The 265,763-nt window shown below is 55.8% G+C and overlaps 24 protein-coding genes and 1 long non-coding RNA gene across 49 annotated transcripts in view; 8 read left to right on the top strand and 17 right to left on the bottom strand.

Annotated features, from left to right (window-relative positions):
• The window catches only part of PABPC4 (poly(A) binding protein cytoplasmic 4), a 13,475-nt gene extending 9,015 nt beyond the window's left edge, over positions 1–4,460 (bottom strand). For 2 of the 4 annotated variants that reach the window (XM_039733700.1, XM_039733701.1), the window contains exon 1: positions 3,832–4,460. In XM_039733700.1, coding sequence (XP_039589634.1) covers positions 3,832–4,024 — 193 coding nt within the window. In that variant the 5' untranslated portion in view covers positions 4,025–4,460. The remainder of the gene's footprint in view (positions 1–3,831) is intronic. The other 2 variants (XM_039733699.1, XM_039733697.1) reach the window with 2 other exon arrangements.
• A 3,579-nt stretch (positions 4,461–8,039) lies between these two features.
• Positions 8,040–16,777, bottom strand: HEYL (hes related family bHLH transcription factor with YRPW motif like). 2 transcript variants are annotated; one of them, XR_005630369.1, is made up of 6 exons: positions 16,400–16,777; positions 12,893–12,959; positions 12,474–12,557; positions 11,941–12,022; positions 8,480–10,571; positions 8,040–8,367 (listed from the first exon to the last, which is right to left on the bottom strand). XR_005630369.1 is itself a non-coding variant. In XM_039733710.1 (5 exons), the coding sequence occupies exons 1-5, from the start codon at positions 16,477–16,479 to the stop codon at positions 9,904–9,906; spliced, it is 981 nt and encodes a 326-aa protein (XP_039589644.1). In that variant the 5' UTR covers positions 16,480–16,777; the 3' UTR covers positions 8,040–9,903. The 2 variants fall into 2 exon arrangements, 1 of the variants encoding a protein (XP_039589644.1); XM_039733710.1 differs by having other exon boundaries at positions 8,040–10,571.
• An 11,926-nt stretch (positions 16,778–28,703) lies between these two features.
• Positions 28,704–40,298, bottom strand: NT5C1A (5'-nucleotidase, cytosolic IA). Its single transcript, XM_039733706.1, has 6 exons — positions 40,105–40,298; positions 33,562–33,729; positions 32,580–32,709; positions 32,198–32,320; positions 31,591–31,775; positions 28,704–31,418 (listed from the first exon to the last, which is right to left on the bottom strand). The coding sequence occupies exons 1-6, from the start codon at positions 40,198–40,200 to the stop codon at positions 31,050–31,052; spliced, it is 1,071 nt and encodes a 356-aa protein (XP_039589640.1). The 5' UTR covers positions 40,201–40,298; the 3' UTR covers positions 28,704–31,049.
• Positions 40,299–42,413: 2,115 nt separating this feature from the next.
• On the bottom strand, positions 42,414–48,230 carry HPCAL4 (hippocalcin like 4). Its single transcript, XM_039733712.1, has 4 exons — positions 48,207–48,230; positions 43,793–43,964; positions 43,493–43,708; positions 42,414–43,249 (listed from the first exon to the last, which is right to left on the bottom strand). The coding sequence occupies exons 2-4, from the start codon at positions 43,952–43,954 to the stop codon at positions 43,052–43,054; spliced, it is 576 nt and encodes a 191-aa protein (XP_039589646.1). The 5' UTR covers positions 43,955–43,964; positions 48,207–48,230; the 3' UTR covers positions 42,414–43,051.
• Positions 48,231–50,362: 2,132 nt separating this feature from the next.
• Positions 50,363–55,029, top strand: LOC120513876 (CYFIP-related Rac1 interactor A-like). Of its 3 annotated transcripts, XM_039733708.1 has the most exons (12): positions 50,377–50,425; positions 50,968–51,048; positions 52,188–52,267; positions 52,740–52,861; positions 52,939–53,044; positions 53,204–53,340; positions 53,442–53,519; positions 53,634–53,750; positions 53,845–53,924; positions 54,021–54,147; positions 54,285–54,355; positions 54,435–55,029. In XM_039733708.1, exons 3-12 carry the CDS (start codon positions 52,195–52,197, stop codon positions 54,496–54,498), a joined length of 975 nt encoding a protein of 324 aa, XP_039589642.1. In that variant the 5' UTR covers positions 50,377–50,425; positions 50,968–51,048; positions 52,188–52,194; the 3' UTR covers positions 54,499–55,029. The 3 variants fall into 3 exon arrangements, with proteins under 3 accessions (XP_039589643.1, XP_039589642.1, XP_039589641.1); XM_039733709.1 differs by lacking the exon at positions 52,188–52,267 and having other exon boundaries at positions 50,363–50,425; XM_039733707.1 differs by lacking the exons at positions 50,377–50,425; positions 50,968–51,048 and having other exon boundaries at positions 51,066–52,267.
• Positions 55,030–59,405: 4,376 nt separating this feature from the next.
• Positions 59,406–74,189, bottom strand: TRIT1 (tRNA isopentenyltransferase 1). Of its 3 annotated transcripts, none has more exons than XM_039733705.1 (11): positions 73,912–74,189; positions 68,165–68,260; positions 67,665–67,763; positions 67,323–67,471; positions 66,376–66,518; positions 66,027–66,138; positions 65,838–65,950; positions 64,781–64,858; positions 63,187–63,296; positions 62,781–62,898; positions 59,406–60,019 (listed from the first exon to the last, which is right to left on the bottom strand). In XM_039733705.1, the coding sequence occupies exons 2-11, from the start codon at positions 68,234–68,236 to the stop codon at positions 59,880–59,882; spliced, it is 1,134 nt and encodes a 377-aa protein (XP_039589639.1). In that variant the 5' UTR covers positions 68,237–68,260; positions 73,912–74,189; the 3' UTR covers positions 59,406–59,879. The 3 variants fall into 3 exon arrangements, with proteins under 3 accessions (XP_039589639.1, XP_039589638.1, XP_039589636.1); XM_039733704.1 differs by lacking the exon at positions 73,912–74,189 and adding an exon at positions 73,430–73,556; XM_039733702.1 differs by lacking the exon at positions 73,912–74,189 and adding an exon at positions 73,430–73,556 and having other exon boundaries at positions 68,165–68,305.
• Positions 74,190–75,832: 1,643 nt separating this feature from the next.
• Positions 75,833–80,360, bottom strand: MYCL (MYCL proto-oncogene, bHLH transcription factor). The gene is made up of 2 exons (XM_039733725.1): positions 79,761–80,360; positions 75,833–77,567 (listed from the first exon to the last, which is right to left on the bottom strand). Exons 1-2 carry the CDS (start codon positions 80,263–80,265, stop codon positions 76,993–76,995), a joined length of 1,080 nt encoding a protein of 359 aa, XP_039589659.1. The 5' UTR covers positions 80,266–80,360; the 3' UTR covers positions 75,833–76,992.
• Positions 80,361–85,447: 5,087 nt separating this feature from the next.
• MFSD2A (major facilitator superfamily domain containing 2A) lies at positions 85,448–94,900 on the top strand. The gene is made up of 14 exons (XM_039733842.1): positions 85,448–85,556; positions 85,645–85,767; positions 86,240–86,364; positions 89,362–89,485; positions 89,631–89,709; positions 90,062–90,234; positions 90,549–90,639; positions 91,064–91,185; positions 92,076–92,159; positions 92,870–92,953; positions 93,231–93,343; positions 93,506–93,649; positions 93,822–93,998; positions 94,324–94,900. The coding sequence occupies exons 1-14, from the start codon at positions 85,479–85,481 to the stop codon at positions 94,379–94,381; spliced, it is 1,575 nt and encodes a 524-aa protein (XP_039589776.1). The 5' UTR covers positions 85,448–85,478; the 3' UTR covers positions 94,382–94,900.
• Positions 94,901–96,693: 1,793 nt separating this feature from the next.
• On the bottom strand, positions 96,694–98,199 carry LOC120513909. The gene is made up of 3 exons (XR_005630372.1): positions 97,961–98,199; positions 97,285–97,454; positions 96,694–96,868 (listed from the first exon to the last, which is right to left on the bottom strand). It is a non-coding gene; the product is annotated as an uncharacterized LOC120513909 (long non-coding RNA).
• A 7,423-nt stretch (positions 98,200–105,622) lies between these two features.
• Positions 105,623–113,398, top strand: CAP1 (cyclase associated actin cytoskeleton regulatory protein 1). Its single transcript, XM_039733620.1, has 12 exons — positions 105,623–105,774; positions 106,094–106,194; positions 106,598–106,675; positions 108,463–108,606; positions 109,061–109,146; positions 109,555–109,660; positions 109,751–109,922; positions 110,493–110,668; positions 110,856–110,979; positions 111,080–111,162; positions 111,601–111,744; positions 112,056–113,398. The coding sequence occupies exons 1-12, from the start codon at positions 105,633–105,635 to the stop codon at positions 112,137–112,139; spliced, it is 1,440 nt and encodes a 479-aa protein (XP_039589554.1). The 5' UTR covers positions 105,623–105,632; the 3' UTR covers positions 112,140–113,398.
• Positions 113,399–113,537: 139 nt separating this feature from the next.
• On the bottom strand, positions 113,538–117,966 carry PPT1 (palmitoyl-protein thioesterase 1). Its single transcript, XM_039733622.1, has 9 exons — positions 117,812–117,966; positions 117,491–117,600; positions 116,653–116,780; positions 115,800–115,870; positions 115,023–115,125; positions 114,863–114,953; positions 114,659–114,757; positions 114,426–114,497; positions 113,538–114,129 (listed from the first exon to the last, which is right to left on the bottom strand). The coding sequence occupies exons 1-9, from the start codon at positions 117,909–117,911 to the stop codon at positions 114,007–114,009; spliced, it is 897 nt and encodes a 298-aa protein (XP_039589556.1). The 5' UTR covers positions 117,912–117,966; the 3' UTR covers positions 113,538–114,006.
• A 599-nt stretch (positions 117,967–118,565) lies between these two features.
• On the top strand, positions 118,566–121,504 carry RPL11 (ribosomal protein L11). Its single transcript, XM_039733623.1, has 6 exons — positions 118,566–118,636; positions 118,722–118,872; positions 119,559–119,665; positions 119,982–120,113; positions 120,491–120,601; positions 121,426–121,504. Exons 1-6 carry the CDS (start codon positions 118,631–118,633, stop codon positions 121,453–121,455), a joined length of 537 nt encoding a protein of 178 aa, XP_039589557.1. The 5' UTR covers positions 118,566–118,630; the 3' UTR covers positions 121,456–121,504.
• A 1,778-nt stretch (positions 121,505–123,282) lies between these two features.
• ELOA (elongin A) lies at positions 123,283–135,133 on the top strand. Of its 2 annotated transcripts, none has more exons than XM_039733796.1 (11): positions 123,283–123,438; positions 128,076–128,132; positions 128,741–128,859; positions 129,666–130,836; positions 131,625–131,739; positions 132,070–132,225; positions 132,585–132,682; positions 133,089–133,269; positions 133,653–133,764; positions 134,038–134,189; positions 134,700–135,133. In XM_039733796.1, the coding sequence occupies exons 1-11, from the start codon at positions 123,367–123,369 to the stop codon at positions 134,759–134,761; spliced, it is 2,295 nt and encodes a 764-aa protein (XP_039589730.1). In that variant the 5' UTR covers positions 123,283–123,366; the 3' UTR covers positions 134,762–135,133. The 2 variants fall into 2 exon arrangements, with proteins under 2 accessions (XP_039589730.1, XP_039589732.1); XM_039733798.1 differs by having other exon boundaries at positions 132,073–132,225.
• Positions 135,134–138,264: 3,131 nt separating this feature from the next.
• PITHD1 (PITH domain containing 1) lies at positions 138,265–140,341 on the top strand. The gene is made up of 6 exons (XM_039733809.1): positions 138,265–138,476; positions 139,437–139,480; positions 139,566–139,643; positions 139,739–139,843; positions 139,966–140,074; positions 140,145–140,341. Exons 1-6 carry the CDS (start codon positions 138,300–138,302, stop codon positions 140,244–140,246), a joined length of 615 nt encoding a protein of 204 aa, XP_039589743.1. The 5' UTR covers positions 138,265–138,299; the 3' UTR covers positions 140,247–140,341.
• A 92-nt stretch (positions 140,342–140,433) lies between these two features.
• LYPLA2 (lysophospholipase 2) lies at positions 140,434–148,100 on the top strand. 2 transcript variants are annotated; one of them, XM_039733808.1, is made up of 10 exons: positions 140,434–140,603; positions 142,518–142,621; positions 143,359–143,390; positions 143,997–144,062; positions 144,372–144,419; positions 144,578–144,648; positions 144,878–144,951; positions 145,065–145,166; positions 145,287–145,463; positions 146,163–148,100. In XM_039733808.1, the coding sequence occupies exons 2-10, from the start codon at positions 142,544–142,546 to the stop codon at positions 146,211–146,213; spliced, it is 699 nt and encodes a 232-aa protein (XP_039589742.1). In that variant the 5' UTR covers positions 140,434–140,603; positions 142,518–142,543; the 3' UTR covers positions 146,214–148,100. The 2 variants fall into 2 exon arrangements, with proteins under 2 accessions (XP_039589742.1, XP_039589741.1); XM_039733807.1 differs by lacking the exon at positions 140,434–140,603 and adding an exon at positions 141,362–141,590.
• Positions 148,101–148,229: 129 nt separating this feature from the next.
• Positions 148,230–151,818, bottom strand: GALE (UDP-galactose-4-epimerase). 3 transcript variants are annotated; one of them, XR_005630374.1, is made up of 11 exons: positions 151,193–151,209; positions 150,926–151,050; positions 150,723–150,770; positions 150,471–150,584; positions 150,102–150,278; positions 149,915–150,028; positions 149,769–149,835; positions 149,557–149,642; positions 149,374–149,451; positions 149,121–149,235; positions 148,230–149,044 (listed from the first exon to the last, which is right to left on the bottom strand). XR_005630374.1 is itself a non-coding variant. In XM_039733801.1 (11 exons), the coding sequence occupies exons 2-11, from the start codon at positions 151,044–151,046 to the stop codon at positions 148,989–148,991; spliced, it is 1,044 nt and encodes a 347-aa protein (XP_039589735.1). In that variant the 5' UTR covers positions 151,047–151,050; positions 151,784–151,818; the 3' UTR covers positions 148,230–148,988. The 3 variants fall into 3 exon arrangements, 2 of the variants coding, with proteins under 2 accessions (XP_039589735.1, XP_039589736.1); XM_039733801.1 differs by lacking the exon at positions 151,193–151,209 and adding an exon at positions 151,784–151,818 and having other exon boundaries at positions 150,723–150,838; XM_039733802.1 differs by having other exon boundaries at positions 150,723–150,838; positions 151,193–151,211.
• Positions 151,819–152,140: 322 nt separating this feature from the next.
• On the bottom strand, positions 152,141–156,831 carry HMGCL (3-hydroxy-3-methylglutaryl-CoA lyase). 4 transcript variants are annotated; one of them, XM_039733806.1, is made up of 9 exons: positions 156,759–156,831; positions 155,687–155,773; positions 155,390–155,497; positions 154,967–155,062; positions 154,332–154,480; positions 153,955–154,018; positions 153,428–153,616; positions 153,154–153,279; positions 152,141–152,938 (listed from the first exon to the last, which is right to left on the bottom strand). In XM_039733806.1, the coding sequence occupies exons 1-9, from the start codon at positions 156,807–156,809 to the stop codon at positions 152,837–152,839; spliced, it is 972 nt and encodes a 323-aa protein (XP_039589740.1). In that variant the 5' UTR covers positions 156,810–156,831; the 3' UTR covers positions 152,141–152,836. The 4 variants fall into 4 exon arrangements, with proteins under 4 accessions (XP_039589740.1, XP_039589738.1, XP_039589737.1 ...); XM_039733804.1 differs by lacking the exon at positions 156,759–156,831 and adding an exon at positions 156,483–156,548; XM_039733803.1 differs by lacking the exon at positions 156,759–156,831 and adding an exon at positions 156,332–156,452.
• Positions 156,832–157,490: 659 nt separating this feature from the next.
• On the bottom strand, positions 157,491–161,685 carry FUCA1 (alpha-L-fucosidase 1). Of its 2 annotated transcripts, none has more exons than XM_039733800.1 (8): positions 161,323–161,685; positions 160,479–160,613; positions 160,142–160,279; positions 159,388–159,493; positions 158,813–159,013; positions 158,494–158,684; positions 158,216–158,315; positions 157,491–157,734 (listed from the first exon to the last, which is right to left on the bottom strand). In XM_039733800.1, the coding sequence occupies exons 1-8, from the start codon at positions 161,664–161,666 to the stop codon at positions 157,594–157,596; spliced, it is 1,356 nt and encodes a 451-aa protein (XP_039589734.1). In that variant the 5' UTR covers positions 161,667–161,685; the 3' UTR covers positions 157,491–157,593. The 2 variants fall into 2 exon arrangements, with proteins under 2 accessions (XP_039589734.1, XP_039589733.1); XM_039733799.1 differs by having other exon boundaries at positions 158,216–158,364.
• Positions 161,686–162,976: 1,291 nt separating this feature from the next.
• CNR2 (cannabinoid receptor 2) lies at positions 162,977–168,903 on the bottom strand. The gene is made up of 2 exons (XM_039733717.1): positions 168,438–168,903; positions 162,977–164,713 (listed from the first exon to the last, which is right to left on the bottom strand). Exon 2 carries the CDS (start codon positions 164,645–164,647, stop codon positions 163,598–163,600), a length of 1,050 nt encoding a protein of 349 aa, XP_039589651.1. The 5' UTR covers positions 164,648–164,713; positions 168,438–168,903; the 3' UTR covers positions 162,977–163,597.
• Positions 168,904–174,544: 5,641 nt separating this feature from the next.
• PNRC2 (proline rich nuclear receptor coactivator 2) lies at positions 174,545–178,430 on the top strand. Of its 3 annotated transcripts, none has more exons than XM_039733561.1 (3): positions 174,545–174,702; positions 175,543–175,747; positions 176,231–178,430. In XM_039733561.1, exon 3 carries the CDS (start codon positions 176,249–176,251, stop codon positions 176,669–176,671), a length of 423 nt encoding a protein of 140 aa, XP_039589495.1. In that variant the 5' UTR covers positions 174,545–174,702; positions 175,543–175,747; positions 176,231–176,248; the 3' UTR covers positions 176,672–178,430. The 3 variants fall into 3 exon arrangements, with proteins under 3 accessions (XP_039589495.1, XP_039589496.1, XP_039589497.1); XM_039733562.1 differs by having other exon boundaries at positions 174,553–174,702; positions 175,546–175,747; XM_039733563.1 differs by lacking the exon at positions 174,545–174,702 and adding an exon at positions 174,916–175,084.
• Positions 178,431–178,667: 237 nt separating this feature from the next.
• Positions 178,668–188,782, bottom strand: SRSF10 (serine and arginine rich splicing factor 10). 6 transcript variants are annotated; one of them, XM_039733557.1, is made up of 7 exons: positions 188,543–188,773; positions 186,760–186,864; positions 185,014–185,117; positions 183,494–183,656; positions 183,152–183,205; positions 182,877–182,978; positions 178,668–179,862 (listed from the first exon to the last, which is right to left on the bottom strand). In XM_039733557.1, the coding sequence occupies exons 1-7, from the start codon at positions 188,605–188,607 to the stop codon at positions 179,844–179,846; spliced, it is 612 nt and encodes a 203-aa protein (XP_039589491.1). In that variant the 5' UTR covers positions 188,608–188,773; the 3' UTR covers positions 178,668–179,843. The 6 variants fall into 6 exon arrangements, with proteins under 6 accessions (XP_039589491.1, XP_039589494.1, XP_039589493.1 ...); XM_039733560.1 differs by lacking the exon at positions 188,543–188,773 and adding an exon at positions 185,892–186,291 and having other exon boundaries at positions 185,014–185,135; positions 186,693–186,830; XM_039733559.1 differs by lacking the exon at positions 182,877–182,978 and having other exon boundaries at positions 183,152–183,202; positions 188,543–188,769.
• A 3,658-nt stretch (positions 188,783–192,440) lies between these two features.
• On the bottom strand, positions 192,441–194,570 carry LOC120513899 (fatty acid-binding protein, liver). Its single transcript, XM_039733747.1, has 4 exons — positions 194,448–194,570; positions 193,197–193,369; positions 192,825–192,914; positions 192,441–192,553 (listed from the first exon to the last, which is right to left on the bottom strand). Exons 1-4 carry the CDS (start codon positions 194,512–194,514, stop codon positions 192,503–192,505), a joined length of 381 nt encoding a protein of 126 aa, XP_039589681.1. The 5' UTR covers positions 194,515–194,570; the 3' UTR covers positions 192,441–192,502.
• Positions 194,571–195,594: 1,024 nt separating this feature from the next.
• MYOM3 (myomesin 3) lies at positions 195,595–218,495 on the bottom strand. Its single transcript, XM_039733714.1, has 36 exons — positions 218,380–218,495; positions 218,165–218,239; positions 217,409–217,574; positions 216,851–217,008; positions 215,563–215,658; positions 214,851–214,939; positions 212,528–212,572; positions 212,190–212,330; positions 211,533–211,694; positions 211,138–211,279; positions 210,852–211,051; positions 210,525–210,578; positions 210,255–210,382; positions 209,495–209,678; positions 207,439–207,613; positions 206,578–206,699; positions 205,889–206,076; positions 205,652–205,778; positions 205,088–205,266; positions 204,899–205,013; positions 204,483–204,639; positions 204,060–204,169; positions 203,568–203,612; positions 203,306–203,442; positions 202,113–202,257; positions 201,553–201,612; positions 200,805–200,872; positions 200,459–200,569; positions 199,739–199,826; positions 199,086–199,124; positions 198,724–198,829; positions 197,837–198,000; positions 197,143–197,179; positions 197,008–197,030; positions 196,865–196,920; positions 195,595–196,205 (listed from the first exon to the last, which is right to left on the bottom strand). The coding sequence occupies exons 1-36, from the start codon at positions 218,484–218,486 to the stop codon at positions 195,909–195,911; spliced, it is 4,296 nt and encodes a 1,431-aa protein (XP_039589648.1). The 5' UTR covers positions 218,487–218,495; the 3' UTR covers positions 195,595–195,908.
• Positions 218,496–223,701: 5,206 nt separating this feature from the next.
• On the bottom strand, positions 223,702–231,727 carry IL22RA1 (interleukin 22 receptor subunit alpha 1). Of its 2 annotated transcripts, none has more exons than XM_039733759.1 (7): positions 231,214–231,727; positions 228,983–229,115; positions 228,503–228,675; positions 227,076–227,260; positions 226,479–226,614; positions 226,165–226,286; positions 223,702–225,304 (listed from the first exon to the last, which is right to left on the bottom strand). In XM_039733759.1, the coding sequence occupies exons 1-7, from the start codon at positions 231,254–231,256 to the stop codon at positions 224,336–224,338; spliced, it is 1,761 nt and encodes a 586-aa protein (XP_039589693.1). In that variant the 5' UTR covers positions 231,257–231,727; the 3' UTR covers positions 223,702–224,335. The 2 variants fall into 2 exon arrangements, with proteins under 2 accessions (XP_039589693.1, XP_039589695.1); XM_039733761.1 differs by having other exon boundaries at positions 228,499–228,675.
• A 2,137-nt stretch (positions 231,728–233,864) lies between these two features.
• On the bottom strand, positions 233,865–238,561 carry IFNLR1 (interferon lambda receptor 1). The gene is made up of 7 exons (XM_039733765.1): positions 238,196–238,561; positions 237,435–237,558; positions 237,022–237,203; positions 236,533–236,675; positions 235,943–236,099; positions 235,541–235,665; positions 233,865–235,344 (listed from the first exon to the last, which is right to left on the bottom strand). Exons 1-7 carry the CDS (start codon positions 238,305–238,307, stop codon positions 234,436–234,438), a joined length of 1,752 nt encoding a protein of 583 aa, XP_039589699.1. The 5' UTR covers positions 238,308–238,561; the 3' UTR covers positions 233,865–234,435.
• Between the last annotated feature and the right edge of the window lie 27,202 nt (positions 238,562–265,763).

Genomic DNA, 265,763 nt, shown 5'->3' on the forward strand with positions numbered 1-265,763 from the left:
GGATAATGCCATTTGCAGCAGGAGCAGGCTCCTGCTGGAAGGTGACAGCAGATCAAGCATGGCTGGAAGCAGGGGGAGCATGAAGGCTCCACAGCTCCAGAGAAGTTAGGAAGTTCCTCGTGGCTCTCCCAGGCTCCCTGAGCAGATACTATTGCACTGCTCTTTCAACAGGTTGCTACTGTTCCACTCTATTATTACACCCAGACGCTTCTGGTGAGCAGTGAAAGCCCTACAAGGATTCCCCAAGGGATCTGGGACACACCCACAGGTGGAGATGCAACCCCTCTACACCAGGACCTCAGAAAACCTGCAAAGGATCTGCAAGAGCTCTGTGAATGACTCACACCAAGCACATCTGATTCACTTCCTTCATCTGAGCAAACACCTTCTCATTTTCTTCTATTTAAGCCACAAAGCTTCAGCCATTTCAGTTCCTGTATCTGTTTCTCTCCCACTGGTTCCTGTCATCCTTCCAGCAGACTCAACTGCAGCTCATACAGAACATAAAACACACTCACAGTCCCTTTCAGGCTGGCTTTTCATTCCCTTTCTGGACAGGGAGAGCACCTGAACATTCAGTGTAGTTTGCCTCAGGCCTCAAGAGCAATTAACCTCCCTTGCAGAGTTACACAATGCTGGAATTAGTGGCTGTGGTTGATCAGCATGAAGATCAATAACCAACCTGACACCCCAAGATTCACCCAGGAGAAATTCCACACAAGGAGTTTTATGCTCCCCAAACCTCTTGGCTCTCAGGTCACTGAGCAAAAGAGTCCTGACAAAGAAAGCACACAGAACAAATTCAGCCACTTATTTTTTTTTAAAAAAGACATGGGGCATATTCAAAAGATTTAAGTTCTTCAGTCACTGAGGTTACAACAAAATGATGAAACTTGTGGCAGTACCAACTCTTCCCTTTTAACTCCACAATTTGCCTTACGCAGCTCCTCCTTTACACTGTCTTCAAGGAGGAGAACAAACAAGTTTATCTGTACTTTCCTACAGAAACACGTATCTATTTCCAGCCCCGGATCCTCCTTAGCTTGGGAAATATTCTGTTTTTCCTGCACTTTCAGAACACCTTATCTCTGCAGCCAAACTGAAGTTTCTCTGCTTCATTACCTTGAGCTGTATTTTTGGAACTGTCAATGTCTGGAATTCAATTGCATGGAACACATGAAAAGAGAAATTCAGATTGTTTGTTGAGCTTGTTTTCTTTCCCTTCTGCACAGTCAAAAAGAATAAATATTACCAACCACTGCTGAGCCTGAAGTGGCCAGAACTTTGAAGTGTTTCCTTACCCTGCCTATCACAGGATGGCAGGCCCAGAATTCAGCACTCCCTGGTTACTACAGCAAGGAACTGCAACCAAAACCAGCAGAGCTCATTTTCCCTAAAAATAACCTCTCTGCAGCAGACTACTGCCAGCTAGACAATGCCTGCCCAGCATCACTCCAGCACTTAAACTGTAAAGAAAAGCACAAGTTCTGGCCCAGCTTGGACACAGGAACCTGGAAGTGCAGAGCACGCTTAAGATGTGACAGCGAGCTCCTTGTAGCCCTGAAATGGGGAAGAGTTGTGACTGCTGGATTTGCTCTGTGGACACAGGGCCACAGTCCTGCTTTAGAACACACCAAAAGGAAGTTAAAACATTGCTTTCTTCAGATTTACAAAGCCCCCACCCTTCCACAAAAGGTGCCAGGGAAATGCAAACTACCATTTATCAACCTTTTTAACACCTATTACCAGTTCAAACACACCAGGTATCCACAAGTCTGCAGAGCACAAAACCTCCTGATTACTGTAAGCACCTACTCTCAACCATAAATCCAACCAGATTCCTCCAGTGCTCCTCTCAGCTTTTCTCAGATTTAGTGGGATGAAGCCAAGTGCATTTCTGATTATGCATTCCTGGAAGAAAACACAGAATCCCTCCTCCTCTCAGGAAGCCTCATGGAGGCAAGTGCCACCTTGAAAAAAGTCCAAATTTCTGCATTTTACAACAAGAATTAGATTCTTTATAGCCAAGTTTGTTTTGGAGAGACCACAACCCTCTTCCAAACTATCTGCCCTGCTGCATTACACGGAAGGCAGCAGCTGGGTTTTTTATTTATGCAGGGTAACACACGCTGCAGTTTGACAGCAGAAATTCAAAAATTCACATCTCTCCATGAGGGCAGGAGGAGTTTGACCATTTCCCTGTCCCAATATTCACTCAATCATTAGGTTTAAACCACTTGACCTTCTAAGACCTACCAGTAACAAGACACCACCGACTTGCTCCAAGTATCACTTGAAGCCCAGGAGCTTCCTAAAATGTCTGCTGCCTCCCCAGCAGCCCAGAATGGTGCAACCTCCCCCTAAATTCCTGCCTATTTATTGCCATAAAAGATTACCTTGGAATACATCGGGAAGGCCCCCATTTGTACGAGGTGCAGAATGCTTCTGCTAAAGCACATGGGACCAGCCGTTGATCCCTTCTGAGATCACTCTTCTCTGCTTTGAGAGAGCTTCATCTACACTTCTGCTGCCCATCTCCCCAAAATTTATCTAATCCATGCCGGAGCTCCTTCCTGGCTTTGTTTCTGCTGCTTGTTTTTATTTCTCTGATCCTGCAAAAGGAGATCAGAGCCTAGGGAAGGAAGGCGAGCTGGGATAAATTTGTTCAGGACATAAATGTACCAAGGTGCTTCCAAAAGAGGCACTCAGGGCAGGAGCACACACAGAGGCTCTCAGGTTCCTTCCTTCTCACTGAGAATCTTTAAAACACAAATACACTGCCCAAAAACAAAGGCATTTTTGTGCCATGAATGGGAAATTATGCAGCGGGGTGCAAGTCAGCTTTTAATCAGCATGACAAGGGAAAGGATCAAAAGTACTCAGCCAGACCAGTCCAAGGAAACGGCATCACAAGGAACCGCCCTGGGACAGGATGGAAGCGCTGCAAAAATGTAAAGTAAAGTTTACTTCTTGCTGAAATCTGTGCTGTGGTAAACTGGCTCTGAACTCGAGGGAAAAGATCACTCTTCTCTCTCTGCTTGGATGCCTCTGTCACACAGAGATGCTGTTAAACCCCAGCACGGAGCAAGAAACTTGCAGCAGTCAGCAGGCAGAGCTCTGAAAAGTGGGGCAGAAAACGCTGACCCATTTTCCTTCCAGAAAAGACGTGTTCCAAAATGACCTCTCCTGTCCCATCTTTCATGTGCTGCTTCAGCTCCGCAACACCTGGCTTTGAGCAGGAAGCAAAGTGTGAAAAAAAGGGAGTCTGGCAAGAGCAAAGCAAATGTGGCTGCTGCACATGAGACAAGCTGGTTCTCCACGCACTGAGCAAAGCGTTTTATTTCACTTTAAAGCAAGAACGCCACTTCCCAACTGGGAGGCACATCCAGCTGCTCGAACAACAGGAGATATGAAATTTATTAAACTGGGAGTGTGTGGAGCAGCCACAGATCAGTCACCTAACTGAGCACTCAGCCTACTCTGAACTTTCCCTGCTAGGACTGGCTGCACAAATCCCCACAGAAACAGCCCCAAACTACCCCAAAATGAAGGGAAACACCACGGGGTGAGAGGAAAAAACACCAATCTCTGAAATTTACTATCAGTGCAAGAAACAGGCCCGTCTAATATTAGAGATGTTAGTGAGAAGTGCATTTTGCAGAGCATTCTGTAGACACCAAGCAGTAAAAAATACTCCAGCTGCAATCACCCGGAAGAGACGACTCGCCCTGTAACGTTGTGATCGGCAGCACGTGAATTAGTGGGAGAAAACGGGGAAAAATGAGGTGTGGGGGGGGTGAAAGCATGGATGTGGCCGCAATTGTCACTTACCATCTGCGGGCTGCTGGAAGTTGACGTAGGCGTAGCCCAGGGAGCGGCGGGTGATCATGTCCCTGCAGACCCGAATGGACAGCACGGGGCCAGCCGGGCTGAACTTCTCGTAGAGCATGGCCTCGGTGATATCGGGGTGCAGGTCCCCCACGTACAGCGAGGCCATGGGGTAACTGCTGGCGGCCGTGTTCATCTTCCCCTCGGCGCTCTCAACCTCGGCGGTTTTGCACTCGGGGGGGGTCTCAAGTCAAGCTTCTTATAAATATTAATTCTGGGGGAACACTCAAACTCTTAATTAAAGCCTAAGCTGCGGCCGGGAGAAGCTTGGGACAAGGGAGGGGGAGCTGGCACCAGGACAGAGCAGCTGAGAGGGTTGTGCAAGCTTGAAAAAAACCAGCAAAAACACCCCAAAGTTAAACCTCCTGGAGAGCAGGGATCGGAGAAGACGCCGAAATTCACACGCCGGCTCCCGAGCGCTTTACGGCAAAAACCTCCTAAAACCCCGACGTCTCTTATCTTTCGCTTCGATTCTGCACGGCGGCGGCCCGTTGGTTTTCTGAGGAAACAAAAAAAACGAAATAAATAAATACAGCTCTAATAAAACTCCCTCTTTTAAAACTGGCTCGGCCAGACTGCCTAAAGGTATTATAAATAAACCCGCGCCGCACGCAGCGCCGCGCAGCGGGCGGGAGGACGCGACCGGCTCCCGCCATTTCGGGGAGAACGGGCGGCGCTGGGAGTGATTAAAAGTTAAAATCGTTGTTTGCAACAACGATTAAAGTCAATCTTTGTTGGGATTTGTGTCACTTGCCTAGTTAGATGTAGGATAATAAAGGAAAGGAGATGCTGGAAGGGGGTCCGGCAGAGGTCGCGAAGATTGGCCCTCCCCTCATGACGGGAGGCTGTGGGAGCTGGGCCTGGAGGAGGGAAGGCTGAGAGGAGATCCCATAAATCTATAAAATATCCCCAAGGGGTGTCAGAGGAATGTGCCAGACTGTTCAGTGTTGCCAACATGGAGCAACAGCCATAGGCTAAAACACAACTTCGACCTCAACAGATTTAGGGACAAACAATCCCCTGTGGCAGAGAGATGGATCCACAGCAACAAACCCCAGAAGAGTTTGTGGGGTTGTTTCCCCTCCCAGCCCATCCTACGTGTGCAGATGTCTCACAGGGCAGCTCAGTAAAACCCAAAAAATCCAGGAAAGCCTCCTGGGGAGAGCAGGGCCATGGGGCTGGGACGGGGCAAGGAGCAGAGGAATGCACCAGGAGAGTGAACAATTCCTCTGGGATTTTTCTTCTCACTGCTCCGAGCTCTGGTTTGGGAGGTGTCGCTGGCAGCGGGATGAGGAGCGGTCAGAGCTGGAGCTGTTCCCACAACCTCCTCCTCCTCTTCAGAGCATCATTTTTCCCCAAATAAGCGCGAATTCCCGCGGCAGCCCCGGCGCTGTGCCAGCTCCCGTCACGGGCTGCCCTGGAGCGGGACCAAGGGTCCCGATGGCTCCCCATGGAAGCGAGCTGTCAGTCCTTCTTCCCAGCAGAAAGCTGCTGGAATGGGAGAGGGATTCACCCCCCTCTGCTGCTTCAGGCTCACGAGATCAGCTCCGGGGAGATCCGTAATTATCTATTTCCAGCATCTTCAGCGGAGCGTGAGGACACGGCAGTGCAGGATTCAGTGATTCATCAGTGACCTTCAGGCTCCATGGCTGTTCTGTTAAGGGGGACTAAGATAGTCTGTTAGCTGGGCATTGTGGCTTTTCAATTGTTAAATTGCCTTTAATTTGCTTTAAAAGTGGGATACAACATTATCATAAAAATGGGATATGATATCTTCCCCTTCAGTGGAATAATCTCCCACTACAGTGGAATAATCAAGAGTAGGAGAAAAAAAGGTAAAAATAGCAAAGCAAATTGTAGTGATTTGCAATATTTTCTCTCTTGAAAAACACGAATGACACAAATCCTCCTCCTCCTGGTCTCATCCTTCTCCCAACAGCTGACGGTGCTATGAGGCCGCACTGGTGGGTCACACCTGCCACTGTTTTGTGCTTGGTCCCTCACAGCTGGCACCTCCTCCGCTGGGAAACCAGGGACACGACACAAGCATGTCGCTGTGGAAGCGTTCAGCTCCTGCTTTGACAGCTAAAGTCAAAACACAGCCCAGCTCAAAGAGCGTGTTTCCGCATAAAACGCCCTTTGGCTGCAGCAGCCGCTGTGGCTCTGATTTGGAACATATTTTGTGACATTTGTGCTCCCTCCCAGGGGACTCGGTGCAGACAGCCACAGTCCTGTGTCCTGCTCGATGCTTTTCACGCAGAATAACAGGCTGAGGGCACCAAACTGCCCCAGGGGCCCCGCTGCTCCTGGTGCCCTCAACACACGAGTGCAGCTGCTCCTGGTGCCCAGCGATACCTGAGACCCTCCCAGCTGGCCCTCTCAGGACCTCCAGCAGCGCCTGGAGCAGAGGGGACATCTGCTAATGGCTTTATCTGGCCAATCCGTGCCCATGGATGGTGCTGCTGGGTGACCCATCCGTCATGCAGAGGCTTCCCAAGCTGCTGTGCCTCCGTGTGTCCGAGCTGTGCCTCGGTCGTTGATGTCACCCTGGAAGATCACCCAGTTCCCAGCACAGATGGCAGGTTTTCCACCAAATGCTGCCCCCGGTTTAGGGTTTCTCCTGCTCGGCTTTAGGATTCCACCAGCAGATGGCAGGGCGGCATTGCTCCACGAGCAGAAGGGAAGGCGAGCATTTCACCCAGGGCAGGCAGCGGCAGAGCTGAGATAAGCGATGTTTTTCATGCAGGGGAATTTGGGTGAGCAGGGCTGGCTCCTGGAGCACCTGCTGCACAGCAGATCTCCCGCAGCCTGGGAGTGTCCCTGTCCCCTCCAAGCTCGCTCATCAGGACCCTGTTTTGTTCCAGCCACGTCGGGTGGGAGCCTTGTTTAACACCGCTGTGCCACCGAGCTGCCCACGCCTTCCCACAGGCTTCTCCATCAGGATTTTTTTGCCTGAAGAACAAGGATGAAGGGAGTGCACCAAGAGTTCGGGGATTTCCCCTGCAGGGTAGATCAAAAGCTGCCAGGATGTATTAGGGTTTAGGCTAAAGAAAACCCTGGGAAAAAAAAAAATAATAATAAAATGAAGCTGCAGTCCTGAGCTACTGCTCTGTAATCACCGTGGGGAGAAAACCCCACGGGCCTGAACCGATGCCCTTCCACCCACCCTGGCTCCCGTTTGATCCGCGGAGATCAGGAAGTGGGTTTGTTTTTTTCTTTTTTATTTTTTCTTTTTTATTTTTTTTTTCCCACTGTCTCTGTTTTGTTTTAGCACTGTAGCCCGCGGGGCCGGTTTGTGTGCCTGCCTCCCACGGAGGGGAATTTGGTTCCTCTCTCTGGCCGAGGCCACAGCAGAGCGCTGGGCTCCCACCGCCACCTCCAGCCGGGTCAGGGCAGCCCAGGCACCAGCGGGGCGAGCCGGCATCAATAGCCCCATTATTGCTCTTCAAGTTTCTCCCCGCTTGCAGACGGATGCTGCATTACTCCATCACAGCTGCAGTTGCTCCCTTCCAGCAATTCCCCACACAGCACTTAAGGAAGGGATTTATGGGCGGTTTTGAAAGGCATTTTGCAGCGAGAAGGAGTTATGGGAAAGGAAGCTGAATTCCCACCATTCCCCAGTAAAATTCTCCCAAGCATCTTTCACGAAGAGGGATCATTTACTGGTCCTTTCCTCAAAACAGAGACGGGCTCTCAGCTGTGGCTCTTTGTTTAGTCCAAAGCATTTCCCCACAGCGAGATGCCACAGGGGTTATTCTGGCCCTGGCTGCAAAGGGTCAGGAGACCAGGGCGAGCCCTCAGTCTGGCTGTGGGGCTCTGCCAGACTCCATCTGTTCCCTGACACTTTTGTAGACATTAAATGAAATTATTTCTTCTATTGCCAATCTCAGGGCAGGTCTTGGTGAATACCCTCTGATTTTGACTCGTTTTCCAGAGTAAAAAGTCTTGGGGCCAGAATGATCAAGAGCTATAAAACAATCAGAGGAGATGGCACCTTAAATTTTTCATCTGACCTTTTTTTCTGAAGCTTTTCAGGTATCAAAACCTGCCACAAATTCACTCACCAATGACCTTCCCAGGTCCCTTCGGTGATCCAGGCAGGCTGGATGAGCAGATCTGATGCACTTCAACACTACATTGCACAACCAGGACAGGGGTTTGAAAGACTTTATTTGACACCTTTGCTGATGTCACAGCTTGTGAATCTAAGAGCACTGCACAGTGTAAAGTGAGGCCGTGAGCTCTAGTGCACAAACCAGCTGCAGGAACAGCCAGGGTCCACGAGGATTTCCCTCCTGTGACTTTATTAAAAGGGAATATGTTGTTCCTGGCTGATTCCGGCACTTGAGGACAAGGGTGAGAAGCAGCAGAGGCATTTCTGCGTGTTAAGTGCCGTGACTTCCATCAAAACAACTGGGAGGGACTCACTTCCCAAACCATGGCAGATACATACATTGACATGCACATGGCAGATACCATCTGCAGGAAGGAAAACAACAGCTCATCCACACAGCCCAACCGGCTGCACCTCTGACCCGAGGCATGGGAAGAGTTTCTCCCACTCAGAAGAGATCTTCTCCCTGTTTTTTACCTTTCTTTGCACTCACTTCTTCTCTCTTTCCATGTTGTAGTGCTGTAGAGATGGGCAAGGGGTGGGCATGCAGCTGGGTCCAGAATATTCTGCAGGTGTACCCAGCAAGTCAAGGCACAAGTGCAGGGAGCTGTTCAGGTGAGGGGGAGCACTGGGACACCCTGCCCTGCCACCACAGGACATGGCACAGGGGCAGGGTGGCTTGAAAGCTTCAAGCTTCTGTTCTTTGTGCCCAAAGAAGAGAGGAGGGGAGGCCAGCTGCAGGAGCTGAGGTGTGATCTGCTGTGACAGTCATCTAGGAGCAGGGAGAGCTCTCAGGACTCAGGACAAGTGCAGTGACACCTCAGTGGGTTTTGGTCCCGGCCCAGGGAGGGGAATGAGAGGTGTGAGACCCAAACCTAGTGCTGGAGAAAGAAAACAGAGACATTGTGGGAGGGGAGGGTGAGGGATGCTGAGCTCAGGGAGAACAAGGGAGGCACTTCAAATTCAGGCTGCTCCAACCCATTTTCCCCCTTTGCAGTCAGGGCTGTTCAGCAGGGGGTGGAGGAGAGACAGCTCCAGCAGGGAGGCTGACAGAGGAAAAGGCATTTTCTTCTCACTTTGGCAGTCAGAGCCTTCCCCTCGGTGACAGGCGTCCCTTTGAAATCCTCTGTCTCACCTCTTCACACCTCGGCGGGGCAGGGGCTGTGCCCGGGTGGCCTGGCCGGCTGCTCCAGCAGGGTTTGTGCCAGGAACCCAGCACAGGCCCTGCAGCCACGGCAGGATCTCAGCTGGGCTGTGGGAACGAGCCCTGCTAAGCCGCTGCCTCACTCCACCTTAAGGGCACATAAGTGGGAAAAGCTGGTAATGCGGAGAGGAAAGCACAGGGATTAGCAGGCAGCCAGTTCTCTTAGGAGCTGGGGGGGCTGGAGCCTGCCTTGAGGGTGCCAGCAGTGCTGGGCATGGGGTGTGAGCTCTGTCCATCCCTCCACACCAAAATTAGGTGCTGCAGCTGGGGGATGCGTCGCAGGCAATCGGCACGAGCAAGTCTGGCTGGCAGCTCCGAGTCCCCGGGGAAATAAAGACAGGATTTCAAGGCTGGCTGTTTTCCAAAGGAGAGCAAGGCTGGGTTCTGCAGAGGGGCTTGCTGGAGGAGGAACAGGGCTGGGATCTGCGTGTGCCCCCTCCCTCATATCCAGAAGGGTCTGGAGCGTGGCCTCGTGCATGGAACTGGATGTGATTTACGTTTGCAGGCAGCACGAGGGAGAGGACGTGATGGGGAGGCGAGGAGGGCGGTGCAAGGAGGGAGGCAAGAGCAGAGAGAATTTTCTCTATGGATCCTTGGCTTCTGCAAAGCAGGAGAGATGCCTTTTCAACCGAGTTTGTTCTCAGCCCTGTGGGCGACGAGCGCTGGAGAACTCCTGTCTCCGGAGGGGGAGGGAGGGTCAGAAAGCCCCGATCTCCGTCGCCCAGGAGCGGCAGATCCTGGATGTCCCAACCCTGATCCCTGGTCCCTGCGCGGCGGCGCCCAAGACGGGAGGTGCCGCGTAAGCTGGCGGCACAGGGATGCCGGCAGAGGCAGGGGAGAAGAGGAACGTGGCGATTTGGCTGCTCTTGGATGTGCCCTCTCTCAGTGCTCCCGCTGGCGATGGCATCCTGGGCACGGCTGGCACGGCTGCGGCCGAGCTGGCGCCGCGGGCCCTCCGGCTGGAGGAGCCCATCCTGCTGGCCAGGAAGCTCCGGCGGGAGGGAAGCATCTCACCGGGGACACGGCGGAGAGGGGCTGGCCTCACTGCAGGGCTGGGGTAAGCCAGGGAAGATGCAGTCAGAACAAGCGGAGCGGGAGCAGCCTCCCTCCTGGGGATCTGCACGGGCCCGGCGGCGCCGTGCAGGAAGGACCAGGGCCAGGTCTGGATGGGCAGCAGGGATGTGGCCACGGGCGAAGGCTCCATTTCTGCCACGTAATTATTCAGGTGGGAGAGGAGTCGCAGCCGGATGGGGTCGGCAGCGTTCTGGCCCTCGAGGATGCCCAGGTACCTGACAACTTCGGTGAGACACTCGCGGAATCCGATGCTTCTGTAATCCACAGCCAGAGCCCGGGCATCCAGGAAGCCTGGGGGGAGAGGACATGGGTGACAGTAAGGCCGTGCAGAGCTCAGGAATGCGCTTGGATTTCACTACCCTCTCTAATGCACTGTGTATTTCACTTGAGGCACTTTGCTGCCGTGTGATATTCCTGAAGCAGGCAGCCAAGTGGGTGTCCCAAGGGACTGGACGTTGGTGTGCATGAGAGAGGCATCTGCAGTTATCTCAGTGGGATAAACCCGCCAGGTCAGCGAGCCTCTCGCTGCTGGGAGACCACAAGGAGGTTTCATTAGCTGTGCTCAGGAAGGAAGGGGTTTTTTCCTATTGGATTCCACCAGTGATGCTGGAGATGTGGCTGTGGGCTAGCTGGGCACTGGGGTTGGGCTGCCTTTGCCAGTGGGGTATTCCACTCGGGACAGTGTCTCCTCAATGCACCACTTCCCTCTGCCTGGCTCCCAAAATTCACACTCCCTTTAAAGCAATGTCACGGGGCAGTGGCAGAACCAAAGCAGCTGGCCTGAGGAAGCTCAAAACCACAGAAATCGGCAACCAACCGCTGATTTTCAGGCTTCTGCTCCCAACTTGCAGCTTCATGAGACCATAAGCAATAAAGCAGAGAATGTCACAGCACAGTGAAGTGCTGGACCACTGTGCTTGATGGGGTCTCTCGTGACAATGCAGCCCTTTGTTGCAGTGCAGTCAAACTGAATATCTAAACAAATGTTCCAGACCAAGTTACAGCCCTGAACCAAAGCCTGGATGCCAACAATGTCCCCAGCAAGCCAAAACTGGGTGGTAGGCAAGCCAGAGGCTTCTTTACTGGAGCTGTGATCTCCATCCTGTTAACTGGAACAGGACAGAGGGTCTGTACTGAGGTCTCAGTACAAATAAGACCTTTGTTGGGTTATTCACAGGGCTCCCTCTCTCTTCTTATAACAACCAAGAGACACACACACAAAAAAAAAAAAATAAAAAGAAGAAAGGGGAAAAAAAGCCTTGTTTATTTGCAGAGTCCTCATGCAGAATTCAGCCTCCGCAGGAAATGTATCCCAGGGAGGAGGTAAAGAGTTTAATATGGGTTTTCTGGAAGCAGGCTCCATTTCTGAGCAGGAATAAATGAGTCTCTGACAAAACAGCTTTTAGCAAGGGGTGTGACACCAGCAGTGCTGTCCCTGTGGGGCTGGGGGTTCAGCACCCCACACTCCCCAGTCTCCCAAATGGATGCATGGGATGCTGACCCATCTGTAGGAAAATGGCCACCTGCCCTCCCTGAAAAGGTATTTCCCTTGGGAAGCAGGCAGAGCTAGCTGGAGGCAGCTCCCCGAACTCCAGTGAGGAATTTTCCTGCCAGGTTTACACCTTCACCTCACCCATGTGCTCGTAAGAGCATCTCTTACCTGTTCCTCCTGTGGCATGAAGCATTTTTAAGTGATCCACTGTCATTTGTAGAATTTCTGCCTTCTCCAGCTTGGAAGACCCCTGTGTTTGGAGCAGAAAGGAACAGCCATTTGTCATTTTATGGTCCAGGGCTTTGTGCCTCTCAGGAGCTAGGGTCTGACCAATGGTTTCCTCCCTGAAACCTCCCTGAAGCCCAGGAGTGCTCAGAATGGCTCAGGGCAACCACCAGGGCTCTGTTTCTTACATCAAGTGAACAGAAAAAAAGAGCTCCTTCCCGATGCAGCTTTAAAAAAATCCCCATTTCTGTGCTTCCTCATATCTACAAAACACTTCCTTAGACTGATCCGATCCTCCCCAGGGCTCCTGAATATTTGCTAATATCATTTCACCACCCCATTTCCATCACCTACTTACTCCCGGCGTGAGGAGGATAAGAAAGGCAAAGCCTTGCTCCGAATATCCTCATTCTGGGGGCTGCACCCCAAGGGCTGCGGCCTCCCAGGGGGCACCAGGGGCTCACCCAGACCCTCACCTGCTTCTCGAAGGCCGTGGGCACCAGGCGCCGCAGCTCCGAGAGGCTGCTGTTGATGCGGTCACGGCGCCGCTTCTCGATGATCTGGGGGAGATGCCCAAGCAGACAGAAGAAACCACAGTCACTCACAGCCACAGCTCACAGATCTACAGCCCTCCAGGTGCTTTGGAAGGGCTGTGTGTGTCAATGTTTTGGGGCGCAGGAGGTGAGTGAAGAAACGTGGACTGGTGTGATAAGCCCAGGTGAAACTGCTCTCCCCTTTTCTGCCAAATGTCTGGAGAGAAAATTGGCTTTTGGGGAGGGTTCTGCGGGAGGTGGAGCAGGAGCAGTGTAAAGGTGGTTTCAACAGTAAGGATTGGCCCCAGTGCACACAGGGCCAGCCTGAGCAGGGGACACTGATCACCATAAAGGACACTCACCCCTCTCCTCTTCTTCCTGGCTTGTATCTGAGATGTCGTGGTGGGAGACACAGACCTGGAAACATGGCTGGAAAGGAAGGAGAAGGGATCATTTCTGGCTGGAGAGCAACCTCTGTTGCACATATGTTCTACACACGTTTGCCATCTGCATTTTCCTCCCCCCACCCCAAAAAATGTCTTCTGTGGTTCACATCTCATTTTTACCCACAACACAGAGCTCAGGAATTGGGGATGGGGAGCAAAGCAGAGACTTGAATCCCACTCTCTCCCCTCCAAGAATCTCCCACCAGCCTGGGACAGATTTCTGCACCAAACTGTCCATCCTCTCCCAGGCACAATTCTTCTGTCCCAGCCTGTGATGGCATCTCCACAGGGCTGGAAAAGCAGTGATCTGAGCTCTGGAGTCATGGCCTTTTTTCCTCCGTGTGTGAACCTCCCGTCTCTCGTGCCTGAGCCTGCCCTGTCTGCAGGGCTTTGCATCTCAGAGCCGTGATAGCAGGAGGGATCTGAGCTCTGGGATCTGAGCTGCCACCCAGGGAGGGCTGGCTGCTCCTCAGGGTGAGGCCAGCGGTGGCACTGATGTGGTTTCTGAGGGCTTCCCACAGAGTCGCTTCCCAAACCACAATTTTCGGGGTGGGCTGGGACGTTCTGAACTCACGGACACCCCTGAACCATTCAGAGAGGAGCTGGGCAGGGAGGACACCTGGCAGGAGGTGACAGAGCAGGGACCCTCCTGCTGGCTCACAGCTCTGCTCAGGGGACCAGGGACATCGTGGGGACAGTCTCAGGAACAGGGCCCCACAAACCCCCCATGCCTGCCCAAAGGTCAGCACCAGACATGCCGAGGGAGGCAAAGTTCAACCCTTAGGTCCCCACGGAGGTGAAGTCTCCACAACCACGGATAACCAGGCGTGGGAAACTCCCTGCAGCAAGACCCCGTGGCTGAGGAGGGGGACGAGGCTGGCTGGGCCCCCTCCCACCTCCCCCGAGCAGGGTTTGTCCCTCTGGCGAGGGCAGCTGGCTCAGGGCTGTGTCTGTGCCTTACGAAACTCGGAGCAGGGATGTGAGCACGCCTGCAATCCCGGCCAGCCCGGCGCGCCGCAGGGAGCAGGGCTGCTGTCAGACACCCAAATCTGCAAAAGGGGCACTTGGGTTCACCCCAATCCAAATATTTTTCAGTTTGACGAAGTGTTTTAATAAGAGTCCATTAAGGATTTTCCTGCACAGACAGTGCTGTCTGCAGCGAGCCGACCCAGCGCAGCCTATTAAAAATAGGCCCAAGCGAGGTGCTTTCAGAAGTGGTTTCACACAATAACACGTTCTTCTACTGCCTGCTCTGCTCATCTCCATACAGGTCCCCTATTTGAATGTCTGCTGGGTGGGCTCTCTCTGGGCAGAGCTGCTGGCTGGCTCCACAAGTACTAACACGCGTCGCCAGCTACACAGACACAGAGAATGAGCAGTTTTGGTGTGAAAACAGGCTCTGTGTGGACACCAGGGTGCTTTAGGAGCAGGGGGTAGGTGCTGCATTCACCTGAAAATGCAAAGTAGGCACCCAAAGAGGAATAGTGATTTTTGAAACTCTCTTTGTAGAGCTGTCTGGATGCGTTACTCTCGGTGAGCTTCAAGTCCAGATGTGGATATCAACACCCATCTCACTGCAAAATGTATTTTCGAAATACATCTGGTGGATTTGCACCGCATTAAACATGGCGTGAGTATATTCTCCGGCGATTAAAATTTCTGCATTGCTCTTTGCTTGGTTTCACCATCCACAGCACAACTTTGGCTGTGAGCTGAGCAGGTCCTGCACTTCTGCAGTGACCCCGGAGCCTAAACTTGCTCCACGCTCTGATCCAAGCCTCACACCCGGCGTGACTCATCCCCTCGCTGCAGGGAAACTGGTTTGCCCAAACCGCTCAACCCATGGGTAATGGGCTGGGAACCCCAGCCAGGCAGCTTCTCTCTGCTCTAATCACTCCTCCTCCTCCTCACTCCCCACCTGGAAATGTTTGATTTTTCTGGGTGCACCAGCATCCCATGCAGGATGGCATTACTCGGGGTGTGACCTCAGCGGGGCAGGAACAGCTCTTCTGGCCGTAGATTTGCGTGGCATGAGGAACAACATCCACCTATACAAATACCACCAGATCACAGCCAGCCTGGTTCCACCACTGGCTCCAGAAGGCAAACACATTAGCAGCACCAGAGAGAGATTAAAGTTCATCATTACCGGTCACCGAAATAAAATATTGTGACAAAAATTCCAGTACTTTATCCCTCAGGGTCCTATGGACTCTGCGCTGCACTGATGTGAAGAGGTGGGATCCATTCCAGCTGCAGCAGGGAAGCAGCTGAAATACTGAAATACTGATGCACTTGGAAATGCATAAGGGCTCAGGGAATTTCTGCAGGATGTTTTGTGTAAGACGTGCCCGACTCTGCTGCGACTGTGTCAGAAGCAGATTCATGAATTTAGTCCCATGAGAAGCTGAGCTTGGCACCAGCCAGGCAGTTTCTCCACTCAGGATACCAAAGAGCAAGAGGGAATGAATTAATCCAAGGCCTCACTGGACGCCGAGGGAGGGAAAACACTTGGCTACTGAAACAAGAGTTCAAAAGCAGCTGATTTTTGGATGGGAACAAATAACAGAGCCTTTCCTTCATCCCCTGTGCCGTCTGCACCCTCGGAGCCTGGGAGGGCTGACCCAGCCTGGCAACCCTGGGGATGCCCGGTGCCAGGGGAGCCCGAGGGCATCGCCCGGGGAACCGCACACCGTCCTGTCCTCACCATTCCCTCACAAACAGCCGAGCCCAGAGCCGCGAGTGCAGCTCAGCAGCGGTGGGACAGAGCCTGCCGAGCTGCCGGGGGGCACCGGGGCAGCCCTTCCCCGCTCGGGCTCCCTCCCTAGCGCATCGCAGCCCCAGCTGCTGCCTCGCGAGCGCATCAGCACCGCAGAAGCGTTTTTCTCATGCAAAACCTCTCGATTCTTCCACATTCCCTGGCAGCCCCCGGGTTGCCGGGAGCGCAGGGGGTGCGGGTGCCTCTGCTCTGGGGGGGCTGCCCCATCTCGGGGTGCGGAGAACAGAACGGGCTCCCGCTGCCCTTCTCCCGCCTGGCAGGAGAAGACCACGGCGCTGGCTTTGATGGGATTCTCCCGAAGCTCCTAACGCAGCTTTAACACTTGTATGGCCACTTCGGCTTCCTCGCGGGGTCAGCCCCACGGCCAGCACCAGCCCTGGCCGGCACTGGGGTCATCCTGCCGGTCCCCGCAGGACCAGCGCGACCCGGAGGGGTTAGGCGAGGTGCGAGGGACTCCCGGTGCGGCGGTGGCAGCGCCGGTGCCCTCCCGTGCCGTGCCCCGTGGCACACCCGGTGCCCTCCCGTGGCACACCCGGTGCCCTCCCGTGCCGTGCCGGGCAGACACCGAGCGCTGCCCCCCGAGCAGCTCGCGGGGAGCGGCGCCGGGACCCCAAAAACCCGCGTGGCACGGAGCCTGCCCTCACCTGTACTCCTCCTCCCGGCCCACGTCGATGGTGCCGTCAGACTCCGTGTCGGACGAGCTCTCCTCGCACAGCCGCTTCATCCTGCCGCGGGGAGAGGCCGCTGCGCTCGCCGAGGTTGCCCCACGCGTGGCCCCGGTGGCCGCCGCCGTCCCTGCCCGCCGCGCTCGGGGCAGCGCTCCGTCCCTGCCCGGGCTGCGCCGCTCCGGCCCCGCACGGCTCCTCCCCTGCCCGCTGTGCCTTTCCCACCCCCGGCTCTCCTCGCCCGGCTCCCTCCCGGCACGTCCCCACCTCCCGGGTAATGGGTTAATGAGCCACCATCTCCCGGGAGTGACGGATTACGCGGCCGCGCCGGCGCTCCCCGGTTCCCAGGGCCCCCCCTCCTCGCCCCCCCGCCTCCTCCCGCTCGCTGGTCGAAATCCCAAGTCTTCCTGTAAAAGGAACAGTCTGTGTGAACCGTCTCATGTCCCCCCCTCCTGCCCACGGCCCCCCTTCCACCCGCTGCACATTGGCCTCAGCCCCAGTTTAAAGGGACCAGTGACCTCACTGGCAACAGAAAACCGTGGGAAAGAGATGGGACTGATAAAGCCTTGAGTTGTTTCAGGGAAAAATCAACATCCAGCCCCACACGCACACACATGTCTGCCCGGGCACTCGGCAGCCTCGGCGTTTGGATGGAGGGCGGCTGGCTGGGAGCGCGGAGCTCCTCGGGGACGCCACTCAAAGGGCTGGCATCCACCAGCGGCCATGGCAAGGGCCGGGGTGGCAGCGGTGGCACCGCGCTGGGGCCAGGCCTGGCACGGCAGCGCCGTGGTCCCGCCGGGAGCTCGGCCCCCTGCCACGCTCCCACAGCCTCGGAGCCCTGCAAGCGCCAGCTCACGGCGCTGCCAGGGCGTTTGACACCTACCCTGCGAGGCAAAACGGCCCAAGCCCAGCTTTAGGCTTTGTAACACTCAATCGCTGATTTCTGGTCTCTTTTCACAAAGCTGGAAACTTTAACCCACAGCCCAGCATCGAGCAAGCATCTCCCTTTCCCTGCTCCTGCAGGAATCTGTTTTTCAGAGCCCTGCGCTGCTAAAATCCCCCAAGGCAGCAAAAACGTGTGCGTGTGGGAGAGAGACAGAGAGAGGGGAGGAGGGAGAGCGCTCGAGTGGAGGTTCCCAGTACGAAAATAATGCCTTTTATTTTGAGGAAAATAATCAGCGCTGAGATCTGGCAGCACGTGGGTTTCCCAAAGCCCTTCTGCAGAGACCGCGGCAGCGATAAGAGCCCGGGCCGGCCAAGCCGCCCGTGGCCTCCTGGGCTGCTCCCTATCTCCCTCAGCCATCTCTGCCAGCTCACCCACCGAGGTGTCTGCAATTCCCCGAAAAGCCAAATCCCAGCTCCTGCCTGCCCTTCGCCCACGCCTGCCCCAGCTGAGCAAAACACGGACCCCCCCACCCACCCCGAGCAGTTTTTTGGGATGGAAGCACGCCATCCTCCCTTCTGAAGTGAAGCAGCAGGGACCTGAACCGGCCATCCCGGGCTGGAGTGGAGCACTGACATCTTGGCAGTGTTTGTAAACTGAAAAAAGGGAGTAAAACCTTTGCTTTAGGTCACAGCACGTCGTTACTCTAATTCTGGTGGTTTGTTTTCACTATGAGAAGTGGTCAAGAAGCCGAGCTGTTATTAGCTTACATTTCCAAATGAAAAGTTACTTTGAACCAGAAGAATTAGGAAAGTTATTTTAGCAGTTTTGAGACCCGCTCCTCCTCCCTTTCCACAGGGATTTCAGTTAGAAACACATACATCTCCAAACCAAACTTCCCATAAACATGTGTTTTTGAGAGATTAATACTCTTTCCACTGATAAAACCATTTCAATGGGATCCTGAGATTGGTTGTTTCAGGCTCTTGCTCATATCACAGCGAGCCTGAACCAAGCCGAGCCCAGACCTGCCACAGAGGAACACTTTTCTTCTCCATTAGAAAGGAATTCACTGTCCAGACTCCATCTTTTCTGGGCCCTGTCTAAGCATCATTATCTGGGTTCAATTGAAGTGTAATTGGCAACATGTTTTTCTAGGATTACACTTCATTATGAACAGAGCGGGGGCCCCAAAACCCACTTCTCCTGTAACCGGATCCCTTCTGCAGCCTGTGCTCCTGGAGAGTCGCTTCTAATCGACCCCAGGGATCCCAGGGGGGATTGTGGGGGACATCTGAGCCCCCCCAGATGGAGCAGAGACCCCTCACGGGCTGCTTCAGTGGAGACAACAAGGGAGGATGAAATGGGCGTGTGGGGAGCTGGATTTTGGGAGTGTCACCCCTGTCCCACGGGAGGGAGCAGCCAGACCTCCCCCACGGCAGGCAGGGAGAGCTGGGGTGCAGAAATGGGGGCTCTGCCCCTCCTGGCCTCTCTCTGCGTGTCTTTGCAGCCAATTCCCACGGTACAGTGACCCCGAGAGCAGAGCCACAAGCAGTGGGTGACCAACCTCTGCCCACAGCTGATTTGCTCTTCCCTGGAGAGCTCCAGGCTTTGCCACAGCCAAGCCAGGGAATTATCAGAGGAAATCTCTCCCCAAGCCCTGAATTAACAGCGCTGGTCCCGTGCTCAGGGCTGTGTCCCCTCTGCAATCACAGCAAGCATTGCTGCAATGTCTGTCCCTGTCCCTGGGACCCTGTGAGACCCTCAGGGACTCAGGAGCTGGTGAGAGCTGTCCCTGAACCCCTGTGAGACCCTCAGGGACTCAGGAGCTGCTGAGAGCTGTCCCTGAGACCCTTGTGAGACCCTCAGGGACTTGGGAGCTGCTGAGAGCTGTCCCTGAGACCCCTGTGAGACCCTCAGGGACTCAGGAGCAGTGAGAGCTGTCCCTGGGACCCCTGTGAGACCCTCAGGGACCCAGGAGCAGTGAGAGCTGTCCCTGGGACCCCTGTGAGACCCTCAGGGACCCAGGAGCAGTGAGAGCTGTCCCTGGGACCCCTGTGATACCCTCAGGGACTCAGGAGCTGCTGAGAGCTGTCCCTGGAACCCTGTGAGACCCTCAGGGACTCGGGAGCTGCTGAGAGCTGTCCCTGGGACCCCTGTGAGACCCTCAGGGACCCAGGAGCAGTGAGAGCTGTCCCCTGCTCGGGCTGGCTGTGCCTCTCCGTGGTGGGAGCTGTTTCCAGAGGATGGGTGTCACGAGGACGGGGCTAAGCCATCCATCACACCCAGCACTAATTGGCTACCCTGCTTCAGAGGCCAAGGAATAAGCGAGCTGCAAAGATTGATGTCCCTTCCCTGCAGCAGGAAAAACTCTCCGGGCCAGCACTGAGGGTGGATCCCTGCCAGGGACCTGGGATTGCCTGGCTTGGCCCGTGCCAGCCTTGTCCTGGGGGGTGAAGGGCTCCAGACTCAGTGTCCCTGGAGGGGCAATGGTCAGCCCAGCCACCAGCGCCCCCCCCCACGCTGGGACCACGCTGCTCCCTCCCCTCTGCCTTCCCAGCTCTGGGAAATGTCCCAGGAGAGCGGCCAGCTGTGAAAAGCTGCAGCAGCTGGAATGTGGGAGGGAGGGCAAGGCTTCTGGAGAGCCAGAGGCAGCCGAGGAGCAGGGCTTATCTGTTACCTCCCCGTGAACTGACACCTCTGATTTAACCCCGTGCATGCCTGGAATGCCCTGTCCTCACATCTTCAGTCAACATCACCTCCCAAGCTCAGGTCCCACCGCGCCTGCCAGAGCCACAGCTGTCATTTCCAAAAGCAGAGGCCTCCCCGGGCTGCTGGAAGGACTCGTGGCTGTGGACAGGCTGCCTCGCTGTGTGCCTCAGCAGATCCATCCCGGCGGAGGAGCGGGCAGGGCTTTCGGGAGGTGCTTTGGGATGAAAGCGCGCAGGGATGACTGCGGCATCACCTCCGTGCTCTGTCAGAGCTGGAGCAGGGCCAGCAGAGGATTGTTTGCCGTGGCTCTGCTCCAAGCCAGAGGCACCACAATTGCAAACTCCCCTCCACTTCCCCGGCCCACGCGATCCAGAGCCCGCCCAGCCGACGGCCACGGGCAGTCCAGGGGAGGGAAAAACAACATTTTCCCACAAACCCGTGGCCTCACCCTTCCCCAGGCAGGGACAGGGCAGATCCTGGAGCTGGAACTCGGCGCTGCCCTCACCACCCTGGCAGGGCTGTGTCCTCACACCTATTGCCCCACGGCGGGTCTGGGAATGTGGCTCAGCCCTGCAATCCCGTGGGATGGGGCTCCATGAGGCTGCACCTGCTGGGACACCCTGCAGCTGCAGCTGTCCCCTCGAGCCTGCCACTCTGTGTCACCAGGGCACTGGGGCTGAGGGACAGGACCGCCATCCTGCTCTGGAATCAGCAGAACCTCCTGGTGGTTTAGCATCAGACACCGCCAGTGGGTTGGGCCCTTGACGTGCCTCAGTTTCCCCACCCATAGTGGCGCTGCTGCACTGGGCACTCGCTTTGCAGAGAAGCCACAACGAGTGAAAATTGATATTGCACCAAACCCTGATGGGGTCACTGCGTGTCCAGGAGCCCCTGAGGTCAGGGCTCCCCTGTGGCCACCCAGAGAGGAGTGAAGAGTTGTTACCAAGTCACCGGGCTGCTCCTTCTGGTGTTTTGTACCCAGAGAGAGTGGTGGGCACAAGGTGAGGGTGATGGGGACAAGGTGAGGGTGGTGGGGACAGGGTGAGGGTGGTGGGGACAAGGTGAAGGTGATAGGGACAAGATAAGGGTGGTGGGCACAAGGTGAGGGTGGTGGGGACAAGGTGAGGGTGGTGGGCACAAGGTGAGGGTGATGGGGACAAGATAAGGGTGGTGGGCACAAGGTGAGGGTGGTGGGCACAAGGTGAGGGTGGTGGGGACAAGGTGAGGGTGGTGGGCACAAGGTGAGGGTGATGGGGACAAGATAAGGGTGGTGGGGACAGGGTGAGGGTGATAGGGACAAGGTGAGGGTGGTGGGGACAGGGTGAGGGTGGTGGGGACAAGGTGAAGGTGATAGGGACAAGATAAGGGTGGTGGGCACAAGGTGAGGGTGGTGGGGACAAGGTGAGGGTGATAGGGACAAGGTGAGGGTGGTGGGGACAAGGTGAAGGTGATAGGGACAAGATGAGGGTGGTGGGGACAAGATAAGGGTGGTGGGCACAAGGTGAGGGTGGTGGGCACAAGGTGAGGGTGATGGGGACAAGATAAGGGTGGTGGGCACAAGGTGAGGGTGGTGGGGACAAGGTGAGGGTGGTGGGGCACAGGTGAGCTGCTGTGGCACAGGATGGTCCCCGTGACCATCCTGCAGCCCTGGGCTCGTGGCTGTCACTCTCAGGGATGGGATGAGCCAGCCCTGAGGTGCCAGCCCCGCTCCCACCTCTGGCCTCTGGAAAGCCTTGCATGGCCCTAGGGCTGCACTCCTGCTAGGAAACGAGAGGAGCTGGGATGGGAAAACCCGTGGCTGGCGAGGCAAGGTCCTGGCCTTCCCCCGGGGCCAGTCCCCAGGGCTCCGGGGAACACAATGCCTTTGTTTGGGACTTGGCCTGCCAAGGAGCCCTTCCCTGCTCAGCCCCAAAACACCAACCCTTCAAAAGGCCTGTCCTCCCCTCCCCTTCCCCCAGCAATGCTAATGTGCCAGGCCTCTTCTCATGAACCCTGGGAGAGATCAGGCTGGTAGACAGTTTCACCACTTGTTAAATGTGTGTTTAGCGATCTTGTGAGTAGACAAGAACAAATACAAACAAGCCGGGCTGGAGAGCCCCTGCCCCTCCGCCCTGCCTGGAACGCAGCAGCCCCAAAGCCTTTCTTCTCTAACCACTTCAAACTTTCATTTCTTCTGAAGCCACAACAAGGCACACTTTGTAAAGCAAATGAGTAAACAGCAACTTTCAGCTTAAAAGGAAAACAAGGGGGAGGGACTGTTTTTAATTACTGGATTTTAAAAAGGGCTTTATTCTGTTAATTGCTTTCTGTTGTAAAATGTTCTCCTGCACACAGCCCTGGTTCTAGCTGCGTCGCTGCTGGCCAGATGGCACTGCAGAGGCAGTGACAGCATGTGCCTGTGCTGCTTGGCTACACAAGTGCCTTTAACATTCACAGACATCAGCCCCGAGCCCTCGCAGCCTCCTGGAGGTGACACGAGGCACCGAGCCTCGCTCAGACGTGGCCGCTCCTTTGGCACGTCCAACCCCCGCCGCTTCCAAAGCATCGGCACGCACGGAAAAACCTCTGCAGCTTTCAGGGCGAGCTCCCAAAAGGGGCTGATTGCTGCCGAGTGCCTCGGCTGCAGCGTCACCTCCCCTCTCGGTCCGTGCGGGGTGCTGGGCTCAGCCCTGTCCCACCCCGGGGGTGATGGAGCTGCGGGTCTGGGGTGCCTGGAGGCGTCTGGGGCTCTCTGTGTGTGCAGCCTGCACACCTCGGTGCTGTTTCCTCTGGGAGCAGAGCCTGACCCCCCAGCTGTCCCTCTGTCAGGGAGATGTGCTCAGGATGTCCCCCCGAGGCCCTGTCCCACCCCGGGGGTGATGGAGCTGCGGGTCTGGCGTGCCTGGAGGCGTCTGGGGCTCTCCGCGTGTGCAGCCGTGCCAAAGGGATTCCAACTGCTCCTGATGATCACAGCCAGCCCGGGAGACACCCTGAGCCCTGGGAAATTAAAAACAGAGAGCTCAGGGGTGCACGGGAGGATCTCGAGCAGCAAAGCCAGCAGTGAGGGTGTCACTGTGCTGGGGACAGATGGCACAGATGGGGAAGGGGCAGGGGAGGTGGCAGCGGGAGACTCTTCTCCAGCTGGAGAGGAGGGAGGGAAATGGAGCAGGGATGGCCTTGGGCTCCTGGCACGTGGAGACCCTGAAGCCCTCACTGCACCCCGGGTGCTGCAGGGGATTCCACAAGGCCCTGAATGCCTCAGGGGGGCCCAGGCAGCGAGGGGAGGAGGGAGAGAGAGGTTTGTTCCCGATGTGGGGCTCACAGGAGCACACACTGCTCCCTCCCTTGCCGGCCTCCGGGAGGGAGTGCAGACATCCCTGGGGAAACAGGGACAAGGAGGCTCCCAGGCAGCAGGGGAAGGCATCATTCCCTGGCCCTTCCAGCACACAGGAGGTGTGTGCACATCCAGAGGGCTTCCAAAGCCACCAGCCCTCGGCCACAGAGGCCCCAGGGGCAGGGATCACGCAGAGCTCAGGGCAGGGGTGAAGCTGCTCCCTCTGGCACTTGGAGCTCCTGGCTTTGCCTCCTGGCACGGCCTCTCCCCGCTTGGAGTGTCCCCCACCTGAGAGAGACCCTTAAATGGAGTCTAACCATTAACCCAGCGCTGCCATGCTCCCCATTAAACCACATCTGTGTGGTTTTGAACATTTCCAGGGGTGGTGATTCCACCACTGCCCTGGGCAGCTCATTCCAGTGCCTGACCACCTTTCAGTGAAGATTTTTTTTCCCTATTATCCAAGCTAAACTTCCCCTGGCACAACCTGATGCTGTTTCCTCACATCCTGTTCCCTGGGAGCAGATCCTGACCCCTGGCTGTCCCCTCCTGTTGGGGAGTTGTGCAGAGCCACGAGGTCCCCCCTGAGCCCCCTTTTCTCCAAACTCACCCCCCCAGCTCCTCCTCATCCGACTTCTCCTTGGAGCTGCTTTGATCAGGAGATCTCCTCCTAAAAAACAAACTCGGGAGAGAGCAGTGACAGCCAGAGGTGCTTTGGAACGCGCCGTGCCCATGGCACCCGGCAGCTTTTCCTGCCTTTTCCTGCGCCCAGCAGCTGCTGCTGAATGCTCGCTTTCTCCGGCTGAATAGCAGGAAGTTCAGCCTCGTTCCTGCGCCTCTCGGGCTGGCAGCTGGAACAATCGCCCACCTGTGGCACCACCCCGGGGGTATAAATAAGGAACAAAACACAATCGCTGCCGAGGAATGGCTGGCGTCCCCGGCAGATCCGCCGATAGCGAGTGCCACGGTGCGTGCCCGCGCTCGGGACAGGCGTCTGTGCCGCGGCCGGACACACGGACAGCCCCGGGAGAGCTGAAAGCAGCGCACCGGGATGCGCGGCGAGGACTCGGGTGACAAACCCCAGCTCGCTGCCGGCGTGCCCAGCGCTCCCACCCGGCCCCGGCACTGTCCAGCAGCTGCCCCGCATCTCCAGGACGGAGTCCGGCGTGTGCTGGCCGCTCCCCCGCTGTTTTTCCCCCGTTTTCCCCAGAGCTGCTGCGGAGCCAAGAGGCAGCGAGAGCTCCCCGCGGGGGCTGCGCTCCCTCGCCGCCACCCAAGGCGCTCCCCCGGCCCCTCCGGCGCTCGCAGCATCAGCTCGCAGCGGGCCCTGCTCCGAGGCCGGCACAGCTGGGCTGGATCTGCCCGCTCGGCACAGCTGGAAGGAGCGCAGGAGGACGGGGATGGAGGGAGGGAGGTGCGGAGCCGACCCTCCGGGAGGCGGCTGCGAGGGCAGTGGGAGCCACCAGCACGCCAAGGCTGCTGCCACAAGAGGAAATTATTAATTTGCTGGGAATAAAGTCGGCAGCGAGTCAAAAAAGCATCCTTTTCCCGAGGTGGTGGAGAAAAGGCTCCCGGAGTGTCCCTGCCAGCAGTCCCCTTTGTGGGAGGGACAGGCTGGCACACGGGCACCGCGTCCCCACGGAGGTGGAATGTGCAGGGCTGGGCACCGTGTCCCCATCCCGGGATGGAGCACAGCCAGGATTCACCCAGATCCACCAGGATTCACCCAAATTCACCCAGACACAGCAGCGTGGGACCCTGGCACCCTACCCCGGGGTGCTCCCAAAGCCCCGGCAGCACGGCAGGGGACGTGTCCCCCTCCCTGGTGCCCTTTGTCACCCCATCACAGCACTTCCCTGTTTGTTTTCCCACTGCTGCCACGGCCTCCCTCCCTCCCTGCAGCTCCCCGAGTGGAGCCGGGGTATTCAGGGCTCAGAGCCTGAATGAAGCCAGATCCCTGGACACATTCCTGCGGTTGTTGCTTTTTTTTCTTTTTCTTTTTTTTTTTTTTCCTTTTTTTTTCTTTCCCTTTTTCTCTTTCTTCCCCCCTCCTCTTCTCCCTCGCTTGGCACAAGCTAAAGGATTCAAGAGGAAGCCAGGCTTGGCAGACGCGGGGGGAGGAGGGAGTGGGGAGATGAAAGAAGGCTTCTCTCCAGCTTTCTCCTCCAGTTCCCACACTCGGCCGGCGCAGGGAGCTCCTAATGATTCCCAGCCGCACCTGGAGGAAGCGGGGCCTGTTTGTGCAGCCGGCAGGACAAGCCCCCAGCACCGCAGCCCTGCCACGCGGGGTGGCCCCAGCGCCCCCCGGCCGGCTCACACTGGGTGACAAAGTGCCCCAGGTGGCACTTAAGGATTTGTAGGTTTGGCACTGAGGAAACTCTCTGCGTGCACTTGGTGGGCTTCAAGCAGCTGGTCCTCCCGTGGAGGTCAAACCCCGCAGGGAGGTGGGCTGGGGACATTCCGGGGGCTCAGGTGGCAGAGGTGCCCATCACACCCCCCAAACCTGGAGGGAAGGAGCACCAGGTGGCCCCGGGGAAGGCGGTGATGCCATTAGGGCGCCCAGGAGGGGACATCGGCCACCGGGTCACCTCTGGTGGCACTCACAGCCCTCCACGCCCTCTCGTGGCACCTGCTCAGCACCACAACTGTCCCTGTCCCCATCCCGTCCCCACCAGAAGTGTTCCCCTGGGACAAACGCATCCCCGTCAGGATGGACCCGAACTCCAGCAATGTCCACTCGTGCTCCAATTCCCAGCGAAAGCCAGCGCAGGTTGGGGAAGCCAAGCTTCCATTAGGAGCACATTTCCCCTCATTTATCCTCCCTGGCATCCACAGCTTCTCTGGGCAACCGGTGCCAGGGCCTCACCACCCTCTGAGGGAAGGATTTCTTCCCAACATCCAATGGAAATCCACATTTCTTCAGTTTAAACCCATTCTCCCTCATCCTGTCTCCCCATGTCCTCATCCAAAGTGTCTCCCCAGCTCTCTGGCAGCCCCAGAAGGTCCTGGGACGCGCCCTGCCCTGCTCTGCTGTCCTGCAGGGGGGATCATGGCCCAGCCCCAGCGCCCACAGCGCTGCCAGCCCGGCTCTGGGCACAGCCCCGGGAACGGAGCCCGGGCTGCAGGAACGGGGGAGAGCCAGGCCAGGGAGATCCCCCCCCGCGGGCAGGGCTGGGAAAACCAGGCAGCTTTTTCCAAAAAGCCATCTCCAGGCAGGGAGCAGGGTGGGTTTGCTCCGTGGATCCAAAACCTTTGCCCCCTGGCGCGTTGCTCCAGCCCAGCAGCCAAAGGCTCATCCCCAGCGGGAGCTCCCACGCCTCCATCCCCACCCAGACATCCCCTGAGCACCAGCACCCGGGGACAGCAGCGATTCCCAAAAAAAGGTCCTGGTGGGTGCAGGCAGCCCTGTGAGCCCTGGTGGCGAGGGGCCGGGCCAGGCACACGGAGCTGGAGCATCTCCCGGGAGCTGCTCCTGGCAGCGGGAGGCTGCGGCTCCACGCCCGCCCCCTTGGGTCACGGCCTCCTTGGTGGCCCCGGCGGCTTTGGCTGGCCCTGGCTGTGCTCAGGGGGGACCATTTTAGGCACTGGTGACAGAGGTGTCAGCGACCACGGCTAAAAATAGCGGTGTTGAAGGGACGAGCTGGTCGGGCTGCTCCAATCCTGGCACGGCCCCGCCGGGGCTGATAGCGAGTGCCCTTTGCTTGTTCTCCTGCCGCCAGGTCCCCTTATCTGTCCTTCCAGCCCGGGGTGTTTCTGTCACCCTGTCACCAGCTCCCTGCCCTGACATTTTATCCCCCTGGGATGGCTGGCTGCAGGTTCCTGCTGGGGCTGTTGGTGCCTATTCCGCCCTCCAGGGAGGGTGTGAAGCTGCAGAGTTCCCACCTGGGCCACAGGACAGGCCTGGATTCGTGTGGCCCCCGCACAGCCGGATCTGCAGGGGCTGCACTGCACTTCAGAGCACTCCTGGGTTTCTGCTTTCCCTCCCTAAGGAGCTGGAATCATCCTCTGCTCCTGCTGGATCGTTCATCAGTTTTGGATTCACTGTGCTAGGGAGAGTTCAAGGCAAGGCTGGATGGGGCTTGGAGCACCCTGGGACAGTGGGAGCTGTCCCTGCCCATGGCAGGGGTGGCACTGGATGATCTGGAAGTTCCCTTCCCAAAGCAATCTGGGATTCCATGATCCTGCCACGGTGATGGGGAAACTGAGGCAGAGATGAGCCACAACTCCCTGGGGCACACAAAGGAGCAGGAGAGCGGAGCCCGCGCTCTGCCCGACCTCCCTGCCGTGCTCCTCAGGGGTGTCCCACTCTCTCCAGACACCCCACAAGCTCCTGGGGTTAAATCCTGGCTTCCTCCCAGAAGCAGCTCCTGCTATTCAGGGTGCTGATTTCCTCGGGAACATCTGTGCTGACAATTGCTGAGTGGCAGCATAATTCCCACAGCTCTGCCCCCTCCTCCTCCTCCTCCTCGGGCTTCATTTCAAAGCACGCTCCCTGCAAAGCCCTGCCATGCCTGATCCAGGGAAAAGCTTGGGAGACAGGCAGCACAATCCAAACCTCAGCCTTGCAGCAGAGCCGAGCCAGGCATCCCAAATCCACCTGCACGGAGCTCCCCCTGCCCCTCAGCATCTCACAGCCGAGGCTTTGGGGTTGTGCTTGCAGCTTTTGGCTTTGCTGTGGACATCCCTGACACTGCCTGGGCTGTCCCTGGTGCACCTCAGGCTGGAATCTCTGCTGGAATTTAATTTATTAATTTTTTTTTTCCCTCCAAGCGTCTGGTGGAAGAGCAGCAGGGTTGGGGATGGGCTGGGGGACGGCAGCCCAGCGAAGCAGGAAAGCTCTGCTGAGGGCCATCCATCCCTCAAATGAACACCCACAGCAGGGATGCTGCCCTGGGGCCTACGGACATTCCTTGGCTATATTTGGTGATGGATGGAGAATTTGCTGCTTCCCCTCCGTCCATCTGTTCCCCTCGCCGGCAGGGAGGAGCTGCAGTGGCGCTGCTCGGACGGAGCCGGTACTTCAGCAGCCACAAATCCCCTCTGCCGAGCCTGTGCTGCCTCCCACCTGTTGGCTGGGAGAAGATCAAGCTGACAAAAGGCTCCTGCCAAGCTGTATTTTTATCCAGGGCTCCATCACGAGCTCAGGTGCCCCACAAAAGCCTCTCACGAAGCAGAGGGAGGCGGTTGCACAGCACATCCCACCCCTGGCATCCCAGCCCCAAAGTAGGAGGTTAATCACATTTTCTGAATTCCCTTAAACCCCAAAACTCCTTTTTTCCTTCTTGTCACGCCTGCCCCATCACCATAAAACCTGGGAGGTCCCAGGCAGGGAGCTCAGAGCCAAACACTCACTGTGAGAACAGAGGGAGCCGGGCTGGGACCAACACGGTTTATTACGGAAAAACACCCCGAGGGATCCCATCAACATGGCAAAAAACCACCGGGGGACAATGAAGTGAAACCCACAGCAACAACACACAGCAGGAAAAGTCCAGTTGTCAGCCAGGACAGCAGGAGAGGCAGGACCCCGTGGGAGCAGTGCCCATCCCAGGGATGAGCCCAGGGACACCCCCAGCCCCGGGGGAGTGAGGGAAGCACGCAAGCAGCAAGTCCTCCAGTTGTAGTGGAGGAGGAAAAAATAAAAAACACAAACAGAGGAAGCCACACGTGGATAAAAGCAAAAGGGGCAGCCATGGTGGGAATGGAAAATCCTCCCTGCTCGGGGAGGATTTGGGGAGGTCTGGCTCACCTGGGGCCCATTTCCCGAGCCCCACACCTCCCAGGGAGCCCCTCAACTGCCCTGGCAGCAGGAGGACCCACAGCAGGGTCACTAAAACCCTGTCCCCAGCTTGCACCCAGCTCCCTGTGCACCTCAGGGCCTGGAGAAGCAGCAGGAATCTGTTAAAATCCGGGGTTCTATCCCAAAACCACAACCCAGAACTCCTCCTGGCAGCAGCAGCATCTCCTCTGGACCACCCCACGGACACATCCCCCTGTCCCCAGCCCCACTGGCAGCCTGCCCTGCTCCCCAGGGCTGCCTGACCACTCCATTCCTCCTGCAACATCCTCTCCCCTGCACAAGCTGGGCTTGGCTGGCCTTCCAGCATCTTCAGGAAACACCTTGGAAATGTTTACTGGCTGTGCTCCCCCTCCCAGCTGCCAGAAAGGTCTCCAAGATCCAGTTCAGATCCCAAAATCTTGGGTTCACATTAAAAAAAACAAACCAGACCTTTCTACAAACCTGAGTGCTGGCGGATGTGACACTCAGAAACTCATTCCTCCCAAGATTTGTCGTTTGTTTGTTTGGATTTCAGACCTTCCTCCGAGGTGTTTGTCACCCAGATGTGACAGTTAACAGCCTGCCAAAGAATTCTTCTGGGGGGAAAAAAGTGCAATTTGCTTTTCACTGCTAGAGCAGGATTTAGGATTTAGTGCAATGAGAAAAGTCTCCCTGGCCACTGAAGGCATCAGCAGCTCGGTTATTTACATATTCCTCAAAAGGGTGACAACTCCAGCTCCAGCCCCACTGCTTGAGCTGAAACTTCCCTGGAAAGAGCCAGACACACAACTTGAAAAATTTCAGCCCGTGGAATTTGTAGAAAACTGTCTGATAACATTGAGCACCCTTCCTGCTCAGCCGTGGGATGTCGTGCAAAAAAAAAATAAAATAGAGGAAAAGAAAAACCCACAAGGAAGAAACGATCTTTACATTTTCCTCCCGAGTGTCTCCTTTGGGACAGGGCTTTGAGCAGAAACGTCAGTGTGATTTTCACACCAGTTTCTCTCCCATTGATTTCCCATCCTGGTTTTTCATCAGAGATTTGGTTCTCTCACAGCATCGCTAACAGAGAGTGTCTATTTTAGGAAACACCAGAGGTTTTAAGAAGCTGAGGAGAAAAAGATTATCAACTCATATGGGCTCAGCCTGGAAAGGGAGGAAAAAATCCTTTAATTGAAATCCCCAGGCTGAAATTCTCTGCAGATTTACCTAAATGGACTTCAAATGATGTCCCTAATATATCAAGGCCTGCTTTTAACTTAATTCAAGCCCTGGGCAGGCGTCTGCAGCCCTTGGACAAGCTGGGCTTTGGATGCTCACTGAGATTATTAGTTTTAAGTGCTAAATCATGCAAGTGTGAAACCCACATATAAAAACCTGGGCCAACAATACACCAGCCCAAAGCTCCAAGCAGGAAACGGGATTTTTTTTTTTTTTAGTATGTTAAGTATTTGTTTCTATTTTTCCAAATTTAAGCTGGCAAAATCTTGGTGAAAGGACAGACACTGAGTATTTTCCGGTTGGAGAGCAGCAGCTGGGGCTGTGAAGGAACAATATCACAGTCTAATTCCAGTTAAAAGGGACAAAATTTTGCCTCAAAGCTGCTTGGATGGTTTTTGAGTGCTCCCAATTTTCCAGTTCAGCCTAAACATTTGCTTGGGAAATCCAGAAGTCTTTGGGAGTCACCGAGGGGTTTTAAATAAATAGCTCCAAGGTTCCACACAAGGCAGACCCATCCTCGAGGGGTTTTTTTGCCTGAAGCAAGTGCAGAGTGCGTGGAAAAACTGGGAAATCATCTCCTGGCACAGAGGAGCCCCCAGCCCCACGAGGAACAGAGGCACCAAGGGCATTTTCCTCCTCCCTCCTGCCCCTGCTTGGGGGGGCAGCACGAGCAGGGAGCCTGGCCCATGGGGTGAGGCTTGGGGGATCCCCCCCAGCCCCACTATTTGCTGTTTGGGGTCTGCTGCTTCTCCTGGGCCGGCCTCTTGTGCTTCTGGGCCACGCCGTAGGGCACGTGGGCGGCCACGGCGCCCATCTCCTGCGCGCCCTCCACGTGGAACATCTGGTCGTCGAAGAAGATGTGGGGCCGGATCTTCCTGAGCACGGGGCCCTTGGGAGCCCCCGCCAGGAACAGAGCCTCGTCCGTCTCCAGCCCCCAGCTGCGCAGAGTCTTGAGGGCGCGCGCCCCCGAGCTGGCCGCGCTGCGCGCCGTCACCAGGTACGTGCGGATGGGGCACTCCAGCCTCAGCCCCTTGGAGTAGAACTTCTTCTGCAGCTTGCCCAGCGCCTCCAGGAAGCCCTTCAGGGGGCCCTGACGGAGCAAGGAGGAGCGTTCCTATCAGCCCTTCAATCACCACAAAAACCACCCCAAACCGTCCCCCGTGCCGCGACCCCACCTCGCGCCCCACTGTGGTTGATCCCAGAGCATCCCACGAGGGCTGCCTCCCTCCCAGAGCCCTTTCCTGCCCTCAGCCCAGCTCTACCTGTGCCAGGGGCTTGTTCTCGTGAGCCTTTTCGTGCTCAAAGAACATGTCCAGGCCGTGAGCCTTCACGATCTGCTCGGACTCGTCGGAGAAGAGCACGGCGTCCCCGTCAAACGCCACCCGCAGCTGCTTCTCCGACACCTCCAGGTCCCTGCTGGGGCTGAAGATGGTGGCTGCAGCGATCCCTGAGCATGAGGCAAGAGGTGGCAGTTACCCAAGGATCCGTCCTCGTGGCTCAGCAGAGGAGCAGAGCAAAACACGACGGGCTGGGAGCAAAGCGCCGCGAGGAAACGCGCCCGGGAGCGCCCGCAGCTTGGCCCCGGGAGCTCCCACGGCAAAAACAAACCCCCAGATGACAAATCACCCTTTGCACACGAGAATTAAGGAGGAAAACACCGCCTTTGCCTCGGCAGAGCCGTGGAGCTGGAGGAAAGGCTCATTTCTATGGAAACTGGAGGCTCTTGGGAGCGGCAGGGATGTGGGGCGAGGCAAGCCTTAAGTGCACCTTGGATTAGGGACATGGATATTGGAGCTATCCTCCCTGGGATCAACCCCCTGAGGGCTCCAGGCTCCCCCCCTGCCCCCCCGAGCTGGACCCCAGACTCACCCTCTTCAATGGCCCCACTCACTTTCTCGGCGTCGGAGGAGAGGTAGAGGTTGGTGTGATAGGCCTTGAGGTAACAGATGGGGCTGTTCCCTCCCGTCATGCAGAACCTCTCGATGAACAGATCTGGGGGCAGGAGGGACCCCGGGCTGAGCCTGGCTGCCCCCCAAACCCAGCCTTGCTGCTGCAAGGGCTGGGGCTCATTTTAGCTCTGCTGCCCAACAGCAGGGCCGGCAGCCAGAGCTCCTCCCCACCAGCCAGCTCCTGCTCAACGCCCAGAAAATCTGGGAAAAGCGGAAAAAATGGGAGAAAACATCTCCTTTTCTTGGTGCCCAGCAATGCCACCACCCAACAGCCACCAAGGACAGCCCTGTCCCCATCTCACCGTAGTGGTTGATGCTGTTGATCAAGCGAACCCCAACCTGGGCGTGGTTGTTGGTCATGAGGACGATGTCGAAGAGCTCCTCGCTGTCGGGGTAGAGCTCCCGGAGCTGGGCATTCACTGCCTCCAGAGCCTGCAGCACCCCGGGGACAGGGGCTGGGTGTCAGCCAGGCCCCCCCAGGCATGGCCCCGACCCCCTTCCCACCCAGCAAAGCACTCCTGGTCACCAGTTCCACCAATCTGGCCAGCCCCACGTGTGGTTCTCACCCCTTCCCACCCAGCAAAGCACTCCTGGTCACCAGTTCCACCAATCTGGCCAGCCCCACGTGTGGTTCCCACCCCTTCCCATCAACAAAACACTCCTGGTCACCAAAATCCCCACCTCAACTACACCCCGGGCCAAGCTGACATCAGCTGGGAAAAAATAGACTCATTTTGGTGGTGGAAAAAATTCCACCTAGCCACTCTTCTGTTTTCAAACACAAAAGGTTTGGAGTTATTAAATGAGGATAAATTAGCTCCAAGTTACAGATAAGTGTTTTTCAAGCAATCAGAAACAAGTCTTGCCCCACAGAGCTGATTAATCTCTTTATTGGGAAGGGGCTCCAGCACCCAAAACTGCACTAACTGCTACAGGAGTTAGAAAATAATTTTCAAGTTTGAAGTGCCTCATTTCAACATGACAGAATTAGAAATTGGCCGGCTTGGGAGCAAGGCTAAACTCAGCCAATTTACAAGAATAAATAAATTGTAATAATAATCATAATTAAAAAAAAAAAAGAGAGACTATTTCCTAAAGGGAAACTTTAAATGTGATCCAAGGAGATGATTTCTTCAATTCTTGGGCTCGAGATGGAAAACCCAGCCCTGGAGGCAGTGCTGGGAGGTTTGTCTGCCCTGTGCTTGCTCCGTGCCCGAGCTGGCCCCACGAGAGCTCTGCCCCCTCCCCAAAACCTCAGGGCAGCAGGGCGCCGTGGCTGCTCACCTTGACGAAGGGGAAGGCGGCCCCGGGGAGGAAGGGCTCGTTCTCGTGGTCCAGCTGGTATTTCACGTAGGCCTCCACGCCCTGCTCCGTGTAGATCCTCTGCTCCTCCTCCATGCGGAACAGCGCCCGCGAGGACACGGCGATGGTGATGGCGTTCTCGGGCTTGGGCTGTGGGCACAGGCGCCAGTCAGAGAGGCAGCCCTGGGCGTCGCAGCCCAGGACATCCCTGGATGGCTCAGAGACCCTGGCAGGAAGCCGAAGACACCTGGAAATTCGATCTTAATTCATGGAGCAAATTGCCGATCTTATATAAAGAATTACAGGCCACAAAAGTTTAAGTGGCACAGTAGTAGGAATCACAGGGTGAAGGGAAAAACTTTGGAGCACTGTACAGGGGGGTTTTGTGTGTTGTACAGGGGGTTTGGAATCCTGTACATGGGGGTAGGGAGTCCCAAGATGGAGGGATTTGGGCGTGCCCTGTCCTTCTTCTTTCTTCTCCTTGGTATCCATGTTCAGGATGATGTTGGCACGTGTGGATTGGTTCATAGTGAAAATGCACTTGCCAACAAGGGTGAAAAGTATTGGAAATAGAAAGTAAATATCTAAAATGTAGTTTTCACTATAAAAGAGACCCCATGGGTGGGAGAGAGTGCCCTTGGCTGCCTTGCTGATCAGACCTCGGCTGGACAGACAGAAAAACTTTGTAGATAAGGAACAATAAACTCAACTGAAGACCAAAAGCAAGAGCCCAGACTCCTTCTTCAAAGCACGGCCTGCCCAGAACCGCCTTTTCCCGTGCTGGGGCAGAGTGAGTACCAGCCAACCCCGGCACCTGGGTGGCTGTGCCAGCGTGAAGGGCCACGAGGTGGGTGACACCCCTGAAACGGTTTGGGCAGCGACAGAGCAGCTGCACCACAGACAGAGCCCTGCTGCTCCATCCCCACGCGTGTGGGACGCCTCAGATCCCACTGCCAAGCCCTCCCTCCCTCTGCCAACAGGCTCCCAGGAGCCGTGCAGACCCCAGGAGGAGCTGCTGAAGGCCGTGCAGAAGGAGTTTGTGTGGCTTTTCCCACCCCCCAGGCAGGAGCCAGATCCGCATCCAGATGTGACAAACAGCCCGTGCCAGCTCAGCTCCTCCAAACACTTGATGCAGCTTTTGTGGGTGGAAACATGACAAACAGGTGGTGCAAGCAACGATTTATGAGTCATTATTATTGATGTTCGAGGCTCCATCCAAAACCCAAATCCAAAACCTCCTCCAGCTGAAGCCAACGAGGCGCCTGCAGAGGGACTTGGCAGGGACAGAGGGGACAGCAGGAAAGTCAAGCTCATCTTGACCCCCACCCGTCCTCCCTCTCTCCCCTTGAAGGGCAGGGAGGGTGTTAATCCCCATCACTCACTTGCAAGCACAAAAATAAGTTAATTACTGATGGCCAGCGGGAAATCCTGGCTGCCAGGACAGCAAATCCTACAGAGGGACAGTGGCACAGGGAGTCCTGTCCCCTACAGGGGAGTTCAGAAAGCAGGACAGGGCTTGGGGGTCTCTGAGAGGAGCCCTGGCTGTGAGCACTGCAGGAACACCTCACCCCTGCTCCTCTGTGGCTTCCAGGATCCTCTGTGCCACGCTCTCCATGAGTAATCCCCTGGCAATGCCATTTGCTCAGGGTGGAGGGTGCCTCCTCCAGGTGCTCCAAAGTTCAAGCTCCCACCCTGCCCGGGGCTGAACTTTCCAGGAGCAGCAGCCTGGCAGGGCCCAGGTGCCCCATCCACACCGGGCTGGGCTCGTCCTGCCCCCAGCCCCACCCAGGAATGAGTCAGTGGGAGCCTCCACCCCATTCCCAGCACCAGGTCTGTGCCAGGCACCTCTCCAGAGGTCCCCAAAATCCCCCCAAATCCCCCAAATCCCCAGGAAAGTGATTAAACAGTGGGCGATTAGGACGAGACCCAGATTAGCTCGGGCTGAGAGGATCACTGCAGGCACAGGGATCCCTCTGCCACAGCATTTTCAGGGAATCAGGTCCCATTTGGAAGAGGCTCTTTTAGGAAAGCAGGGGAACAACCCCCAGGACAGGCAGGACCTGACCCACGACACCAGCACTGCTCAGGTGCCCCAGAGAGGAGTGTCAGCTATTAACTGGTCACGGGCCAAGCCCTGGCACTTCAGCTCATTAATTAATAACTCTGGTGTCATGGGCCATTTATTAGCTGAAAATATTAATAACTCTGGAAGGGCTTGGGACATCCGGCCATTAGCTGGAGGCCTGCAGTGCTGGGTGTGCAGGAAATCTTCCCGGTGCTTGCTGCCTGATCCTGGGCCGGGCTCAGCCCTGCAGGGAGATCCCCAGGACAGAAACCAGCCCAGAGGCGTGTTCAAGGGGCTGACAAGGATGTTTGGGGCCACAAGCCAAGCTGGGTGCCCAGAGGGAATTTCCATCTCGCTCTCCCCCCAGCGCACACCTTGCACACCTTGCACAACAGCCCCGGCTGCTCAAGGTCCCTTCCCCGCCTCTGCAGGGCACCAGCCCTGCGGGAGGGTTCATTTAAGAGGCAATAAACACAGCAATAAAAACAACCCTGAGCTCCAGGCCCTGCCTGTGCCCCGGCGTGGGCAGCTGGAGCCCCAGGTGCCCGCGGGCTCTGGGAATGGGAGCTGCCCCATCCTGCCAAGGAAGATTTGCACCTCGCCGAGCTCTCGGGGCAGGAAAGTCTCACCCGGGCGCTGAGGCAGCTCCAGCTCCGGCTGGGCTGGAAGGGCCCTGCTGTTCCCTGGGAAATGCTGACATTTGGAAAACGAGGCGATTCTGCGCTGCGAGGAGGGATCTGCATTTTGACATTTCTTTGAAGTGGAGGTTTCATTTGGAAGCGTTCCCTCCCCGAGGTTGCTTGGATGCCTCTCCGTCCCCATTAGTGCTGCAGATGGTCATTACAACGCTCAAAAATGAGCTTTAAAAAGCCTCAGGAACCACAGCACCTCGAATCCTCCACCTGAGTGCTGCTAACAACCCACCCAACGCCACTTTTCCCCAGAAATTGAGATGTTTCAGGGCAAACACTCTCCTTTTGCAACAGGAAATGTGTGCATGGGAGGGGTCCCACTCCCAGCCCTGCCTGGGATGGGTTTGCTCCCTCAGCCCCCATCCCACCACAGCCTCCTGCTCTGGCTGCCTCAGCCCTGCAGGCTTTGGGCTGAATCACAAACTCTGTTTTCCCCTCAAAGCAGCATCCAAGGTCAGCCAAGGTCAGTGAAAGCTCATCCAGCACAAGCCCAGGCTCTGCTCAGCCGAATCCAACTGAATTTGCTGCCTGGGGATCCATGGTGAGCTCCTCTTCCTTCCCACGGGGAGGTCAGACCCAGCCCCCTCCTGCACCTCGAGCAAGACATCAATGATGGGTTTCAGAGGGGTGAGAGCAGCGTGGGGGAAGGTCCCATCCCAGCCTGGGTCCATCCCAGGAGGGACAGCCAGGGACGTGTCCCAGCAGCCCAGCCCTCTGAGGAGGAACATCAGCTCCAGGAGGCCCACAAGGCCCAAACCCCCCCTGAGAAGTGTAAAAAAGACATTTCCAGCAGGCTGCAGCTCCACTGAGTGCACACCCACCCCAGAGCCCCAGCCCCCAGCTTTGGGGTGAAGGTGTATTTCAGGAATGGTTGGAAACAGCCCAATTTTCTGCCTGCAGATCCAACAGCTGGCAGCCTTTAAATCGCTGCTCTAATCAGTAAATCCCCAGCAGCCCCCCAAGGATTAGGGGCAGACATTTGGAAATCCCACAGGCTCCCTGGATGAGCAGTGGGACTGTGTCCTCCCACCACGGGTGCCCACAGTGCCACCCAGGCCCAGCAGCTTCACTGTCACCCCTGGAGGCCACCATGGGCAGGAGCCACAGTGGGGACCCCATTCTGCACCCCTTGATCCTCTTGAGCTGCCAACCCCATCCTAAAATCCTGCAGGAATTCTGGGCACTTCCCTGGATGCTGCAGAAGACCAAACTCTCGTGATTAATTCAATATTCAGAGGATTTTGGTCATGGAAAGGGAAGAGGAAGGGTTTGCTGCAGGGCTGAGCATTGCCCCCACTCCAGCATCCCCAAAACGGCACGTGGGGGAGAGGGGTGGGTCCCAAAAGGGAGAGCAGGGTGCCCAGAGGAGGGGAGCCAGCAGAAAACCAGCTCCCACCGGCCCAGCTCGGTGGCACCAGAGCGGCTGGGGACATTTCCAGCATTGCTGAAGGGTGACAGGTCTCATTGCTGACCTCGCTGGCAGGAGCAGCCCTGGGAAGAGCTGCGACCACTGCAGAGCAGGAATGCCCCGTTAACCCCTTCCCAGCCAGGAATGGCTGCCCAAAATCTCCTGCCACCTCACAGCTCTCTCCTGCTGCTGCAGGGCCGCGAGGACAGACAGACAGACAGACCTGGCACCCCAAGGGCACAGACAGATGACACCAAACCCCATTTCCTGAAGGAGCCCCGGGCAGCACCAGCCCCCTGCTCGGGATCAGATTAAAGTTCAGGGCGTCTGCCGGGGTGGTTTGGAGTTTTCCAAGAACATTATTTATACTGCAGAAAAGCGCCCTGCAGCCATCCATCACGGGCTGGCAGCTGCCAGGCTGTGCGAGGGCAGCTGAGCTGGCTGCCCGCAGCCACAGGGCCCCCAGCCTGCCCCAGGAGAGGGGCACAGAGCCTGGCGTGCCCCCAGCCCCACAGGGCGTGCTGGCACAGCCCAGCTCCAGGATGTGAGCTCCCCAATCTCGCTTTGCAAAGCTGCCCCCGTGCCTCAGTTTCCCCAGTTGTACAGCTACTGGTCAGCGAGGAGAGGAAGAGGAGGAGCCCGGGCTGGCATCCATGGGCAAAGCAGGGCATGAAAACTAAGAGGCTGCATCCTGCCACCCAGGCAGGCTGTCCCTGTGCTCTGGGAAGGGCACAGGCAGCAGCGTGAGCTGGCAGCGGGTCCAGGAGCGGGGCTGGCAGGGAAAGCACAGGGGCTGCCCCAGGTGGGGGCTTGGAGGTGTCCCCCCGAGGAGAGCCCACACACAGAGCTTTGCCACGCACGGTGCCAGCACGGGGGGTGTCACAGGAGGGGACAGCCCAGCTTTTGGGGTCCCACGGCCCCGAGGGTGGCTGGGGGGCTGCAGGGGCAGGGGGGCACAGCCCCCAGCCCCACTCTCCTGCTGTGTTTAAAGCCCCCGTTAGGTAACACAGCCTGTCCCTCTGACCCCCCGCAGCAGCCATGGGGCAGCCGCGCCCCGGCTCTCCTGCTGTGTTTAAAGCCCCCGTTTAAAGCCCCAGAGGGACACAGCCTGTCCCTCTGACCCCCCGCAGCAGCCGTGGGGCAGCCGCGCCCCGGGGACACCCCCTGGCTCCGGGCTGTCCCCCACAGTGCCACCCCTCGTGTCCCTGCCAGGGGACAGGCAGCTCGTGGCGCTGTCACCGGGCCACTCCGCAAGGACAGCTCAGCCCAGGAGCACCTGGGACCTGCAGGACCCCAGGGACACCGCGGGGATCCGGAGAGACCCCCAGGGATGCCACGGAGGAGTGGGAGCACCTGCAGAGAGCCAGGGCATCCCCAAGGGATGGGGGTTAAAGAAACACCAGAGACACCACGGGGGACCCCACAGAGCCGGGAGGGGACACTCAGGGGGACCCCAAAACACGTGGAGGAAATGGGGCACGGGGAGGGAACCGCAGAGATCCTGGAGGAGATGGGGCACCCACAGACACCCGGAGGGGTCCCATGGGGGAGTCCAGGGAAAACGAGAACCTGCAGGAGATGGGAGAGCTGGGGAACCTGCAGGAGATGGGAGAGCCCCACAGGAGATGGGGCACCTGGGGAGCCCCGCAGGAGATGGGGCCGGCGGGGCGGGGGTCGCGCCCGGAGGGGCCGCATCCAGCCGTGGGGCAGCCGCGCCCCGGGGACACCCCCTGGCTCCGGGCTGTCCCCCACAGTGCCACCCCTCGTGTCCCTGCCAGGGGACAGGCAGCTCGTGGCGCTGTCACCGGGCCACTCCGCAAGGACAGCTCAGCCCAGGAGCACCTGGGAGCTGCAGGACCCCGGGGACACCGCGGGGATCCGGAGAGACCCCCAGGGATGCCACGGAGGAGTGGGAGCACCTGCAGAGAGCCAGGGCATCCCCAAGGGATGGGGGTTAAAGAAACACCAGAGACACCACGGGGGACCCCACAGAGCGGGAGGGGACACTCAGGGGGACCCCAAAACACGTGGAGGAAATGGGGCACGGGGAGGGAACCGCAGAGATCCTGGAGGAGATGGGGCACCCACAGACACCCGGAGGGGTCCCATGGGGGAATCCAGGGAAGAGGAGAACCTGCAGGAGATGGGAGAGCTGGAGAACCTGCAGGAGATGGGGCACCTGGGGAACCCCGCAGGAGATGGGGCACCTGGGGAGCCCCGCAGGAGATGGGGCACCTGGGGAACCCCGCAGGAGATGGGGCACCTGGGGAGCCCCGCAGGAGATGGGGCCGGCGGGGCGGGGGTCGCGCCCGGAGGGGCCGCATCCCCCCCGGCAGGGAGCGCTGCGCGGGGGCTCTCACCGATTTGGGCTTCTTTTTGGGGGCGAGGTTGTCGTAGAAAGCCTTGGCTTCATCCCAGGGCCGCCCCGGAGCCCCGGCGGGGCCCGGCGGCTCCATGGCCCGGCGGCACCGGGGCACCGGCGGTACCGGGGCACCGGCGGCTCCGCTCCGCGCGTCCCGGCAGCTCCCGGAGCCGCGGCCGGCCCGGCGGAACGCGCTTTATATGGCATCCCATGAAGCTCCGGGGTTTCAGTCCACCGGGACACGGATTAACCTCTTCGGGACCGAGCGCTCCTCGCCGGTGATACCGGGGAGCTGCGGGGGGACTGAGGGGGGAGCCCCCGCTCCGGGGCGGAGAACGAGGGGAGGGGGCTGGGGACAGAGGTGGCCTCGGCAGAGCCCCGGGGGGACGCGGAGCAGGAGGGCTGGGTCCCCGGTGTGTCGCCGCCCGGTTCCCGGTGTGTCACTGCCCGGTCCCCGGTGTGTCGCCGCCCGGTCCCCGGTGTGTCGCCGCTCCTGCCCGTCCCCAGCCGCGGGTTTGGCCATCCCTGGGAGCACAGGGAAGGGCACCGGGGCGGTCAGAGCTGTCACAGGATGGAGCAGCCGGGGAGGACGGAGGGCGGTGGGACCCTGCTCCGTGCCGCGGTGACCTGTGACATTCACTGGTTAATGAATGAGTGTTAATTAAGGCTCTCCTCTGCCAGGAGTGCTGGTGGGAGCAGCTCAGGCTAAAAATTCCATCATGAGCAGCAGAGCCCCAGGAGCCCTGGGGGAGCAGGGGGTGCACCCAGAGACCAAAAAGGGACAAGGGGTGGAAGATCTCACCTGGAACAGGGCAGCTCCTCGGGGAGGTCACAGAGCAAGGTTTTATTCAAATCCCTGTGCTCCAGCTAAAGAAAAACCCTCCCTACAGACAAGAGCCCTGGGGACCCTCGTGGTGTCTCTCCACGAGCCCAACCCACCAGCGAGGTCCAAGCAGGAGAGCAGAGCCAGGGGAAGCTGTGTGAGCAGGGCTGGCAGCAGGAATCCCAAACCCTTTGGGGATTCGGCCTCATTTCAGCCTCACACGTTTCCTTTCCCCCAGGGCTCCCTGCTGGGAAACCTGAGCTTCTTTTGGGGTGGCCCCCGGGGAAGCAGGAGCTGGGAGGGCCCCGGGATCACCGGGCTATTCTTGGAGTTCTCTCTCGAGCTTCCAGGCAGCAGCCCTGGCACGTCCCCAGCTCCCTCAGGGTGAGAGATCCTGCCCCGTTCCCTCTTCCCAGGCACCGCCGAGCTGCACACCCACACGTGCTCCTGGAAAGCACAGCGAGGTGCAGAGCTCTCCCAGCAGCAGCTCTCCTAAAAATACACCCCTGCCTGGTCCTGGCACCCTCCCATGCCCGTGCTGGCTGCTGCAGGACACACCGAGGGCTGGGGGATTGCAGGATGCAGAGCTGGGAGCCAGCCCCGCCAGACGGATTCAGAGGAGGATGAAAATTTGGTGAGAGCTCCTTAGCAACAGTCACTGTCTGTGCAGGCTGCCGAGGGAGAAGAAAGGCCAGAGGAAAATCTGTGCGGGGAAGATGGGGGTGGAGAAAAAAGGGACAAAGATGCACAGAGAGCAGGTCCCAGCTGCTGACAGATGGAGCCCAGGACGAAGCCACCAGCCCTGAGGGAAGGGCACAGCCAGGGGCCAGCTCCTGGCTGTCAAATGAAACCCATCTCCAGCGAGGTTTGGGGTCTGGGCCTCCCCACCCCAAAAGTGACATTCTCTTCCCCACAGCTGCCTGCACGACTGAAGGGTTTCACTTCCACCCACCTCCAGGCTCCCCAGCCTGAGCCCCCCTGTGCTGTCCCCAAGGGTTTCTCCACCCCTTGGGGTGTCCCAGGCTCAGGTGAGACCCCTAAAATATCCTCAGAAGTGCAGTGTTGTCACCTCACTGTCCCAGCCAGCTGTCCCCCCCCAATAAACCATCCAGAGGGGGACACCACACACAGGGGACAGTTTATTTTCCCATTAAAAAAATAAGTAACGACTTCACCATCTCCTAACAGACACCACAGCCACCAACACCACAATGTGCAGGCTAAACAGCAGCCTGGTGCAGACTAAACACCAGCCTGGGACAGGAGGGGTGGATGCTGCAGGCTGGGAGGGGGGAGGAAGGAGACAGATTTGTTTCTGGTGGCCTCAGAGCTTTTCCAGGAGGCTCAGCAGGGACAGGACCCATCCACACGTCCCCACAGCAGTGCCACACAGCCAGGAGCAGCACCAGGACCTGCCTTCCACACCCACACCCCTGAGCCTGCCTCCAGTTTGGGACTGCAGGCGTCACCTCCATCTCCAGGAGCGCCACAGGGCACCCAGGGAACCTGAGGGGATGGAAGGTGGCCGCTGGGATGGGACACTGGCCACATCCAGGGCTGGCTTTGTGCATTTCTGTTCCCTGCTGAAGTGTCCTGACCAAGCCTGGCTGTTCCCAGCAGGGAAAACAGAGGTGGAAGAGCTAAAGCTGGTGCAAGAGCCTGCCCTGGCCTCTCCAGGCAGCCTTGCAGGGAATTGCCATGGAGGAAGGAGCAGGACTTGGGGCTTTTCAGCCTCCCTGGAGACATCACAAGCCAAAAAGTGGGGGGAAAGCAGCAGGAAGGGGACAGAGCTGGTCTCAGTCAGGATCAGGGAAAGGGGCAGGTGGAGCAGTAGGGAAAGCAGGGAGAAAGCAGCAGGGATGTGGGAACAGCTGGCCCTGCTCAGCCAGGACACAGCAGTGGCTGCAGGGCATCCATCTCCAGGGTGGGAGAGGGCTGCCAGCGCTCAGAGCAAGCTCTGACCTCGAGGATGTGGAGTGTGGGCTGCCAGGATGCACCCGAGCAGGGACAGCAGGGACGGAACGTGGCTCATGCCTGGGGCCAAACGGGGGCAAAACAGGGATTGAAACCATCACAGGGGCAGAGTTTGGCTGCAGCCAGTCCAGCCCTGAGGCCCAGGGCCCTATTTCTGCATGTCACACTGCAGGAGCAGGACGATGGAGGGGTCGCTCTTGGCGGCCTCCTTGAACTCCTCCAGGGAGATCTGGTCGTCCTTGTCCTTGTCCATCTTTGTGAAGATCTTGTCCACTCGCTGCTGGGGTGTCAGCCCGTCCTGGTTCATCCTCATCATGATCACAGTCCCCACCATCTTGTAAATGGCCTGGAGGAGGAGGAGAGTGGGAATGAGAGGGAATGTTGGACGGACACAAGGTCCCGGGACAAGGCAGGGGACAGGGACAGGATCGCTGCTCTGCTGGGACCCTGCTCTGTCAGAGCCACATCAAGCGCCCTTCAGACAAAGCTCAGGGTAGGAAAACTCATTCTTTGGTGCTAAAAGGGACCCGACATCTGTGGAAAATCCTGGGAAAAGCCAGCAATCCCTGCTGGCTTGAAGCACCAGTACCTCAATGATCTCCAGCATCTCCAGGCGCGTGATCTTCCCGTCCCCGTCCAGGTCGTACATCTCGAAGGCCCAGTTGAGTTTCTGCTCAAAGGTGCCCCTGGAGGTGACAGACAGGGCACAGATGAACTCCCTGAAGTCGATGGTGCCGTCCCCGTTCTTGTCGAAGGTGCGGAACGCGTGCTGGGCAAACTTGGAGGCGTCTCCATAGGGGAAAAACTGCGGGAGGGAGAGAAGAGGGACTGAAATGAGGAGGGGGGAGCTCGGCAGGGAGGCTGCGCCTGAGGTGCTGCAGACCCCCACCTTGATGTAGAGCTGCTGGAACTCCTCCAGGTTGAGGATGCCGGTGGGGCAGTCCTTGAGGAAGCCCTTGTACCACTGCTTCAGCTCCTGCTCGCTGAACTCCGTGCTCCTCACCAGGTCATCCAGCATCTCCGGGGCCAGCTTGCTGCTGTGCTTGCCCATGGCTGCCCCTGGGAAGGAAAACCCACAGCAGGCTGGGGAGGGATGGTCCTCCCAGCCCTCATCCACCCCGGCTGGTCCTGTGTCTCTGATCCACCCGGCTGATGGGTGTCCGTGGAGGAAATGGAAATCCACCTGGCACTGGAAATGTGGCTTTGCTGCTGGAGGTGTCCAGGAGCTGGCCCTGGCACAGCCCACCAGGGCAACCAAAATGGGCACCACCCACCCCCCGTGCTCATTTTGGGCAGCAGGAAACCACTCAGAAAGCAACTGAAAATTCAGAACTCTTCCCACGGCCTTTGCCAGAGCACGATCGTAGAATCCTGGAATGGTTTGGGTTGGAAAGGAGCTGATTTAGTTCCAGCCACGCTGCCATGGGCAGGAGCACCTTTCACCAGCCCCCTTCTCTGAGGGTGGCACAAGGAAGAATCTGCCATTGGGGCACATAAAAACCTCCCTGGCACTGCGGCCCTCACAGCAGCCAGCTGGCCACAGGGGTGCCCATCCTGCAGCTTGGTGGGAACGGGGTGGGTGAGGCTGCTGTCACTGCCTGGGGCTAGGGCTAGGGTCACACCTGGGGCTAGGGCTAGGGTCACACCTAGGGTTGGGGTTAGGGTCACACCTGGGGTTAGGGTTAGGGTCACACCTAGGGTTGGGGTCACACCTAGGGTTAGGGTTTTGAAAACCACAAACCCCAGAACTCTAGGCACACTGCAGCTGCCAAAGGAGTTCCAAGGAGAACACAAAAGTGCCAAAACATGGCTTCCTCCACGGCTTTTTCCCTGGAGCCACTCAGCCAGCGGGGTAGAGCAGCAGGCAGCCCTGGCAGGCCCTGGCTGTGTGGGCAGGGAGCTGCTCCGAGACGTGCCGTGCCCGCTCCCACGCAGCCTGGGCTGCCAGCGCCGCTCAGCCTGAGCAGCAGATGGTTCTCCGGGAGCTCCTGGAGCTTCTCTCTCCGTGAAGTTGAGGAGAAGTTCTCCTGGAGCCCAACCAAGCACCGTGTCCTCTCAGGGATGTGATGTGCTGCTGGCCCAGTGTGGGCTTGGGGCACACGGGGGGCACCCTGGCATGGGTGGTGTGGGGTTCCTCGTGCTCCCAGCCAAGCCCACAGGCAGCAGCTCCTTCCTGCCCCATCGTCCCACCAGCATCTGCCACGGCAGCCTGGGGAGTGCCCGGGCACCCACAGAGCACAAGGCTTCCCCAGCCACCCCAGATCAGCTCCACAAATGCCCCTGGGGCCGTGGCCTGGCTCTGAATTGCTGGATTGACCATAAACCATGCCAGGCACTCAGCCTGGGCACACCTGCCTGGGCACACTCTGCCTAGGCATACTCTGCCTGGGCACACTCAGCCTGGGCACACTCAGCCTGGGCACACTCAGCCTGGGCACACCTGCCTGGGCACACCTGCCCTGATCCAAGCCCTCCCACGGCTGGGGGATGCAGCCCCTCAGCTGCCAGGACTCCAGAGCAGCCTCCTGAGCCCCACAACCCCCAAACCCCTTTCCAAGCAGCACCCAGCCATGCCAGGGCAGGGACAGCGCCCAGGAGGGAGCCACGCTCACCCCAAAGCAGTCCCAAACCCGGACACAGGGGTGGCACCACGGGTGAGCCCCCGGGGCAGCACGGAGCCCCCCACCCTGCAGCAGCACCCCAGGGTGGCACCAGCGGGCAGGGACGGGGCTGGGCGCTCGGGGATGCTCTGCCCACCCGCACCACGGGACCGCTCCGGGCCGCCGGCCCCGGCCCCGGCTGGAAGCGGCTCCGGGAGCGGCTCCAGCCCCGACGGCGGCCCCGCACCGGGGGGAGCGGGTTCCCGGCCCCGCGGGGGGCCGGGATGCTGGGACGGGGGTGCGGGGGGAGGGCCCCGAACCCCTGCACCGGGGACACTGGGACACGCCGGTGGCCCTTTGCTTGGCACAGGCACGGCTGAAGCGCACAGGAGAGAGGGACAAGAAAACCACTTTGATCTCCAGAGCCAAACGCGGAGTGTTTCCATGGAGATCGCCGAGCGCTTTTCGCGGTGACCTTGGCATCCCCGCTGTGATCCCAGCGCCGCTGGGCCCGTCCCGAGCTGCCCCTCTGCCTCTGGTGCCCACTGGGCCTGGAGGAAGTCTTTGGCCAGCCAGGGCTGCTCCCCACCCCATCCCACCCCATCCCATTCCCATCCCATCCCACATCCCATCCCCATTCCCCTCCCCTCCCATCCCACCCCAGTGGGGCTGTGGGGTGCTATGGGGTCTCAGCCCCCCTCCAAGGCACCTGCCCTCAGGTGCCCCCCCCTTTTCTCTGCAGGAAGCAGCAGAGACTGCCCCAGCTGGGGCTGAGGCAGGGCTGGGTTACAAAACCCACAAATATTGGCAGCAGTGGGGCTGGGGCCCCCCCAGGGCTGGGTGTGACCTCCTTGTGCCAGGGCTGGACCCCACCCGGAGCGAGGTGATTCTGCCCCGCGGATTTGGGGTCACCTCCACAGCCTGTGCTGGGCACGGGACGCGGCTTTGTGGCCCCAAAGCCTCTCCGTGAGCGTCCCCGAGAGCTGGGGGGGTGGGATGAGCCCCCCCGGCCCCGCTGGCTGTTCTTGGATGTGGAGTAAAGACACCAATTAGCAGCTCTGCAAACCGCCCGTGCCCGGCGTGCTCCGGGGGACTGAAAAATTAATGAGGGCTTAATTGAAGCAGCGCAGGCTGCCTGGGATGGGAGCAGCCCGGCTCAGCCCACGGGGAGGGGGAGCCGAAGGGGCTGGAGGAGGCAGGGGAGCCCCAGGTGACAGGGATGCCCTTGGGGTGAGGAGCGGGGTGACTGTGCGGTCCTGGCATGTCCTTTTTGGGGCCCTGACACCCAAAGGTGGGGCTGGGATGGTGCCTGGGGGTCGTGGAGGGCTGAGCACACCGGCACAGCACTGGAGCACCCAGCTGAGCCCAGCGCCCAAACTGGGGCACCCCAAAACCTTCGTGAGCCCAGGCGTGAAAGGGACATTGACCCTGAGTTTGCGGAGGGGACAGCCGGGTGTCTGGGGGGGACAGCGCTGCTCAGGCAGCCACAGCTTTTCCCAGCAGCATCCCCAACACCCAGCCCCGCGGGCAGAGCTGCCAGGGCGCTGCCGAGCCCTGGAAAACCTCCCTGCCCAAGGGATGCGAAGGGCTGCAGCTTCCCCCAGCGGCTGCGGGCTGCAGCAGCACGGCCCGGGGGGGGGACACCCCGCAGCCCCCTCTGCCCCGGGCTGCTGCAGCCGCCTCAGCCCCCCACAGCCCGCGGGGGGCTCGGGGGGCAGGAGAGCAGGGTGCTTGTGGCAGAACCCCGACAGCTGCTGTCCCTCCGCGCTGCCAGGTCACCCGGCGGCGACACTGCCACTGCTCGGGGCTGTGGTGGCTCTGCCAGCCCCTCTGAGACCCCCCAGCACAAAGCCCCTGTTGTCACCCCCTCCCCGTGTCCCTGAGGGACAGCTCTGGGTGCCACTGGCCAAGCTGGACCTGGGGTCACCCTAACGCTGGGGGTGCCTCTTGCTGTCCCCACTGTCATGCCCAGCGCAGGCCTGGGAAAAGGGGGGAGCCGGGGTAGAAAAGCAGAAATAGCCCCAATTTTGGGGCTCCTTTCCTCCTACCTCCCCCCGGCGGGAACAGCTCTGAGCTGGTTCCTGCCACCCACACCCCTCCTGCCCCGTCCTGGGGGAGCTGATGAGGCACAGAGGGCGCAGCCTGCCCCAAACAGGGTCCGGGCACGGGGGTCTGCCTTGTCCTCGCTGCGGTGGCACCAGGCGGGGTCGGTGCTTGTCCCCCTCCCCGGAAAAGGGACCGAGGGAAACGGTGCCGCCCATAGGCTGGGGGATAGGAATATCTGGGTTTTCCCTCCCTCTGCTGAGAGCTGGGACTGCCTCCGATGAGGGGCGACCCTCTCGATGTCCATCCCACGGTGAGGGTCCCCGTGTCCCCCCAAACCCGGGCAGCGGCAGCCCGACCCCTCTCCCCGCCAGGCCGCAGAGCTTTGCCGGCCGGCACGCAGGGGGTTAAAGCCTCCCCGTCTCCCTCACACTTGAGACGTCACCGTCACCGGTGGCGTGGGGGGGCCGGGGGGCTATGGTGGTCTTTGTGGAGCGCTCGGCAGCCGGCGCAGCTCACGCACACGGCGGGCGCCTCGTCCCCGCAGCGCCCGCGCCCCGCCGGCCGCCATGGGGGGTGGGCGATGGGGGGTGGGCTCAGCCCCTCCTGGCGCTGCTGCAGCCCCGCGCCGGCCCCGGGTGGGTGCGGGCTCTCGGGTGGGTGCTGCGGCTCGGCTCGCGGCAGCCCTGCGGTAAATCCGCTGCTCAGCCGCAGCCGGGAGCGGGGAGCCCCCTGCAGCCCCCCCGCCCCCGGGCACACTGGAGGGGGGCTCAGCCCCACGGGGGGCTCGCAAGCCCCTCCGGGCAGAGAAATGCCCGGAGCGGGGGGGTCACGGCGCCGAGGAGCCGCAGCTCCGCCCTGCTCAGGGCTGGGGTGCCCCGGCTGATCGCGGGGTGGGCTCTGGCCCCGGCACCCCGATTCCCGGGATGAGCTGTGCCCCCCGCGGAAAATCCTCCAGGCACGGCTCGCCCGCCCCTGCGGCGGCTGCGGCGGGGCCGTGGGCGGGGGGCAGCGGCCGGGGGGGCTGCAAGGGGAAGGGGCAGGCAGCCCCCGGCCGGGGCTGCGGCGCTGCACCAGGCTGCGGTGCCCAGGGCGATGCCGCGCCGGCAGCAAAGGGGCGCAGCCCCAAAACGGTGACACGGGGCGGCCTGAGCCCGGGGGCATCGCTGCCGGCTCGGGATGCTCCTGGATGCAGGATTTGGCCCTGCCCGCAGCAGGAGAGGGGGCTCACCCCATGGGCTGGGCTGTCCCCACGGAGGTGACAGCCGCCGTGGGTGCCCGTGGGGCAGGAGGCTCGTGGGGAGCAGGGGAGGCGGCGCTGCGGGAAGGGGGAGCAGGGCTGGGGTGCAACGAGGCCGCCGCAGGGAGGGACAGAAGCCGGGGCCGCCTCGGGTGTGGCTGGGGACAGGGAGGCGGCTGTTCCCAGCCCTCCTGTGGCAGCGCCTTCCCCCGTGAGCGCTGCCGGTTTGGGGGTGACTCTCCCAGCGGATTTGGGGCTCGGTTCAGCAGCGGGCAGCCTGCACTGGGGGGAGCCCCTCGCCCTCCCCCGCAGCCCCCCTGGGAGGGATGTGCCGTGGCCCCCCGGGCCGAGTGCCACTGGGGGGTTGAAGCGCCTGAGACCGAGGAAAAGGGGTAAAACAGGGGCTGAAGCCCAAGCAGAGCCCCCCTCACCCCTGCCCAAGGGGCTGCAGCAATCCCCAAACCAGCCCCTGGCACCAAACCCCTGCACCACGGCTCTGGAGTCACCCCGGGGTGTCCTCACACTGGGGACCCCTCCGTGCCCCTTCCCTGGGCACCGGCAGAGCTCAGCAGTGACAAATGCCAGCCCCAAGCTGCCCGTCAAGGACAAAGGTGGCACGGGCAGGAGGACGCCCGCACGCCAGTCACAGCCTGTGTGCCAGAGCCAGAGCAGGGCAGGTGCCAGTCTGCCACCCCACCGACTGCCCTGGCACCCCAGGGACCCCCCGGCACACCAGGGACCCCTTCCCAGGATGCCAGGGACCCCCCAGCACCCTTTAGAAACACCCCAGAGCTCAGCAGGATGAGCCTCGGGGTCACTGCACCCGAGCAGCTCTGGGTGTGTTTGGTGTACCCCAGTTACCCCAAAAACCAGCTGCATTCAGGCTTGTGCAGCCCTGGTGCAAAGCCACCCCTCCGTGGCCCTGGGAGGAGGAGGAGGAGGAGGAGGAAGGCAGAGCCATCGCTGTTGATGCCAAGGGTCTGGGCTGGGGGGGCACAGCCCCATTCCAGGCACGAGACCACCCCATCCCTCCCCTGCTGCTCCAGCTCTCCCTCTCCCCTTCCCCAGCCTCATTAATTAAACCCAAGCGCTTAATTACAACCTGCTGAGCCCCGCGGCTGCTTCCCGGTGCCTGCTGACAGCGGGGGGCCAATCCCGACCCCCCCACATCCCTGTAGGATGCAGGGAACTGGGGGAGCACCCGGCTGCCTGCAGGATTTGGGTTGTGCCTCACGGGCGGCGTGAAGGGATCTTCACAGAGCGCTCAGGGAAGGGCAACCCCAGCCACTGGAGCTGGCAAAGCCATCCCTGGGGATCTCGGCCCCTCCGAGGAGGGATGGGGACATTTGGCTCCGCTCTGGGGTTGTCCCCGAGCTGCTGGCAGGTGCCACAAGGGGTGAAGAGGGACGGGGATGCTCTGCCCGGTGGCAGTGAAAAATAACCAAGGTAAATGAGATGGAGGGGAGAGCCAGTGTCCCACCGTGCTTCCCCTCCTGGTCACCCACCCAGGGGTCCCCAGAGGGTGCCCTGACCCTCCTGCCCTCCTGCCCACAGGTCCCTGCCAGCCCATGCAGTGACGCAGGCGGGTGGCACAGCCCCTGCTCCTGCCATAGCCACTGCTGCCACCCCAGGCACTGAGGTAAGGACCAAGGGCACGGCTGTGGGGTGGGTGGGATGCCCTGGCACAGGCACCAGGCCCCCAGACCGGGTCTGGGGGGTGTAATTCCCATGGGGGTCTTCCCCTGTCCACGGGAATGCCGGCCTCATAACCCAGGGGAGTGGCATGGCACCAGGGGGGTCACCTGGGGCTGCCCCCATCCCTTGGGCATGCCAGGGCTGGGGAACTGGGGTGTCTCAGGGGTGGCAGCATGGCCAGGGGTGCCCCAGGAGCACAAGGGGACACCTCTTGAAGTGCTGGGGGAGCTGTCACATTCCAGGGGATGCTCACGGCTGCGTGCCCAGCCAGGAGGGATCGGGGTGGGCACAGGGAGGTGCCAGGGTGGTGGTTTTGAGGGCTCGGGGGTGCCAGGGTGGTGGCCCTTAGGGGCTCAGGGGTGCCAGGGTGGTGGCCCTTGGGGGCTCGGGGGTCCTGTTGTGGTGGCCCCTGGGGGCTCGGGGGTGCCAGGGTGTCTGGCTGGTGGCACCGGTGCTGTTCCACTCTGTTCTGTTTCTCTCGCTCAGGTCTGCTGGCCATGGGCAACCTGATAAAGGTATTGGGCAAAGATTTAGAAAACTGTCCTCATTTTTTCCTGGATTTTGAAAGTAAGTCCCATGAGCAGGGTGGGCATGGGGAGGGCGCCAGGGCTGCCACCGCAGCTGCTGTCCAGAGGATGGGGACAGGCACAGTGTCCCCGAGCAGCCCCGTGTCCCCAGGTGCTTTGGGGCCCTGCAGAAGTCACCAAAATGGGGCAGGGGAACAGAAGCCCAGGAGATGCCCCGTCCCTCAGAGGGGGGCAGGTGTCCTGGCGGAGCGGTGGGATGCAGGACGCAGCAGGACCTGGCCCGGGACCACCCCAGGCACACCCCGCTGCTGTCAGCTGGTGGCCCTGGTGGCCGTGTGGCGTGTCCCGTGACGCCGCCAGGACAGGGACAGCCTGCGGGCTGGGAAAGGAGGCGGGAGCCATCCGTGCCACCTGCGCTGCTGGGAAGGTCAGTGCGGCCGCTGCAGCCTGCGCCGAGGGATGGGGAGCAGGGACCTGCCTCAGTTTCCCCTGGATCGGGGCTAACGGCCAGGAAAGGACAGCTCTCGGCCCCCCAGGCTGCACACGGGGGGCACAGGACACGGTGGCCGCTGTGGCAGGATGCCAGGCCGGGCACAGCCCCGGGGCTCCCCTGGCTCCCTCTCCTGCAATTCCTCCCAGGGCACAGCTCAGAGCAGGAGTGGGGAGGGTGAAAAGAGTGCAGTGGCCTCTGCTCGCCCCAGCCCCGGCTCCATGCCCAGCGGGCACAGCTCCCCACGCCACCTCTGACTCCGGCACTCCCCAAAACACCCAGGGCTGGGGTCGCACAGCCCCCCACTCCCACGGCGAGGAACCTCCCTGCTCCTCCTGGCTCCGCTGAGGCAGCACAAATTCTCCTGCCTCCAGCCCCCTCCACAGCTCTGGGGGCTCCCCAGCACCCCTCGTTTCGGGGCTGGCTCCAGAGCAGGGGTTTGGCTGCAGCCAGCACTCCGGGCACTTCAGGGATTTCCCGGCGGCTTCTCCTCCCTTCGCTCCTCCCTCTCCATCACCGCATCGCCAGCGCTCATCACCATCGGGGGGGAAGAGGCTGCAGCCGGGGTCACCCCCGGAGCCCCCCGAGCCCCCGGGGAGCAGCGGGAGGAGCACCCCCGCAGCCCAGCACCTCTTCCCCGGGCTCCACCTCACCATCATGCTTTTTTCCTCTTGTTTCTTCTCTTGCAGGTTTCACATGGGGAACCTTCTAAAAGTGTTGACTTATAACGAACTTGACCAAGGCCCTAATTTTTTCCTTGACTTTGAAAGTGAGATGGGATTTTTATTTTCCGTTTTCGTTCCGTACTTATCCTGAGTTCCACATCCACACCATTTTGAGTTCTCTGTCCCCGTCGCCCATCGCATCGCGCCCATCCCAGACGCCCTCCCCCAAACCTGTGCCATCCGGGGGCGTCCCCGGGGAGGGGGGCCAGGCCCGTGGCCGGGGGCTGTCGCTCCTCACCTCTCCCCCCGGGGCACTTTGCAGCCTCTCGGGGCCGGGGGCTGCTCGGGGGCCCCTGGCGGTGAGCAGGACCGCGGGCACAGGGCAGCCAGGACTCACCCCCGCCCGCCCCCCGCTCCACGGCGTGACCCGGGCAAGGAGAACGGAGCAGGGGCACAATCCTGCCAGGAAGGGCTGCGAGCCGTGCCTTGGGGTGCTGGCACCCCGCTGGGGCTCCGGCCGGCGCGGGCCCCGCTCAGAGCCCTCCGGGTTTCTCTCCCCGGGGCGCTGCCCTGCAGATGCGCAGCCCACGGAGGCCGAGACGGCGGTGTGGAACCAGGTGAACGCCGTGCTGGAGGAGGCGCACGCCGTCCTGGCCGAGCTGCAGTCCTACACGGGAGCCGGGCAGGAGATCCGAGAGGTGGGAGCAGCCCCGGAGCCCCCTGCCCGCGCTCCCTCCGCGGCTCGGGGCGAGCGCTGCCGCTGTGCCCTCCCCAGGCCATCCAGAACCCCGGGGACCTGCGGCTGCAGGAGCGCGCCTGGAGCGCCGTGTGCCCCCTGGTCGCCAAGCTGAAACGCTTCTACGAGTTCTCCCTGCGGCTGGGTGAGTGCCCGAGCTCCCCCCGTGCACCCCGCATCCTCCCGGAGGCGGCGGGGCTCCTGCCCGTGCAGCGTGCGCTCAGCTGGGGATGCTGCGCCGTGCCTCAGTTTCCCCTCGGGGGTGTGGAGGTGCAGAGGGGGACCGGGCGTGCTCTGTCCGCAGAGAACGCCCTGCGGAGCCTGCTGGAGGCCCTCACCAGCCCCCCCTACGCCCCGACCCAGCACCTGGAGCGGGAGCAAGCCCTGGCCAAGCAGTTCGCCGAGATCCTGCACTTCACCCTCAGCTTCGACGAGCTCAAGGTGCCTCCCTGAGCGGGGTGACAGCCGGGGGGTCCCCACACCGGCACCCTGAGAGCCGGCAGAGTCCCTGGGGACCCCTAACCCTGGTGTCCCCCCCTCAGATGACCAACCCTGCCATCCAGAACGACTTCAGCTACTACAGACGGACCATCAGCCGGAATCGCATCAACAACCTGCAGGTGGGGGGGCTCTGCTGCTCCCCCGGCCAGGGGGGGCCTCCCCGGGGGTCCTCAGGGCTGGGGAGGGCTTGGAGGGGCTCAGCCGCCCCGGCGACCCCCGTGTCACCCCCCCAGCTGGACGCAGAGAGCGAGGTGAACAACGAGATGGCCAACAGGATGTCCCTGTTCTACGCCGAGGCCACCCCCATGCTGAAAACCCTCAGCAACGCCACCACCAAGTTCGTGTCAGAGGTGAGGGGGGCCGGGGGCACCCTCAGGGTGGGCACAACCCCCCTCCAGCCACCACACAGGGGGGAAACAGCAGCTGGGACCTGTTGGGTTTCAGAACAAGACCCTCCCGATCGAGGACACCACCGACTGCCTGAGCACCATGGCCTGCGTGTGCAGGGTGATGCTGGAGACCCCGTGAGTGCCCCACTTCGGGCTCTGGGGGGGACATCTCGGCCCTGGGGTCCCCCTGCCACCCCTGCCCGGGCTCAGGCAGCCTCTGTCCTGGCTCAGGGAGTACCGGAGCCGCTTCACCAACACCGAGACCCTGCTCTTCTGCATGAGGGTGATGGTGGGCGTCATCATCCTCTACGACCACGTGCACCCCGTGGGGGCCTTCGCCAAGACCTCCAAGATCGACGTGAGTGCTCTTGGGGTGCCAGCTGCGGGGTGCCAGCCACGCCACAGCTGCTGTGACCCCTGGGCTCCCTGTCCCTGGCTTGAGGATGGGGAGGGGGATGCCAGGGGTCTCACAGCCCCTCCCTGTGCCCCCATCAGATGAAAGGCTGCATTAAGGTGCTGAAAGACCAACCCTCAACCAGCACCGAGGGGCTCCTGAACGCTCTGAGGTGAGGGGGGGCTCGGGGGCGCAGCCGTGGGGGTGGCAGCAGAGCGGGGGGCTGTGAGCCGTGTCCCCTCCCTGGCCAGGTACACCACTCGGCACCTGAACGACGACAGCACGTCCAAACAGATCCGGGCCCTGCTGCAGTGAGCGCGGGGCGGCCGCCGAGCCACCACCACCATCCAGCTCATCTTGTACAGAGGGAAAAGGGACGGCGAGGAAGGCGCAGAAAAACCCAGAACAAACCCCAACGGCCCGGGCTGCCCTCCCCCACCACGTGCTCCTGCCCCCTCCCCCCTTCCCACCCCCAAATCAGCTCCTGGACACGAGGGGGGGGTGGCACCCTGGGGACACCAGGGGTGTCTGGGGGGCCAGGGCCAGGCAGGACAGACCCGGGCAAGGAAGTGCTGGTGGGGCTGGCAGCACGGGGGCACCTTGGGGAGGGGGCAGGTGGTGCCCCTGTCCCCATCCTGGTCCCCAGGAGGAGGAGGGAGAGGATGAGGAGGAGGAGGAGGAGGAAGAAGTATCCCTGTGGATCTGCACTGACTCTGGAGGAAACGGCTCAGTCTCACCTGGTAGATTTTTAATATGAGCAATTAAATCCACACTCACCTCTTCTTTTCTACATTTTTTTTTTTGGGTGTGAAATAAAATGACATTTAATCTGTTCGTGTGGCCGGAGCGGGGCTGTCTCTGCTGTGTCCCACCCCACGGACCGTGCCACCCTGCGGGACAAACGCCACCTCCCACGGGGACCAGGAGGGACAGCAGCCCCGGCGCCCCCCGAGGCAGCCCAGCCTACCCTCCTCCTTCCCCGGTGCTGCTGCAGACCGGGAGCACCGGGGCGGCTGCTGGGGCCGCTCCCGGCTGCCCGGCCGGTGGCTCTGCCGGCAGATGGCCCTGTGACACCGCGGCCACCCCGCGACAGCGCGGCCACGCCGGCCGCACCCGTGCCCAGCCAGCCCTGGGGGCACCCACTCCGCCTCGCACCCCCGGGCTGGGCGAGACCCCCGCGGGGCAGGACCCCGTGCCAGCCCCTGGGCTGTGTCACCCCCAGGGGACCCTCAGGGTGGCTCAGGGCCGCGTCCCCGGGGTTTGGTGTCCTGCCAGCCCGCTCCTTCCCGCCGGGCACGCGGCAGCTGCGGGCACCGGGACCCCCCCCGTGCCCTGCCCGTCCGGGGGGGTGACAACGGGCACCCCACGGGTGGCACCACACACCCAGAGCCTCGTGCCAGGCGGCTCTGGCAGGCTGTGCCTCAGTTTCCCCGCTGCCCCCTGGGTGTGCTGGGGGCACAAGGGCACGGTCCCCACAGCTCCCCGAGATGGGATTCCTCAGGGTGCCACCCCGGGGACACCCATCTCACCCCAGGGGCACCCATCTCACCCCCCTGCAGCCCCCAAACCTCCACGGACCCCCTCCCCAGACCCAGGACTGCCCAGAGGGGACAGAGAGAGGGGGACATTTCCCAGGTCTGGTGCCAGGACAGCCCCCAGCCCTCTGGATCCTGGCATTTCCTGGGCCCTGTGCCAGGACAGCCCCCAGCCCTTGGGACCCTGGCATTTCCCGGGCCCTGTGCCAGGACAGCCCCCAGGCCTCTGGACCCTGGCATTTCCCGGGCCCTGTGCCAGGGTCCTGCCAGGTTTTTGCCGCCGAACGCGCCGAAGTCCCGCGCGGGGCGGGTCGGGGACACGCTCTTGCACAACCCCGGCCAACAGCTCCTTTTATTTTTAGGCTCTTGCAACATTTGGCTTCGCCACAGCCAGCTGAAATGCTGCCAAGGCATCGGATGGGCCACGGGCTCCCGAGCCGCTCCGCGCCCCAGCCGTGCCTCAGTTTCCCCGTGAGCTCCTTGGAGCCGCTGGCCCTGTGGTGGCAGCGGTGCCAGCCAGCCCTGCCGAGCCCAAAGGGACCCCGAGGGCCCGTGGGATCCCCCCGGGGCTGCACAGCACGAGGAGCCCACCTGGGAGCTGAGGACGGGGCTAGGACACGGCTCGGGGCGGCTGCAGGAGCTGCTGTCCCCAAGTGACACCGGCCCCCAGACGGTGCCTGGCCCGTCCCAGGAGGGTCCCTGCAGTGTGGGAACGGGGCTGGGAGGAGGCAGGACAGCGTCACCAGCCCTCCCCACCAGGAGTCAAGGGACAGGCGGGTCCTTTAAAGCCACCAGCGAGCGCGGGCACAGACACCAGCTGGTCACCGTGCTGGGAGAGGTGGCAGCTGTGTCCCAGTGCCCGTCAGGTCCTGGCACAGAGCCCACAGCATCCCCCCTGCGGTGCCCCTCGCTTGCGAGGGGAGGGATGAGGCCAAATTGGTGCCACATCCCAGCTCTGACTGTCCCCAGAGTGGCACTTTTCAGGGCAGAGCAGGTGGCACGTGCCACCCTGGCAAAGGGCAGCACTGCACGGACGAGACCTTTCCTGTGGGAGCATTTCAGACCCAAAACCGGGTGGGAAAAGGGAACCAAAAGGGATGTACAACTCTCTGATCATCAGACACATCCGAGCCCAGAGCCCTGGGGACGGTGCCACCCATGTGGGCAGCAGTCAGGGCTGGAGCCCTGGCAGGGGCTGCTGCAGGCAGCACACAGCAGATGCAGAGCACGAGGTGCTGCCCGTGCACCCCTCGCTGCTGGACACGAGGATTTGGGCTGCCACAGAGCCAGGGGCACCCCTGGATGTGCCCCTGGTCCCCTGGATGTGCCCCTGGTCCCCCTGGATCTGCCCCTGGTTGCCTGGATGTGCCCCTGGTCCCCTTGGTGTGCCCCTGGTCCCCCTGGATCTGCCCCTGGTCCCCCTGGATGTGCCCCTGCTCCCCCTGGATGTGCCCCTGGTCCCCCTGGATCTGCCCCTGGTTGCCTGGATGTGCCCCTGGTCCCCTTGGTGTGCCCCTGGTCCCCCTGGATCTGCCCCTGGTTGCCCGGATGTGCCCCTGGTCCCCCTGGCACCCAAGCCAGGGCACTGCCCGGGGACAGGCAGTGCCACCAGGATGGTGCCCGGTCAGCAAGGACACGCAGCTGCTGGTGTGCCCCTGGTCCCCCTGGCACCCAGCCCTGCAGCAGCCTGGGGCAGCAGCACACCAGCACCGTGTCCCAAAGGCAGTGCCCAAGCCAGGGCACTGCCCGGGGACAGGCAGTGCCACCAGGATGGTGCCCGGTCAGCAAGGACACGCAGCTGCCCCAGCTCAGGCTCTGGGCTCCGTGCTCAGCCAGGCCAGGGTGCCCAGGACTTTAACTGATGGCGAGCCAAGCCACGCCGGGCCTGTTTTCTAATCCCAGAGTAATTAATGACCTTATCTTTGGCCAAAGCCATTTAGATTAAGTGGCTGGTGTGATGGGCTCGGCGGCTCCGGCTGCACAGATGGAAGAGCCGCGTTTGTCTGGGGATTAGAGGAGGGCAGATGGAGAGAAGTGCCATTCCCCATCCCCAAAGCTCCGGGCACTGACAGCAGCCTGAAACCTGAGACCACAACAACTTTCTCAGCGAGCCCTGGCTGGGCCTGGCGAGCGATTCCTTCGTTCTTTGTCCCTCCTGCAGGGCCCAGAGCAGCGGGAGCTGCTGCCAGCACCAGGAACTGGTGTGACCCTGCCAGGAGCTCGATGCCAGTCCCTGCCTGGAGACCTTCAAACAGCAGAGGAACACTGCACCCAGAGTGACCTGCCTTGGAGAGCAGCCCTTGTCAGGAATGCTGCCCTGCCTCTGCTCAAATAAACTGATCTCAACCCAGCTCTCCGAGGAGAAAACCCACCTGAATCCTGTGCTGGCAGGATCAGGGCACGTGTCCTCCCTCCACTCATGGACAAGGAAGTGTGGCACACCCTGTTCACCTGGAACTCCTGGGAACCAAAGGCCTGGGAGCCCCTGGCCCCCCTGCTCAGCACAGCCCATCCCAAAGACGCTCCTGAAGAGAACAGGCTGCTGTGGAAGAGGAATAACATGAATCCGTGGGGATAACAAAGTTCATATTAAACCGATTAAGGATATTTAATCCACCTCTGACAGTATGGACAGCTGACTGCACTCAGGAGCAGATAATCCCAGCCCTCCTTGCCAGTGCTGCCCCAGTGATCCCAGCCTGGCCTGGGGAGATGACTCAACATCCCAGAGCTGTCTGTCACAGCACACGGGGCTTCACTCCCAGCCCACACTGCAGGCTGGAGAACACAATTCCATGCCACGACCCCGTGGCCATGTGTTCCAGCACCGGGCTGAGCCCACATCCATGGGCTGAGTCAGCATGGACGGCAAACAAGTCTGGGCTGGAGCAGAGGCTCAGCTGGCACCGCACAGACCCAGCAACAGCGCAGTGCCCAGCATTCCAAGGCTGGTGCCCAGCTCTGCCCAGTGCCAAATTCCCAGCTCTTCCCTGCCCACGAGCACCCAGAGCCCATCACAGAGCCCGAGGCAGCCGTCCCACGGGGCACTACAGCAATAATTCCATGCTGAGGAACACAAACTGGAGGTTTAATCTAATCCCCACCAAAGCAGGAATCTCCAGAGCCCGCGCCGGCAAATCCACCCACGCAGCTCTTCCCTGGCAGGATGAGCCCTGGCTCTTGCCACACGGCACAGCACAAGGAAAAGCTTGTGCTCCACCAACCCTCAAACCCTCCTAGCTCTGAATTTGCCAGGAGAATCCCAAAGGCTGTCCTGGCTTCACCAGAGCAGGATTCCAGGCACAAATGGCACCCACATCCTCCAGGAACAACAATGGGACACCAACTGCCTGGGGGACACAGCTCCAGGAATTTGCTGCTCAGTAGCTTGGATTCAAATTCGGGGCTGGTTCCCAGTGCCAAACCACAGAGTAAACCCCCGGGAATTCTGCCTTAACTAGGACAGGCTCATCTGTTGCAAACTCGATGAGATCATTTCCAAGTTCCTGTTTAACAGGTGCCAGCTCCCCCTGCACCTGCTGTGTGCACAGGGCTCCCTGCCCCCACCAGGCTGGGAACATCTGCTCAGCTCCCTCAGGAGCTGTGGAAAAGGGGACTGGGAGCAGGAACCAGATCTCCTGCCCTGTGCCCAGAGCCAGGCAGAATCAGAGAGCAAGGAAACCGCGCTTGTTAACAGGGAGGGGAACCCACAATAATCCTGCGACTTTATTTGCATGTAAAAGAAGACCAAAAAAAAAATCCTCTCCACAATAAAGGCAGGCAGAGCTCGCTCAGCTCTGGAGCTGCACCCCCGGCCAAGCTGGAGGAGCCGGGGTATTTCTGTATTTGTCTCTGAGATCCACACAAGCACATACCAGCAGCTCAGCCATTCCAAGGATGCAGCTCTGGCAGGAATTCACGCTTTGCATGGGAGGAGGCTCCCAGCAGCCTTGCCCCGGGGCCCAGCCCGTTCCAGGCAGGGCTGGGGGAGCATGGGAACACAGCGGGATGAGGCCACATGAAGAGGATCCGACGGCCTCTGCAGTCACACACCTGCCTCACCCCAAAAAAAAATGACTCAGCTCCTTGCTTCAAGGCTGCCCAGGACCAAGGAGCTTCCTCTCCACGCAGGTGGATGCACAGCTGCTGCCCCTTCCAGGCCTAAGGCAAAGGCAGGCTGCCATCCTCATCCGAGGTCTCTGTGTCCCCACTGCCCCCCATGGTCCTTCTGGCGTGCTTGGACTCCTCCAGCTTCCTCCTCTTCTTCAGGTGGTGCAGGTGGGATTTGGACCGTGTGTGAGCTGGAGGAAGAGGCAGACAGAGCCTTTCATCTGTGGAATTTGGAGGAGGAAACAGCCAACCCCCCCACGCAGGGCAGAGCACCCTCCCTTCCCAGCACAATTCACTCCCAGAGAAAAGAGAACTCCCAAACCCTGCCCTGGCTGCTCCTCTGGACACTTCCAGGCCAAACCATCAGGGCTCAGAAGAGGACAAAGCTCCCAAACTTCCTCAGGAAGAACTGACAGAGGGAAAAATCCTGGTTCTGTGTAAGGAGAAGACTCCAGGCTGTCACTGCCAGCCTCTCCAGGGAAGAGGGAGTGTGTTTCCCAAGAGGTGGCACTTTGCAGGCTCAGGTGAGCTTGTGCAACTCCCTGCTCCCCGTGGAGAGCTGCCAGGACCATTTGTAGGGCTGGATCCCTGCACCACAGCACTGGGAAGATCCTGTGCATCCTACAGAGCAGCCAGGGAAAAGCCTGGAGCAGAATTAAACTTCTGAATAACTCCAGGGCCCAGCCATGAAAGCTCTGCAGCAGGAGTCAGCTGGGAACAGAGGGGTAATCCCAGGGATTCAGCTTGGAGCAGCAGGAGCTGCATTTCTGGGAGAAATCACATCCTTAAGGACAGCCAAACCTCCTTAGCAGCGGTTTTATCTCAGGGGAGGCTTTGTCTGACCATCTTGGTCGGGTGGTTTTGCCTTTTCCAAGAGATCAGAGCAGCAATTAAAGCACAAACTTTTCAAGCAGGGCCTTAATTAAACGAGGGTATGTGCTCTGCTGAATCAAGGCCCTCAGGTGTTTTCCAGCCATTCCTTTTTCTGCCAAAGGATGAAATCACATGCAAAGCTGCTGCTTTATCACAATGCTGGAGGGTCACCCTCGCCCTGAGATAAAGCCTCACCTCCTGCAATTTGTCACAAGCAACACCAAAGCTACAGTGGCTGAGGAAGTGCCAATTGCTGCTGCTGTCTGGGCAGTTGTGCTCTTGAAGTCCATAGAAATTGTAAAATCAGACACAAATTCAAAATCTCCCAGAGCCAGCAGGGTGCTGGGAAGCAGTTCCCAAAACTCTGTCACCTGACCTAAGCAAACAGACCAGAGTGCAGATCCAGCCAGTTCCCACCACTGTTTGCACCTTCCTTTTTTCCATTTTGCAGGCACAAGGAACAGCCAGGCTTTGGAGCATTTTTCTCCCACCATCTGTGGATCTGAGCCCAGTTCAGCTGGACACAGAGAGTAACAGCTGGTCTTGGCTGAGGGAGGCACTGCCACCATCAACTGGTATCTGGGGTGACATCCCTAAGGACATGGAGGGATTTGGGGGGGCCTCAAGGAGCTCCCACTCAGGCACAGAACTTTCTGGACCTAAAGGATGACAGGGACCCGAGAGTTTTTAGTTCTGGACAAACAGAGCTCCTTCAAAGCACCTCTGAGACAGCTGAGACTAGACAAAAATAACAACTGCACTTCACTGATCTCACTGCAAGGAGCCTCCCCCAAAGAGCAGCTCCAGCCTTTGCTTTCAGCACTTCCCTGCCTCAGCCAGGAATAAGCAACTCCTTCCAACCCAACAACCTGGGAAATTTATCTTTGGTTGTGTCTCATCTGCTTGTTTGGGCTGGGGCAGAGCTGATTTCCCTCTCAGCAGCTGCTCTGGGGCTGTGTTTGGATTCGTGCTGAGCACGGGGCTGATAACTCGGGGATGTTTTGTTATTGCTGGGAGCTCTGGAACTGACTCAAGGCCTTTTCTGCTCCTCAAGCCACACAGACAGGGCTGGGGGTGCAGGGGGGGTTGGAGGGGGCACAGCTGGGAGAGCTGACCCCAGCTCACCCCAGGCCATGAGCTCGTGCTGCCAGGGGGGAAGGAAAGGGGGGACATGGGGACGATGGCATTTGTCTTCCCAAAGCCATGTCAGATGTGATGGAGCCCAGTTTTCCTGGGGATGGCTGAGCATCTGCCCAACCATGGCAAGCAGTGAATTAATTCTTAGTTTTGCTTTGCTTCCTCTATTAAACTTTAACTCAACCCACAATTTTTCTCACTTTTACCCTTGCAATTCTCTCTCCCAGAGACACAGAGTGGGGGAGTGGCTGTGTGGGGCTCAGATGCTGGGGTTAAACCATGACCCTGCACATCCTGTATTTGGGCAACACATGGAGATTTACCAGTTTCATTTCTGCAGCCAGTTTCTCCATGACTTTTTGTTTCTGGTTCTCAGCATGAGCCTCCCAGCACAGATAAATTCACTGACTTAATCTGATTCCAGCTGAGCTCTTTTAAAGTAAGTCTATGGAAAACAGAAAATCCCTTTCTATTACTATTACAGCTAGGAATAGTTTAAAAAGGACAAAAGAAAAAAAAAAACAAACCACACACACAAGTAGGAAATACTAGAGCAAAACTGAGCTATTAGAAACATTAAGAAACTTTCATTTACACAACAGAACTTTAGAGGAGAGAGATTTGCTCTGTGCTTTTTGAGGAAGCATCCACAGTGTTGTGAAGGACCAGGAGCCCTGACTAAACACAGCAGCTCTGAGCTTGGTGCCACATCCAGACCCCTGGCGTGATGCTCTCTGTGTTTTCAGGGTGCTGGGAAGGGGGAAAGCCCAGGCAAGGGGGGAAATGCTGACAGATGGTTCCTGTGGCACACAGCTCCAGCAAACAACCCTTGAAAGGCCAGGACCATGAGCTGGGGGTCATCCGGCCACAGGGGAGCTGCTCCACCACCCCAGAGAAGCCCAGGCCCCCCAGGTGCCCTGCTGTGCCCCGTGTGGGCCCTACCTGCCCACTCCCTGTCCCCGAGGATGAGCCTGTCACAGAGCTGGCACACGCGACGGCTCCGCTTGTTCTCCTGCCCGTCCTGCTCCATCCTCAGGGGCTCAGCCGGGGGCTCACGGCCCTGCACACCAAACAATGCCTCAGCCTGGGCTCTGCCTGTGCTCACCTCCGTGGGGTGGGATGGCAGCTTGCCAGACTCAGACACGAGCTGGCAAGGTAGACAGTGCAGTTTTATCAATGCAGCGTTGGGTACTGGGGAGAATGTGCAGCTGAGACAACAAATCTGCTGCTGCAAGGAAATGCCAAGGTTGGGCATGTGAACAGCCAGCCCTGCTCCAGGGGCAGACTGTGTGAAGGCGAGGGGCCTGCAGAGCACAGAGAAGGCAGACAAAGCCCAGCTGGCCAGTACCTGGATGAAGCTCTCCACGATCTCCAGGGCAGGTTTCAGCACATCCTCCTCCCACCTCTGCAGATCAGACACCTCCAAGCCATAAACTGGGGGCACGTTGGGCCCAGGACCTACAGAAACACATCGAGGCAGGTCAGCACCAGAAACCCTGAGAATCCCCTCCCAGAGCCCAGGGGGAGCAGAGGGATCTGCTTTTTCCTATCAGCATTCAGAAGCCAACAATACCAGGCTCTCCAGAGCCAAAATTCCCTCCTGCAAGCAGCAGGAAAACCTCAGGACATCTTCACAGCTGGCTGCCCTTGGGAGAGTGCTCTGGAATCTGAGTGTGCCAACAGCCCACCACAACAAGAAGCACCTCAGCCCAGCCCTGGTGCACAGGGGGCTGGGAGGTGAAGGAGCTGGATCCAGGCACAAAGCCACCACAGCAGGCTTACAGGGAGATGCAGGCAAGGAGCCTGGATGAAGGATCTGAGCGTGCAGATTCCACTCAGAGCTGGAACTGATTGTGCAGGGGCTGATGCTCCTGGCTCCTGGCAGGAGGTGCTTTACAAATGACAAGGGACAGGTTCACAGCCACCCCTCTGGTCTCCCCGGGCCCAATGCCAGGGCACAGGGCACTTGCTGCAGCCTGGACAGGGTGAAGCAGCTGCCAGCACAGAGCACCTGCTCCCTGGGTGACCTGGCTGCTCTCCACGGGCACCTGGCTGTCCCTGCCTGGACAAAGCCATCAAAGGCTGCACGTGCCAGTCCCCAGCAGGTGCTGGTTTTATTGCTGTGCTCACAAACAAGCCCCTGACAGGCCCATCTGAAGCACACCTGCCACCAGAAAGGTGAGCTCAGCTACCCAGCACACAGCTCTGCCAAAACTCCTGCTCCTCCTTCAAAGTCCATCTTTTTCTTTGACTCGAGTTTCTCCCTGCCTTCTCTTTATTTCTTTTTTTCATTATTATTATTTATTTTATTGTTGTTTTGCCCCTACTGAGCACCTTTCAACAAGTGCCCGGCTCCCAGCTGCTGCTGCTGGCCCTGCTCCAAGGCTGGGGCTGGGATGGGGAAGTCCTGCTGGCTCCCTGCCACTGCACAGAGCACGGCCTGGCCTGCAGCAGCCACGGGGCTGCTGCTCCTCATCTGGAGGGCAGCTGTCAAGTGGGCTTTGCTCCCTGCCAGGAGCATGTGTGGGTGCGTGGGGACCCCCTCCCTGAGCCCCCCAGGAGCATTTGGCAGGATGGGCTGCAGGGATGTTGTGACCATCATCATCATCTAATGGTGCCTGACACAGGGCCGAGCCTCTGGTTGGGATTTATCCCTCCTGATGGCTGGGAGGGGATGGGGTACACGGGTACAGGAGGAGGAGCTGGCTCTTGAGTGTCTGGGATGAGAAACTGTGGGCAGGACACTTCTCAGGAGGGGCAGGAGATCTGCTCTACAACCCAAACCAGCAGGAAGGAACTGGGGGAGGCAGAGCTTTGTGGGTGGATGGGGACACTGGGAGGCCCCAGACTCCCAAACACAGGCTGCCCCTGGTGCCCCCAAAGCACCAGAGTCCCCTGTGGGGCTGGAGGGGGGCACGAGGAGAGCTGGGCAGAGGACTCACGTTTCAGGAAGCGGTTCCGCACCCATTTGTTCTGCCTCCGGGCGTATCTCTTGGTCACCTGCTTGAGGGCCTGGATCCCTTTGGAACAGAGGGATTAAACAGGAGAAAAAAACCCAGAGGTTAGTGAGAAGTGTGGTTTCCCTCCCCTGTCAGCTCCGGGGGAGGGAAATCACACAATAATGGAGTTTGTGCTGGGTGGCACCATGGGAATTATTTGTACTGTCAGTCTGGGGGTCTGTGCCTGCACTGAGAAGAGGCTGGACAAGGTACCCCAAATGTCCCTGAATAAACAGAGGGTGCAAAGAGCCCAAACCCTCCATCCTGAAGCTTTTAGCAGGTAGGACAACCTGTTCAAGTGCTGCACTGCCCTCATAATGCCCACTTCTCTGCACAAATGGAGTCCAGGACTGCTCATCCCACCAAGAGAGGATGATTTACCACTCTACAACTGCTCAATATTTAGTACCAGGCTTATCAAATCCCTCCTAATCGTCTCCTGAACAGACACAACAAGCTCCTTGTGCATCAGACTTGTTTTCAAGCCTTTTATCATTTCTGTGGTTTCTTCAGTCTCTTCTTCCACGCTGAACCCTCCTTGGCACAGATGGATTTTGCCTGGGTCCTCCCTGTGTGGAGAGCAGCTCCCCTCCAACATCAGTCCAGACATTCCAGAATAACACACCAGCAAAGGCTGCATCCCTGCTGACTGATCCCCACATTCCTCATCACCACAGAGCTGCTGACATGCTGAGTTCTGCTTCATTCCTCTTTCCTAGCCCTGCTCTCCACAGCATTCACACCCCAGCTGGGATCCCAACAACCAAGATCCCAAATCACCTGTACCCCGTGCATCCTGCAAGGAGGCCTGAGGGGAGGAGGGGCTGCTCTGGCTGTGCTCAGAGATGCTCTCCAGCACTGGAAAACAAATCCCTGCCCCTCTGGGCTGGCAGAAGTGGGAAACGCAGAGAGAAAAGTGCAGCTGGGGCTGTGACCTTGGTTTGGAGCATCTTGTGGTGTCACCTGGAGCTTTGTGGGGCACACAGGGTGCTCCTCCCACCTTTCTCCAGCAGCAGGGCACTGGTCTCGGGTGAGCAGCTCCCCTCACTGACGAGGTACTCGTGGAATTCCTTGAAGCCAATGGACTGGAAGATGCCGTGCTGGTAATCCTGCCTGGAGAGCCAAAGGCAGGGCTCAGAGCGGGAGAGCTCCAGAGGGAGGAGCAGGGAGGGGCTGGCTGCTCACCCACCGGTTCTGTGCCACCTTCTCCTGGTTGTAGCGGCGGTGGAAGTCGCGCAGCTCCTCCAGCAGCCCCGCAGCCACCATGTCATCCACGCGCTTCTCCAGCCGTGCATCCAGAGCTGCAGCAGGAGAGCAGGCCACGCTGAGCCACGGGGAGCCCTGTCCTGGGGGGCTGCACAGCCTGCCAGGACAGCAGGCAGCACTGCCAGGCTGCTGCTCCACCTGAGGAAGGCAGAGCCCAGCAGTTCTCTGTCACACCCACTGATGCCAGAGGAATTGCTGCCTTCTCCAGGGAGGAGGCTGGGGCAGGAGCAGGGAGCCAGCCCCTCCTCAGCCAGCCAGGAGCCCGCTCTCACCTGCCTGGTCTGCATGGAGCCACAAGATGCAGGAATGTGGGTATTTCAGGGGCCCACCTAAGGGCCCCCCACCTTCCTCCTCCTGCTGCTGGTGCAAGATTTCACTGTGGGGGATCCCTGTCTCTTCAAACACCTGGAGGCTCCTGGAAGCAGAGACACACAGAGCTCAGAGGCTGGGTGAGAACAGCGCTCCCATTCCCCCCACAGCCCCGGGGCTCCAGCAAAGGGAACCGCAGACACTCTGAGCTCCAGCCCTCTCATGTGGGGGGAGGGCAGGCTCCAGCCCCGTCCCGTGCCCGGCATCCACGCACACCCAGCTCCTGGGGGTGCAGTGCTGGCACCCAGGGAGCCCAGAGCACAGCCACCCACTCCTGCCTGGCGCAGGGACAAGTCCTGCAGGGGACAGGGATCTGGCTCCAGCCCTGCCCTTTCCAGCCAGGCAGGGCTGCAGGGAAGGGACCAGCGCTGAGATGCTGCTGTGGAGCTTTAGCCAGCCCCAGCAGGGAGGGAGGGCGCTGCAGGAGCTGTGCTGGTGCCCCACCCTCCATCCCCCTGCACCGTGCGAATGGGGTGGGCGGTGTTCTGCTCCCCGGGGCCAGGGCTCGGCTGGGACACAGCAGCAAGCCTGGTCTTGCTGCCGTGCTGTTCCCACAGAGCTCAGCTATGTTACTCAGCCAGCAGGGCAGCTTGCTCTTTAAATAGCTCCAGACAAACCCTGCTGCTGCTGGGGCACGGAGGGGGGCAGCCCCAGAGCACCCCAAAGGCAGCTTAGGCTGGGGCTGTGCGACCAAAGGGCTCCGATCCCACAGAGTCCCCAGCTCTAAGAACCCGGGGGTGGGAATGCTCAGCCTGCCATGCTCCCAGGCACACAACTCCCTCGGGAAGGGCTGCTGGGCCCTGGCACCTCCTGGCCCTGGCACCTCCTGGCCCTGGCACGCCGAGCTCACCTGGCCACCTTGCGCTTGTCGTGGGGGTGCAGCTTGGCCGCCATCTCCGGGTCCACCTGGCTCAGGCGCCGGTGCAGCTCAGCGCTGTCCAGCTGCTCCAGCTCCACTTTCCTGTCACTGCCAGGCCTGGGGGCACTGCTGGGCTTCTCCTGTGGGGCACAGCACAGCCCTGAGCCAAGCCCTGTGTGAGCAACACCATCCCCCGGAGCCATGGGGTGAAGGAGGGGCTTTAGGTTCTCCTGCCCCTCTCCAGCAGGGACAGCACCGTGACAAATTGCAGGAAGTGTGCCTTAACCATGGGATTCCTCCTTTCCCGAAGGAATTCACAGCCCCCCACAGTACCTTGGTGTTGACAAGGACCTTCCAGAGCAGGGACTCGATGTAGTAGTTGGTTCCTCCCACAACAATGGGGATCTTGTCCCGGGCAAAGATATCTTCAATGTGCCAGAGTCAAGGATTGTAAGCAGAGATGCAGAGCCGGGGGGAAGGCTGTGGGAGCAGCAGTCTGGGGCTCAGATCCCACTCTCCCAGCCCCAGGGAACCAGTAAGGCTGCAGGACAGGGTTAGAGGTGTCCCTGGTCTCTCATTACTCTCTGTCACCTCTGCCAGCCACTACCAAAACTCAGGGACACCCCAGGACTGCCAGGGAGGGCAACACTCAGCACAGATCTTCCCTGGGCTGTCCTGAGGGTTAGCTGGGTAAAAGAAGCCACTCTCACCAGCAGAATCCTCTGGAGAAAGACTCACTTGGGATGTGGAGAACCTAACCATGGATCCCTCTGGCCACAGAGGGGGAAAGCCCATTCCTGCTCAGCCAGGCAGGCTGCAGCATGACAGGATATCAGAGGCACGGCTTTGTCCCTGAAATCCACCACGGTGTAGTTGGAGACAAGAGGATCCACAAAGCTGATCATGTGGTGTCTGCAGAGACGCTGCTCCTGCGGGGAAACCTTGTTGGTGATGATGTCCAAGCCCTTGTACACCTGGGGAGAGGAGAGCCTGTTCTTCACCTCTGTGAGACCTGCACTGACCACTGCCCCCTGTCCCTGTCACCCCTCCCTGGGACAGGCAGCACAGGCAGGGCACAGGCAGGGGCACAGCAGGGGCACGTGCCACATTCAGGCAGGGCAGCAGGAATCCTGCCAACACCTGCTCCTGCCAGGGCCAAGCTGCCTCTCTCTGCTGTTTGTTCCTGCCCACGGGAGATGAACCGTGGAGTCCAACGGCTCGTGACTGCTTTCCTGCTTTGATACCACCCTGTAATTAGGGGTGGGAGGGCTGATTGAGCTCTTGGACAGTGCAGCCAGAGCCTTGGCAGTGTCACCAGCCCAGCACAGAGCTCCAAAATTAGGGCCTCCAAGCTGCCACCCCCTCATCTGCTGCTGCAGTTCAAAGCTCACGTGTGCTGCTCCCCAAACATTTCCAGCACAGCACGGATCCTTGTGGGGACAAGGATCACTGCTTCCTGCAACACAGAGCAGATTCCAGGCAGGAGAAGTGAGGACAGCTCCTCACCTGCTTCCCATGCAAACACAACCCTCCTCAGCACAGGGAGCTGGCAGCTCACAGTGGGGCACATGAAGCCTTTCTGTCCAGCCCAGCCCTGTGCTGTGCCCAGGACTGAGCAGGATGGTGGCAAAGGAGGTGCTTTGGAAGGATGTGTTTAGTTCTCAGAGCCTTTCCTGCTTAAGAGAAGTCTCCCAGCATGGGATAAACCGGGATGATGGGGAAAAAGACTGGAAATGGCTGTACTCATTTCCTCCTCCATCCCCCCCAGAAAGCACCCCAGCCAGACTACAAGAAATAAATTTCCCCTTAATCCCCTCTGAGAAGCTGCCAAGCCTCCTGCTGCAGCACCACCTCCACCCACTGCTCCCCTGGTCCCAGACAGGAGGACAAGGTGACACAGAGGTGACCCACGGGCACCAGGCACAGAGGGATGATGTGAGGTTAGTGGAGCAGGGAAGCCCCAGCCCTGCCTGCAGCAGTCATGGCAGCTGCTGGAGCTGCCGGGGTGGCTGAACCAGCTCTGCTCCCACCTTGCTTAACTCCAGCCCTGGGAGAGCCAAGGCTGGCTCCTGCTCCCATCCCAAAAGGCTCGCCCAGGGGGCAGGAAGAGAGGAAGAGAGGGAGGGCAACCAAAGCTGCAGAAAGGCAGCTGCCCCAGGGGATGGTGAGCAGGCAGGACGGGCCCACAGGCAGCTCTGCCAACGTGCCCCGTGGCTGCGGGCAGCTTATTGATCCCTGGCCTGGCAGCTCCATTCAACACGGGCTCCAGCCGGCACAGAAAAGCTTTGAATTCAGTGAGCTTTGGCTCCGTGCCTGCTCTCCCCATTTCCAGCCCTCCAGCTCCTCCAATTCCCACTGCCTGCCCGGAATCACAGCGAGCACAGAGGGCTGGGAGTTCAACCAGCAGCTCCCAGTGCCCTGCACGGGCACATCCAGGACACAAAACTCAGGCTGCTATCCCCGGCTCCTCCTGCAGATTAAACACCCAGAGCCTCCTGGAATAGCTGGCAACAAGGGCAGGAATGCGGTGTCAGTGTGTGGGCTGGCAGGAAACAAAGGCAGCCTTTTACACACAGGCAGTAAGCCCAGAGAAGGTTTCCACCAGCTGGCTGTCGGCAGGGCCTCGCACCGAGACGTCCTCCTGACACTCATTTCTATTTTCAGCCAGCGCCTCAGATAAGCCTTTGTTGCTTTCTAAGGCCCCAAAACAGATTAGCAGCAGCCTGGAGCAGCCGGGCTCCGAGGCACAAGGAGCACAAGGCAGCACTAAAGATGCTTAGCCTTGGTGGTGTCCTCCCACCACTGCACTGAGCCTCTTGCACTGGGCTGGGAGGTCACCCTTGGAAAACGTGGGGAAACTGAGGCACAGCACACAAACCCCATGATTTTCAGGATCTGCAGCCTGGGAAGGATCTCCCAAATCTTTGTTCTCCCAAATCTTTGTTCTGCCGCTAGTTCTGTGCATCATTTCAAACTCTGTCACCACTGGGGGGAAAGCACCGTGCTCAGCCTGAGGGCAAGGAGTGTGGGAGGTGACAAGACAGACCCCAAACACAGCCAGGAAAACATCAGGATTTCACAGGGGCCATGCTGGAGAGGGGCATGGAGGACCCAAACCAAGAGAGGGTGCAAGGAGAGCATGACTGACTCCCTACCCTGATCCCTGCAAAGGCTCTGGAGATGTCCTGACTCCACACACTGACTGGCAAATGTGTGCTACAGCAACTGCATCACCACTCCCAAGGGAGAAATCCAGAATGGACAGTGGGATCCAGAAGGGACAGTGGGATCAAGAGTGGATGGGGCCCTCATCAAGCTGGCACAGGGATCCCTGCATGTTCACTGCCAGGAATGAAGAAACAGGACTGCCTTCACCCTGCCTGGCTCTCCAAGGAATTATTTACTCCTCAACCAAACTCACTGGGATGACAAACAGCAACAGAAAGGACAAAAAGAAAGATTAAGAGGCCAGCAGATTAACCAGAGCTGCTGAGCTGCAAGCAGGCAGCAGTTAAGTCTGTAATTTGAGCACGGCGACCCAGAGCCATGACGAAAACACCCTGAGATGGATAGAGGAGTGCCTGTGTGTGGGAACAGGTGGGCTCGGGGCTCCCCAGCCCCTTCCCCAGCCCGGCTCCCGCTCCAGCAGCTGCCCAGAACACTGCCAGCATTTGTCAGCGCCGCTCAGAGCCCAGCAATGAATGCACACAGGGGCTGAGGGCGACGCGGTGCCTGGCAGCTGTCAGTCCCCAGCCAGCAATGGGATTTCCACACCCCGCGAGGACAGCAGAGCCAGCCCCGCGTGGCAGAGGGACACGGCACCGGGAACAAAGGCAGAGAGAAAGGAGAACCGGCCGGGGGGCAGCGGGGGTCGGCGGAGCAGGCGGGAGCCGTGCCGGGGGCCGCCCCCCTCGGCAGCACGCTGCGTTACGGGATAAAGCAGCCGAGCCGCCGGGCCCGGGCTGCACGGTCACGCTAGAATGAGATTAAAGGCAAGCAGGACAAGAGCCACCGGAGCCTGGATGCCTCCAGGTGCCTGCAGCAGGGTCCTCCCTGCTCTGCATTCCCATGGTGGGGACGGAAAGGAGCAGGACACAGAACGCAGGATCGGAAACATCCACCTGCAGGGATCCAGCTCCCAACATCCACCTGCAGGGATCCAGCTCCTGAACATCCACCTGCAGGGATCCAGCTCCTGAACATCCACCTGCAGGGATCCAGCTCCCAACATCCACCTGCAGGGATCCAGCTCCCAACATCCACCTGCAGGGATTCACAGCGTGCCTTGAAGCTCCAAAAGCACCTGCAGAGGCCAGGATGCAGCAGCAGCCTGGTGGCCACAGCATGGTCCAAGCCAGCAGCCACTTCCCCAATATTCTTCACATTTTGTCCTGTCAGGATTTCAGTTCAGCTCAGGCCTCATTTTTTCCCCCAAGAGCTTAAGGGAAATATTGCATGAAATTACTTTCTGATTGCTTGCCCCAAATTCAGGAGAGTGAGGTGTTAAATTTAGCTCAGTGGGACACAAACGGTGACCAGGGAACAGGGAGGTGGGCACAGGACAGTGGGAGTTGATCTCTGAGCAGCACAAAGGGTGCTGCTGGCAGAAAACACCTTTTTACACAGAATAATAAACACATTTACCATTAAACTTGATGGAAAGTTCAGGCACTACAGGAAGTGAACAGTGAAAGTGTGGCTCAGTAAGGAAAACATTTTGCTGAACAATAGCAAAATTGTTATTCTTGTGGTGGCTGAAATGTCCACCCTGTGACAAACTTCTTGTAGCTGAACAAAATTAAGACAAAAAAAAGAGTTTTGGCTCCTTGCTGTTGGCTTATCCCAGCCATACAACTGATATATTCCACACTGCTGCTTGCAGGGAGAAACGAGACCATGGACACTCACTGGCAAGGAGAAAATATAATTTTTAACACTCTTCCCCAAATCTCTTGGTGTCCCTTTGCTGATGCCAGAGGATACCACCCTGTGTGTTGCTCACTACCAAGTTACTCCCCTTTACTCAACGCTTTACACCTCTGTGTAGCTTCTTGTGGGTTAAAATTAAAACACCTTTGCTCTGGTTTAATCCTGAAAGGTGAATTTATTAGGGATGGGGGGCTTAAACAAAAACCCTGAACAAATCCCGCAGTTTTGGTTGTGTTCAGAGCCCACAGGGCAGGGAGGGGACACAGAGGCACTGTCACACCAACCAAAAAACTGCCCAGTGGGATGGGCACTGGGGACAGGACAGGGACACTGGGACAGGACAGGGGCACCGGGGACAGGACAGGGGCACCGGGACAGGGACACTGCAGCTGGCACAGGGACAGCAGGATGGGTTCTAGGGACAGGACAGGGGCACCGGGGACAGGACAGGGGCACTGGGGACAGGACAGGGGCACCAGGACAGGGACACTGCAGCTGGCACAGGGACAGCAGGATGGGTTCTAGGGACAGGACAGGAGCACCGGGAACAGGGCAGGGACACTGGGGACAGGACAGGGGCACCGGGAACAGGGCAGGGATATGGGGACAGGAGCACTGGGGACAGGACAGGGACACTGGGACAGGGACACTGCAGCTAGCACAGGGACAGCAGGATGGGTTCTAGGGACAGGACAGGGGCACTGGGAACAGGGCAGGGATATGGGGACAGGGCAGGGACACAGGGAGCGCATTCAACGGGCAGGATCCATCCCGTGGGCTGTCCCCTACACGCACCCGGACACGGGGCCGGGGGGAACCGGGGGGAACCGCAGGGAACCTGCCTGGACCCTCCGGGGCTGAGCTTCTCCAGGCCCCGACCGGGCCCTGCTGCCCCTCCAGGCCCAGCTCGGACTTTCCGCGGGGCAGCCCAGGAGGCCCCGGTACAGGCCGGACCTCTCCCGGTGCGGCTCGAAGCTCCCCCGGTGCGGCTCGAACCCCTCCCGGTATAGCTCAAACCCCTCCCGGTGCAGCTCAAACCCCTCCCGGTGCAGCTCAACCCCCTCCCGGTGCAGCCCAGGCCGCCCCCGGTGGAGGCCGAGCCGCCTCTCCGCAGCCCGGCCCAGGCCCAGGCCCCGCCGCGGCCTCCGCGGTGCCGGCGCCGGCCGTACCTGCATGGAGTCGGCGCTGACGATCTCGCCGCCGAGGCGCAGCCCGAGCTGCAGCGCCAGCGCCGACTTCCCGGTGCCGGTGGCTCCCAGGATCACCACGAGCGGCCGCGGCGGCCGCGGGGCCCCAGCCAGGGGGCGGGCCGGGGCCGCCCGCGGGGAGGACGGGGCCGGGCCCCGGGCTCCGTGTGCCGGGGCTCGCCTCCGCAGCCCTCTGCGTGCCCCTGTGTCCCCACACTCGGTGCCCCGTGTCCCCACAGCCAGCCCGGTGCCCTCCCCGTGCCCCGGGTCCCCACAGCCAGCCCGGTGCCCTCCCCGTGTCCCCACAGGCAGCCCGGTGCCCTCCCCGTGTCCCCGGGTCCCCACAGCCAGCCCGGTGCCCTCCCCGTGCCCCCGGTCCCCACAGCCAGCCCCGTGCCCTCCCCGTGCCCCGGGTGCCCAAACCCCTCCCCAGTCCTTTTTGGGGTCCCCCGTTATCCCCTCACGGCCTTGCCCACGCCCGGGGCTGTGCCCGGTGGTCCCTTTCCCAGCACCGGGCGGGAGGGATGCTGTTGCGGTAGCAACGGGGCAAAGCGATGGGGAGCGGGGCTGTTGCCATAGCAACGGGGCAGAGCAGGAGGATGCGCGGGGAGGTTGCCATAGCAACGGAGAGGAGCGTGTTGCCGTGGCGACCGCAGCTTCCACCGAGGCTCGTCCTTCCCATCGCCGCGGCAACAGGAGGAGATGGGAGCGGGTCTCCGTGGCAACAGAGGGGAGGGAAGAGGGGAGCCCGTTGCCATGGCACCTCCGCGGTGCTGCTCTCCCTGGCAACACGCATCCCCGGCCCTGGCAACAGCGAGAGGGAGGCTGCGGGCCGGGGGGGTGCGGGCAGCCGGCCCCCCCTCGGCAGCGAGGGGATTATCTCCGCCTCGGGAAACTGTCCTAAAAATTTGCCAGCCCAGGCGTGAAGGCGGCGGCGTGCCCACAACACCCCCCGGGCCAGCACGGGCACGGCGGGGAAGATGTGGTGGGCAAGCAGAAGTGGTTTGGGGGGGTGCAGCAGGGTGCTAGCAGGGCAGCGTGCATTAAAAAATAACTAATTCAGGCCCTGGCAGTGCCGGCTTGTGATGATTGCAGCTGACACTCAGAAACTGCGGTGCTGAACAAGCAAGAAGAGAAGGAAAGCCCTGTGTGCTTATTTTCTTCACTTCAGAGCACTGTCAGGCTCCTTCCCTCATCGTGACCGTGACAATATGAGAGGAGACACGTGCTCCAGTAACCAGGGAGGTTTCAGGTAGATGCATGTGAATGCAGGCTCCAGGCAGGAGAACTCAAAGGTGTTTACAAGCTGCAACTCAGTTCTTAGTTTGATTTGGGCTTTGGGGACATCTCCCACTGGTGACAGTCTCAGCTCAGGCTGCTTATCACTTCCAAGAAAGATAATTAATGTTTTAAACTTCCTATGCACCTTCAGCACGAACAGAAATTTCGGGAGGGTCACCTTGAGCTGAGAAAAGACGAGAGACTGCGAGTGTGAGAGCCACAAAACCACAACAAAAATAACCATCGAGGAGCTGCTGCATCTGGGCTGCGTCTGCTGCGCATGGGCGAGGTGTCAGATTTAGGTCACCCCGCTCCCTGGCTAAGCTCTGGGTCATGGGAGCACCTTCTAATGCAGCTCTGGAAGGCTGTGACACCGAGTGGTGCAACACGGGCTGTGAAAGGCTGCTGGGAGCGAAGGGGATGGGTGTTTGAGGGTTTCTGTGGGGAATATTGCTGTTTAAGGCTGGTTTTCCCCGGGTGATCGAGGCTCCAGCAGCAGCTCCTGGCTCCTCGGCAGTAACATAATCCACATCCCTCCTGCATTTAGAGCAAGGCTTTTGCTGCCAGGACAAAGGAAACCCAAACGTGTCAGGTTTGGGGGCAGCAGGGAGAACACACGTATATATAATTTCATCCACTCGGCAGATCTGGGATGTGGAGGGCTCTGGAAGGAGTGGATTGCATTCCCCCTCCCTCTAGGGTTACTGCCAGCCCCTGACCCGTGGGGCAGTGATCACCCCACAGCCCCTGCCCCAAACCCCATTAGGGGGGTTTACAGTTACATCAAAGCCTTCTCCCAGCCCAGCCTGGGCTCTCTGCCCTTCCTTGCCACTAAAACCACTTGAAAGGAGGAAAAATAATCCAGGTGATTCATTTCCCTGGCCCCAGCACCAACAACCACTTCTTCAAGCACTGGGAGAAAACCAGGACAAAGAGCTCAGTCTTGGTGCAGGCTGAGCCCTGGGGCAAAATAGATCAATTAATTAATTTTTATTCATGCCCAGGATACCCCAAAACCCAGGGGCCAGAGCAGCCCCCCCAGGAGCCCCAAAGTGATGCATAGAAACCCACAGCATGGAAAAAGCCAACCCAGGCTGTTGCAAACTTATTTATTCATGAAGTATGAGGTAATGAAGAAAGTGCTAAATCCAACCAGTGTTAACTCTAACAGTTCTCAGCAGGTCAGCAGGGACCCCAGGGTGCCATCCTGTGGGACCACCCCTGCCAGCACCCCTGGGAGGGGACAGGGGACTGTGCCACCCCCAGACTGGGCAGCAGGAGGGCACAGACAGGGAAGGCAGAGCAGCGCCCTGCAAAGCCCAAAGCTTTGCTGGGGATTTTAAGGGGCTGCTGGTGAAGGAGAACTCACAAGGGTGGAAAAGAGGGGTCACAAGGATGCTCACAAGGGTGGGAAAGGGATAAAATTCCCTGTTATTGCAAACGGGTGGTTTGGAGAGCTGCAAAGGGGTTAATGGCCTCTGCAAGGACTCAGCTCAAGGGTCCAGCAGGAACCAGCCCCTTCCTGATCTCCCTAAAGTGCAGCAGGACTGAGCCCTCCCCCACAGCAGGAAATCCCCCTTAAAAAAAAAGTTTTTATATATTTATATATATATAAAAAAGCAAACTCTTTACCAATACTTCTCAAAAAGTGGTACAAAAATACAGTATAAAAACACAGCCTCCAGTATCAGACTCGCAGTTACAGCAGCAAGTTTCTAGAACATAAAATCCAGGAACCAGCTGCTGCGTGAAGTGACACGAGGAAGTGAGGTACGGTCCAGCCGAGCACGGGCAGTGCCCACGGGGTGCTGTCCATCCTGGTGACGGGCATGTCCTGCCGTCCCCACCTCCGTGGGACCTCTGCAGAGGTGTGCCCGTGCTGGGCTCTGAGCCTGCCTGCTTCCAGGGGCCAAGGCAGACGTGGTTGCTTGGGGTTTTCAGGGCGAGGTGGATGCCCCGCGATGCTGTCGGTGGCAGGTGGCAGAGAGGGGTGCAGGGGCTGCTGGGGAGGGGGAATAAATCTGAGCTCTTGAACTGGAGCAGTCGCTGAGGAAGCTTCACAGCAGGGACAAGGGAAATTTCGGAGCACCCAGTGCCAGGAACCAGGGCAGGCGACGCTGTTGGGGTCTTTGCTGTGGACCCATTCCCACGTGCCGCAGCCCCCGGGGCCAACAGCTCGACAAGCAACCAAAAAATTTAAAAAATGTGCAAATTGAGAAGGAGCTGGGGGTTTGTGAGGACCAGGGCGGGGGGCACACCGGCTGCTAGTGCCCCTTGAGGTGAGCAATCCTTTTGAGCAGCTGGCTCTGGCGCTGCTGCAGCTGCCGCTTCTCGGCCGCCATCCTCCTCTCGGCGCTGACCAGGGACTGCAGGTACTCCGAGGATTTGCTCAGGATCACCACTTTGGGGGCCTTGGGGCAGCTGGCCAGCCCGGGCACCTGGTCCCTGAGGGCCAGGAAGCGCGAGCGCAGGTCGTTGCGCCGCTTGCGCTCCAGGTAATTGTGGTTTTTCCTCTTGGCCACGTCCTCGCTGTCCGAGCCGGGGTTGCTGCTGGGTTTTGGCAAGCCGGGCTCAGGCGGGGGCACGGCAGGGGTTGGCTCCACAGCGCTGGGTGGCTCGTCCTCCTCCTCCTCCTCTTCCTCCTGCTGGGGTGACTGGGGCGGGGGGCAGGAGTCCGGCGGCGAGCGGGCGGCGTAGTTGTGCTGCTGCTGGTGCACAGAGATGTGGAAACGCTTCATGCAGGGGTCCAGGGGGTCGGCACGGAGTGTGATGGTCACCGGCTTCCTCAGGCTGAGAGGTTGTCTCTTGTCCACTGTCACCACGTCGATCTCTTCACCTTCTGCCCCCGCGGAAAAGAAAACAAATCTCCGTCAGATGGGAATGCCCAGTCACCCGTTGTCACCTCTCTGGGGGTCCCCACAGCTCCCTGGAAAATGTCCCCACTAAAGTTTGGCTGCAAACTCTGCCACCTCCAGAAGAGATTGAGTGATTTAAGGGCCCCTTCAATACCATCACGTGGGAAGGAGTGGAATTCCCTCCCTGATTCTTGTGCCTGGTCGCCCAAGGATGGACTGGGAGGTTTTACTTCCGCCTCACTTCAGCACCAGGAGCAACATGTGTTCATCATAAAGGATCATCAGGAAAGAAACACCCGAGCCCTCCTGCGAGGCGGGGGGAACCGGGGGAGCAGGATGCTGGGACAGCCTCGGTCCAAAGTTCATCCCGCTCGGGTGCTTTCATAGCCCATTGGAATTGTAAATGAGGGATAGAAGGGCAGAAGTAGCCTTTGTTCCCCTCGGCTGCGGCTTCCCACCTCGGTGACTTGTTACTTTTCACAAGTGATAAAGCCCATTCAGCCCCGGCTTCCCGGGGACAGAGGGGACAATCCCCCACTGTGCAGGGAGGCACGGAGAGGTGAAGAGGTCCCTACAGCAGACTCTGAACCTCAAAGGCATCTCAAGCCCAGAAAGACCTAAATAAAGCGTAATTGGTCCCGTTCTGCCTGCGGGCACCGCTGTTGTCCCACCCCAGCAAAGCCCAGTGGCAGGGAGCTGGCTTTGGGACAAGGTGAGCAGGCTCCCACTTTAGGGGATGAGTGATTGCTCCCACTTTAGGGGATGTGCTTCCAACTTTTTTCCTAAGCTTTGGGGGAAAACAGCCGCTTGTTAAAGGTCCCCCGAGACGCTCAAACTCCTTCCAGCATCGTGGGCAGAGGCTTGGCCCTACTCTCCAGTGAGGGGGGCTTCTGAGAGCGACCCCAGCCCATTCCCCAAACCCTCCAGGCTTTGGGGTTCAGCCCAGGAAGCCCAAGCCCCCCGACACGGGGGCTCCCGGGCAGGGGGACACTCACCATTGTCACAACCCGCGCGGTCTCAGCCCCGTTCACACACACGCTCATTAATAAAAACTCACCCCGCCTAGCCCCGCCCCCCGCAGGCTCCCATTGGCTGCCCCACGGGGCCGGCCGGCTGTTCTGCCACCCCATTGGTCCGCGCTCCCGTCCGTCAGCGCTGCCCCTCTCATTGTTTGCAATCTGTTGCTTTTTGTTCGGCGCCCACGTGGCGCGGCCGGACCCCTCCGGGACCCCCGCGGCACCGGGACCCCCGCGGCACCCCCGGGGCCCCCGCCAGCCCCCCGCATCTTCGGGTTAAGCCTCTTAGCGCCCGCGACCTGGCTTACAGCCCCCGGGCTCCTAATGGCATTAAGCCCCGCGCCGTGACTCACCGGCGCAGGTGGCGGCCACCGGCAGATTTATTAACGGGGTCACGGCACCGCTCCCACGGCAGCCCGGCCTCGGCGGGAGCGGCGGAAACACCGCGCGGGGCTCCGGCCGTGCCGCAGAGCCGCGGGGTGTTTGCAAAGAACGCCGAAAACCGGCGTGAGATGGGAGAGATGCGGGGGGTTCGGGGGTGTCCCCGTCCCAGCACGACCCCCGTGCGAACACCCGCACGCCCCACGCGGGACGGGCAGGCGCGCCCCGGGGCTGGGCTGGGGCGCGCCGCAGCCGGGGCGGCTGATCCTGCCCGTCCTCCCGAGCCACCGCCTCCGGCGCCGCGCCGCTGCTCCCAAACCTGCTGCCCCCAGGGCATCGTTTGCCTTTTGTCCCGAGGGGAGCCCGTCCCGGGTGGGCCGTGGGAGGAAGAAAGGGGAGCAGGCCGATTCGCGAGCCGGCGGCGCAGCGCTCAGAAGCCCAAACTTCGCACGGTGAGATGCAAACTTGCCCTTCAACCTTCCCACGAGGATTCCGTGGGGCCGGGACGAGGGAAAGGAACCGCCGGAGTCCCACGGAACAGCGGCAGGGAGCCCCACGAGAGGGACAGGGGTGTGCGGAGCAGAAACCCCGCGGGGAAGGGGAACAGCCGAGCCCCGCTTTGTTCGTGGGGCCGGGACCGGGGCTCGCCCGGGGTCTCAACAAAGGCGCAGCCCGGCTGGGAGGCTCCCTCCCCGCACACACAGGTGCGGACACGCGTGTTGCCCACGCCGGGCTCCCGCCAGGCTCGGGGCAGCGGGCAGGAGCGGCTCCGGCCCTTACCGGAATCGCTCTGGCCCTCGGATCCCGAGGATGCGGGGATCTTGCTCTCGGCCAGCGGGCAGAGGAAGACGGCGGCGGGATCCACGCAGTCGCTGACGGAGCTGCTGAAGCCAAAATCCTGCGCGAAGGACGGCTTGTGCGGCGTGGCCCGCTGCGTGCCCGCGGAAAGTTTCTCCGTCATCGCCTTCTCCAGCCTCTCCCGCGCTGAAAAGCCGCTCCACATGCAATCCTTGAGGATGAAAGCGCTCAGGTTCCCGAAGATCTGCCCCGTCCCTATCAGATATTCCGGCTCTTCCCCGGCCAGGCAGTGCCGGGAGAAGCATCCCGGGCGCTCCTCCGGCCCCGAGCAGCATCCCTTCTCCCCGGCGGTGCCCAGCGGGGACAGCGGGGGCGTGGGCACCAGCTCGAACTTCTTCCAGATGTCCTCGCTGGGCGCCGTGGAGCGGTGGAAATCCTCCTGGGCGTCGTGGTCGTAGAAGTAGTGCTGGTACGAGTCAAACTCCATCTCGGCACGGGGAAGGGGGCGGCCGAGGGAAGAACGGGCGCTCAGCACAGGGGCAGCCCCAGGGATGAGGGGGGACCCCCACCCCGGCGCCAGCCCCCGAGCCGGGACCGCGGGTGCATTGTTCCCTCGTTCTTATAACGCGGCCGCGGAGCCCGCCCCCGCCAATCGCCGCGCGAATATTTGCATAAAGGGCGTGTCCATGCCATGTGCCACGCCCCTCTAAGGGATGCAGCGAGGGGGGTGCGCGGCCCCCCCGGGGGTCCCCGGTGTGGCTACCGGGGATGCTCACGGGGGTCTGGACCAGCAGCCCCCACCCCCCCGTGTGCTGGGCTGGGGGCTCCTCGCTGCCCCCAGGCGCGCCCCGGGGGTCCCAGCGCCGTCCTTGGCCCCCCGGGAGGGGCAGGGTTTGGGGGATCCCCCTCTGCAAGCGCTGGGGAGGGACACGCAGCTGTGCCACCAGCCCGGGGACGAGCAAAGGCAGCTGGAGAAGAGGGAACGAGTCACAGGGAGGCATCGTTGTGCTGCCAGGGATGATTTTTGGGGGCTCTTTCTCATCTCCTTGGCTGTCACCCCAGCTCACACCACAGGCAGGAGAGTGGCACTGGGCAGCACTGGGGTCACTCAGTGTTTGTGTCCAGCTCAGGGTGACACCCTGGATGCCACCTGGAGGCATCCCCACTCCTTCCCAAAGCCCTCACAGGCCCAGCTGGGGCTATTTCCACCCTGGAAGACACCAACTCCAGCAAAAAGGTGGCTGGGACAAGGAGGAGCCGTGGGGACACCAGAAAAACAGAGCTGGGGGACACAGGGCTCACGAGGAACGAGGTCTGTGCAGAGGAAGGGCCATGGAGGGGTTGGGAGCCCCCGGGGGTGTCAGGAGCCACGGGCTGGAGGGGACTCGGGGTGTCTGGGACACACACAGCTCCCAGCAGCAGCATTCTGCCCATGCAGCACAGGATGCTGCATCTTTCCAATGCCAAGTTCCTCCTGGAAAGGGCAATAAATGTTGTGAAAACACAGTGGGGCTTTCCCTCTTGCACTGAACTGTTACACACAGAGGTACAAAGTCCACCCTGAACCAACAGATTCCCCTCACAGTGTGTGTGAACCCACCTGAGCCCCAGCAGCCTCCTTTCTTCACCCGGCGTGGATGAAGCACGGCACCCCCGGGGGGACTGGGAGCTGGTGCCCGGGGTGCAGCACCGGCCCTGGAGGGAGGAAACTGTCCCAGTGCAGCCCAGCACAGCCCAGTACCGCCCAGTGCAGCCCAGTGCAGCCCAGCACTGCGATGCTCATCACGGACCAGCACAGCCCAGCAAAGTCCAGTCCAGTCAGCCCAGCCCAGCCCAGCCCAGCCGGGTCCATCACAGCTCTACCCGGTCCGTCCCGGTCCCCCCCGGTTCCCCCGGTCCCCGTCCCCGCCCGCCGCCACCGGCGGGCGCGGGGCGCCACCTGCTGGACCCGGGAGCAGCGTCCGTGGGGCGGCGGGGACGGGGACGCGCGGGTGACAGCGCACCGGGCACCCCCCACACGGGGGACAGCGCCGCCCATCACTCCGTGCCTCAGTTTCCCCGCTGCCAGCGGGCACTGGACAGGCAGCGGAGCGGGGCTGGCAGCGGGCGCTGGGCTGGTGGCTGTCCCGGGGTGTCCCGGGGTGTCCCGGGGTGTCCCGGGGTGTCCCGGGGCAGCTCCGGCCCTTCCGTGGGGGCTCGGCGGACCCTGCAAACCTTTGCCAGCTCCAGCAGCTGGGAGAGTGCTGGCCCGGGCTGAGGTTTCCCGGCTGTGGGGTCCCCGCCATGGCCACAGCGCCCTAAATTCTCTGCTGGCCCTTCCAGAGCAGCCCCGAGCACCCCAAGCCCGCCCGCGGGGCTGGGGCAGGAGCTGCGGGGTCCGGGAACCCCGGGGGAGTCGGGGCTGATGCTCCCTCTGCACTCCAATCCCAGCTTCAGCCACGCTGGATGTCCCCAAGGTGCCACCAGCCGAGCCCTGCCACCCCCGGGCTGCTCCCGCCCTTCTCCCTCCCTGGGAAGCGCGGGTGAAGCCTCCTCTTCCTCCTCAGGAAACAAACCCTGCACCGAGGGCAGAGCCCGAGCTGCCCCACAGCTCTGTGCTGTCCCGGCAGCCGCAGTGACAAGTGGCCGTGGCTGGGGACACGGCTGGCACTGCGGACACGGCTGGCACTGCGGACACGGCGGGCACTGCGGACACGGCGGGCACTGCCCCTGTCCCAAGGGGAGCGCACCCTCCTCCAGCCTATAGCGCCCGGCCACGTCGCCTTCCTCCCTCCTTTCCTTCCTCCCTCTGGGACGGCTCCAGCCTTTCCCGGGGCGAGGCGGGAGCTTTTCCCGGCTCCAGGGGGGCTCCGGATGCTTTGAAGGTGCGGAAGCAGCGCCGGGAAGAGCGGAGCCCTTTGATCGCGGCCCCTCCGGGCGCTGGGCAAGCAGCCCCGAGAGGCAGCGGCTGTGCAAACACCGGGGGTGAGCGCCCCGGGGCTGCGGTGACAGCGACAGCGGGACAGGACAACCCTGGCCGTGCCCCGCAGCCGCAGGGCGCTGGCACAGGTCCCCAGCCAGCGCCGAGTGCGTGCCCCCAGTGCTGGCACAGCCCACGGGAGCTGCCGTGGCCCTGCTGGCAGCTGGCACGGCTCCACTCGTGATGCAAGGGCAGCTCCTGGTGGCCCTGTGCCCTTTGGATCCTCGCTTCCAGCAGGGCTGGGCTTTGGAGCTTCAGATTCTGGAGGGTTTCCCCACAGTGGGCAGCCCCCAGAGCGGGGCAGGTGTCTCAGGGGTGTGCTGGGCTCTGCCTCTGGCTGTGCCCATCCCACTGCAGCCTTCAAGCCACTGTGCCATGCCCATGGGAGCTCAGGGAGGGAGAAGAGGCTGTGCCAACACATCCTGGCCCACGCTGTCCCCCTCTGCCTTGCGACACGCCACGTGTAGCCCTGCAACGAGTCCCCTTTGTCCCCAAGAAGCTGATGGGCAGCAGGCACAGTCTGGCTGGAGGTTTGCAGAATGCCACCCCAAACCCCTGTGGGCTGCAGGAACACCACTGAGGGCTGCCCAGCCTGGCAGGGAGGGGGACAGCGCCCACAGCCCCGGGGTGACACCAGCCCCAGCTCCCTGGGAGTGCAGCCACCCACCCTGAGAGCGCAGAGAAACGGAGAGGGAAATGCCCCGCTGGTTCCTGCCCTGCTGCCTCCTCACTCCCTGCACTCATTTTGTCACTGTCGCTCCCTGCCCGACGGCAGGAGGTGCCCTGAGCCCTGGAGCAGCTCTGTGGTGTCAGGCCTGCTGTCCCCGGGCTCAGGCAGGTCTGTGCCCCCCAGGAGCTCCGGGATCACCTCTCTCTGCCTGCCCCCAGGCCCGTCCTCCCTGTCGGGGCTGGCCCAGCCTGACAGGGCTGTCTGGTTTCGGGTGCTCTCACACTTGCTCAGATCCTGCTCCAGGCTGTGCCGGATGCGTGACAGTGGCAGTGTGGGTGGCAGGAGGGATGGCATCCTGCACTGCAGCCCCCGTCCTTCCATGTCACCAGGGCCAGGATTTGGGTCCCACCCCCCCAGTGGTGTCCCCAGTGGGGGATGTGGAGCCAGGCTGGTGTAGTGTCACTGAAGTGGTTCTGGTGACAGTGGCCCAAGCCCAAGCACCTGTGGGTCCCCAGAGTCCCCAGCTTGGCAGGAGCTGCTGCAGGGACATCCCTGCTGAGATCAGCCCTTGGTGGGTCATTTATCACCATGAGGATCCCCCAGAGCATCTGCTCGGGGAGGAAGGGCTCAAATCCCCCACAGGAAATTGTGCAATACCAGACCTGGGGGAGAAAATCCTCCTAATCCAGGGAAATCCTGGTCTGTCTACTTCTCCTGTTCATATGCAAGGAGGGGTTCCCCTATCTGTGGTCCTTCTGCACAATCTCTGTCTCAAAGGCCATCTCTTTGTTCCCCTAAAGCCCTGTTTGCCCAGGAGGCAGCTCTGCTCAAGGACAGGAATGCTAGAAGCATTCCCAGGAGCTGAGGAGCCCCCCGGACACAGGGCTGGGGTCACACCCGGTGGGGAGTCTGGTCCCCAGAGCATGGTCAAGTGCCACCACAGGAGTCCCCTCTGCTGCTGGGCAAGAGATTTTCCCTGAAGAAAAGAGAAACTTTGTCCCTTCCTCTCTTATTTCGAGGTGTTTTGTGTCACTGATTGGACACCCTCACACAAGCACCCATCCCCAGGGGGTGGCATCCCTGTGGCACAAGGCAGTGCCAGGAGAACCCACTGCACCTGTATGAGGGGCCAGAAACTGTGAGTCAGTGGTGACACCAGCTCAGTGCTCCCAAAAACCTGGGAGTGCCTGGAGCTGCTGGGCCACCCACCCTGCTCATCTCTCAGGTCCTGCTGCATCCCAGGTGCTGTCCTCTGCCTGTCCCATCCCCATGCCAGCTCCAGGTGGCACTCCGGGCATGGCACTGGTGCCACGCTGGCCCCCTGGCTCAGCCCTGCTCCACGGCCTCGGCTCAGGGCGATCTTTGAGCCCTGCTGGCCGAGCCAAGGGCAGCTGGTGGCTGTCACTGCGGTGGCACGACGCTGACACGGGTCTGGGTGTGCTCACGTGGGCAAACAGCGCCTGCAGCAGCTGGAGGGGCTGGCACCGAGGTCCGTGTGGCCATCCAGCCAGGGGGACACCGCGAGTGTCCCCTGCATCCTCTTTAGCAGGGCCTGTTGTAGCAGGACACGGGGTGATGGTTTGAACTGGAAGAGGGGAGATTTGGGTGAGACACAAGGGAAGTTTTAACGCTGAGGGCGGTGGGGCACTGGCACAGGCTGCCCACAGAGGTGGCGGGTGCTCCGTTCCTGGAAGTGCTCAAGGCCTGGCAGGACGGGGCTCAACCTGGCTGGGAGGCGACAGGGGGGTGACACGAGATGGGCTGTAAGACAGACCCCTTCCAACCCAAACCGTTCTGCCATTCTGAGGGGTGGAGGGCAGGGATGGAGGGCAGGGATGGAGCGGGGGGCTGAGGGATGAAGAATGGGGGGATGGAGGGATGCGGGACAGAGGCGAGCCAACGAAACCACCGGGACCCAGGCAGGGGAGCTCGGGGGGGAAGGGCCGGGGCAGGAGGAGGAGGAAGAGGAGGAGGAGGAGGCGGGGGGGGCGGGCCGGTGCTGCCCAGCTCGGGGCGGGTCTCCCGGTACAAGGGCGGGCGGCGGCGGCTCGGCCCATTCATCGCGCACGGCATGGCCGGGGGCGGCGGCGCGGAGCGGCCCGGGGCCGGGGGGCTCCTGCCGCCCGCGCTCCGCCAGCACCGCCGCAGGGTGAGCCCCGGGGCACGCCGAGGGGGGTCCGGGCCGCTTCGGGGCGGGGGGCTCTCCCGGGGGTCGCTAACGCCGGTGCCGCCTGCAGGAGAACCGCGAGCGGCTGTCGGTGTGCAGCAAGCTGTGCTACGCCGTCGGGGGGGCTCCGTACCAGATCACGGGCTGCGCCCTCGGCTTCTTCCTCCAGATCTACCTCCTGGACGTGGCGCAGGTACGGCAGGGCCGGGGCGTGGGATCGGCGCCGGGGCTGCGGCTCCCGGGGCTCCCGGAGCGCTGTGCCCCGGGGATGGAGCGGCGCGGGGCTCGGCGGTGCCCCGGGGGCTGCGGCTGCTGCCGGCCGGTCCCGGGACAAAGCGGGGTGCTGGTGGCTGCTTTTGGGGGGGCACAGGACCCGTCCTACAGGTGTGAAACACGCAGGGAAGGAAGCTGGGGAAGGAGGGCACCTCGGCTTCCCTGTGCTGGTTTGGGGACTGGGCTCTGGGATGTGGGAATTCTGCGGTGGGGCAGCGCTCGGAGCTATGGGAGCCTCAAATCCCCCTGAACGAGGGGGAGACACCGAGGGACTGCTCCCCAGTGGTTGTGGGGTCACAGTGGGTAGGGTCGGGACGGTCCTGAGGGGTCAGGAAGGGCGGCTGGGAGCACCGGGGGTTTGCATTTCCTGACACGAGTTCCTCCCCCTGCAGGTGGACGCTTTCTATGCCTCCATCATCCTGTTTGCGGGACGAGTGTGGGATGCCATCACGGACCCCATGGTGGGATTCTTCATCAGCAAAACTTCCTGGACCCGCTTCGGCCGCCTGATGCCCTGGTAAGAGCTGCTGGTAGCACCCTGCATTCCCTGCCTGCTGTGTCACAGCTCTTCCAGTCAGCTTCGGGTATCCCCTGGCATGAGGAGTGCCAGGGGATGAAGGGCAGGATGTGCTGACGCCCTGGCTCACGCAGGTGTGGTGCCAAGAGCTCCCAAAAGCCCCAGGTGCCACCGACAGCTGGGTGGCCTCGAGTTTGTGCCTGTTGCTCTTGCAGTTCCCAAGCTGGCTGACCTCAATGTCACTGCACCTGCAAACTCCAACGTCCCTGCCACCGTGGTGGACTTTGTTCCTGCGGTGGCTGCAGGGTGGCAGCCAGAGCAGGTGGCACCACAGGGAAGGAGGTTGGGGGTGTGTGTGACAGATCTGTGGTGGTGGAAGCGCCGGCTGACAGTCACGAGGGTCCTCCCCGGGCAGGGAAACAGCTGTCCTGGATCTGTGTGTCTGCAGTGCTCCCTCCGCCCTTGGGAGAGGATGGGATGGGCTTTGTGAGCCCCCACATGGCACCCGGGGCAGGCTTAGGACACCCCTGAGCACCTGTTCCTGCAGGGGATGTGGAGCTTTAATGCCCGACTGGGGACAGGGTGGCTAAAATAACCTCATGTGCCTGTGGGATGGCCGAAACACAGAGAGGGTGGGCACGGGGGGAGTGGAGCTGGAGGGACGCAGCGCAGAATTATACCCTCTGCTTTCCTGGAATAGCTCTGGGCAGCAGCAGCAGGCAGTTGTTGAAGGCAGGCTGCACACACGTGGCCTGAAATAGCTTCTCCCCGCCTGCAGCAGGGTCTGGGGTCTGGAGATTAGCGCGGGGCAGCCGCGGGGATGGCTCCGCTCGCCCTAATCTCCAGGCAGGGGGTGGGACTGAAGTGGCCGCATTCCTCCGAGGAGCAGCTCCTGCTTCGTTAAAATTAGCCAGAGCTCTCTGCTTGTGCTGGGCCCCTCTGGGGCGGCCGCAGCTCGCTGCTATTGTGCATGGCTCAAGGGCTGCCCGCTGAGCCCAATTTGGATGGAGTCGAGCTGATTTTAAACCTCTTAAACCCAGGTTTTTCTGGCTCTGCCAGCCCCGGGCTGGTGTTGCTGCTGTGGCTGCCTCAGTTTCCCTGTGCAAAGCCAGGAGCTGCAGGCGCTGGGGTGGTCTCGAGGCTGCTGCCTGACCCCAGCCCTCAACACCTGCGAGTGACCCCGCCGTGTGTGAGGGTTTGTTGCCGGGCTCATCTGTGGGACCAAGCCCAGCTGGCTCCAGCACAAAGCTTGTGGCCCTTCCAGTTCCTTGGAAGGGAGAGGACACCTTCCTTGAGGGCCACCACCTCTCTCCCTTTCAGCCCTCTTTGAAACGCATTTTTGGCACGTTTCCATCCACCAGCTCATCCACTGTCTGCTTCTTCCTTTTCCCCCAGCCTCGTGGACGTCACCCCGTCCCCAGCTCTGAGCTGGGATCCGCATTTCCTTGACCACAGCGGACTTCCCGCTGAGTGAACTTTTCCTTGAGGTGTCTGTGAGCGAGGAACCCCTGGCTCTGCCCTCGTGCAGCCGTTTGCCAGCAGCTCAGGCCGGCTGGGGAGGGCTGTGCAGCGGCACAAAGGAACACACCATGCAGCGGGGCCAATGAGCGCCGGGGCACGTCACAGCCTCAGCCTCCTCCGAGCTCCTTAATCACCTCGCCCTGGGTCAGGGGTTACTCTCAGTCACTCTCTGCCTGCCAGGAGCTGTGGTCAGCCCTGGCCGGGGCTCAGCTGCCCGGTGCTGGGGGGAGCTGGCGCGTCTGACGCTCACGGGATGGCGAGCGTGACGCGGTTCTGTTCTGCTGGTTTCATTCAGCTTTTGGCTCCGCGTTTCCCTCGGCTCAGCTCGGCGTATGGGAGGGCAGATAAGCTGCAGCAGGAGGGGCTGGAGCTGCTCGGCGCTTTCCTCCCCCCTCCTTCCCCGGCAGGGTGACGTGGGTGTGGAAAAATGTGCATGTGTTGGGTCCTGTGCAGCCTCTGTCGCTGCTCTCCATCCATGGAGTTTCTGTTTCTCGCTCTCCCCGCTCCCTCCCCGACTTCCAGTGTAAGCTTTGCGTCCTGTACGTCAGCCCAGACGGAAAGATCTTGCTGTTCCCTGGCAGGGAAGGGCCAGCTCGGGCCGTGAGTGGCTCTGTCTCATGTCCAGTTCTGCTGGACTCGCTCCAGGACCTCACAGCCTCTGTCCTGGGCTCACAAATCCCCAGCAAAATCCATCTCCTGAGTGATGTGGGTCTAACCTCAGCACCTGGCTCTCTTCCCTTCTTCCTTCTCCCCTCCTGCCCTGAGTGGTGGGGGGCCCTGGGTGTCCCCGGGGTGCTGGAGCAGGGCAGAGCTGTGCCCTGGTCCTGCAGCAGGACAGGGGTTATGAGACCCACGGGATGAAGAGGGCAGATGCCCTTGCTGGCAGACCCTGCGGGAGTTGCTGCCAAGGCCCAGCACTCGAGCAGTCCCCTCTGATCCTCTGTTGCATTTTGCATCCCGTGTCCCTGCTCCTGCAGCTCTGGGAGGCTGGGCAGAGGTGGAGGAAGGAGCCAGCCTGCTGCTGGTTTGCTCCACTGCTGCCAGCAGAGCAGGGCTTGGGGGGCCTTGGCAGCAAAGCCAAGCTGGTGAGAGGTTTTTGGCTGCTGGGGAGCAGGGCTGAGCTGCCTGGCTGTTCCCCAGCTGCTCCCCAGCCCTTGCCAGGATGAGGGGGGTGATGACATCCTGCTGAACACAGCAGTGCTGCCTGGGGGAGAGGTCAGGGCTGGGGGTGGAAGCCCAAGGCAAGAGCAGATCAATCACTTCTGTGGAAGGAGACACCTGGAAGCTCTTCCCTGGAAGTCTGAGTCAGCTCTTCTGACCCTGTCACACCTGACCTGCTGCCTCCAGCCCTGGTTTGGGTCTGGGCAGCTCAGGAGCCCCCAGATGAGATGCCTGAGCCCCACGGGATGTGTGGAAGCAGGCAGAGCTGGGCTGCTCAGGCTGTGCCCACAAGGCTGACACTTTGTTCTCTCTAAGGATCATGTTCTCCACTCCTTTTGCCATCATCTCCTACTTCCTCATCTGGTTTGTGCCAGACATCTCCACAGGACAAGTGATGTGGTATCTTGTCTTCTACTGTGCCTTCCAGACGCTCGTGACGGTGAGTCAGGCTCTGCTCACACCTGGCACGGAGGCTGCCACCCCCTGCCAACCCCTGAGGGGCACCGAGGGGCAGAAACCAGCCTGCCCCAGGTCCCTCGGGCTGTGACATCCTCCCTGAGCCAATTCTCCTTGTGCCGTTGCAGTGCTTCCACGTGCCTTACTCAGCACTCACCATGTTCATCAGCAGGGAGCAGAGCGAGCGCGACTCGGCCACTGCCTACCGTGAGAGCTCCCCCTTTTTTCCTTTTCCCTCCCCCCCTTTTTTCCTTTTCCCTCCCCCCCTTTTTTCCTTTTCCCTGCCCCTCTTTTTTCCTTTTCCCTCCCCCCTTCTTCCCTTTTCCCTCCCCCCTTTTTCCCTTTTCCCTCCCCCCCCTTTTTCCCTTTTTCCTTTTCCCTCCCCCCCTTTTTCCCTTTTCCCTCCCCCCCTTTTTTCCTTTTCCCTCTCCCCTTTTTCCTTTTTCCTCCATCCCTTGGGGATTTGGACATTTCTCCCCGGGAAGGGCAGTGAGCCCCAGCTGGGGATGCCCTGCTGTGCACAGGGGCTGTGCTCAGCCCTGCTGGCCTCTCCCTGCAGGAATGACCGTGGAGGTGCTGGGCACCGTGCTGGGCACTGCCATCCAGGGCCAGATCGTTGGCAAAGTGGACACTCCCTGCGTGGGGAGCCCCTTCTTCTTCGGCCTGACCAACTCCTCGGTGGCCATGGAGGAGCTGAACACCACCCACGACACCGGCTCCCTCACAGACACTGTGAGCTGGGGGTCCCTGCTGTGTGCTCCCCTGGGGGCACGGCTGAGCCCCTCTTCCCCTTGGGGCAGGGGCTGAGCCCCTTCCCCAGCTGCAGGGCTGGCTGAGCCCCCTCCCCTGGCTGAGCCCCTTCCCCAGGCTGAGCCCCTTCCTGAGCTGCAGGGCTGAGCCCCCTCCCCAGGCTGAGCCCCTTCCCCAGGCTACTGCAGGGGGCTGAGCCCCTTCCCCAGCTGCAGGGCTGGCTGAGCCCCCTCCCCAGGCTGAGCCCCCTCCCCAGGCTGAGCCCTGCCCTGACTGCTGCTCCCTCTCTCGCACAGAGGAATGCCTACATGATCGCTGCGGGGGTCATCGGGGGGCTCTACCTGCTCTGTGCCCTCATCCTGCTGCTGGGCGTGAGGGAGAGGAGAGGTGAGGCTGGGAAGGGGCTGCAATGCTCAGGGCTGGTGGAAATGCTGCTGTTCCTTCCTCTCCAGGAGCCTGGCTGAGCTGTTGGCCCCTCATTCGTGGCTCTCCACGAGGAGAGGGGCTGAGCTCTGGGTCTGGGGAGGTGCTGCAGGAGGCCAGAGCACCTCTGGGGTCTGTTAGATAACCTTTATCTCACCCATTTTTGGCTGGCCAGGGTTGCCAGTGCCAACCAGGGCATCTCAGGGGGATGTGATATCCAAATTTCTGTCCTTCCTTCTCCCTGCCTATCCTGGGGGAATCGGCTGCTCCATGGTGCTGGGATGCTGTGGGTGGGCAGGGCTCGTGGAGGGTGCTGAGCAGGGGCATGGGGCACCCAGGGGTGCTGTTTTGGGGGGGCTCTAACGCTGGGCTGATCTCTGCTCCCCAGAGTCCTGTGAGCTGCAGTCGGACGAGCCTGTCTCCTTCTTCCAGGGGCTGAAGCTGGTGATGAACCACGGGCCCTACATCAAGCTCATCGCCGGCTTCCTCTTCACCTCGCTGGCCTTCATGGTGAGCTGGAAGGGTGGGCACAGGGAGCAGCAGTGGGGCTGGCTGTGGGGACGATCCCAGGGGCTGGGAGCACGTGGTGGCTGAGCTGGAGCTGCCCCAGACAGAGGGAGAGGATGTGGCCTCGTGCCCTCGCTCAATGGCTGCTTTCTTCCTCTGTCTGCGCTGGGAGCGTGGCTGTGTGGGGACAGACGTGTCCCTCAGGGTGGCTGGGTGTCCCCCCTGACCCCTGTCTGTGCTGGGGGTGTGGCTGTGTGGGGACAGACGTGTCCCTCGGGGTGGCTGGGTGTCCCCCCTGACCCCTGCCTGCAATGGGGGCACAGTTGTGTTAGGACAGACATGTCCCCCTTAGGGTTCTCGGTGTCCCCCCTGACCCCTGCCTGTGCTGGGGGTGTGACTGTGTGGGGACAGACGTGTCCCCCTCAGGGTTCTGGGTGTCCTCCCAGAGTGCTGAGAGTCCCCTCAGGGTTCTGGGTGTCCCCCCTGACCCCTGTCTGTGCTGGGGGTGTGGCTGTGTGGGGACAGACGTGTCCCTCAGGGTGGCTGGGTGTCCCCCCTGACCCCTGCCTGTGCTGGGGGTGTGACTGTGTGGGGACAGACGTGTCCCCCTCAGGGTTCTGGGTGTCCTCCCAGAGTGCTGAGAGTCCCCCCAAGGTTCTGGGTGTCCCCCCTGACCCCTGTCTGTGCTGGGATTGTGGCTGTGTGAGGACAGACATGTCCCTCAGGGTTCTGGGTGTCCCCCCTGACCCCTGCCTGCAATGGGGTTGTGGCTGTGTGAGGACAGACATGTCCCTCAGGGTTCTGGGTGTCCCCCCTGACCCCTGCCTGCACTGGGGTTGTGGCTGTGTGAGGACAAACGTGTCCCCCCTGACCCCTGCCTGCCTTTTCCACAGCTGCTGGAGGGAAACTTTGCCCTCTTCTGCACCTACACCCTGGGCTTCCGCAATGAGTTCCAGAACATTCTCCTGGCCATCATGGTGGGTGCGGCCCTGTCCCGCAGCCCGTGGGGGCTGGGCTGTGGGGGGCTCCAGTGGGTGCTCCCGGGGGGCTGGCATGGGCCGGGGGCAGGGACAGGGACACGGGGACAGTGGTCAGAGGTCCCCTGGGACGAGGGGAGGGAGAAGAAGCTGCCAAGTGTCCTGCAGAGGCTGCGGGGTTGGCAGGAACAGCGGGGCCTTTGTTCCTGCGTGAAGCAGGCCACAGATGGGGGACACCAGGAGCCGTGGGGGCCTTTTGTCCAAGCCCTGCCTCTTGTCTCCCTCTCCTCCCCTCTTTGAGAGAAGGATCTCAGTGTTTCCTGCCAGGAACACGGAGCAAACAGCTCCCTGAGAGCTCTTTGCAGCTCTCCTTGTTCCTGGAAGCGCTTCCCACCCTCTCCTCAGCCGGAGGAAAGGCCCGAGGTGCCATGGTGCCCGCAGAGCCTGGCTGCTGCCAGGGCTGGGGACAAGATCAGGTCCCCTCCCAGCACTGAGGACTGAGTCAGATCCTCCCTCTGTCGGGGCAGGTGTGGGGCCAGGGCTCTGCTCCGGGGGAGGAGGTGGCCCCACACGCCACGTGTGGCTTTGTGCCAGCCCCGGAGCGTGTGGCAATCCCAGGTGCTGGAGCAGGGCTGGGAGGAGGCCGTGCCAGGAGCTGGGGAGGGCCTTGCCAGCAAAGAGCCACCAGCATGACCCTTCTGTCCCCACAGCTGTCGGCCACCTTGACCATTCCCTTCTGGCAGTGGTTCCTGACCCGTTTTGGGAAGAAGACGGCTGTCTACGTGGGCATCTCAGTGAGTGTCCCCTCAGCTGTGGGGTGCACGTGTGCAGGGGATGGTCCTTACATGTGGCATGAGCAGAGCTCCCCCAAAAGAGCACAGAGCTGGGCAGGGGCTGCTGCTAATGACAATTTGGTGCCTGTCCTCATGTTGTTTTTGCTGTCCTGGGTGTATCGTGGGGCTCAGGGAGGGACACTGCACCTCTGGCTCCCTGGATATGGGGAGGGGGGAAAAGCCAGGGGGTCTGGGCCAGGCCCTGCGGATGCCAACCTGATCTCTGCCCCCGCTGCAGTCTGCCATCCCCTTCCTCATCGTCGTGGTTGTCCTGGACAGTAACCTCTTTGTCACCTACGTGGTGGCCGTCGCCGCCGGCATCAGCGTGGCAGCCGCCTTCCTCCTGCCCTGGTGAGTGTGAGGAGCTTCCAGAGCCTTAAAAACCCTCAGAAGGGGTTTTTTTTTTGCCATGTTTGCAGCCCCAGGTGGGGCTCCTGAGGGAAATGCCCTCAGCAGAGGGGAGGTGGCTTTGTTGTGCCAGCCCTGGTGGTCACCATCCCTCTCTCTGCACAGGTCCATGCTGCCAGATGTCATCGATGACTTCAAGCTGCAGCACCCCAGCTCCCGTGGCCACGAGGCCATCTTCTTCTCCTTCTATGTCTTCTTCACCAAGTTCACTGCTGGGGTCTCCCTGGGCATCTCCACACTCAGCCTGGAGTGAGTTCCTGCCTGGGAGCTGAGGGGGGACAGGGAGGGAGGCACTTGCCAGCCTCTGGGAGGGGATTGATGAGCTCTAAATGCAGCTGTTGCCCCAAAGCTCTCCCCACAGGGAGCAGGGAGCCCCTGCACGCCCCATTCCCTCTGTCTGAAGGTGCCTTTCTGCCCTCAGCTTCGCAGGGTACCAGACCCGGGGCTGCTCCCAGCCTGGCCAGGTGAACTTCACCCTGAAGATGTTGGTGTCTGCTGTGCCCGTGGGGCTGATCCTGCTGAGCCTGCTGCTGTTCAAGCTCTACCCCATCGACGAGGAGAAGAGGAGCAAAAACAAGAAAGCCCTGCAGGATTTAAGGTGAGCGTCAGGCAGCAAGCACGGCCTGTGGGGGGGTGTGTGTGTGGGGGCAGGATCAGACGGGTTGGGACACACTGGGGCTTGTCCAGGAATCCTCCAGGACCCGTGGGCGGTGGCACGAGGGAAGGGCTGACTTGTTTTTCCCAATCCCAGCTTCCAAAGGGATGGTGTGAAGTGTTGGGAGATCAGCAGGAACCCGCCCCAGCTGCCTGGGAGGTGCTGACATCCCTCTGGAAGCTCCTGCTCCCCGAGGCAGATCTTACTGGGCTGCAGACCTTGCTCCTGTGGGTTAATCCGTGCTTCATTCCCAACTCTTTTCCCTCAGGGAGGAGAGCAACAGCAGCTCGGAGTCGGACAACACAGAGCTGGCCAGCATCGTGTGACCCAGGCTGGGTGTGCTGCTCACACTGGGGGTCCCCAGGGGCTCGTCCCCTCCGGGCTGGCCCAGCCTGGTGGCCCTGGAGGTGCTGGAGGAGCCGTGAGGAGCATCCACTGCCTCCAACTCGGGATCTGTGCGCGTCCTGTGCCTTGCACGGGGCCCACACAGCGCTGGTAGTGTACATTACACACGTGGTGCTGCCTCTCCAGGGACCAGCACTCTCCCTGCCGGGCTCTGGAGGGCAGGGGAGCCTGGACTGGCATGGTTTAGCCTGGATCAGCCGTGCCCAGTGCCCTGCCTGGGGTTGATTGTTAGTGTACATTACACTGTCAGTGTGCCCGCGCCCAGGACGTGAGCTCACCTCTGCTGTCTCTACAGAGGGCACTAATGTGGGACCTGTGCTTTTTTTACACAGCCTAATTAACTTAATGATGTAAATATGGAGCTGTTTCCTGTTTGTATATATCTGTACAGAACCCAAACCCAGGAGCTGTTAATATTAATTTACATAAAAGTGGGGGAAGTCGGCAGCGCGTGTGAAGAATTTCTTTTTTCACTCATCTGGGGTTTTTCACGGCTGTCAGCAAGCCCTGGCTCCCTTTAGACACCACGGGGTGCAGGATTGACTTTTCCTGAGCCGTGGTGCAGGAATGCCATAATCCAGGCAGGAGCTGTGCTCAGCCCCTTGCCCCCGTGCAGCTCCTTCACCCAACAAAGGCTCCATTATTTCCTCCTTTTCAAGAGGGGGGTGGAGGGAGGAATGAAATCAAAGTGCTGCCAGCAGGGATGGTGAACTCCAGGCTGGAAACAGGAGAGGCAGCTGGGGAGCGGAGAGGAAGGGAATGTGGGCTGTGGGTGACACTCAACACGGGCTGAGTGCTGGGGAGCACTAATCCCTGGATATTTATATCCATTCCCTGCTCCCACAGCAGCACGGGGCAGAGCCCTGCCCTCCCCAGCACCTCCAGCAGCAAGTGCAACTGGAGAAAAAGGGGCTGGGAGCAGCCACATCCATGGCTGGGGTGAATTCCCAGCCTGTGCTGGCTCTGCTCTGTCCCCAAGGGGACAGGGGACAGGCCTGCTGCCTTTTGTTGAGCACATTGGTCACACCGAGAAGCTGCTGGGGCCAGGGCTGAGCTGAGGGTTTGGGGGGAAGGATGTGGCTCATCCTTTGGGTACAAAGGACAGGAATGAGGATGGGGTTTAAAAATAGCCAGAGGGATCAGCTGGGAATGCTCCTGTGGCAGAGGGATGGGGATGAGGGACGGGGATGAAGGATGGGGGCTGGTTTTGTGCTCAGCAGGGCCCCAGGGCTGGGTCTGGGGAGCTCCCTAGGGCAGGACAGCAGGGGGACAAAGCCAGCTCTCTGCAGCCCCCGTGGTGGGGCAGGAGGGGGTCAGGAGCATCCTCTGCAAGAGGAGGAGGAGGAAAGCTCCAGCCAAGAGAGCTCAGGGTTGGGGATGTTCTGAGCCCTGCACTGCTCCTGGCCAGGAGTTGCCCCAGCCATGGCCATGACCTGGCTGCTCTCAGGGGTGTGGGCAGTGCTGCTGCTCCACGGCTTTCAAAGATTGCTGCGAGCCTTTGTTTTTTTCTCAAAGAGTTCCAGCAGAAATAAGGGACACTTTATTCTTTGCCTCCTTGTTTTTTTGGCTCCGTGGAGTTCACGAGGAGGAGTCTCTGGGTTTTTTGCAGCCAGCCCAAGAGAATAAAACCATCCAGAGGAGCTTGAACTGGGCTCTGGATATTCCTCACTAAGCATGCCTCCTCTGTTGGAGGCTCTGAAGAAAATGAGATGTGTGGGGGGAAAGTGACCATGAGAGCTGATAACACCCGAGCCCTGGGCAGAGCTCCAGCCTGGGAGCAGGGCTTGTGCTCCACTTTGGTTACAGAGGGTTCCACTCCAAACGTGCAGAAGAAATGGGTGGGAAAAAAAACCCACAGGGAGGTGTTGCCTGCACCTACAGCTGTGCTCTGGTTTGATCCACACACGCCTTGGCCCTGGAGAAAATGCAGCAGAAGGCTGGGAAGCACCTCCCTGCAGAGCTGGGGTGGCAGGGCTGCCACGTCCTCGGGGTGAGGGGCAGGGAAGCAGAGGCAGGAGGTGGAAAAGGCATTTCCAGCTGTGTGCCCAGCCCTGCCCAGCTGTGTGAACAGCCCTAGCTCCCAGCTGAGGGGTCCCCCAGGCTCCTGGGCCAGCCCTGGCCTGGGCAGGAGGGGAGCAGAGGGGTTCTGGTCTGCTCTGGGGACCAGAGGACTCCCCTGCCCAGCTGTGTGAACAGCCCTGGCTCCCAGCTGAGGGGTCCCCCAGGCGCCTGGGCAGGAGGGGAGCAGAGGGGTTCTGGTCTGCTCTGGGGACCAGAGGACTGCAAAGGGGACAAAGTTAAACAGAAAGCAGCACATGAACCTGCAGAGCTCCATCCTCTGGCTCCAAGGGGCAGGACCTCAGTGGCTCAGGCAGGAGTGACAGTTCCAGAGGTGACAGTCTATTACCCTGCAGGGGAAAAGTGGAAATGTGGAGTCAGAATAAACCCCCTCTTTACCTGCGGGGAAAGGGCAAAAAGCCTCAGGTTTATCTGGCAGCAGGGTTTGTGAAACATGCCAGGGGTGAGGATGGATTTCCCTGGGCTGGAAGGCTCCAGGAGCAGCAGGAACGGCCCAGGGCTGGCTCCAAACACCTCGAGCTGAGCCAAGCACGGGTTCCCACAGGCAGGGTGTCACCCAGAGTCCCCAGGGGGGCTCAGGGGACAGATCCAGCTGGAAACCAGCTCAGCCTGGGAAGGAGCAGCAGGAATGCTGGAGCAGGGCTGTGCTGGGGACCAGCGCTGGGCTCTGTCACCACCTGGGGACAGCAGAGCTCACCCAGGCCAGCTGTGCACCACGGGTGTCGCTGCTGTCCCCAGGGCTCACCCTGTCTGTGCCACCAGGCTGAGGTCACTCCAGTCGTCTGCAAACACAGGCTGACGTGTTTTGGTGGGCTTGGGTTAATGTTTTGCAAGAGCTGCTGTTCCCAAGTTTGTTAGCAGCCCCAGGGCTGCTGCACATGGACAGAAACGATGGGGCAGTGACGTGATTTCCTGCTGAAAAAACCCAAAAAACAAAAACAAAACCACCATAAATGCATTTTCCCAGGGCTGGGAAAGTGAAGCTGGGCTGCAGTGCCCCCCTCACCCCACCACGAGGGACAAGTGCTCTCCTGTGGCTGCAAAACCCCAAAGGCTGCTGTCAGAGACAAAACAGGGCTGAAACATGGAGCAAATATTGGTGTGGTGCTGGGAGAAAAGAATGCAGAATGGGAAATAGGGATGCAGAATGGGAAAATAAGAGTGCAGAATGGGAAAAAAGAATGCAGAATGGGAAGTCAGCCCCCGCCAGCACCTCCTTTGCATGAGGCCAGTGCTCCGTGTTTTCCCAGCCCCCACCAGTGCCTCCTTTGCATGAGGCCAGTGCTCCGTGTTTTCCAGCACCCTAAAGGTGGCTGTGGGGAAGGAGCAGCCGGGTCCTGCCTCGGGGAATCCGGGTGGGCAGCAGCCGTGGGGAGAGGAAGGAGAAACCCCAGGGAAGGGGGAGAAGAACAAAAATTAACCTGAGAATGGGAATGAGGAGAGGGGGCTGGCCCTGCCCTGCCCAGAGGGGTTTGCCCCTGGGCTGGGTCAGCTGGGCTGTACGAGGCTCCTGGAGGGATAAAAATCCCGTTCCTGGAGGGATAAAAATCCCGTTCCTGGCACACACAGGAGCGGTGGGAGCAGTGACCTGGCCTGCTCCATCCCTGCATTCCCATTCCCCATTCCGCATTCCCATTTCCCATTCCACATTCCCATTTCCCATTCCTCATTCCCATTTCCCATCCCCATTTCCCATTCCACATTCCCATTTCCCATTCCACATTCCCATTTCCCATTCCCATTTCCCATTCCTCATTCCCATTTCCATTCTGCATTCCCATTTCTCATTCCCATTTCCCATTCCACATTCCCATTCCCATTTCCCATTCCTCATTCCCATTTCCCATTCCTCATTCCCATTTCCATTCTGCATTCCCATTTCTCATTCCCATTCCCCATTCCCATTTCCCATCCCCATTTCCCATTCCACATTCCCATTCCCCATTCCCATTCCCATTCCTCATTCCCATTTCCCATTTCCCATTCCCATTCCCATTTCCATCCTGCATCGCGGCCGATGCTGCCGGGACGGGGCGCGGGGCACAGCGGGTGCGGGCAGGGCACAGAAGGAGCCGAGAAAAGCGGCGAGGAGCCCGGGTGAGCCCGGGAGCTGCGGGCAGCGGGGCTGCCGGGAGGCAGCACAGCCTCACCGGGTGGCACCGGAGCCTCACCGGGAGCGGCACAGCATCACCGGGTGGCACCGGAGCCTCGCCGGGAGGCAGCACAGCATCACCGGGTGGCACCAGAGCCTCACCGGGAGCGGCACAGCATCACCGGAGCCTCACCGGGATTCGGCACAGCCTCCCCGGGTGGCACCGGAGCCTCGCCGGTGGCGGCTCAGCCTCGCTAGGTGTCAGCAGAGCCCCGCCGCCGCTCCCGGCGAGCCGTGACCATCTTTGGTAGCGCAGCCGGGCAGGAAGCGGCGGCCGGGGCTGCTCCTCCTCCTCCTCCTCCTCCTCCTCGCCAGCCTGACAACGTGTCCCTGCCCTGCCCGGACACTGTCCCGTTCCTGCCCGGGACAGAACCTTTCTCCCACCCGCCTCAGAGGGGTCCCGACCCCAGCCCCGCGCTTGCCCCCAGCTTTTGGGGGTCCCGTTGATCCCTCCCAGCCCCCGCCCCCAACCAAACCCCGCCGCTGCAGGACGGGGACGGACCCCTCCCCAAGGGGGTCTCCTCCCCCCTAAACCCCCCCCGGCGGCATCTCCAGACCCCAGCCTCCAGCCTTGCCCCTCTCCCAGAGCACCCTCACTCCTTTTGGGGGGTCCCAAGCCCCCTGAGGACCCCCGTACCCCAACAGCCCACCCCGGGGGTCCCAGACCCGCCCCCCTCAGCCCCTCTGGGTGACCCCACGGGGGTCCCGAGCCCCCCCAGCCCCTCGGGGGGTCCCAGATGAGGGTCCCAGACCCCCCCCCAGCCCCTGGTGAGCGGTACCGGCACCGGGCACGGCGGGGCTGAGGGTGGGCGTGAGCGGCACCGGCGGCGGCACCGGGCACGGCCCGGGCTGGCGGTCTGAGGGTGGGCGTGAGCGGCGCCGGTACCGGGCACGGCGGGGCTGAGGGTGTGAGGGTGAACGGCGCCGGTACCGGCACCGGGCACGGCCGGGGCTGGGGATTGAGGGTGAGCGGCACCGGTACCGGGACACGGGCAGATCTGCGGGCGGTACTGGCCAGAGTGAGCGGGCACCGGCATCGGCACCGGGAGCATCACCGGGAGCAGCACCGGGAGCGGCACCGGGCACCGGGAGCAGCACCGGGAACGGCACCGGGAGCAGCACCGGGAGCAGCACCGGCGAGGCCAGACCGGGGCCGCAGCACCGCGCGGGCCCTGGGGGGTCCCGGGGTGCGGGAGAAGCCCCGGCCCGGTCGAGGCCGGACCCCCCCGGGCGGCGCTTTGGGGTGAATTCGGCACGGATCGGTGCAGACGCCCCCGCGGGCAGGGCCCGGTGCCCGGGGCTGCTCCGGTGCCCGGGGCTGCTCCGCTCAGCGGCCGGGCAGGCGGGGCTGGCCCGGCTCTCCCCGCGGCCCGGCTTCCCCTGCTCCCAGCCTGTTGCTGGTTCCTCCCCGCGGGTGCCTGGGCCGGGGGAAATGCGCGATTCCCTCGGGTTCCGAGGGGGAAGCCACAATTACCGGGCTGTCCGCACACCCCGGCCCCTGCAGAGCCCCGGGGAGCCCGGGCACGGCTGCGTGTGCCCGCTCCCTGCCAGCCTGGCACGCTGCTGAGCTCTCTGGAAGCCAAAAACGCCCCCGGCTGTTCCTGCGGGGAGTTCCGGCAGGCGGCCGTGCTGGAGAGGCACGGGAGGGATGCAGAGCAGCCCCCAGCTCGGAATTCCTGCTCTGGCCCTGCTGGATCCAGCACGGGAGGGATGCAGAGCAGCCCCCAGCTCGGAATTCCTGCCCTGCTGCATCCAGGCCGGCTCGGAGCCGCCACGGGAGGGATGCAGAGCAACCCCCTGCTCGGAATTCCTGCCCTGCTGCATCCAGCCCAGCTCGGAGCTGGCACGGGAGGGATGCAGGGCAACCCCCAGCTCGGAATTCCTGCTGTGGCCCTGCTGGATCCCGCCAGGGAGGGATGCAGAGCAACCCCCAGCTCGGAATTCCTGCTCTGGCCCTGCTGCATCCAGGCCGGCATGGGAGGGATGCAGAGCAATCCCCCCTGCTCAGAATTCCTGCTCTGGCTGTGCTGTATCCAGCACGGGAGGGATGCTGAGAAACCCCCCTGTTCAGAATTCCTGCTCTGCTGCATCCAGCCCTGCTGTATCTGGCATGGGAGGGATGCAGAGCAACCCCCTGCTCGGAATTCCTGCTCTGCGGCATCCAGCCCTGCTGTATCTGGCATGGGAGGGATGCAGAGCAACCCCCTGCTCGGAATTCCTGCTCTGCGGCATCCAGCCCTGCTGTATCTGGCATGGGAGGGATGCAGAGCAACCCCCTGCTCGGAATTCCTGCTCTGCGGCATCCAGCCCTGCTGTATCTGGCATGGGAGGGATGCAGAGCAACCCCCTGCTCGGAATTCCTGCTCTGGCCCTGCTGGATCCAGCACAGGAGGGATGCTGAGAAACCCCCTGCTCGGAATTCCTGCTCTGCTGCATCCAGCCCTGCTGTATCTGGCATGGGAGGGATGCAGAGCAATCCCCCCTGCTCAGAATTCCTGCCCTGGCTGTGCTGGATCCAGCACGGGAGGGATGCTGAGCAGCCTCCCCTCTCAGAATTCCTGCTCTGGCTGGGCTGGATCCAGCACGGGAGGGATGCTGAGCAGCCTCCCCTCTCAGAATTCCTGCTCTGGCTGTGCTGGATCCAGCACGGGAGGGATGCTGAGCAGCCTCCCCACTCAGAATTCCTGCTCTGCAGCTCCCTGCTGCATCCAGCCCAGCTCGAGCCCACGTCCTTGGTTACCTCCCTGCTGGATTCATCGCCCTGCCAGGGAAGGGAAGGGAAGTGAGAGGAGTGTGGCAGCTGAGGCTGGCAGGCACAAACCTCCCAATTCACATCATTGTGCTGAAAAAGGAGCCTTTGCTCCAGTGCCAGGCCTTAACCCCCTCTTAACCTGTGAGTAAAACACCAAGGAACATTTTTGATGGCTTCAGGAGGATGTGTTGTATGGGAGAGCTGGAATAGGGGCCAGATTTTTTATTTTTTTTTTTAAAGCACTCTTGGTTTTCTAAATAAAGTGGATCTGAAATAGCAGGAGCAGCCAGCACGGGTTCTGGCGCAGTGTCAGCAAGTATTGTTGGACTGCAAACAGCTGAGATCTCTGTCCTGGCAGCTGCTGGGACCAGCAATAGCTGTCTTGTGTTCATGGCTGCTCCTGACCACCGGCTACATTCAGGCTTTTGACTCCTGCCTTGCTTCAAATCATTCCTGCCTTGAGGAGCTGAACTGTTTAAAAAAGGAAAAAAAATAAAATTCTTTGGGCTTTTGGCAGATATAAACGTTGGAAATCATCCGGTAGCTGCTCCCCTGAGATACTCCAGTGGCAGCTCAGGAATAAACTGTGGTGTGTTCCTAATTTAGTTGTCCCATCTTTATTTCTTGTGCCCGTGGAAACAGGAAGTCTCTGATGCAAACCCGGGCTGTGACAGCAGTGTGGCAGCAGCGTGGGCTGCACTTGCTTTGGCTGTAAAACCAGCATTTGTGTCTTCCAGAACGTCTGAGAAAGGGCCCAGGTTCATGTGCTGTCTCAGGCAGGCGAATAACTTTCATTTTTGGTGTTTTTCTGAGGATTTGCTCGCTCTGAGGCTGCTCCTTGGTGCTCCCCGAGCAGGAAGCTGCTCTTGCTGGGGCGTGCAGGGTTTGGGGTAGCTGATGGTTTGTACCAATAAAATCCCTTCCTTTCATTGCTCTGTCTGTGGCACAGCGTGTCCAGGCTGTGAGGGGAATAAAGGGCAGTTGATAGATGAACAAATGTGCTGTGAAAAGGAATGGCCCCTCTGGCCCGGGGCGAAGCTGCGTGTGCTGCTAATCAAATTGAATTTGAACACGATTTAAACGTGCTGTGTTGTGGTCCTGCGAGGGAGAGCTGCATCTCCAGCCCTGCACAGGCAGCTGGAAAAGTCTCCCTCATCCCTCTGGAGCACAGGGTGATGTGCAGAGCAAAAATGACTCCGGGATGATCTGTAGAACAAAAATAAATTACTCTTGGGTGGTCTGTGTGTCTCATCTTCCTCTTGGGAGAAGGGAAGTGAGATAGGATGATCTGTAGAACAAAAAAAAACCAAAAAAACTCTTGGGTGGTCTGTGTGTCTCATCTTCCTCTTGGGAGAAGGGAAGTGAGATCTGATAGTTTGTACTGAGACCTGTGGAATGGATTTGTCACTTTCTGTGGAATTATTTTGCATCCAAACAGGCAAAACACTCTCTAGGTGCAGTCAGGGCAGGCCCTCTGGGTGGTTGTTTTTATTTTCCTTGCTGAGTGGTAATCTCTGGGTGCCAACCTCTGATTTAGTTACAGCTCAATCTTTTTATTTCCCTCCGTGTGGGCATCCAGGCAGCAGAAATAGCTGCATCCACAGGGCAAAGAGCACAGGGAGGGTGAGCCAAGAGGAGGGGCTGACACCCAGGACTTTGGGTTGCCTGCACTTAGCTCTCATTTTGCTGCCAATTTACCACCTGACTTATCTTTTAAGTTGCCCTAATGCCACCCATTAAAAGGAAATTAAAATGAGTTCACCATCTGCCTGACAGCAGCAGGTTTGCAGAGCTGGAGTGGGGCACTGGGAGCTGATGGCTCAGGAGAAACAAGGCAGGGCTTGTCAGATGGAGAGGGAGGATTCCAGTCCCAAGGAATGCGGAGACTTTGGGACATTAATTAATTAATTAATTAATCCCACCCGGAGCCGAGGGGATGTGCTCCTCCAGCAGCTTCCTTTGCTGCTGGGGGTAGGAAGCACTTTTCCATCTGGATTTTCTGCCCAGTAATCCTGAGCCCAGCTGCAGTTTGCCACTGGGGCTGATCAGATTAGAGCCTGGCCTGGAATGAGCCGGGGATCAGCTCTGCAGAGCAGGGCTCTGTGTGTGCCCTTCCCTGTGGCACAGCCTCCCTGGCAGGTGGCTCTTTGGGAGGATGTGAAAAATGCATATTTTCTGATGAATATTTTCGCAAATATTGAAATGAATATTGGGTGTGTTACGTTAGAAAGTTACGCTGTGTTAGTTGTCCTTAAGTGGTGTGTTAAGTATAGTTTGAGGTTATAACAAAATGTTAAAATAGAAACTATGTGTCTGGGATATTTTTTTGAAGAGAGGAATGAGGTACTCTCACCGAGATAGCAGGCACAGAACACCTAAATCTTTCAGAGAAAGAGAATTTATTGCTCTGTTATCAGCAGAAACCAACTTCTTCCCACTTTGCTCAACCCTGAAGATGCCGTGTTAGGATTAAGGGGAAGAAGTTGGCATTGTCCAGACAGAATCCTTTGTTTGGATGGAATTTATGCATCATGTGTGAGGTGTATGAATGTGCAACAGGCTGTTGTTTTTAAGGGCTAATCCTCTGGTAACCTGTTTCCGGTTTGGGGCTTATTTTACCCAGAAAAGTACCCAGACTCTCCCTAACTCTTTGTTTTTATTGCCTCGTATTGTCCTAATCCAAGCTGTCCACATTTTTATTACTCTAACTACATTGCTATTTTCATAACCATGTTATTACTGTTAACATTCCACCATTTTAAACCACTCGGTGTTTCTCACAGGGGCAGAGCCCACCCTTGGTGGGGGCGCTGGCAGCGGGGCGGCACAGCCAGCCCTGCTCTCCTGCCTGTTCTGTGCTCTCCCTGCAGGGCTCAGCATTCAAAAAGAGAGCTGCTCATTGCTCTGATGGCAGAGGGGCTGCCTCGGAGTTTCAGCTCCTCTGGACTCTTTTTTTAGAGTTTATCTGGAAGCCATCCAGTCGGGTTTGTGTGCGGTGGCCCCGGCTCAGCGGGGACAGAGGAGGAAGGCGCTGCTCTTCCTCCTGGCCCCTCGTGCTGCAAAGGCAGAAAAGGGCTGGGAAAAGGCCTTGTTTGTCTTGTGACATCAGTGCTGGGCTCGTGACTAACGCTGGAGCTGCCCCACATCCTCTGGAAATGAGGTGAAACGTGCACTTGGAAGCAGCAGGGCTGGGAGGGCCTGTGAACAAAAGCAAAACTCCAAACCTCGAGTGGGAACTTGGGGTTTCCTCTCCGAGGGCACCCGTGGCAGCTCAGCTGAGGGAACCCTTGCCTTCCTCTCCAGGGAGTTTTGGGAAGGATCCCCTCCTCCAGGCAGGGGTTTGAGCTCCTGCAGGCTGCAGCAACCCCTTCACAAGGAAGCTGTGTCCAGGCCACCGTGGTGATTCATGCTGTAAAATCTTCTGATGGGTGCTGATAAGATAAAAATGCCCGTGGTGACTTTGCTGCTCCCTCCCTGCATTCCCTGGGCATTACTGTGCCGAGAGCATGACCTGTCTCGTTGCTTGGTGCAAAGCAGTAATTAATGGAAAGTTTATGTGACTTTTAAGACTTTTTCCAGATGACATGCAGCAAATGGTTTGCGTGCCTGGGCCTCTTTCCTGTGTGGTGGCTGCAGAGGAGGCTCTGCAGAGCTGCAGAGGAAGAGCAGGGGCTGTTGTTGCAGAACAGCTCTGCTGCCTCAGCCTGTGCAGCTGCTCCCCTTGGCTGTGCCAGCGTGGCTCAGCCTCTGTGCTGGGGTGATCCTGAGCCCACAGATGCTCCTGGGAGCAGTTCAGGGCTCCAGGAGGTCCTTGCAGGTGCATTTGGAGGTTCAAACCTGGTAGTTTTCACCGTGAGCTCCCAGCAAAGCAGTTGAGCTGTGTGGTCACAGCTGGGACTTTGGCCAGGAGCTGACTGCAGTGAGAACCTGGGCAGACCTTTGTGTCGCTTCGAGGTTAGAAAGTGGAAGTTTTATGTCCTTACACATGTCAGGAGTCCTTCAAATGGAATAGAAACCATTAAGGAGCGAGTGTGGCAACAGCAAGAGGCTGTTGTGTAACCCTGCTGCCTTTGCTAATGTCAGGGTACACTGCTGGCCATCCTCAGGGTGCAGAGCTGGCCAGGAATGGTTCTCCTGGGACTGGTAGAGCTTGTACCAGACAGCCCAAAACCCTCTGTGGCACCTGGGCATGGAGGTAATTGTCTCCTGTCCGTGCAGGTTGTGGACAGCAGCAGACATGGAGAGGCTGGTGGAGCGGCTGGAGAAGGCTGTGGAGCGCCTGGAGAACGTGTGCCAAGGCCCTGGCATGTGTGGAGATGCCTCTGCCAAAGGTGAGAGGCCCAGAGCACCTCCCAGGGCAGTGCCAGAGCCGTGCAGAGCTGGCACGGGGCTGGCTCGGGGGAGCCAGGCTGGAGGGGGCTGCCTGTGGAGACAAAACCTCTGTGGCTGCATCGGGGCAGTGCCAGAGCTGTGCAGAGCTGGCACAGGGCTGGCTCTGGGGGAGCCAGGCTGGAGGGGGCTGCCTGTGGAGACAAAACCTCTGTGGCTGCAGCACTTCCTCAGCCCTGGGCTGTGGGTGGGAGGTGCAGCCAGGGCCGTGGCAGCCTGGGGGGTGCTCCTGGTGATCCCTGTGCTCTGCTTTTCCCACAGGAGTGGCTCAGTACGTGCAGGCTTTCGATGCCCTTCTGGCCGGGCCGGTGGCCGAGTACACCAAGATCAGCAGAGAAGTTGGAGGGGATGTGCAGAAGCACGTAAGGACTCCTGTTCCCCCTCTGCTCCGGGGCTGCTGCCTCTCCTTGGGGCTGGAAGGGCCAAATTTGCTGTCAGAGTCTGCATTCCTCTAGCACTGTGTCCCAGGACCTTTAGAGTCCCTGAGGATTCAAAGCAGATGCCCAGATAACCTCCAGATTCCCTCAGGGTGAATCAAACCTTCTCCTGGAAATCCTTGGGAGCCTGGCTGTGTCCAGACCTTGGGGCAGGCCTTTGGGAGGCCTGAGAGCTGCCCACCCTGAGCTGTGGTGCTCTGCTGAGGTTCCTCTGGGGATGGGCTCCTGCAGGAATGTGCTGTGGGGTCGGCGTGGCTGGTTGCTCTCAGCTGGGGTGATTTGTTCATGAGCCACAAGGGAATCCCCTCCTGTTTGTGTCTGTCCTTAGGCTGAGATGGTCCATGCAGGCTTGATGAGCGAGAGGGCTCTTCTGGTGGTGGCATCTCAGCACCAGCAGCCAGCAGAGGTGAGTGTCCCCAGTCCTCCCCCAGTTCCTCTTTTGGCCCAGCTGTGCCAGCCCGGGTTCCCCCAACACTCCCAGCCACCCCTGACCCCGAGGGCAGAGGTTTCTGACCAGGGATTTCCCACACTCTGAAGGCATGAACTGCTCTGGGTGCTCCCCAGTGCTGGGCAGAACCCTGGCTGTTGGTTCTGGGAGCTGCAGACTTGGCATTTCCCAGCTGTGGCAGCAGCAGTGCTGTGGGGCTGTCAGAGCAGCCTGGGGCTGGCAGCTCCCAGCCTCTGTCTCCAGTTTCACCTGGCACCAGCTCTGCTCAATCACTGCTCCCTGAGAGCCTGCAGACAGGATCTTGTCTGAGCCAGGAGCCACCCTGGCATTTCTGTAGCTCCTGCTTTTCATTATGTGATGCTCAGAGACTTTCAGGCATCAAACTCCTCCAGGAGCAGGGCAGACACTTGTCTCTGCTGAATGGCCTCTGAATACTGGCTGGGCTTTTAGGATTGATTTGTCCTTAGCAGGTAATTTAACACTTTACCCTGGGCTGCTGCTTCTCAGCAGGATGTGTGGCTGAGAATCTGATCCTGAATGCATTGGCTTTTCCCTGCTGAGAACTGTTTTTTCCTGAGCAACAGGATCCCACCTTGCTTTTCTTTGCAGTTATTATCTCAGTGGTGGCTTCTACTGTTTCATTGTGGGAGCTGCATTTCTGTGCTCCTTTCCTATTCACTGCCAAACAGATCTGCATCTTTTTCCCCAAAATCAGCATTGGAGGGCTGTTATGTTCCACCAGGCCTGCTGGGGTGCAGCTCTGTGCAACCTCTAGCCTGAGAACCTGCTCACAAATCCCACGGACTCCTTATTTAAACAAAGGATTATGAACAAAGAACAGCCTTAATCTAGGGTAGCTCTTTGTGCAGGTTGTCTGGCAGGAGCCTAATTCTGGAGCAGCCAGTTTAAAATGCAAAATGTGTGAGCTCTCAGTGCTTGTGCTGAAGAATTTCCCCATCCTGTGACTGGAATGTGCTGCTGGGCTGGAGCTCCTGAAAGTGTGGCCTGGCCAGCGGTGCTTGGGACCTCTCAGTTTTCATCTAAACAGAGGAAGGAGCAGCAAAAGCAGAAGCTGAGGCTTTGGAAAGCAAGTTTTGCCCAAATTTGTCCCTCTCTGCTGCCACCAGCAGGAGAGTCTCTGATGCTGAAGGAAGGAAAAGTTGTCTCAGAGACATCTCTGGAATCATGGAATTGGCTCTTTGCTGTGCTCTGACCCCAGAGCACCTCTGGCACTTCCACTCAGCATTCCAAGGGAACAGCACACAGGAACACATTTTTACCATCCAAATACTCGAGAAATAACTAGAATCCTCAAATCTGGCTTGGTGGGGGTGACTTTTGAACTTGCTGGGACTCTGGCTGTGGGACAGGCTGTAGGTGCCAAAGCTGCCCAGCACCCTTTTCTCCAAGGGTTCGTGGAGGAGAGCAAAAATTTAACAAACTGTGTTGCAACAAAAGAACCCAGGAAAGGCAAATGCTATTTCTGTCCTCGTTACTAACAAGCTCTGTCAGTGTCTCCTGGATGGAACATGAGTCACAGTTCTTGGCGTTCTCCCACGGCGCCGATCCGACGGGAGCAGTGACTTCAGCTGGAGGAGCTGGGCTGTGGGACCAGGAGAGGCCAGGCCTGGACAGAGCTGCAGCAGCCACTGGTGCCGGCTGGAATCAGCATCACCTCAGCTGTGCAGCCATTGCTGAGCCCTGCTAATTAATCCCCCTAATTGTCGCTGTGTGTCGTTGTGCAGAACGCCTTCTCAGAGCTCCTCAAGCCCATCTCGGAGCAGATCCAGGCCGTGCAGAACTTCAGGGAGAAGAACCGTGGCAGCAAACTGTTCAACCACTTGTCAGCAGTCAGTGAGAGCATCCCTGCCCTGGGCTGGGTGGCCATGGTAAGGACTCCATGGGCAGGGTGTAGTTAGGATATTTTATGAAAAATCCTGTGCTGGGATTTTTTTCTCCTGAGAAGCTTCAGGAAAGAAATGTGAACAATAACTGTCTGCTGCTGTGGGATGCAACAGGTGCAGCTGTGATTGGTGCATGTTAATTGTTTCTGATTAATGGCCAATCACAATCAGGTGGCTTGGACTCTGAGAGTCAGGAGCCTTTGTTATCCCATTCCATTCTTGTTCTTTCTAGCCTTCTCTTGAATCCTTCTCTCTCTATTCTTTTTAATATAGTTTTAGTATATCATTTGAATATAATATATACCATAATATAATAAATCAGCCTTCTGAAACATAAAGTCAAGGTTTTTGTCTCCTCACACAAAACATCAGCCATAGGCAGGGCTTTTCCTCGGGCTCTGGTGGGCTGCTCAGTGCCAACATGTTCTCTGTGCTCTAGGCTCCAAAGCCTGGTCCTTACGTGAAGGAGATGACTGATGCTGCCATGTTTTACACCAACAGGATCCTCAAGGAGTACAAGGATGTGTAAGTTGAGCTTTTCTCTTGGGGGTGGTGCTGAGCTTGGCCAGCTGGGGCTGCTCCAGCGTCTGCCCACAGCCCTTCCCTCAGCCTCTGGAATCATGGAATTGGCTCTTTGCTGTGCTCTGACCCCAGAGCACCTCTGGCACTTCCACTCAGCATTCCAAGGGAACAGCACACAGGAACACATTTTTACCATCCAAATACTCGAGAAATAACTAGAATCCTCAAATCTGGCTTGGTGTGACTTTTGAACTTGCTGGGACTCTGGCTGTGGGACAGGCTGTAGGTGCCAAAGCTGCCCAGCACCCTTTTCTCCAAGGGTTCGTGGAGGAGAGCAAAAATTTAACAAACTGTGCTGCAACAAAAGAACCCAGGAAAGGCAAATGCTATTCCTCCTCTTTGTGTTCTCAGAGATAAAAAACAAGTGGACTGGGTGAAAGCTTACCTGAGCATCTGGACAGAGCTGCAGGCCTACATCAAGGAGTACCACACCACGGGGCTGACCTGGAGCAAAACAGTGAGTGCACAGCAGGGACTGCTGGCTCGGCAGGGAGCACTGCGGAGCAGCCGTGCCACTGCCTCCCTCTTCTCTGCTCTGCTCTTCCAGGGTCCTGTGGCCACAGCAGGGGCTAAAGCAGCCCCTGCCCCCCCGGCTGGGCTTGCACCCCCACCCCCAGGGCCTCCCCCTCCTCCTGCCCCCCTGAGCTCCAGCACGGACGACTCGGCCTCGCGCTCGGCGCTCTTCGCGCAGATCAACCGGGGAGAGGGGATCACCTCGGGTAGGTCAGGCCTCGGGGAGGCAGGGACTGCCCTGCTGCTGCTCCTGCTCTCCTGCTGCCCCTCAGTGCACCTGCTTAAAAAAGGACATAAAAACCCAGTCTGGGACTGGCACTTTCCCAGGGACAAAGGGAGCGCTCCTGGGGGAGATTGTCACCCTCGTCTGGCAGGCGGAGCAAGGCATGAACTGCCAGCTGTAAATCCCTCAGGCTGAGCCCTTTGGTTGCCTGCATCTTTCTGGTACAAAAAGTGCACTTTGGCAGCTGTTGTTTGCACAGAATTTTTCCCTTTTTTGTGTTACCTGGTGAGCACAGCAGTTCATGGGGTGCTGGGCTCGGGGCTTCTCCCAGCTGCAGAGTGGAAGAGCTGGCACACTCTGGGTCTGTGGTTCACACTGTGCTCTTGTCAATATTGCACCAGCATTTCCTGCTTCCTCCTTCCCTTCCTGCCACTCACGCTTGGGCTCAGCTTAGCCCCAGTGTCAGGAGTTTATTTGTGCTTTGACAAGTGTTATCTTGACTGGTGTAACTGGTGCTTGGGGAGCTGGCTCTCAGGTTTGCCTTCTCTTGCAGGCTTGAGGCACGTCTCAGATGACATGAAAACCCACAAGAATCCAGCCCTGAAGAACCAAGGGGGCCCCGTGAGAACTGGCCCCAAACCTTTCACTGCTCCCAAACCTGCCTGTAATGCTAATCCCTCCCCAAAGGCACCTCCATTGCTAGAATTAGAAGGCAAAAAGTGGAGAGTGGTGAGTGCCTGGTGCTGGCAGGGGTGGGTTGGAGGGATGGGAGCTGTGGAGAAGCAAAGGGAGCTCTTCTGGACAACTTTCTCCTAAGAGGCAGCAGCCCGAAGGCACCTGTTTGTTTTTAAAGGGGTTTTAATGGGTTCATTGCTCTGCATTCAGAAAATGAAGGGTGTTTCCCCTGCCTTTCCAGGAAAACCAGGAGAATGCCACTAACCTGGTCATCAGTGACACAGAGTTGAAGCAGGTAGCATACGTGTTCAAGTGCACAAACAGCACACTCCAAATCAAGGGCAAGATCAACTCCATCACCCTCGGTGAGTGGGGAGAGCCCTGGGAGCTGCTCCTGCCTGCTGCTGTGTGAGCAGGAGCTGGAGCCTCCCAAATCTCTGTGCCCTCATCTGCTTTTCTTTGCAGACAACTGCAAGAAGCTGGGCCTGGTGTTTGATGACGTGGTGGGCATTGTGGAGATCATCAACAGCAGGGATGTTAAAGTTCAGGTGAGGGGCCTGTTCTCTCTCTGGCTCTGGAGCAGTTGCATTTCCAGCCCAGGAGCGTGCAGCTGTGGAGAATACCCATGAAACACCACCTGTCCCTTGGGAAAGGGCTGACATTTGTGTCTTTGAGCTGTTTCAGGGTTTGGTGGAAAGCACATTTGGCTGCCAAAGCAGGAGGCCAGCAGCAGGTTTTATTCCAGTTCAGTGTGGCTATCTGATTTGGGATGGTCAGTTTGCCCAGTGCTGGCTCAAGTTTTGTTCTGAAGAGGTCAGAGCATGAAACTGGGGAAAATTTAAAACAAAAACTTTGGATTTTTGCTAAAGGTGGAAATATCTGAATCAAGGGGAGGGCTTGGACTCAAACCTCTTGCCTTGAAAAAAAACACACCAAAAAATGCTGTGGCTGTCCAGTTTAAGCTAATTCTGCTCTGGCCCTGCCAGGTCATGGGTAAAGTGCCAACAATTTCCATCAACAAGACAGATGGGTGCCACGTGTACCTGAGCAAGAGCTCCCTGGACTGCGAGATCGTCAGTGCCAAGTCCTCAGAGATGAACGTGCTCATCCCCACCGAGGGGGGAGACTTTGTAAGTGCAGCCTGGGAATGCCCTGCAGCCCTGCTGGGGCTGGGGGCTGCAGGAGCTCTGCCTTGCTGAAGCCCTGCAGGGAGTGTTGGTTACAGTGGGGGAAAGTTGGTGGAGTTTGGAGGTTGTGAGTGATGATCTGATTTATAAAAATAGCAAAAAAAAATCATCTGTAAATAAGATTAGTGCTGGTTTGTGAGAGCTGTGAGATCTCTGGGGGGCAAGAGAAAAGAAATGCCTGAAGCAGTGGGAGTGGTTGCTAATGTCAGCCATGAACTGATTTTTGACAACAGCTTTCTGTTTTCACCCTGCAGACTGAATTCCCTGTCCCAGAACAGTTCAAGACAGTGTGGAACGGTCAGAAGTTGGTTACCACTGTGACAGAAATTGCTGGCTAAGCCCAAAAGCTGCAAGGCTCACGCCCTCCCCTGGCCCTGCTGTGGGACAAATCTGCTTTCAGATGATTCTCTTAGATTCCTTGTACCTTTCTGCTCTCAAACTGCTTCTCCTCTACCCGAGAGACACAGCTGCCTGCCATCTCTGAGCTTCCTCTGCTGGGGCTTGGGTGGTGGCGGGGCAGTGCTTGTCACCTCTCTCAGCAGGAAGGTTTCTTTCTTCTCTCCCCTTGTCCCATCTAACTGCACCACAGGTGAACTTCACAGCCAGTCCTGGCAGTTGGCTTTCAGAGTGTTGTTTTTGTATTGCCTTTAAGCAAAACTGTTGATGTGAGAGGAATGTTGTCCCCTTTTTAAGGAGTGTCTCTTGGAGGCCACAGCCCCCAGCTGTCCTGGCAGCTCCTGCAGGCTGCTCCCTGCAGCTCCCTGCAGCCAGCACAGCACATGGGAACGGTTTTGTGGGACCAAAGGCTGAGAGCTGGGCCACTCCCACCCTGATTTCTCTTGCATCATTCCCACTAGCTCGGTGCATTCCAGATTGTGCCATGACAGGAGGCTTCCATGCCCCAGTGCCACAGGAGGGCTGCAGTGCTGTCACCACGGCAGCCTGGCTGGCAGCTTGGAGCTGAGCACCTCTCATCCCACGAGCCCTCCACCTCCACAAGGCAACCTTTGCCCCAGGGCTTCCTTCCTGGAGCAGCTGAGCTCGGGTTCAGTCTGCCAGGGTGGCTTTTCTGAGCTGTGCCCTTCCCCAGAGGAAGGAGCTCCTCCATTCCAGGGCAGCAGTGCAGAGCTGTACATACCAGAGTTGGATCCAGTGGGTTCATCACTCTCTTCCTCACCTGCAATCAGCCCCCTCTGAATCCTCCCCCTTTTATCCCCCCTGTTGCTTGGCTCTTTATTTTGGTGGAAGCTTGCAGCCTCTGCTCCAGGGCCCTGGAGCAGAGGGATGGATCACACAGTACTGTACTGCCCCACAAAGGGAGCTGCACGTGCTTTGACCTTCATTTTTCCAACGCCTCGGGTGGCATAAGCATATCTCAAATGCATTTCTTCTGTAAAGTGTCAATGTTCTTTTTCTCTAGTACAAAACTTACAAAAACAAAACAAAAAAAAGGAAAATTATGCAAATTTTTTTTTTTTATTTTGAAACTGTCCTGTGACTTGTACTTGTCTTCTCCTGAGGCTTGTGAAAAAAACCTTTCTTATGTACTTAAAATTATACAGAAGATAGAATAAAGTTAATGCCAACTTGCTCATTACTGTGGCTCTTGTCTGTTTTTGGGGGCACACAGGAGCCAGGCAGGACCAGCTCCCCCTCTCTGCCTGGCCCTGCCCTGATTCCTTGGAATACTTCCCAGACTTTCCTCCAAACACAGTCAGCAGTAGTCCAAGCTTTTATTTAGTTGGTTAGATGGCAAATTCTTTATTGATTTCAGTTGTACAAAAGAACATAAACTAAGCCATTAGTTGAAAACTGTTCAAGCTGTTAATACTGCTGAATTCCAAACCCTCTTTTTTAAATTTTTTTTTCCCCAGAAACCCCTAAATTTGCCTTTCCTCCCTCCTGAAGCGTGGGCTGTAACATGAGTGCCCTGCAGGCAGCCATGAGTGCTGATCCCTGCCGAGGGCCTTGGGTTAACACTGCCAGAACAGCGCCCTGCAGGAGCTCTGGGAGCTGGGGGGATCCCCCAGGCCCTGGGGCAGAGCCAGGGCAGGGCTCAGCCCAGCTGGGAGTGCAATTCCAGCCTGGAAAACCCCCCTGGGCTGAGCCCCCCTGGGCTGAGCCCCTCCCCAAAGCCCTGGCTGCACCGAGGGCTGTGCACAGTGCCTGGAGTTAGTTCCAGTGGAAAACCCTGCCCAGGGAGCTTCAGTGGAGGAAGGGGAGGATGGAGCTGTCAAACCACTCCTCGGAGAAGTGCAGGTGGTCCCCCTGCACCCCCAGGAACACCAGCTTCCCTGCTTTGTCCATCTCCTGCAGCCCCAGGCGATCCTGTGGGGAGAAGGGGGAGATTCCAGCTCTGCTCTCTTCCTCAAGGAGGGGGAGAGGGATTCCAGGGGAGGCCTGGAGCAAAGCTTGGATCAGAGCTCCTGAAATCTGAGGGGGATCCTGAGCCAGGCAGGAACCTCCAGGGTCACTCCCAGGGTTCCACCATGCCAGGGATGGCTGAGGGAAATGTCCCCCCAAACAGCAGCTCCTGGCAGGGGGAGCAATGCCCCAGGAGTGACAAGAGAGGCCCCAGGACAGGAAAGGGGGCACAGCAGAAGCCCCCAGCCCCCAGAACTCACCTCTTTGTACAGCGAGGTCTCCTGCAGTGGGATGGTCTCCTTGGCTTGGCCACTTTTGTAAAACCCAAACCACTGCAAAAAAATGGATAAAAAAGTGCAGGAAGAGCTGCTGAAGAGCTGCCAGGAGCCAAGCAGCTGCCAGGGCAGTGCCAGGCCTGGGTCAGTGCCCAGCCTGCCACCAAAGGAACAAACCAGAGCCAAGGAGGCCCCAAGAGCTGCCCTGCCTTCCTCACCTCAGAGATTGGAGGGTCCACCATGGTATCGTTGAGGAATTTCACCATCACAAACTTCTTCAGAGCCATCAGGTTTTTCTTGTAGGTCTCGTTGATGCCCTGGATGGAAGCAGAACACATCCAAGCCACTGGAGAGCCCAGAGACAGGGAAACTCCTCAGCCTGAACCTTCCCCAGGCTGTCCTGCTGCCAGCAGTGTCCTCACCCTCTCCTGGTTGATGTCAGCCAGGAAAATGCTGCTTTTCCTGTACTCCTCCTCCTTGAGCGGGTCGTGCCAGTACTCTGCCTGCACCAAGCTGCAGAGGGACAGAGGGGGCTCAGCTGCAGAGGCAGAGCTGCTGCCAGGGCCCCGGGGCTGTACTCACTGCTCCTGCACTGCCTTGCTGTAGGCTCCCAGGTCCAGCGTCCTGCGGATCCAGTCGCAGAGGTGGGAGCTCTCCCCAGGGCAGCGTGGGAAGCCAAACACCCCTGGCAGGACACAGCTCAGTCAGCAAGCAGGGCTGCACCCCTCCTGCTGCTCCAGAGCCACCCCTGCCACTGCAGCAGAGCTGCCCAGGCAGCTTTTAGCTCTGCCAGCTCCTCAGGCAGCCCTGTGGCACAGAGAGGGGCCGGGCAGTGCTGGGTGCTGCCATGAAACCCTCCCTCTCCACCACAAACAAACAAACAGCCCCTCCCTCTCCACCACAAACAAACAAACAGCCCCTCCCTCTCCACCACAAACAAGCAGCCCCAGGAGCTGTGGGATCCCCAGGGCAGAGCATCTGGAGTTCATTCATTCTCTCAACCCCACACTCCTGAATTCCTTCTCACAACTCCCCTTTCCCTGGGGCTCTGGCCTTGGGGATGCTGATTGTAAAATGCCCCCAGAAGGTTCAGTTCCACAGATTTCCCACAAAATAACTCATCCCAAGAGCTCCCACGGCGTGTGAGAATCCCACCCAGGCAGAGCAGCCTGCTGCTGCCACAGCTCCCTCCCCACTGCCAATTAAGATAATGAATCAGCAAACACTAATTGGGCCAAACTCATCACCAGACCCAGGCAGGACAAGGGGACAATTTAATTAGTGAGCAAGTGCTCAGAGTGCAGGGCAGGGCCCCGAAGGTGCCAGGGGCTGTGCCAGGGGCTGTGGCAGGGGCAGTACCTTGGTGCTGTCCCCCGATGGAGATGAGGCTGAGCATGGCAGGAGCAGGGCACCTCTGGGCCACAGCCCTCCTGGGGGACAGCAAGGGGCTGAGCAGGGCCTGCAGCCCCAGCAGCAGGGACAGAGGGACAGAGGGACAGAGGAATCACAGAGGGGCAGAATCACAGAGGGACAGAATCACAGTGACAGAGTGACAGAATCACAAAATGACAAAATCACAGAATCACAGAGTGACAAAATCAGAGTGACAGAATCACAAAATCACAGAGTCACAGAGTGACAGAATCAGAATGACAAATCACAGAGTGACAGAATCACAGAGTCATAGAATCACAGTGACAGAGTGACAGAGTGGCAGAATCACAAAATCACAGAGTCACAGAGTGACAGAATCAGAGTGACAGAGTCACAGAATCACAAAATCTCATTCACAGTCACTGGGTTGGAAGAGACCTCCAAGATCAGAGTCCCCCCCAGCCCCACAGCTCAGCTCACCCTGGCCCCCAGTGCCACAGCCAGGCCCTGTCAAACCCCCCCAGGATGGTGGTGCACCCCCTCCCTGGGCAGAACATTCCAGAATTTACCACCCTTTGTGTAAAAATCTTTTTGCTGACACCCAACCAGTATTTCCCCTTCAGAGCTGTGTCCTTTCGTCCTGACAGCTGCTCTCTGTGGGTTTGGGCACTGGGGCAACACTGGCAGGGGATTTAACCTGCCTGGAGCAGCAGGGAAACACAGCCCGCCCCCTTGGAGCTGTGCTGCACTCAGGAATTAACATTTTGTGTGTGCTGGGCACTTCTGGAGGGTGAGCCCCGAGGGTGGGAGCCCCCGGGGCTGGGCAGGGCTCACTTACAGGAACTGGGCTCCCTGGGAGAAGCCCATGGCGTTGTAGCCTCGCTGCAGCCGCGGCTCCGTGGCCAGCTGCCTGCACACCTGGCTCACCTGCTCGTTGGCATTCATGAAGAAGCTGTTCTCCATGTCCTGGGGGCAGAGCAGGGGGCAGTGGTTGGAGCTGGGCTGGGGCTGTTTGCAGCTCTGCAGACACAGCACTGGGGCTTGTGGCTTAGAAACAGGACCTGAGCTTTCACGGGGCAGAAGTGAAATTTCAGCTCTGAGCTTCCCTTTTACCTTCACTTCCCTCTCCCTTCACCTTCACTTCCCTCTCCCTCCTGCTCTGGTTGCCAAAAGTGTCTCAAGAGGGGCAGTGACATTTCCCCAAACTCCTTCACAACTTGAATCTCTTCAGATTTTGTTAAAAAAAAATAAAATTTAAAAATCAAACTGCTCCAGAACCCAGAAAGGCACCCCAGAGTGCCCTGAGAAATTATTCCAATAAATCCCACAGCACTACAAAAGCCCTGGGAAAGCCCAGGAAGGTGCAGAGCTGTGGAGCTGATTTCCCTGAGGTCAGTCAATGTTTGCAGAGGAGCAGCGTGGCCAGGGACAAATCCCTGCCTCAGCTCCCTCCCTCCCCCGCCCTGCCTGCTCTGCCTGGGTGTGCTAATCACTGGATTTGCATATTAATCCAATTTAGGTCGGGGATTTGTTTTGCGCGGTGCTTTTCTGCCGGCATTAGCTGGACTTCAGCGGGCTCCGCCTGTCAGAGCAGTTTACCTCAGCGAGAGGAGGGGACTGCCAGAGGAATCCCGCTGGAATCCCGCGGAGCCGCGGCCGCAGGCTCAGCCCCTCACCTGGATCAGGCTGCTGCCGATCTTGAGCGACAGGACGAAGATCCCCGGGATTTTCTTCTCCACCAGTTTCTGGATGTAGCCCATGCTCACCGGATTGCAGCAGCTGTCTCCTGCCGGAGGGAACACCGAGATGCGCCACGGCCGCGGGCCTCACCTCAGCTCCAGGGGCATCGGGAGGGACCTCGCCGCGGCACCGGGAGGGACAGCACGGCACCTCCCGCTGCCCCCGGCAACGGCGGAGCGGGGCACGGTAGCGAGCGGGGCACGGCAGCGAGCGGCCCCCGGCCCAGCCCCGCGGCTCTAGCGGCGGGTCCCGCTCACCCATGCCGTGCCAGATCACCAGGGGCGTGGCGGCGGCCGCGGGGCCCAGGCCCAGCCCGAGCAGCGCCAGCACCGGCACCGCCGCCCTGAGCGCCGCCATCTTGGCCAGTCACATGACCCGCCGCCGACGAGGGGCGGGGCGTGACACTGGGCGGGACAAACAAGGAGTGGGCGTGGTCTAAAGGGGGCGTGGCCGCGGGTTCGAGTCCCGCCCAGAAATCCCAAATTTGGGACAGTTCCTTCTTCTCCCTTTTCTTCTGTAGCAGCTGGCTGTGGTGAAATAAAGGCTTAAAATCGCCCCCATTCCTGCAGGGATGATCCTAAGGGGAGAAATAAGGGTTTAAAATCGCCCCCATGCAGGAAGAATGAACTTTGGTTTGGATTTTCTCTACGTCATGTCTATCCTAAGTCAAGAACTCTTATTTCTTCTTTTTCTATTTTTTTTGGCTTCATGCTCTGCCAGTGAGGGGGTTCCCGAAAGAAGCCGTGGGACAGCTGATCCCAAAGGAATATCCCACAGAGGGAAGGTCATTCCCAGCACAGAAACTGGGGCTCAGGAAGGGTTCCAGCACCAACCAGGGCTGCTGAACAACTGCGTTGCGCACCGCACGTTTGGGTTGTTTCCCCCTCTCTCGGTTAACTGCAATTGCTGTTAATATTAACCCTAATTAATATTTGGCTGCGCTTTCATTAATGAGCATTAATGGACGGGGGTTGCCATGGCAACCCGGCCCTCCGCCCGCCAGGGGGCGCCGCCGCCGCGCGCGCTCCCACAATTCCCCGCGGCCGCGCCCCGCCCGCCTCTTCCCCGCCTCCATCATGGCGGTGAGTGCCGGGGCCGCGGGCCGGGCCGCCTCCATCCGCCGCCATCCGCGCTCGCCGGGGCTCCCCCGGCGTGCTCTGTCCGCAGCAGGAGCAGGGTGAGAAGGAGAACCCGATGCGGGAGCTGCGCATCCGCAAGCTCTGCCTCAACATCTGCGTCGGCGAGAGCGGGGATCGGCTCACCCGCGCCGCCAAGGTGCTGGAGCAGCTCACGGGCCAGACGCCCGTGTTCTCCAAGGGTGAGCGTGCGGGGCAGCCCGGCCTGGCTGTTTCCTGGCTGTTTTCTGTCCTTTCCCGTTTTTTCCCCTGGCTGCTTCCTCGGCTGTTTTCCGTCCTTTCCCCTGGTTGTTTTCCGGGGTGTTTCCCGTCCTTTCCCGTTTTTTTCCCCTGGCTGTTTCCTCGGCTGGTTTCCCTCCTTTCCCGTTTTTTTCCTCGGCTGTTTTCCCTCCTTTCCCGTTTTTCTTTTCCCCTGGCTGTTTTCCGTCCTTTCCCGTTTATTCCCCTGGCTGTTTCCTCGGCTGTTTTCCCGTTTTTTTCCCTGGCTGTTTTCCATCATTTCCCGTTTTTCTCCTGGCTGTTTTCCGTCCTTTCCCTTTTTTTTTTTTTTTTCCCCTGGCTGTTTCCTCGGCTGTTTCCCTCCTTTCCCGTGGGTGCAGCGCGGTTCCCAGGAAAGGAGAAGGCTCCAGGAGAGCTCGGGTCGGGCGAGCTGCTGGAGAACTGGGAGCCCTCAGTACTCAGGGCCTCGCGTTGTTCTGGTTCTGTCTGCAAGCTCAGGCTGCCGCTTTGCCGGCACCCCTCAGTCGGGGCGCGGGGCTGCTGGGTTCTGTGTCATTCCCTCGAACCTTTGGGTGTTGGGAGCTCCCGATCCCCGGTGGAGCTGGGAGGGAGTCCCCGCTGCCCCCTCAGGGTGACTTGCTGCCCACAGCCCGGTACACGGTGAGGTCCTTCGGGATCAGGAGGAACGAGAAGATCGCCGTTCACTGCACGGTCCGCGGGGCCAAGGCGGAGGAGATCCTGGAGAAGGGGCTCAAGGTGAGGATTTTCAGCTTGGTGAAGGATCAGAACTTTTCCTTTCTGACTGAAGGGGTGTGTGCTCCCAGGTGGTGTGCCTGACCCAGGTACAGGTCAGAAATGTTCACACTTTACCTGGGTGCTGTTTCAGCCTTATTTAAGAGCTAATTGGTGCAGCAGCTGATTTCTTTTGGGGTTTTGTCTTTGCTGCTGGGATTTGGAAGTGAAATTTTTGGGGTGAATAGCTTGTGAGCGGGTTGGGGATCTGGTAGTGTGCAGGAGTTTTAATTTTCCTTCCAGTCGGGAACAAAATAATGATCAAGAACCAACGTTTCAGGTGCGAGAATACGAGTTGAGGAAAAACAACTTCTCAGACACGGGCAACTTTGGCTTTGGAATCCAGGAGCACATCGATCTGGGCATTAAATACGATCCCAGCATTGGGATCTACGGCCTGGATTTCTACGTGGTGAGTATTCCCTGTGTGCTGGGCTTGTGGGAGAGCTCCAGAAGGAGCCTGGAGCGAGCACTGCCTCCTGTGGACTCGCTGCCAAAGATAAACTTGGGGTTTGTTGATGTTTTTTTAATCTGAGATTCCCAGAGCTGCCATAAAATCCCTGATTTATGACAAATCTCACAAAGCCTCTTCAGAAACAACACAAGTTGCTCTGACAGCAACTCCTGGGATAACACAGAGCAGCAGGGCTGGGTTTGGGGAAGGAGGGAGCAACGAGGCATGGCTGACGGGGAAATGAGGAACCTCCAGGCTTCCCTCCTGGAAACCTGTTCAGTTCAGGACGGGAGAAGGTGGCAGGATGAGGCAGTGCTGCTGGCTTTGTGCTGCAGGTGCTGGGCAGGCCGGGTTTCAGCATTGCTGACAAGAAGCGCAGGACTGGCAACATCGGGGCCAAGCACAGGATCGGCAAGGAGGAAGCCATGCGCTGGTTCCAGCAGAAGGTACAGTCCCCCTCTGCTTTGTACCCAGCAGAATGCCTCGTGGGAAGGCTGGAGCACATCACCAGATCTTAATTAGTGCTTAAATCGTGGGGTTTTGCTGTCCCAGAGCAGTAGAGGCTGCTGCTTGTAAATAGGAACATTTGTGCTTTTTTGGGTGTGCTGAGCTGAAAGAGCAGCTCTTGGCAGGAGAGCTGGAGGAGTCACCAGCTCCTGGCCTCAGCTTTTGGAGGAGCTGCACGTTTGTGAGGCAGGAGGCAGGGTTAGCATTTGTTGGGCTGACACAGCTCCAGCCTCAGCTGACACGCTTGGAGGATGGAGAGATCCACAAATAAAACAAAATCTTGGTTTTATCTGTCCATAAAGTCAATAACTTTAAAGGACAATGAATGGCAGCTGCTGAAACCTGGGTAGGAATATCAGAGGTGGAGACTCCTGGTAGTTTCTTGGGGTTTTTTTTGATAAAAAGAGTGGAGTCTGCCTGGACCTACACAGGTCACACCCTGTGCAGGTCACACTGCTGCCTGACCTTGCTGAATTGCTGTTTCCCCCATGCTGCCTGGTTGTGCTGGATGTGGCACAGATACCCTCAGGGCCCAGATTTTGGGCTGCTTGTTTCAGGGGTCTGTGTTCTTACCTGAGCACAGCCCCTTGGACATTCCAGCACAGCACATTCCAGCTGGCTGCAGGGAAACTGCTCTGCCACGTCCCTGTGGGCTTGGAAGAACTCTGGTGATTCAGGTTTTCTGCACAGCAGCACTGTACTTTTACCTGATGCTGATTTCTCACTTGGTTCTTATTTTACTTTTTTTCTTTTCCCCTCACAGTATGATGGCATCATCCTTCCCGGTAAATGAGCAGTTCCTGTTACTTCCAGAGAAGTAAATAAATTTTTCTAACCCCTAACTTGTGTTGTGAATTTTGTGGGGAAGCTGATGGGAGTGAGGGTCCTTCACTGTTATTTTTTTTCTCCTTTTTGTATTTTCCAATCCATGCTGCAGTCCAGTGCTGCAGGCTGGGGAGAAAAGCTCTTCTGTATTTCTTGTGTCTGCTTAAGCTCTGAGATGGAGGCAGCTCAGGGGACAATTTCCTAGCTGCCAGAGTTTGCAGTGACCCCAGACATGAGCGTGCCTCCTTCTCCAGCTGTCCCACACCCCTGAGCTCAGTGTCCTTCCTGCAGCTGCCTTCAGTCAGAGCCTGAGTCACAGCCAGCCTGGAGAACACCTGCCCACTGCAGCACCAGCCACTCTTGCTGCTAGGAATTCCTCCACCCTGTTTTGGGAAGCATCAAAGGCTTCTCCCCCATTTCCCATTATCCAGCAGCTCCCAGCCCCACAAGGTGTGTGCTGGTCCTGCCGGGTGTGTCCTGGCTCTGACTCACCCCAGGCTGAGCTGCTCTTGCCTTGCTCTCAGACAGGTTTGTCAGGGGGAAGCTCTGCCCAGCGCCAGGATGTGCAGCTGGGGGCACAGAGACCCTCAGCTTTCCCCCTCAACACCCTCCTCCCAGCCAGCTGACTGCTCCTAACACTTCCAGCAGGCTTTTGGGGTGCTGTGGGGTCAGCCACCCTCCCCAAGAAAGGGCTGGACCCAGGGCCAGACCGAGACCTGGACTGGGCTGGGCTCAGGCTCAGACTGAGACCTGGACTGGGCTGGGCTCAGGCTCAGACTGGGACCTGGACTGGGCTGGGCCCAGGGCCAGACTGAGACCTGGACTGGGCTGGGCTCAGATCCACACCGAGACCTGGACTGGGCTGGGCTCAGGCTCAGACTGGGACCTGGACTGGGCTGGGCCCAGGGCCAGACTGAGACCGGGACTGGGCTGGGCTCAGATCCACACTGAGACCTGGACTGGGCTGGGCTCAGGCTCAGACTGGGACCTGGACTGGGCTGGGCTCAGGTCCAGATTCAGCTGAAGACACAACACTGCAAGAACACCCTCAGCAATCCCAAAGAAAAGCAGCTGTTTGGAGGCAACAGGAGCAGGTGTGAAGTGACATTGCCTCAGGAAAAAAATGTGTCCAGTTCTGGGCTCCTCGGGTCAAAAAAGACAAGGAGCTGCTGGAGGGGGTCTGAAGAGGGAACAAAGATGATTAAAGGACTGGAGCATCTCTGGTGAGCAGAGCTGGGCCTGGTCAGGCTGGAGATGGGCAGGCTGAGGGGACCCCATAAACTCCTCAAACATCCCCAAGGGCTGTCAGAGAATGGTGCCAGGCTCTGTTCAGCGGTGCCCAGTGCCAGGATGAGGAGCAATGCCCATAAACCAAACCATGACTTTTACCTCAACATGAGGCAGAACTTCCCGCGAGGGTGGCCGAGGGCTGGAGCCTCCCTCTGTGGGGACATCCCACCCGCACGTGTCCCTGTGCCACCAGGCGCCCCTGCCTTGACAGGGGGGTGACCTGGACGGTGTGCAGAGGTCGGTTCCAGCCGGGATTGTGCGAGGCGGAGCTGACAGAGCCGCGGGGCCGCGCTCCCCTCAGCGCGCCGCTGCCAGCACCCAGCATGGCGCCGCTGCCAGCACCCAGCATGGCGCCGCTGCCAGCACCCAACATGGCGCCGCTGCCAGCACCCAACATGGCGCCGCTGCCAGCACCCAGCATGGCGCCCCCAACATGGCGCCCTCCATCCTCTGCCCGCACCCGCCATGGCCGAGGCCGCGCCGCTTCCGCTTCCTGCCCGCAGCCAAGATGGCGGCGGCGGCGGGGCAGCGCCGCGGGCCCGGCGGGCGCTGAAGCCGCTTCCGCCGCCGCCGCTCTCCAGCACTAAACATGGCGGAGTCGGTGCTGGAAGTTGTGGGCCGGCTGCAGGCGCGGCTGGCGGGCAGCGCCGAGCCCAAGAAGGTGACGGGGGGCTGCCCCAGCCCGGGGGTCGGGAGGGCGCGGGGCAGGGCCTCCCCCCGCCGGCCCCCGTCGCTTTTTAGGGTCCCCCCGGGGCCGGTTCAGGGTGGTGGCAGGGGTCCCAGGACCGGTTTGGGGCGGCGGCAGGGGTCCCGGGGCAGGTCCCCCCGTGGCAGTGACGGGCAGGGGTCCCTTGTGGGGTCTCCCTTTCGGGGTCTCCTTTCGGGGTCTCTCTTTCGGGGTCTCCCTTGTGGGGTCTCTCTTTTGGGGTCTCCCTTTCGGGGTCTCCCTTTCGGGGTCTCTCTTTTGGGGTCTCCCTTTCGGGGTCTCCCTTTTGGGGTCTCTCTTTTGGGGTCTCTCTTTTGGGGTCTCCCTTTCGGAGTCTCCCTTTCGGGGTCTCCTTTCGGGGTCTCCCTCCGGGGTCTCCCTTTCGGAGTCTCCCTTCCGGGGTCTCCCTCCGGGGTGCCCCGTGGCCCCGGGTGCACGCCGGGCTCTCCGGAAGAGCCTGGCGCCGGTGACGTGTTGGCTCCTGGAGCCGGCTGAGCCCACGCAGGGAGGCTCCGCTCCGGGTGCGGGTGCGGGGCTGCCTCCCGGCCCCTCCGGCCCCTCCGGCCCCTCCGTTCCAGGAGGACTCGCGTGGCTCCCCTCGCCCCCCTGCACCGGGGGATGTGCCCGCGGCCGGGGCGCTGTGCCCGCAGCAGCTGTGACATTCGGCCCGTGGCAGTGACTGCCCTGCTGGCTCTCCTAGTGAGGTTTGGGGTTCTGGGGGGACTGGGGCACGCTGTCACTCCGTTCTCCTGCTGGAAAGGGGGAGCGTCTGCTGGGAGTGTCGGGTTCACGTTTTGTGTGACTCAGGTGGAGGAGGAGGCAGGCAGGGCTGTGCCGCTGCTCCGCCGAAACAAACACCTGCAGAACTCCTTCCCGAGCCCTCCCAGCAGCCGGGAGGAGGAGGAGGAGAGGATGCTGGAGTGCTGACCCTTTGAAATGGGAGCCCCTGCAGGAGCTGCAGCCTGGCTGGGGGTGATGCAATGGGATCTGGTTACTCTTCTCACCCTCAGCCAGCTTTATTTAACTGGTGGAGCCCCAGATGGAGCCGAGGCACCGCCAAGGACTCGGATCCAGGGGGTCTGAGCTCAGATCCAGGGGGTCTGAGCTTCCTGGCGCCGGGATCGTGGGCAACACTTGCAATATTGTTTCAGCCCTGTGTGCACAGAAAGGGCCCTGCTGCTCCCTGCCCCTTGTGTGACTCGGGGCAGGGGGTGCTGCTGTGTTTCTGGAGCGCTGCAAGCCCTGGGCAGTGTTTGCACAGCCCGGCTCTTTCTCCAGTGACCTCGTGGTGTGCAGTGGTTTCTTGCTCTGTTGATCCTGGGCGGTTTTGCAAGGCAGGCACAGGAGGTGAAGCGGGGTAATGACTTGAAAAGCGCTTTTCTTCCCCAGCAGAAAGGCCCTGTGACCTGTATTCTTTATTTCTGATCCTTTTCCAGCCATATCCTCGGAAGCATTAGTGGTTTAAAGCTTGCATTTAGTTGCCATTGCATTGTCTTGATGGATTTTGTGAGGACCTTCCTGTCAAAGAGATTTTACCCCATCACCAGGACAAATCCACAGCATCCCTGGGTGCTGCCCACCCTTACAGCATTTCCAGTCTTCACTTTTCTTGCCTGATCCTTTCAAAATACTTTATTAGGAATATGAAAGAATAATATTTGCCCAGTATCATGTACAACTCACTGTCTTGCTGAAAGGTGTACAGTGCTGTTATTCCTGGTTTTGGGTGAAAATTTGGCTGCTGGCATGGAACAGTGCGAGTGAAATCTTGGACAGTGCTGTCATGGTTTGGAAAATGTCCTTTTTTTCCAGCAGAGGAAGTACAAGCTCTGCTCCAGGGCTATGGGAAGCAAGAGGAGAAGGAAAACATGAGCAGGAGCATCTTCATGGAGGCCAGGCTGTGCTGGAGCAATCTGATATTAGTGTGTGTTTTAGTGTCATAACAGTCTGGCTGCCTTCTTTCAGGGAAACAAAACAAGCCACCCATGTTCAGCAGGACTTGATTGGAGCTGGAGCTCAGTTTTAGGGCTGTGTCTTGATTTCCTGAAGGCCTGCCCTGTGCTGGGCTGTTTCAGAAGAGCTTTGCTGTGTGTGTCTCACAAGAGCCGAGCCTGGTGTTCTCTGTCTCCCACCTGGTCGCCTTTTCCTCACAGGATTTGTGTGATCTTGGTTTTATTTCCACGATGAGCTGCCAGATGTGGAATCCCAGGATTGGTACAGGTTGGAAAAGACCTCCAGGATCGAGTCCAACCTTTGATTGAACCCTTCCATATCAACTGAGTTCCACACGGAGTTGTTTCTTGAACATGTCCAGGGATGAAGACTCCACACCTCCCTCCAATGCCTGACCACCTTTCTGTGAAGAAATTCCTCCTGTTGTCCAAAATTCTTCCTGTGTCCCTGTTAGCCTCAGTGGGATGAACTCCATCAGCTTGTTTCCAAAGGAGATAAAGTTCAGTAGGAGTTTTTAAGCCTCGGTGCATCACAGCTGCCTCACTTGGTGCATCTCAGGCACGAGGACCTGTGTTCCACGGAGGAACCGACTGCAGTGGCTCATGAATAACTCAGCTCCTCTGAGACCTGTTCTGGATCCAGCGTGTGGCTGCCCTGGTCTCCAGGCACACAGAGAGCAGCATTCCCATTGAGAGCAGCCCTTTCTTCCTGGAATTGAGCCCTGAAGGCAGCAAATAACTAAAGAGCAAACAGAGCTGTGGGAGATGCTACAGTGGGGTGTAGCTAGAAAATATTTGGGAGGATTTAGGGCCACCAGAATGAGTCCTCCTTTGGTTCTTACTCTCACAGTGGGATTTTGTAAGCTCTGAAGAAACCTTTCTATGAATTTAATTAGCTCACAGAGATGCTGTTGCTTTAATATTGTCCTGGTTTACTCTTTTTCTATCTAGCACAAAAATCCATCCTTCTTTCCCTTCCTGTCCCCTTTGTGCACACCACTCCAAACCCCTTTATCACCAATCCCTGAGGGATTTTGGCCTTTCCAGAGGGCTCCTGGCCCCTGCACTGTGGCAGGCAGTCCGAGGAGAGGCAGCAGAGCTGGGCTCTGTCCCTGCTGCCTTTGCTTTGATGGCTTCAGGTGCCACTTGTTGAGCAGCTGTGCTGGCAAGGCAAGAGCAGCCACTCTTGGTGTCAGTGTTCCACTCTTCTGAACCAAGACAACCGAAACCTTCTGTCACAGTGATCAGGTCCTAAATTTAAAGGAGTGGTTTCTGGTGAACAGAAGTTGTGGTTTTGCTCATGTCAGAGGAGCCCTTCTCTGGGTGTCGAGGAGTGTTTCCTCTCTGAAAGCAGCTCCTCAGACAGGTCAAAGAGCTCCTCTCCTGCAAAGGAAGGAGGCTGAAACCTCTGTGCTCCTTGCAGGGTGCCGTGGGGGTGGCTGGGTGTCAGCTCAGGCTGACAGTGCTGATTTGAGCACGAGCACAGTGCTGGAAAGAGAAGACCTTGTGCATCAGGGGCAGCCCTTTGTATGGCATATAGCATAGGAGTGCTGAGCACAGCCCGGGCTCTATAGGGGCTGGAATAATGGGAATGCTGATGAGGCTGGACTCTGCTATAGCTGAGCTCTGGGGATGGTGTGAGGGGCAAGGCTGCTGTCAGATGTGTTCCACCATGTAGTGTAGCTGCAGAGCCAACAGGCATGGTGGTGAGGCCATGTCCCAAACCACCTGGCTGGCAGAGGGACAGGAACGTCCCCTTCTCTCAGAATCCCACAACCATTAGGGTTGGAAAAGATCTCCAGGATCATCAAGTCCAGCCTGTGACTGATCCCCACCTTGCCAGCCAGCCCAGAGCCAGTCTGGTCAATCCTTCAACACCTCCAGGGATGGTGACTCCACCTCCCTGGGCAGTCCATTCCCATGCCTGGCCACCCTTTCCTGAGGAAGTTTCTCCTGGTGTCCATCCTGAACCTCCTCTGGTTCAGCTTGAGGCTGTTTCTTCTTGCCCAACTCCACCAGCTCCTCTTTGGAGAGGGCTCCTTGTCCCACCCTGTCCCATGGAGCAGCTGAAGATGCTGGCAGAACCTTGCTTGGGGTGTGTGGAGTTCAAAACACTTCTCTGGTGTTTGGTGAAGGGAAGAGAAAAGAGTGGAGCAAGAGGGAGGGAGCTTGGAAGGGATCAGGTGCTGTTTTAGCACCTGATTGAAGAGAGCCTGTCAGCAGTGGAGACACAGGTTCCCCTCTTGGGTCTTTAAGAGCATCTAGAAATCTTCCTTCCCCTTTTTATTGCCAAGGGTGTGATTCCAGCACCACCTTCTGAGAGTCACAGGCCCCCAAGTCCTTTCTTCCTCCTGCTGGGTGTTTCTGTTCCCCGTGCTTTAAGCCAGATTGAAGCTGCAGTCCCGTGTGAAGCAAACAATATCTGAGTGTGTTACAAGACTTTCTGGTGGGTTCTTGTGGGCAGAGACAAGAATTTTTTGCAGTTGGCCCTTGTGTTCAGCTTCTCAGGAGCTTTTTTGGAGCGAGACAGCGCTTTTGGATCTTCCTCACAAGCTCTCAGGCAGTGCAGCATTGTCTTCCTCCCCAGTCCCTGTCTGTGGCTCTGTGTGACACCTCTGAACCCTTCCCTTGTCTCCACAGCTGCTGAAGAGTCTGAAGAGGCTGTCAGAGTTACCCATCACCGTTGACATTCTCGTGGTAAGAGCTGTGAGATCTCAGGGCTTTCCCTCGTGTCTGTGGCTCGGGGAGGTGGTTGCTGTTTTCCTTGGTGTCCCTGAGCAGGCTGTGTCCCCTCGGCCGCCTGCTCCAGCCCAGTGACACGGGTGTCATTGTGATAAGGCTCTGCCAGTGCCAGGCACGGGGAAGGAGCGTGCCAGGGCAGGTGGGAGGCCGTGGAGGACACTTTGGCACGCTCAGTTCTCCCAAAAGCTTAGCACCTGACTGGGATAAGAGAGTTGGAGCAGATCCCAGCAACAACAAATCAGTGGGAAATGAGGAAGTGTTAATCCTTACAGTTTTTAACAGCTTCTGTCTTCAAACTCGCCAGCTCTCATGGTAAATACTGACTTGGGTTGTTAATACAAATAATTAATGTTTGTCTAAGGTTGAACTAACCTTTGATTTACATGCAGTGAGTGATATAAAGCAGCTGAAGACATAATAGAAGTGCTATCTTTGCTGTTAGATCAAGGAACTTTCTCCCTCACAGCAGCAGGGACTGTGTTGGTTTCGCTGACTCTTTAGGGAGTTCAGCAGGGGTGAGAATTCCTGTTTTGCTAAGATGGATTCATGGCTCTCTCCTGAAGGAGACAGGAGTTGGGAAGACTGTGAACAGCCTGAGGAAACACGAGCTGGTGGGAGACTTTGCCAAGGACCTGGTGGCCAGGTGGAAGAAGCTGGTGCCAGTGGCCCAGGAGGCAGAGCGGTGAGTGAGCCCCATGGACGAGCTTTGGGAAGGTTTTCTCACTGGATAGTTCAAACCTCCCTGGCCAAAGCTCTGGAAAAACTTGTAAAACCAATATGTGAACTCTGCCTGGGGGTTTTGCCTTGTTTTGGCAGACACTTCCTGCATTTGCTGGCTCTGGAGCGTTGGGATGATGACAGCTGCAGTTTCATGTGGAAGTTTGGGCCAATTTTCAAGAATTTGCAGTTTGGTGAAGAGATTAACAGGAGATGCCAAAAAAAGTGCCCTTAATAAAGCAAAAGATGCAATCTGCTTGCTTCTCATTTTATCATTCTGAAGGCAGAAAGTTCTAGGCCCAAGTAAATTGAAAGAATGCTTTCACGAGCCAGAATCCTATGGAAACTGGAGGTTCTTGCTAGCAGGCATGTGGCAGTAACAAAGCTGTGCTGAACCCAGCAGAGATCAAATAGATTTGAGTGATAAAGCCCAGTTATTAATGGAATTTAAAGGAGTGGTATTCCCACGTGTTGAACTGGGGAACTGGGGAATATTTCCCACAGCATCACGCAGCCAGGAGTGTGCAGGCACAGGCAAAGTTTTGTTTCTAGTTCTAATAAAACTGCTTCATCAATTCTTGGACTAGAAATGCAGTTTTTAAATCCCTGATTGTTGCTGTTCCTTAGAGATTTATTTAGTGGAATTTTTGCCACAAAGCCACCAAATACAACCTTGGTCTTCCATGAGAGATATTCCAGTCCAGGGAATGGCTCTTTTCATTCATGTTGGGCAGTATTAATCTAACTCTGCTTGGTTTCTTCTTCCTTCAGAAATAACCTGGACTCTGAAGAGCGTGACTACGAGAGGAGCAGCTCGAGCAAAAGGCATCAGGAATCCTCCCTCAGAGAGGATGAGGAGGCTGATCAGGAGTACTCAGAACCCTTCCAGCCTTCTTGCAGCCAGTCCTATAGCCCAGATCACAGGGAAAAGAAGTCCAAAAGACATCCTAGGCCTGAGAGAGCCTATGAGACTTACAGCTACAGCAGCCACCAGAAGGGCTGGGGCAGATCCTCGCCGGTGCTCTCCTCAGACCAGGAGTACTCGGACTGTGGGCAGGCAGTGTCACCCGAGCCCAGCGAGAGCCCTCAGGATGTGGACACAGACCCTTACGCCTCCGAGGAGCAGGAAGAGGCAGCACTATTCCCTGGGAAAGGCAGTAAAGGGCACAGCTTGCAGGAGAAGCTCGGGGCGGGCCGGGAGCGCGGCTCCGGCGATTTCTGCGACAAAGGGAGCGCGAGCCGGAGCAGAGAGCACAAATCCTCGCACAAGAAGCAGCGGCTCGATGGCAGAGGGGACGACAGGAGCTCTGCCTTCAGCCCCGAGAGGTTGCACAAGGTGGCAGTGGCCGGCAAGGAGAAGCAGAGGACATCAGAGGGCAGCAAAAAGGAGAAGAATCGGGAAAGCGGCGCCTCCAGGAAGGAGAAGTCGCACTCCTTGCAGCACTCGGAGGAGTCTTTGGACAACCATGTCAAGAAGCAAAAGCATCGGGACTCTGAGAAGAGCAAATTGGAGAAGTCCAAGCAGAGCCTGGAGAGCTCTAACTCAGAGAAACGGAAAGCTGAGAGTGACTCAGGAAATAGGATCAAGGAAAAGGGGGGGTCTGGGAGCTTAAAGTCTTCGGAGGGGAAGCGCAAAAGCTCGGATGTGGACAAAAAATCAGTGGGTTTTTCCTCAAATTCTGGGGAGGGGGAAGCGGAGGATGAGTTTGAACAACCTACAATGTCGTTTGAGTCATATCTCAGCTATGACCAGCCCCAGAAAAAGAAAGTGGTCAAACCTTCAGCTGGGTCAGCTGGGGACAAAGACCGAGGGCACAGCAAACAGAACGGATCCAAAGCCAGTACCAACAGCTCGAGCTCCAGTCAGAAGAGTCCAAGCCACAAGAGAACAAGTGAGAAAAAGGCAGAGAAGAAAACCCCAGAGCCTCCTAAACCAAAGAGGGTAAGGTTTGGTAAGAAAGCAGAGTAGCTGTGGATGTGAGCTTAGAATCCAGCCCAGTTTGCAGTGCATCTCCTGCTAAAGAGGTTCCCATGTCTCCCTCTCAAGTATTTATGCTTCTCTAAAATGGACCTTTTTTAGTGTCCAGAAATGGGAGAACTGGTGGTGCAAGGCAGGTCATTCCAGAAGACAAACCTCCTTTTGTGAAAGCCTGGAAAATGAGCAATATTTCTGTGCAGATCCTTTGTCACATGGGCGCCAGGGTTTGCTGTGTGAATAGGGACTAATATGTAAAATCTTTACTGTTTCATCTTTTTACTCAACTTTGAAACACTTGGCTCTTCACAAAGTGGTTTTTATAAAGTTTAACAGCATTTTAAATCCTGCTTTGCCATTCATTCTAATAAGTGCTTCTTAAAACTCCCTATCAAAGTTTTCAGTTTCCCTCAGTTTCTGAGGTTCCCTTCTCCTCCAACAATGCAAAGTTTTTTGCAGGAAGAGGAGAAGAGGCAGAACTGGTAAATGAGTGTTTGAGATCAAGGAAATGCTTCTGCTTGTCCTGAATAGGTTAAAAACATGGATGGCTCTTTCTGGAAGGTGCTGGATGATTCAGATCCCAAATTTCATCTTCTTCCTATTGGCAGCCACCCCCTGAGGTTGCTAATGAGCAGCATTGGGTGATTAATTCAAAATGTGCAAAAAGCCCCACAGTTGAGTGCTGTTTGGACCCTGGTGGAACGTCACATGCTGCTGTATTCCTGTCTTAGTCCATGTCCATCCTCTCCTTCCAGATCATTTTAGACGTGGTCCCGACGTTACCAGACATCCCCCTGCCCCCCATCCAGGCCAATTATCGTCCTCTTCCCTCCATCGAGTCCATCCCCTGCTCCCAGACAAAAAGGAAAGGTATGTTGGGCAGGAAAATGGGTTTGGGATGAGCCAGATTGAGGCAGAGAGCAGGGCTGGGTTCAGGTCTTTCTGGTGGGGTCTGCCAAGGGCAGAGGTTTCAGATAAAAAAGCAGCTCCATCAGAAATGAGAAGAATCTTTCACTGATGCTCCTTTGGGGCTCGGGCTTTGGGTTTGCCCTTCCTGAACTTGCTCTGCAGGTCTCTTGGTGTGACTTTGCCCTTTAGGTCACTTCTGGGTGACTCCAATTTGTGGCTCCTGTGCCATTTATCAGGACAGGCTCTTCATTTTCTCTGTCCCCTCCTCACTCCAAGCGTTTCCCTCCACAGCAGTGTCCTCGCCAGTGGAGGAGAGCGAAGCTGGTTTCACAGGCCGACGCTTAAATTCCAAAATGCAGGTGTACTCTGGCTCCAAAACTGCCTACCTCCCAAAGATGATGTCCCTGTACCAGCAGTGTATCAGGGTCCTCAGTAACAACATCGACTGTAAGTACCTGTCCCTGTCTCACTGTGCACTGAAATCCTGGCAACCTGGGACAGACCCCAGCAGTTCCCCCTTGGTACAAATATGGGATAAATCCCACTGGAAGTCCAGGTGCTGCAGGGATCAGCACCCAGAATGCTTTCAAGCAATGCTTAAGCACTGGAAATTATGGCAAATGGAGCTTGCACAGATATTTCTCAACTTGGAGATACTGGTGCCTGAGGTTCCTTTCTCCTCCCCTCATCCTGAATGCTGTTGTGCAACATTGCATTTGTTTCACTGTGTTTCAAGGCGTCAAGCCCTCTCCTTTGCAAGGAAGGAGCAGGATAATTAACACCCTGTGCTTCTTGCCTCTCTCTAGCAATCTATGAAGTGGGTGGAGTCCCTTTCTCTGTGCTGGAACCAGTGTTGGAGAGGTGCACCCCGGAGCAGCTGTACCGCATCGAGGAGTGTAACCATGTGAGGGCCTGGGATGGGATGGGGGAATGGAATGGAATGGAATGGAATGGAATGGAATGGAATGGAATGGAATGGAATGGAATGGAATGGAATGGAATGGAATGGAATGGAATGGAATGGAATGGAATGGAATGGAATGGAATGGAATGGAAAGGAAAGGAAAGGAAAGGAATGGAGCCATGTGAGTGCCTGGGCCTGGTTGAAGGGATGGGATGTGCAGGGCTGTCCTCTCCTGTGCACGTGTTGGAGCAGAGTGGCACACAAAGCCTTTCCATTGCAAGAGCTGCCTTTAGCCACTCCTGGCATTGCGGCACGCGGGCCCTGCTGGAATTCCACCAGCACCGAGCTGCTGCCGAGGGAAAGGGGCCTGCAGGAGGGATCCCAGCTCCGTGTGGGCTTGCTTCAGGTGCTGGTGGAGGACACGGACCAGCTGTGGCACAACCACTGCCTGCGGGACTTCAAGAACGAGAAGCCCGAGGAGTTCGAGTCGTGGCGGGAGATGTACCTGCGGCTGCACGACGCGCGCGAGCAGCGCCTGCTCATGCTGGCCCGCAACATCGGCTCTGCCCACGCCAACAGACCCAAAGGTGGGCTGGGCAGCCCTCTGGGCCTGGCACCCCTCTCGCTGAGGAGCTGCCCAGCTCTCTGTGCTCCTCAGCGGTGTCTTGCTTTCGTCCGTGGTGGTGTTGGTGCAGCTCAGTATTTTACAGTGATGATGAGCAGGCTCCTTGTCCCCCCAGGGTGGGGGGAAACATTTCTGATTTTTGGGGGAACATAATGAGAACTGCTGAGCTGATCAGTCTGATCTCTCACTGCGAGAGGTTCAGACCTTAGGAAGGAGATTGTCACTATTTCTTCAGAATGGGTGGACTGGGGAGAGGTGGATGAAGTATCAGTAGTAAGACAAGCAGTGAGGAGCCTCCTTAAATCCAGCTGGATGTAAGTGATGTTTCCCTCTGGCCTCTTGCAGGGAGAGTGGCCAAGATGGCATTTGTGAACTCTGCAGCGAAGCCGCCTCGGGACGTTCGGAGGAGACAGGAGAAGTTTGGAACTGGAGGCCCCCTTCTCCCAGAGAAGACCAAGTGAGTGTTTCTCTGTAGCACTTGCTGCTCAGGGCCTCCTGCCAGCTGCCCCCTGGAGCTCAGGGGAGGATACTGTGTGTCTGGGAGCTCCTTTTGCAGGGACACTTGTAACTGTACTCACCTGTTTCCTGCTGGGAAGCGCAGAGATCCTGGTCAGTGCTGGTTCCACCTTGTACCAGCCCTGCTGCTGCTGCAAACCTGCCTTGTGTCTGCAGAACTGCCTCCAAGCAGGGTGAATCTGTTGTGGCAGTGCCTGTCCTGTGTGTGTTCCAGAATAAAACCAGTCCTGTACACATCCAGCAAAAGCCACGCTCGGGCGAGCGAGGAGCAGTCCTACGACGGGCCCAGCACCAGCAGCGCCCACCCGGCCCCATCTTCAGGTAGCACCTTCTCCTCCTACGACCCCAGGAAACCCCCTGTGAAGAGTAAGTACCACCTGCAGCACATCCCTGTGGCCCCTGAGAGCCTCTCCTTCACGAACAGCTGCTTCTGGGGGGAGGATTCCGGGCTGTGCAGGAGGGTTGGTGTTGGTGTCTGTCCTCTCTCTGTTCAGACTTGTTGTGTGAGGAACAGCAAAGGGAAACCTTGCATTCACCCACTCAGAGCTGACTGCATCAGCCTGGCCTGCTGGCACCAGTGAGGCAGAACCTGTCTGTCCTCCTGCTGCCCTGTGCCTGTCCAGCTGTTTGGGATGGGAGTGCAGCTCTGTCGGGAAGGAAGCAGGGAGGGTTGAAGCAGGGATCTGAGTTGGTGCAGTGCAGAGAGCAGTGCCTTCTCCTGTCTGTGACCTAAAAACTGATGGGCTCTGCTCAAACACTCATTCTGCCAGGGCTGCACCTTTCAATTGCTCTCAGCTCTTCTTCTATCACTTTTTCTTTCATGTGGGGATTTTTTGTTTTATTCATGGCGGTTTGTTTTTTCTTTCTCTTTTGCAGAAATTGCACCAATGATGGCAAAGACTATCAAAGCTTTCAAAAACAGGTTCTCTCGGAGATAAGCTTGCAGTGCTGAGCTGGGCCTTTCTCTCTTGGGGAGGAGTGGCACTGGAGGGGGAGAAGGCACCCAAACAGCCCTTCCTTATCTTTGAACTCTTCGGAGGCTACAGCTGCTGGGAGAAGCTTCAGTCTGCACAAGATGACGGCACAGTATTTTATCTTTTATTCTGGTCCCTTTCTCAGTGTCAAGCCCCCCTCTTTTACCCCCTGTCCTCAACATTCTGTTTCTGGCTTTGTCATCCATCGAAAGAAGGGTGTACAGAATCTCCTGACACAGGAAAATGTGAAATCTTGGCACCTGCTGAGAGTGGAAGATCCAGAGACTTATTTACTATTTAACCTCTTAATAAATTATAAAATGGTTTTAATTAATATTTTGCCCCTCTACCCTGTTGTTTTATTTATGTTGCTCCCAGTAGTCCCTCCCCTCCCAAGCCAGTCCTGGGTCAGCCTTGGTGGCTGGAGCTGGAATCCATCTGAGTGGACCCTGGGTGCCACAGGAGCCTTTCCTGTCACCTGGTACCTGCTGGGCCCACAGTCTCACCTGGAGACTCTGGGACAGGCAGAACCAGTGGCCCAGCCACTTGCCAGTCCTTTGGCAAGTGCCTCCAGCCCCGAGGCTTTGCTCCCTGCTCGTGTGTGTCAATAAAATCTGAGCTCTTGACCCTCTCTGTGCTGTTGCTGTAGATCCTGTACAGGTATTTTGTGGTCCTGCAGGGATGCCAGGAGCTTTTGGGGACGTTTCCTCTGCTGCTGTTGTCTTCTGCTGGCTGCTGGGAATGACACTGCCAGGGATTTGGGAGAACTTGTACTGTGCATCAAGTCAGATTTTAACTTTTTATCTGGAGAGAGATAGGGGCCTTTGCAATGGAAAACAGTTTTTAAATACCAGTGAAGGCATCATTTGCCTCTTTTAATGGGAAGAAGGAAGGAATTCTTCTGTCTTGTTTTCTGTGTGGAACTGCAAAGGATTTATTTCCAGTTGGGAAGCTGGTGCCTAAATCCTGTCTTTTCCCTGTATGTTTTGCTCTGTCTCTTCTTTGGAAAAATCCAAGGATTTTGATCTTTGAACCTGAAACCACTTGAATGAGGCTGGAGGGAAGTGAGCTGAGGGATTGTGGCTGCTGTAACTCGTGTGTGTCCTTCAGAGCAGGAGTTCCAGAGGCTCCCTTGTGGCTCAGGAAGGACAAGGGGAGGGTCAGGGAGTGCCCTGGAGCTCCTGCAGAGGTCAGAGCCCTGCTGAGCTTGTGGGGATGGCAGCTGGGCTCGCCAGGGCTGGACACAGCCAGGAGCTGTGCTGTGCTGCTGGGGAGCTTTCTGCCTGTGGGGCGAGTCTGGGGAAGGTTGCTGCCTGTGGGGTGAGTCTGGGGAAGGTTGCTGCTCGTGTTTTGTCTGCCCCAAAGGGAAGCCCAGGGGTGCTGCAAGCAGAGGATGGGGCTGGGGAGACCCCAGGGTCCGACTGGCTCAGGGTGGGGCGAGTCTGGGGAAGGTTTCTGCCTGTGGGGTGAGTCTGGGGAAGGTTGCTGCTCGTGTTTTGTCTGCCCCAAAGGGAAGCCCAGGGGTGCTGCAAGCAGAGGATGGGGCTGGGGAGACCCCAGGGTCCGACTGGCTCAGGGAGGGGAGGATTCTCCTGTTCCAAGCCATATTTGCTGCCCGAGGACTTTGCTGTCTGGGTGGAAAAGATGCTGGTAGTGGGTGCTGGTGTTGTTGGCAGCTCCTGAGAAGCTCTGCTGCTGCCTTTCCGTGGCTGCCAAATCCCAAACCAGGGGAGCTGTCTGTGTGCACTGACCGGGGAAACCTTGCTGTGAAGGGTCCTCCCCGGAGGGCTCTAGAAAAATCCCTCTTTTGCTTCTGCTTTCTGTTGGATTGTTTGTTTTTTTCCTTCTTTTTTTTCTCCTCCTTTAGAGACACTCTTTCTTTAAAACCATTCTGAACACCTGTCTCCTGTTGATTTGGTCTGTTCTTTGTTCAGTTTGGAATTCTTGGGGAAATGTTGTCAGCCTCTCACGTGCTGTAAGTTTGTTACAGTCCCAGGTGCTTTAATGTTCCCGTGCAGCATTTCAGTCTGTGTTGTGCTGTAAAATAACGGCTCCTTACTCTCCCGTGGTTTTGCTGTATTTAATTTCGCTGTATTTTTAATTAGACAACAATATATTCTCTTCTGCTGACCCTCGTGCTACTGTTCATTTCTCCCCTGTACTCGGGCAGGGGCAGAGGGGAGGGAAGCAGAGCCTGGCGTTGTTCAGAGGAGCTTTGAGCAAGCTGGGCGATGCCCAAGAGCAACGTGGGCACTGCTGAACTGCCAGTTCACTGATGTGCCAGCTGCACCCAGCTGTGGCACGGCTGTCTGGGGAGATCTGCCCCTCCCAGAGCCCCCCTTGCTCCGGGCTTGGCCGGCTGTGCCCGTGCCCTCCTTGTGGCACTGCAGGGGGGGACACTGGCGTGACTCTGCTGGCACAGGGCCGTGCCAGCCCTCGCCCTGCCCTGCCTGGCGGGCACTGAGCCAGCCCGGGAGCAGGGTGGGATGTTTCCCCGGGGAGCAGGCAGGGCTCAGAGTGCTCTGTGACACTGCAGCGTGGAGCAGAGCTGCCCCTTCCCCTTCCCTCCCATCCCTGCAGGAGGAGGAGGAGGCTGGGGCGTGACTCGGACTCGTATTTGTATTTTGGTCCCGAACTGTGTATATATATATACAATTTTCTATGTTTCTTTTTTTTTTTTTGTGGTAACTGAGATGAATATTTTAATTAGATAAGTTATATGAAAAAGAAGGAGAATCATGTCTCAATAAAAGCCAAACACTGGACTGTGGCTGCTCGTTCTTTCCTGACGCCGACAACGAATGTTAAACGCACCGTGGGGCAAATCCGCGGCTCCTCGGAGGGTCATGCTCCCGTATCCCATCCCGGTATCCTGCCCGGTATCCCGGCAGGGATGCTGCTCCCGTTCCCGCGCTGCTTGGAGCCATCCCCGTGGAAAACACCCGCGGAGCCTTTGCGGGAAAGCGGCAGCTGCGCCATGGGAGGGTCATGCTCCCGTGTCCCGGTCCGGTATCCCGGCTCGGTATCCCATCCCGGTATCCTGCCCGGTATCCCGGCAGGGATGCTGCTCCCGTTCCCGCGCTGCTTGGAGCCATCCCCGTGGAAAACACCCGCGGAGCCTTTGCGGGAAAGCGGCAGCTGCGCCATTCCCCGGGCGGGGTCGGGAGCACCGGGGGCACCGGGCAGTGCACGGGCTCAGCACGTGCAGCTCCCTGCTACGCCCACCTGGGCGTGGCCACGAGACAACAGACCATTCACCGCTTTACATGGGCGTGGCTATAAACACATGGGCGTGTCTCATTAGCGCATGCTGTGACGTCAGGGAGATGGGCGTGCCACGCGCGCGCTATGGGCGTGGCTTGGGTGACACCGGGGCGTGCCCTGATGTGCTGTGGGCGTGGTCTGAGAGACTGTGGGCGTGTCCCCGCGGCTCCATGGGCGTGGTTTGGTTGACAGGGGGCGTGTCCCCGCCGCGCAGGCGCGCTGCGGCGGCGGCGCGGCCATGGCGCACGGGCCCGGCCGGTGCCGCTGCTGCGGGGCGGAGGCGGCGGAGCGCGGCGCGGCCTGGGGGCTCTACCTGCGCATCGACCGGCAGCGCCTGCAGTGCCTCAACGAGCGCCGCGAGGGCTCCGGCGCCACCGTGTTCCGCCCCTGGGAGGAGCGCGGGGACCGCTCGCAGGTGGGGCCGGTACCGGGGCCGGTACCGGGGCCGGAGCGGGGCCCGGAGGGGATCCTGCCCCCGGCTGGGCCCGGCGGTGTGCGGGGCCGGGCCGCTCAGGGCGGGAGGAGGCCACAGAGATGGTTTGGGGTCTGGAGCATCGCCCTGGGGAGGCTGCGGGAGCGGGGCCCGGGCAGTGGGGAGGGAGGGCTGAGAGGGGACCCCACAAACCATGGAATGTCCCCAGGGGGTCAGAGGGGACCCCACAAACCATAAAATATACTAGAGGTGTCACAGGGGACCCCATAAAATATCCCCAAGGGGGTCAGAGGGGATTCTATAAATCCATAAAATGTCCCCAACAGGGGATTCCATAAATCCATAAAATATCCCCAAGGTGTAGAGGGGACCCCATAAACCATAAAATGTCCCCAAGGGGGTCAGAGGGGATTCTATAAATCCATAAAATGTCCCCAAGGGGGTCAGAGGGGATTCTATAAATCCATAAAATATCCCCAAGGGGGTCAGAGGGGATTCTATAAATCCATAAAATGTCCCCAAGGGGGTCAGAGGGGATTTTATAAATCCATAAAATATCCCCAAGGGGGTCAGAGGACGGTGCCAGGCTCTGTTCAGGGACAGGACAAGGAGCAATGGCCACAAAACAAACCACAACCAGTTCCCCCCCAGCGTGAGGGAGAACTTCTTTCCACGCGGGTGGCAGAGCCCTGGAGCAGCTGCCCCGCGTGGGGACACCCCGAACCCGCCGGGACGCGTCCCCGTGCCCGGGCTGGGACATCTGCAGGGCTTCCTTTCCCATCCTGACCGCTCTGGGGTTGTGCTCGGTGACCTGAGCCCGGCGGGGGGATCCCTGCAGCTGTGCCCCGTGTCCCCTGTGCCCCGTGTCCCCCGTGTCCCCCGTGTCCTGTGTCCCCTGTGCCCCGTGTCCCCTGTGTCCCCTGCTCTCCCCTCTCTCCCCAGTTCGTGGAAAGCGACGATGATGAGGAGCTGCTCTTCAACATCCCGTGAGTGCCGCCGGGGCTGCTCCCCTGCCCTGGGGGGCCCTGGGGGGCTCTGGGGGCCCGGGTGACCCCCCGTGTGTCCGGGCAGGTTCACGGGCAGCGTGAGGCTGAAAGGAGTGCTGGTGATGGGCGAGGACGACGGCTCGCACCCGGCCGAGCTGCGGCTGTGAGTGAGGCAGCTCCCCTCCCTGCAATTAGCTGGCCTGCTGTTAATGACTGTTAATGACTGTTAATGGCGCTGCTGGCCGCCCCGCCCGCCAGGTTCAGGAACATCCCTCACATGTCCTTCGACGACACGGCCAAGGAGGCGGAGCAGAGCTTCAGCCTGAGCCGGGATCCCCGCGGCGAGCTGGAGTACCCCACCAAGTAGGGCCGGGGCTCAGGGCGGTGCCTCAGCCCTCCCCGAGCGCGGGGCCGGGTTCGGGGTGCCGAGCCCCCCGGGGGGAGCGGCAGCGGCAGCTCTGCTCCCGGGCCGTGTCTCCCTGCAGAGTCGCACGCTTCTCCAACGTTCACCACCTCTCCATGCACTTCCCCAAGAACTTCGGGGCCGACACCACCAAGATCTGCTACATCGGCCTGCGGGGCGAGTGGGCGGAGGTGAGGGCGGGCCGGGGCCGGGGGCGGCTCCGCCCGGTGCCGCCCGGTGCCAACGCCGCTCCCCGCGCAGGCCCACCGCCACCAGGTCACCGTCTGCACCTACGAGGCCTCGGCGAACCCGGCGGACCACAGGCGGGAGCAGGTCACGCCGCAGACTCACTTCATCTCCTGACGGGCGCCCGCCGGGACCGGCACCGGGCCCGCTGCGGGGGCTGCCCCGGGCCGCGCTGCCGGCCGTGCCTGACAATAAACACGCTGCGGTGCAGAGCTGTGCGCTGTCGCTGAGTCGCGGCCCCGGCGGGGGCCCCGTTAGCCGTGAGCCGCCGGGGGCGGGGCGCTGCGGGAGGGGCGGGAGTTAACGGGGAGGGGGCCGCGGTAACCGGGCCGCGTCTCTCCGTTGCTGGGAGCCCCCCCGAGCTCCGGTTCCGGCGGAAAACCGGCGCTGCCGGCCGTGGGGGCCCCGCTCCCTCCGCTTCAGGCGGGATTTCCGCAGCCCCCCGCTGGATCCCGGGGCAGAGGCTGAGGCACGGTAATTAATGCTAATTAACGCCTGATGAGCGCGGCCGGTGCCGCACCTCGGAACCGGCCCCAGGTTCGGCTCCCGGCTCGGGTTGTGCCTTCGCGCCCGCTGAGGGGCTGGACCCGGGGGCCTTGTGTTCCCTCCGGGAGCGGGGCAGGGGTCCCCGGGGGGATTCTGGGGCTCGCAGGAGGGATTCTGGGGCTCCCAGAGGGAATTTTGGGGTTCCCAGGAGGAATTTTGGGGCTCCCAGAGGGAATGCAGGGGGAATTTTGGGGCTCCCAGAGGGAATTTTTGGGTTCCCAGGAGGAATTTTTGGGTTCCTAGGAGGAATTTTGAGATTCCAGGAGGAATTTTGGGGTTCCCAGGGGGAATTTTGAGGTGCCCAGGAGGAATTTTGGGGTTCCCAGGAGGAATTTTGGGGCTCCCAGAGGGAATTTTGAGATTCTAGGAGGAATTTTGGGATTCCCAGGAGCAGTTTTGAGGTTCCCAGGAGCAGTTTTGAGATTCCAGGAGGAATTTTGAGGTTCCCAGGAGCAATTTTGGGATTCCAGGAGGACTTTTGAGGTTCCCAGGAGGAATTTTGGGGTTCCCAGGAGCAATTTTGAGGTTCCCAGGAAAAATTTCGGGGTTCCCAGGAGGAATTTTGGGGTTCCCAGGAGCAGTTTTGAGATTCCAGGAGGACTTTTGAGGCTCCCAGGAGGACTTTTGGGGTTCCCAGGAGCAGTTTTGGGGTTCCCAGGAGAGCGTCTGGGGCAGCTCTGATCCTGCCCAGCGAGGAGCGCACCCTGCCGCTGCCGGGGCGCGGTGCTGCCGTCCCTGCCGGGGTTTGGGCAGGCCTGGCTCCTCTCCTGGCGCTCCTTTGCCCCGGCGGGGCTCGCGTGGCCGAGTCAGAGCCCGGAGCTTTGTTGGAGTGGGGAAGCGGCTGACGAGCAGGGGGTGGAACGAGTCGGGCAGGTCTCGGCCGGGCTGCCACGCACAGCAGGCTGCTTCTCCTGGGTGAGGCTCCCTGCTGGCACTCCCGGGGTTTTGGGGGCTTTGGGGTGCTCGGTGTCACCCCGACCCGCTGGGGATGGTGCTGCTGTGGGGGCTGAAGCTGGGGCGGGGTGTGGAGGGTGAGGACAGGCAGCTCTGGTCTCTGGGATGGGGACAGGACCTTGGCAGGAGTTTGGGATGGAGACCAGGGAAAGGTTTTTCCTCAGAGGGCACAGCCCCGAGGCTGCCAGAGCTCCAGGAGCCTTGGGACACACTCCAGGGGTGCTCAGGGGGGTTTGGGGGGTCTGGGCAGGGATGGGTGTTGATGGCTGATCCTTCATCCATCCAGCTCGGGGTGATGCTGCTCCTGGGGGATCGTGGCAGTGCCCTGAGCAGGCTCTGGTGTAATTAGTGCGGGTGATCAGCGGGGTCAGGGCGGGCTGGGGGTGTGGTTTGTGGGGGCAAACCCCCTGCTCTGCTGTGGCTGAAGGCTGGGTGCTGTCACCCCCACCAGGGGACAGCACAGCAGTGCCCACCCTGCCTGCTGCCCTGGGGAGCCACGGGGTGTTTTCCATCACTGGGGGGGCTCAGACCAGCTCCCAGAGCTCTGGTTCATCCTGACCAGCCCCATGGACAGGGCTGCACCTTTATGTGCCCAGGGAGGGCTCCCTGCTTCCTGCTCGGAGCAGATGTGGGTCAGGCTGCTATGAGGGGATGCTGAGCTGCTCTGCCCAGCCACCCTCTGCCACAGGAATCACTTGGGCTCTGAGCTGTAATTTCAGGCTAATTTTAACCCTTGCAGCGCCCCACGCGGGGAGCGCTGGCTGCTCCAGGCCACAGCGGGGGTGCTCCACCCTCGCAGCCTTCACCTGCTCTTTAATCTCCCCAAAAACAGCTGCTGCCGCGGGCGAGGCAGCTGCTGGAGGGGCTGACGGGTTTGCTTCCCCGCAGGTGCCAGTGTCGACCCCTCTCGGTGTATGTGTGGTAACAACATGTCTGTCCCCCTCCTCGCCGACGCTGTCACCGTGTCAGGGGCAGAGCGGGAGACTGCCGCGGTGAGGGCTGCCCCTCCCTCTCTCCTTCCCTCCCTCCCTCCCTCCCCTGCCCCCCTTGGAACACAGAGCTGCTTCCATCAGCAGGCCAGCAGGGGCTCTGTGCTGCCCTGTCTGCTCCAGGCTGAGGGCTCAGGGCTGGTTGGGCTGGTTAAGCTTTTAAAAGCAAATCTCCCAAAGAAACCCCCCTCCCCAGTCCTTCCCTGGGGTCTGCAGGCTGCCTGCCCTCTGCTCCCCAAGGCTTGGGGGGTGCTGGAGCCTGAGGTGAAGAGCCTGAGGAGGGGATTTGTGAGTCCTTGGTGATCCAGGGAAGGAATTCCTCCCTGGGAGGGTGGGCAGCCCTGGCACAGGCCTGCCCCTGGAGGTGTCCCAGGCCAGGCTGGATGGGGCTTGGAGCACCTGGGACAGTGGCAGGTGTCCCTGCCATGGCAGGGTGGCACTGGAGGGGCTTTAAGGTCCCTCCCAGCCCATTCTGGGGTTCAGGCTGGGCCCGTGCTCTGGTGCCACTCCTGGTGGGATGACCTGTCACTCTCTGTCCCTGTGCTGTGCAGAGCAGTTGGGACCTGCCCGTGGCAGGATGACAGCACATCCCTGACCCACCCATCCCTGCTCCACGCTAATTGGAGCCTCCTGGAGTTGGTGACTAAGTGTCCATTTGCCCCCTCCCTCCCGCCAGCCCAGCCCAGCCCTGCCTCTGTGACTCTCACAGCAGCTAATTCCCTTCCTTCTCTGTTTAACAGGTCATTTTCCTCCATGGCCTTGGAGACACGGGGTGAGTGTCCCTGCAGCTGGCTCTGGCTGGGATGTGTGGTGTGCCAGCTGCAGGTCCCAGCCTTTTGCTGCTGCTTTCCCTTGGGGCATCTCCAGGAGCTTTGGGTTGGGGTCTGCAGCCCTTTCTGCACCAGCCTGGCAGGGAATGGCAGGGAATTGCTGCTGACAGCTGTCTGCTCTTGAATATTTATGATCTCAGCAGCCTGGCCCACCCCCCGAGGGTGGATTTTGTGCTGCCTTCAGGGATTGCTGATAAGCACTGCTGATAAGCACTGCAGCTTCCCCAGGCCTTGGCAGGGCTGGGCCTGCACCGGGGCATCGCTGCTCTGCAAGGTCCCATGGTGGTGACAAAGGGCTCCTCCCTGTCCAGGAGATCCCCTCCTCCCTGTCCAGGAGATCCCCTCCTCCCTGTCCGGCCATCCCCTCCTCCCTGTCCTCCCTGCCTGCAGCTCTGTGTGCTCCCCTCAGATGGGATCAGTGCTGGGGGGGCTTCAGGGGGGCTCAGGCTGGTGGGGTGGGTAAATAAGCTCAGGGGAGGGGCTGGGGGGCAGCAGCCTTGGGAGAATGGCTGGGACAAGGCCTGGGCTCATCTCCTGTCCCTCCCCAGGCACAGCTGGGCCGATGCTCTCTCCTCCATCCGCCTCCCCTACGTGAAGTACATCTGCCCTCACGCGTAAGTGCTGCCCTGGGGGGCTTCCTGGGGGGCCCTGAGGTGCCCAGGCTGCTGGGGAGGCCTGGGCCCAGCAGGGCTGCCCAGCCAGGCTGGCTCTGCTGCCATGGCAGAGCTGCTCCCACAGGGTGAGCAGCACCACGGGCTCTTTTCTTTGCCTTCCTGTCTTGTTTATCCCTGATGGCTGCAGGGAGAGCAGGACAAAGGCTCTGGAGCTCCCTGTGCACCCCTGGGCAGGCAGGAGGGGGAGAGGTGCCAGCCTTCCTGCTCCCCTCAGAGCTGAGCTCAGCCACCCAAAATGTTCCTCCACAGGCCCCGGATCCCGGTGACCCTCAACATGAAGATGGTCATGCCCTCCTGGTCAGTGCTTTGGGCTGGGTGGGGAGAGGGAGGGAGGGAGGGATGGGGGGACAAAATCCCCCCTGTGGGGCCAGGGAAGGGCAGAGCACCCCCAGCTCCTGCCTCCCCACCCTCAGGGTGCTGGGAGAGGGTTTGGCTGACCCTGCTGCTTCCCCCAGGTTTGACCTGATGGGATTGACTCCAGATGCACCTGAGGATGAAGCTGGGATCAAGAAAGCTGCAGAAAGCAGTAAGGAGCTCTGTGAGGGGAGGTGGTGAGCTGCTGTGTGCCTCTCCTCACTGTGATGGAGCAGCTGTCTTCCTTCCACCTCTCCCTTGTTTCTGCTCTCCTGTGGTCCCAGCAAACCTTCCCCTGGCATCTCTGGCACCTCCCTGTCCCTGATGTGCCCCCTGAAGCACAGGGTGATGCTTTTGAGCCCTTTCCCCCTGCCCTGAGCCATTTCTCCATCTCCTTCCAGTTAAAGCAATCATTGAGCACGAGATGAAGAACGGGATCCCCCCCAACCGCATCATCCTGGGGGGCTTCTCACAGGTGAGGGACCCCCGTTCCTGCTGTCACAGAGGGCTGGGCGGCTGTGAGCTGGCCCTCAGGGTGTCCCTGCATGCCCCACGGACCCACGCTGACGGCAGGCGTGTCCCCTGCAGGGCGGTGCCCTGTCGCTGTACACGGCTCTCACCTGCCAGCACCAGCTGGCCGGCATCGTGGCGCTCAGCTGCTGGCTCCCTCTGCACAAGGCCTTCCCACAGGTACCCCCGGCCCGGGATGCTCTCTGCAGCCCTCCCCCACGAGGAGGGAGCTGCTGGCTCGTGCTGGGGACACAAAGCACCGTTGGTGTCCCCTGGCTGAGTGTCCCCTCCCCGCGGCAGGCGGCGAACAGCGGCGTGAACAAGGACATTGCCATCCTGCAGTGCCACGGGGAGATGGACCCCATGATCCCCGTGCGCTTCGGGGCCCTCACGGCCGAGAAGCTCAAGTCTGTGGTCACCCCCACCAAGGTGCAGTTCAAAACCTACCCCGGAGTGATGCACAGTTCCTGTCCTCAGGTCAGTGCTGGGCGTGGAGGGAGGGGGTGGCACCCCTGGGTGCTGATCAGCGATGGGCCCGTGGGAATGGCCTGGAGCTGTGTCAGGGGAGGGCTGGGATGGATTCAGGGAAAGGTTCTTCCCCCAGAGGGTGCTGGCAGTGCCCAGGCTGCGAGGGAATGGGCACGGCCCTGAGGCTGCCAGAGCTCCAGGAGTGTTTGGACAGGGGTGCCCAGGGTGGGATTGGTGAGGGGTCTGGGCAGGGCTGGATGATCCTTGTGGGTCCCTTTCCTTTGGCATCTTTTGATCCCGGGCAGGGTGGGGAACACACGAGGTCTATCTGTTCCTGACTTGCTCCGGGAGGCTGCAGAGCCCTTGTGCCCCATCCTGACTCCTGGGGAGGTGCAGAGCCCCGGGCCCGTTCCTGGTGCCTTGCCCTGCCCCAGCCCTGCCCCGGGGCCGTTCCCGGGGCCGTTCCCGGTGCCCAGCCCTGCCCCGGGGCCGTTCCCGGGGCCGTTCCCGGTGCCCGGCCCTGCCCCGGGGCCGTTCCCGGTGCCCTGCCCTGCCCCGGGGCCGTTCCCGGTGCCCTGCCCTGCCCCGGGGCCGTTCCCGGGGCCGTTCCCGGTGCCCAGCCCTGCCCCAGGACTGTTCCCGGGGCCGTTCCCGGTGCCCTGCCCTGCCCCGGGGCCCCGGTGTGACAGCCCCGTGCGCTGCCCGCAGGAGATGCTGGCGGTGAAGGAGTTCATCGAGAAGCTGCTGCCCCGGATCTGAGCCGAGCCCCTGGGGACTGTGGCAGGGCAGGGTGCCGAGGCCAGCGCCTGTCCCTGTGACCCGCCCGCCGCCAACGGAAGCCATGGCCCCCAGCACCCCCCGCCACACCCCCGTGCCCGCCCTCGCCCGTCCCCCGGCTCCCCCGCCTGAGGCGAGCCCGGGAGGGGCCTTTTCTCTCCTGCTCTGGCTCCCAGCGGCTCCCGGGGGAAGGCCACCGTCCCCTCGGGCCCCCGCGGGGCTGGCACGGCGCGGGTGAGGTTTTCCTGCTGGGTTTGGGGTTTTTGTACCAGTATTAGGGGCTGGGGCACGCCGGGGCTCTGCCCTCGGTGCCGCTCCCGCTCTCTGCTCAGGCGACTCGCGGGTTTTCAGTCAGAGCTCAGGAACCCGGGACTCCCCTGCGGGCTCTGCCCTGGGCTGGCAGCGCCGAAGGCTGCCCGGGGCCGCCAGGGAGGGTCAGTGCAGCTCCCGCACGGCCCCGCCTGTCACACACGCACACTCCCCTCAGCCCGGCCTGGGGCAGCCCTGCCCTCCCGAGATAATCACCTCCTTCCTCCTGCTCCTCCTCCTCCTCTTGTTGCTTTCACAATCTCCATCCCAGAGGCGTCTCCCCGCTCCCAGCCCAGCTCTGCACCCTCGGAGCCCCAAAGCTTCGTTTACACTCCGGAGCCACCGGCCCCTCTTCAATGTCTTCTCTTGCTGCTACGTGTCCTTCCCTTGGGCTGCCTCGGGAGGGGGGTCCCTGCAGCCCGGGTTTGGCTCCTGGTGCAGCTGGCAGGAGCAGCTCTGCTCCCAGCCCCGGGGGCTGCTGTGCCCCATCCTCTGTGCCCGGGGCTCTCCCTGCTCCCGGGACTGGGGGCTCCTGCCCCCCCGTGTACAATCACCTGTGGCTTGTCCCCTCCCGACTGCTGGCATCGTGCTGGGGCCCCGAATGTCTCCTCTGGGGGGGCTCCTGGCCGACCCTCCCCTCCCACAGGGCCCAAGGCAGTGGCTGTGGAGCAGCTCTGCCCTCACCCCCTCTCTCTCTCCCTGGGCTGAGCCCCCACCCGGGGCTATCATGGCTTTTCAAACACCCCCACACTGCCCAGGGCTGGCCCTGCTGCCCCTGCCCTGCCCCAGGGAGGGCAGGGCTGCCCTGGGGGGCTCTGGGGGGGCTCAGCCCCAGCAGCTCTGCTCCAGCCCTGCCCTTCCTGCCCGGGCTGTGCAAAGCAATAACCTCCTCTGCAGAGTGCATCGTGGGGCCACCCTGGGCTCGGGGCTTGGCATTTCTGTTCTTGCTCCTTTTGGGAAGTCTGAAGGCAGCAGAGCTGCTGCTGGCACTGGGGCAGCCCAGCCCTGCCCGGGGCTCTGCCCTGCCCGGGGCTCTGCCCTGCTGGCTCTTCCATGCTGTGTTCTAATGCTGCTGTGCCCCCGGCCCCCACGCCCGGCTGGGGGGCATGAGAGGGTGGCAGGGGTGGGATGGCAGCGCCCTGGGGGCACCAGGGGCTGGCAGGGGTGGGATGGCAGCGCCCTGGGCCACCAGGGGCTGGCAGGGGTGGGATGGCAGCGCCCTGGGGGCACCAGGGGCTGCTGATGGACAGACTGACCTGTGTGACTGTGAACTGGAACCGTGTGTGGTGGGGGGCCCGGGCCCATCCCCCTGCAGAGCATTCCTGCTCACTCCCTGCCCAGGCAGTGCCGGGACCCCGGGAGGGAGAACGGCTTCTCTCCATTCCTCAGTACAGCTTTGGGTTTTTTCTTTTTGTTTGGTTTTTTTTTCTTTTTTTCTGCGGTTTTTTTGGTTGTTTTTCTTCTCTCTCGTCTTCCTTGTACACGTTTGGGTTTTTTTGTGTGTGTGTGCGTGCATTCCACAGAGAATCAAGGTGAAATAAATCCTCAACTTATCCTGGAGCTGAGCTGGCGTCATCCCTGGCCAGGAAGAACCACAGATTTGGGGGAGAATGGGGTTCTATCAGGCCCCAGGGTCCCATTTTTAGGGGCAGGAGCTCTGGCTGAGGGGAAGCAGAACAAAGCTGCCACTTAGAAAGTAGGAAAGTTTATTTTAAAAACAAATCAAAAGCTCCATTCATAATTCAGGAGCATAAGTTATTCATCCAGCCAACAGCACACGGGGCTGGCTGCGTCATCCCTGCCCTGGGAGCTGCCAGGAATAAACAGGAGCAGTGTGGGCCAGGGCCAGAGCAGGCACCCAGGGGCTGTGGGCAGCCAGGCCAGGCTGGCACAGCCCTGGGCAGGGGCTTCTCCAGCTCTGCAGGAGACAGGGAGATGAGATTTGGTCCCCAAAACCATGCTGGGGTAGGGAAAAGGGGGGTTGGAGGAAGCCTTGGAATGTGACTGGTCCCTGTGGGAGGTTCCTGGTGCCTTCTCTGTGCCAGGGCAGGGCAGAGGTGCCCTGGGCTCCCCCTGAGCCAGGAGGGAACAGGGCTCTGCTGCAGGCTGGGCTCAGCAGGACTCAGCTGTCCCAGGGCACAGGGCGGGCTCAGGAGCTCCCAGCCAGGACTGGCTCAGCCCCTGGGCATTCCCGGGGGGTTCCATGCCCGTGGTGCCAAACCAGGCCCTGGCTCTGTTCACCCTTGGTTGTGGTTCTGGCTCTGTGAGATGAAAGGACCTGGGGGATGAGGATGAGGAGGGGAGAGGCTGAGGATGCTCCAGCCTTCCTGCCCCGTGCCAGGGGCAGGAGGGGGAGCTGGCAGTGCCCTCCCAGGATGGTGACAGCTCTCGGGGAAGGAGGCAGAGCTGGCTCAGAGCAGCCCTGGCCCGGCCAGCCCTCGCCACAGCTCAGTTCTTGCTGAAGCCCGTGGGGTTCTGCAGCTGCCACCGCCACAGGTCCTCACCTGGAACAGCAGCAGGGAGGTGAGGGAGGGCAGGGGGCTGGCAGTGCCCGCTGCGCCAGGGAGGGGATGCCCTTACACATCTTGTCCAGGCCAAAGGCAGCTTTCCAGCCCAGCTCCTGCTCGGCCAGCGTGGGGTCAGCGTAGCAGGAGGCCACGTCCCCCTCCCGCCGCGCCGTCACCCGGTACTTGATCTGCAGGGAGAGAGCACCGAGGGCTGGGGGCTCGGGGGGCTCGGGGGGCTGAGGGAGCGGGGCCAGGGCTGCTGGGGGCACAGGGCCCTGGGGGGCAGCTCTGCCCCTGTGCCTGTGAGCCCACAGCTCTGCCCTTACCTCCCTCCCCGAGGCTTTCTCCATGGCCCGGACCATCTGCAGCACGGAGTAGCCGGTGCCTGTGCCCAGGTTGTAGATCTGGGAGGAGGATAAAGGACAGGGATCGAGGGGAGGAAGGCTCTGCTTCAGCCCCCACTGGCACCCCCATGTCCCCCAGGGCTGGCAGCACCCCCAGGTTGGTACCTTGCAGCCACAATTCTCCTTGAGCTTCTTCAGGGCAGCGATGTGGCCCTTGGCCAGGTCCACGACATGGATGTAATCCCTGACTCCTGTGGGGGCGCAGAGGGTGAGGGCAGGCCCGGGGGTCTGGGAGTCCCAAATCCCCCCATCCCAAATCCCCCATCCCAAATCCCCCATCCCAAATCCCCCATCCCAAATCCCCGGCCCTGACGCACCCGTTCCATCGTCCGTCTTGTAGTCGTTCCCAAAGACGCTGAGGAACTCCCGGCGTCCCACTGCCACCTGCACAGAGGGACAGCCCTGTGGAGCCCCGGCACCCCCGTCCCCTCCCTGCGACCCCCGAGGGCTGGGGGGGCTCTACCTGAGCCACGTAGGGCATGAGGTTGTTGGGGATGCCCTGGGGGTCCTCCCCGATCATCCCTGACTCGTGGGCGCCGATGGGGTTGAAGTAGCGCAGCAGGACGGCGTTCCAGTCCTGGGGACACGGGGACAGGGTCACCCCCTGGGGACAGCCCCTGGGGACACCCCCTGGGGACACAGCTCCTCACCCTCTCTGCTCTGCAGAGATCCCGGATCATCTCCTCGATGAAGAACTTGGATTTGCCGTAGGGGTTGGTGCAGCCGCCCACCGGGTGCTTCTCGTCCAGGGGGAGGTACCTGGGCTCCCCGTAGACGGTGGCGGAGCTGCTGAACACGATGTTCCTCACGCCGTGGGCCTTCATGGTCTGTGAGGGGCAAGGGGCAGCTGTGCCAGCCCTGCTGCAGCTCTGCCCCGTGCCAGCCCTGCCCCGTGCCAGCCCTGCCCCGTGCCAGCCCTGCCCCGTGCCAGCCCTGCTGCAGCCCTGCCCCGTGCCAGCCCTGCCCGGGCACGGGGAGGGCAGCGGGAGCAGCCCGGGGTCGCTGGCAGCCCCCCTCACCTCCAGCAGCCCGATGGTCCCGGTGAGGTTCACTCTGTAATAGTCCAGAGGCTTCTGCACCGACTCCCCCACGGCCTTGAGCCCGGCGAAGTGCATCACGGCCGAGAACCGGTGCTGCGGGGCACGGGCTGGGCTCAGCCGCGGCGGCGGGCACCAGCAGCACCCCCGGAGCTCCCTGGCCCACCGGAGCGGGCACTGCGTGTCCTCCCCGCCCCGCCGGAGCCCCCCGGGCACCGCCGCTGCCGCTCGCACCTTCCCGAAGAGCCGTGCCAGCGCCGCCCGGTCCGTGATGTCGAGCTCCTGGAAGGTGACGGGGCGCTGCGCGATCTGCTGCACCCGGCGGAGGCTCTCGGGGAGCTCCTGGGAGCCTGCGGGGAGCGAGGGAGGGAACGAGGGGAGTGCGGGGAGCGCGGGGCCCGGGCCGGCCGGGCGGAGCGGGGCCGGCGCTGCCGTACCTCGCACGGCGTTGTGGAAGTTGTCGATGACCACGGGCGCGTAGCCGGCCTGCAGCAGCTCCAGCACGCAGTGGCTGCCGATGTAGCCCGCGCCGCCCGTCACCAGGATGGCCTCGGCCATGTCCCTGCGGGGACAGCGCCGGAGCCGCGGGTTGGGCACGGCACGGCTCGGCTCGGCACGGCCCGGCTCGGCCCGGTTGGGCACGGCCCGGCTCGGCTCGGTTCGGGTGGGCACGGCCCGGGGTTCCGTTCCCCGCTCGCTCTCACCCGCCGCCGCCGCCGCCGCTCCCGCGCAGCCCCGTGAGGGGCGCGGCCCCTTTAAGGCCGGGCCTTGGCCCCGCCCCCCGGCGCCACGCGCGCCGCTCCTCCATGGAAACGTGTCAGGGCTACGGGGCGGCAGCGGGGACAAAACTCCTCGTGGGACGGCGGCCGCTGGTGGGCGGGGCCACCGCGGGGAGCCCGGTGCCGGGCCCTGCCCCAGGACGGGCGGGGCAGCGCCGGTCCCACCTCCCGGACGCGGCGGTGCCACATCCCGGAGCCCGGGCGCTTCCTGCTGAGCCCAGCCCCGGGCTCACCCGCGCCCTCGGGGCAGCGGCGCTCACTGTAATTAGCTAATTAACGCGTCCATTCATTCATTAACCGGGCGATCTCCGCAGGCACCGGCTCTGCCCTCGGCCGCTCCCGCCCGGCGCAGGGAGGGCTCGGGGCGGCACCGGGACCCGGGCTGTCCCCCTGCCCGTTCCCCCCGATTTCCCCCTGCCCGTTACCCCGGTCCCCCCGGTTCGGTTCCCCAGTTCCGTTCCCCCCGGTTCCGTTCCCCCGTTCGGTTCCCCGGTTCCGTTCCCCGCTCGCTCTCACCCGCCGCCGCCGCCGCCGCTCCCGCGCAGCCCCGTGAGGGGCGCGGCCCCTTTAAGGCCGGGCCTTGGCCCCGCCCCCCGGCGCCACGCGCGCCGCTCCTCCATGGAAACGTGTCAGGGCTACGGGGCGGCAGCGGGGACAAAACTCCTCGTGGGACGGCGGCCGCTGGTGGGCGGGGCCACCGCGGGGAGCCCGGTGCCGCAGCGCCCCCTGGCGGCCGGAGGAGGCAGTTGCCCCAAAACACCAATTTATTGCCCCAAAACCCCAATTTACTACCCCAAAACCCCGAATCACTGCCCCAAACCACCAATTTACTGCCCCATTCCACCTCATTTCCGTGCGGTTCATTAGCGAAGGTTTGGTAATTAATTCAGTTTATTGAAGGCACGTGGAGAGGAGGCACCCGCAGCCTCGTGTGCTCCTCTCCAGTCTCACAATTAACTGCTCAATAAATGACTTTAAAATGAAGAGCAGGGGGTGCTTCCCAAGGACCCCAGGAGTTTCACTCTCTGCTCTCAGGGTGGCAGCAATTCCTCACCCTCAGCCCATGAAAATGCAGAATTTCCTGCCGGAGGAGGCACTTGGAGCCAAACCAGCACCAAAAGCTCCTTTGCTGGTTCGACTGAATCCATTTTTTCACAGTTTGATTATTAAATAATGTGTTTATTACTCCTGCTGGGCTGGGGTATCTTACAACAGATACCCAGAGCAGCAGCACAGCCCCGAGGGAGCCCAGGGAGGTTTGGGCTCAGCCTGTGGCTGTTTTTCTTGTGGAGGGAGGGGAGGGAGGAGGGACAGCCCGAGCTGCTGAGGCTGAGCTGGTCCTGGCCCTGCAGGCAGGAGCTGCTGCTCTGCTCTGAGCTCTCCTCTGCCCCTCCAAGGCACAGGGGGCAGCCCCGAGGTCCAACATTACAAAGTATCACAGGAGATTCCCTCACTTCTTCCTAATTCTGGAGGATTTTGAGCTTCCTCTCAAGTTCTGAGCTCAGAAGTCAGGCAGGAATCCCAGCCAGGGCTGGACCTTGTTGCTCCAGGGAGAAATCCCACTCAGTGTCACAGCCTGCAGGAGGCCTGAGACACCTTGGAGTTGGTTTTTCTGTTCAGGGCGTTGCAGATGTAGGTGCCAGTGTCCATCAGCTTCTGCAGATCCACCCCCTGCAGGGCAAAGGGCCAGGACATGCCTTGAGGAACATCCCCCACCCTCCCGGGTCCCCACGCCCACCCCTGGGCACTCAGGGGCAGCCACAGCTGCTCTGGGCACCGTGCCAGGGCCTGCTCGCCCTCCCAGGGCTGTTTTCCCAGATATCCCATCCCCTCTGCCACAGCCACTCCCAGCCGAGGCCTGGGCACAGCCCTGGGGTGCCACTCACCGTGTGGATGCCCAGCCCGTGCAGCATGTACACCAAGTCCTCGGTGGCCACGTTGCCAGAGGCTCCCTGGGCATAGGGGCACCCCCCCAGGCCGGCCACGGAGGCGTCCACCACGCTCACCCCCATCTGCAAACACAGTCAGGGGTGACAAAACCAGGCAAAGCTGCTCCACGTGGCTGCCCCGTCCCTGGCAGCAGCAGGGGACAGTGGCAGCAGGCCCGGGGGTGGGACAGGGTGGCTCTCAGGGGTGTGAGGGTGCAGAGCAGGAACCCACCTGCAGGGCCACCAGGATGTTGGCCAGGGCCTGGCCGTAGGTGTCGTGGCAGTGCACAGCCAGAGCCCCCACGGGCACCTCCTTCATGACCAGTGCCAGCATGTCCCTCATGCTGCCCGGGGTGCCCACGCCGATGGTGTCCCCCAGGGAGATCTCGTAGCACCCCATGGAGTACATCTTCTTGGAGACCTGGCACAGCCAGCACGGCCCCTGAGAGGGCATCCTCCCCTCCCAGGGCTGATCCCTGCTGTACAACAATCCCCTGCACACTCCTCCCCTCCCAGGGCTCATTCCTGCTGTACAACAATCCCCTCTCAGGGTACTGTTGACTCCCTGGACACTCCTCTCTGGAATTAAAACCCTGCAGTGTCCAAACCTCCCTCAGCTCCCCATCCCAGCTGGATCCAGCCTCTGAGAGCCTGGCTATTCCCTCACACATCCCCCTTGTAGCCTGGATAACCCCCAGAGCCCACTTCACATCCCCCAGAATAAATCAGCAATTCTGGCTGCATTTCTGGCTGACTCACCTCTGCAACTTTGGCTGCAGAAATCTTCCCTTCATAGGGACATCCAAGGACACAGGAAACATACCTGGGTTAAAAAAAACCCCAAACTTTTAGCTGGAAAAGGGCAGGGGGATCCCACTAGACAAACCAGTCAGGACTTGTGCATCTCCCATGTCTGCAAGATGGGAGAATCAATTTTGTATTCCAGTGGCCAAAGGCTACAGGATTTCACCAATCTCTTCCTGCAGGGGTGTAAAGTTTGCCAGGATGAGCCCAGAGGGCTGCTGGGGGTGTGATCTGTGCACTTCCATGTGGGATGTTTGCCAAGAAAGTCTGACCCCAGCTGCCTCTGGGTGATTCCAGAGTGAACGTGGGTGATGGCAGCAGGAAGCCCTTACCCCCTGACAGGAATGCTGGCTTCCCTCGCTGCCCTCATCACCTCCTCAAACCTCTCCAGGCTCTCCTCGATGGAGCAGTTGATGTTTTTCTGGGTGAACAGCTCAGATGCTGCCCCAAAGATCGACACCTCTTTGGCCCCTGCTGCCACCTGCAAATAAAAAATCCTAAACTGGAACCACAGCACCTCTGAGGCTGGAAAAGACCCCTGAGTTACCCCAGCACTTCTTAAATCAAAGCCAGGGGATTTTTTCTTGTGAGGGAAATGACAAACAGAGCCACAACTTCAAGAGTTAATTCAAGGGTTTCAGTGGCATCTCTCGGTAGGGATGTCTCAAACCAGCCCCACAAACTCCTCCCTTCACAGAGGCTCTTCTGTTCCCAAAGAGAAGAGTTTTTTGTTTATTTAGACTGGGAGATCCTGGAGCTCTTCTGCCCCTCCAAGTCTCTGTGATCTACAACCTCTGACCAAGCTCCCTCACTTCACAGAACCACCGTCCCCCAGACAACCCAGCCCTTCCCTCAGCTCACTGCAGCAGAGCCAGGACAGAGCTGGGCCTGCCTTCAAAAGGGGGAAGGCAGAGGAGCAGGGGGGAGTGCCCGGGGTGGGGGTGGGTGCTGGGTCCCCAGCCCTTACCGCTGCCTGGAAGCCCCTCAGGTTTGGAGTCAGCACGGGGTAACTGATGCCAGGGCATTTGTTGATGCCCTGCAGGACCTCGGTGTGATCAGCCATCTGCAAAGCAAGGCAGGAACAGCCCTGAGGGTCACAGCTGCCACTGCTGCCTGCCAGGAAAGCACCACTCCAACTCCTTTTTGGAAAGGGAACAGCAATGTGTGGGGAGCAGAGCCTCCACAGCAAACAGAGCTGAGGGCTCAGGGGTCACAGGCCAACGTGCACAACCAGCCTCGTGTGTGACCTCTGCTCTTGCCAGGGTCCAAAGGGAAGCTCTGGGATGGTTTGAGTGCTCTGCTGCTCCTTGCCCAGTAACAGGGACTGGGGAGCCAGCAGGACCACTGGGTTATTGTACTTCTAGAGCTGCAGATCCTGTCTAACACTGACCTGAGGAACCCACTTGGGGGACACGAAGCTGGTGGCCTCTATGACCTGCAGCCCTGTCTCTGACAGCATGTTGATTAAATTGATCTTCACCGAGGTGGGCACAAGATTCTAAGAAGAAGAAGAAAAGAAAAATTACTTAAAATTATTATTATTTACACAATAAACTCTTCCACCACTGGAAGAAAAAAAAAAGAAAAAAGAAAAAAAGCAGCATTTAAAGGAGAGCCGCCCCACTGGGGGGCACAGGGGGGATCTGAGAAGGGCCCCGGAGGGCAGGGAGCCCGGACCCGCCGCTACCTTCTCGTTCTGGAGCCCGTCGCGGGGTCCCACCTCCACCACCTTCACTCGCTTCGGGTACGCCCCGCCCGCCGCCGCGGAGCTCACCTGGCACGGGAGCAGAGTCAGCCGCGCCCCGGAGCCCGGCCCCGCCCGGTACCGGCACCGGTACCGCACCCTGACCCCGCCCGGCCCCGTCCCGGTGCCCCCCGGTGTCTGTCCCCGTTCTGATCCCCCCGCTCCCTCTGCCCAGTCCCTGTCCCGGTCCCTCTGTCCCGTTCCGCTCCCCCGCTCCCTGTCCCGGTCCCGTCCCGCTGCCCCGCTCCCTGTCCCTGTCCCGGTCCCTCTGTCCCGTTCCGATGCCCCGCTCCCTGTTCCCGCTCCCTGTCCCCGCTCCCTGTCCCTGTCCCGGTCCCGCCCCGCTGCCCCGCTCCCTCACGGGCCGCAGCGCTCCCGCCCAGCGCGGCAGCAGCCGCCGCGCCGCCGCCATGTCCGCCGCGCCCACGTGACCGCACACACCCCCGGCACGTGACTCGGCCGGGAGGGGGCGTGGCTCCGCGGGCCACGTGAGCGCTCCGCACGTGGCGCCGGCAGCGCTGTCCCCGCTCCGTGCCCCTGTCCCCTGTCCGTGTCCCCTGTCCCCTGTGCCGTGTCCCCGTGCCGTACCTGGCCCCAGGCGCCGTCCCGCGGCGCGCAGCCCGTGTCGCAGAGCGGCATCCTTCCCTCCGGCACTGCCCCGCGCCGCGCCCGCCGCGCACTTATAGCGGCGGCGTTGGCGCTGCCGGTGCGCCGATGTCCCGCTGCCCCGCTCCCTCACGGGCCGCAGCGCTCCCGCCCAGCGCGGCAGCAGCCGCCGCGCCGCCGCCATGTCCGCCGCGCCCACGTGACCGCACACACCCCCGGCACGTGACTCGGCCGGGAGGGGGCGTGGCTCCGCGGGCCACGTGAGCGCTCCGCACGTGGCGCCGGCAGCGCTGTCCCCGCTCCGTGCCCGGTGTCCCCTGTCCCGTGTCCCTGTCCCGTGTCCCGTGCCCCTGTCCCGTGTCCGTGTCCCTGTCCCGTGTCCCGTGTCCCCGTCCCGGCCGTGCCGCACCTGGCCCCAGGCGCCGTCCCGCGGCGCGCAGCCCGTGTCGCAGAGCGGCATCCTTCCCTCCGGCACTGCCCCGCGCCGCGCCCGCCGCGCACTTATAGCGGCGGCGTTGGCGCTGCCGGTGCGCCGAGCAAACACCGAGCTGTTTGTTTTGGGGCGGGCCGGGGGTCACCGGCGTGAGCCAAGGAGGCCATGGCTCTGTTGTCCCTGTTTGTCCCGTTTTTCCGTCGGTAGCGGCGTCACCGGAGCCGGTGGGTGTTTGTCACGGTTTGTCACGGCTCCGCACGCGGCGCTGCCCCGGGCGCTGCTGGAGCCCAGCTCGCGGTGTCCTGGCGGGTTCTGCTGGGGCAGGAACAGAACACAGCCTGCCCGCAGCGCTGTGGTGCCCTCACAACACCCTGGAGCAGTCTCATCACCCACATTCTCACTGTTCAGCCCTTTCTGAGAAGCTCAAACTGCTCTCTCTGGGACTCCAGGAGTGCAAGCAGAAGTCACAAGTGCAATTCACAATGGTGGAGTCTCTTAAATTCACTAAGAATAAAACCTTTTCTTGTAGCTGTCTCCAGCAGAATATCAATAAAAGTCTGTGGATGGATTTGTGTATTTTTTACAGATGATTTCTTTCAGATCCCTTCCAGCAGGCTTCCATTGGATTTATTCATCATGGAAGCAGCTGATCACAGCTGCTCCAACCAACACTGAAGTAACACAAGGCAACAGAGACTGGAGGAGAGATTCTCTCAAGTGAAAAATAATGTATTCAACATGAAACATAAAAATCCTCTTGGGTTCAGTCAAAAAGAAAGGCAGTGGGAGATGCTGTGTCCCCCCACAGGCATCACTTCACACCCTCGAGCTTCAGCACCCAGCCAGACTGGGGAGGGAGAGGAGATGGCAGCATGTAGGGCAGGGTAATGAGCATCCCTTTCCCTGGCTGGCTCTGCCACTGCAGAGTGCCAGCAAACCCCAGCAGTGTCACCTGCAGAGGAGGCAAGGAAGGAAGGGACACTCAGCTGGAGCTCAGCAGCCCCCCTGCACAGCCCACAGCCCTGCAGGTGCCCAGCCGTGGCTCACGTGGCACAGGGGGTGACACAGGGCTGTTTGGAGCCACCCCAGGCTGCAGTTTGTTGTTTGGGGTTTGTTTGTTGCTGATGCTTTGGCCCTGTTTGTTCAGAGCAAAGGACACTGCAACGTTTGCGTCACGGTGACATGTGCCACGAGCAGGGCACTGCACCTGGGCTGCTCTGGGGACCTTCCCTCCCCTGCCACAGCAGCATCAGAACACTCCAGGGCAGGAATCCTCCCTGGCCATGTGAGCCAAAGCCTGGGGAACAGCCCGGGGTGCTGCAAGGAGCCCACAGCACACAGCCTCCCACTCCCCAGCTCCCAAACAAATCCAGGCTGGCCCCTCCTGCCCAAAAATGCCCCCAAATGCTCTCAGTGTATGCTCAGCCCCTTACCCGTGTGCCTGGGGATGGAATGGGTGAGGAGAGATGCAGGACACTGTCCAGAGGCCAGAGCAGGAAGATGGCAAAGACCACAGGTCCCTTGGAGGTGTACCTGAGAGAGCAGGAGCTCAGCAGTGAAGGGCACCAGACACAAACCCGACCTTTCCAGACAGCACAAGAACACTGCTTGGCCTCCTGCCACCACACAAGGGTCACCTACTTCCCCCAGCTCCAAATTTAGGAAAAGGCAAGAAATAAGCATCAGCTGGTGTGAGCAGCAGAGCCCTTACCAGACTGTGTCTGTGGTGTTCTCCATCTGCACCCTCCAAGGCTGGGACTCATAAATCGCCTCCCCATTGGTGTCCAGCCACCTCCCAAGGGCCAGGAGTCTTTCTTGGAAGATGGGGACAATCACCCCTTCCTTTGTAGGTCCCACGTTGAGGAGGTAGTTGCCACCCAAACTCACAGTCTGCACCATCTCCTGCAGCAGATAAAGCAGGATAACATTACCTTCACCTCAGAGAGCACAGAGACTGAGGAGTTTCACCCTCCAGAAGCCTCTCACTCCCAGCAACCTCCCCCCGGCCATTCCCATTTCAGGTTTCTCACCTCAATCACACTCATTTCATCCATCACCTCGGGCAGGCTCATGTTGCTGCGGTAGCCCCAGGAGAGCCTGTCCAGGGAGGAGCACATCTCCCACTTGTGCTCTGGCAGGGAGCCTGGCCTGTACCTGTCAGCACAGTTGTAGAAACCCCCGTGGTGGCAGGAGCAGCCCCGGCCCCAGCGGTCGTTGACAACCACGGTGTCCTGAGAGAGGGAAAACAGCTCAGGGCACAGACCCCTTTGTTCCTGGGCTGTCCAGCTGGCAGCCACCCCCCTGAGGAAGCACCTAAAGAACCCCAGTGTAATGGAAACCCTCCTGGAGAAGGCTGAATCCCTCCCTCTGCTCACTCAGGGGGGAGCTGAGGCAACAAAGCCGAGGATCCTGCACAGGTCAGTGGGGCTGGCACAGCAGCACAGTCAGGTGCTCTTTTTGTCAGAGAATAAAACACATCTCTTTTTGTCAGAGAATAAAACACACCTGCCAAAAGTCAAGGAGGTTTCTGGTGTGATCACACAGCCCAGAGCTTCCTGCCCTTCCACACCCACCCCGTGCCAGGAGGGGCAGCAGGCAGTGGTACCTTGACAGGGCTGTCATTATAGAGCCAGGCAAGGAAGGAGGTGGAATTCCAGTAGGAATCTGGAGCTTCCCAGTCCCCATCCGACCAGATCAGGTCTGGTTTGTATCTGAGGGAGAGAGATGTTGTTTCCAAATGGATCATCTGCTCCTGCCACACTGTGTTTCTCGGGTGTGGGGTTGCTTCCCCTTCCCACTGCCTGGCATCACAAGGAGGTTTTTGCTTCATTTTCTGCTTCACACAAAGCTCTAAGGGAGGTTCTTGCAGCAGCAAAGAACAAGGTGTTGATCCACAGCTCAAGAGAAGGTGCAGTCTTCCAAAAAACTCAGAATTTGGCACCTCAAAGGTGATTATGAGACACATTCTTGAGCTGGGACAACAACCCACAAGCCCAAACCTTTTATTTTTGTCAGCAAGGGGAAGCAGGCAAGGATGGAAATTCCCAGTGAAATCACTTTTCTATTCTACTAAATACTGAACAGTTTGTTCCACATCCAGCCACCCTGCACTGAAGCAGGATTAGAGAGAAATGCTTTTGCAGGAAAAATTTGTCCCTGGTTATTCTACAGATTAGACTTTCCACAGGTTAAAAGTGAACCCCTTTTCTAATTACCACAAATCATTACTGCTTAGCAAAGACAATTTGCCTCGGCAAAAATCAACATTTCTCTTCTTTGCACCCACTTTGCACCTTTTTACACCCTACAGAACTGAAACCAGGAAATGCTGGTGATTCTGAACTGGTTGTGGCTCTTACTTTAAGACAAGGTCATAAAGTTCTGGCATGGTCTTCTTTAAAACAAAGCTCTGGGTCTTGAAGCCACTTTGTTTGTCAGCGAGGTAGAGAGGGTTAAACCACTCCATCAGGGAGTGATACAGCCCATAGCGGAGGTTGCTGAAGGACAGAACACAGAGGGAAGAGTTAGGCTTCAGTGGGGATTAAGAAGCAGTGGAAATTAAATTACTGGCTTTATTATTTTCCATCATTTGCAGGCACTCCATTCCTCACACTGAACTGGGGTTTTCTGCTGTTTGTCAAGCAGAGCCAGGAGCATTCTCTGCTCTCAAAGCAGAGCTCCCTGGCAGGGCCGTACCTCTCCCTGAGGGCTTCTCCCAGCTCTCCCACCAGGTCCCGGTGGGGCCCTGTGTCCACAGAATTCCAGTTCCAGGACACTGGTGACCCCCAGTTGGTGAAGCCCTCGTGGTGCTTGGTGGTCAGGACCACGTATCTGAGAGGAGAAAAGGGCTTGGTTGGGATGGCAAAGGAACAAAGGAGGCATTTCCCAGCCCCACTGCAAAGTCAGTCATTAAAACAGCAAGGCACTGGGTAACCACACTGTGAGGAGCCCTCTGTCACTGTCCCTTGGATTTAGAAGCAAATACAAGAATAAGAGAGGCTTTTAGTGGATTTTAATGCTGGGAAAGAATGAACAGTGAATACTTAGCAAGGAGCAGGACCTGTCATCTCCTCAGCATCCTGGGCACGACCCCTCAGGGATGTCCAGCACTGTTCAGGGACCCCCAATCCCTCAGGGACCCCCGGATTTGCCCCTTCCATCCCCTGCATCCTCTTTGGAATAGCCCCATATGCTTCCCAAGCTTTTCCACCCCCTCAGAGACCCCCAGACCCCTCCTTGTTTCCTCTGGGATGCTCTTCTATCTGCTCAGTGACAGGGGCTCTCACTACCTCACAGATTCCCAGAAAGGGCTCCTCCATCCCCTCAGGGAATCCCAGACCCACCATCCATCCCCTCAGGGACCCCCGGCCATGGCACTCATCCCCTCAGGGGCCCCCCTATCCCCTCAGGGACCCCCATCCCCTCAGGGACCCCCGGCCATGGCACTCATCCCCTCAGGGACCCCCCCATCCCCTCAGGGACCCCCGGCCATGGCACTCATCCCCTCAGGGACCCCCGCTCCGGCCCTCCCGGCGCTGACCTGGCCCCGGCCCGCCGGAAGAGCTGTGCCCACTGCCGGGGCTGGAAGTCGTGGGCGGTGAAACGGGGCGCGAACTCCGCGTAGCTGGTGCCGGGCGGGAAGCGGCGGCGCACGAAGCGCTCGTAGGCGGCATCGCGCTGGCCCTGCCAGTGCCACCAGAACCACTCGGAGCCCCAGGCCGGCACGGAGAACACCCCCCAGTGCACGAACACCCCCACCTTGGCCCGGTCGAACCAGGCCGGCAGCGGCCGCGCGTCCAGGCTGGCCCAGTCCGGGCGGTAGCGGGGCTCGGCCAGGCCCGGGCCCAGCGCGGCCGCCACAGCCAGCACGGCCAGCGCCGCCATGGCCCCGTGACGTCACCAACGCCGCTGCTCCGGGGCCGCGGGTTCGAGACTGCGGCCCGGCAGCTGCCCGAGGGCACGGCGGGAATATCCCGGGAGGGATGGAGGGATAACCCAAACATCGGGGAATATCCCGGGAGGGATGGAGAGATAACCCAAACATCGGGGAATATCCCGGGAGGGATGGAGGGATAACCCAAACATCGGGGAATATCCCGGGAGGGATAACCCAAACCATCGGGGAATATCCCGGGAGGGATGGAGGGATAACCCAAACCATCGAGGAATATCCCGGGGGGGATAACCCAAACTATCAGAGAATATCCCGGGAGGGATGGAGGGATAACCCAAACATAGGGGAATATCCCAGGAGGGATAACCCAAACTATCAGAGAATATCCCAGGAGGGGATGGAGGGATAACCCAAACATAGGGGAATATCCCAGGAGGGATAACCCAAACTATCAGAGAATATCCCAGGAAGGGATGGAGGGATAACCCAAACCATCGGGGAATATCCCGGGAGGGATGGAGGGACATCGGGGATAGCCCCAACAATCGAGGAATGTCCCAGGGAGGGATGGAAAGACACTGGGGAATATCCTGGGGAGGGATGGAGGGACACTGGGGACAACCCCAGCCATCCACCCTGTGCATCCCTGGAGCAGTGTCCAAACACTCCTGGAGCTCTGGCAGCCTCGGGCTGTGCCCGTTCCCTGGGCAGCCTGGGCAGCTCATCCTCTGGGACACAGGGCAGAGTGCAAGGGCCTCGTGGCCATGCCCCAGCCAGGCTCATCCCTGTTGGAGGCATTTTGGGAGCTGGCAGGAGCCCAGCTGCTCCAGGTCACTGGTGAAGGGCCCTGTCCCACTTCATTGTCCATTCAGCTAAAAGTGCTGCTTTTGCATAATTTGCAGAAAAACAACCCCAGTCAAGTTCCTCATGCTCAAAGTATCTGCCCCAGTTTGGGCTTAACCTTGTCACCTGGAGAACTTTGTAGTTCCCTGGGGAGCCTGGCAGCTCATCCTCTGGGACACAGGGCAGAGTGCAAGGGCCTCGTGGCCATGCCCCAGCCAGGCTCATCCCTGTTGGAGGCATTTTGGGAGCTGGCAGGAGCCCAGCTGCTCCAGGTCACTGGTGAAGGGCCCTGTCCCACTTCATTGTCCATTCAGCTAAAAGTGCTGCTTTTGCGTAATTTGCAGAAAAACAACCCCAGTCAAGTTCCTCATGCTCAAAGTATCTGCCCCAGTTTGGGCTTAACCTTGTCACCTGGAGAACTTTGTACACCGGGAAAGAAAAGGAAGAAAACCCTGGAAAATGGCTTGTATGTTTAATCACATAACATCCCACAAACACCCGTGTGGTTCGGTCAGTTCTCCTGAAACCTGCCTGAAGAAATGTGCTGCCTGCAAGGTCCTGCCTGCCCCAGCTCTGGCCAAGTCCTTAAACCACAGTGAGGGGTTAGAAAAGCCCTCCAAGACCATCGAGTCCCAGATGTGCCCAGTCCTCACTTTGTCACCAGCCCAGAGCACTGAGTGCCACGTCCAGGTGACACCTGCAGGGATGGGGACTCCAAACCTCCCTGGGCAGCCCCTTCCAAAGCCTGCCCACCATTTCCATGAGAAATTCCTGCTGATGTCCAGCCTGAACCTCCCCTGGTGGGAGATGATCACAGCATCATGGAATATGCTGAGCTGGAAGGGACACCCCAAGGACCATTCAGTCCTGGTCCTGCACAGGACACCCCAACAATCCCAACCTGTGCCTGAGAGCAAAGTCGGTGCACTTCATGTCCCAGCGTTGAAGGGTGACATCAGCAGGAGCTGTCTCCACATCACAGCTGATCCCTCAACTCCCATCAGAAGAGAAAATAAAAAGAAAAGTGATCCAGACTGTTCCTTGCAGGCTGAGTGGGTGGATCTCCCACGGTGCCTCCCTACATGGCGTGCGTGTCCTCGCAGACGGTCTCTATCACGGAGGACTTGTGGGTGCTCTCTGCTTCTGGGCTCTCCTCAGGGGCCTTCAGCTGCCTCCTGAAGTGGGACAACACCCTCCTCAGGGAGGAGAAGAGCTCCTTGCTGCGCAGGGCGTAAATGATGGGGTTGACCATGGAGTTGAGCAGGCAGAGGGTGCTGCAGAAGGCGAACACCTTGCGCAGGCGGTGGCTCAGCCTGCCGAAGACGCTGTAGATCATCAGCACGAGCACGGGGGACCAGCAGAGCATCAGGACAGCCAGCACCATGGCCAGGGTCTTGGCCAGCATCACGTCCATCCTCATCCGGGTGTTTTGCTTCCCTGCCTGTGCCTGGTGCTGCTCCATGTAGGCCACGTGCTGGCGAGCCCTCCAGAGCACGTGGCCGTAGGCGTAGACGATGCAGCCCAGCAGCACCACGACGAAGCAGAGCCAGCCCGACAGGTAATTGTCATCCACAAAGGGGAACAGCTCGGAGCACGAGGAATCCAGCACGCAGCAGTTCCAGCCCAGCAGGGGCAGGCAAGCAATGGTGGCACAGGTCAGCCAGAGCACTGCCAGGGCCATCCAGGCTCTTCTCCTGGTCATCAGGAGCTTGTACTCCGAGGGCCGGCTGATGGAGATGTAGCGGTCCAGGGCTGTGAGCAGCAGGCTGCTGAGGGAGGCAGAGAAGGAGGTGTTCACCCCTCCCAGCTGCAGCAGGAACACCTCCTTGGAGAAACCAACCTCGTTGAACACGTGGAAGTTCACGAAGCTGCAGACAAAGATGATGCTGGCCAGGATGTCAGCCAGGGCCAGGCTGCCGATGAAGAGGTAGGAAGGCTTCTTCCTGAGCCCAGGGGATGAGAAAATCAGGTAGAGCACCAGGGAGTTCTCAAAAACACACATTGTCCCAAAGAGGCCACACAGGATGCCAATGCTTATCTTCTGTGCCTGCGTGCTGAGCACCATGAAGCACTCCATGGTGCTCCCACTGCACTTGGAGGCGTTGGCAGGTATCCTGCAGGAATCCATGGTGGTCACCTGGAGCTGGGAGCTCACAGAGAGCCCTCTGCTTCCTTCTGCACTTCTTCAGATGCTCTGAAAAAGGTGGAGGTGAAGAGGACTTAACAAGCAGACACTTCCCTCCCTTTAGAGGGAAGCAAGCAAAATGAAATGAGCCCACAGAGAGCTGCTTTCAGGTCCACAGCCCCAATGCTGGAACCAAGTTCCATGTTTTTCTCAGGCTTTGTCCCACTGGTTGTTTGGCTGAGACCCATTTCCCTCAGCCCAGGGGCACCCTGGCTGGACCACCTCGGTGGTACACCACAAGAGGGAAGCAGCAACGCTGAGAATTGTACAAATCCTGGGCCAACTCTTAGCACTCCTCCAGGATTCACTGCTCAGGGCCCATGGAACAGGACCCCCCTTCCCAAAAGATTCCAGGATCCCTCATGCAGGCAGTGGGATCGTGAGTTCCCTCTGCTGGAGGACAGCACAGAGCTGACAGCGTTCCCTTTCCCCCAGAACAAACAAGTCACTGTCCCTCACTGCCTGGGCTCTCTTGTGAAAGAGGAAATGTCCCAAAGACACGAGGCAGGCCAGGATGTGTGACAGCCACAGAGCAGGGGCAGGGCTGTGGGTTCCAGCCACCTGTGTGAAATTCAGCTGCTGCTGGAGGTGACACCAGCCAGCACTGCCCAGCAAACCTCTGTGCACGACATCTCAGCAGGGATGGGTTTAGAAAACATGGCTTTATAATGGCCTGGGGACTTCCTTCCCCACTGATCTCCCCCACACTCATCTCCCTTCCTGTGTTTCAGGAGTTGCAAAATGCCCCCAATGACTCGAGAGGCTGCCCAGGAGGTGACAGAGAAGAGCCCCAGCCCCACATTTGACTCCTGCTGCCTTCAGGGCTGGGGCAGCAGTGGCTGCAGGGAGCTCAGTGCAGGTTTCAGGGGCAGCAGTGGCTGCAGGAGCTCAGTGCAGGTTTCAGGCCCAGCAGGGCAATCCTCACTGGGATTTCTTGGTGTTCCAGGCTGGAGGAGTCCTGGACTTTGGGCTGACGTGTGGCTGGCTGTTGCAGCAAGCTGCCCTCCTCTTACATCAGGCTCCTGCATGGGGTAACAACACAGGGGCAGGGTGTTGCCCTCAGACCTCAGCGCTCTCGTTTCCTGCAGCCCTTCTCAGGAACACCTCACAGGCAGCAGGAATTACCAACTGCTGTTATTAAACCTGACAACATCCCTCCCTCTGGAGAGAGATGGATTTAGCAGACAGATGGACTTCTCATACAGCAGGGCTCACCAGGGACCAACTGCCTCGAGTTTCCAAACCTCCCCAGCCAAAGCCCAGCATCCAAACCAAGACATTTCTTCATTAAGCAGCCTCCAGCATCACCTTGGCATCCATTACCTGCAGCCAGCATTCCCAGGACCATCATAAATCCTCAAACCTGCAGTTGTGCAATATCCAGCTAACATCCTTAGGAGCCTGGAAACCACTGAACACCAGGCAAGGGAGAAGGCAGCAAAATGCCATCCCTGATGTTATGCTGCTTACAATGTTAAAATAACTCCTGTGCTGCCTGTCCTGGCCCAGCTCTCTGCACTAAGCTGCAAAAACTCAGACAAGCCTCAGCTTCAAAGTCTGTGCTGGGCTCACAGCAATCAGCCAGCCCTGATCTTCCTCCCCCTGTTCTGTCTCAGGCTGAATGACAAGGACAGATCTCTGCTCCCCAGACCCTCCTTGCAGCTCCCGTGTCCCTGAGGGCAGGACAGAGCTCCTCTGCACGAGCATGAAAACACAGGCAGTGCCAAGAGCTCCTCTCCTTGCACTGCCCGTCCCTCATTTTTTGGCTTTTTTGGGCACAAAGCTGCTTTTTTCTGCCCAGGGGACATTTTCCTCTTGTCAGATGGGCCTCTAGATTTGTTTGACCTTGGCCTCTGCCCCCTGCCTGGCTTAGCTCCTGGGAAAAGTGCCAGCCCATATCTGGTTGCTGGGGCAGAGCTGACCTGCAGCATCCCCCATGGGGCAAATCCCACCTCCAGGGTGGAAACCCCCTTTCCAAGAGCAGCATCTCCACCTCCTGGGGAATTCCAGCCCCAGGCAAGCCCAGGGAGTCCCATGGGCTGACAGCTCAGCTCAACAAGAAAGAGCCAAGTGCCTGGTGGCCTCCTCCAGCTGCAGGGGCTGTGGCACAGAGGGGCTGGCTCCCTGGAAGTGCAGCTGCTCAGCCTGAGCTTCTGCACAGGATGAACTCTGGCATCTCCTGCCAGCAGGAAGGCCCAGGGTAGGGAACATTTTGCCAAAATAAGGTGTCCTTGCAATGGGGAACCCCCCAGCAACAAGAGAGAGCCCCAGCAAACAGCAGTGAATGAATGAGGAGTTATGAGGGACAGAACCCAGATAAGATACTTGGGAATGCAACAATTCCTGATACAGCCCCAGTGACTGCAAAGTGAAACCTCCCCTCCCATCACTCTGCTTCCAGCCCGCTCACTCCAGCCTAAGAGCTCCAGCTGGCTTTGGGGGAAATTAAATTTCCAAATGCAGGAGCCCTTTTCCTCCTCAGCTCCTCGCTGTGGCTGATTCCAGTGCCCTGCAGCAGCACCATCCCTGCTCCACTTGGGATCCTTCTGCCTTCACAGAGCCAGCACAGCATCCTGCTGATTAAAAAGTTACCTACCACTAGCTTAGATAATGTAAAATTCAATTTTCCTGCTGCAGTCAGCCAGTGCATTGCGCCTGCAGCACTCTGAAAGCGCTGCTCTTGAATATTTCATGTTCAGAATATCTGAGAGTTTTGAGCTTTACAATATAAGAAAATGTCTTAAATGATCACCTACTACGAACAAGTGTGGTGATTTATGCAAAAAGTTGTCACTAATGCTTGAAAATTTCACTTGCTGAAGAAGCAAAGTATCTTTTGCTTTAAAAACATTTTAGTTTATATGTGATTTTCTGGTTTAGTTGCAGAAGTTTTTCCATTATTTTGGAATTAGCTGTTTACCCTGGTTTGTCCTGACCACATGAAATGACACCGAGTGGAATTCCCTCCCTGATGTAACACCTGTCTGCCTCAAAGGTCACACTGAAGATTATTTGATTATTTATCAGCTCTGCCCATGTGTGACTGCCTGAGGGGACAGTGAAACCCAGGGGTGGGTGCAGAGCAGCTGCAAGTGCCAGTTTGGGTACAAAGCAGGGCAAACCAGGGCTGCTCTCACTGCACCAAAACCATCATAAACACTGCACTCAGCATCACATCCCCATGAGACATCTGGAAATACAGAGAATCAGGGAATGCTTTGGGCTGGAAGGGACCTTAAAGCCCATCCAGTGCTATCCTTCCACTATCCCACGTTGCTTCAAACCCCGTCCAACCTACCTTGGGCACTGCCAGGGATCCAGGGGCAGCCACAGCTGCTCTGGGTACCCTGTGCCAGGGCCTCCCCACCCTCACAGGGAAGAATTTCTTGGAACCCAATCCCCCTTGTCCCATCACTCCAGTTCCAACATCAAAAATTCCCCAAATCAGCTGTAAAGAGTTAACCCACAGTCTGCTATGAAGCACTTACCTTTCATCTTCTCCTTAAGAAAGGATCCATCCTAAAAACCAATTTCCCACCCTCTGTTACACATTGCCTTGCAGTTTACCCCAAAGAGCTGACAGAGAATCCCAGGAATCTCCCGGTGCAGCAGAGCCTCCCCAGCCTGCCCTGAGCATGGCAGCACCCGGGGCTCTCAGGGGTGATGTGTTCCAGTGTGAAAAAGGAGCCCAGGGCTGCAGGATGCTGTGGGTCAGCAAACACAAAGCACTCACCTCCCCACCGACGCTCGGGGGCTTCCCATGGCTCTGGCTCTCAGGGCAGCTGCTGCAGCTGCGGGCAGCGCTGCTTCCCTCTCCTCTCACGGCACTTCTGGTTTCATCTGGGTTTGCTGAACCATTCTGGTTTATTCCCCTGGGTTGGAAATCCAGCAGTGTGAATCCTTCCTCTGCTTCCTCGCTCTCTGTCACATTCTTTCGCAGAATGTGTGTCGGGTTTTCTTTCCTTCCTCCCTTCTCCTCTGGGTGTTGTGTTCTGCTGCCTGCTCGTGCCACATCTACAACCACCCAAACCCTCTGGCTCGCTGAAATTGTCCTCCCAGTCCCTCTCATTTCTCCATGTAGCTGCAGAGTTTGAGGCAAGAGACATTCAGGTTCTCCTCCTGATTTCTCTGGGAACATGGAAGAGTATGGGGAGGAAAGAAGCAAGGAGGCAGATGTGGAAAAATCTGGATGTACCTGGTTGTGTGCAGGTCTAAGGGCAAGCTCAGAAATCTGCTGTCTGTGCCTGCAGCTCCATGAGCAGCACAAATCTCACCTGTGCCACTGAATTTCTCCGTACGCTCATGCCAGAGGAACGAGGTGATTTTCTCTCTTCAAGTGGAAGGAAAATGCCTTAAGGTCTTCAGCTACAGCATCCCTGTGGTCAGAGGGGCTGCAGGGGCTGTGGTCGCTGCTGTACTGCTCCCATCCGTCCTTCATCCTTCCTCCACTTCCCCCTCGGCTGGGCAGCAGCTGCCTGGCTGAGATGATGCCTTTGGAAAGCAGGGACAGCTTGCCCTGCGGGGTGACACCAGGGACAGTGTCACCGCGGCAGGGGGGACAGGCAAGCTGGCCCCAGATCCCAAAGGAACTGGCCACATTGTAGTTGGATGTAACATACAGGCTGTAGTGGGGAGCCCTGGAAGCGAAGCAAAGATGTGATCCTCAGCCCTTGGGTGCTCCTTACCTCGCCCTGCCACCCACAGGGCCACCCCACAGCCCCATCCCAGCACCAGCACCTCGCTTCTGCAGCTGGGAACTCAACTTTCCCTCCTGCTGGATCCCAGTCCCTCATTCGGTGGCATCACGAGCGGTGATGCCAAAGCGTCCTCTCCAAATTTGCCTTTGCCTCCTGCCCCTTGCGCTCAGGGGTTTGGCAGCAGCCGCCGGAGCTCGGCGGTGCTCGGCTGCCCTCTCCAGGGGAAAGCCTGAGGAGGAGGCAGAGCCGATCCCAGTCCCTCATTCGGTGGCACCACGAGCGGTCACACCCCGTCCTCTCCAAGTCCCGCTTTGCCTCCTGCCCCTTGCGCTCAGGGGTTTGGCAGCAGCCGCCGGAGCTCGGCGGTGCTCGGCTGCCCTCTCCAGGGGAAAGCCTGAGGAGGAGGCAGAGCCGGGAGCTCAGCGCTTCCTCCTGGCCCCCGGCCGGGAAAAGGGGGGTCCCTGGCTCTGCAGGGACTGCCCGACCCTTCCGGGCTGGGAGAGCGTCTGGACACCACTGACGATGAGCGGCATCACTGTGGTGTGAGCACAGGAGATGGTGGGTTCTCAGCTCTGTCTCAAACAATAATTCTTCCATTTCTGTTTCCAGGAACTGAGAAATTTGCAGGAGCAGGTACAAGATTGTAAAGAGCAGGAGAAAAACAGAAAGATTCTTTATGCTGGTCCTGAGTTCCAACAGCAGCATCCAATCCCAAATTATTCCCTTCTCTGACACAGCTTCCCATCCAGCAGCATCCTATGAAATACAGACACAAGTTTCCTCTGTCTGCAGGGAGAACTGTTGTGTCACAGGAATGTGTGTTATAGGAAAGAAATATTATGGCAGCACAGTTAGAAGCTTTTAATTTGACTCTGATTTATAGCAAAAATTGTCCTCCAAACTAAAGGAAAACCATGAGAGCTGACTCCTGTAATGTAAAGGATTTTTGCTGGAATAACCCTGCTTTGGGAACACCCCACACCCAGGGGTGAAGCAATGCTGAGGAAAGGGACTGGTATTGCTCAGGAGTGGTGTTCTGTCTGCAGAGCAGAGTGAAGAGCCCTGGGGCTGTGCTGGGACACTCAGACACCAGCCCCTGCTGGAAGGGTGTCTGTGCTGTGCGGGCACAGGGACTGCTCCTCTTCCTCTGACTCTTGTGTTTGCTGGCTGAATTTGGAAACGGGGTGGTGCAGATGGGGCTGAGGGCCGGGCACTGCTCACCTTGACAAGGTGTGACTCAGAGAGCCACGGTGAGTGACTCTTTACTGCACTCATAGAGAAAACACTCAGAAAAAACCCCAGCTGTACTGCTGTGTCCAGCACAGCTCCTGAGCAAACAGGGCTTGGCTGAGGGATTCTCCTGTGCCCTGGCCTGCGGCACAAACACCTCTCTGCTGCCCTTGTGGAGGGAAGGGTTCAGGTAGAACTGTTTTCCTGCTGCTAGGACGTGAAGCAGGCATATTGATTTACAGATTTCCACGGGCTGAAGGTTCCTGCAGGGCCCTGTGACTCAGAGCCGCTGTGGGTTTGAACGCGGAGCTGTTGAGGCAGAAAACAGGGTGTGACTCGGCCGTCGTGCCTGGATGTGTTTGTTCTCCAGAGTGGGAAAAGCTGTCAGCTGGGACAAAGCCGCTTCAGACCCCCCAGGCTCGGGGTCTGGCTAAGTGCTGTGTCGGTGTCTGGTGTGGTTTTACTCCTGGTGCTGCTTGCTGGGTGCTGTGCACACCCACACACACCAGTGCAGTGCTGGATGTGATCTCACACTCGAGCTCCAGCAGTGCAGAGGAGGGAACTTGTGTTCTGGAGCTGATCTAACTCAGGTGCTGGTGGACACCAACTGAATTCATGTCTAAAGCTTATATCAATATACTTACAAGGAGATTTAAGTGATAAAAATGTGTGGTTTTATCACATTGTTTGGGTTCTTGAGCCTCTTCTCTGTTTACCCTGCAGAGGTTCAAATGTCTGCTCAGTTCCTGTAGCTCACTGCTGTGAATATCCTGAGCTTTATTTAATGAACACGGGTCCTCTGCCAGGCAGAATAAAGGATACTCTAAACATTACTGTACACCCGGTGCTTTCATGCAGGTTTTAAAGAAAACACAAACTCGCACATTTCCCTCATGAGGAAACTTAGATTAACAATCTGGTTAATGTTTGGCTCAGGTGGAAACGTCTAACGAGTTTCAAGTGTGTCACGGGGCTCTTGGAGCCACACAAAGTAAACATCTTGCGTTTACTGAAAGTCACCCACTGCCGGAAACTCGTCACTGTGGAATAAAACTGGGGCAATGGTTCACTGCTGATTTAACAAATGAGTCATCCGTGCTGCAGACTTCCTGCAGCATCCACGCTCAGCAGCTCCACTGAAACACCCGGGCAGGAGCGTGTGTGTGCTGAGATCCAGCTCAGCCACAGCTGGGAGCATCTTAATTTGGGGCTAATGAAGCTCTGGAGGCTTTGTCTTCACTGGGACCTGCTGGTTGTGGCAGTGCCAGCACAGATGGAGCTGCTTCCCTGGGCTGGATTAATGTTTGCTCTGAGAGGGAGTGGAGGTGCTGAGTGAAAAATAAAGGTGGCTGGGGAAAGCTCTGAGGTGCTGTCACCGTGGCAGCAGAAGCGTGGTGGGGAGCTGAGCAGGATCTGGGGAACACAGCTCCCTGGGAACACGAGGGAAGCTGGGATTTATCGCAGCCATCTTTGGAGTACCTGGAGGAAGTGGAATAATCCAGACAGAGCAGACACTTGCACAACAGAAAGCTGCTGTCCCTGCTGTGTGCAGGTCACGAGAGGGTGCAGTGCAGGTCACTGAGTGTGTCCCCACGTGGCACAGCAGGGTGGGCTTGGGAGCTCTGTGTGTGAGGGCTCTGCCTCTGGGGCTGCAGCACATCAGGGTGAGCACAGCACCGTCCTGGAGGCAGATAAAATATCCCAGTCTGCCCGTGAGTAACTGAGGGTGACGCAGTGTCACATGCTGAGGAGTCACAAATGTCACATCGAGACCTCTGAAAAGGAGGAGGGTTTAAAACTCAGCATTTGAAGGAGTGAAGTAGCTCCTGTTGAAGGAATCTCGGGTGGTGATGAGAAAGGGCTGAGACAGATCCTCAGCATTCAGTCTGTGCTGTGTCTTCAGGCTGCAGCAGGAACTCGAGTGCTTCTGTCTGTTGTGGTTCCCACAGCTCAGGGAACATCTCCTTTCCTTCCACTCCAGGGAGGAAACAGCCAGGGTTCTTCAGCTGAAGAGTGAAACACAGAATTTTGCAAGCTGGACTTTGTGGTGTTTGGGGTATTTTTCCTTTTGATTTAAAAAATACCCCCGTGTTCCTGCTTGGCCTCCAAATGACTGGATTTGTTTCAGTGGAACAGTTCCTGCACAAACTCAGGAATGGCTTATCACTGACACTCCCTGCTCCCCCAGGCTCAGTGTGTCAGCCTGACCCCAAAACCAGCTCTGGAAGACAAGATGTTTCTTTAATTATCTCAAAGATAGCGAGGACAAACAGCCAGACCTTGTGTCATCCTTGTTCTGAACTGAAAAGTACACGCTGTTGTGCTGCCCAGACAAGAGCAGAACATTTGCAGCCTGCAAAATGCTGTTTCCTAATCCCACTGACACGTCCTGGCCTGAGAACATCCACACGCTGGGGTGAGATTGTGTTTTAGCAGAAATAAACACGCCAGAGATAGAAACAAAGCAAAATTCTGCAGATGTGCATTGTAGGAGAGTTGTTAATTAATGAGTGGAATTTCCAGGCTTACAGCAGATATTGTTGTCTTCCATCTAAAGACAAAAAAAGCTGCTACAAGGACCTCAGCCATTACTTTGTGCCAAGAAATCCAAAGCAAAGGGAGGAAAACAAATTAATTTCAGCTGGCTTTGTGCTAACATACAATAAATAATAGGAACAAAGGTCTGGGCTTGGGTATGTCAACATATCTTGTGTATTAAAATATATGCTGGCTTTTTAAACAACTGCACGATAAATACAAACTTCTATTTAGAGTCTTTACCTTGACTTGGGTTGGGTCACAGCCCTGTAACATCAGGTCAGTAAGGAAACAGTTTTGTTTTGGGGATAAAGCAGGAATTTTTCCCTTCTGTAACTAAAAATGCAGGGTCACTCAATGAAACCAGGGTCTTCAAAATAAAAACTCTGAATGTTCATTTGTTGTTTTAAAGTACTGGCCTGACTTGGTGGGGCTGGAACTGGACTCGTTCTTCTCCATTTTCTTTGAAACTTCCTTTTTTCAGCCGTTAATGTGGTGCACAGTGCTAGACTGGCCTCTCAGTGGTGGCCAGGGAACACTCTCTCGTGTGCAAATTTCTTATGTACACCTAATTTTTAATCATCCTACACATGGCAAAGGCCAAACCTCGTGGGTTTTTTCTTCGAAACGATCCTTTGAGGCAAAATACGAGAATGTGAATATAAACACAAACTGCAGTCACTGCCGGGGTCTCTGCATACCCACAGCGCTGTTTTAAACCTGGGGAGTATCTTCCCTGTCTTTTGAGCTGAAACACCCCTCTACGTCGCTTTCAATACTTTAAATTTAAACATTAAATATTGTAACTAAATGCAGGCTGGGGCATGGGTACATCAAACCCGAGACCATCCATTTGGCATCAGAACGCTGCGGCCACCTCCGGGAGGTGGATTTTACTCTTTGTTCGCTGAATCCCTTCTCTCGACGCCCCTCGCTCGCACAGCCGGGTGTTTTGTGCTTTTCTCCTTTTTTTTTTTTTTTTTTTGTTAATTATTTCACCTCTTTGAAGCCCCCAGCGGCAGCTGGCGGGGGCGTTCCCCACCATGTTTGTTGTGCTAATCCGCGGGCGGGGCGCGGCTGGCAGCGTGTCCGGGGGGTTGTGGCGAGGGGCCGGGGGTGCCGCGGGCGGTGCCCGGTGGCGGGGCCGGCCCGGGCGGGACAAAGAGCGGCGACCGCTCCCGCGCTGCCCTTCGTGAGGGGATTCAAATGGCGGCCCCGCCCGCCCGCGCGCCGCCGCCGCTCTGCCCCGCGCCCGCCTGGCAACAGGCGGGGCTTGGCTCCCATTGGCGGAGCGCGAGAGCGCCGCGCTCCCATTGGCTGCGGCCGCGCGGCCCCGCGGAGGGGGGAGGAAGGAGAAGGTGTTAAACGGCGCAGGACGCGGCCGCCATTTTGTGAGGGAGAGTGCGGGGCAGTGCGGAGCGGGCTCTGGGGGCGGGGGTCGGACGGTGACGGCGGAGCAGCGCGGGGTCGGTTCCCGGAGGGCCGTGTGTGTGTGTGTCCGTGCTTGTGGGCGAGCGGAGCGGACAGAAGTCGGTAAGGGCGGAGCGGTGCGGGAAGGGCCGGGCGCGGCCGCCGCCATGTTGTGCTCCGTTGTTGGGGAAGGGGGACGGGGGGTCCCGGCTGCCCTCAGCTGTCGGGGAGAGAAGGGAGAAAGTTCGGAGGCGAAGAAGCTCCGGTCAGCGGGAGCAGAGGGCAGCAGGGCCGGGGCCGGTGACGTTATCTCGGCTTCTGGTTTCAGTCCAAACAGGCGGAAGCTGGAAGTGGAGATGGGCGGCTCCGCTGGAGCTCTGGGAGGGATGGGCAGGGGGCTGCTGCGGCTGGACAGTGACAGGGGCTGAACGGACTCGAGCGCGTCAAGATTAAAATCTCAGAGATCCCAGGAAAAGACAAGCCATGAGCAAACCAGGAAGTTAGTGTAAGAGTTATTAAGGAATTACTTTGCTAACGAAGGGTAAAGAAAGAGCTGACAGATGACAAATGGAGCTCTGTGATGGCTGGGGAAGGGTTTGGGCACTGTAGGCAGTTCCTGTATTGGTCCCCGTTCCCAAAGTATTTTCCATTGTACTTTATTTTTTCCCTACTGAAACAAAAGGGACAAAGTCCTTGATTGTTAAAATGCTTTATAAGACAAAGCATGAGCAAAATGTTACTTGGGATATGCTAAGTGTGGTGGTGAACTTTATGTGAGTAGAGAAAGACAAAGCTGTGTCTTTTTGGGTGGGGTTTTGGGGTTTTGTTTGTAGCATGTTGTTGTCTTTAACATATAAACAGACACAGCAGACTCTGAATTATTTCCGCTTGCCCTTCTTTCCACCCCAAAATGAAACAGTTGTTTCCATAATCTGAATTGAAATTTCTTTTTCGTTTCTGCAGCAGGACTTCTCCCTTGGAGCTTCTGTGCCGAGAATCCGATGTTGGGCTCGGCTCCCTGGCTGAAGACAGCACATCAGCCCATGAAAACTTCTATTCCCAGCCAAAGGAAGGAGTCCAGCACAAGGCAGCACCTCTTCTTTCAGGCTTGGAAGCAAGAAAGGGGGCAGGAGTTGGAGAGTGTGGAATCGGAGAAGACCACTGAGAGGTAAATGGAGGTGGGAGAGGGGAAATAAATACTGCAGGAGAGCCAGCAGGGAAGTGCTGAGTGTGCTGTGCTGGAGTCTGGGCATGGGCTTTGGGAATTCCATGAAATCTGCTCCACGTGAGGCACTCTCCAGTTCATTTTGAGTTTATCAGAGCAATTCTTACACTTACCAGGAAGTCTGGGCAGTGGCTTTATCAGTGCAAACTTTGCCCAATCTTTAGGTGCTACCAGGCTGAATTTAAATGTCTCCAGCACTCAATAATATTGACAGATTAAATCTGACTCTCCTTTTTCTGAGAAAGGTTTTGTCAGTGCCATTCCTCCTGTTAGACCTTTTCTCAGGACAGAGGTGGTATGTTTAGAGTGAGTTTTGTTTAGGTTGATTTTTGTCCCTTTGCTTGAAATTTAAACATTCTCTGAAATACTTTCTTAAAAAATAAAAAAAAAGTAACAAAGACTTATCCTGACTCCTTTTGTTTTTAGGTGACATTTAAGTTGAAGATGGGCGGTGGAGAAAGATACAACATTCCCGTTCCCCAGTCTAGAAACACCACCAAGAACCATCAGCAACTTAAAAACAGGCAGAAGAGCAAAGACCCCAACTCTCAGATGAAAACCTACGTGAAGAAGGAAAGAGGCCACGGCTGCAGCTCCTCTCCTGGTGCATGGCAGGCCATGCAGAAAGGGGGGAAGAACAACGTTCACTTCCCCAAGAACCCCAACTGGAACCCTGCTCTGTCCAATCACAACCTGTTGTTCACCCCTCAGAGCAACCAGAACTATGCTGGAGCCAAGTTCAGCGAGCCACCCTCCCCAAGTGTTCTGCCTAAGCCACCAAGCCACTGGGTACCTGTTTCTTTTAAACCTTCTGATAAGGAAATAATGACATTTCAGCTCAAAACCTTACTGAAAGTCCAGGCCTGAGGTGTGACTGGTGTGATTTCAGAAGCAATTTCGACGGTCAGGGTTTCAGATTTGAGCATTGCTATTCCAAACTCCAGGTGTGCCAGGACCAGGTGTTCTTGCTGCATGTAGTTAGTCACTTGGAGAGGGGTGAAAGTTTACATTCCCCTCATCTTTTACCTCAAAAGTTCAGTGCTGTGTTCACCTCACTGTGAAATAGATATTTTCTTGTAAATCAATCAAATCCTGAGCAGTCACCATTTACTGTATTTTAAGAATAAATGGGACTGTGTGCCAAAATTGGAATTGTGGCTTTGAATTGTTAGAAAACCACCTTTTACCTAACTTAATGCAGCATGAACTGAAAACAAAAACGCACTGAGAACTTTAGTCAGGTTATTTGCTGCTTTTCAGGCTGGTGTGAGATTTGCTGAGCACTCTGCAGAGCAGAAACCTCCACCTGGGCACACAGGGAGGCACAGCTGATTCCCTCCCTGCCCTGTGAGCTTTAGTGGCACTCCTGCAGAGGTGGGTGAGCGTTTCAAGCCCGGACTCCCAGCTGGAATGTTCTGGAAGAACTCCTCGGGCAGACCCAGCTGTGCTTCCCAGGAATCTCCAAGAGTGCCAGCTAAAGACCTTGCATTGCCAGGTGACTGCCAAAAAAGCTCCCCCAAATGCTTTGTGTGCCCACGGCACTGAGGAGTTCTAAACCACATTTTTGTATCAGTTTTTATAAAAAAAAAAAGGTGGAGTAGTTCCTTAGTTTGGTCTTAAATTGGTTCCCCTGTAACAATTAATAGTTTGGGGCAGGTGTTAGATGTTCTCACAGGGAAGACAGAGCCATGTAAATACATGTAAAACATTGTAGCATATGTAAATTTCTGCTGGGCTTTCCTGCACAGAAGTATTTTTAGTACAAAACTGCTGAATGTAAGATGACCATGTTGAGTACGTGGCCTGGTTTAAAAAAAATGATATTTTGTTTTAAAAAAAAATTAACAAAAAAAAAAAGACATTTGTGGCTGTGCCCTTGCACTTCACATGCAATGAATATGCACATTGTATTTGGTTCTAATCTCATTTTTTGAAGTAAAATCAGTGCAAAAAATGCTTATTTAGATTTTTTTAAATTAAAGAAAAAAAATTTAAAAAAAAAAAAAAAGCTGCTGGAGTTTCAGATCCGAGATCCTCCTGTTGTGAATGTGTAGGAGAGGAGTGTGTTCAGTGATGAAAAAACACTGAAATGTTCCAAATCAAGTGTTTCACAAGAGTTGCAAATGCCTGGGTTCAGGTGCTTGGTAAATTGAAGGATTGTAATCATTCTGTGTTTCTGAAATGCATCAATGCTCTGTAAAACAACATTTTGTCCCATCTTTGCTCAAACCCCTGGGCAGAGGGTCAGGGCAGGTGGCTCCTGTGCTGTCCCCCTCCAGCTGATCCTGCTGCAGGGGGACACCAGGAGCAGCCAGGCTGCTTTCAAAAGACAAGGATTACAAAAAAAAAGTGCTTTAATTTGAACAGGCCTTTTGCAGCTTGTGAAATGTTTGGAGGTGTCGTTCTGTACATTCCAAATGCAGTGGCAGCTGAGCTGAATGTTTACAAAATTATTGCTCTAAATCACATGGAATTGGCAGTCTCTAAACTTGTGTTGTGACCTGGACCTTCACCAGAGTCTGTATCCCAGTTAATTATCTATTCTCCACTTCAAATTGTCAAGTACTGATGATGTTTGTACAAATTGGAAACAAAACATTTAAATAAACTTTTTTTTTTACCCCCTAAAAGTATCTCTTTGTTTTCAGATGGAAATGGAAAAGTGGGATGACCTCCTGTTGGCAGTTCCCTTCTGGAGGGAGGTTTCTTTAGCTGCAGCATTCTCCTTCATGCCTTTCCAGTGGTTAGGGAACACAGGGCTGGAGAATTAACACTAATTAATGTTCCTGACAAAACCAAAAGCTTGGGGCTCCGTCTCCCACACACTACAGCTGGATTAATTAAGTCAGAAGGTGCTCTCGAGTTATAGTCAAAACTTGTACATTTTATTCCCAATTCACAGGGTTATTTGCACAGATGGAACACAAAACTCAGGAAGAAAGGATGGGGGTGAATAAAAACATCAGCATCTCCGATCAAACACACTACAGGGTACAGAGTCTTCCCTTCCTACAATAGTCTCAGCAGCAAGAGCATCTTTAGACAAATATTATAGCAATGGGCTACAGACTTTTTTAAGCAAGTTACAAGATAAATGGAGAAAACCAGCAATTCTTAATGGGCGATCATGGCCTAGAAATGTGTCAATTTTATCCCTCTGTAGGTCAGAACGTTCATCTGCCCGTCCCTGGCACGGCCCCAGCAGCAGTGCCCCTCTCTGAGCACAGCCCAGCTGGCACCAGACTCAGCAGGCAGCAAAAAAAGCTCTGTCCAAGCAGAGAGCTCCAAACAACATTAAAACCAAAAGATTCCACTTGGAGTAAAACCATGATACTGTACATTAAACATCTTGATAAGACATAGAAAGGATAACATTGAGCTTCCAGAGACCAGTCTATCAGAGTCCCTAATTAAACACCCAGCTACTTAAGCACTAAATTGAAGATTTTTAATTACCAGTTGGGTGCATGGACTTTAGGTGAAAAAGAAGTTCCAATAGAGCCTTCTATGACTGCTGACACCAATCGATTCGCTGCAGATATTTTGGAGCACAGCCATGAATTTCAGCAGAGGTTTGTTTTTACACACTACTTCAATTCTACAAATTTTGCAGGAATGACAAAATCTAGATTTACCACAGAAAAACGTAATTCCCACCGTTCTTGAGACTCCAAAAGAAAGAGATCTAGACATGATCTTTTGTAGCCTGCAAAGTTCTTGCATTCCAGCTGTGCATAACCTGCAGGAAGCTTGCACAAGACAGGCTCCTGCTTTTTTTAGGGCAGGACTGGGATACCTGCATCAAGGAAGGGAGATGTTATCTAGATGGGCTGTGGCTTGATTTGCATGAATGCATAAACATTCCCTGCCCTTTTGGCCACATCCTGCTAACTCGTCCCCAACTGAAAGGCCCACAGAACAGCTTCTTCACAATTTTTCCATGGGAGCAAGAACTAGGACAACATCTTTATTCATGCACTCTTGAAACATCGTGGGTTTGTGTTCGGCTTTTCTGGCTTGTTCATATACACAAGTCAAGTCAAAGTTTAGTCCTACCTCTGGGAGAGAAAGAAAGAACCATCAGAACTGGCAGACACTACATTATACTTGCAATGATCTGGCTTTTCAAACAAAAATTAAACGGTGCTATACATAAATGCTGAGGCACACAATATAAGGACATGCTGACACAACAGTTACGGAACAGTTACTGTTACTCTGCCTGGACACGGAGATTTCTCCTCCCTCCTCCCACCCTTGCAGCTCCAGTTCCAAGCACAGCAACCCCTGCAGGCCTGGCAGGCACGGCCACGCTCTCCCCAGCACTCAGTCACCAGGACCCCTCTCAAGCAGCAGTTAGTCATGTAGACTATATTTATATACATAAATAAATCTGAAAAGAGTGGGGGTCTCTGCTGCTAGAAGCAGAATTAATCACAGCTCGACTCATAAAGGATGACAGTGGGTTTATGAAAGCAATTCTGTGCTTTACAGAGGATTTTTGTCTTTCAGGGCAGAACCTTCTGCTGGGCACACACCAGTGCCAGGAGGCAGCTCCATCCCTGCTGCCACCTCCCACAGAACCACTGCTGGCACCAGTTTGGTTATGGCAATTACAAATTGTTATGGTGATACTGTAATTTTGCTTCTGTATGAACCTTCAGTCATTGCTTTTAAGTAGTTTCATAACTTGGCTAATAATATCTGAATCATAACCTATGGGGCAAGTCCATCCAGCAATAATGAAAGTTAATGGCAAAGAAAATTCAATATGTTAGAGTACAACTTATGCTTAGTGTTCTCAGTTTGTCTTGTACCCCTTCAAAAATGTGAAGTGACATTTATTCAGACACTAAATGAAAAATTCCTGCCTTTACTGAAATACCATAGTAAGGATTTCACTCCATAAGGGATGCATAGCTCTACTCCTAACCATGCTCTGGAGTCAAATTCTAATGCTACAATAATTCCAGTGGATCAGTATTTCCTTCATTTTTTTATTACAGCATGTTTGCTAAATTTACAGCAAGCAGAAAATAAGCTGGGTCTTTAGTTATTTTGATCAAAACATCGATGTTTTAAAGGTAGTACACAATATTTGTTAAAAAGAACATATAAAAATACCTTTTTAGAAGCCTCTATAAGAAAGGAAATACAAAGTTTAATCCCACAACTTTCCTCTGCTAGAGCTGCACGCTACTGCTACAGTTTTTAAATAGACTTTTTGCTGTTTTTAAACTATACATCCAGGAAAGTCTACAAAATTAAAGGAACGTGCATATAAATGATTGCATAGCAGAACATGAACATTAACTGCAAACAGTAAAGAAAAAGTCAGAAATACTATTAAATGTACAAAGGTTCTAGGATAACTCCTAAGCACGTTCCACTGCCGAGATCCCAAAGCCATCTTTAAAGGCCCTGCTGGAACACTAACCCAAACCCTAAAACATTTCTCTGAAAAGGAACTTTTGGAAATCAATGTCTTTATATGCTTCAGACATCAGACAGTGAGGAACACTTAAGTGTTTGATGGTGGCTTTTGAAAGTAAGTAGAAAAAAAAAACAATGCCAAAAGCCATTTCCATAACAAAGGAACTTGCCTTCTAGAGAAATACCGGTAGGAGTACACACTGGGTTTGTTATTTTTCACGTTCAATTTTCTAAATATACTGTATTAGTGATAAACTACATAACTAGAGATGCAGCTCTTGTTCATATCCAACTTCAAACATTTGTTCTGAAGGAAAATGAAATCTTGTAGCCAAACCACTATCCATTCTGAGGAAGGAGTGATTCAGACTTGCTTGACCAACTGCTTTTTTGCTGTGTAAAAAGCAAGCAAGCCTGGTAACCCAGGGAGATGGCTACAGTTTGATACCTATGAATACACCAACTAACCACAGGAGTCATTGGCATAAAAGTTTAGTTCTTATATACTGTACACACACAACTCGAAACGATCTACTTGTATCTAACAGCAGCAAAACTAAGCAACTTTAAGGTTAACTGCTCACTAAAATTGAGAATAGATACAAAAAACTGCATAAAATGTACACACAACCTAATATTTAGTTGCTCTGCCGTTTGCTGAAATCTGAATTTAGGTTTTCCATTGCAAGGTGGGTTTTCCCCTCACATCCAGCAGCAGCAGCCAGGGCAGAGGCAGTGAAGCCTCCATCCCGAGGGGTCACAACACTGCACAGGCTCTGAGCAGCTCCAAGAGCAGCTCTCTGCCCATGGCGTGCATGCAAGGTTAGTACCATCTCTCCAGACAGCAGGCTAAAGAGAAATCTCCCCCATCTCCCTCCACAGAGCTCCTTGTGCCACCCTGCTGGTGCTGGTGGGCACGGAGAACACTGAAACCTGCCCTGGAGCCATGGAAACAAACTGCCAGGCTGATTTCCCAGCAGCCAGTGTTGCACTACAGCTGTCCAGTTTTCCTTTTCCTCACAAAGTTTACAGAGTTGAAGAACCAGTTAAACAGCTGGTTTAGCTGCCCAGCACAAACTGGTACCAATTTCTCTATGGGTGTGACATTTGTAAAAGGACAATGTTGCAAGTTACGATCAACCAAGTCATCACCAAATATCTAAGCATTAAAAATGCAAATCTTTACAAAAATATACATAGAGACACCACAACCAAATCAGTAGCTGCCCATGACATTTAACCAAGTGGACAAACTCTCTCCCTCTCCCTCTCTCTCTCTGTGGCTTCTCAACACTGTTTTAATTTCAACCATTGTCGGCTACAGGGAAAACTGACAAAGAAAATATTTTTTAGCACTGTTGCAACATCATATTCCTGATAATTTAAGTAAACTGAACTGTGTGTAAATGAATCTTACATGCCTAAACCAACATGGATACACTGTTAGTGGCCACTGGACTTGGGACTAGTCCAAGACCTCGATCTGGATTTTGACCTAGATCTAGAATGTGATCTTGACTGTGATTTGGATCTAGCTGGTTCTTTTTTTCTCGACTCCTTCTCATATCTTGAGCTGGACTTATAGTGTGTTTTAGAATCTGTTTTAGAGGTGCCTCTAGATTTGGTGTGAGATGCAGACCTAGACCGTGATTTAGCCTTCATTTCTTTCTTGGGCTGTGACTTGGATCGTGATCTTGAATTGGACTTAGATCTTGAAAAAGATCGATTGCGGTGTTTGAACCTATCAGAATAAAGGGGAGAGAGGAGATTTGAATGTAAAAACACTATTCTCACACATCTAGCACATTAAAAATTGTTTACCGTTTTTGCAGGAGAAACTTTTTTTTAAACCTATAGTTAAAGGAATACAGTGATCTAGCTTGCAATTGAAAGGGTGTAAAAAGTGGTTTTTACCTATCATTGTCCGAATGGCTTCTGCTACGACGAGGTCTTCCAGTAGGTCTACTGCTAAAAAGGTACATCAGAAAAAGTAAACGGTGACAGATACCTACGTCAACGTACAAACACTTAACACATTCTACTTTCAAGCTGTGCATTTCTTTTAGTTATTCTCCAAAGCAGCACAGAACCCTTTCATTCACTATTCCTGATCAGACGCAGCATGCAAGGTACGCAACTCCCAGCGGTTACTCCCACGACAGAAAAAAAAAGATTATTGCAAACTGAAACAATTAAACAGTGGGCGTGGTGTGTCTGTGCCGTGCAGCTGAGGCCAGCCCCACACACTACACTTACTTTCTGGGACTATAGGATCTTCTATAGCTGTAATCAAAGGAGCGACTCCTGGACCGCCTGCGCTCGTAGCTGCGACTCCTGGAGCGCCTGTATCTGTCATAGTCATCGTAACGAGAAGAACTGTACAGGTTTCTCCCTTCCTTGGCTTTCATTTGGTTTGGTGCTGTAAAAATAGCAATATTGCAGGTGAAGATGATGCCCTACTTTTTCCCCTCAAGGTTTAAGCCATGCATTTGGTGTTGAGCAGAAAGGTTCATTTGTGATTTGATGTTTATGAAGGGACAGGGAGAGGCTGCTCTGTGCCATTTGTTTTGTGCTGCTTGAGCCACTGGACACACACTAATGCAGCCTTGGGGGCACTGTAAATCTGGAAAGCAAAACAAACAAAAAAACCCCTCAAAACCAGTCAGAAAGGACTAATGCTCCATAAAACCAGAACACAGAGCTGGCCAAGGTGATTTCAGGCCAGCTGGAAACTGGTACAGCAGGTCAGAGCCATGACTGACACATTCTGACATTCCTGAATTTACCCAGTGAGTGAAAGCTAATGAAACACTTTCTCCTGACTGCACAGCACCATCATCACACCTGATCCACAGCTGTCTTTAATGATTAAAGGCCCAGCTTATCCAAAGGCTTTGGTGGATGCCACACAAAGGGAAGTATGATTCCAAAAGGAACCCCTAGTGAAACAATTCACTTTCACTCTGCAGCTTAGTTATTAAAGTAATTAACAATGAATGAACCTATTAGTCTTCCACTGTATTTCCTCTAAGCACCATAGCTATCCTTCCTTTGTATCAAATTCAAACCTAAAGACCATGCTCTAAGTATTTTAAGCACATTGTAACAAACATCCTCTGTACTAAACTGCTTCAAATTTTAAATTTTTAGTGCTGCTTACAATACACTAAGGTGGATTCAGTTAATTTTGCCCAGAAACTCGTTAGAAACCCCAATGTTTATACACACGGCAGAAAGTTGTCCTTTGGAGTGAAGAATTTCCCTTGACTCCATTAGAGTTAATTGTGAGGACCTGAGGGAGAACTGGACTGTTGTTTCTCTGAGAGCTGTGACTAAAGACCTTTGAGGTCTTTTTATTCCCAGGCATCACATGAGTATTAGAGTCCTGGTTTAGACCAACAGGGCTGGGCCAGGTTTTACAAATCTGTATGTCCCTGCAACACAAACAACAGATTTAAAACATCTACATTCTCTTTACACTTATCTGTTCAGAAAATACAACTTCTGCTCCACCTTGAATTGAGATAACTTGAAACTGACTTTTATCCTGAAGCCAAATGAAAATGAAGACATCACCTCAATCCTACAGAGCTGCACGGAAAGCTCCAAAGAATGACTGTGTGCTGTACTTATCCATTTGTAATTAAACGAGTCATTAACAGTCAGGGGATGAAAGGCAGGGCACCCATGTGCTATTTACACACAATAAGAACACATCACAACAATTGGCAGCACGTGCAGGGTGCTCAACCCAGGTGAGATAAATCAGCACTTACTCTTGCGGTCCCCCTGTGCAAACTGGATTTCTATTTGCCGACCACAAATCCACTTCCGATCCAAGTTGTGGAGAGCATCTTCTGCATCACGGACATCTTCAAATGTGGCCAGTGTTAAGGTACTTGGCAATTTGAGCAGTTTAACACATTTGGTATTTAAAACAAAAATTTGCAAGTTATTTTCTCATTTTACAGCCACGTTTTAAGTCTTTTTTGTCATGCTACTCTACACACTAGTGTTTTTTTTAAATTAACCACCAGCTATCTGAGAAGTCCTGTTATAAAATTCAAATCTTGTAATATGACCATGAATTTATCCATCAGCAAGCACTTGCTATGTGATACTCTTAATTTTTTTTCTTCTCCCACTTGTACTTATGCAAAGAAAACAAAGGTACCCTTTCAAAACACACTTGTTAATGGTCATTTAGTTCTCTCCACTACATTGAGGTTATTAAAATTAAGCCCTAGTTCTTAAGTTATGTTGGGCATACCAACAGTAAATATTAACTTTGGAATTGGAATAAAGCTCTCCTTTTTGTTTTCAACAACTGATTTTAGGTTTAAGTGATGTCAGGTCACAGCCCTGTGTGCAGAGTGTCCCCAGTGTGAGAGAGAGCAGACACTGGGAGCCCTGCACTGCCACCCAGGGCCGAGGTACAGTGACAGACATTTGTTTAATGCTGGAATTTACACCCCTAATTCCAGCTCGTGGGACCCAGAACAATGAGCTGCCTTTCCCCTCCAGGCTGCTCATTCCTCAGCAGGAGAGAAACTTCCATTTCATTCAGACCACAGTTACAGTAGCACTCCCAAGAGAAATATTACAGGTTTTGTCAATGGACTAAACCAGAATAATTCATCAAATTACTGCTTACATGACAGACAGAAGAAAAACTGTTATTCTGTAGGATACATCAGGTATGACTCCTTTAATCTTGGCCACCATTCAACTTCATCTTGACCTTTAACTCTTTAAGTGCTTGTCAGAAGGACTTGTCATGAGATGCTTGGCCAAAAATGACAGATGGCTTTATCTTTAACTTTGAAAAACAACCTTTTCCCCCTTTTGTAGATAAAGCGAAGCTTTGTCTCCCATTATGGCTTGTCCTTCTTCCAGCTTTTCTTTATTTTTTCTTTTCCCAAACTCTCCCTTCTCTTCAAGCCTGATCCTTAAGAGGTCTTTGGCTTGTCTACTTGCCTTAATTGTTGAACTCTACTCTAAAGGTTCTTTCATGCTTTCTCTTTGGGGTCGCCATTACTGTACAGCTTTACATTCTGAGGCAACAACAGAGGACAGCAAATTAGGGGACAATATTAAAGAAAGAAGTTCACCTCATTTTTTACACAATCTGATTTTGATCAAGTGATTCCAGTTTCAATTGGTTAAATTAACAATGAATAGCAGCCACATTTTGCTAAGCACAACTTTACTTACACACCAGTAATAAAAACGTGCTAGACAATTTTGAGTCAGTGACAAATTTTCATTTAAATCATATAATATTAATTTCAGTGACATAAGCAAGCTTTTGTATTACTGGACTTAAGTTTTGCAAAAAAAAGCAAAGAACAATTGAGAGAAGTTAATCTTCAAAAATAACGAAACACCATGACATAATTAAGACACTTATGAATACAACACAAAAGTAAACCGCTTTTTCATTTAGATTGGTTACCTCTTACACAAACTTGAATCTCAAACTCCAACACCCCTCACTAATGAGCCATCTGAAGAAAGGATATTGAACATAGGCAAATCCTCGGGGACGGCGGGTGTAGAAGTCGAGAGGAACGTAAACATCAACTATGGGCCCATACCGACCGAACTCCCGGCGCAAGTCTTCGGACCTGCAACACCAAACACTGCTATGGCTGTGGCACCCCCCAGAAGGAACCAAACAGGCAGAAAATCAAATCTACAGTTCATATCTGCACCCCTGGTTTGGGGAAGCATTTGGTGGAGGAGGAAAGTAGCATTTCTGGGGGGAAAAGGGTTTGGGCAGGTCCCTGCTGGCAGCACACGGAGCTGTTCTGGAACACTCAGGTCTCAGGATGCTCAAGCACACCCTGGCAGTCTGAAACCAGCCTTCAGCACGGCCCCAAAATACAAATGTACACTGAGAAGTGATGCAGAGCAGTTCATCCAATGCAGAAAGTGAAAGGAAGGATTGTTAAATGATCGTTGTTGTTATTCAAGTACCTCGACAGTGATTTTGCAACACACAAACATCAATTACGAGATCCAAATAAACATTCTGAGACCAAACCAGTCACCCAAACTCATTTCCATAGAATAATCAATACTCACAACCACATCAAACAGAACAGATCTCAGCGAGCAGCCACTCATGCCCTCGGGATAGTTTTTCCAAAGAGTTGGCTTTAGAGAGCTGAGACAAAACTGCTCAGCTGCAGCCAGCCCTGCAACAACAGCCCCTCCTCAGCAGAGGCTTCTTATTCACATCAGCTCCTCACATTTCATTTGAGGACAAAAACCTGCATGGGATTGATGCAGTACCATGTTTAGGTGGTGTGTGAGAGTTACTACTGGTCTTTAGTATTATTTCCTTTCTCTTGCACCAGTTGGGAAATAAATCTCCACAGGCAGTGCTGGCAGAAGGGAACTGCCACCAGCATGGAGATCTCACAATGAAACCACCTCCAAGAACTCTGTGCTTAAGGTGAATCCTCAGCAGGACCCACGTTACTGTAAAGAATTTGGAAGTAATCATCCTCAGCTGTTCTTAAAGTAAAATAAACTACTGGAAAACTGAACAAATTCATGGGAAAAAAAGTAAAGATTTTAATTTCATTCCATTCCATCCTGTCCACGGCATGATGTGTGAATGTTCCACAGATGATAACAAACACCAAAGGTGGTTTTGGTCACCAAATTGCCCAGGTGAAATGAGGAAAGCCAGCAGCTCACTAAAAGCATACGAGGAATAAATAAGAACCTGTGCAAGGCTCTGTTTTTGTTGTTCCAATTCCCTACGAGAAGTTCTCTCACCGCACACGTTTAGTCCTTAGGGGCTCTTATAACGGAGACCAAGCATTGCTTCCCTCGATTTCGGAGCAGAGAGACCCCGGCACACACCAACCACGGCAGAACACTCCACCTGCACCGCCAGCAGCTAACGGCACCGGCCGCGCCAGGAATTTCGGGCACAAACGCTCTGTTTCCACCCATCCAGCAGCAACGCTGCATTTCCAGAGGAGCATCCCGAAGCGCGGCGGCTGCCCAGCATCGCCCCGCTGGACGCGCCCCAAGGCGGCCGCGGGCAGTTTCACTTTGTCGCGGCCCAGCTTTGTTCCGCCTGGACGCTGTTTGGAAACGAACCCGCGTGGAGGGGCGGGCGGCGAGCAGCACCGCGAGGAAAATGGCAGGCAGGGCAGGGAGAAGGGAGAAGCGGAGGGCGGAGCGGGGCGGGCTCGCCCCCGTTCCCCGGCGGCGGGGGGACCCCCGCGCCCGCGGCCTAGCCAGCCCGCCACAGCCCGCGCGAGCCCCCGCTCCGCCCCCACTCACCGGGTGTCGTCGGCCACGTTCCGCACGAAGAGCGAGGTGTTGGGGGGCCGCAGGTAGCGGGACATGTCGGCGGCGCCGGGACGGGCGGCAGGAGGAGAGGAAGGAGGGAAAGAAGGAAGGAGGGAGGGAAGGAGCGAGCGCGGCCCGGGCGCGGCGGGAGCGGCTGAGGCGACCCTGGGGGAGCTGCACCGCCCGCCCGCGCGCCGCCTCTCGCGAGACTTCCCAGGGGCGCGCGGGGGGGGCGGGGGCTTCCGGCGAGAGCGAAACGCGGCGCCAAAACCCTGCCGGCCTTCGGCGGCGCGCATGCGCCCCGGCGCCGCGCGGGAGCTCGCGGGCCCGCCGGCGCGCGCCGCGCATGCGCAATGCTAACCCCGCGCGCTTCCCGCTGGCGGGGCCTCGCTTTTCCCGCCGAAAGGGAGGGAAGGGGGAGCGCGCGGGGCAAGATGGCGGCCGCGCCCCCGCCGTGAGGGGAGAGCGCGGCCCGGCCCTGTGCGGCCGCCTCGCAGCGCCGTGGCTGCCTCCCGTGCAGCCCACCCACACGGCCCCGGGCTGCAACGCCCTTCCTGAGGCTCAAGGGATCGCTGTGCCCTGGCCTTGCTGTTGCAAAATGCGCAGTATGTGTCAAGAAAAGATGTTCTTGGGTTTTGACGTTTTTAGGCTTTCAAGCCTGATCAGCAAGAAGGGAGATGTAAGCCCTGAAGCGGCAGCCAACGGGCTCTAAGTGTGTTGGAATAACAGATTGGTAGAACTGCCTTATTGAGTTTTAAGGCTAGACATGCTTTGATGAGCTCAGACCTAGGGGGAGGTTAACAAAGCTTGAGAAAAAAGGATGCCCGCTGATAGAGGACACAAAGAATGCAGAATTTATGGGCCATCTGGCAAGATAAGGAAGAAACTAATAAACCAAACTTAGCAACTGTGCTGAAGTGATCTCCAACTGGGTAAAACGTAATTTTATGTTTTACATCTGCAGGGGCAGGTCATGACCACCAACCCACAGACCACTGACCCAAAAGGAGAGAAAGACTGAGAACAGCACTAATTAGCATGAGAAACAACAGAATAATTAACCAACAGAAGATAGAATACTAATTCAGAACTACATGACTTGTAGCCAAGGCACACTAATTCCTTTGTTTGCTAAAATGTGTAAATAGTAATAAATTTTGATCGCTGGTGTGCTCAATTTGTGGAATCCCACAGGGCCCCAGACGTGCAACACTGAAATAAATGACCAGCGTCTCTCTGGAGTGTGTAACTATTGTTGCACATGCAGTAATTAATGCAATTTTTGTGGAGAGCACTGTTGCACACAGCCCTGCTGAGCCCCAGGAGTTTTCACCAGGCTGTTTGCACAGGACCAGCCCTTTCCATTCAAGCTGTTTGTGTGATGAAAACAACACTGCTGGTGGGTGGAGAGATTATTTCTTACCACGCTCATGTGTGACTCACATAAAGGTGGATAAAAGGCACATCTGACCCCACAGTCACAGGGTTTGGTGAAGAGTTCAGTGAAAAGTATCTGCATTTTCATGTGAGGGATTTTCAGCAAACTCCTGCAGGGACAGAAAGACTTGGAGTCTGCCACCAGTGTATTTTCATCTTTATTTTTAATATTCATGAATGAAAACTGGTGGGAGGACATTGCTGTTCATATCTTGGCAATCTCTCACTAAGAAGTGCCTGAATTTTACAGGTTTTGAATGGCAGATGATTCAAGTTTGAATGGCAGATGAAGTTCGGTTATTAACACAGGAGATGTGCAGACATCTACACTTCCAAAAGAAAGGAATTTATGTGGTTGTATGTTCAGGATCTGTGTGCAGGACTCAACAGAGAAGGGATGGGGATCTCTGACCAGGTTTTTTGCATTTTAATATTTACAGTTAACACTTTTCTGTATGCAAGCAGCAGGTCGAGCCGTTACCTTGTGCAATATAAACACAGATCTGCTCACACAAATCATTAAAAGAACCTAAAAATCAAGCCAAGAACGCACATCAGAGACTGGAATTGTGGTGGGAGTGCTTGGCACAGAGCAAAAAAGAAAAAAAATTTACAGACATTCTGAAAACAATTAATTTACCAAAGAGTGGACTTTGATGGATAGAAATCCATGCTGCCAGGATTACCTTGTCAGAGCTTGTCAGATTGGGAACCAAAACTTTGAACAAGATCCAAGTTTGATTATAAATACTCCAGTGGAGTCCTTCACAGAAAAATGCACTTGTTTTTGTGGAACAGTGAATCCAGAGCTGCCATCCCTGCCTGTTATGCCATCTAGGAATGCTAATTCCTTTGGGCCATGGGACACAGATCTCAGTCTGATCAAAATCCTTCAGGTTTGGCTGCTTCCCATAAGGACCTGCACTGAATATTCCACCCAAATCTGGGGTGTCTTGTGGCAGAAGGACATTGCCAGAAGGATGGGAAAGATTGGCACCATTGCTGGAGAAATGAAATCATTGCAGTTGTGAAGAAAGCCAGGTGAAGTGTTCTTTTAATTTTTTTAGACTTTTAGCCATTAGAATGATTTAGCATGAGTTGAAGTTCTAAATTAGGTTAGTGTGCTTTTAGTGTTAGTATCTCCAGCAATCATTTTATAACGGGTTGGAAATGAGTCATGAAGGATCTCTGCCTTGGTTTAGAAATAAACCTGAAGGGTCTTGCCTGTTCCATCCTCCGGTTTGCAGGCACAGCCTTTGCTCCTTGCAGACCTGCAGCAGCCTGTGAATTTCCTGCTGGAAAGCCACAGCGTGTGTTTGGTTTCAGGGTGTGTTTGCATCCCAGAGATGAGGGTGCTGACTTCTTGGGTGGCTTTTTGCAGCCCCAGTGCTTTAAAGCACCCTCCTCCTCCTCCCTGAGTTTTACCAGCCCCGATTTCTGTGCTGCTGATCTTATTTCTGTGTAACTCACATGGAATTTAATTCTGGCTGCAGGACGGTGCTTGGCATTGGAGCTGCCTGGGAAGCAGAGTGAGCACAATGATCCTTTATGCCAGCCAAACTCCCCCTGAGAGCAGCCTTAGCCCACAGTAAGAATACACTTCCCAAATTGCTTGTGTCACATTGGGTTGTTAATAAAACACAACCTCTCCCCTCACAAACTGCTCTTCTGGCATGGGGAGGTGGAGACCCAGCGTCTTCACTGGGGTAAAACCTCCCCATGGGGATTTTAAATGGCATTATCAGTCCAGCAGCTTTGTTCATGGAGGGCTTGCACCTAAAACAGTGACTGAAATGATGAAATGGGGCTGCTGGTACAATAACAGGATCTACCCAGCAGAGGAATGGTTCTGGGCACAGCTCCTGTGTGTTTTATACTTCATAGAGGCACAGGGTCTGAACAAAGTCTGGTTTACTTGAGCTTCACAGACTTGGGCCGTGACAAGACACTTGGAGTTCATTGCAAATTGGAAGAATGTTTAATTCTCTTTGCTCTTGTTGATTGTATTTCTGTGTAATTCAGTTTAAGAACAGCCATCCCTATTGTTAATGACTGGTGAGTGCTCCACAGCTTTTAAAATATTGCTGTTTCTGTTGCTGGGCCATGTGGTACAGATCAGCTCAACAAATGCCTGATTGTTCTCTGTTGGCCAGGTCCTAGAGAACGGGTTTGGTTAAACACCAACCTTCAGCAGAACTAGAGCTGAGTGTGCTCAGCCTGGGGGGAAGAAATCAAGGAGCATTTCTGTAGCTTTTGGCTGCTCCCAAGGATTATTGTGGTCAACTGGAACAATGTGATTTCTGTCCAGGTTGGGTTGTCTGGGAGGCAGATTTCTGCCACTCTGAGGACAGGGGGAAAACACAGTCCTGTAACAGGGGGAAGTGCTGTGAGAAAGGAGAGCAGAAACCATAATGATTTCCTGTACTGTTGTTCAGATAAAACAAAGATCACACCTTGTGGAAAGTGCACTTTATTTCAGGTATGTAAAGGTGTCACAGAGGAGGGGATCTGTCTTCAGACTTTCTTGCCTCTTCTGACAAGTGTTACTCCACCATATGTTATAGTCTGTGGGAGACAAATACACATTTTTGTAGCTAAGTGGCAGAAGTGTCTGTAATTCATGCATAAATCCATCCTAGTGCACAAGAAAATACAATCACAGCACCTGTCTGTAAATATATGTACAACATTTGCATGAAAGAAAATCTGGAGTTGGTTGTGCTCCTTGGAGCAGTCTTTATCCACAGGGACACTTTGTAGACACTATGAGCTAATCAACATTTTTTCCTTCATCATTTTTCTGCAAGTGCCTTTATTTTCACTTATTTGCACTTACCTCCACCATTTCATTTCCTTTAACTTCCTGCTCGTGAGAGAATTTATCTGATTTGCACACCAGCTTCCCGTTGACCAAGTTCACAGTGCACTGTTGGAACATTTAAAAAACGTTTTTTAAAAAATAGATTTTGGAATTCAATTCCAGTAAGTAGAGGATTAATAAATAGGAAATAAATTACACAGATGTTTCATAATGACAGCTGCTCATTTAAACTGGAGAGCACAGCATCTGAATAGGAGTTTTAGGAACATTTCTGTTTGTTAAAGTGATAGAAATATTTGCAAATGGAAACGGTACAAACAAATTCCACTCACACACAAGCTGAGGTTTAGGGATAAATAAAGATATGCTGTTCTTGGGATGCTTTACCTTCAGCTTCCTGCCATCCATGGTGGTGATGTCAGCCTCTTTGCCGATTGTAAACGAGTTGGTTACAGATTTGTTGGGTGTTTTGGATGTCACAACAAAGTCGTTGCCTTTTTGTTGTATTTCAACAACAGGCTTAATATCTTTGGCCATTTTGATGGTGTCATCTGGCAACCCTGCAAAAATAGGAAAAACAGGATTTTTGTTACAAAAATAGCAAATTCTTTTCTCCAACAAAGGCACAAAAGATCCAAACCAGTACTGGGAGGTGATGTTCGAGTTAAAAGACAATCCTGTTTTGGATTCCTCTCTTCCCTAGGGGTTTTTGGTTCTATTCCTTCTGGTCTGGTTAGGTTTTGGTGTGATATTTGGTGATGTCAGGTTATGCAGTTTCTTTTCCCAAGGGCTGGCCGCGGGGTGATGATGTTCCATGAACAGGACCACATGTGCATTGCTTTATTTTCCCAGGGAGATGGGACTTGGGGGATTATCTGTCCAGTCAGAGCTGGGACATTGGGAATAGCTCAAACTCCCTTTTTGGGTGTCCCTGGCGTGGTTTGAAGGTGTCATTGTCACCAGGAGAGGGATTGGTTCTGTCACGCTGTCAGAGCAGGCTTTTCAACTTTTCAGCTGGAACTGGACCTTACTCTCCTGAATATCTCGTATTTACTCTTAAAAACCCCAACGGGAGAGTTTTGTTGGCAAAGGTAAGTGCATATTTATTGGTGTAGCACCACCTAATCCTCCCAGATTAGACCTGCTAATCACTCAGAGATTACTGACATTATCACACTTGATAAGCACTGACAGGTTACTGACCACTTTTCACACGTGCTAATTATTCAGATTACTGACAGCATTTGTGCTGCAGAAAAGGCTTCTCTACCAATAATTGAATAAATCATTGATGGCTTGTTTCTAGTTATATGTGTTTCTAAAATCACAAGTAATCAACACAACAACTCTTCTTCCTTTAGGAGCTCATCTAACATTCAGACAGGGGTTTGGGGGTTACCTGTAACCTTTCTCCATCGATTTATACAACTGTCAGCTCCTTTTCTCGTCCAGATTAGGTCAGATTTAACCAGTTTGTCCCAGCAGGAAAAGGACAAAACCCGTGGAATTCTTTCCACGTCCAGATTAGGTCAGATTTAACCAAGCAGGGCAGTTTGTCCCAGCAGGAAAAGGACAAAACCCGTGGAATGCAGCAGTAAGAGCTGCCTGCCAGTGATTGGAGCAGGAGCAGGCACTTACCCAGAGCCTTGAGGAAGGGCTCGAGGTTCTCCTGAGCGTAGATCTGCCAGGTGCCAGCAAACGCCATCGTGGGACACAGCGAGGGCTCCCCCTGCCCCCGGGGATGCTATTTATGGAGCCAGAGAGGCCAGCCCCAATTGCCAGAGGGCTAATTATTAACTGGGGAACAGCAATCATTAATCAGTTATTTGTTCTCAATGATCATAACCTGTCGTTCATGCTGCTCTCACCTTGAGGGTTGGGATGCTGTGTTTGTTGTGGGTTGCTGACCTCGGGTGATTGTCCATCCTTGTTGGAAAGTGTTGCAGTGCAGCTTCATTTGTTTGCTTTTTGTCCACAACTTCTGTGTTTAACACATTTTCTGTGTCTTGAGTAGAACTCTTCAGATAAAGTTCTAGTACCTCAAGTGATTGGTACTGTACAGCAGGAACTTCCTAATTACAACAATGTTCTCTGCTGTGGGCACTTGAACCTTAAATGCTGGATAAAGAAGGAATAAAATAATTCTATTTCTTTCAAAATTATGGGCCTCCCATTGCTCGAGGACAGGCAAAATCATGTTGGAGTGGGACATGAGTGGTGACTTTGTCCAGCAGATGTCAGTGAAGTGCATCTATCTGAATTGAATTACATTCAGTTTCTTTTTACTTTTTATTTGAATAGAAGATAAAAGATAAAACGTGGAACATTGCTTGGAGAGTGAATGCAGGAAGCAAATAGCATGTGTTATTTTTTCTTCTCACCGACTGCACAAGGAATTCTTCTCTCACTCCAGCCCTTGAGTGATGTTCCTTGCTGTCTGTGCAAGCCTGACTGTTGATTTTGGAAGATTTTCATTAGATGTGTCTTGCAATTAGATTGCTTAATTCAAACAGGGCCTGTATCCCAGGGGTGGGTGACCTCTCTAAGTTAACTTTTCCTTCTATTTAAATAGAAACCCAATGCTCAGCTTTTTCTTACCAGTTCACCACCCTTTTTTTAGAAGGTAATTTTAAAGAAGGTTCACACAGAAAGCCAGATTTGTAATTACATTTCCCTGTGAGAATTCCTGATGTGCAGGGTCACTTTTATGTGTGGAGCATGTCCTGACTTCCCATGCACCCACAGGTGGAGTGATTTCATCATGGATGGACTCAAAGCAGAGATGTCACCAAGGGGTTGAGTTTAATGACACACACACAGGCTACAAGAAAATCTGTTACATGTAGTGATTTAATACAAAAATCCCCACTGAAAGCCTCACGTGTGGATCCTCTGGTATTTCCCACACAGATTTACCAGGAGAGAGTCTGTCTGGAAGGTGAACATGCAGTGTACACACGTGTGCACACACACACACACACACACAGAATTGTTCTCTAACAACTGCCAAAACACTGAAATATTGCTAAAATAAACACAGAGACACCGAAAGGCATCTGAAGGAGTTAAATTCCTCTCAAACTCAAGGAGACAATGAATTCATTTAGGCTTTTTCATGGTAATCCCAGCTGGGACTTCCTGCTCTGTTGCTACTGGGATCTCCCCGTGTTTATAGACACTGATAGTGACCTGCCCTATTTCAGACCCATATTTATTCTTGACATAGATGCTGTATTTTCCTGTGTCTTCATTGCAGACTCTCTCTATGGTGATGGTGACCACTGAGCCCTTCACATCCATCTTGTATCTGTCCTTAAACACGATGGCCTTCTCGTTTTTGAACCAGCTGATCTCTGGGTAGGGGTCTCCAGACACACAACAGGTTAAGCACAGGGTCTGTGGTGAAACAGAGAACAGAAATGGATTGTGGAGCTGTAAATGTACAGGGAAATTCACTTCACAGAATCACAGCATCATTTAGCTTGGAAAAAACCTTTAAAATTGAGGCCAGCTCTTAACCCAGCCCTGCCAAGGCCACCACTGAACCTTGTCCCCAAGTGCCACATCCACACCTCTTTTAAATTAAACACAATAAAAATCAGTTCTCACATTCCCATTTGCTGACATTCCACCATTGATATCTGATATTCCTTTTCCTGATATCCTCCAGTACAATCAGGATTAACCTGCCTGAATTCCCTGGGCCTGACTCGTATTTGTCTCTGTCTTTTATAGCTCCCAGTGCTGTGAGGTGCCACTGAAACAGGCACTGCAGTTACTTTGCAGGGGTTTTGTTTTGCTCAGTAGAGGGGAATGTGACTCAGAAATGAAAGCAGGGAGTTGGGCTGATGGGAGAATCAGGCCCAACATCTAAAGGCCTTCAGAGTCCAGTGCTGTGAAAGGGGAGAAAGGATCTGTGAAGGTGACCCAGGAGGGCACCACTTCCACCTCTGGCAGAGCAGCAGCTCAGAAGAGCTGCTGGCAGTGCACAGGAGGGTAAAACAAGGATCCTTCTGTGTCTGTGCAAGGACAATTAAGGAGTTACTCAATATTACCTTGTCCTCCATGATGGTGGCAACATCTGGCAGACCTTGAACGACTCTGGCACGACCTGGGAATGAACAAATAGAACCTTTTCGTTTTTCTTATCAGCAAACTTGGCTTTGTTTCACTGAAGGGAAGAGATTCGTTTACTTACGCTTCTCTGCTATTGCTGCTTCCCTGAAAGGGAGAGAAAATGATTGTGGTTTTGTTTATTAGCCATTATGTTAACAATTTAGAGTGTGAGACTCAAAATAGATTTAGCTGTGAAAATATTTAGGCAGGAACTTACTTTAGCCTCCTGTGCTCAGCCAGGGCATCTTCGAAAGCTGCAGGAATGAAAGGTTTTAGGGAAAGTTGCCTTTTGTTTTCATTTGACTCAGTAGATTTAGCATTATGTTGTTGTTACCAGTGCTGGGACTACATGGATAAATGTAATTATCCTCTAGATGCTATCTGGCCCTGCCTTAAGGAACCACAGCTCTGTGTACTGCTGAAATAAGTGGGACTGAGTTCTCTCTTCCCAAAGAGAACCCTCTAGGTGCTATCTGTCCCTGCCTTAAGGAACCACAGCTCTGTTTGTGTACTGCTGAAATAAGTGGGACTGAGTTCTCTCTTCCCAAAGAGAAGTTCTGAGGAGGAAAAAACCTCTCAACAGTTTGGAAAAGCCTTTGTAAACCTGGAAGTTCTCTTTTCCAAGATGCCACCTGTGAGCTCTTGTCCAGGGGAGGAACTGGACACATCCCAGGAGCAGCTGCCCCCTTCTCATCCTTTCCCCAGCAATGCCAAGGCTCCCTAAAGGCTTCAATCCTTTCTCCTGCACACTTCCCCTCTCCTCGTGCTTCTGTGGGCTCTTCCCTGTCCTCCCTAGCCCAGTTCCACATGGATTCCACATGGAAATCAGCTCCAGCTCCAGCAGGGAGACAGGAATCCCTGCCCAGCTTTGGAGGGCTCCTGGGAGGCAGCTCAGGGGTGCCTCAGCTCACCTTGCCCAGACAGGTCTGTGGACAGTTTGTGGGAGCTGCTCCCATCGAACATCTCCAGGGTGTATTTGCCCTTATCAGCCTCCTGGGGCTCCAGGATGTGCAGCCAGATCTGGTTCATGGTGCTGCCAGCTCTCATCCTGTCACGGCTTTCCAGCTGTTTCTCCCTGAGGAAGCAAGTGATGTCATTTCAGTCATATTTAGCAGAAATCACTTCTTTCTAGTGGGAGTCAGGATTTATTTAATGGAGAGGCGAAATCCCACGGGGCTGTACTTTGAGGCAGTTTGCCAAAGCTTCATAAACTCTACAAAAGACCTCCTAGTTCTTATTTAAAGGATTAAGTCCCTTATAGATGTTGAATATTTGTAAGTATTTAGTCCTTGAATGTTATTAAAAGTTCACTTCCTTATCTACATGTGTAGGTGGTATCTAATAAAACACCAGCTCTCTATTTAGGAAGACAGTATGAGGCTAAATTAGTGTTTGGGAAGAATTTTGTAATTTTGGGAATATTTTTTATTCAGAGTGGGGGAAGAGAATGGTTTAGGAAAACATGAAGTGGTAAAAATAAAGTGTTTGAAAAAATTCTGTCTGTAACCAAGGAGGCTGTAACTGAGCAGTATCATAAGTGCAGCATCATTATTATTCTAGGAAAGATGATCACTTATAAATATTTCTGCAATGCTACGATAAAAATAACATGACTTTCCATTCTGGAATTCCCAGACATGTTCCAGGATGGGAGTGAACTGTGGATTTCAGCCCTCACTCAGACAAATCCACAGTTGCCTGAAAAATGTATGGGCTCAGACCCAAATGTTTAATTTTGGATAAACAGTTACAAGGAGCAGTGCTCCAGAAGCTTTGCAAGTACTTTTTTGGGACTTACTTGTGGTACCAGGTGGTTTTCATGTAGTCTGTGTAGTACTTGACATCTGTGTAGATTTTGATGCCTTCCTCAGTGGGCTGGATTTTCAGAGGAGTGGCAGAAAGAGCTGGTGGTGGAAGGGAAAGACTGAAATTGAGGAGGAATGCCCAGATTTACCTGTTCCAGAACAAAATCCCTGCCAAAGGGGCAGGAGGGGTGGTGCTGGGCTTGTTCCACACCCAGGGGCAGCTGTGCCACCCCAGCTGTCCCCTCTGCTCTGGTGCTGAGAGCTGACATACCACTGATCCTGCACAGCTCCTTCAGAAGCTCCTCAAAGGCTGAAAGACAAAATGGAAGTGTCTATAAACACAAATCATACATACCACTGATCCTGCACAGCTCCTTCAGAAGCTCCTCAAAGGCTGAAAGACAAAATGGAAGCGTCTATAAACACAAATCCTAGCAAACCACATCCAATCTGCCAATTCATTTCACTGTGGTTAGGATGTTCTCTATCCACGGGGTATTTGCTGTCTTTTTCTGTGGCAGAGCTCACTGGGAATGGAGGTTTTGCCTCTGATTCATTTGTTTTCAGATGCTGGGCATTTCTTACTAAATTTAGATGCTCCTATCTTCCTTCCCACTCACCACGTACCTCCCAGGCAGGAGATTTATGTACCAGGTTTAAGTGATGGATTCCAGAGGTCGGGGCAGCATTTAATCTTGGCAGCAGAACCTTCTGATTGATTCTGGGCTGAAGTGACTGAAACATCCCTGAGCTTTTATCTGTGGGGCTTGGCAGAATTTATGATGCAGTCCTGGCTTGAGAAATGACTGCAGATGGAAATGACATCAGCATGTAGGGCAGGAAACTCTTTACATTTAGCCAGTAACTTTTTTGTGTGGGTTTTAACTCCTATAAAAGCACACAGGAGTGGAGGTTTCATTGAAAGAGAGGATATTTGGTTTTAAATCCAAAATGAACTCAGGGCAGGGGTGTGAATGTGTCTTACTGTGTGATCCAAGGTTCTCCTACCTCCTTTTGTGAGGTCCAGCTGGGTGGAGTCCTCTCCTCGGTGATCTGAAACCACTGCCTTGTACAGGCCCTCGTCTGCCTTGGTTACCTACCAAACAGTGTGTGCATGTGTAAGATTGATTAAAATAACCCAAACGAGCCCCAAAGCAAACAACACCCCTCCCAGAGAAACTTCCCACATCACTGAAACAGGGCAGGATTTGGAAAAGGGGGAAAAGCTGAGATTGTCTTCTTCCTTCCCAATGAATTTGGTTGCACTGAGCAGAAATGAGGGGGGAAAAAAAGATCAATTTGTCCCAAAACCTCCTGTGAAAGGATAGGGGGTCTGGTTCAGAAGCTGTTGGTTTTGGGGGGTCAGCAGCTCAGCTTTTGCCTCAGTCCCTGTGTGAAACCAGCTCTTTTCAGCCTCTCAGGATGTGTTAAACTTGGAACAGCCACCCACTGCTAAAAACATCTTATTTCTTCTTAGGATCTTCATATCACAGCCTGGTTTGGGTTGGAAGGGACCTTAAAGATGCTTTAGGTCCAACCCCCTGCCATGAACTCCACTAGAACTCAGATTCAGAACCTGACTGTACCATGAAAAGTTTCTTCTCTTTTGCTTTTCTCAGCGTTTCTTTCACTCCCGGGCAATACCCCAAACCCACGTGGAATAGGAATAAGATCAGCCCACATTTTTTGCCATTTTCCTGTGGACCCCTGAGCTGTTTGATGTTTCACCTGGGGGATCTGCAGAGTTCCCATCCCAGTCTGTGGATCAAACACTCCCCCAGCTCGTGCCTTGTGATTGAAGAACCACTGGAAGTTGGTGTCCTTCCTCAGGTTTGTTGCCTGTTTGAAGTCAACATTAAGAAGTCAAAATCCATTTGATTTCTTAATTCTTGGATGTCCTAATATGAATCATCACTTACATTACTCCAGAACCTGAGAATTTCCCTTCTTTGTTAAAATTTCTGCCCAAAAGAAACCATCTCCTTACTGTCACTGCAGCAAAGCATTGGCACGAGCACTGCTGGTATCCTCTGAAAATTGCCCCTAAAATTCAACGCTGAAGGAATTCTGTTACCTTGCAGGTGAGGAGCACTTCACAGCTCTCCAAAACTTTCCACGTCAGGTTCTCTATGAAATGTGGACCTGAAAAAGAAATGAAATCTCTCTGGTGGTGCCTTTGCCGTGTTTCCTGCGGGAATGCTTCCATCTAGTGCTGGATTCCCGCAGTGCACCTGGGAATTCCGAGTTTCCAGGGAGCAGGAGGGAAACTGAAATAAATTACTTTAGATCCTTTCATCCCATTCTGGGCAGCTCTGAAGCCGAGAAGGAGACTGGATTTATAATGTGCTGTCACAGTCACTAACAAGTGAATATTTTTATCCTCTCCAGGAGGGAATCACCTTTCCAGTTGTAATATTTTCCCAATGAAATTGTTTTATAAACTTTCTTCATCAATATAAGGTGGGAGGTGAAAGTGGAATGCATGGATCTTTACAAACTTAGCTAGAAATCCTGTTTTTTACAAGTGGATCTTAATTACAGAATGAGTATTCAGGTTGGACAATTTTCAGAGTTTGAAAGTGTTCAGTGCCACAGCACTGATGCAGAAGATCTCCACTGATAAATCTGCCTAGCTTGTCTAAAATCAGCTCATGATTTTGATTTTTAAGGGCAGGGCAAAGTGTCTGAAAACAAGGAGTCATCCTAGTGTCTTAATCAGCTTAACTAATGTGTTTAAAAAGATGCTGAAGTGAAATGAATTCACTTGGGTTTTGCCCTCCTGGCCTCATTCTGAGAAGTCCTGAGCCTTTGGCTGACCTTACCCTGCTTCTTCTTCCATTGTCTCCGTTTTGCTTCAGCTTCTTCTGCCACTTTAGCAAAAGCTATGGAACAGCAAAGGACAGAGTCAACAACGCCCCATCACGGGATATTTCCTCTACAACAGAGATATTTCCTCCTTGTCCTGGAGTGTAGTTGACACTTTCTTTATTACCTTTAGTGCAGTGAACCAGCTGCTAAATGCACTGAATTTCCAGCCTGATCCTGCCCTGATAAATGACTACACACTCTCCACTCTGCTGCCAAGGCACAGGTCACTGCAAGCTAATATGTGAAACATTTGGAAGGAAGAACTAAGCATTCCACTTCAGCAGCCTGCTTTTATCATCAAGCACCTATTTATAAGACTAAAAGCTTTAATTTATGATAAAGAGAGATTCAGATCATTTCTTAAATGATTCCTGGACTTTAAATCTGGGCTAAAATTTGCTCTCCCCATTCCCAGTGTGCCATTAGAACTGTTGGAAATACTTTGGGGCCTTGAGTTCCTCACAAAGTTTCCACTGAGCATGGCAGTCTATATTTGATCCTGAATTTCACTTACATTCATCTATGAGAGCAAGGGTGAATTGACCTTTGGCTTTCCCATCTTTGAGCTGGGCTGTGTACACCCCTTTGTCATCAGCACAGAAATCCTGGATTATCAGTTCCACGAGGCCTTTCTCTTTGACAAAGTTGATTTTGTGTGTCTGTGTAAAACAAAGGATAAACTGAAGAGATTTCCACAGTGGAACTGCTCCTGGCACAGCAGATATTGCAGTTGTTTTGGACCTGTTTCCTTATAAACTCCCCTCATTTTACAGGATGAGGAAGGCAGAGCACTGTGCTGTGCCAGGCTGTGGGATTCATCTGTTATTTTTGTGTGTAGGAACAGTAGAATTGTTTCCAGCAGAGAGAAAGTTCTGTAAAACCACCTAACCCAAACCATCCTTCCTGCATGGGCATTACAGAGCTGAACCAGAATATCTGTGATTTTCAGTGGCGTGGAATTGTTATAATCTCTGCTGTGCAGTTCCATATTTGGCCAGGATGAGGAATATCTGAGGAATATCTCCCCCTCTTGCTGAGGTGCAGGTACCACTGAGCTCCTGCACCTGAGAGTGCAGGTGCCTCAACACAAACATCATCATTCTGCCTCACTGCCCCTTTGCTCTGAGCAAATATTGTCCTTCCAACCAGCCTGATAAATTGTGCAGATCCCTGTCAGCTCTCCAGTGGAGAGGAGACAGATTTTAGAAGAGATAAAGCCTTGGATAAACTTGTTACATGTTGATTTAACCCCCCCAAGAGGGCACTGACAGCTCTGAACTGCTCTGGCCTCCACCTGTCCTTTGTTCTGGGGGTCCTGGTTGTAATCTGGGCATTGCTGCTCTGCACTGAGCTGACAGCCCATGATTTATATTTGTGCTTCATTCTCAACTGTTCTCCCCTCTGCTCCCCTCATTCCAAGAATTTTTAAATGTTCTAATATTAATTTGATATGGGAGGACAAGGAGGAGGCCTGAACATTTTTGTGGATGTTTGAGGAGGTTGGAGGGTGCTGTAACACACGGGGTTATTTCCAGTGCTTTGGACTGAGAAATAAATCACTCCCATCTGCTCCTAGAATTCAGGAGATTTGCCTGTATTCAGTTCCAAATCCCCATCAAAATATCCGACGGGAATTCAGAAAACTGGGACCGTGCCATGTTCAGCAGTGGGGAAGCAAGTCGAGGTGAAATGCAGAATGAAACCTACCGGGGTACTGCTGAGCTCCTTGGCATTGAAGATCAGGTGCAGCTCAGCCCTTGGGGACAGCTTCTCCACCTCCAGCCACAGCCTCACTTCCCCTTTCTCCAGAACATCCACGTTCCAGCCAGATACCAGCTTGATCACTGGCAACAGAGACAGCCAGCAGGGCAATCACAGGCCCACCACAGGGTCTGGCCCAGCCGGGGCTCTGCTGGTTCCCTTTTCCCAGGCTGGCCCCTGCTCGTGGCTTTTTGCTGCTTCAACTTACGTGGGTTCCTGATTTCGTGGCTGCGTTTCAATAACTTGTCCAGATCTGAAATGCAGAGAATTGAAAGTCAACTCTCAGCCAAAACAAATTAATGGTATCAATTTAATTTAATTTGTTGATAGTTTATGTCAAAGAGAAGATAAAACATTCAATAATGGGGAGGACTAGAGAAGGTGGTGAAGGGAATTGTTGGTTATGTCTGAATAAAGCATTGGGAGCGTGCTAAAGTTATAAATCACTGTGACAGTGTAGCCAAATGTGAAATCTGAACTGCAGTGGAAAAATGGCTTTGCAGAAGCACAGAATCTTTCCTTAGGGGCTGTAAAAGAAACTGCCCTTGGGCCTTCAAGGAATGGGAAACATCTTTTTAGTGATACCATTAAGTGACATTAGTCACTTGCTATTCTTCTGCAAGAAGCTTTCCTCTAAACATCTAAGATTAGAAAATGAGGGCACACTAGTTTTTTGTTGTTGGCAATTATCAGTTTTTACCTTCTTTTGTTAAAGTGCAGCTGGCAGAGATATCATCATCTACATCCGTGACCTCCACTGAATACACACCCAGGTCCTTTTCTGAGGGCTCTTTCAGTATCAGTTTTGATCTAGAAGTAAAAAGAATTATAGCAAAAATATATATTTTCCTCAGAAATGATATCTCCTGTAACAGAATTTGATACACCCAGAGCAGGAAATGTAGAATTCATTGGAATTTATAAATGCCACTGAGGAGCGAGGTAAAGATATTTGGCATAGGATGGCAGCTGCTCCCCACATTGCACTGACCAGTCCCTCTCATGGACTCCAGGGCTAGGAATCGAGGAAAGGACAGGAAAACACCTGGCTTCAGGTTTTTCTTGGTGCTTCATGTGTTGTTTGCTCACCAGTTCATTTTCTCAGTGTGCATTAGATACTCACCTATTGCCTTTCTCTTCAATCTGCACTCGCTCAGGATCTGGAGGTCCCTCATAGTCCTTTGACCAGATAAATTCAGAGGAGTCATTCTTTTCAGGAGCTTCAAAGGCCATGTAAATGAAACCCTCTTCATCCACCCCAAGTTCAATTTCATTTGTGCCTGGATGAGTGGAAAACCCACAAAACATTCCTTACCAAAGGAGGTCAGGGTTGAGCTTCTGCACATCTAACTCAAAACAGCCCCCAAAACCAAACCACACAGAGCACAGTCAGAGCTAATTAATTTGGGCAGCTTGATTTGTTCATCATTGTTTTACTGGGGGTGTTTCTTGCTGTGAAACAAGTAGCTGATGCTGCTTTCCACCCAGATCATACATTTATTTACAGACTGGCCCAGTCTCATGGCTTTAGCTTCATACCAGGTTTGGTTTTAGCCACCACAGGGTCTGAGGGGAGTGAAGGGGGTCCAGCTCCCGCCTTGTTCAGTGCTCGTACTCGGAAAATGTAGCACTTCCCTGCTTCCAGGTCTGAAACCTGCAGCAAACACAGCCAGCAGTTAATGTCAGCCTGGCACCAGCAGCACGTGGACACTGAGAGCAGCTACAGACCTTCATGTGGGTGGTGGCTGTGGGCTGCTTGTTTATCTGCTTCCACTCCTCTGAGCCTTCTTCACACAGCTCTATGAAGTAGCCTGTGACTGGTCCTGCCCCCAGGTACAGAGGAGCTTCCCAGTGCAGCTGCAGGGAGCAGTCCCTCACCTCAGAGCACCTGACATCGTGAGGAGGGCCTGGCACAGAGGGAACAGGGAAAACTGCAGTTGGGTTGGGATCGGAGAGCAGAGTTTAGCTAGCAGCTGAGTGGTGGGTCTGTAGGGGTGGTTTATGAAATAGCATAACCAGCTGCCTTCATGGTATTTGCTGTGGTGTAAAGAAAAGGGGATTTAGAGTTTAGCTCCCGATCCTTCATTCTCTGGAAACAATATTATTAAAAATACCTGGGTGCTCTATCTGTGTACTGCAGGAATAACACCCTGCATCAGAACAGCCATGGAAGTGTTTTGTGCTTTTCTGTCCTGGCAGCAACCATTTCTATGGTAGAAACCCCTTGGAAGGGGGAGGAGATAACAAATCCAGCTGGTGACATTTTCCTGGATGGTTTTACGTGAGGGATACCTGGCTCTGGCATTGTCCATTCCTCACATCTGAACAAGTCACTGGGCTCGGACACTTCCCCAACTCCAGCCCTGTTCATGGCACGGCCACGGAACCCGTACAGGTGCCCCTCCTGCAGGCTGCTGACCTTGGGGTGCAGAAGGGCAGACGTGGTCAGTTCAGCAGGACACTGGAGAAGCAGAAAAAGCCCAGCTCACCCTTGGTGCAGCTGTTGCCAGCTGTGCCCCACGTGGATACCGTGCAAACGCGCCGAGGAATCGGCCGAGTGTTGACTTCGTGCCAGTCGGGCTCGGAGTGCTCGTGCTGGTCCAGGAAATATCCCAGGATCTTTGTTCCTCCTTTGTGCTTCGGGGCTTTCCAGCCAATGGTCATCTCAGTCTTGCCACAGTGCAGCAGCACAAAGTCACGAGGGGCCAAGGGACAGGCTGGGCACAGAGGGACAGACAGAGCAGCAGGGTCAGCACAGTGTCCACGTTCTCAGTTGGGAGTCACAGCAAAAGCCTTGGCTGTGTCTCAGGAGCTCCCTTGCCTGGTGCTTTATGGTTTGTGTGGCAGAAAAGATGGGAGCAGTGGGTTGATAAAAAGGGGAACGTGGAAGGTTGGGTCCTGGATGGTGTGGTTGTAGGATTTTCTAATTTCCCTGGGAAATTCCCAATGTTGATTTCCAGACATCTAATAACTGAGCACTTAAAATGGTCGCTTGTATCCAGAGCCAAATTAGCACCACAAATGTAACACACTGCTAGGCCAAAATGCTAATTAATTAACTCTGTCCACGCTTGGCAAGTGTAATTGATGGCAGAAGCTGCAGGGCACAAGAAAATGAGTTCCCTTTTGTTTTGTTTCTCAGCCACTGTCACCACAGCAGGCAGTGGTGGCTGTGCCTGACAGATGGGTTGGAGGGGTTTCATTTGCTCACTACTCACCGATTGCTGGCCTGACAACGATGGGATCTGTTTCTGGTGAGCTCTCACTCAGTCCTGCATCACTGACAGATTTCACACAAAACACATATTCTTTTCCAGGCTGCAGCCCAGGAACAGTAAATCTGGGAGAGCAAATTAATACGTTTGCGTTTGCCTGTGCACAGGTAAACAGTGCTGGAACAGACAGCAACAAAACTTAATAGGGCTAAGTTCTTGCAAAATCATTATTCGTTACTACAAATTAATGCGTCACATGAAATGGCTCCAGATAACTCACAGTGGGTATGGATCAGATGGAGAGGAATCACCATGGGCAGGGAGATAAACAGGACTTTTTAATGGACTTTTTCTGATAACTCACAGTGGGTATGGATCAGATGGAGAGGAATCACCATGGGCAGGGAGATAAACAGGACTTTTTAATGGACTTTTTCTGATAACTCACAGTGGGTATGGATCAGATGGAGAGGAATCACCATGGGCAGGGAGATAAACAGGACTTTTTAATGGACTTTTGCTGCTTGACACGTGACCCTCCCAGCTGGAGAGTGCCTGTAAATCCTGCATGTGACTGACACCGACTTACTCTAGTGGAAAACAGGCAGACCCTGGAATGTGGTTCTGCTGGTGCCCCAGGCTCCGTGGGGCTGTGCAGCCCAGCCCATGGAGAGCACACAGCCTTGGCTGGGGCTTGGAGCAATCCTGCCCCCTCCAAGAGGCCCCGTGTCGGTGTGCCTGCCAGCCTGTGCGTGGGGACTGAAGGAAGTTCTTTTTATATCTGAAACACGACTCCAGGCAGAAAGAGAAGAATGCAGGTTGGGCCCCTGGCACGGCTCAGCGGGGCAGAGGAGCTGCACTCACTCGTTGCCTGTCACTGGCTTGTTGTTGACTGTTTGCCACTGCTCCGTGCCCGTCTCCCGGCAGTAGATGTAGTAGCCAAGGGGCTCCAGGCCATCCCTGGGCTTGTCCCACTGCACAACAACAGATGTCTTGGTGTCCCTGAAGGCCAAAACCTGAGATGGTGGAGGTGGAGGAGCTGAAAAAGGGAAGAGACAAACAAACAACACAGATAAAAGTGGTGAGGGTTAAAAGCTATAATTTCAAAAAGCCCTAACTTTTATAAATGAGTTGGCCTGTTTGATCTATTCACCTTTTCCAGAGCACCAATTTCAGATTGTTGCCCAGGGAAGCTGTGGCTGCCCTATCCCTGGAAGTGCCCAAGGCCAGCTTGGATGGGGCTGGAGCAGTCTGGGACAGTGGGAGGTCCCTGCCTATGGATGAGCTTTGAGTCCCTTCCAACCCAAACCATTCTGGGATTCAGTGGAATTAGAGCAGAATGCCACAGACAGGGGCCCACTCTGCAGGGTCTGTTTTGTGCTTGGGTTTGCCAGATGACTTCTTCCTCTCCCACTGATGTCTGCAGATACCCCACACAACCTCTCTGAAGCAGAGGAGAAGCAAAGCTCATCTTTTGATTGCCCCTGAACTGGGACCTGCTTCACTCTGCATTTCCATCTATGAGCGAACCCTGAGGAGCAGCTTCAGTGTGGGACAATACACAAATAAAGTCAGTGCTCATCCCTCTGCAGAAGAGAAACACCAACGTGAGCCTGTGGTCCTCCTTCTGTCAGCTCAGTCCCGGGAGAAAACAAGGCAAAGCAGCTCTGCAGAGGCTGCTGTCCTGGCTGAGCCCCCAGCCCCGGCTGCTGCAGCCTCCTGTCATTCCTTCCACGCTGTCACCTCCCTCACACCATGCTGGGAGCATCCTTGGATTAAACACAGGCTTCAACTGTTCCTACTTCATTAAATGTAATTCCCTGCTCACTGCTTGCTCAGATTAACACTGCCCTCACCAACTGCAAAGCAATTAAAGAAGGATTTAGTGCTTCAAGAGATTTCCTCCTATCAAAGTACTGCTGTGTAACCATAGAGCACACAGTTCAGAGGGGAGCGTGGGCAGGGATCCCCTGATTCCTGCATCCCTGTGGGCAGGGCTGGTGCAGGGCTGGTGCAGGGCACAGCAGGCACAGCAGGCACAGCAGGCACAGCAGGCACAGCAGGCACAGCAGGCACAGCAGGCACAGCAGGCACAGCAGGCACAGCAGGCACAGCAGGCACAGCAGGCACAGCAGGCACAGCAGGCACAGCAGGCACAGCAGGCACAGCAGGCACAGCAGGCACAGCAGGCACAGCAGGCACAGCAGGCACAGCAGGCACAGCAGGCACAGCAGGCACAGCAGGCACAGCAGGCACAGCAGGCACAGCAGGCACAGCAGGCACAGCAGGCACAGCAGGCACAGCAGGCACAGCAGGCACAGCAGGCACAGCAGGCACAGCAGGCACAGCAGGCACAGCAGGCACAGCAGGCACAGCAGGCACAGCAGGCACAGCAGGCACAGCAGGCACAGCAGGCACAGCAGGCACAGCAGGCACAGCAGGCACAGCAGGCACAGCAGGCACAGCAGGCACAGCAGGCACAGCAGGCACAGCAGGCACAGCAGGCACAGCAGGCACAGCAGGCACAGCAGGCACAGCAGGCACAGCAGGCACAGCAGGCACAGCAGGCACAGCAGGCACAGCAGGCACAGCAGGCACAGCAGGCACAGCAGGCACAGCAGGCACAGCAGGCACAGCAGGCACAGCAGGCACAGCAGGCACAGCAGGCACAGCAGGCACAGCAGGCACAGCAGGCACAGCAGGCACAGCAGGCACAGCAGGCACAGCAGGCACAGCAGGCACAGCAGGCACAGCAGGCACAGCAGGCACAGCAGGCACAGCAGGCACAGCAGGCACAGCAGGCACAGCAGGCACAGCAGGCACAGCAGGCACAGCAGGCACAGCAGGCACAGCAGGCACAGCAGGCACAGCAGGCACAGCAGGCACAGCAGGCACAGCAGGCACAGCAGGGCAGGGTTACCAGGCTGTGCCCCGGCGCTGACGGGCGCGCTGGGCACCGAGGGCTCGCTGATCCCGAACTTGTTCACGGAGCGCACGCGGAACCGGAAGGGTTTTCCCTTCTCCAGACCAAAGACTGCAAATCTTGGCGAGTTGGCTGGAGTCTCCAGGTTCACCATTTGCCAGGAGTTGCTGCCTACGAGTTGCTGCAATGAAAAATGTGATGGTTTACAACTCTGAAAATGAGCACAAAACCCTCCTGACCAATAACAAAGCCGCGCTTTGTAGGAAAGGAATTTTAAAAAGCTCCAAACAAAACACAAACCAAAGCCATGAATTATGTATTTCTTGTGGATGTACCCACACTTTTCACCCTTGGCAGCAGAGGGCCCCTTTGCTACAGAGGTTAGATGTAAGGATGCAGGAAGGGAGATTGCAGAAGATACTCATTAACAAACAGAGTGATTAGTAGGGAACAGGACAGTGAGGTATTGTGCAGTTCTTCACAGCTTTTCCACCTTTCAGGGCTGGAACAGTTCTTCCTGTTAGAATTGTGCCACTGTTCTGTGGTGTTAAAATTCCTTGTCCATTCCTTGTTAGTCCTTGAGAGTCAGGGCCATGGCTCAGGGCGCCTGTGGGGCTGGAGGAGGCTGAACCAGCTGGGTTTGAGGCTGGATCTCCCCAGTTCCTAACTGGGAATGGCCTCACCTGTGCCTTGGCTCACCTGAGAAAGAAATGGTTCTTCTCTGCAGCTCCCCTCCTGCATGGTATTATTTTCTTACCTTTTCCACATAATAATTCAGTGGCTCTCTGCCTCTTGGATCTGGTTCATCCCAGGCTAAAGCCACATAATCTTCTCTGACTTCACTTGCATGAACATTGGTGGGTGGCAGGGGAATTTTAATGTGTCCTATGGGAAGGCAGAAAAGGCTTCAGTGATAATGTGGCAGGAAAATAAAAATTATTTTTCAATGGATTCTGTTCTCCCACTATAAATGAAGATTCTTCAATATAAAGAAGGAGACAAACACTTTGAGGCAATTTGAACTCACCCTCCAGGTCATCCTTGGATATTTCTATGGTCCTGCCCTGGTCGTATGGGATCACTGCAATGACAAACAGGGCAGGGTTACCCACCCACAGGAGGAGCCTGGGGACAAGGACAGAACCCAGGACTGGCTCGTTGGTTCTGTGCACAATTACAGACATTTTATGTCACAAACAATGGTACTTTGAGCTTTTTCTGTTCAGAATGCTCCCGAGATGGGCTCAGCAAAGACATTTTTGGGAATGGGGAGGATCTGGACAATCTGCACTCAGTCATTCCTGCAGCCTCCCGTGGTCCCGAGGGAGCAGATTGTCCTGGCGTTGGTACCCACCTGTCACTCTCTTGTCCCTGCTGGGGTCCTGGGTGGTGACAGGGTCACTGGCCCTTGAAGGGTGGCTGCTGCCAGCCTTGTTGACAGCCTTGACCCGGAACTGGTAGGTGTGTCCCTGAGCCAGGCCCAGCACGGGGCACCTGCAGCCCTTCACAGGCTGGGCACTGCACTGCAGCCACTGCTCTGAGCCAGCCTCACACCTGCAAGGACACACAGCCACGGGCTCCTTTCTCCTACTGCCACCATCCGATGGGGGTGCTTGGCTCCAGGGTGGTGCCTTACAGACCTTTCAATGAGGTATCCCAGGATGGGGCTCCCTCCATCATCGCTGGGTGGCACCCAGGAAAGGATCAGGCAGTCTTTGTTCACATCGTGGCATCTCACGTTCAGGGGGGATCCTGGGGCCCCAGCTGTCAGTGCTGCAGCATCTGCAAAACACCAGCTCAGGGTGGGTAGGCTCTGGTCTTTTCTCTCCTAGAATTTTCATTGAGTAACTTAATTTTAGGCATCTAAGGGCCTATCCCAGTAACACAATTTTCTAACACTGAAATCACCAGCGAAAATAAGATTTGGTCATTGTGATGATTGTATCCACACACAAAAAATTAGGAGCTGTTTCCTTGTGTGTGAGGGGAGGGAATTCCTTTCTGGAGGGCCTCAGGAAAGGAGATCTGCAGGTACCTCTAACAAACACGTAGGTGCTCTGCTCCTTGTGTCCGTGCAGCGAGGGGACACGGATGGTGTAGAAGCCCTCGTCCTCCTTGTGGGCACACAGCACTGTCAGAGAGGCCTCACGCTCCTGGGACCGCAGCTCCCGACCTTCCGAGTCCTGCAGCAGCTCCCCTGTGCAGCAGAGAAGGGGCAAGGAAATTCACCTGGATCTGCCTGCCTAGGAGTGGCAATATTTATTTCCACATGCCTGAAAAAGCACAGAATGAGATGAGGGATCTCTAAGACATTCCTGGATTATTTTTGTGCCTCCAAATTTCAGCCATGGACTCCGATCCCCAGAAAGAGCCAAGCAGAACAACACAGAGTATCCAGAAGTTTTGCTCACTGGAGAACCCCAGGCTCTTTTCAAACTAAGCTCTTCAAATGTTCTTATGAACAGGAATGTCATTACCTCCAAAACATTTCAATGGTATCAATCCTTTACAAACAGGGAGAAGACAAACATTAAATAGTAACATCTGCAGCTTGAGCAGAGCTGAGAACAGCTCAGGAATCCTGGATTTTAATGATTTTCTTTTTTTTTCTGTGTACATTCAATCACAGCTGTGAATTCCAGTGGGACACCCCAGAGGTAAATGCACATGAACTCAGCTGTTGCCTACAAACCATCTCTGAACCAGGTGATGCCTCGTTGGTGGTCCAGTAAATCAGAGGAGAAGTAGCAGGAGAGGGTGAAAGGCTCCTTTTCTCTTGCAAATAAGGGTTTCAGTGGAAAAGCAAAATCTGCCTCTCTGGCCAGAAGGGATCCTGTGGAATGAAAGTCAGCATGACAAAAAGCCTTCCAGAGCTTCCTCCTGTGGTATTTTTATTGTCATATATTTAGAGTGAGCCTTGCACACTTTGCATGTGCAGTCAGGCTGACAGGAAAAGCTCTCAGGGAAAAAAAGAATCAAATTGCATCAGGCTATAAAAATAATTAATAGTAACATCCATGATTTACTCACTTTTGTATATTTCTGAATCAAATCCTGACTCCTTTCCGTAATATTCTATAAGAGAAGAGGAAAACACATTTAGCAAATCTCATGGAGTTTTTTTCTTATTAACTTAATAACACCCAGTGATGCTCAGCAAACTGTTTTTCCCTCAAACCAGCCCTTCATTTAAACCTTTTGAGTGTCATTATGGGCTAAAAGTTCAATTCATTGGACAGCTGATGCCCTTCACAAGCTCCAAGCCTCTGGGGATGTGGCTGCAGAGGAAATTGTTCCCATGACTGTTCCAGGGAAGCAGCCCTGCTCCACATGCTCACGTGCACTCAGTAACTCAGAGCTAAGGAGGGCTTGGTCACTTTGCCTTCTGCCTTTCAAGCAGGCAAGTTAAAGCCAAATGAAATAAAGATTTGAATAAAAGCAATCCCCTGGGTTTTAACAGTGTTCCCAGAGGGGATTCTTGGAAACGACCAGAGACTGGGACTTCAGGGTTGAACCAAAGGAAGGGATGTTTGTCTGAGACAGAGGCAGCTCCTGGAGCTCAGGGAAGGATGTCCCCAGATCTGCTGGATTCTCTGCAGGTGTCCCAGTCCTCCCCCTGCTCTGGCCTCTTGGCATCACAGCCCAACGTGAAATCATTTAGAGCTGAAACCCCACAACTGATGCACTTAGCATGAAACTGAGGTGCTTTTCTCTCGAGTTACAGCCAGTGCCCATAAAATAAAGCCTGTGCTTCCAGTGGTGAGGCTTGGCAGTAGCAGACCGAAAAATGAGGAGTGAGTGTGACCACTGGAGAGGAGGGAAATACAAACCCTGGAGGTGAAACAGCCCTGTGAGACCTTTGGCAGTAGCAGACCAAAAAATGAGGAGTGAGGGAGGGAAATACAAACCCTGGAGGTGAAACAGCCCTGTGAGACCCTCAGGATGCCTCAGGGAAAGGGAGAGTGGGTCCCAGGGACCCTCCCCTGGCACTGGGGCAGCCAGGGCCAGGGCAGGAGATGCCATGGCCTGCCTGGGCACCAGGAGTGTTTCCAGTGGAGGCAGGATTAAGGCCTGGCTGGAATCTCTGTTTTCAGAGCAGTAAATGCAGATTGCAGAAGGAGGACTCGGGTCACTGGGATGGCTCTGGGGGAGGAGCAGTGTCTGCAGTGCTCTGCAGTCCCTGGTGAGGAGCAGGTTAACAGGCACTCAGAGGTGAGGGGAGGAGAGCTGTCAGCCAGCCCCACAGCCCCTGTTCCATCCTCATCCTGCTCTGATCCTACAGATCCCCCAGGGAATCAGAGGAGCAGGTTATTATTGGATGGAATTTTGCCTTCAGGCTGCTGCTTTGTGGCAAAGGGCAGCTCCTGTTGTGGCCACACTGTGAGAACCTCCTGGTAACTCTTCCTGCATTAGGGTAGGGGGAATTTAGGGATCTGGGAAGGATGCAGATGAAGGTTTTCTGGGCTGGTGTACCTGTCCTTTTAGAATATGCCTGCTGCATGTTTCCAGTTATGCTGGCACTGTTTAATTAAAGGACCTGAAAGGTGTGATAATAGCCTGCTTTTACAGTCCTGGAGTTACAGTCTCCTTCAGGGATCTGCATCCCAGACAGGATCCAGATCAAAATATGGCATTTGAAAATAATAACACAGCCCATGGCAGAGGGCTCTGTCAGTCCCTCTAAAGGGTGTAATTGTCTTCAGCCCTGCAAGTCTGCTCTGTCCATGCTTTGTATTACAGAATTGTAATTTAGGTAGAAATAGATGAAATATGAACAGCTAAACTGTGATCCTGTGAGACTGCTCTGCATATTTCCTAAAGCTTGAGATTATTTCCCTTTTTAAGTGCTGGTGGTTTATTTACTTCCTTCCCCACGTCTGCCTTTGGCTGTGCACAGTGTGTATCTGTGGAGCCTGTGCCAGTTATTTTAAGAACTGCACAAATCCAAGAGGAAAACCTTGCATTTGCCTTTGGTAGTTACTGATTTCAGGGAAAAATGTGGCATTCCCTGCAATAATGCACTAAGAGGTCCCACTGAGAGCCACAGTTCTTGCCATTTCTGCCTTATCTTTAGCAGACTCTGTGAGCACGCTGAGTCCCACTGTGGGGCTGTTTCATAGCAGGCCAGAAGAAACAAGCACCTAAATTTAGTACAATTTTATCCCAGTGAAAGGACAGCTGTGTCCATGTGGAATCTGAAAGGAAAACCTTTGGCTGGGCCCAGAAGTGACTCAAGGAACAGGAGCTGTTCTGTCCTTTTCCAAGTGCCTGTGTGTGCCCATCAAGGAATGAAAATGTTTGGAAGACCCTGCAGTACTGGAAAGTTGAAACCCAAAGGAATATTTGTACTTACTCCTGACAAGCACTGTAGCAAAGGAATAAGCTTCACCATACTGATTCTTTACCTCCACACTGTACTCAGCAGAATCTTCCATGGAACATCTGAAAAAAAATTAATTCTCTCCTTCAAATTTCACAGAACACATTCAAAGGGGTACCCCTTTAGTCCCAGGGGTGTTTGCTTTTCATCCAGAAGCTGCTTTTCCTTTCAATTACAAGGATTTCTGGTAGTTTGTAGTCAATTTTTTCTCTAGAGACCCAGAAAGAAACCATTTTAAGTACTGAAGAAGCAAAAGGCCCGTGGAACACTTGATTGCACTGAAGATTTGCATTTGTCTGTCACTGATAACTCATTGTTCAGAACTAATGTTGTTCTAATTACACTGATCCATCCCAAATCACATTTTTTTGTCTGCTCATGAAGTGCTTAGTGTGCATTCCTTACCCCAAGGAAAAAATGTTGCTGATACATAAAAAAGAAGAGCACAGGTAAATGAAGCCATTAAATTTTGTTTGGTTTTGGTTTATTTTTCACAGATCTTTTAAACCTTGTGAACTGCTGTGGAGATTGGCCAAGGTTTAGCTCAAACACAACAGCCTAAAGGCAGGCAAGGTCAGATTCCAGAAGAATGACTTGGTTTGTTTATCACACACAGACTGGGAATTTAGGGCGAGCAGGTCTCACTCAGCTGAAAAAGCAGCTCAGCCAAGGGCACAGCCATTACCTGCTGATGTGCAGGGTCAGCATCCCAAATTGATTTTTGATCTTGTATTTTCCTGCTGGGGCTCGGCGGGGATCGATGGGGATTCCATTTTTATACCTGGTGGAAAAGAAGGAAACGTGCTCTTAGGGAAGGACCCACATCAACCACCAAGGAAAGAGGAGCAGACACAATTCCCACCACAACAAATTCCCTCTTTTCCAGATCTCCCTCTTCAAACCCAGCCAGTGTGGCAGTGAAACCCAGAGCCCTCCGTGCTGCTGTGTGGCTGCTCAGCCTTGGCTTCACGTCCCCTGCCCTGCAGCCCCTGTGAGTGAGTTCACAGATGTCTCTTCCTTGTGTTCCCAGGGATGTGTGGGAGGTTCAGATCCTCTTTGCCCTCTGAATAATTCAGAGAGGTCGTTCTGGAAGGACACAGGAGTGCAGAGCTCCCACAGTGGCAGAGCTGCTGCCCACGAGTCATTAGTAATGCAAATGTTTGCACACTTAAACCTTCCAGAGGAGGAATGGCCAATCACCTCAAACTGACTGAAATACTCTTTGCAAATTGGGCTTTTGAGGTGGTCTTTCATTTATTTCTGGTGTTTATGGAGCGTGCTGCACTCAGGCCCAGTCCTAACACTCTCCCCCTGAGGTTGGTTAATACGCAAAGGGAGGAAGTGACAGCTGTGTTGTATTTTACAAACTGTAGAAGCAGCAGCAGTTTAATGCTGAAACTCTCATGGTGTCCAAGGCAGCCAGGCCTTGTTGGGGCTTGTTTGTGGTGACTTAGTGCTGAAAGGAAGTTCTGCTTTTTGAGACTTAAATCCCAAATCTGCCTGCGGGAAGAGCAAAGGAAACAGGGAAACCTCCATGAGCACCAGCCCTGTCCCAGGAGGATCAGCCCTGTCCCAGGAGGATCAGCCCTGTCCCAGGAGGATCCCACGGGACTGTCCAGGGACACCTCCATGAGCACCAGCCCTGTCCCAGGAGGATCCCATGGGACTGTCCAGGGAAACCTCCCTGAGCACCAGCCCTGTCCCAGGAGGATCAGCCCTGTCCCAGGAGGATCCCAGGGGACTGTCCAGGGACACCTCCATGAGCACCAGCCCTGTCCCAGGAGGATCAGCCCTGTCCCAGGAGGATCCCACAGGACTGTCACTGCCCCCAGGCCCCCATGTCCCTGCTGGTCCAACCCCTCTGGACACCGAGGTGTTTTCTGTCCCCCCTGCAGCTCTCCCTCCCTCCCCGTGGCAGGACAGGCTGTCACTGCCGCGTGCCCGTGGCCGAGGCCGGGCTGGCAGTGCCATACCAGGTGGCCTGTGGCACGGGGACCCCCAGGGTGGTGCATGCCAGGGTGACATCCATGCTCTCCCAGACGGCGTGTGCCCGCAGCGGGATCCAGAGCAGCGGCGCCCGGCCCGCACGCAGCTCCAGCAGCTCCTTCTGCAGGCAGGCCTGGTGCAGAGCCTGTGCCAGGGAGACACGGGTCAGCCACTGCAAACTGCCATGCTTTCATTGCTAGGGTCTTCTGAGAAGCCTCAGGAAAAGAAATGGAAACAATAACTATCTGATTGCCGGAAGTCCTTTCTTCTATTCTTTTAGCATAGCATTTTAAATACAATATAATATCATAATGTAATAAATCAGCATTCTAAGAAATACAGAGTCAGGTTCATCTCTTCCCTCATCTGGGATCTGTGAACACAACGACACTCTTACACAAATTCTCTGACACGAGGGACCTGTGGTAATGTTTCAGTGGCAGGGGTGCAAAGCCTTTCGTTGGAGGGATTTGGGGTTGTCCTGACAGCTGCTTTGGTGTGGGATCCCAGTTTTAGCCCTGTTGGCATCTGGTGCCAGCTCTGACCTTCCTGCGCAGGCCCCTGCGGTCAGCCCTCACTCGGAGCTGCCTGCAGATCCTCAGCAGCTCCTCTTCCATCTTCTCCATGTCATTCCCAAAGCAAATCCTCTTCTGCCCCCTCTGTTCCAGCTCCAGGAGCTCAGCTTCCCTTCTTAGATTGTACTCCCTGGAACTACATGATGATAAAAGTTGACAGAAGTCAGGATAAAACTTTTTTCTCTCTTTTTTAGGGGTGTTTTTTGTTGTTGACAGCATTTTGGTTAAATCAGGAGTGGTAAGGACAGAAACACCAGCTGATGGAGTGTGGGTAGGAATGTCAGGGAATTAATTATCCCCCACAGGAACCAGCACTCCCAGAAGAGATCAGGCTTCCATGGGGACCCACTGTTTGGCCCCTTCTAATCCTGGGAGGAAGCTGGGAGAAGGATCAAAGAGAGCCTAAGATTTTCTGGGAAAGAGGGAGAGTCCCATCTGTTACTATTCATTAATTAATCTGTCAGTGTTTTCCATTTATTCCTTTAAAATCTGGTTTCTCTCACACCCCTACATGTAAGCAGGGCAGTGTTCCTCATTATCACATGGCAGCATCATTTAATTTCCTGCATTTTAGTTGAGGCCTGGTGTTTTTAAAAGAAGAACCTCTGGGTTAAACCTGCTCTTTTTGCTTTGAACAGAATAAATTGGGAGCTGTGACCCTGCTAGAGAGCTGTGATGTTGCCCACAATAGTTATATTTGGGTTACAATAATAATTCCTGACTTACTTTGCTGTTTCAGAGGTCAAGGCAAGGGCAGCTGCTATCGATAGGTCTGAGGGGCTGAAGGTCTCCTCTTCCTCACTTCCAGGGCCAGGTTCATGGAAAAGAATCCAGATAATGTTCCATTGTTTCACAAACTCAGAATTCTACAAATCCATGTAGGTGTAGAAAGCTCTGTGTGCACCTGATGGACTCAGCTTGTCCCTGACTCTGGGACTTACCTGGTTTTAAACCTTTTTTTCCTGGTTGTGGAGGTCATTTCCAAGCTCTGTTTCCTCTCCTCCTTCTGCTCCTCCTCTCTTTGGTGGAAGAAGGCTCGGGTTCCCATGGTGGGATGTCAAAGCCAAACTTTCTTGCTGGAATATATTGAAACATTCAAATCAGACACTCTAACCAAATCTTTTCAAGTCTTTGCTCTGCTTTGGGGTTCGGGGGCTGTGTGTGATTCATACAAAGATATTTTTACATCCACACCATGAGAGGGGTTTGGTTCCTGATGCTTCTGTGCCAAGTGGGATCAGGGGGAGAGGAATGGAGTCTCTAGGGAGCTGGAGCTGCCCCAGAACAGGCAACAGGCAGCCCCTTGAGGGAAGATTTGTTCTCCAGGATCTCCTCAGGAATCCTGGAGTGCTCTGGGTTGGGAGTTAAGGTCCATGTGATGGCAGGGACAGCTCCCACCAAGGCAGGCTGCTCCAGCCGTGCTCCAGAGCTCCAGCTGAGCTCTCCTCATGCTCCCGTGTACCAAGGTGTGGTTGCCATGGCCAGGCTGCACTCAGGGCTGGCACAGCTCAGCACTCCGAGAGGAGAATGCTTCATCCTTCCTTTCCATCCTCAGGATCACGTGTTTCTCCTGAGCTCCCAGGGAAAGGTTCAAAATCACGGAGCAAACAAACAGCATCCTCCCAAAGGTCAGCCTGCAAGGAGTGGCTCAGGAGCTGCAGGATTTTCCCAAAACCAGGAAAGCTTCCCAGGGAAATGCCATGGCACAAGTGGAACAGGAGCAAACCCTGGCACTCCTGGCTCCCATCCTGGCTGATCCTCTGTCTGGGAAGCCACAGCTCGCTGCTTTTAGCCTCTGACTAATGGCTGAGCATTAAAGACAATTTTTAACGTGGATCCCTCCCCATCTCCCTGTCCTGCATTAAATCCCAGCACCATCCTGGCCCTGGGCACGTTCACAGGGTCTAAAAGCTCGGGTTACTTTGGAAAGGCAGCTTTGCAAATGTAATTGTTGCTGAATAGAATTTGTTCAGGCATAGTTGTAAATCTTTCCCTAGCTCGTGTTCCATGACTGAAATTTTCCCTTGGCAAATCTTCCACCTGGATTTGAGCTTTCGAATCTGAACCTGATAAAAATACAAACCCTCAGCTTTCCCCAGTATAATTTTCTCATGCAGTTTTTTTACTTGTACAGCTTCCCGTGGATGTAAACAAATTTCTTATAAACAGTCCATGGAAAAGCAGGGTGTTGTAAATGCAAAATATCCCAACATGCAAATGAAAATACAGAATTATCTTGATAATGTTTCCTTTGTGGGCATTAACTTTGGAAGAAACAGCAAATGCTGACAAGTAAAAGGAGAAGAAAATAAAGCAGGCTTTTTTTGAAAAAAAAAAAATCATTGTGATTTCATAGTTTCTGCTGTCTTCAGAAGTGGTTCAGCTGCAGAATGAGCCCTGTCATCCTGGGCATCAGAGCCTCGTTTCCATGCTCATGAATAATTACTGATACAGACTCATTTTTACTAAATAATGAGTTTTATTTTTCCCTGAAAAAATTAATTGTTCTATAGTCACTGTTAAAACCTACACTTTTCAATTCAAATGCAGATTATTTTCTAAACATGCCAGTAAAACAGAGCAGAATCTGGTGAGAAAACATGAAGCAAACCAGGATTTTCATCACAACAACACTGGAAAAACAATCATTGAAGCAGATACAATCACAAAGCATAACCTACTTCTGCAGTGCAAGTCAGACAAAGCTGTCACACAACAAGTGATGCTGCTCTGCAGATCCCACAAACCCAGAACAAGCAGTTTATTTCGGATAAACCAAACTCACCCGGTGAAGGCTGCAGGGAGAGCCCTGTCCCAGGCAAGGCAAGGGACAAAGGAGGTTTCCTTCTGCTGCTGATGACACGAGGATGACTCTCCCCACAAGAATGTTCCCCATGTTGCAGTGCCCATCCTGCAGTCAAATATAGCCCTGCCAGGCCCTCCCTGACAATGGGGATGGCCCGGCTGGGACACCCCCTGCTCCCTGCAGTGCCACCCAACGCCCCCAGGCCTGCCCAGACGGGCTGGGGAGGGACAGGCACCTCCAAAATCCAGAGCTCGGGGTGTTGTGAGGAACCACCCGTGGGTGAGGACACGAGGCTTGACTCTATTTTCCTCAGAAGGCTGATTTATTATGTTCTATTTCCAGTATTTGGGGAAAACCCCTCCCAGCAATGTGAGGAGCAGGTGATGTTTCTTGTGGGAATGAATTCCACCATCAAGTCTGGCACAGCACCTAGGAACCATTTCTGGGAACCCTGTTTGCTTCACCATCCAAAGAAACCCAGCAGGATCAGCACCAGAGTCCTTTTGGTGGCTGTGTTTGTGACACTCCTAGCACAGCTCCAAACAGGAAGGACTGGGCATGTCTGAAGCACTTTGGGCTGAGCTGAGCTGTCAAAGGGAAGGAGCACTTCCCTTTCATTGGTTTTGTATCCATGGCCACTCGAGTGCTTCCCTGAATTTTGCCTTACGAGAAGTAATGTGTAATTATCATCTATTCTGCTTAAAATGAATAATTTCATTCATTTTGTCACATCAACCCCCTGTTATAAAATTTATTTTATTTCGAGGGCCGGGCACTGATCTTTGGTCACTGTGAGCAGGGACAGGACTGAGGGAATGCCTGGAGCTGCTTCAGGGTGGTTTAGGTTGGATTTAGGGAGAGGTTTTTCCCCAGAGGGTGCTGGGCACTGCCCAGGCTCCCCAGGGAACGGGCACAGAGCTGCCAGGAACGTTTGGACAATGCTCTCAAGCACAAAGTGGGGTTGTCGGAGTGTCTGTGCAAGGCCAGGAGCTGAACTTGATGATCCCTGTGGTCCCTTCCAGCTCAGGATATTCTGAGATTCTGGGAGCTCTCCTTCATTCTGTCTCCAGAATCAGAGCTTTCCTTTTGTCCTTCGTGTAAGATTTTCCTCCCAGAACTTGTTAAAAACTCCCCAGTGATTTTTCATGGTGTTCAAACACCCTCCAGTGCCAAGATAAAGGAACAAACAGGGAAGGGAATGGGATCCTTGGCTTGCACAGTGCTCATCCCTGGGCAGGGTCCTGCTGAGCTTCCCATGGGGCTGCTGCTGAGCCAGTGCCAGCTCCCAGATTAGCTGGGAAGACAAAGAGCAATGCTTTGCTCTAGGGTTACAGCTGCCACCTGCTGCTCTGCTGTCCCTGTCACCCGTGTGACATCTGCTGGGGACACACGCTGCCTGGGGCAAGGCACCCCAGCTTTTGTGGCCCAGAGCTGGGATCAGCCTGGCTGGGGAGGAGAGCGGTGCTGGGCGCAGGTGGCTTGCCTGGGAGACCTTTGGGGCAATGAAATCCTGCTGGTTATCTGGAAATGTTCCTGCACGGAAGGAGATGGAGGAGAGGAGGTCCTGGAGCAGCTGTTGGACACAAATGGATCCGTTTGGTTCTGAGCAGAGGAAGGCAGTGAGCTCAGCAGGGATGACGTGTTCCTTGCTCCAGTAAAATTCAACAGCATCAACATTTCTTCCCAAGCTTTTCCAAAGAGAAATGATGTGAGAAGTGATGATCTGTGTGTTAAATTTAGGAGGTGACTCATGAGACGAGAATCAGTTTCCCTCTGCTCAGAAGATCCAGGCCTCAAAGATCAATATTGACTCAGCCATGACGAAAGCAGGAAGCTGAGGCTATTGCAGAGGACAGGGCCCTGCTGCCTGTGATCCCTGGGAGGGTGGGACACAGAGGATGGGCTGCAATCACTCCTGCCTTTGGTTCAGGCAGGGATAATGCAGCCCTGCAGGTGTTTAAGGTCCTGAAGGAGAGGTGCATGTCCCAGCTCGGGGACACTTTGCATCTTTAGGCACCTGTGTGCATTCCAAAAATCCCCTCCCAGAGTCTCCTCAGTTCCCACCTGTCCTCCAGCAGGATGACACATTTATCACAGTCTGGGCTTGATCAGACCCTGTGGCAGGGCTTCTGCAGAGGGATTTGGAAAGGCTTTTAAAATAGAAAATAACTTAATTTTAGCAGCAGATTCAAATGCTCTCTCAAGGCCCCCATCCCTTCCACACGACTGCCCATACTCATCCTGTGCTGGGAGTTGTGTTTCATAACACAGCCCAAAATGTTGATTATTCCCTGGGTAGCATCACTGGGAATGTTGTTGACACAAGATATGAGCTCACAGGCAACTCTGAATAAGGTAATTGGCATCACTGGCTTTAAATGCCTCTCCAGTGGGGGTTTAGTGGAAAAAAATGTTACCCCTGGGGTGTCCCAGTCCTTGGGAACAACTCCAGGAGCTGCAGCATTTCTCTGTGTGTTGTTTTTTGGGGCACAGAGTACAGGGACCAGATCAAAAGACATTCCACAGACCCTTTGGTAGTGAATGGAATGGAGGGAGCTCCCTGGGAATGTCCTGCTGGTCACTGCCCAAGCCATGCAGTATTTCAGTCTTTGATACCCTCACACTTCTTCAGCACATTTGGAATTTTGCCCTTTTGGCCTCACGGGGCTGTGCTCCTTCAGCAGCTGTTGGGGCTGGGGCTCAGAGCTGAACCTTGGCTTGTAAACTTTCTAAGACTATTCCTTTAATCCTGGGTCGAATCATCAAAAATCTTCACTTCATGAGCCTATGGCTTATTTGCAAAATCACCCCAAAGAAAGGGGAATTTAACCTTTACCTGCAGCTTTCCTGGGCTGAGAAAAGCCCCAAGTGCACTTGGAGTGGGAACAGCTGAATTTTACCTCTGGTCAGATTGGTCTGTGAGTAAATACTTCCCCATACCAGTCCAACCTTGCTTATTCCTGTAAATGCTTTCACTTCTCTAAAACCAATGTCCTCAGACACATTTTTTCACCACGCAGTGGAAATGAACAGGCTGAACTGTGCTTTCCTCTGAATGAAAAATAATCACCTCCTCTGGCCCCTGAGTTAGAATTTAGCTTCCTTGGGCAAATGCTTCAAGGATTTTGACTCCCAAAAAGTGGTGGTGGCAGCTGTGGAGGATGTGCCAGGACCATGGGGCAGGTTCCCATGGGCAGGGAGGGGGGCAGGGAGAGCTCCAGACCTCCCTGGTCTCAGCGTGGGTCACTGGTGCCTGGATTGGGGTCAGTTGAGACTGAGGGTTGAGCTGCAAACCCTCACATCCCTGCCTGCCTGGAATGTGGTTCCAGGTGCTTCATCCCTGGGGATCTCAGGGGAGGCAGGGAACGTGTGACTGCTGCAGAGAGAGAAAGGAGCAGCAGCTGACAAAGCTCACAACTAGGCCAAGGCTGCATTAATCTGTTGCTGAGATGAAAAAGGCTTTATCTGTGTACAGGTATTAAAAAAGGCTTAATCTTTGTACAGGTATTAAAAAGCACAGGGGACAGGGACACATTTCACAGAACTGCTGCATCAGGAGCTGTTACCAGTTTCAATGACTCCTTTAAAGGCAAAGTCCATTCCAGGAAAGTGGAATATTCTTTTCCAAGTCATCTATCCAAGGGTAGAACACCAGTAACTGTTTACTTCTTTTACTGTGCCATGGTACATTAAATACTTCTAGGTTTGCATACCTGAATTTCTTCAAAGGGAGTTACATCTCAGCCCTCTATCTTAGGTGTTGGTAAAGAGCACATACAGTTTGTGAATTTTGCTGAATTTTCAGTAAACCGAATCTGGGACTGGAAACTGAATTTTCACTGATCTTTTAAAGTAACCCCATTCATAATAAATTGGAGAATATGTGAGAAATAAAGACCTGTTGTTTAAGTGCAAAGGTACAGTATGGCAGTGTAACAAGGAGCAATTCTCTCAGTAAAGGCACAAACTCCACGATGGAACAGGGTGACAGCCCTGAGCTCTGTTAACACAGCCAGGATCAGCTGTGGCTTTGCATTGCTTCTGTTTTATACAAGAAAACATCGTCTGGATTTAAATACCATTAATTCGTCCTAATAAAATTCTGTGCTCTCCTCATCCCACTGCACTTTCAAGTCCAGATCTCTGAAGAGCATGGTGAGAGGAGTGTCCGTGTGCTGGCGCGGGGGCAGGCTGAGCCCTGTGCAGCCCAGCCCCTGTGCTGCTGCGGGCATTTCCCCGGCTGCAGTCTCTGGGAGCTGCACTGTGCCTGCAGGGTGGGGGCATGGCTCTGGCAGCAGCCACTGCTGCCCGTGCCTGTGTGCGGGGAAGGCACTGCCAGTCCGGACGGAGAGCAGCAGAGGTGCCAGCAGCTCCTCCTCTGCGGCACAGCCTGGGGCAGCTTTCCCTGCGGGCAGCAGCAGGGGCAGGGCTGCCTGCTGCCTGTAGCACCCCCCTGCTTCCAGCAGGGACAGGGACAGCTGGGACACACGCTCTGGACCCTCCAGCCCCTCGCTCTGCAGCGGCAGCCGGCTCTGCCCAGGGCTCCCCTGGATCACAACTGACTCCAGCCTGTCCCTGCTCTTCCACAGGGCCACCTCTGGCTGCTGCTCTTTGTAATCCCAGTGGCTGCAGCTCTTTGCCAGCCCGTGGCTCCGGAGCTCTCCATCCTCGGGGCGATGTGGAGAACATTCCTTCAGCCTTTGCTCGGGCGGTGAGCTCCTGTCCGTGCCCTCCACGCACAGCCCGTAGGTCAGGGCCAGGCTGGGGCTGCCTGGGGCAGCAGCAGGGCTCTGCTCAGCTCTCTGAGGGGTGTAGGCAGTGATGGGAGCTGCCATCTCCTCCTGGCAGGGCTCGGGGGGCAGCTGCAGTGCTGGGACATCCACCTGCTGCTGGTAGGGACAGGAGAGCTGTCGTGGCTCCAGGGCCCAGCCCAGATGTTGGCTCATCTGGGCCAGCTGCACTTCAGGGATGAACGGGGAAGGTTTGGAAAAGCTGAGGGGCTTTATGATGTGCTCCACTGTCAGTGTGAGGGGCTGGAACGATGGAATCCCTCTGAAGTCCTGGTGGAGTAGATAAAAAAGCACAAGTTATTACTAAGAAGCTGTGACCTGGAAAGTTTGTTTTAGTTACTCTAACATTTTCCTTGGAGAAGTGTCAGTGAAAGCCAGTAAAATCACCAGGATCTGCTCTGCTGACAAAAGAGCTCTGCTTCTTTTTTTCTCCTGGACAATGACCACTCACAGGAATACAGACATTTCTCATCGTGTATCAACTAAGCAGTCTTGAAATATGAGAACAAAAATCTCCTGCTTTCACTTTTGCAAGATTTGTCCTAAGCCCTGCAGCATGGAAATAGCATGAAAACCCTTGAGCTCATTAGCATGAAAACCCAATTCTTGCTGTGGGAGATGAGGGATCGGTGAGAACCCCAGGGTTTCAAGGGGAACTGGGGATTTAGGATGCCTCAGGTGTAGCTGCCCAACCCAAGGGGCTCAGTTTGGAGCAGGTTCTGAGCACTTTAAAACATCAGTAATCTGCAGTGATTGCCTTGACCAAGCTCCTTAACCCTTTAAATGAAGGAGAGTGGGTTTAGATTGGATACTGGGGAGAAATGCTTTGCTCAGAGTGCTGCACAGAGCAGCTGTGGTGCCCCTGGATCCCTGGCAGTGCCAGGGCCAGGCTGGACATTGGATACTGGGGAGAAGTGCTTTGCTCAGAGAGTGCTGAGGCCCTGGCACAGAGCAGCTGTGGTGCCCCTGGATCCCTGGCAGTGCCAGGGCCAGGCTGGACGGGGCTGGGAGCAGCCTGGCACAGTGGCAGCTGTGCACCCACAGGGGGTATGGACTCAATGACCCTTCCAGCCAAGGCAGGGGTGATTCTGTGGTTTGCAAGCTGGGCTGCAGTGGCTGAGGGCACTCACCAGGGCCCTGGGCTGGGCACTGCGCTGTTTGATGTATTTGTAGATCACAAAAGCAGTGGCAGCAAAAAGCAGCCCGGCACAGAAGGCCAGGGCCACCAGACAGTAGAGAATCCACGTCTTGTCTGGGGAAAGAACAAGTGGAAAAAGAGCTGGATTAGAAAAAAATGTCACAATTAGCTAGGTGATGTCACAGGTTTTGTCTTACAGGAATTAATTTTTAAATTATTAAAACGTTCTGTGCTGAAAATCAATGCATTTTGTGTATCCAATATCCCAGCTGGAATTCTCAACTTTCAGCAGAGTTGAAGTCTCACCTGCCAGTGTTTTGACCCAAAACACCTGAGGTTTGCTCCTTCTCTGGAGCAGACAGATATAAACTGTCCCGTTGTATTCAGTGTCTGGGTCCAAGTTGGAAACTTCAAATTCTTTGTTGTGCTCATTCTTTGTCCACTGTTGAAAAGAAAGAGAAAATCTGTATTTGGGCAAGACGCAATTTTCTTCAATTCAGATTGCAAAATTCAGCTTAAAATATTATTTACTAATGAGGTCTTACAGGGCTCAAATTATTCTGTATGTGATGCAACTCTGGTTTTTTTCTCAATCATATTTATATGATTTTGTTTTCCATTATTTCTGTATCTAATTCTGCATTTCAGTTTCTTAAGATTGAAAATTACTGCTTCAGTAATTTTTAGCCACCAATGGTTTTACTTTTTGCTAGTTATACAGTACTCTTGGAAAGTCCTTTTTCCCCCAGAATTTAAGAAGAACGCTTAAAGTTCCTGTTGTCCTGAGAGTCAAAGACTCCAAAGCTTTCCCTTGCACATCAGAAATCTCCCCCATGCTGTGTAAACTGAGCTCCTTCTCCAGCTCATCTGAAATGGGATTTACAGCCCGAGGTTGTGCTTTACCTGCTGCCGTGTCCTCTGGTTGAACATTGTCAGGTGGTAATCCACAGCCCCGAATTTGCTGGAAATGTCCTCCACGCTGAGCTGCTGCTGGTCCTCCCCCCGCAGGGGCGTCAGGGGCGGCCGGACCAGGAACCTGATGGAGCGGACGTGGGGGACGTGTTCCACCTGGGGGGGCCCTATGATGGCTGGGAAGGGCAGCACAGGCACTGTCAGCTGGGCTGGCATCACCTGGTACCTTAAACCCAGCCCAGGCTCAGAAATGGGCACTTCTGCTTGTACAGAAAGGTGTCTGAGCTGAGAGAGCGCGGCAGGAGTCAGGACACTGCACACAGGGGGTTTGGGGCTCTGTGCCTTCACAGTGTCTGCCCCCCGGAATTCTCATCCCAGGCTTTTCCAGCTGCATGTTCCCTGCCCCTGTGCAGGATGTTCTCCTTCCTGTGTGTGTGAGGGATGAAACCCCACCACAGCAGAGCTGCCCAAATCCCAGCTCCCATCCTGCACCAGATTTACTGAGCTTTTGTGCCTGCACTTACCCCTGGTGACAGGCACACACCACACCCAGCACTGCTCAGAGCTTTAATCCAAGTTCTCACAGCTTTTGGGGGCAAAGACCTGAATGCTTCTCACAACCATTGGCTTCTAATGCCACCTTGAATTATTCTTGGTGATTTTTCAGTAGGAAATTTTAGCCACAGAGCCAATAAGGCCCCCAAAGGCTGCGTTGTGTCTGCAGGAAGGCTCACTTTGGGATTGGGACACAAAGGATCCACTGGAACGGATGCTTATCCCAAAGTTCCCATTTCACAGCTGCTGGGACTCATTGTCCTCAGGCTGCCCATCATGTCCTTTACTCATTTCTCTGTTCCTCCCACCAGCAGCTCTCCCTTCCATCACACCAAGCTTTTCCTTTCTCTCAGCTGCGACCCTGCCCGTTCCTCATCCCCCAAACCTCCAAGGCCTCACTCCCCCCACCAAGCACAGAGCCCCACAAGCCTGAACTGGGAGGAGCTGCTGCCCTGCAGGGGCAGGGGCAGGGCAGGGGCAGGGACAGGAGCAGGAGCAGGGGCAGGGACAGGAGCAGGGGCAGGAGCAGGAGCAGGAGCAGGGGCAGGAGCAGGGGCAGGGGCAGGGGCAGGGACAGGAGCAGGAGCAGGGACAGGGGCAGGGACAGGAGCAGGGGCAGGTCTCCCTTCCATCACACCAAGCTTTTCCTTTCTCTCAGCTGCGACCCTGCCCGTTCCTCATCCCCCAAACCTCCAAGGCCTCACTCCCCCCACCAAGCACAGAGCCCCACAAGCCTGAACTGGGAGGAGATGCTGCCCTGCAGGGGCAGGAGCAGGAGCAGGAGCAGGGGCAGGGGCAGGGGCAGGGGCAGGAGCAGGAGCAGGGGCAGGGGCAGGGCTCCCTGGGGCTGCACTGGTACCTACTCTCCTTGCGGGGCTCGAAGCGCTCGGAGCGCACCCAGCCGGGGGAGCAGCCCCGCGCCCGCACCCGCCCGTAGAAGTGCTCCGTGAAGTTCTCTGTCTCCTTGCTGAGGTTGCAGAAGAGCTGGGTGATGCTCTGGCACTCGTGTTTGGTGAGCCAGGATTTCTCTCCATACCTGAGGACAAAACAAGGGTTTGGGGTTGTTTGGTTGGACAGGACTGGGGGAAAATGGAATAGAGAGAAGGAAGATGCTGAGGGCATGAGTAGCTCAGGAATGGAGCAAAGCAACACAAGATGTAAAATATTTGCTTAAATGAGCATCATCTCCCACTTAGAATAATCCTAAAATATATGAACCATTATATGAACCATTATATGAACCATAATACAGGCAGGAGAAACAGCAAAATCAACTTTTCTCTTTTGGCCCTTCTTTCTCTGAGACCCCTAAGAACAGCCCAAAAGAAGCAAAGTTCACATACTGTTTGTACTGGACATCAAAGACAGTGCCAGGGGGAATATCTGCCTCTGTTTCCCACGTCAGGATGTTCTCAAAGTTTGTGGAAGAAAATGCTGCACGTTTCAGACATGATGATCTCTCTGTAGTCACAATACCTGAAGGAGCAGAGAAACTGGCATTAAAGAATATTTTCTGTCATCTCAGCCCTCAGATGAAAATGGATCCTGTGGTTTTTGCTAAAGCTGGGTTGAAAAGAAGGAGCTTGAGCAGAACAAGGCTCCAAACTGTGTTCACATCACACTCTTGCAGACAACTGACTCATCCCAAAGAAATCAGGAATTTATACAGAAAAGCCTCAAAAACCGAAGTCAGAAAGAGAATCCTTGAATTTCTAGTTGGGTTTCTTTAACAGCCTTTACATGGGTGGTAAAATAAGACAATAACCTGTTTTCAAGCCCAGAATAATCAGGTTTGTGAATGTCTCTGCTTTCTGCCCCTGCTCAAGGAAGTGACATGCAGAGCTCAGTGCCACCTCCTGAAGATGTGGCTCCGTGCTCCTCTCGTGCTCCATGTTTTATTGGATGGAAAGTGCCTGTACAGGGTGACACCCGGTGTCTGGACTCTGGCCTGGGTGTGCCAGGGTGACAGCAAACAGCTCAGCCCAGCTCCTGCTTTCTGAGCCCTGCTGCTCTCCCTTCAGGGTCAGGAATGCCACCTGGCCCTGCAAACATGTCCTGGACAGCAGGACCCCCCCGTGGCCCTCCTGCAGCAAACTGGCTCTGAGGTGCTGCAGAAGAGCCCTGAGGAGTTTGTGTCTCTCTTATCATGAAAAAACTCAGTGCAAAATTTACACTAGGGTTTCTAACTTCAAGGTTTATAAACTCTGAATTCAGATTACAGGCAGACCCTCGAAGAGAAATAATTTACACATTATTCAGCTCTTGGTTTGTGGCACTGATAAACACCTGGGGCATGTGAGGGCTTCAGCCTGCAGCGAGCAGTGAGACCCCTGGTGAAAAATGCAAAAATAGCAAAGATGGGCAAACTGAGTCCTGGGATGGGCTGTGCTGGACAACACACATGGAACAGAGCCTAAATCCCACCTGGATCCTCACCCCAAGCTTCCCCCATGGACCAGAACTGAGCAGTGCAGCCTGCTGGCTGGATGGAGGGTCAGGCAGAAAGGCACAGATCCCTTCTCAGTGCTGTGTGCCATTTGGGCAGGGGAGTGGAGCAGAAATGGGCTGCTGGCTACTCAGATTTTGTCCTGACTTCATCTGCAGCTCCACGTTTGCCTCGGCTCATCCCAGGCTCAGCAGTGGGGGTATGAAGGAGTGGGATTCCCTGTCTGAGCACCCTGAAAACTGAGTCACAAACACCCCACTCTTATCGCGAGTAGGAAATCTGTCCTCCCACATTTATCCATGCTAAGAACACTGTTATGCAAAGCAGCACAACACAAGCACAGTCAAGTGTGGGCAGGGGAAAACCAGGATATTTCACAGTGTGACAGTCCCTTGGGCTGAGGAGTTTCACAGGGTGAGACCCCAGACACAGCAGATGAATGACACCAGCTGAAAAGGTTTATCCTTCTTTCACCCAGCAGTGAGCTTGTCACATCTGGAGTGGGATTAAATGGCTTTGAGAGGGTAGATCTAGATTAGATATCAGAGGAAATTGTTCCCTGGGAGGGTGGGCAGGCCCTGGCACGGGGTGCCCAGAGCAGCTGGGGCTGCCCCATGTCTGGCAGTGCCCAGGGCCAGGCTGGACAGGGCTGGGAGCACCTGGGACAGTGGAAGGTGTCCCTGCCGTGCAGGGGTGGGATGAGATGAGCTTTAAGTCCCTTCCAACCCAACCACTCTACAATGACTCCCTCATTTGAAGATTCCATTATTTGTTTGTACCTCCTTTAAAATCAGGACTGTTCTTGTATTCATTGGTGCCTTTGCTTGAGACACGAGGAGGCTGATCCCAAGCCCCTGATACCGGTGAATATCCTTCACTGCTGTAGGATTTGGGTCCTAGCACAGTGACAAACCCTTTGAAGTGAAGGAATCTTTCCCTCTCCCTACTAATCCCTTAAGTGCTGAGCACACCAGCCACACATGGGAGTTACTACAAGGAGAGAGACCTCAGAAGAGAAGCCAGACAACAGCTCCTTCTCTAGGTGATAACTCAGGAGACAGGAGGGAAGCACAGACTCCAGGATCAAGCAGAATCCCACAATCAGCCACAGCAGAGCTCAGGACTTACCGACCACTGAAACTGCAGCCAGGACGATCAGAAATCCCTTCATGAATGGCTCTGCAGGCTGGGCTGCGAGGGCAGGAGCTGCTCCTGTGTGCAGGTGAATCACCTTTTGGCTGAATTCTCTCTTGCCAGGCCAGGTTGGGTTTGTTGCTCAGTAACAGAGCAAAGCAGAGCTCCTGTGCTGCCTTCCCTGGGCTCTGAGCTGCTCGGAGCCCTGCGCATGTGTGACACACAGAGTGACAGCAGCAGCACCTCTCCCCTCCAGTGCACACCTGACTGTACAAAGGTGCACGAGCCAGAGGCTGAGAAAATCCCCAGCTCCTGAAAAAGAGCCAAATACCTTTTTGCTGAGAGCTTCCTGCCTGAAAGCCCTCCCTGAGGTTCCTGGGGTTTGAGGTTTGCTTTTCTGGTCGGGTAACTTGAGCTTCTTACAATCTAGACATTAAAACTTAGAGCTGTGCACCTGCTTGGTTTAATACCTGCTGCAAGCAGTGCACCTATTACCTCCAAAAATCCTTCTGAATACTTTCTTACAGTCAAAGTCAGCCAGAGCTCTGGGGGTTTTTCCCCTGATGTGGGCAAGAGAAGAGTGGTGGCCTTTCCACAGGAGGAGCACCTGCTGTCCCACAGCTCCACAGAGACCATTGTACACCTCCAATGTTTATTTTTGTGGCTGTTTACAGTGTAAAGTTCTGTGACTGAATCCACGTGATAAGAACTGGCAGTTTGTATGGACAAGAAGAAGGGATACAGTCCCTTTTCCATAATGAGTTCAGTTTTTAAGGTGTTATTATGTTTTCAAAATACAAACCCTGTGCCCTTCTGAATGTTGCTTTCACTGCTCCATCCTTGCAAACATGTGGTAGAATTCACAAACCCCTTCTGCTTCCCTCCTCATGGTGGATTTCCTGTTTCTGATGCTGTTTCTGTTCCCTGCCCTGCCTGGGTGTGGAAGGGCTCTGTGCTTCCAGCCCTGCCATGGTGCATCACTGGCACTTTGTTCTCCTCAGCTCAGCTGGACAAAGGCAGAGGCCTGGGTTTGTTAAACCAGACACACCTATCCAGCAGTGTCTAATTAAGTACAACTGTTTGTTAGGGTGTTTCCTGCACAGCCTGATAAAAGCATTTCCATTTTCCCTCCCCTCACTGCTGCCTCTCACCCCTGCTGTGATGGGGCAGAGCTGAGGGACCCTGCTGTGCCCCTGAGCCTTCAGTTCTGAGAACAGAACCTCACACCTTACCTCTGCCCTTATTTCTAGCAAAGTGTCTCCTTTTGAATAGCCCAGAACACCTTTCTGAATCCCTGGGGACCTGAAGATGTCCAAAATTCAACTTTCAAGTTTAAAATTAGGGTTTTATCTTCCCAACTCACTCAAACTTTTCCTCACAGTGTGTGGGAACTGCAGCAAACTGGTGAGTGCTGGGCATGAACCTTCATGTGTGGCTGTGGCCCTGGGGACAGGGGACAGGGTGGGTTCCCCGTTGGACCCGATGATCCCCAAGGTGTTTTCCTAAGGAAATGATTCCCTGATGCTGATAAGAGCTGGAGCAGCTGCTCTGGGAGAGGAGCACTGTGCTCTGGCCAGGACTGACCCTTCTGCAGAGGAAAACAGCTCTCAAGCTTGCTGAAAGGAAACGGGGAGTTGGATGCTGCCACCACCTGAGCAGCTGGGCTGGCCTGCAGCCTGTCCCTCTGCCCCCGGACAGGACAAGAACCGATCCCAGGCTGTGCTGGCAGAGCTGGGACATGTCCAAAGCATTTTGGAGAGCTTACTCAACTTCGGAGCTTCCTGTAAATCAAAGCCCGGGGGGTTTTCCTGGATTGCACAAGAAATTGGGTGGTGATGATGTTTGGATCATCTGTGTCTTTCCAAATGAACTGGAGGGATGACAATGCAGGATGTACCTGCAGAGGACAAAGGGATAGTCCAGCTGGTGAATCCTTTCCCCCACCTCTCCTTTGGTCTTTAATTCAGGACCTTAATGAGTACATCTTGCTGCAAAGCAGTTCCCAGTCCCTTACTCCTTTTTTCCTCTCCTATTCTCAAAGGATTTCAGCTTTCATACCCTCCCCAACACCCTCCCCTCATCTGAGCCCTCTCCGAGTGCAGAGAGTGGCTGGGGAGTGTTTCCCTCTTTCTTTTAGTGCTTTGTTTTCCTGTGAGTCCTTTACACAAAGGCTCCTTTTGATACTGGAGCATAAAAAGCCTTTACAAGGGCATGAAGTGATGGGACAAAGGTGATGGCTGTAAACTGCCAGAGGGGAGATCTAGATTAGATACTGGGCTGAAATCCTTCCCCGGGAGGGTGGCAGGCCCTGGCACAGGGTGCCCAGAGCAGCTGGGGCTGCCCCTGGATCCCTGGCGGTGCCCAGGGCCAGGCTGGACACTGGGAGTGTCCCTGGCCATGGCAGGGGGATGAACTTCAGGATCCCTTCCCACCAAACCATTCTGTGATTCTTTGTTCAGTTCTGGCTTTCCAGTGACCAGAGTGACCTGGCTGGGAAGTCTCAGAATTCCACTCCAGCCCAGGATGGGCTCCTGTTTTAAAGGTAATGTTTTTTTCAAGATGAGCTGCAGTCCCCCTTTATAGCTCTGGAAAACAAAACCACGTACACATGGAGATTTATATCAAAATATTATTGCTCTCAGACATTCTGCACAGCAGGAGGAATTTCAGCTTCAATAAATATAAAATAAAAAATAAATAAACAAACATGCTGCACACTTTGGCTTCAGTTCCCCCTGTTGGAGCCCAGAAGGTGATTTCTGCAGGATGAGGTCGAGAACTTTTCATGCCACAAAAACCAGATCTTGCTGAATATCTCTGTAAGGAACTTCCAGTCAAGCTCTGGACTTAGAGGGAAGCGAAGATGACACCAAGCAGTTAAAAATCTGCTCCAAATCCACGTGCAGGCACACCACTGCATTTTCAGGCCCCTGTTCTGCAGTTCAGTGAGCCCCAGGCTCACCTGTTTGCTGGGTGTCCCTCAGAGATGTCCCTGCCTCCCCACCCCTGGCTGGCTCAGGCTGTGCCAGAGCCTGGCACCTTGTCAGAGGGACAGTGGCAGTACAGAGGTGACTGAGCAATAAAAGGCACTTTTGTGTCCCTATGGCCATTGCCATGATAGGTCAGACATCGGTTTTTTGTCCTTCTTCAAGGATCCTTGCTTGGATGTCTGGAGCTCTCCAGGATTGCCAGCACTCCCCAGACCTGCTGGGCACTTCAGATCCTTCCCAAGTAATGTGAGTGCTTGTAGCCTGGGAATTGCAGCCTTGGATCACATTTTTCCTCTGTTTTTGAAGTCCCAAAAGGATCATTCAGCACTGTGGACTCGGGTGGGGTCCCTTCTGTAAAGCTGTCACTGCCACAGTCACTGGCGATGCCTTCATCCTCTGCCACCTGCAGTGTCCACAAGGGGATGAGCAGCTGCCTGCTGGCATCCTCTCTGCCCTGGCACCTCGAGTCCGTCTGGAGCTGCAGGTCCAGGATGGATTTCTGGTAATCCCTGGAGCAATGAGGAGCCTTCCTGTGCTCGGGGGGTTCAGCAGCAATCCCCCCCAGCATGGGGGGAAGAGGGGTCATTCCCAGGCTCTCATCCCTGTTTCCATCATCCTGCCCCTGCTCTCTGGCCCCTGGGAATCTCACATCAGTGAGGGATATTCTTTCCAAAGAGGAGCAGAGGTAGAGGGATGGCTCCTCGTTTGCCTGGGACCCCGAGGTGTCCACCTCAGCCTTCCTCTCTGCAAAGAGAGTGAAACCCAGGGCTCTGAGGTCGAGCACAGATGCCCTGGCCACAGAGGGAGCTCCAGATCCTGAATCCAAGCTGCTTTCCCCCGGAGCTGCTGGGGAGGGCTGAGAGCTGAGAGGTCTCTTTGGATACCGAGGCATTCCGTATGGGATCAAAGTGCTGCTGTCCTCCTCCTCCTCATCCTCTGACCATGAAGATGACGACGATGACGATGATGATGATAGGAAAGAAGCCATCCATGGCAGGTGGTGTCCTCCTAAAGCCCTGTCTGTCCTCCTTTGGGCCACTGGCTTCTCTGAGCAGTTCAGATCATCACTGCAGAATTCCTTTTCACCGAGCTCCAAGTGGGACCTTGGTCCAGCAGCTTTAAATTGAGAGAAATCCTGCCAGGGAGAAGGAATGAAACAGTGAGCCTGTGATGCTTTCAAAAGAAAAGGTTGGATGTCAGAAAGGTTATTTCAAAAATGAGAATTGTAAATGTAAAACTGAGAAGTGCAGAACCCCCCGCTCCTCCCCAGTTACCCTCTGAAAACCAGCCAGACTCTGGGTCAGGAGGGGACCCCAGAATTTGGGCCATACCAAAACCTGAGGCATCTTCCTTTGCTTGGCCTCGTGTTTCACCAGGCAGCAGATGAAGGGACTGGCCACACAGATGGGGAGGACAACCAGAGGGATCACAACCAGAAGTGGGAACTTCCACTGTGCTGATGAAAAAGACAGAAATAATCTCTTGTGAGTGGTATTTTTACAGGAATCGTGGGCTCTACACTGACACACAATACTCAGAATTTTCAGAAAACATTTTAGGCTTTTCTAAATGAAACTATTTCTACAGAAAGCAGGAACCACTCACCAGAAAATCCAACCAGTCCCTTTAACAGAAAGCTTTTTTTGTGGTGAAAACCTGATTTTAGTGGAAATCTTTGCCTTGCCCTCATCCCACTGGATGTCTCCCACATCCCTTCCTGAGAAGGGCCATACCTTTGTGGTTTAACAGCACACACACGGGCTGGGAGAATTCGCTGTGCTTCAAGTTAATGCTTTCAAAGAGAGCCCTGGCACTGAAGCAGTAATTGCCTCTGAGGGCAGTGGTGTTGATGGTCACTGTGTCCTTCCTGAAGTAACCCTCATATTTCTTCTGTTGAGAGACAAAGCAGAGGGTTGGAGAGGTGATTCTTTCATGATTGGGTGGTGTCTGTACCACCTCAGCCCATGGATCCCTTGTGTGACCCCATGTCTGGCATCTCCCCCAGGATGCAGGCTGGGAATGCCAGCTGTGCTGGGCTCTGCCCTGCCAGGGAATGCTGCCAGTGGCACCTGGACTGGTTGTTTTAAACCTCAGATCTTCAGACTGACTAGTGTAGCCTCCCCTTCCTGATAAAAACAGGGAACTGCCAAAAAAAAAAAGGATGCATACACACACTTCTACTTTTTGTCTCTGGCTTTGGTTTAGCTCTGCTTTGGCTGGTTCCTTTCCTCCAGACCCTGGACCCAGTCCCTCTCCCTCTGCCCAGAACTTTGAAGCTCTTTCAGTTCCTCCATTTCATCTCAAAAGAGCCATTTGTACTGACCTTGTCTTCAGATCCTGCTTCCCAGAGGCTCAGGTCGTACTTCCAGGTGAGGTTCTCCACGCAGGTGGGCAGAGGGAAGGAGGCAGTGACACGGATGGAGTTGTCCCTGACGTTCAGGGTCAGCACGGGGGGAGCCAGTTCCACTGCAAGTGAGGGAGCACGTGTGACAATGGGGCTGGCCTGGCTCTTACCTTCCAGCAGCCACACTTTCCACGGCTGGTCCTCACTTCCAGCTGTTATCTTGTGATAAGAGGGAGGCAAAGGACACCTCTTTATCTAAAACACCCCAGAGAGCTGGGAGCCACTTTGCTCAGCTGGGACACTGATGAACAAATTCTGACAAAATTCATCCTCAAATGATCCCAGCTCGTTAGTGTTCCTGCTCACTCAAGTCTCTGCCATCCACAAAGCTCCTGGATACCTGTGGGGTGTGTCTGTGTGTTTGTGGGAATGTCCTTCCATCCAGGCTGTCACCTGGCAGGCACTCACCATCTGAGTAATAATCCTTGAACTGGGATTTCACCCACGGCGACTGGGACCGTCCCCAAACCGCCTTCACCCGAGCCCGGACTTTGACATAGAGGTTGGAGAGGGCACAAGTCAGGTTGCAAAAGGATCTGGGGATGTTTCTGCAGTGAGGAACCTTCATCCATTTGTCCAGACGATCCTGGCTGGAAGGAACAGCCACACCAAAATATTAAACACGTTCTGCTGTGATTTATAGAGCAAGAGAAGGAAAGGTTTGGGAGGGTGAGGAGCAGGTGGCGCTCAGAGTTTGGAACACTTCCCAGATGGATCATGTTTCGTTGTGGTGCAAGGTCACTGATGGCTAGGACAGTCATTAATCAGGAGAGATGCCCAGTAGCTGTCCCTGTGATCAGACACGGTTTGGGAGCTCTTACCTTTCATACCTCACAGTGTAGGTCACACCTGGGGGAGAGCCTTCCCCTGGAGCCCAGGCCAAAATCATGGCAAAATCCTTGGACAGCAGGGTCACATTCTGAGGAGGGAGAAGCTGAACACGACCTGGCCAAAAGGGAAAATTATGTGAATGATTCAAAAGTGTCTTTGGGGACAGGAAATAGCACTTGGCTCTCACTAAGGTGGTGTCAATATCTGAGGCTGAGCCTTTCACTAAAGGCTGGACATTGGCTCTGGAAGCAGCTGTGACACAATGTTTTCCTTGTCTCTCATAAAGCATCCTCATCTCAACAGCTTTTAGAATTAGGACACAAGTTTGTATGAACAATCTGTTTTATCATTTCAAGTGGCTTTCCCCGTACTCTCACTGCATTTCACTGATTTACAACCCACAAACTCTGCCTGATTCCCTGGACAGGGAGTCTGTCTGTCCCTGACTGTCTGTCCCAGGCTGTCCCACACTTCTCATTCAATCCCAATCCTCCAAGGGCAGATCCTAGCAGGAATTCAGAGCTGCAGGTTTGTCCTGTAGATTTTCCTGCCCCTCTTTTTTCCAGTAGATCACCATGTCCATCACTAGCCCTCAACAAGACCTTCCACAGACAGATCTTAAACTGTCTCTTCTTTACCATGAAATACTCCACTTTATGTGAATCATTCCCATTTAAACTGATTAAAATGTCTCCTCCTACCAACAAAGCCATATAGTGAAAAGCAAAGGAACACTCAGGTGTGCACGTACCTCGAGCCTGCTGCAGGAGGCACAGAGCCATCAGGGCTCCCACTCTCCAGCCACACAGGACAGAGCAGAACTGCCCACTTGTCATAAAAGCTTTTCCTTGATCCGTTCTCATCGTGTTTCCTGTGTGAATTCCAGAGGATGGAGGAGCTCGGGAGCTGCACACATGCGCCCTGCATCGCTTCCTGGTCCAGCCCTGCACGTGTGCCTGCAGAGGAGCAGGGTGAGAGGCTTTTGGGGGACAGGTAAAGGCTGCAGCACTGCGCCCTCCAGTGCAGCACAGCTGAGCCCTGGCGCAGGGCAAGGAAGGGCTGCCTCATCTTGTGAGACACCTCAGGAAAACTCTGACCTTTGGTCCTTACCTGCATGGCTGTGAAATATTAATAGCACTTAAGTAAGGTTTCAGTGCAGGAGAGAGCTATTAATAACCTAGCAACAACAAAAACAGTGGGGTGGGGGCTCTGGTAGCCTGGTGTTTACAGCAGATCAAAGAGTTCCTCCAGTTTATGTTAGCACAGTGTTTTTTGGGAGTTAGGGAATTACTGCACTTCACAGCTGGGGGGTAAAGTGCAGAGATAGGACAGGGATCTGCCCCCTCCCAGTGTGGGCACATGAAAGGAGCTGGATCTCTGCCACGCTGCCAAGTGCAGGGTGCCAGGTGTGTGCTTGGAATGGCAGTGCCACCGCAGGAGAAGGGGAAATCCCTGGAGCAGGGACTGTTTGGCACTTCAGCTCTCCTGCCTTCCCATCACGGGCACCAGCAGCAGGAACGGATCAGTGAATTCCCTCACAGGACAGCTACAGCAGCTTGGACAAAGGGTCTTCCCCAGGTGGAAAACTTCCAGCCCAGCCCTTGACAACCCTTGGGACCTGGGAGTGTCAGCTTCAGGGCACAAAGTCACCATTTCCTCCAAAAATCTCCATTTCCTCTTACCACGGGTTTCTGTTTCCCTGGCTGTTTTGCTACCTCTGTTTAATTTAATTTAATTTTTATTGACTTCCTTGTGAAAAGAAGAATTGTAATCCTTTCTAAGGAAAACAGCAAAGTGAAGGGCCTGGAGGGTCTATCCCCCTTCAGCACCCGAACTGCAGAGCCACAGCCAAGCCACAATTCCTGTGCTTCCCGCAGCAGCCTGGGCAGGACCGGGGGCAGCTCCAGGGCCCTCACTGGCTCTGGCTCAGACCTCCTCAAGGTCACTGGGATTTTTAGTAAGCGAGAATCTCCTTTTCCTCCTCCTCCTCCTCATCATCATATCATCATCATCACATAATCATCATATCATCATCACATCATCGTCATCATCACCTCATCATCATCATATCATCATCATCATCATCACATAATCATCATATCATCATCACATCATCGTCATCATCATCATCATCATCACATCGCCAATGTCACCATCCTTTCCTGTGGAGCACCCTCGCTGGGCTCGGGGTTCTCCCGATCTGCGGGTGCCGGAGGGGCTGTCCCGGGGCCCGTGTGCCGCTGTCCCGGGCCCGTGTGCCGCTGTCCCGGGGCCGTGTGCCGCTGTCCCGGGGCTGTGTGCCGCTGTCCCGGGCCCGTGTGCCGCTGTCCCCACCCGCGCTGGGGTGGCCGATGCCACGAGGTGTCGCTGCCTGTCAAACAAAACGCGCTTTTGTCCAAGCCACGCCGGCTGAAAACCTCGGGAAATTCCTGCTGAGCCTTGAGTGATTCCCGGAGCATCCTCGCACGGCACAGGGGGCACAGCACACCCACGGCCCTGCTCCCCTGCCCCTCCAGCCTCTGCCTCTGGCTGGGGGGGCCAGGAAGGGGCCGGATCAGGACTGTGACCTGTGTGTGACAGGAGGACACACGGCTGTACCCATGAATGCTCTGGGACGCTGCTGTGGAGCTTGTGGTGCCTTTGGGCACAGGCAGGGATGGTGCTGCTGCTGGCACTGCTAACAGCCCTCATCCTTGGGCAAATCACCCAGCTGTGCCCGTGTTCTCCCACTGCTGCACTCCTGTGGAGCAGAAATATTCAGATATTCTTGTCCACGAACCAGCTGGACACAATCCTGTGCAATGGGCTTTAGCATGACCCTGCTTGGCCCCACTGTGGTCCTTTCCACCCTGAGTCACGCTGTGATGCTGTGGAATGCTTTGGGATGACTTTGGCTGTCATTCCATACACAATGTCTCGCTCACCCCTCGCTCTGGGACACCCAGGATCCCCAGGGGACTCCCCCTTTTCCCAGCTGCTCCCTCCCTGCGTGCAGCAGGTGATTCAGCACAGGAGGGCAAACCCTGCAACCCTCCCTGAGTCAGTCACGGGCATCCCCTCCCTGAGGAAGGGCACTGCAGGAAATCCAGAGTGAGGAAGGCACAGCTGGGGCCGTGGTGGGGTTTTGTGGAACCTTTGGAAGCAACAGGCAGCAGCGAGCGCTGTCACCCCAGCTCCTTCCCTCCACTCCCAGCCCAGCCAGGAGCTGTTCTGGCAGAGCTGTCTGTGCTGCAGCCTGGGAGCTGGGGACACAGACTGAGCCCAGGGAGGAAAAACAGATTCAAACTTGTAACAGGGCGTTCCTGGTACAGATAGCACCATGGGAAACCAAACCACTGATCCATAAGTGAATGAGGATGAGAAAATATCCCTTAGCCCCAAAATGAAACAAAAAGACATATTCTGAGACTGAAAGTGAGAGCTCACTCAGCTCCACAGTTTTCTCTTGTAATGCTGGGGAGAACATACTGAACATACTGATTTTCAAGGAAGCCTGGGGAAGAGCAGAAAGTTTTCAAACAACACAAAGTCCCTGGTTTTCCCCCCTGTTTCTTGCACTGTGAGGACACCTCTGGCAGTTCTTGTGCCCAGCTCTCCCTTCCTTCCCCTGGCTCTGGGGCTCTGTGGGATGAGTTGTGCAGCCAAGAGCCATCCAGGAACTGGAAACAGCCCCACCCTGGCAGGAGGAGGCAGATCCCAGGGACAGCCTGACACTGCCACCTCCAGCAGCCCCATCCTGGCTGCAGGGAGCCTCAACCTTCTTCTCTACCCCTGGGAGATCCTCACTGGAGGCTTAGTTCTGACTTTGAATGTGGCTCAGCAGGGGAATGTTTTTCCTCTTCCTGCTCAGGACCAGCCCTGACACACAGGCTGCTGATGCTTGGATTTGAGGGGAATTATTCTGGAAGGTTCACAAAGCAAACATGGGGGAAATGATGGGATTAGCAAAGGATGAAATGCTACTGAGAATTAAAAGGTTAAAAAATGTGCAGAGCTGGGTGATGCCAGATGGTAAAACAAAATACAGCAGTGTCCCCTTGACCCAGACAGGCATCTGGGCAGCCTGTCACCAGCAGGAAGGGAAGAGAATGGGCTTGGTTTGTTTTTTAAATTGAGTCTGAAAAGACTTAAAATGAAAAGCAAAAGCAAAAACAAACCCATAAATTTTGTTCCCCATGCAAATGCTATGAATCATTTTATCTCCTTTATTTTTTCTTCCGGGGAAGGGTTCTTACAGGAACTCAGGGCTCTGCCTGGGCACAGGAACTGGAGCTGGCCATAATTAAAGAGTCTGTACATTTAACAGTTCCTAAAGGTGAGGAGAATACAGGCAATGCTGTAAGGACCCCTGGACCCTGTAGGTCAGGATTTATGGGACAGCATTGGGGCCACATTTATGGGATGCTGGCGGGCCCTGCACCCCTGGCAGTTCCTGGTGCTGCAGCTCTGAGCTGGCTCCAGTTTACCTTGGCCAGGACCTGCAGCTTTTTGGGTGCAATCTGAGGTGTGCAAACATGGAATCTGGAATCCTGGAGGTGTCTGTGGAACATTAAAGTCAAACTCTTGAGCAAAGGCAGCATCTCTGGAAGTGATTCAGCTGATTCCCAGCTCCCACAGGGACTGCACAGGCTGAGTTGAGTTCTGCCAGTGAGCAGAGTCCTTTTCTACCACTAAACAGCTAAGCTAAATAGGTCTCACTGGTCTCACTAAAGTCCAAACTACAACGAAGGAGACACGTTTGGATCATGCCTTGCTCACACAGATTTCCCCTGGGATGTGTGGATGAGGCTGATCACCTGTTTGAGGCTGCTCCTCTCTCCTGCCCTGAAACCTGTCCCTTCCCTGCCCGTGCCTTCGCTGGGGCTGGGAGCAGGCAGGGAGCTGCCTGGACACGCAGCCCCGGCGAAACTGCGAGCGCAGCCAGGGGAGCACAGCACGTGCTTGGCCACAGGAGCAGATCCAGCCCCACGGAACGGCCCCGGGGCACCGAGCCTCCCGAAACCCCCGCTCCCCCCGCAGCGTGGGAAACTGCTGGGGACCCTGCGTGTCCCGACAGAGAGAGCCTTCATTCCAGCCTAACTCCTGTGCTCCCTGAGCCAAGCCGTGCTCCTGGGGTCACCCACAGCACCCTGAGCTTTGGGAACATCTGCCGTGCTCCTGGGGTCACCCACAGCACCCTGAGCTTTGGGAACATCTGCCGTGCTCCTGGGGTCACCCACAGCACCCTGAGCTTTGGGAGCATCTCCTGCCTGCGGGATCTGGTGTTACCCTGCTGTGAGGGGTTTCTCTCCTGGCTCAGGACATGGAGCTGGAATGGTGGCCCTGACTGTGACAGCCTGCCCTGTGTGGCAGGAGGAGCAGGGATTCTGCACAGCCCCCACAAGCAGGAGATAAACCTGGTTTTATTTGGATTTTAGCAAAGTGAGTGCACACACTGGGAAGGAGGAGTGTGGCATGGGGTGTCCAGAGAAGGGAACAGAGCTGGGGAGGGGCTGGAGCACCAGGAGAGGCTGAGGGAGCTGGAGGGGCTCAGCCTGCAGCAAAGGAGGCTCAGGTGGGAACTTCTCACTCTCCACAAGGCCCTGGCAGGAGGGTGCAGTGAGGTGGCTTCAGTCTCTTCTCCCAGGGACAGGACAAGAGGAAACAGCTCCCAGTTGCACAGGGGAGTTTTAGATCAGATATTAAAGAAAACTTCTTCACTGAAGGGGGTGTAAACATTGGAACAGCTGCCCAGGGAAGAGGTGGAGTCACCATCCCTGGAAGTGTTCAGGTCAATGTGGCGCTTGGGGACGTGGTGGCACTGCTGGGTCAGTGACAATGTTAAAGATCTTTTCCACCCTTAAGGACTCCAGAACATGGGCATGCCATGAATGTTCTGTCTTTAACCTGCACACCAGCAGGAGCAGGTGAGTTACCTGCAGAGGAGGGTGTGCAGGGAGCCCAGGCAGGATTTCCAGGCCAAGCCTGGGAGATGCTTTTCCCCCGCAACCACCAGTGGCAGCAGCTTCCTGGTGGGGTGGGAAGTCTTTGAATGTTTGCAATGTTTTGCATTGCAGTATTTGGATGCCAAAGCTATGCAGTACTCTAAAAGTTAATTAGCCAGATAACTAATTAAAGACTTCTCCCTTTTATTGTTGCCAACTTGCAGTTCAGAAAGGGGCTTGTGTCAAAGTGAATCCAGCCACACACCCCAGTGAAAGAAGTGATAAACCATTCACAATCCAATTAACCATTCTGGGACTGCAGAGGGAAAATCCCATCACTGGCCGGGGGAAAGAAGGTCCTGATCCCATAAAGCACCACCAGTGACCAGCCTTGAATGCCTGTCCAGAGCATCCTGCTGTGCAGGGATCACGACAGGACTTACAGGTGCCAGCAGAAGTTCTGGTGCTGGAAGGGTCCCCATGAGGGTGGCATCCTTGGGGACCTGGTTTGACCTTCCTGCTGAAGGTCCAGGATGGGCTTTAAGGGACTCTGAGCTGAGGCTGTCAGGACACAGGGGTGGCACTGGCTGGTGGCTCTGCAGTCCTGTCCCTGACTGCTGAGGGCTCCACTGGGATGGGGAAAGACCTCACTGGACAGCCAGGCATGGATCATGTCCAACCATCTCCCACCACCTCACTTCTCTGAGTGTCATAAGGCGTCCTCACTGCACAGGAGAGCCATAACATGTTAAAAAGGATCATCACATTCCATGGCTGTGGCCCAGCCTGGCCAGGGTGTGGGAACGAGCAGTGGCCTGACCTGGCAGGGCTGGGGTCACTCTGCCCTGGGGAACAGAGCTGAGCTGAGCCGAGCCGAGCTGAGCCGAGCTGAGCCGAGCCGAGCTGAGCCGAGCCGCCCTGCCTGGCCCCCAGCCAGCAGACAGACGTGCTGTAACCCAGTGGCACGGGGCCCAGGGTTTCCAGGAGGGCTGAGCTCCCACCCCAGCTCCGGGGGGCTCAGATCTCCACACGTGCTGGGTGCACCCGGGGTCTGGGCTCTTGTGAAATCCCAGCCTGGCTGAGGGTGGCTGAGTGCTTGAAATTCCTCCCAGCTGCCCGGCCCTCCTTCCCCACTGAAAAAAAAAGAGGGGAATTGAGCAATTGCAGGAGTGTTCTGAGCCTGGGGAGCCCAGGTGGAAGCCAGGGCAGCCACACAGGGCATGAGGCTGCTGGCAGTGCCAAGCTGCTGCCTGGCACCGCCGAGAGCTCAGAGTTTTGATGACAGGACTGCTGAGATCAGTCCGTGGCACATTCACACCGCAGCAGGGTCTGGCCAGAATCCTGATACTGGGAGAACACTCTTCCCACCCCCGCTGCTATCAGGCCCAGCCCTCAGATGACAAGAATTTAATTTAAAGGCTCAATCTCTTGTCTGAACAGCTCCCTCCCTCCCCCAGTGTGATGAGAGGAAAGTCTTTCGGAGAGGCACCCAGGCGAGTGGGAAAGCTCTGGAGAGAGCTGTCTCTTGCCCTTTAGCCATCCAGAGAGGAAGAGCTCATCTGAATGAAATGAGGATCAATCAGAGAGAGGCATGGGAAAAGCTGGGAAAAGGAGCCTCCAGTGATGTATATTCATGGGGGGGAAAACCTCCCCCAGACATGCAGGAGCTTTGATGAAAACCCTCCCAGCTGTGCTGGGCCTTTGAAGTGACACAGCAGAAGGGAATTCACGATTAGCCAAGAGATAGAAGCAGATGAGTTCTCAATCAGCTGAATCCTCCTCTTTAGGACAGACTTTCAAGCTCACTTTTTATAACTCCTTCCAAAATTAATGAGAATCCTCTGCACAGCACCCCAGCCTCCTTCTGCCCTGCTTCCTCCCCCACCCCTGATAACCTACAAAGGCAGAATCCCATTCCCAGAGGGCAGGGGATGGGGTGGCCTTGGTGTTTTGTGCTGCAGAGGATAACTGGGAGAAGTCTTGAACCCTTATCAGGGAATAAAATGTTGATGCAACTGGGTTACTCTTCTTTTTTAACCAAAAATGTGCTTTCTGAAACACAGGGGTTGAGTTGAAGTGTCAGCATTTCATCAGCAGTGTGTCTCCCATGTGTATCTGCTCCCCTAATCTGAATCTTTCAAAGCTGAGTCTAAAACCTGTGCTCTGGCTGGGTTAGAGCTGGTTTTAGCAGGGAGAGCCTTTGCAGGGGATGGGAGGGATGAATCCCCAGCACTGCAGTGCAATTCTGGATCCCCACATGGACCTGGTACCCAGGGGTTGAACCCCACCCCTGGCGTTTCCAGGGGCACCACAGAGGATTTTTACAGATCAAAGATCTGTTCTTTCCAAAATGCAGAAATGCACTTTCACCTGAGCTGGGTGACCTGCTAAGCACAAAGCCCTAAAGTTCCTGCTAGGAAAAACCTCCAGGAGTGCCCGGGAACCCAAGGCCAGGTCACTGATGCCCTTGGTGCCCCTTCCCCGAGGGTGGCTCCTTAATGGAAGAGGCAGATGCAATCAGCCAAGTCAGATGTGTTTAACACACTTCAAGGTGTGTTGGCAGCCCCAGATGATCAAAGCCTCCCTTGTGATGCAGTGGCATTGCCAGGGTGTTTTCTTTTAACTCCATCAGATAAGTCCAGAGAAAATCAGTTTTGATGTTGTAAGAAACCAATTTGGGAATGGTCAGAGACAAAAAAATTGCTCAAGAGTTCAGTTAACTGAGGGCAGGGGCATTGCCAAGGCTGAGAGGGAAATGACACCTACTTCTGCTTCTTTTGGTGCTGATTTTCACTTTCTTCAGTGACTTTACCCGCTCACAGCTGAACTGGAAGTGTGAAATGTCAGAGATTTGAAATGGGAGCTCTTGATCTCTGAGAATCACCCTAAAGCCTCCACCCAAAAGGATGAATCTTGGGTGCCAATGGCACCTGGGCACAGGCACCCAGCAAGGAGGAAATGTCCCCTGGGTGCCTTTGTGCTCCTAGGAGTGTGTTTGCATTAAAATACACATTTCTTACACAGATTTGTTGTGCAGGAGGTGTCTGGGGTTAACCTGGTGGTGAGGCACCTGTGGGAACACAAAATCTTTATGGCCAGGCTTGGGTGCATCAGACTCAGCCCAGTGGGGTCCCAGTATTTTCATTTTTCCCTGCTGCCACTGGTTCCTCATGGATCCAACTCATCCTGACAGCTGCTTACCAGTGGTCATTTCCTGCCTGACCCATTCTGGGATTTTGCACTCTTCTGTCCCCTTCTTTGAGAACATTTTGTGTTTTGTGTTTTCCAGCCTTCCTCTGGCAGTGTGAATTCAAAATGAGCCACTCAAATCCCTTTGGATTTCATTAGAATTGGAGCCTCAATTAGAATCAAATTATCCAATTCTTTGGATTTACTGTAATTTAATGGAAAGTGATTTCAGATTATGAAGGTGGTTATGATTTTGCCCTGAGTTCACTTCCACTTTACTGCCCTGTATTACATTATATTCATGAACTCAGATTATTGCCCTGAATTCCACCAAGCTCAGGGAGTTTCAGCACCCACCTGAACTGGCTCCTCTGGACCTCCAGAGCCTTTCACATCCTTCAGTGCTTGGGAGAGGAGTGGGGCAGCTGGGAGGGGAGGAGGTGCTGGTGTGGCTTTGTGAAACACCCCAAAAGAGCCACTGGGCCCTCCTGGAGAGCAGAGGGACATTCTGGGACATCTGCGTGGGGAGGGAGGAGCAGCAGCTCACAGGGCCTCAGGCTGGGCTCCTTCTGCCCAGGGATCTCCTGTCCCTGTCCTTCAGGGACAGCTCCGTCCCAGCTGACTCTGCAACATCAGCCCAGCTGTGTCCTGTCCCCAAGCCACGGCAGCCCCCGGTACCCAGGACAGTCCCAGGGGTGGGAAGGTGGAAAAGGGGGAGAAGGGAAGGAGCCACTGAACCCCTGACACAGGAGCAGGACACAAATCCCACAGAATCGCCCAGCAAATGGCCAAACCCTCTGCCCAAAAGGAGGAGAAGGGAAGGAGCCACTGAACCCCTGGGCCACTGACCCCTGACACAGGAGCAGGACACAGATCCCACAGAATCGCCCAGCAAATGGCCAAACCCTCTGCCCCCACCCCAGACACTGCTTTTCCCTCCTGCTGGACCCTGCTTAGGAGCTTTTTCTCCCCTCAGAGCCTCTGTGGTGGGCAGGGCAGGGGCTGTGCCTGCTCCCTGCCGGGCTCATGCATGAGAAGATCTTTAGAAAGGCAGGAGACACCTTCCCCTTACAGCAGCCAACAAAAATGTCACGTCTTGAGAAAATGAAATGAAATCTAAAGCGTCACCTGGCCTGCAAAAACAATCCAGGGGGAGTTTTTAAAGGGGCCTCAGGTTTTCAGTTCTCACCCTTCTTGAAAGGAGCTAAGAGAAAAAAACCAGGTCTCGGTGCTTTAACTCTTTTTTTTTGCAGGGGGTTTGTAGACACAAAGCCAACATTGGATCTGTGCCCTGAGCTCTGGCGAGTGCAGAATGTGGCAGTTGGAACCTGCTGGTGTTTGCTCACACTGGGCTAGACCTCAGGAGAGACTGTGCACACCCAGGGGCTGCCCAGGGACAGCAGAGTGTTCCAGCTCAGGACAGCAGCTTTGTCCTCTGCCAAGTGGCTCTGCTGGGAACGCTCTGGAAGAGCCTTTCAGGCCTGGTTTCCAGCCCAGCCCAAAGCAGGATGTGTGGAAAGCACGGCAAGAACAGCAAGGGCTGCTTTGGGAATGCCTCACGGCATTGCCCCCAAGGCAGCGTTATGAAGTGCCATGAAACGCTGGATTTTTGTCACTACAAACGCTTGGACATGGCAAAGGGAGTTCTGTGTCCTCATGGATCACACCATTGGCTTTTCCTTCCTCCCCTTTCTGGTTTTGGGCAATGCACCACTCTGCTGGAGCAGTATTTCCCCCATTATATAAAGTAGGTAAAAAAAACTTTAAGGTAAAATATTTTTTTTATAGTTGTTGTTTAAAAGAAATAAACACCGAAGACAAATTTCCTGTAAAATTCCCCCCCCCACACCCCTTTCTGAGCAAAAATAGAAAATAATTTTTTTTTTTGTTTCCCACCCTGTCTGTTAGAGATTTCTTCTGGAGATGAACAGAGCGGTTTGAGTGCCAATTATATATTTGCAGTTTTACATCACCAGCCCTCATTTCTACGGGGTCAGTGCCTTGAATTGAATAAAAGTTTTTTCCTTGGTAAGCCACGTGGGTTTTTAACCTGTTCCCCGCAGCCTCTGCAAAACAAGGCGAGGGATTACCAAAGCACAACCGGCAGCGAGCAGCCCATTAGCTGCTCTAATTAACCTCATTAGGGCACTCAGGGGCGCTGGGGCCGCGATCTTTGTGGGTTCCTGGGGCCCTGCAGGACAAACAGCCCCGCCCTGGGCACCGCGGGGTGGGCACGGAGCGCTGCTGGCCTGGCACCTGCGGGGTGCCCGGGCACAGAGAGGGAACCTCGGTCCTGTCTGTCCCTCTGTCCTGTCTGTCCCTCTGTCCCCTGCCCTGGCACCTGCGGGGTGCCCGGGGTGCCCAGGGGTATCCGGAGGGTGTGCGGAGCTCTCTGGGCACAGAGAGGGAACCTCTGTCTCTCTGTCCCTCTGTCCCTCTGTCCCTCTGTCCCCTCTGTCCCTCTGTCCCCCTGTCCCTGTTTGGGGCAGGGGTGCTGCTGAGCCCCCCCGGGCCGTGCCCCATGCTCTGGCATCACAGCAGATCCATTCCCTGTGCCACTCCGTGCCCTCTCCATCTCTCCTCTCATCTCATGCTGCCCTTGCCCAGCAGAGGAAACCTTTCCTCCTGTCTGGAGGAGAGCTGGACCTGCAAAACCCAGGTCAGGGCCTTCCACTGCCCCTTCCTTGGATGATTTGAAATCCCTGGCATTGAATCTCGGTGTGAAACCCAACGTGAGCACATCTGAGGAGAGAATGGAAATGTGGATGATTTGAAATCCCCATTGGATGATTTGAAATCCACATTGGATGATTTGAAATCCCCATTCCTGGCATTGAATCTCAGTGTGAAACCCTCCGTGGACACATCTGAGGAGAGAATAGAAATGTGGATGATTTGAAATCCCCATTCCTGGCATTAAATCTCGGTGTGAAACCCTCCGTGGGCACATCTGAGGAGAGAACAGAGACGTGGCACCCTCTAGTCAGAGCCCAAGGAGAGCAGAGTGCAGCAGCCATGGGCTGCCTGTTGTGAAAGAGGATTTTTAGCAGCCAAACCTGTAGTTATGAAATGAAGCCTGCCTCAAATGCACCAGAGGAGGATCATAGAGGCACTTACTGTAATTACTGCTAATGACACTGACACTTACCCATACGTTAGCTCCATATAAACCTTTTTTATTCCCTGTGCAGACAATGAATAACCAGCAGCCTCCATCCCTGCCTTTTGCAGGATTACATCATGTTCCCGGGGACAAAAACCATCTCTTTGAACAGCACCTGCGCCCAGCTTCCAGGGATTGAGTCCCACTGTCATAAAAGCTTGTCAGAATTGCCAGTGAATTCATTAAGATCAGGAGGGACAAGTTATCTGCAGGGCAAAACTGTTCCCAGTGGACCTTTTCATTAGCTTTTTATTGGAGTGTAATTTTCTAGGCTGTCATTTGACTTTATGGAGGAAATCTGTTGTAAGCTGGTTTCTTTTGCCACTCAGATTGTAGGGCACGAGTTGAGGGGCTCTGCTGGGAGAGTTCTGCTGTCTCTGGGTGTTTGGCACCCACCTGCAGCTGTTTCCCTGGGAAATACCTCTCTCCTGCCTTGCTTTGGCACCTTCTCAGCCCTACGTGAGCGAGATGCCTCTCTCAGCCTTGATTAGGCATCAGGCATTTGCTTGTGAAAACAACAGCTCCCTTTGCCCTCCCAACATCGTTTTTCCTCCAGACAAAATTGGATTTATTGCATAAACAACGTGTTCACTGTAGCTGAGGTGAGTTGGTGGTTAAAAGCAGCTGTGGTTTCCATCCCTTTCCAGCCCACCAAAGCCCAGCCCTGTGCTTTGGGCTGGTGCATTCCCGCTGACAGCAGTAATTTCTAGTGACAGATACAGAAATGTCCTTAGGGAAAATACAATATTGATGGAAGTTTCCTGTGGGAAAAAAGGGTTTTTTTCTTTTTTTTTTCTAAGTGCTTTCACCTTTTCTGTTTGTTTTTAGGTTGTTGGGGTTTTTTGTGTTTTTTTTTTCTCTAAGGACAGTTTCGTGACAGGTGTTAAAAATCTCTTCATCCTCTGAATTCCCCCATGGGTTTCCCTGCACCTCACGAGGAACAATCAAGTTCTTTTAGGATCAAAGCTGAAAAATTGGCTGTGCTTTCCAACTGTACTGGATGGAAGTGGCAGCTGTGCTGTGGATTTTTGCTGCAATCACTGGAAAGGCCACACCTCTGTATGAAACACTTGTCTTTTGCATAGCAAGTGATACTGGGAGTTAAGTTGGATTGCACAATTCAGACTCTAATCTTGACAGCAACGATAGCATCACTTCTGAGTCAGAACCCTGTTTTCCTGTATCTCAGAGACAGGATATTTTTTGCACGGCAAATGGCAAAAATTTACATGTATGTAAATGAGTTTAATCTTGATCCCACCGCTCTCGAGCGAGTCCTGGGTCAGGGAAGTCTCCCACTGGATGCAAATGGCTCTTGATGAAGCCCAGGAGGAACAAAGGTGGTGCAGCCCTGCTTGAACCGCCCCAAAATCCGAGGGATTGCAGTAAACAAAGGGGAGGAGACTGGCAGGGGAGGAGGGAGGTTACAACAGCCCAGATCCTGAGATTCACCTGTTGTTCTAAACCAAATGGTTGGGTCATAGTGCAGAACCCAGAAATTTCATTAAAACAACACTGGGAGGTGATAACATTGCACCTACTGAGGGCAGGTACATCAGCAGCGGCCGAGCACGGAAATGAGTAAGGGAGGAGCTGCCCACAGCTCCATCCAGTCACCACTGCCCAGCTCGGGCCACGCTGCCCAGGCCTCACCTGAGCCCACAAAAAGTGCAGCTCCCAGCCTGGGAGTCCATCGGGCTCAGGAAAACCCAGGAGCTTGTGCTGGCAGGCACAAACATCACCACTCTGTCTGTTCGTCTCACTGACCACCACAATTTCACTGAACTCAACAATTTTCTTGGCCTGAAAACAGCTTGGAATGTGTTGTTTGGAGTCAGACGTGGATGGTGTGAGTGCCCATCTCTGCAGTGCTGGCAGGTGGTTCAGGGAAGGTGACACATCTCCCCTGGGATCGTCCCTTCCCCAAGTGCCCTGTGGATCCTGGAGGGGGAGAACGCCCCTCACTGCCTGCCTGAGCCCGGGGAAATGCTCACGTCTGCAGGAGTGCTCCTCACAGCCTCACACAGCCAGCATTCCTGCTGTGCTTCAGCATCACACCCTTAATTCTGCCCCCAGAATTATTGATCTTTTTAACTGGTTTGGCTCCTTGATGCCACTTCCAGAATGTTTTCTTTGAAGCAACATGTAAGAAAATCATTAATCCATACATTTACTGACTTGCCTTTGTGTATTTTGCTGCAATAATGGCAACTATTACCTCTGATAATGAGGAAGTGCATCTTAATGGGAACTGAATTGCTGTTGCAGCACAGGACCCCTGTCTGGAGCTGGAGCAGCTCAGAAATCCCTGTCCAAAGAGCTCAGCTACGATGGGATGTGTCACCAACCTGTTCCTGTAGCTTTCTTGCTTCTCCTTGGAGTGTTTGGTGCTAGAATTCCTGGGTTTTGTTTTGATCAGGCCAGTGACTAAGATATTTGTGCTGTAATTGCTGCTTGTTTCTCTCTGTTTGATTACAGCGTGCGTGGTGTGAGCAGCAGAGGGTTGATGGCACATGGAGCAATCCCTTGTTTTGGTTCCAGCTGATGAAGCTGTGCAGGGGAAGTGACAAACACCCCTCTGGGAGCCTGGCTTCAGCTCTCAGCTGTGTCATTGCCTCCTGACATCTGCACAGCTCCCTGACAGAGGGTGCAGCCAGGTGGGGTCAGGAACAGGGACAGGAGCAGAGGGAATGGCCCAGGGCAGGCTCAGGGTGGAACCAGCAGGAATTTCCCCATGGAAAAGGTGCTCAGGCCTTGGCAGGGGCTGCCCAGGGAGCTTTGGAGTGCCCATCCATGGAGGTGTCCAAGCAAGGGCTGGAGGTGGCAGCTCTGGGCTGGGGACAAGGTGGGCATTGCTCACAAGCTGGCTCGATGACCTTGGAGATGTTTTTCCACCTTAATGATTCCATGAGTTTGTGATTCTGTGGTTCCATGAGTTTGTGATTCTGTGGTTCCAAGTTGGGCATTTTTTTGGAGACATTCTCAGCAGGATTCCCCAGGAGGTTTCTCCTCAGCAGACAGTCCATGGTGGATCCTGGCAACCTTTGGATCCTGGTTGCTTTATATCTGGATCATCCCTGCATTTTGAACAAACTTCCCTCCAAATAAACTAGCTGGGATGGAGGGAAAGAGACTTTTCCTCCAAGTCCTGTATGAAATAATCCTCAGAGAGCCGGGGCTCTGGGCTGGTGCTGGAATTCCTGGGTTTCCCCCTGGCCATGAGGAGCTTTGGGCTGGGATCTGCAGGGAGGAGCTGCAGGACGGAGCCGCTGCTCAGGGCACCCTACAGTTACTTTAATTGGGACACAGGATCCCGTGTGTTCATTAGAAACTGATGCTTATTACAATTAACCATACACTGAAATTAATTACTGGGAACAAAAATGATGGCTGTGCTGATCCATCCATGAGGAGGAGGGCAGAGATTCCCTCTGTGGCCCTCTCCTCTCCTGGCGTTTTGCTGATTGCCGGGAGGTTCCCAGTGAGTGCTGGGGTGACACTTGGATGTGTTTACCTGGTGTAACTCATTCCCCTCTGCAGCCCCATCTCCAAACAACAAAGCAGGAGACAAGAACTGCTCAGCAGCCCTTAATCCAGCCCGTCAGAACTGGCCTGACAGGAATGATGAGCGACAGAGCTGGGGCCCTGCAGGGAAAGCTGGTCCCAAAAACCACCTAATCCCTCTGGATCCCCGTGGCTTTGGGGCTGCTGGAAGGGTTCTGGGGCACAAGAACCTGTGGGGCTCTTCAGTCCTCATGTCTGGGGTTTCATCTCTTTGTTATGGGGGAGCGTGTGCCTGAGACCTCGTCAAAATGGGATTGGTCTGGATGTGGGGATTCACCCCGAGCACACAGGAAAACTGAGCCAAAGGGGTTCATCCCACAGGGAAATGTTGAAAGCACTGGGCAGGAACCAGGCTACTTCCAGGATCGTTTCTGGCCTCAATTTTATGCATTTTTTTAGTGTAAACTGATAAAATCTGATGACTCCTGTTCAGATTTTATCATCAAAAGCAGGGGAGAGTCAGAGATTTCTATGGAAAGAGCAGTGTCACCCTCAGGACAAGAGCAGCAGAAGACACTTGGCATTCAAAGCACAAAAATGCAAATTCAGGTATTCAGGGATTAATAACTGATCATCTACAAATAGGGAACATTTAATTTGGAGACAACAAAAGCAGGGAAGGGCCTGGGAGTGCTGTGGTGATCTCTGAGCTCTGGCAGGAGGAAAAGACACTTTTCAGAGGAAGGACAATTGTGATGGAATGAATTTGAAGTGAATTTAGGATGACACTGACTGATTTTTCTGCCCACCACAGATGAAACATTTGAGACTCCCAGCAAACCTCCTGCCCTCCCTGTGTCAGTGCATGGGGAGGGTTCAGGAGGAAGAGGAGCACAGATCCAGCCCCAGATTTATTCTTCAACCACCAAAGGTGGGAATTTAAAATCAGTCCCAGTGCAGGACCTTTGTCTTTTACCTGGTATTTCCATGGATGGTGAAACTCCTGCAGAACATACCCAGCCACTTGAGCAATGCTGTGAATGGGAGGAAAAATTCCTCCCTTGCCACCAGCTCGTGCCCTCAAGCAGGAGCTTCCATTCCCCCCATTTTCCCCTTGGGGTACAGGACTGCCAGTGTTATTTGCTGTTGTAAAACTTTCCAGCTCAAGTTTGAAACCCAAACCTTGTTGTTTGTCTCGGTCTCCTTCCTGCAGCTGCAAATTCCTGTGCTCTGGACACAGCTCCTGCAGGAGCCCCCCCGTCAGGAAACACTGTGGAGATTGTGGGATTAATTTAGCTTTATTTGTTCTTTGGTTCTCAATTTTGTATCCATTTCCAATAAATAAGGCTGAGGACTCCCTTCCCCCCTTTTCCCTTCCCAGCTGAGAGTTTGCAAGGGTGTGGAGAGAAACACAAAAAATCTTTTTATTCCAAAGGAAAAACACAGTGGAAAGCAGGAGCAGCCACGAGGATGCCCAGGAGGGGCTGCTGGGGTAGGAAAGGAAGCACAAGCAGCTTCTCCAGCACATGGCATGTCCTGTGAGCCAGCAGTGGCAGCCAGCGGGGCAGGGAAGGTGTGAGTAACTCTGTGCTTGGTGTTTCTGTGGAGCAACCCACACAGAAGGGAAAGGAGCAGGGTGGGGAAAGGAGGAGATCCAGGGATTTGCTGCCATCCCTCCCCTGAGCTTCTGCTCCCCCAGGGGCTGGAGCTGCTCTAGGGGCCCCCAGCAAGAGCTGTGTTTGTTCTTTCCCTGATTTGGGGAAGCACCAGGCTGGGAAGGGCTCAACACTGAGGAAAGGAAGGTCCTCAGTGGCCTGGGATGGGACAAAAGCTGGGAATTCCTGCGGGGCCCTGTGGAGGCACTGACCCCCCTGCCAGCTACAGCTCCACAGGTTCCCACGGGCTGCTTCAGTGGAGTTTGGTCTTTTTCCTGGTCCTGCTTTGTGTTCTTGCTGCCCTGCTCCCCTCCTGGCATCAGTCCTGGCTGGGACTGGTGCTTTGCTGGCAGGGGAGCCCTGCTGGGCTCACTGAGTCCCCAAAAGCAAAGCCTGGCTGGGCTGCAGAGCAGAGGACAGGGCTGGGAGCAGTGCGGGATGCAGCAGTGCTGGGAGCAGTGCTGGATGCAGCAGTGCTGGATGCAGCAGTGCTGGATGCAGCAGTGCTGGATGCAGCAGTGCTGGATGCAGCAGTGCTGGATGCAGCAGTGCTGGATGCAGCAGTGCTGGATGCAGCAGTGCTGGATGCAGCAGTGCTGGATGCAGCAGTGCTGGATGCAGCAGTGCTGGATGCAGCAGTGCTGGATGCAGCAGTGCTGGATGCAGCAGTGCTGGATGCAGCAGTGCTGGATGCAGCAGTGCTGGATGCAGCAGTGCTGGATGCAGCAGTGCTGGATGCAGCAGTGCTGGATGCAGCAGTGCTGGATGCAGCAGTGCTGGATGCAGCAGTGCTGGATGCAGCAGTGCTGGATGCAGCAGTGCTGGATGCAGCAGTGCTGGGAGCAGTGATGGATGCAGCAGTGCAGGGCTGCCCCCATCCTGCAGCCAGACCCCTCTGGCACCTCCAGCACAGGCAGGGGATCCCAGAGCCCAGCCGAAGGCTGAGGGTGTTTTTCCCTGCTTGGCTGGCCCACATGCCAGCCTTTTCCATGGCAGGGGGATCCCTGAAGCAAAGCAGACCAAACCTGGGCCTGGCTGTGCCCTGGAGACTCAGGCTCAGTGCCAGGGCTGCTCTGGGAGCAGAGGAAGCAGAGCTGCTGCTGGGCTGTGGAGGAGGCTCAGGCTCTGCCCCGCAGTGCCACGAGCACAGCCAGAAATGCCCAGCGTGATGTTTGTGCTGCCATCAGGGCTCTCCAGATGTGCAGGGCCCCTCTCAGATGCTGGGCAGCGATAACTCCCGACACGTAAATAAATCCATCTCTGCAGAGATGCCAGCTCCGACTGGGGCCGCGCAGAGCAGCGTTTGGAGCTCTCATTTCCACGAGCAGATGGGAAGGGAGGCAGCTCGGTAACGAAGGGTGCAGCTGCCTGCCCCACAAACTGACTCGAGATCAACAGATTCGCTCTGCCCCCGAGCTGCTGCGGGCTTTAATCTGCAGCTCCGCGGCGATGCTCCACGCCATTAGCACCTCTGCTCATTACTCCCTCTCGCTCCATTCTTACCCAAAGCCCTCCAGACAAAAGGGGAGACGTTTAAAGCTCCGTTTGCCGCGGCAGTTTTACCCCGCCTCTCCTTTCTCCCTGGCTCTGAGAATCTCCCAGATTTGTTTGTGGTTTTCATTTTTCACAGGAAGCTCAGACTTTCCTTTCCCATATTAGGAACGTCTGGAATTCCGTCTCCTACACATCCATTTTGCCATCCTTCAAAAAGTTTTCCTCCACACCTTTCTGCACCCAGCCCCAGCTGGTTATGATCTTGTTCCCCCACTGGGTGGCTGCTCCTGTGTTTATTTGCAAAACTGGATGGAGGTCTTTGTAAGAGGAAGATATTTTCATTTAATTTCTGGCTGTCCTTGCTCCAAAGAGAGGCAGAAGCTTTGCAGAAGGAAGGTCTGAGGATTAATTCTCCCAGTCCCAGCCAGAATCTGAAAACAGGACTTGTTATCTTGGCTCTGCTGCTCTCTCAGCTGTGACTCTGTTTGCCCAGTTATCAATAGAATCAATAATTGATAAATACCCCAGGGATGCTGAAATATTTGATTAGGTAGAGCATTTCCAATCTGCAGCTCTCTGAGGCAGAGCTGACTTTTATTGTCCAGAGGAAAAAAAATATTCTGGAGGAAGCCCTGGCTCTTCCCAAGAGGAGGAATAAGGGATGGGATCAACTCCTCTGAAGCAGGCTCCCAGGGGATTTGCAGGTGGCAGCTGGGAAAAGGAAGATTCTCAGTTGGTCGGGATCAACTCCTCTGAAGCAGACTCCCAGGGGATTTGCAGCTGGGAAAAGGAAGATTCTCAGTTGGTTTGAGCTGGTTTTGTAGACAAGAATGGAAAATTTAGAGAGCTCTTCATGCAAGAGAGGCTGAAAACTCCTCATGGCTGGAAATGGGTCAACGTTGGGGTGGAAGAAGTCAACAAAGACTTGCTGCAACTTTCATGTCAGCTCCTTTGTGACTGTACCCCTGTGGGGTGTTAGGGATGGGTCAGCTCCCGAGAATAATCCTGGAACTGGTGAATTTTAAGGAGCCCTGATTTTAATTCATATAGTTTAGTTTCTGTGGTTTACATCAAAAGACACCAAAATGCTGGGAAAACCTCTGGAGCAGCCACACCTCAGTTTTGAGCAGGGCAGTTCATTCACACTCCTCCCGAGCTCTTCCTTTCAAGCTGTAGTAATTGTTTTAATAAACAAAACAGTTTTCTCTCCAGAGCATTCTGCTCTTTTAGCTGCCAGTCCTTACTGTGTCTCCCTATGCTATGATTCGTTTTGTTTTTCCTTCCTTTGACTTAGTTTTTAGATTTTTATTGAGTTTGAGATGTTTTTTTGGGAGTCCAGTCCTTTCTCAGAGACATCCACTGCTCTCAGCTCCCAAGTCCTTCAGCTGGACACCCAGACAGGGCAGGGAGCTCTAGAAATGGGGAATTGCTGCCTGCTCACCCCCCTACATGCACAAATTGACATTTCTATGGGCAAGGGCAGCTCCTTGGATATGTAACTGCTTAGGTGTATATTTAATTTCTCTCTCAGATTCTCCACCAGTTCCTTCTGCCACTTTCACCTGCTGCAAATTAGGGTCAGTGTAATTAAACTGCATCTTCAGTGAAAACTGCTACGAGCAAGGAGAGAATTGGGTTTATTGCCTGTGTGCTGTGCTGGGGTCATTGACTTTGCTGCATATTTGGGATTTTTGCTGTTCCCAGGGTAGGAAATACCTGCCCAAAGCCACCCCCGGTGGGGCAGCAGGAAGGTGCCACCACCAGAACCCCGCGTGGTGCTGACCAGCGAATTCCACATGGAGCTTGGAGAAGTGATGATTAATTTCCAGCAGTCCCAGAGAGGAAATTATCCTCGTTAAATCAATCCGGGCGAATTTCAGCCCTTGCATAAAAGGCAGCCTAATTGCCGTGGTGAGTGGAGGATGAAGTGCAGGACAGTGACAGGAAGTTCACACACGCCTGGCGCTGTCATTAGCGATTGCACAAGAGCCTGAAATGTTTACTCACCCGGCCAATAACATGTTTGTGCTCCCTCTTTATTTGGCTTTTTTGACCTTTAATTGCAGCGGGAAGGGGGAGAACGTCCAGCCTCGGTGTTGGGTCCTGGCAGGTGCTCAGCCCCAGTTCCACAGCAGAGATCAGGGTCTGTCGGTGCTGGGGAACACCGAGTGGGCTTTGCTGTTATTCCCACTGCCCTGCTCTGTGTGCCACCACGCCAGGAGCTGGGATGGGGCTGGAGATGCCTTTGGGCACCAGCTGGGGACAGAGTGGCTGCCCAGTGCCCAGGCAGAAAGGGACCTGGGGTGGCTGCTGGTCGAACACGAGCCAGCAGTGTGCCTTGGTGGCCAGGGAGGCCCATGGCTCCTGGCCTGGGTCAGGAACGCTGTGGCCAGCAGCAGCAGGGAGCTCATTCTTGCCCTGTGAGGCCAAACCTCGAGTGCTGTGTCCAGCTCTGGCCCCTCAGTTTGGGAAGGACGTTGAGATGCTTGAGCACATCCAGAGGAGGCAGCGAGGCTGGGGAGGGGCTGGGAACACAAACCCTGTGAGGAACGTTTGAAGGAGCTGCGGTTGTTTAGCCTGGGGAAGAGGAGGCTCAGAGGTGACCTTGTTGCTCTATACAACTTCTTGAAAGGAGTTGTAGACAGGTGGGTCAGTCTCTTCCAGCACTGACAGAACCAGAGGACACGGTCTCAGCTGTGTCAGGGAAGGGATAGGTTGGGTATTAGGAAAAATTTTTCACTGAAAGAATAATAAAGTACTGGAATGCTCTCCCCAGGGAGGTGGTGGAATCACCTTCTCTGGGTGAGTTTAAAAAAAGACTGGACATGGCACTTGGTGCCATAGTCTAGTTGAGGTTCTAGGTTGGACTCGATGATCTTCGAGGTCTCTTCCAACCTCATTATTCTGTGGTTCTGTGACTCTGTGATTCCGTGATTCCGTGACTCTGTGATTCCGTGATTCTGTGATTCTGTGATTCTGGGATTCCATGATTCCATGATTCTGTGACTCTGTGACTCTGATTCTGTGATTCCGTGATTCCGTGATTCCGTGACTCTGGGATTCCGTGATTCCGTGATTCTGTGCAGCTTTCCCTGAGCCTTTCCCAAGCACAGAGCAGTGAAGCCCTGCATCTCTTGGCTGTGTTGGTGATTTACCAGCACCTCCTCCATCAGAGCTCAGCTCCCAGCGAGCCTGGGGAGCAGAAAGCAGCCGAGGAATGAGGCAGAGAGTGCCTTGAGCTCCGTGACTCAGCCAGCTGCAATTGGGTCACGTAGGGGAAGGAAGGGGTGGCCGCTGTCCCTTCCCGTTGGGGACAGCCGTGCAGCAGCCTCGGGGTCTCTCAGGGTGGATGAAGAGTTTCCATCCCCCCTGTCCGGGCAGGGATTTGTCAGTGGCCAGGCTGAGTGCAGAGGGTGTGTGTGGTCCCTGTCCCTTTATGGCACTCGGTAAACAGCCGTGGCTTTGTTGTGCTCTGAATAGGAAAGCTAGCCCCAAATTAGGGCTAATGTGAGGTCATTTAACCCTTATGGGAGGTCTTTTGAGAAATCATAATAGAGCCAAGCAGGAGTCAGCCCAGCCACTCACAGAGCCCTGCAAGACTGACAAAGTGCTCCATTATCGTGCTGAGACCAGGTCAAAAATGTAAATACTCGAGAAAAACCTTTCCTCCTGCTGGGCTCATTATTCCCAAAACAGGTGCTGCTCCCAAATCCCCGTGCAAAGGCCACAAGCTGCCCGTGTGATTCCTACAGGAGAATTCCAAGTGAATTGGAGGCAGGCTGAGCATCTCTCCACGCAGCGATTTCCTTGGCACGATGGAAAGTCAGGGCAGCTCTTCCTCCTTCCACTGTCCAGCCCTGGAAACCAGAGCTGTAAATGGCATGGAAAGGAACGTGTGGGGCTGGGTTGGGTGGATGGGAGCTCTGCTGGGGGCTGCAGACACTGCTGTGCTCCCTCCCAGGCGGGGCAGGGTCTCAGCCTGCCTGGCTCCGGGCAGGGCAGCAGAGCTGGTCCTGATTCTGCTCTGGGGGATTTGATTCAGAGCAGAATCCACCCTGGCTGAAAGCTGCGGTGATTTTAGTCCCAAAAATCCTTTAGGAAGGAATTGGGAGGGTGGGCAGGCCCTGGCACAGGTGCCCAGAGCAGCTGGGGCTGCCCTGGATCCCTGGCAGTGCCCAAGGCCAGGCTGGACAGGGCTGGGAGCACCTGGGGCAGTGGGAGGTGTCCCTGCCCCTGAGAGTGCTGCGAGGAGAACACATGAAAGAATGGGGCACTCCATGGGACCACAGGAGATGGAGACCAACCAGCCCAGGCCCCTGGAGCCCTCAGCTGTGCAGCAGCAAGGGAGGAACAAAGCCTTACCCAGCTGCCTCCTTCCGACATGACACCCATCACAGGAGCTGGAGACCAACCAGCCCAGGCTCCTGGAGCCTCAGCTGTGCAGCAGCAAGGGAGGAACAAAGCCTTACCCAGCTGCCTCCTTCCGACATGACACCCATTTACAGCTTCTGTGTCGTTTAGAGCCATGCTTTGAACCCAAAAGTCAGGAGGGAAACCTTGTCCCCTCTTTCCTGGCTGTTGTTCCCTGCGTGGCAGTGAGCTCCCTAACTCCAGCCTCCCCAGAGCGTTCCCCAGGTTGCTGTTGGGAAATCCTTTCCTGCCAAGCAGGACCGGAAGCTCCGGATACCTTCCCATCTGGAAAGGCAATCAGACAAAATGCCAAGCCCAGGGGGCAAAATTTCAGTCCTGGTGCCAGTCTTGCTCATTACATATCTGGGTTCTGCAGCCTGCTAGACTTTCATCATATAATTTATTTGCTTCTCAACATCCCTGCAGTTATTAAAAGCGCCGTGCTCGGAACTGCCACCCAGGCTTTCTCTAATTGGTACATCTGCCTTTGGGGGCACTCTGGGGCTGTTTCACAGCCTCCCCTGGGGCCAGAATTCCATCGGGGATCCTGGTAGCCGGGGGGGCTGCCCGGGGTCCCTGGGAGATCACAGGGACAAGGATCAGATACTGCAGGGATGGGCTCTGCAGCAATGTCAGCCAGATGTCACGCTCGGGTCAAGGGGACAGCTCAGGGTCCCCTCAGCTGCCACTGCCAGGGGCACTTTGTGCTTGGAAGGACAATCCCCTCTCCAGATCCCCCTGCACTGCCCCGTCTGGCCTTGTCTCCCCAAAGAGGCTCCCGCAGGTGGGATTCAGGCTGGGAGCAGGGACAGCTCCTCAGGCCCTGGCGTGTCCCCACCCCTGCTCTGGGCAAGGCTGTGCCATCAATCCCATCCCTGGAATGCACAGGCAGGGCAGACCTGAGGCAGGGAATGTCCCATTCCTGCCCCCCAAGGGACCCAAAGGGAGACACAGGCAGGCCAGGTGGAGCCTCAGGTCTCATTTCTCTCACCTTTTATTCAAGAATGGATAAAATACACTGAAATTCTTACAGCAAGGCTTTCAGCAACCATCTGGCATCCTCATCTGAGCCCAGTCTTCAACTCTGCCCCTCCACTGAGCTCTGAAGGTGGTTGTGTTGTCCTAGCTCTGACTCAGATTAGATTTTTCTAATTTATCCTAAAATGATTTCATTTATGCTGAAAATCAGAGCAGCAGGCCCTGCTTTCCCTGGCAGTGATTAATCCTAAAGCTGCTGTGGGAGCTCACAGGAAAAGGTCTCACTGTCAAAGCCATAAATCCTCCAGGTTCAGGTGAAATCTGAGCTTCCTTTTGTGCCTTTTTAGGACTCAGCTGTGCTTGGGTTTGGGCCAGGAGCAGCAGTTCCTGCTGCAGCAGACACACTTTGTGCTGCTGCAGCCTGATTTGTTTGATCTAGCTTCACACTGGAGTGAAGATGCATTGCTAAAAGTCACATCTCCCCCAGTGGTTTGCGTGGGTGAGGAGACACTGGGGTAGGCAAATTCTCCCAAGACTCCCATGAAATGACTCCCAGGAGGGTCAGGGCTGTGAATCCACGAGAGCCCGGGGTGGCTGCTGTCCTAGGGCTGCCGTGGGACTGCCCCAGCAGGCCTGGCACCAGGCAGGCTCGGGGTGCTGCAGGCAGGGCACAGGCACAGGCACACGGAGCAGGAGGAGCTGGGGCTCCCGATCCCCTCCCAGGCCCTGCACACAGCACATCCTCACATTCCAGAGGGCAGCTCCCACCCCTGCTCCCTGGGAAGGGCTGGGGCTGGGCCAGGAGAGCTTTGGGTGGGATTTGAGGGGTTTTAGCACTGCCAGGCTCCCCCGGGCAGGGCACAGCACCCCAGGGTGGGATTGTTGCAGGGCCAGGGGCTGGGCTCTGTGATCCTTCATCCCTTCCAGCCTGGGACATCCCATCGTTTTATCCTCCCTGAGCATCACTGGTGCAGGCAAATCAGCTTTTCCATGCTCAGTGGTCCCACTTGGCCATCAGGGCCTGGGATTTTTGCAGGGCTGTAAAACTGTGGGGAAAACAGGACAGTGCCAGCTCGGAGGGGAGGCAGCTCTCACACCACGGGGTAAAAGAGACTTGATGGATTTATTTAACAAAGCCCAGGCAACAGCTGGTTTTGTAAGAGGCATGTGCTTCTTGCAGGAGACATTTTCTCAGAGGAAGGAAAATCCCCAGGCCCCGAGGGCCAGCAGCTCCCATGTGCTCCCTGCCACCCGGGACATTCTTGGTGCATCTCTGGAAATGTTGCAAAATACCTGTTATTTTTCCATCCATGGGATAACTGGTACCTTGCAGTGAACTTTCTCTTCATCCCACAACAACAGCATGCCCCGAGAAGCAAATTCCAGCCCTGCAGAGGCTGAAGAAACGACATTTACCCTCTGGATTTGCTGTGCAGGAAGGCTCCTGGGTTGTACATTTGACCTACATGCTGGGCAAGCCAAAAACAATCCAATAAGTTCCTACAAGCTCGGGTTAGATTTGTTATCTGAGCAGGCGATGCTCTGATAGCATTTGGGTTTGGGTTTCGTTTAAATGGGAAGGTTTTCAGTGCAGATGTTGGGTCCTGGCCTGCAGCAGGTGGAGTGAGGTTTGTATTTGGGATCAAATGTGACAGACAGGTGCCAGCGAGGGAGCTGAGCTTGCCCACCAGCTCAGGGTGGAGCAGATGGGTATCTGGGGCTGCTCCCTCCTCCAGAGCCTGGCAGGAGGCTTTTGGGGGAGGATGGTTGGGGCAGGCAGTGCTGGGGCAGCTCCAGCTCTGGCAGGAGCCAGCAGGGCACAGCCAGGCTTCCCTGAGCTTTTGGGGGACAGGGGCAGCAGGAGGTGGGCTCGGGGAGTGGCACTGCCCTCCTGCAGGGCTGGAAGGACTCCAAAGCACTCCCTGATAAATCTTTCCCTGAGCTGGGCCCAGCCTGAGCCAGCTCCTCGTGCTGTCCCACAAAGGGGACACCCTGCAGCAGCTCCCTTGAACCAGGAGATAAACCCCAAAAGTTGCCCCATTCTCCAGCCCAGAACTGTTAATTTTTATTGTTAATTTTTATTGTTATTTTTATTGTTAATTTTTATTGTCAATTTTTATTGTTAATTTTTATTGTTAATTTTTACAGGAGGCTTCAGCCCTGCTGGCTGTGCTGGGGCTTTGCTGCAGCACCCACATGGTGTCCCTGCAGGATTTTGGGGGCTGGTGGCTGCAGTTGGCAGCACGAGGCTGCAGCCCTGGGGGAAGGAGCAGGACCAGCACTGGGGTGTTCCCAGGAGATCTGCAAAGGGAAATCCAATCTCTGAGCCTGGGGAGAACTCCAGGGACCCACGTGGGCCTGTCCAGGAGCTGAGCTCCCCGAGGGTCCCAGGCCAGCTCTGACTCACCCAGGCCTTTGTGCTTCCCATTTCTCCCTGGGAATGAGATTCAGTTCCCACAGGTGCCGTCCCCTGCCCCTGCCCAGCCTCTGCCTTTTCATTGGAATGCTTCAAAAGCAGGGGGTGTCTCCAAACCAGGCCTGGCATCCAAGCATGGAATCCCAATTCCAGGGACAATTTCAGAGTCAAATCAAGATTGTGGAGCCGACTTCTTCCTCTTGTCTGTAAGCAATCAGGTCCCACAGCTGTTTTCTCAAGCTGTTGTGGGAAAGTCAGCTCCTGCAAAGTGCTGAGGCAGAGAAAGGCAGCATGAGTTCTGCTGTGTGCCCGTTCTGGCCACCCCAAAACATCCCCTGCTCCAGGATCCCATGAGTGATTCAGATGAGTAATGACAGGTGTAGAGCTGAAGTGAGAAATAATTAAAATTTGCAGTGCTTTGATGAGTCCAGCACTGACCAGCACAGCACTAATGTGTCCTGAGCCCTGGTTCTGCTTGGAAACCACAAGCCAGCTCCTTGCTAGGTGGAGGATTGCCTTTAAAATTGCTTCACTTTGTGGGGTGTGTGAGGGAGTTATTTTCCTTTCTGTCTCCTCATTCCTGAGCCTGTAGAAATTGGGGTTTGGAGTGTTTTGCAACGATCCTGAAGGACAGAGATTTTTGTGTAGAGAACACTTTCACATGATGGGATGATTACAGGAAGCCAGGCTTGAAGAGGCAACTAAATAAACTAATAACAGCAAGTATCAGCAGATTTGAGATGAAACCAGGGAGGCTGGCAGGGCTGAGATGTTATTAGTTCCAGATGTTGCTCACAGATAAATATCTCTGGCCTGAGCTTTTCTAATTACCAACAGAAACTGAGCTGTCACATAAAGATGCCTCTCAAGGCTCCCTGAGCACATTCATTATAGTCCAGGGAGGACTGATATCCATTCATATTTCCTTTTTTTCCATTCTTACTCAGGAATTTGCTGAATGAAATCCCATTCCTGTGCTGTGCTCAGATTTGGGGTGAGGGGAGCAGACGCAGAGCCTGAACCCGAGCCCAGCTGTGCTGCTGGGAGCTGCCACACTCCTGATAAGGGAAATTTATTCTGAGCAGCCCAGGACACCTCTGCCAGGGCCATTTCCATATCTCTGCTCAGCCAGGGCTGATTAAGGAGGAGTGGAGTCCCGAGCCCAGGCTCATCTGTGCTGCAGTCACTGCCTGACATCAGATAACGTCCCCAGGGAGCAGCTTTGATCAGCCTGCAGCACTGGGGGAAATGCTTGGGAGCAGTCCCTGATGTTTTGCATCTGGTCCATTTTCAGAACTGTTTTCATGTTGGCAAGTTCCTCCCGGGGAGGAATGGCAGCACTGAGGAGGTGGGGCCCAGCCCTGAGCCCTTCCTGGTGCTGCTGGCATCACTGGCAGCACCTCCTGCTCTGGCACTGCCATCTCTGGGGGGAATCCAGCCCCTGGGCTTTTCTTCCAGCAGGAAATGTGTGTTTGGAGCTGCAGGTGGGAGGGAAGCCCTGCGAGCTCCTTGGTGGGTGCTGGGGTTGGAAAATGAAGTTTCCTCGGAGGCAGGCTGAAATTCCTGCTAAAAGGGACAGTTCTCTG

Source organism: Passer montanus, unplaced genomic scaffold (genome assembly GCF_014805655.1).
Source record: "Passer montanus isolate IOZ18808 unplaced genomic scaffold, ASM1480565v1 scaffold89, whole genome shotgun sequence".
Classification (NCBI taxonomy): domain Eukaryota; kingdom Metazoa; phylum Chordata; class Aves; order Passeriformes; family Passeridae; genus Passer; species Passer montanus.

Coding starts and splice junctions, on each gene's coding strand:
- HEYL (XM_039733710.1), bottom strand. CDS start 16,479: ATGAAGCGGCTGTGCGAGGAGAGCTCGTCCGACACGGAGTCTGACGGC. Junction 12,023..12,473: donor CCACGGCCTTCGAGAAGCAG/GTGAGGGTCTGG, acceptor CTCCAAACACAG/GGGTCTTCCAAGCTGGAGAA. Junction 10,572..11,940: donor TCATGCCACAGGAGGAACAG/GTAAGAGATGCT, acceptor CTCTCCCCCCAG/GCTTCCTGGATGCCCGGGCT.
- NT5C1A (XM_039733706.1), bottom strand. CDS start 40,200: ATGGAGCCGCCGGGCCCCGCCGGGGCTCCGGGGCGGCCCTGGGATGAA. Junction 32,710..33,561: donor CCGCCTTCCCCTTCGTCAAG/GTGAGCAGCCAC, acceptor GGGGTGCTGCAG/GCTCTGGAGGCAGTGAATGC. Junction 31,776..32,197: donor GAGTGGGGCCATTGAAGAGG/GTGAGTCTGGGG, acceptor CCTCATGCTCAG/GGATCGCTGCAGCCACCATC.
- HPCAL4 (XM_039733712.1), bottom strand. CDS start 43,954: ATGGGCAAGCACAGCAGCAAGCTGGCCCCGGAGATGCTGGATGACCTG. Junction 43,709..43,792: donor TCCAGCAGCTCTACATCAAG/GTGGGGGTCTGC, acceptor TCCCTCCCGCAG/TTTTTCCCCTATGGAGACGC. Junction 43,250..43,492: donor AGATGCTGGAGATCATTGAG/GTACTGGTGCTT, acceptor CTCCTCCTCCAG/GCCATTTACAAGATGGTGGG.
- LOC120513876 (XM_039733707.1), top strand. CDS start 52,156: ATGCTTTTTTCCTCTTGTTTCTTCTCTTGCAGGTTTCACATGGGGAAC. Junction 53,925..54,020: donor AGGGTGATGCTGGAGACCCC/GTGAGTGCCCCA, acceptor GTCCTGGCTCAG/GGAGTACCGGAGCCGCTTCA. Junction 54,148..54,284: donor CCAAGACCTCCAAGATCGAC/GTGAGTGCTCTT, acceptor TGCCCCCATCAG/ATGAAAGGCTGCATTAAGGT.
- TRIT1 (XM_039733702.1), bottom strand. Junction 67,472..67,664: donor AGGTCCTTGTCAACACCAAG/GTACTGTGGGGG, acceptor TGTGCCCCACAG/GAGAAGCCCAGCAGTGCCCC. Junction 66,519..67,322: donor GACAAGCGCAAGGTGGCCAG/GTGAGCTCGGCG, acceptor CTCTGCTTCCAG/GAGCCTCCAGGTGTTTGAAG.
- MYCL (XM_039733725.1), bottom strand. CDS start 80,265: ATGGAGTTTGACTCGTACCAGCACTACTTCTACGACCACGACGCCCAG. Junction 77,568..79,760: donor CGAGGGCCAGAGCGATTCCG/GTAAGGGCCGGA, acceptor CCGCGGGGGCAG/AAGGTGAAGAGATCGACGTG.
- MFSD2A (XM_039733842.1), top strand. CDS start 85,479: ATGGCCGGGGGCGGCGGCGCGGAGCGGCCCGGGGCCGGGGGGCTCCTG. Junction 91,186..92,075: donor TCACCTCGCTGGCCTTCATG/GTGAGCTGGAAG, acceptor CCTTTTCCACAG/CTGCTGGAGGGAAACTTTGC. Junction 92,954..93,230: donor CTGTCTACGTGGGCATCTCA/GTGAGTGTCCCC, acceptor CCCCCGCTGCAG/TCTGCCATCCCCTTCCTCAT.
- CAP1 (XM_039733620.1), top strand. CDS start 105,633: ATGGAGGTAATTGTCTCCTGTCCGTGCAGGTTGTGGACAGCAGCAGAC. Junction 108,607..109,060: donor CCCTGGGCTGGGTGGCCATG/GTAAGGACTCCA, acceptor TCTGTGCTCTAG/GCTCCAAAGCCTGGTCCTTA. Junction 109,923..110,492: donor GGGAGAGGGGATCACCTCGG/GTAGGTCAGGCC, acceptor CTTCTCTTGCAG/GCTTGAGGCACGTCTCAGAT.
- PPT1 (XM_039733622.1), bottom strand. CDS start 117,911: ATGGCGGCGCTCAGGGCGGCGGTGCCGGTGCTGGCGCTGCTCGGGCTG. Junction 114,954..115,022: donor AGCAAGGCAGTGCAGGAGCA/GTGAGTACAGCC, acceptor GTCCCTCTGCAG/CTTGGTGCAGGCAGAGTACT. Junction 114,130..114,425: donor AGACCTCGCTGTACAAAGAG/GTGAGTTCTGGG, acceptor TTCTCCCCACAG/GATCGCCTGGGGCTGCAGGA.
- RPL11 (XM_039733623.1), top strand. Junction 120,114..120,490: donor ACGGCCTGGATTTCTACGTG/GTGAGTATTCCC, acceptor TTTGTGCTGCAG/GTGCTGGGCAGGCCGGGTTT. Junction 120,602..121,425: donor TGCGCTGGTTCCAGCAGAAG/GTACAGTCCCCC, acceptor TTCCCCTCACAG/TATGATGGCATCATCCTTCC.
- ELOA (XM_039733796.1), top strand. CDS start 123,367: ATGGCGGAGTCGGTGCTGGAAGTTGTGGGCCGGCTGCAGGCGCGGCTG. Junction 128,860..129,665: donor GTGGCCCAGGAGGCAGAGCG/GTGAGTGAGCCC, acceptor TTCTTCCTTCAG/AAATAACCTGGACTCTGAAG. Junction 133,765..134,037: donor CTTCTCCCAGAGAAGACCAA/GTGAGTGTTTCT, acceptor TGTGTGTTCCAG/AATAAAACCAGTCCTGTACA.
- PITHD1 (XM_039733809.1), top strand. CDS start 138,300: ATGGCGCACGGGCCCGGCCGGTGCCGCTGCTGCGGGGCGGAGGCGGCG. Junction 138,477..139,436: donor AGCGCGGGGACCGCTCGCAG/GTGGGGCCGGTA, acceptor CTCTCTCCCCAG/TTCGTGGAAAGCGACGATGA. Junction 139,844..139,965: donor GAGCTGGAGTACCCCACCAA/GTAGGGCCGGGG, acceptor GTCTCCCTGCAG/AGTCGCACGCTTCTCCAACG.
- LYPLA2 (XM_039733808.1), top strand. CDS start 142,544: ATGTGTGGTAACAACATGTCTGTCCCCCTCCTCGCCGACGCTGTCACC. Junction 143,391..143,996: donor CATGGCCTTGGAGACACGGG/GTGAGTGTCCCT, acceptor GTCCCTCCCCAG/GCACAGCTGGGCCGATGCTC. Junction 144,420..144,577: donor AAGATGGTCATGCCCTCCTG/GTCAGTGCTTTG, acceptor TGCTTCCCCCAG/GTTTGACCTGATGGGATTGA.
- GALE (XM_039733801.1), bottom strand. CDS start 151,046: ATGGCCGAGGCCATCCTGGTGACGGGCGGCGCGGGCTACATCGGCAGC. Junction 150,029..150,101: donor ATCTCTGCAGAGCAGAGAGG/GTGAGGAGCTGT, acceptor CCGTGTCCCCAG/GACTGGAACGCCGTCCTGCT. Junction 149,836..149,914: donor TCATGCCCTACGTGGCTCAG/GTAGAGCCCCCC, acceptor CCCTCTGTGCAG/GTGGCAGTGGGACGCCGGGA.
- HMGCL (XM_039733806.1), bottom strand. CDS start 156,809: ATGCCGCTCTGCGACACGGGCTGCGCGCCGCGGGACGGCGCCTGGGGC. Junction 155,498..155,686: donor ACGGGCTCCAGAACGAGAAG/GTAGCGGCGGGT, acceptor TCTTCTTCTTAG/AATCTTGTGCCCACCTCGGT. Junction 153,617..153,954: donor CTGCAGCCAAAGTTGCAGAG/GTGAGTCAGCCA, acceptor TGGCTGTGCCAG/GTCTCCAAGAAGATGTACTC.
- FUCA1 (XM_039733799.1), bottom strand. CDS start 161,666: ATGGCGGCGCTGGCCGTGCTGGCTGTGGCGGCCGCGCTGGGCCCGGGC. Junction 159,014..159,387: donor ATAATGACAGCCCTGTCAAG/GTACCACTGCCT, acceptor TCCCTCTCTCAG/GACACCGTGGTTGTCAACGA. Junction 158,365..158,493: donor AACACCACAGACACAGTCTG/GTAAGGGCTCTG, acceptor CTGTCTGGAAAG/GTCGGGTTTGTGTCTGGTGC.
- CNR2 (XM_039733717.1), bottom strand. CDS start 164,647: ATGGATTCCTGCAGGATACCTGCCAACGCCTCCAAGTGCAGTGGGAGC.
- PNRC2 (XM_039733561.1), top strand. CDS start 176,249: ATGGGCGGTGGAGAAAGATACAACATTCCCGTTCCCCAGTCTAGAAAC.
- SRSF10 (XM_039733555.1), bottom strand. CDS start 188,607: ATGTCCCGCTACCTGCGGCCCCCCAACACCTCGCTCTTCGTGCGGAAC. Junction 183,657..185,013: donor TGCACAGGGGGACCGCAAGA/GTAAGTGCTGAT, acceptor CTATTTTTACAG/CACCAAACCAAATGAAAGCC. Junction 183,206..183,493: donor AGATCCTATAGTCCCAGAAA/GTAAGTGTAGTG, acceptor GTACCTTTTTAG/CAGTAGACCTACTGGAAGAC.
- LOC120513899 (XM_039733747.1), bottom strand. CDS start 194,514: ATGGCGTTTGCTGGCACCTGGCAGATCTACGCTCAGGAGAACCTCGAG. Junction 193,370..194,447: donor GCCCTTCCTCAAGGCTCTGG/GTAAGTGCCTGC, acceptor CTATTTTTGCAG/GGTTGCCAGATGACACCATC. Junction 192,554..192,824: donor AAGGAAATGAAATGGTGGAG/GTAAGTGCAAAT, acceptor TGTCTCCCACAG/ACTATAACATATGGTGGAGT.
- MYOM3 (XM_039733714.1), bottom strand. CDS start 218,486: ATGGGAACCCGAGCCTTCTTCCACCAAAGAGAGGAGGAGCAGAAGGAG. Junction 212,573..214,850: donor TGCTACAGTGCTTGTCAGGA/GTAAGTACAAAT, acceptor CTTCTCTTATAG/AATATTACGGAAAGGAGTCA. Junction 202,258..203,305: donor AGGAGCTCAGCAGTACCCCG/GTAGGTTTCATT, acceptor TGTTTTACACAG/ACACACAAAATCAACTTTGT.
- IL22RA1 (XM_039733759.1), bottom strand. CDS start 231,256: ATGAAGGGATTTCTGATCGTCCTGGCTGCAGTTTCAGTGGTCG. Junction 226,615..227,075: donor ACCAGAGGACACGGCAGCAG/GTAAAGCACAAC, acceptor TCTTTTCAACAG/TGGACAAAGAATGAGCACAA. Junction 225,305..226,164: donor GTGCCCAGCCCAGGGCCCTG/GTGAGTGCCCTC, acceptor CTACTCCACCAG/GACTTCAGAGGGATTCCATC.
- IFNLR1 (XM_039733765.1), bottom strand. CDS start 238,307: ATGAGAACGGATCAAGGAAAAGCTTTTATGACAAGTGGGCAGTTCTGC. Junction 237,559..238,195: donor CCTCCTGCAGCAGGCTCGAG/GTACGTGCACAC, acceptor CCTTTTGGCCAG/GTCGTGTTCAGCTTCTCCCT. Junction 236,676..237,021: donor CAAGGATTATTACTCAGATG/GTGAGTGCCTGC, acceptor CCTCACTTGCAG/TGGAACTGGCTCCCCCCGTG.